This window comes from Lepidochelys olivacea, assembly GCF_965140295.1.
Source record: "Lepidochelys olivacea isolate rLepOli2 genome assembly, chromosome: 9".
NCBI lineage: Eukaryota > Metazoa > Chordata > Testudines > Cheloniidae > Lepidochelys > Lepidochelys olivacea.
This window is the reverse complement of record NC_140419.1, coordinates 100,308,540-100,596,897: the sequence shown is the minus strand read 5'-3', so window position 1 is coordinate 100,596,897 and position 288,358 is coordinate 100,308,540. Positions and strand designations below refer to the sequence as shown.

Below are 288,358 nucleotides of genomic sequence, written 5' to 3'. Positions count from 1 at the left end.
GAGTAGCCTCAGGGCTGCTCTAGGTTACACCCAGGACATTCAGGGAACACCAGAACTCAACAGCACGCCACTCATTCATCCTTTTACCTGGCCACGCTCCTCGAGCTTGGGCAGGAGTGGGCAGGCTGTAGAACTGCTACCCTGATTCTGCTCCACTGGGGGCAGGTAACCTGTTAAGCCGGAGTGATATGAAGCAGCCAGATTGTAGGGAAGAACCGGAGCCAGTGTTTCACGTTTTTTTAATAGCCAGAAAAAAATAAATGTTTCATTAAAAGGCTTTTGCCAGTTCACTCCTCACACAGACGGCAGGTACAGCCCATCCAGATATGTGAGCCTTGCCCTCTTTGGCATTCCTTTGATATGTCTCAGGCATGTCCACAGAAAGGCAGTATAGACAGGTTGCTTGATTTCCTTAGACCAGAATGTCATCATCAACTCAGCTGGGAACTCTTACTGACAGGACAGGAATGCCAGGGCTGTAAATTTAGTCAAGTCTTGTGCACGCGGCACTTACCACAAGGAACTCATTTCCATTTTCTCCATCCAGGCTGTGCCTTTGGCTTGCAGCTCCCCTTTCACACAGCCACATGAGAGCTGACTGATCTGGAACATTTTTAAGATTACTGGCATTACCAAGGACACTTTGACCCTATTATTAATCTTGACCTGTTAATTTTTTTCTGCAGTTACAGTTGCTTTGAGCACATAGGTGTTCTGCTTCTTTTGGGCCAAATTCACTTATGGCTTCGGTGAGTGCCACTCCCTTGCCATCTATGAGTATTCTGTGAATATGAAATGTACCATTCGCAGCAGGGCCCTGTGGCCATTTGCTGCAGCCTGGTTGCTGGGGTCATAGCCTCATGCCAGATTGAGGCTGCTTTGTAGTTAATCCAGCCTCAGCCAGACAATCTAATTCTCAATTACTACAGATATCATTATTCTCCTTACCTGCTGCCATAGCATTCTGCACAGCCGTGTGCAACGCCAATGGGAAGTTTTATCTGCAAAGATTTGTTTGGGTTGTGGGGGAGAAAGGCTGAATAATTTGTAATACCAGTCACGAACTGTACACTATATCTCTGGAAACTGTATTCCTGCTACCAGAGCTGTCCCTAGGATACAGCAAATTGGGGCGACTGCTCCAGGCCCTGCGCTTTGTGGGGGACGGCACAATTGGTCCCAGAAGTGACGGATTCGTCACTTCCGCCCCGGGCCCCGCACCCCTCCAGAGACAGCCCTGCCCGCTACACCCAAACTGCACTGTTCTGGTTGGCTGGGAACAGGAAAGTTAACAATATTCACCTTTAAAGCGAACTGAAAACACCTGACCACACCCTGAAGAAATATGAGTGAGATTAAAACCATGGAAGACATTCTTCTATTTTGCTCCTATGAGCTTGGCAGAAACACAGCATTGTGGCTGCCAGATCTTGTGCACGCCTCCCTTTCTAGCCTCTTCCGATCAACAAATAGATTTGCTGATGCTTAATGACATCTCTAAAAAATCCTTCATAGTATGCAACATTATACTTGTCCAAGCTGATAAAGGAAATTTAGGTTGCTGATTGTTAGTGCTGTGGTAATTATCCTACTGACTTCCTATAGTGTCTAACAATTGCTGTGAATCTTCTCAGACATTTACAGGATGAGAGTTTTCAGAATGTGAAGGCAAAGATCGCTACATATAGGAAATTGGGCTTGATTCTGATCTTAATCTTGTACAAAGCAGGAGTAAATGGAGTTATACTTGAGTAAAATCCAGACTTGGGCTCTTGGTGATCTTTAAAATGCTAATGTTATCTATATCATTTCCTCTGGGCAACAATATACTCAGCCTTACAATTTCTGTCAGCTATTGGCAAAGTACTAAATTCAAGAAGCTCTTCATGTTTTTTCAACTTCTGTAGAGGTCTGTCTTTCCAATTAAGATTACATCATTAGCTTTAATAATTTAGAGACCACTCTATTGTCTTTAACGGAATCTATGTGTCATGCTGACTGGCAGAATAGGAACATGAACTATGTATTAAACATTGAATCATTAGTCAGTAATTTGCTGCATGTGATATTTTGCCCTATTGTTCCCTACATAAAAGTGCAAGGTGCCAGCCAGGTCCCACCTTACCTCTTTATTAGAAGAAGTATAAAAACAGCAAAAGGATGTGCCAGGTGCCCTCCCTCCTCATCTTCCCCAACCCCCCACAACCATCGTCATCTGGTTGGCTGCCACTCTTCACCCATTACTGCCCTTTTGTGAGGGATGTCACCCTGTAGTCACGGGCACGTTCCGAGAGAATGGGAACCTACTAGGTGTGTCCTTTGGCTCAAATGCTAGAGGTGTGTGTTTTTGGAGCTGAAGGCCCAGCCCTTCCTCTGCGTGTATGCCATGAGCATGCCATGTAGCCTCCTGTGTAGACTAGCCTAAATCCACATGCTATGCGGAGCACTCTGCTTTCATACTCTGGATTTCAAATTCTATCTTGTTCTGAGTAACATTTTGTTTCTGAAAACTGATGGTCCGTGCTTTTCCCACACAATCTTCCCCACTGAGTGATGGATTACAGTCAAGTTTTAACTATATTCTTGAGTCCCAGAGGCTCATTAGAAGAAATTTGTCTCTTCCTATGTGTTACCAAAGAGATTTCCATCGAGATTCCTTTGAATGTGTTGGCAGCTCTCTGCCAGATAAGTGCGTTTCCACAGCACTTATCACTTGCAGTGCTGCACATCCCTAATAGTGTCACAGTCTCATTTTTGGCATCAGATTTTTTTTTCCTGTCCTACAAAACAAAGTTGAAAGAGCAGACAGCGGTCTCACCACACGTTGTGCTGAGCAGGCCAGGTGACGCCGACCAAGGCTTTTAAACAGTTGTTACAAGGCAATCCTCTTGACAAAGTTGACTACTGTGACCAGATTCCCAGGGGACCCAGCTAAGGTCACATAATTAGGGTGAACTGCAAAGAATGGGGCAGACAATCCCCATGAAACTGGTGGATATTCCAATACTTAGATTCACCAAGCCAGCATAAGACAGCTTCTTTGTTACCTTACTGGTTACTCAGAAGTCCAAACAACACAGTTCCCTTAAAGTGATCCAGCCTCAGGGCTCCGCCTAGACACCCAAGTCAGACATGATGAGGATTAATGAAAATCTTATTTATCATATAAAAAAGGGGATCAGACACATTACCTCCCAGGTTAATATCTTACCCAAATACATGCTTACAGCCAATTCTTATTAACTAAACTAAAATTTATTAAAAAGGAAAAGAGAGAGAGAAATGGTTAAAAATCAGTATACATATAGACATAAGCACAATCTTGAAATTCAGATTCATAGCAGAGATGGTGAGCTTTATAGTTGCAACGAGTTCTTTTAGAATTTAATCCATAGGTTATAGTTCAATGTCCAATATTATATTTGGTGTGTTCCAGCTTAGGCTAGGATCTCAGTCTTGCGACTCAAACTTCCCCTGATGAAGCTTAAGTAGATCTGAGATGACAGGATCAGGATCCAAGAGTCTTTTATACAGTGTTTTGGCATCCACTTGACCGTACAGTCCTGGGTAAACAACAGGCTTTTGATGTAACCTTCTGTTTCCTAAACATCACCAGTTATGTTACACAAATTAACATAGGGCAATTTATCCATTAGGCCGGCTATCACAAACTTCAAAGAGACATATAAACAATGACATTATTGCACCCAAAATTCATCTAAATGTTAATATTACCTTCTGATCTCTAAACCAACAGCTATAGTGACAGACAGGAACTGTCTGTTTACATGGCTAACATTTATGAGTAAACAATTAGTATCACTTCTAACTTCTAACAATATAGGTTTGCATTTCAAAGTTCTAGCCTATCTACTATAGAATGACCCTAATTACTATTTCTAACATGTCTCTACAGGTTGGCTCTGGGTTAGTTAGCCTGCAAGCTATTTAACCCTTTCTGGCCATGCGTTATACTTTGTATAAGATTTGTTGCAATTATATAACAGTGGTAGCAATAATGATTTGCCTGATGATATTTTAATTAGATAACATCACAACTACCAATAATGAATCTAATTCAGCTTGTTCCTGGACCTGCAATGTATTTTAACAGGAAAATCCTCCTTAATGTGGAGTCCCATTTAAGATCCCAATCCTGCAAAGACTCATGCCCATGTTTAGTTTGAGGTACTGAGAGTAATCCCACTGAAATCTATGGGAATATTCACAGTGCATCAAATTAAGTATGTGCACAAATCTTTGCAGGATTGAGGGCTAAGGTACTGTATGGAAAGCTGAAGGACTGTCATAATCTTAAAATGCACTACTTGCAGACTCTGAAGTAGAGAAGACTATCCACTCCTCAGGAATGAGGATCTGTCCAAATATCCAAAAGTTTAGAAGTCTAGCCTAAGTGACAAAGACCCACAATTCAGCTTCGAGCCCCTGGCCAGAAATATTTGCCATTTAATTAATTAATTATGAATGTATTGCAGTAGTACCTGGATTCCCATCCCCATTGTGTTAGGTGCTGGACACAGACACATAACAAGGTGGTCCAAAGAGTTTACAACCTAAGTATAAGACAACAAGAGAAAACAGGTGGACCTAACAGATAGATGCGGGGGAAGCACAAGGTAATGAGACAATTATGATCAGCATGTCATCTTGGCAAGTGCTGATAAATTATTCTGCTTTGGTTCAGTAACATGTACTTATAAAATTACTGTACAGATGCAAAATGAAAGGAATGTTTAATGTGTCAGAAAGCAGTTAGATCCCTACAGTGAACTGTTGTTGCCTTATTCATTGATTATTTGGTGGTGGATGGAAAATGTCCACATAAGATAAATCTCATAGGCAGGAATATATATATGTATATATGTATAGATATATAATATAAAATGAGGAACCAAAGAATTTGTCTCTTGCTGGATTCAAATGTTCATTGCTAAAGCTGGTCACAAAAAAACAATTTTTCTCAACAGGAAAAATCCCTTTTAAAATTTTTTCAACTGAAAATTTTTGGATATTTTACAGGAAATTTTGCGTTTTATTTCATCTTGAAGTGTCATTTCATTTTTGGCTTTTGAAAATGAAAACATTTTGGTTTTTTATGGTTTGTTTTTGGATTTCCCCCTGCTTCTCTTTTTATTACATTCCACTCTTTTTTCCACTGGAAACCAGGGAAAAACAGTAAGAAAATGTGGGAAATCCATTTCTGACACTTGAAAAACTAATAAAATATAAAAGTGTTTTCCCCACTTTCCCACACATTCTTACCATTTCCCCCCATTTCCAGTAGAAAAAGTAAAAAAGGAAGAGAAAGGGGGAATCCCCCAAAATAAAAATATTAAATCAGAACATTTACATTTCCAAAAAACAAAGAAAAACGTTATTTTAGAATCATAGAATCATAGGACTGGAAGGGACCCCGATAGGTCATTTAGTCCAGTCCCCTGCACTCGTGGCAGGACAAACTATTATCTTCTAAACCATCCCTGACAGATGTTTGTCTAACCTGCTCTTAAAAATCTGCAACTTAAACCTCCCTGGCTGCAATTTAAGCCCATTGCTTCTTGTCCTATCCTCAGAGATTAAAGAGAACAATTTTTCTCCCTCATCCTTGAAACAACTTTTATGTACCTGAAAACTGTTATCATGTCCCCCCTCTCAGTCTTCTCTTCTCCAGACTAAACAAACCCAATGTTTTCAATCTTCCTTCATAGGTCATAGGACATTTAATCATTTTTGTTGCTTTTCTCCGGTCTTTCTCCAATTTGTCCACATCTTTCCTGAAATGTGGTGCCCAGAACTGGACACAATACTCCAGCTGAAGCCTTAACAGCCCAGCATAGAGCAGAAGAATTACTTCTTGCTTACAACACTCCTGCTCCATCACAGAATGATGTTTTCTTTTCTTTTTTTTTCTTTTTTCTTTTGCAACAGTGTTACAGCGGTGACTCATATTTAGCTTGTGATCAACTATGATTCCCTTCCAACATCTATTGTCCAATCCCAGCATCTGGCAGTCAGAGGTTTAGGGACATCCAGAGCATGGGGTTGCATCCCTGACCGTCTTGGCTAATAGCCATTGATGGACCTATCCTCCACTAAATTATCTAATTCTTTCTCGAACCAAGTTATACTTTTGTCCTTCACAACGTCCTCTGGCAATGAGTTCCACAGGTTGACTATCCATTGTGCAAAGTACTTCCCTTTATTTTTTTTTATACATGCTGCCTTTAATTTCAATAGGTGACCCCTGGTTCTTGTGTTATGTAAAGAGATAAACCACGCTTCCCTATTCACAGTTTTATTAGACCTCCACCATAGCCCCTCTTAGTCGTCTCTTTTCTAAACTGAACAGTGCCAGCCTTTTCAGTCTCTCTTCTTATGGAAACTGTTTCACACCCCTCATCACTTTTGTTGCCCTTCTCTGCACCTTTTCCAATTCTAAAACATGGTTTTTTGAGATGGGGTGACCAGAACTGTATGCAGTGTTGAAGGTATGGATGTACTGTGGAAATATAGTGGAATTATGATACTGTATTTTCTATCTATCCCTTTCCTAATGGTTTCTAACATTCTGTTAGCTTTTTTTTTATTGCTGCTACATATTGAGCAGATGTTTTCAGAGAACTATCCATGATGACTTCAAGAGCTCTTTCTTGAGTGGTACCAGCTCATTTAGACCCCATCATTTTGTATGGATAGTTGGGATTATGTTTTCCAATGTGCATTACTTTTTATCAACACTGAATTTCATCTGCCATTTTGTTGCCCAGCCACGGGTCTTGTGAGAGCCCTTTGTAACTCTTCACAGTCAACTTTGGACTTAGCTGTCTTCAGTAATTTTGCATCATCTGCCAACTTTGCCACCTAACTGTTTATCCCTTTTTCCAGATCATTTACGAATATGTTGAATTGTACTGGTCCCAGTACAGACCCCTGGGGGACACCACTATTTACCTCTCTCCATTGTGAAAACTGGCCATTTATTCCTACCCTTTGTTTCCTACCTTTTATCTAGCTATTGATTCATGAGAGGACATTTCCTCTTATTCCATGACAGCTTAGTTTGCTTAAGAGCCTTTGGTGAGTGACTTTGTCAAAGGCTTTCTGAAAGTCCAAGCACACTATATCCACTGGATCATCCTTGTCCAGATTCTTGTTTATTCCCTCAAAGAATTCTAATAGATTGAAGAGGCATGATTTCTATTTACAAAACTTGTATTGACTCTCCCCCAACATATCATTTTCATCTATGTGTCTGATAATTCTGTTTTTTACTATAGTTTCAACCAATTTGCCTGGTACTGAAGTTAGGCTAACTGTCATGTAATTACCAGCATCACCTCTGGAGACTTTTTAAAAAACCAGCATTATATTAGTTGTGCTCGTCATCTGGTACAGAGGCTGATTTAAGCAGTAGTTACATACTATAGTTGACAGGTTTCAGAGTAGCAGCCGTGTTAGTCTATATCCGTAAAAAGAAAAGGAGGACTTGTGGCACCTTAGAGACTAACCAATTTATTGGTGCATAAGTTTTCGTGAGCTACAGCTCAATTCATCGGATGCATCCGATGAAGTGAGCTGTAGCTCATGAAAGCTTATGCTCTAATAAATTTGTTCGTTTCTAAGGTGCCACAAATACTCCTTTTCTTTATACTATAGTTGTTAGTTCTGCAATTGCATATTTGAGCTGCTTCAGAACTCTTGGGTGAATATCATCTGGTCCTGGTGCCTTATTACTATTTATCAATTTGTTCCTCAGCTTCTATCCCTCAATCATGTAACTCGGGATCATGGCTGCTCAGAGACAGAGTTTTGTGGATCTTCTCTCTGTAGTCACTGTCTTTCCTATAAAAGCTGTATAAACAAGCCACCAAAGCAACACTCCCAAAGCAAAGAAACAAGTACGTGAGTCATTCAACAGCTCCATTTATTATGTGACACCCTTCAGTTCTCATTTCAACCGTTGCTACCTTCCTTTTTCACAACCCACCTAGCTCCACCCTTATCCTGCACAACCAACCACATGTATGGGTTATTGAGCCATATGCTTTAACAATCAATCTAGGGTGAGTGGGGATTTCCTACATCAACCTCAACATATTTCTGTACACGCTCTTGCATTGGCATTCACCAGTCAGGGAGGGATAGTATCCCATTTTACGTGGGAGCTGCAAGATGGTTTTCTATGAATGGATAATCTAGGTGGGTAACAATCGATCTGAATTTGGTAGTAATGTTTAAACGGAAATGACAGCACCGCAATCTGCACCTGACGGTGCACTGGTGCATTAGCTCCATGCTGCTTGTTCAGGGTGGAAGTAGGGGGATGTGCAGGCCCTGGTTGGTGAAAGGGAGGCAGTGGGGAGCTGAGAAGGGGAATGGATGAGTGGAGCGCTGACTGACTTAACTGCTTATTTTCCTTTTTTGGGACCTTGTATTTAACTTGAGTCATGCGAATTTAGCTGAGGCAGGGCTGCAGCTAGTAGCTTGCCAGGCCACTAATAACGGTGCAATCTCTAGCACCCTGTCAGCCCAGGAACAAAGTGAATGAAACCACTGCCCTTCTGAGGGTCTCATCATTCCCGATCACTCAGGGTGCAAGGTGGTTTAGGGAAAGGCCTCTCTCTCCCGTAGGTGTTTGTACAGCTCCGAGAACAGTGGAGCCCTGCCCCTCCCTGCCCAACAGAAATGAGCACCAGCCTCTGTAAGCACCCAGTGCTGTGCCAGAGCCCCTGAAGCCTCTTGCCGAGAAGCGCCGGCAGCCTCTCTCTCTGTGTTGGTACAGCGCCTAGCACCGCGCCTAGGTGTTGGTACAGCGCCTAGCACCGCGCCTAGGTGTTGGTACAGCGCCTAGCACCGCGCCTAGGTGTTGGTACAGCGCCCAGCACCGCGGAGCCGTGCCCGAGCCGGGGTCGCTTGGTGCCAACCCCAGTGAGCTGCAGCCCCGGCCCTGACCACGGGCACAGCAAGGCCCCAGGCGGCCTCCTGGCGAGCCTAGGAGAGCCCCGCGCCCCGCCCAGGCTCTGCGGGGAGCACGGCCCCGCCCCCGCTCGGCCTACGCCGCGGCGTCCCCCGCCATTGGCCGACTCGCAGCGGCCCCGCCCCCGCCGCGCCCGCGCCGCTCGCGAGACTTGCGCGGCTCCCGCTGTCGCCGCCGCCGTCAGCCGCCGCCTCCTCGCCTCGCCTGCCGGGGCCCGGCCCATGGCGTCCGACAGCGACACCGAGGAGTTCTACGATGCGCCCGAGGACGTGCACCCGGGCGGCGCCTCCCCCGCGCCGTGAGTCCCCGCCCCCCCGGGCTCCCCCCCCCCGGCGCCCCCCCGCCCCCGCGGGCTCCCCCCCCGGCGTGCCGGGCCCCTGCTCCAGCGCCCCCCCAGCTCCCCCGCGCCGTGAGTCCCCGCCCCCCCGCCGGCTCCCCCCCCCGGCGCCCCCCCCGGGCTCCCCCCCCGGAGTGACGGGCCCCTGCTCCAGCGCCCCCCCAGCTCCCCCGCGCCGTGAGTCCCCGCCCCCCCTCTCCTCCCCCCCCCGCCGCCGGCAGTACGGCCCCCCCACCCCCCCGAGTCGGGCCCCATTTCCCCGGGCTTCTTCCCCTCAGCCCCGCCCTGCCCCCCTTCCCCCTGCTGCCCCGGCCTTTCAGTTCCCCATTTACCGCCCGCTCCCCCCCCCGGTGGGCCCTTCTGAAAGGGGGGCGCCTGGGGCTCCCCCCGAACTCCCGGCCCGGTGCCCTCCCCCTCAGGCGGCTAGGGCGGGCCCCTCACCCGGGCGGCCCCGCGGGGGCACCTTGGGAGCGAGCGATGCGCTTCCCTTTGCACCGCCACAGCCCGGGGGGGGGCCGGCCCCTTCGCTCGGCGGGGGCCCTTCCGAGGGCTGGACGTGTCCCCTGGGGCAGTCACCTAGCTCCCCCGCGCCGCCGGCTGCCGGGGGGGGGGGGGGGGAGATGCCGAAGGGTTTAGCCAAGCTTTTTTGTGAGGGAGGAAACAGCCCCAAGTCTTCAGTCTGTTCGTCAGTGGGTGGGACACCTCTGGTTCTTGGGGGAGTAGGTGGTGATCACAGCTCGATGGCACTGGGATGTTAGATAAGGATCTGACTTTACAAACTTTTAAAAATGTATTTTCCTAACTGAGGCTGCTTCCAAACTCTTCTGTCAAAAGGTCCTTTGTTCCTTGAAGAACTAGTCGTGTTTGCTTTGGTGATTCAGATGTATGCAGTAGTAAAAACAAATGCAATAGAAATGGCTTCCTACAAAATAAAAAATGGGGTGAAATTAGCTATTTAAAAAAAAAAAAAATTCCCTGCAATGTTTGCGAGTCAACCCTTGCAGCATGGTGCCAGTACATGAGATCATGAAAATGTATTCATTGTCCAAACTGAGAGAGAATCTGCATGTGAAAAGCAAATTAGATATTTATAAAGGTCATGGAAGAGTTAATAACCATGTAAGAATTAATAACATGTGTACTAGTTTTTAAATGCAAAATTTTTAACTTCATAGTGTTCTATTTAAGGCCTTCTTATGAGCTGAGATGCAGAGCGTGAAAACAGTTTCATGTTTATAAACACAGAGCTCATACCTAGGAAATAGAGTTCTTGAGGCAAGCTACAGGTTTTGTTGACCTGCTTCAATATCATGTTTTATGCTTTTGTTACTTTTCTTTTATGTTGAACTTGGAGTTTAAGAATGCCTGTACACGCAAACAAACCACGCAAGACTCTGCAATGTAGATGATGTCGTCTTTCATTCTAGAATATTTGTGCTACGTCATTTAGTTACTTATTTCATAGGATATACTCTTGCTAATGCTAGTTCAGTGTCTATTGTCTTGAATTAGAGAGGGTACCATTATAAGTGTTACAATTCAAACCATTACTGTTCAGTAAAACCAGGTTGCCTACAGTTGTAACCTCTGCTTGTTTGTATCACTGGGTTCTTTTAAATTGCTACAGCTGCATACTGTTTGGAAAAACTCATAGGTCTCGTATGTTTGCTGTGTTTCAGAAACCGTTCTCTGCTATGTATTATGTAGAAAATGAGGCTTTTTTGTTAAGTTAGTTTTATGCTATATGAACTACAATGTGCATGGTGCTTCATACCGCGGATGTATACCAAATCTTTCTATAAACTGGTGTAGTGCTGTTCAGGCATTATAAAACATCTTATGGATTAAATAAAGTTTTATTTAAATGTAAAATCAGAAAATGACCATCTGGAAATTAAGTATATTATCTGCAGCAGGGGTAGTTGTGGCTTTAGCTAAGTAAGCTTTTATTACAGTTACCTGTCACAAACACCTTTCTTTTTAACTATATTTTAAATAGTTCTTAGCTGGATCAATTCTGTTTTACACACAGTCTGAACCAAAAGCTGTGCTCCCTTTGACCTTGCAGTGGAAGACTTGTTGAAAGAGCAGTAAGATATGGGATCAATTCCATTTTTAAAACTTTGAGTCAGGGTTTTAGTTTTAACAGTCTGTATATCAACAAGCAGCCAGGTTCCAGAGCAAAGCAATTGATACTGAGTCCACTCTGTCTGCTCCTGGCGCACACACCCATGCACTTCTGTCAAAGCTAGTGCATTCTGCACTATCAGCTTTTTACATGCACTCTGTCCTGGGCTATCTTAATGTCATAAAGAAGTATATTAGGGTTAGTAGAGGGGGTCAACAAGCATGTGGACAAAGGAGATCCAGTGGAAGTAGTGTATTAGATTTTCAGAAAGCCTTTGACAAGGTCCCTCACCAAAGGCTCTGAAGCAAAATAATCAGTCATGGGATAAGAGGGAAGGTTCTTTCATGGATTGGTAACTGGTTAAAAGATAGGAAACAAAGGGTAGGAATAAGTGGTCAGTTTTCAGAATGGAGAGAGGTAAATAGTGGTGTCCCCCAGCGATCTGTACTGGGCCCAGTCCTATTTAACATATTCATAAATGATATGGAAAAAGGGGTAAACAGGGAGGTGGCAAAATTTGCAGATGATACAAAACTACCAATATAGTTAAGTACCAGGCAGACTACAAAGAGCTACAAAAGGATCTCACAAAACTGGGTGACTGGGCAACAAAATGGCAGATGAAATTTAATGTTGGTAAATGCAAAGTAATGCACACTGGAAAACATAATTCTAACTATACATATACAATGATGGGGTCTAAATTAGCTGTTATTACTCAAAGAGCTCTTGGAGTCATTGTGGATAGTTCTCTGAAAACATCCACTCAATGTGCAGTGGCAGCCAAAAAAGAGAACAAAATGTTGGAAATCATCAAGAAAGGGATAGATAATAAGACAGAAAATATCACATTGCCTCTATATAAATCCATAGTACGCCCACACCTTGAATACTACGTGTAGATGTGGTTGCCCCATCTCAAAAAAGATATATTGGAATTGGAAAAGGTTCAGAAAAGGGCAACAAAAATGATTAGGGGTATGGAATGGCTTCCGTATGAGGAGAAATTAATAAGGCTGGGACTTTTCAGCTTGGAAAAGAGGCAGCTAAGGGGGGATATGATAGAGGTCTATAACATTATGAGTGGTATAGAGAAAGTAAATAAGGAAGTGTTATTTACTCCTCATAATACAAGAACAAGGGGCCACCAAATGAAATTAATAGGTAGGTTTAAAACACAAAAAAATATTTTTTCACGCAACGCACTGTCAACCTCTTGAATTCCTTACCAGAGGGTGTTGTGAAGGCCAATACTATGACTGGGTTCAAAAGGGAGCTAGATAGATTCATGGAAGATAGGTCCATCAATGGCTATTAGCCAGGGTGGGCAGGAATAGTGTCCCTAGCCTCTGTTGGCCAGAAGCTGGGATTGGGTGACAGGGCATGGATCACTTAATGATAACCTGTCTGTTCATTGCCTTTGGGACACCTGCCATTGGCCAGTGTCAGAGGACAGGATACTGGGCTTGATGGACCTTTGGGCTGACCCAGTATGGCCGTTCTTATGCTCTTAGACCTGGTATGTGATTTTTCTAATGTCACTAACTATGGTCATGCCTAGGCTGGATGTATAATTTAGTGGCCACCTTCAGGAAGCCTCTATAGAATAACTGGGAGAACTAGAGAATTACTGGTCTTACCCCATTTTGCTAATTTAGTAACCAGTTGCTGTATGATTTCCATGTAGAGCTGGTTGGAAAATTTTTGACAAAATGGGTTTTCATTGGAAAATGCTGATTTGTCAGAACTAAGGTTTTTTTACAGGGACCTGTCAGTTTTGGGAAGGTTTCTCTGGCCCAGATTGGATTCAAGAGAGACTGACCAATTTATAGTCAGTCCAGAATAGGCCATAGCCTGGTAGTTAGGGCGCTCAAGTGGAATGTGGTAGATCCAGGTTCAAGCCTTGTCTCCAATTTTTTTTGCAAAAATTTGTGAAAGATCTTGGATTCATTCCAATGCAGAAATATAAATTCTTGAAAAACTTTATGGGATGTAAAAACAGTTTCCCACCCAGCTCTAATTCCATCTCTATCATTAGGTATGGAACATGCAAAACAGTAAAATTAGGGAGAAATATGATTTCTCACAATTTCTATGATCTGTCATTAATGTTGGGCTCAGGAGTGCAAAACAGGAACTAATTTACATCGTGGAATACTCCAAATACATGGTTTTTCTTTAGCAGCAGGAAACAAGAGGCATAGCCTAATAAATAGAACATGGGACTGAATTCTAATCCTCTTACTGATGTGGTACCTCTGGCCTTGGATAAGTCACACAACCTTTATGCTTTGCTGTCTGAAAATCAGGGATTATACTGCCTGCCCAGATCACAGGAGTGTTGTGAAGACTGTTTTAAATAAGCTTTAAAGTGCTAAGTATTATTACTAACAAAACCAAGTATCATTTGTTAACTAGCTGTTTTTTCAAATAATATTCCCACTATATTTAGCAGTCAAAATGCCTGCCATTATGTTTGACCCTCTGTGGGCACAAATAATTTAGAATTAATTGCAACATCTTTTGAAATTGGGCCCACTCCATCTGGCTCACACAGCATTTTTTGTTGCTACCTATATGATTCACATGCTTCTGAGGTTGGATAAACATATTTTGTTTTAGGTAGTGTTCTGCTGTCCCTGTTGCTCTTGGAGATTTCTGTGCATGTGGGAGGAACAGTATTTGAGATGAGATCCACCAAAGAAATACTGAGAGCGTAAGAACTGATTGGAGGCTCTTCCCATTCAGGGTATGTCTACACAGCAGCTGGGAGTTGTGGTTCCCAGTGCAGGTAGACATCTATGCACTAGCTCTGCTTGAGCTAGCACCTAATCATAGCAGTTTGGCCACAGAAGAAGAGGTTAGCAGAACCATTCAGTACGAACATGCAACACCCAGGTAGTTCCTCTGATGCTTTGTTGGAGTTCTCTGCTCAGCATAATGAGTCCTGTGACAGCTTCTGAAGACTGATACTTCAGGCTATTTTTCTTGCTAATTTTTGCTAAAGAACTTTTTCATGACTTAGTTCATTTGATCCTTAGAAAGAACTTTAACACACTTACACACACACTATTCTGCAGTGCTTTACAGATCTAAATGTGTACGTATATCCTTCAGCATGGTGTGTGGGGGTGTGTGTGTATTTAACATCTTTAATGTGTCATACCTGAATTTTTTTAAAATGTTGTTCCTAATACAACTTTCTGTGCTTATAAAGGTCAAACATAGCATAAAGTTGGGCCTGATGTGAACAAAAGTGGACAAGTAAATGGTCACTGCTGAGTCTGACTTAAACACAAACATGAATTTAATAACTTAACAAAATAGAGGTTTAATGGAATCAGACACATCACGTGTGTCTATACAAATGGCAATGTTTTAATGCCACTGACTTACCCACTGGGACAGCTATATTTAAATCCTCTTGTAAAACTGTGCAGAACTTTGTGATTTTATTGCCTTTCCAGTAGACCGTATCTCTTGTTTTTTAGCCTTCTTATCAAATAGGACATCAACATTAGATAAATTTACTCCATGTCATCAATAACATGTCATATCAAGTTGACATATTGACCTTTTTTTATATGACCTAATGTACTTAGTCAATTTATGAATGCTTTTATTTAAATCTTGCTTATATGACTAGATTTTTAAAAATTGTTTAAAAACCTGTGTAAGTGTAACAGGCCTATGTAAATGTTATATACAACGAGAGAGAGAGTGGCTGTATACTTTCATGTTCCAGTTTTTAATAGCATATCAGTAAGGGCAATATCCTCATATCGGGGGAAATGACTTAACCTCCCACCCCAAAATAGTTAATTTAGACATTGTAAAACATTCATGAGCACCCATATCATTGCTGGGACAGACCTTTTCACAGTTCCTTTGTGTTCTGTTTCTGCCAAGAGTAGGAATACATTTGAAGAGGGTTGGAGTTGTCCTTGGGGAGCATGACTTGGTCTGATTAACTGCATGTTCATTCATACACGTGCATTCAAACCCCAGGCTCAAAGTTAGGATGGTATTCCAGTGCTTCTGTGGGGAGACCCATCAGTATATGCAGGATTTATTAACAAAAAAAGTTAGTGTTTATGGTTACAGGGATATGTTCTGAACATGAACCAGAGTCGTGCTGTCTTGCTGAGACAGCAGACAGAAGGTCAAACAGTAGCTCAGATACGTAGACTACACCACTTATATCAGTTGAATATTGACTCTCAAGTTTAATAGTGGTTTAAATGTCATCGCTAACAATTTCACTTCTGAACATGTCAGCAAAATAAGACTGACTTTAGAGGTGGGAAAAATGTATTAGACCACCTACTTCTTTCCCTGAGGCCTGAATAAGATTTTCCCAATGTGTGTGTTCTCATGGCTTTTTCCAGACTAATTAGAAATGGCTCAAGCACTGTGGTTTCCATCATATAGCTAAGAAGACTGATCTTTAGAAGTTTTCCTGAGCCTAATTCTTTTTTTCTTAAATTAATACCATTATTCTTAGTTTGATCCCAGTGCTCAAGGTGAAAGGATGTAAAGAGGGGTAAAAGCTACCTGTGGAAGGGGTGTTATAAATTGGGCATTGGTTTTCAGTTTGACACCTGTGTGGACTGCACACCCCACTACACAGGTGACAGTTCTTGTTGCTGAGGGCTTCCAGTGTAATCTCTCTGCAAAAGTTTGGTTTGGTCAGATTGCCGTAATAGCCACAAGTTAGGTTTTTCACTGTTAAGGGTGTCCATGTGTAAGTGTCTAGCTAAAACTTGGAGCTGATGGAAGACATATGTGTCCATCAATAAACTTAACGTTTGATTGTTTCATATAACCAGCTCCTTCCCTCAGTTCGCTGGGCCTTGGGGAGCAGTGGCCTTAGCACTGCTCCCCTACTTGAACTGCACTTTAACATTAATTTCTGTCATTACCAATGAAACTTAGTCTAGTGACAACCACTGGTGTTTGAAAACCCTTTAAGTTTTGATGGTGGTATGAAGAAAAAAACACCCCAAGTCCTACTTGTGATTAAATTGTGTTGCTAAGCTAGAATTCTTTAGATCTAATAACTTAATAAAGATGAGTTCAAGCTATTTATTTTTCACTTGTGAGCTTGCTTGGTGTGTTAATTTTGTTTTTGAGCTCTAAATCTTAGTGTAATGGAAGGGCTATTGTATTGCCTAGAATGCCTCATGTAGCTTTTAAAAAAAATGGTCTGGACTAAGGTATAAGCAGAATAGCTTTGAGGAATAGCACAGAGTTGCTGTTTTATTGTTGAAAATATCGGATTAGTTATTTTTAGAGCTGTTTGTTTAAGTAGCTGTCAAGCTTCTTATTGCAGTACTATGTAGGAGTAGTTTGTATTTTGGAGAATGGAAAACTTGTTTTTCCACATCTGGCAGCACTGTTGGGAAGGCTGGGTTTAAACACCCCATGCTGCTGCTCTTATTGATAGGCCAACTTTTCTGCGGATGTCTTATCTTATGATTTGGGAGCAGCATCTAACATTCCACAAAAGCCAGTAATGGGGATGTATGACTCTGAAGCACAAAGCCAGCACTTCAGGGAAAGCAAAAATACAAGAGGAGGCTGAGTATGCAAGGCCATCATTACACTGTAAATTCTTCAAAATAGTGACTTGATTTGGTATTTTTATCTGTTGCGTAGTGATATTCATAGTAACAGCATAAATGATTTTAACAGGAATCACAACTAGCAATAAGAAAAGGAGTACTCTTGGCACCTTAGAGACTAACAAATTTATTTGAGCATAAGCTTTCGTGAGCTACAGCTCACTTCATCGGATGCATTCTGTAGCTCACGAAAGCTTATGCTCAAATAAATTTGTTAGTCTCTAAGGTGCCAAGAGTCCTCCTTTTCTTTTTGCGAATACAGACTAACACGGCTGCTACTCTGAAACCTGACAATTAGCAAGGAGGATTTTGTATGAGTACGCCATTGTGCATAGTCAGTTGAATCTCACTTGTGGGCTGCGTACACTGGTGGCAGTGTTACTTGAAAACCTTACTATTCCCTCAAAAAATAATATTGTGACTCATGGCTTTAAAATCTTGTGGCTGTCATTTTGTTTAACACAACTTCAAGAAAAACCTTCTGATTGCAGCCAAATGTTAAGTGATGTCCTTAAAGAATTGTCTACTCCAGTATCACTAAGACCCTGTGTGCATAGGAATATCTTTCAAAAATTTCCCACCACTGATGATAGTGGTTCAGTTTTCTGTTAGCAATTTTGTGGAATGCAACTGCTGCTGTTTTAAGCACCATGTTGTCTTAACACTCAACTGGGGTCATCTCAGACCTCATTTCTTGCTCTGCATGCAGCCGTGAATATCTTAAACAATGTCCACTGTGATTTATGTGGCGGAGTACAGGAACCTAACAGTAGGGATAGACTGGGTTTGATAACTGCAGACTCAGGAAACCCAACCAGTCTGGGAAATAATGAGTTAAAATGGATGTAACATTTCTAATTCTCTGAGAAATCTATTGAGATGAGTTTGAAAGTGCTGGTCAGTATATGAAGTAAAAAAACGAGGAGTACTTGTGGCAAGTTAGAGACTAACAAATTTATTTGGGCATAAGCTTTTGTGGGCTAAAACCCACTTCATCGGATGCATGCGGTGGAAAATACAGTAGGAAGATATATATACACAGAGAACATGAAAATGGGTGTTGCCATACCAACTGTAACGAGACCAATCAATTAAGGTGGGTAATAGTTTGTGATTCTATACACTCTTCTATGACAAACATCAGTTTTGCCTCCCAACACCGCTGTGGGATGTGTTATCTCCATTTTACAGACAAGGAGGCTGAAGCATAGAGTAAGTGGCCTGCCCAAAGTTGCTCCCACCTCTCCTGCTGTGTTCTGCACACTTTTCAGGCCTTGTCGCTCCCTTTGTCACCTCATCCCACTCTCGCCTTTGTGCTTCTTGACGTGCTGCTCCTTATGTCTGGAATGGTATCTGCAAGTGTATCAGAATTTGTAACTTGCCCACTATATAATTGCTCAAATTTTTTCTTTTAACCTTTGTCTTGTCTTTCCTTTCCCTTGCCCTTCCATTTGTCATCTTGTTGTGACCTAACTTCTATTGTAAGACTGAACTTTTCAAAGGAGACTTGGGCTTCCAACCCCCATTGCGAGGCAGTAGGAGTTGGATGCCTAAGGCCCCTCTGACAATCCATCTCAACTCCCTGGGGAAGCATCATGCAAAACGATGGTGCTATGTAAATGTTTAATATGGATAAAAATCCATACAAGTAATTGCATAGAATGCAATTTATCCTGAGGATTTAAGTGCTAAACTTGCCCTTCCGGATTGGGGACTTCAGTAACATTAAATATTCTAAACCAGATGTTTAGAGAGCTAAGGCATTCCCTCTAGCTGAGCCTATATGCTTCATTGCCAAAGTATATCTTCTTTCATTTTATTTGTAACTATGCTTCTATGATGGGACATATGGAGAGAGTCAGTCTCTCAGATAACTGGGTCCTGAACTGAGTCCTGGACCATGTCATTGCCTATGAGAACATCTGTTCAGTGTGCAGCTAGGGTCAAAATGCCTAGATGATAGGCTGTATTAACAGAGAATAAAACTGAAAATATTGTAACGACCCTATATAAACAGATGAAATGCCCTTATCTGGACTACAGTTTTTAGGTTTGGTCACCCCCTTTGAAAGAGGGTATAGTGATAGAAGGGGTTCCAAGAATGGCAATGAAGAGTAATAGAGACATGAAGATTTTCAGGAGAGGAAAGTGATTCAGGCTCTTCAGTTCAGAGAAGCGGCAAGTGAGATGGTAGAGATAATGAATTGTATAGATAGGGTAATAAACGCCTATGAGGGACTTTATCTCATACCATGAGAAAAAGGCGTCACCCAATGAAATGAAACAGTAGCAGACTTAATACTGATAAGGGGATACTTCTTGTGATCTACACACAAGAAACTTGGAACTTCTTGTTACAGGAGATTGGGGTGGAGCATAGTAGGATTTTAAAAAGGGATTTGACTTCCATGGACTATAAAATATCCTCTGTTACATTAACTAGGTAGGGTAAATATTTGAGGGTTTCAGTGCTCATGCTTTTAGGATGTAAGCCAACCACTAGTTTTCTGGGGTTACTGTCTAACTATCCCAAGGCTATTCTATTATTAGAGTTTTAATCTTTGAAGCATCTCGTACTTACCCTTATTAGAGACTAGGTAAAACGCTGATGTGACATGTATGGGAATTCCTTTGTTCCTATACTTATTTTAACCAGTATCTAAAACTGCACTCAGTGAATAGGTAGCCAGTGCAGTGTATGGTGCATTAATTATATCCTTGTACTTGCTTGCCCCTCCTGAGACAAGCTTCTTTGTTCTCTATCAACTGACGTTTCCAAATGTTTTTCAAGGGTAGCCCGGTAGAGTGCGTAGGAATGATGTATCCTTGTGATTACAAAGGTGTAGACTACTGCAGTAAGATCTGCAGATAGAGGCTGCAATTATTCCTAGCAGCCATAGTTCATAGGAAGGAGGAAAACATTACATGTCATTGGTGTCACATGGAAATCAAAGAGCAGCAGTGGATATGATGACTGGACTGGGCTGACTGAGGTCAAACATATACCTCCTGTACAAGATGGTCTTTTGGCTTCAGTCCAGTCCTCTGTTTCCCTCTTCCTTTCAGCCTCATCTTCCTCTTACGTAGGCTTCCCATCTACTGTCCCATCACCAGCCGTTGGAGAGATTTGCTCCTAGCCATCACAGATTAGCTACATGCCATTGTAGGCACCTCTCGCCATACCATCACCTCCATAAACTTATCAAACTCAGTCTTGAAGCCAGTTAGGTTTTTTGCCCCCACTACTCCCCTTGGAATGCTGTTCCAGAACGTCACTCTGACAGTTAGAAACCTTCGCCTAATTTCAAGCCTAAACTTGTTGATGGCCAGTTTATATCCCTTTGTACTTGTGTCCATATTGGCACTTTACTAAAATAGCTTTTCTCCCTTCCTGGTATTTATTCTTCTGATGTATTTATAGAGAGCCATCATATCTCCCTCAGCCTTCTTTTGGTTAGGCTGAACAAGCCAAGCTCCTTGAGTCTCTTCGCATAAGACAGGTTTTCCATTCCTTGGAGCATCCTGGTAGCCCTTCTCTGCACCTGTTCCAGCTCGAATTCCTCTTTCTTAAACATGGGAGACCAGAACTGCACGTAGTATTCCAGATGAGGTCTCACCAGTGCCTTGTATAATGGTACTAACACTTCCCTGTCTCTACTGGAAATACCTCCCCTGATGCATCCCAAGACGGCATTAGCCTTTTTCACAGCTACATCACCTTGGCAGCTCATAGTCATCCTGTGATGAACCAAAACACCCACGTCTTTCTCCTCCTGTCACTTCCAACTGATATGCCCCCAAGCTAATAGGAAAAAATCTTCTGGTTAGTCCCTAAATGCATGACTTTGCACTATTAAATTTCATCCCATTTCTATTACTCCAATTTACAAGATCATCCAGATCTTTTTGTATGATGTTCCAGTCCTCCTCTGTATTAGCAATACCACCCAACTTTGTGTAATTTGCAAATTTTATTAGCGCACTCCCACTTCTTGTGCCAAGGTCAGTAATAAAAATGTTAAATAATATTGGTCCCAAGACCAGTCCCTGAGGAACTGCACTAGTAACCTCCCTCCAGCCTGACAGTTCACCTTTCAGTATGACCCACTTTAACCAGTTCCTTATCCACCTTTCAATTCTCATTAATCCCCATCTTCTCCAATATAACTAATAATTTCCCATGTATAATTGTACCAAATGCCTTACTGAAATCCAAGTAGATTAGATCAACTTGATTTCTTAGACAAAGGAAATGCAGTAATCTTCTCAAAGAAGGTGATGTATCATTGACAATGCAGGCCTAAATGTCTCCTGTTTTCCCTTGCACTAAATTTGTCAAGAAGCTGTTCAGTGGTGAAGACATTAATCTTCATGAAGTCTCCACTCTTAGCTTGACAGTCTACTAGCTTGGAGCTGCCCAATAAGGGGAAACAGGGAAGAGGAGGCCTTTTATAGCCTGGTCAGTTTTAGAATGAATAGGTAGGTTGAATGGATGAAAGAGCAAGTTCTGCAGGAGGCTGCTGGTATTTTCAGTTTTAGATATTCTAATAAACTGGTTATGTTTGTGGCTGTCCCATTGGCTCATTCTTTGACTCCTGCTTTGCCTATTAAACCCTTTTCGTTCGGGTGTAGTGACGATGGCAGTGATATAATAACTTAAGCTACTCTCTAAACATTTCATCTGCATTTAACTGAAAATCAGTTTTGTTGGAAAAGATTTTTATGAAATCTGTTATGCAGGGCTGAGCCTCTAACTGCTAAATGTCAGATAATGGGATTATAGAGCTGATAAATTTCCTGGAGGAATATCAGATTCTATTCAACAGCACATTCATAACAGTATTCATTTGCCTTACGATTTTGTTTAGTACATGACATTTCATTGTTAATATAGCATAAAGAGACTTCCTAATTGAATTTTTCATGATGGCTCAAACTTCTATAATTGATTAATATTTGTACCAAATAAATTTCATGTCTTCCATACATGTATTTATGAAATTGCTGCTGTTCATATACAGAATTTGTAAAATCAGTGTCTGATGAAATAGAACTGAGTGTTAATTTTAGGGGGCTGGGAAAGAGAAGGAACCCATTACAGAACAATATTAACAAAACCTCTTATTGGTGAAGGTGCCTACTAACAATTTTTTTTTGTGATGTACTTGTTACGCTGAGTTATAAAGGCTTAAAAAGGTGACCCACTCATGCCCTGGAGGGACCAGCACTGACATTAATGAATAATTGAAACGAAGTACACACAAGCCTAATGAACAGGTTTTTTTTATTCTTAGTGCACCACAGATTGCTCTGAGAATTATGCCACCACAACCAAGAACAATTATGGCAGATCATCTGAATGCCTTATTATGTTGAATAGATGCCACAGCAACAAAAAACTTTTATCTTTAATGTGACTTTTATTCAGTAGCCTTATCAAATACTTGTTGTGTTATACCTTGTGATACCTTTGACATTCTTATTGTATTGTCTTTGTAAGCATTCTGTACACTTCAGTAATACATCAGAAGTGGAAAATAATTAAATGGAACTTGTGTGTGTTTTCCTGAGAAACTGCAATTAATTATTTTGAATCTAAAAAAATCTACCCACGGAAGGCGGGAAGAAGAATTAAATTGGTTTACTGTACTACTTACTTCATATAACTAGTGAAGGAATGTGAGGGGGTGTTTCCCTGGTGTGTTTCCTTGCTTAGAAATAATCAGTGTTAGCACTGATAGTTACATACGTATATAACTTTGTTTAGTATTACTTTGTAACAGGTAGGGTGTCCGAAATATCTTTGGCCACTATGGTCATTTAGATTGAAAGTTCTTCAGGGGAGGGACTGTCTACTGTTGTGTTTGCACAGTGTTTAGCATAGCGGCCCCCCATTCTTGGTTGGTCCTTGTGCACCACCACAATAAACATGTTTAATAATAATACTAAGGAACAAAGTACTTCTAAGATTTTTGGCTGTAGTGACATGGTACTGCATATGTCAATGCTCCTTTCTCCTTTTCAACTTAAAATCAAGGGGTTATAGTACAAAGTCCTGCTAGTTGGAAATACAAAGTGGTTAAGGATAGCTGCTGGGAAGAGGGAGTGAGGAAGGAGAGGGAAGTGAGTGAGTGAGCATCTTCCCAAGCAATATGTTAAGAATAGCAGTAAAAGGCACATACTGATATTTGAGTGAAGTATTGATTTATTGTCCTGAACACCTTGGTCAACATTTACTTCTAGTAATTGTACATCGTAATCACTGAAATAAGTTACTATCTATATTACTACAAATATTCTGTATATCTCTGGAAATCTCTCTCCAATGCACAGATGAATTTCAAAAGCATATTGTTTTTTCCTATTAAAGAGATGCTGTCAACTTGAAATCTAGCCAATTTTTAAAAAGAGCTGAAAGTAGTTTTGTGTACTGTACCTTACTTTAATAATAATAAAAAAACACCACAGAAATCCCAGTCCATTCTTTGAAGGGCCTTCTTAACTAAAAAGAAAAACTTGACTGAAGTAAGCCGAGTAAATATTTTTCTCTGACCTTTCAGTTTTATTTTTTTAGTTGTCTCTGGTGTAACAATGGTAGTCTTTTTAAAAACAAATGAACCAAAAAAAAAGATGGTAATTACTTGTTTTTCAAGTTGATAGTGTCCCTTGAAACTGTCATTCTGGAAAAAAGATGAAGAAAAGGGTCTGGAAAAAACTATTCTCTTAGGTCTTGTCTATACTAGAAAGGGTTTGCTGATATGGCTGTACCAGCAAACCCTCCTAATGGAGTTGCAGCTTTTACTGCCAAGAGTTCTTCTGCAGGTGTTATGCCAGTTTCTTGAATTAAATAAGCTATTACCAGCAAAATAACTCTTTTGCAGGCATAACTATGTTTACAATGGGGCTTTTGCTGGCACAGCTAAATTGGTTTAGGGATGTAATTATTTTTTTCACACTTCTAACTGACATAACTAGGCCTAATCAATTAACAAGCAAGGATTTGATTATGTATGTGGTTCATCAAAGGTGTGGTCACTGATCTCTGCAGCCAGTTAAAATTCTTGAGCAGTCTTTTTACCGTAGCTTCAAACTTTGATGCTCTCATTGGAGGAAGCAAACTATGGGCAAACAGCCCATAATAGGCAGAGGTTATGGTGTATGTAACTTTAAGGGCCCTGAAGTCAAAACACTGACTCAGCACTATTCAATATAAGAGTATCTTCTGGAACACCAAAAATCAAGAACAGGTTCAGGAATTTGGGTACATTGCAGAAGTAAAATAAACCAGTGAACTTTCCATTGCTGTCAACCTGAAGTATTTTTCAACCAGTGACTTGAAGATGAGTAGCTCTCTGGTGCCCAATCCCTTTCTCTAATTAGGTTTATTAGAAGTTGCGCTTCAGATTGGAAGCTAATGTAGCTCTCTGGCTCTGAATGTAAACTTCTAGAGGCCAATTGTCCAAGCTGCTTGTCTCAGTCCTGTGGCTGGCTGGTGGGAAGGTGTTCTTATCACAGTCCATGCTAGTTGGAACTCTTGGTTGCTGCCTTTATGGAGAGGCTGAAGAATGAATGGACTTGTCAGAGATGACACACTCTGTCTGGGCTAAGGCACTTGACTGCTGTCTCTTGGAGTTTGCACTACTTTTCCTTTTAATGAGGGCTTCAGTTTTCAGTGATGCTTCTCTGTCATCTTCCATGAGCAATAACTCTATTAAAATCCCTCTGATTAGAAATGATCAATGGCCACGGAGATGGGATAGCATCAGTTTTATAGAAGGGATGGAGGGCAGGAGAATCCTATTATTTCGGTTCTTAGAAATTGCTTTTGGCTGGGCATTTCAAAGGAGATTTAGGGAGTTATTTTCCCAGCTCCTGTCAAATTTCAAGTGACAATTGAGCATTTAACTCCCTTCAGCTTCTCTGAAAAGTCTTCACTGTGAGTGCTGAGGAACCTGTGGTATAATCACTTGGTCTTCGTGTAGAAGAGGCAGACACAATATTTTTAAACTGAAAATTCAGAGTAAACCACCAGTTTAGAGAAGACCTTTGTCATTGTGATTTTTGTATAGTGAAACTTCTACTAAGTAATCAAGGGAAGGATTCATTTTTGGAGCTTTGGGATTTTTTTGCATACTTTCATCTAAATCTTTTTTCCTTTTTTTTTCCTAGCAGGTCACCGACAAAAGTTGGGTCCCATGTATTAAAGGTGTGTCTCTCTTTATATAATCTTAAATGTTTGTAATCTGACAAATGCTTATGTAACATGCCTGACCGTAAGTCCATAATATTGGTTCATATTATAGAGCTGCATGCGTAGGCAGAAAATGGCAAACTAAGGATGAAGCTTTTTTCCAAATCATACTTTCCTTGTTGTGGTTTGTTGACTTTTTATGCTTCCACTTTTTTTAAGTTTAAACTTTTCTTGTTTCCTTTGGCTTAAAAAAAAAAAAAAAGAAAAATGGACCCGCATGCTTTGACTAAAGAGCTAATAAATGGTATCCTTAAATTGGCAGAGTTTTTAATTACTCAAACAGCATGTAGAGGAACTGGACCCATCTTTTTTTGTTTTATATTCAGATACAGGAGTATGTCAGAGTTTTGGTCACCTTGATTATATTGACTTATTTCAAATCATTGACTAAAATTTCTATTTGTATTTTGGTGACAGAAGGCAGTAAAGTGTTTTATGCTTCAAAAGCTACCACTTCAGGTTACGTGAAAGCAAAACTCTAAATTTAGCTTATCGAGGCAGCATCACCACTTCCCACGCAGGTAATTAGTATGCTGTTTCTCTGCACAATGACAGTGCAGCTGAACCTCTGGCATTTATTAAGTAGGTCAGGAATTGGTATATGTACGGATACAATTCATTATACAGGTTGGGAGAAGGACCAAAGGCGATGCTATGCAATAATCTTTTATGTGGAGTAAAGCAGGACTGGCGTTTTCTGTCCCAGAAGTGCTGGGTAATCCGTAGTGAAAATAGAAATATTTTGATTCATCAACAGTGGTAGAAAGTAAGTCATAACACTGTCCCACAGATAACAGCATATCTTTATTCATTCCACTGTAATGTGATTTAGGAGGAGAGATTTAGAAAAGTCATTGACTTAATTCTGTCGTTACATTTATAGGCGTCTCACCTGGTATCCTGCTTTAATTTCAATGTCTCCTTGACAATATGGTGTTAAATGTCTAAACTTTTCAGTAAATGTAGTTCCATTTAATTCTGACAGAAAGTAGTACGTGGATGTGGATTGAGGCGGATTCCATGTATCACTGGCTAAACTTTGAGTGAGAATATTTGGCTATAATCTAAATTTTTAAGTATATGCAGTGGCTGGGCACTACTGTTAGTTGCTTATGGGGTCCTCACCATGTTACTAATTTTCGTTTTTCATTAAGGAGCGTCTTCCTAAATCACTTCACCTTCAAAAGTCAGCCTTGTATAAAAGCAGACTATCAGTTTCACCACTTGGTACCATTATCAGTTCATTAAACTTGTGACCAGCCGTACAGTTGAAGGAGTTTGGGATCTTTCTCAAGTCCAAAGTCTACTGTGTTAATGTCAACAAAAGTGGAAATTAATCTAGCAAGCTTGTTGAGGCACGGACTACAGTGGGATGTATTTGTGTCAAAATGTATTTGCTTCTTGTCACCTTGTCAGTATGCATTTGAATAGCCTAAATTAAAATGTTGTAGGAGTTTATTATATGATGTCTTGTCACTAGGAGTAATTAGAAAAAGTACATTAAAATATACAAGTATTTCTATTATGGGGAAAATGCCTATATATCCTCCTGTTGAGTAATATTGCTCATTAATTAATTCTTTGATAGAATAATGGCAGGTGCTTCTTTATTGTATATTAATGCACATTTCTGGGCCAACACTTAAAAAAAAAAAAAGGAAAAAAGAAATGTGTGCGCCTAAAGTTAGGGTTTCAAAAGACAGCTGAGCTCCGCTGAAGTCACTGGTAACTGCTGAGTGCTCAGTAACCTGATGTGTAACCAAGCTGATTTGGGTGCTTGAAATCAGGCTCCTACTTTTCAAGAACTTGCCCTTATTTTCTAACTTTTCAATTCTAATTGCTGGCATGTATTATAGACCATTCTCCCTGTTCCTTCTCAGGCCATAAACATGTTGACTTCTGATTTTTAACTGAGATTAGTTAAGGGGTTTAATTGTAGACCAAACTGGCTCCCATTCAGCGGTTAAAATTTGGTCTGATATTACAATTTTTTGACAAACTTGATATTGCAGTAAAAGCTTTGTTATCCGGCATGTTGTGGGAATGGGGGGTGCCAGCCAGTTAACTAAGAGTTATACTTACCAATGGATTACCAATTTTCAAAGAATTGGAATACAATAAAATGAATAAACATTCCTATTCTTGCCCTTTACAAGATGTGGACAAATATCTATTTTCTGTTTTAATGTCAACACAACTCTCTTAGGCTTCTCTCCTTTGCTTTTCACTGGTATTTTGGATGCTATAATGGTGGTGATATTTTACGATAGACACAGGACAATACACCAAGTAATAAACCAACCAATCACAATGGCGGATGCAAACAGAACAGCATTCAGCTCTTAGAATATCAGGGTTGGAAGGGACCCCAGAAGGTCATCTAGTCCAACCCCCTGCTCAAAGCAGGACCAATTCCCAGTTAAATCATCCCAGCCAGGGCTTTGTCAAGCCTGACCTTAAAAACCTCTAAGGAAGGAGATTCTACCACCTCCCTAGGTAACGCATTCCAGTGTTTCACCACCCTCTTAGTGAAAAAGTTTTTCCTAATATCCAATCTAAACCTCCCCCACTGCAACTTGAGACCATTACTCCTCGTTCTGTCATCTGCTACCATTGAGAACAGTCTAGAGCCATCCTCTTTGGAACCCCCTTTCAGGTAGTTGAAAGCAGCTATCAAATCCCCCCTCATTCTTCTCTTCTGCAGGCTAAACAATCCCAGCTCCCTCAGCCTCTCCTCATAACTCATGTGTTCCAGTCCCCTAATCATTTTTGTTGCCCTTCGCTGGACTCTCTCCAATTTATCCACATCCTTCTTGAAGTGTGGGGCCCAAAACTGGACACAGTACTCCAGATGAGGCCTCACCAATGTCGAATAGAGGGGAACGATCACGTCCCTCGATCTGCTCGCTATGCCCCTACTTATACATCCCAAAATGCCATTGGCCTTCTTGGCAACAAGGGCACACTGCTGACTCATATCCAGCTTCTCGTCCACTGTCACCCCTAGGTCCTTTTCCGCAGAACTGCTGCCTAGCCATTCGGTCCCTAGTCTGTAGCTGTGCATTGGGTTCTTCCGTCCTAAGTGCAGGACCCTGCACTTATCCTTATTGAACCTCATCAGATTCCTTTTGGCCCAATCTTCCAATTGGTCTAGGTCCTTCTGTATCCTATCCCTCCCCTCCAGCGTATCTACCACTCCTCCCAGTTTAGTATCATCCGCAAATTTGCTGAGAGTGCAATCCACACCATCCTCCAGATCATTTATGAAGATATTGAATAAAACCGGCCCCAGGACCGACCCTTGGGGCACTCCACTTGATACCGGCTGCCAACTAGACATGGAGCCATTGATCACTAAATGGCTAACTAAATGGCTAACTTCTTGGCTAACTAAGTCCGACTGCTCTCAGAAATACTCGGGTTCCGAATAGCTTCGGCATTGATCCTGGTTACTAGATGACAGATTTGTGTTGGGAGGTATCAGAAATGCCCGTTTCTCGAACTTTCCAGTTGGTAAAGTGCTGGATAGCACAGCTTTTACTGTACTAGGTTACTAAAATCTAGAAAAAACAGACCAAATCTGCTTGCAAATTCATACCAGAATGGTTGTCATTTCAAATCTCTATCAAGATACAGTAGTCTGCAAAATAAAGGGCCTCAGCCTCTGTCAAGAAACAATAAATACTGAGGTGCTGTAAAATGCAAAGTGCATGTACATGTTAATATATATGAAATGTCAGAAATCTTTTCACTTTGGCTATGAATTTCAGATGAAAACTTCTAACAGTTTGAAGGTTTAATGAAATAAGAGGCCTGGATGGGGATGGGAGGGAGCGCTGTTCAATTCACATGAAAATCACTGCTTTCTCGTTTGCTCTGTCTTCAGACCAGAGGCGTAGAATAGCGTTCACTGCATCCAAGTTCAGAGAATCAAGTGTGTTTATTTTACATTGCTCCTGCCTTGGTTTTACCTCTTTGCAGGTTAATCATTAAATTAATGGTTTGTCAGATGACTCTTCTCAGCCAGTCGTGCACCAGGATTTGTCTCTTCTGTGTAAGAATAGCTAATACTGGCCTTTACCTGTGGGTTTGTGCTTTAAGTGCCACCCTTTCTTTTTTTCCACACCATTGTAAGCCATATAGTATGTGAGTTGCAAAGTATCTAAAAGCTTACGGATCAGCATATGATCAATATTCTGTCAGCTCAAATGAAAACTAGCTTTTTTTGTCCACTTAGTGGCATTGAAGAGGAGAGAGTGAATTCCTAATAAATAAATTGCAATAGCAGATGTGTAAGGAACACTTCCACTGATTATACTGGAAAATTGATGTCACTATCTTTTTTCTATTCCTGAAAAATGCTCATTTTTGCTCCCTGGATTAAGCTTAAACAAATGGTGGTGGTCTCCTGAAAATACTGTACAGAATGCCATATCAGAGCAGCCAGTAACTATTTAGAAAAGCTGTTCAAAATGTAATGTCTATAATTAACTCGAATAGCATATTTAAATTAAAGAAATACTTTTTCTTTTGGTCATTTTTTTTTTTGTCATTGTATGAAAAGTCCACACTTTTAACTTTCAGTTGTAGGTCTTTACCCAATCTCTAAAATGTTCAAAATTAAGGTTAGTTACTTGACCTAAATAAGTGGCTAATATTTTAGAATTGGGTTCCAAATGTTTGCTTTAGGTTTTAGCGTATTTAATACACTTAATATATAACTTTGTTGTGTCAATTACACTGTTTTCATGGAGCTGCTGCTATGTAAACTTGCTAAAATTTATGCTACATTGTACTTTTCTTGGCTAAGTGTGACTGGGGGTGAAACAAGGTGCTCTAAGGGTTGCATTGTATGTTTAAAATTTGCTCATAAAGTTAAAATATAACTAGTGGAAATGCTATTCAGATGAATGGTGCAAGATGCAAACTGCCCTACATGTGAAAGTATTTTCTAACCACAACATTTCTTATTTTTGTAACAAGTAAATATCCCATAAGAATCACACTTTTTTTTTTAGAAGGTTAGGTTTGGAAGGGACCTCAGAAGGTCATCTAGTCCAACCCCCTTCTTGAAGCAGGACCAATCCCCAATTTTTGCCCCAGATCCCTAAATGGCCCCCTTAAGGATTGAACTCACAACCCTGGGTTTAGCAGGCCAATGCTCAAACCACTGAGCTATCCCTCCCCCCCAATGACTTAATGACTTTCATAGATTCATAGATATTTAGGTCAGAAGGGACCATTATGATCATCTAGTCTGACCTCCTGCACAATGCAGGCCACAGAATTTCACCCACCACTCCTAAAAAAGACCTCACACCTATATCTGTGCTATTGAAGTCCTCAAATTGTAGTTTGAAGACCTCAAGGAGCAGAGAATCCTCCAGCAAGTGACCCGTGCCCCATGCTACAGAGGAAGGCGAAAAACCTCCAGGGCCTTCCAATCTGCCCTGGAGGAAAATTCCTTCCCGACCCCAAATATGGCGATCAGCTAAACCCTGAGCATATGGGCAAGATTCATCAGCCAGATACTACAGAAAATTCTTTCCCGGGTAACTTGGATCTTACCCCATTTAAAAACCCATCACAGGCCATTGGGCCTATTTACCATGAATATTTAATTACCAAAACCATGTTATCCCATCATACCATCTCCTCCATAAACTTATCGAGTTTAATCTTAAAGCAAGATAGATCTTTTGCCCCTACTACTTCCCTCGGAAGGCTATTCCAAAACTTCACTCCTCTGATGGTTAGAAACCTTCGTCTAATTTCTAATCTAAATTTCCTAGTGGCCAGTTTATATCCATTTGTTCTTGTGTCCACATTGGTACTGAGTTTAAATAATTCCTCTCCCTCTCTGGTATTTATCCCTCTGATATATTTATAGAGAGCAATCATATCTCCCCTCAACCTTCTTTTAGTTAGGCTAAACAAGCCAAGCTCCCTGAGTCTCCTTTCATAAGACAAGTTTTCCACTCCTCGGATCATCCTAGTAGCCCTTCTTTGTACCTGTTCCAGTTTGAATTCATCCTTCTTAAACATGGGAGACCAGAACTGCACACAGTATTCCAGATGAGGTCTCACCAGTGCCTTATATAACGGTACTAAAACCTCCTTATCCCTACTGGAAATACCTCTCCTGATGCATCCCAAGACGACATTAGCTTTTTTCACAGCCATATCACATTGGCAGCTCATAGTCATCCTATGATCAACCAATACTCCAAGGTCCTTTTCCTCCTCCGTTACTTCTAGTTGATGCGTCCCTAGCTTATAACTAAAATTCTTGTTATTAATCCCTAAATGCATGACCTTACACTTCTCACTATTAAATTTCATCCTATTCCTATTACTCCAGTTTACAAGGTCATCCAGATCCTCCTGTAGGGTATCCCTGCCCTTCTCTAAATTAGCAATACCTCCCAGCTTTGTATCATCTGCAAACTTTATTAGCACACTCCCACTTTTTGTGCCCAGGTCAGTAATAAAAAGATTAAATAAGATTGGTCCCAAAACTGATCCTTGAGGAACTCCACTGGTAACCTCCCTCCAACTTGACAGTTCACCTTTCAGTAGGACCCGTTGTAGTCTCCCCTTTAACCAATTCCGGAGCAGTTTTGTCTGTCTGTGGAGCGGTAAACAATTGCTTAAGTATTTTCTTGTTTGTGTTCATTAAACTTCGTAATGAAATGAGTGTAATGTACTGTACTGCAGTTTCATTAGATTCCAAAAGCATCTGAGTGAACATACCTTTGTATTTAGCTGTATTAACTAGTATTGCTATGCCAGGTGTTAAGCAGTTATAATTAGGACAGAATACGAGGTTGTGAATTTTCAAGAGCTCAAAGACTTATTTGTGTTTGCCAGATGTGATTTAACCTGGCAACTGCTAATCACATTACACTTGCTATTGTGAGTGATGGTAGTACTAGGTTTTAAAAATGTGAAAATTCTGCAAGTACGTACAGATCACTTGTATTGAGCTAGTTTTGCATAATCAAGACAAACTTTATGTAAACTATTATAAATATAGCTATGTTGATCCCAGTATATGTGGAAACACAAGGAGGTAAGGTAGTGTCTCTTACTGAAACGAATCTACAAATGACTATATACAAAAACCCATGTATCACCAAACTTACCTTCGCAGATCCAGCAACCGCTTCAGACACACCAAAAGATCTGTTATCTGCAGCCAGGCACTCAGCTACCACTGAATTTGCTCTGAAGAGAGAGTCAGGGATACACGCACCTAAACATACTTAAAACTACCAAGCAAGGACACTCTACCAGAGAAGTAGATCGCATAATAGAAAGGGTCACCCAAATACCCTGGGAGAACCGACTTCAGTACATGGGGGGGAGCCACTGACAGCTCACCCCTAGTTGTCACTTACCACCCCACACTGGAGCCCTTATGGAGAATCATCATCAAACAATTACAAAACCATATTTTATGGGGACCATATCCTGAAAGAAATCTTTCCTGAACCCCCTTCTCCGGCTTTCAGACAACTCCCAAACATTAGTAAGCTCCCCATGGACCAGGACACACCAAATCAAAATGGCACCAGAACTTGCCAGTACAATGGCTACAAAACCTCCAGACATGTCTCCACTCCTATGATAATGAATACCACTCACAACGCATCTTTCAAGATTTATGGATCCTATACATGCCTGTTACAACATGTAGTGTACCTCATCTCGTGCGTCAGATGCCCCAGTAACAACTATGTGGGTGAAACTAGACCATCTCTGCCCTCTAAATGAACTCCCAGAAAAATAAGACACAAATGCCATCTCATCCGTCAGCGAACAGTTCACAAAGTGATCGCTTCATTTCTGACCTCTCGTTCCTCATCCTGACACATACACAACACCTTCAAAAGCAAGCCTGGGAACTTAAATTCATAATGCTGCTAGACACAAAAAGACATGGACTTAACAGGGACACTGTTTTCATGGCTCATTCCAACAATTTGCAACACACTGCATGCTAACCCTTACTGGTCCACTTCAAACCCCTTTTGCATAACAATCTAATCCTTATTGCTCACAAATCTCAAGTGACCTGCAACATGTTACCCCTTATGCTTACTGTCTGTCCCACTCTGATTTTTTTCCCTAGACCTGAAGAACTGTGTGTGGTTCAAAAGCTTCTACCTTCCACCAACAGAAGTTGGTTCAGTAAAAGATATTACCTTACCTACCTTCTTTCTCTTATAAATGTTTAATTTTTCCTAATTTTCATTTGTTGCAGATTATTAAATATGCTTGCATTTATTTCTCATAACTCAACATTATCTTCCATTTGGTTATTTTAGCAACAAAGTCAGAATATTTTTTGTGACATTTCAATGGGAAAACACTGGGTTTCATAAGCACAAGATTCTAATGTCTGTGTAGGATCATTTAGATGGAAGGAGTTTATCTTGTGATAGGCAGAGATCTTATCAAGCACGCCTAAAATAGCAAGAGAATAGAAAATTACTGAAATTAAGTGACTTTTTTAGTTCTCAGCGTAGTGTGTGTTGTCTATTTCTGTGATTACTCCAGTGTGACATACCTTCTCCAGTTTACTCTATGAACTACTACTTAAGCTTGTCAGTATGACAGCAATAAAACCAGTCTTCAAATATAGGGGAATGTTTGCCCCCTTGGGATATTTTGCTGCTTTGCCGTTTAATTTGTATCTTTGCTAAATTACCTTTCTTATTGAGGAATTTTATTCCGTTCCTTATTACTGATGGTTGTTTTTACAGGAAACAGACAGCAATATACCCAGAGTTGCAAATGAGGCCCTGATACAGGAAGTAAAACAAGATGACTCTAAAGAGGTTGGTTAAACATCTGTTTAGCAGTGTGTATAAAGTCTAAACTTAGATTTAAAGTTTTCTTAGCTGAATTAAAATATTTTTAAAATTAATTTTTAATATTTTTAGCAATATATTGAAATTGGAATCAGTAAGTTTTTAAATTACCTTAATACAAAGTTTTTAGAATTAGTTATTGTAAACAGCCCAAATGCTGTTCATTTAGGGGAAATCAAACTAAATATGTTCAAATAAAAATTCAGGATTTGTGGTCACTAAATCATTTGGCTACTTTACGGTATAATAAACAAGGGGAGTGAGGGGGATGATAAATGTCCAAAAAAATAATCAGATTAAATTTTTCTGTGTTTTGTTACAATCTTTTTAAAAATATAAACTACACTAAAAAGCAAGAAAATGCAGTTTACGTTTTCTGAAGTCACTTGACCCCATTACCACTCGAGTGGGTGTATTTCTGTACCCAGCTTCTAGCCCCCATAATTTTGTTTAAAAAATGCTGGAGGGTAATAATTATATTAATATTAATATTTAATATATTTATTGATGTCCTTATTTTCATTATAAAAGTGAGGTAACTTTTCCATAGACGCTGAGACTTATCCTATGCTTGGCATGGACTGCCTGAAAAGTGTGCTTTAGGAACTCTTCCTTCCTATATTTGTATGTCTTGGCAAACATATGTTTTGGGTTTTTTTAGATTATTGACAGTATTATAGAAGAAAGCCAAAAGGTACAACAGCTAGAAGATGATCCTTTGGCTTCTCAAGGAAAAGAACTAACTGATCAAACTTCAGATATAAATACTTGGATTCCTGGAGCAGATATCCTTAGTAATATTCCTGAACTACTAGCTACTGAATCAGCATTACAAGAAGATACTCAAGAACCTGTGACTCAGAGTACATGTAAGGAGGCAGAAGTGGAATCCGGAGGGTTTTTTTTGCCTTCTGACCATACCGTTGAGCATCAAGAAGGTGAAACCACTAATAAACTAGCAGAAATAATAAATGCAGCTGAAGAGCTTAAAATCACTGAATCTTACTCACCGAAAGAAACATCTAAAGATGAGGAAGTAACAGAAGTGAAGCAAACAGATATTTTAGAACAGGTGACTTCTGATTTCTTACCTACTAAAGATCTTACAACAGAAGAAATGCCTCCAGCCAAACCCCCAAGGCAACTTAGTGTAGAACCTGATATAGTTGCTAGCACTAAGAAATCTCTTCCAGCACGTCCACCGCCTCCTGCAAATGTTCCTCCTCCTAGACCACCACCACCTGCTCGGCCCGCTCCACCACCACGGAAGAAAAAGAGTGAATTGGAGTTTGAGGTGCAAAAATTATCTGGTTTAGAAGGCAAGTATATGCTTTGCCCTAAGGTATTGTGTCCAGATTAGTGCACCAATTTTCTGTCTTTAGACAGTTGACATTTTTCTGCTTTTCAGAAGTTACTGAACCTCTTGCTTTTCTTTTGGCTAGCTATCCTTGAATTAAAGAGGAGCAATCAACTGAACAATCACATGGCATTTTCAGATATCTGCGTGAGTTAGGAGCCCGAGGCCCTTTGAAAGTCAACAGGATTCGGGCTGTTAACTCACATATTTTCTTTTGAAAGTCTCACTCCATACCTCTGTCAGAATTTTTCACCTGCTTTTATTCAGAACACCTAAAAACAACAGAGCAAGAGAAAGTAATGGAAATATTTTCTCTATTTTCTTTTCTGTGTTTGCACCATTTTGTGATCAGTTTCACTGTTCCTTTATCTTTTCCCTGCTTATGTCTCTTCTGCACAGCAACAGGAGTCTAAATGTTTTTTAAAAAGTAGTGATTATAAAGCCACAGATTAGATGTGGGATTCAGTTCTGTTTTTGGCTAGATGGCTATGTTTATGGCTAGATCTTTAGAAGTAATGTCTTTCTTTAGTATTCATATTGGACTTTCTAAAACTCTGTACTCATGACTTTTAGTTATGATTGTTGCCCATACTGTAGGTATCTTACTACCTCCTTCTACTAATGATGGTTGGATGTGCATATGTATTGGCGTGTCAGAAGTAAACATGAGACGCAGTCCGGAATCTAGCACCATGCCACTTTAATTATGTACTGTCCCAGAGAATTGCCCAGCAACAGTAGGACAGCTGATTAGAAACAGTAATCAGATCACAAAGATCACATTAAACCTTCAGTACTAAATTTCTGATGCAATGGCTGTCAAAAATAATTTTTAGTCCGAACCAAAAGAAGCTTGATCTTCTGGCACTCTGTCAACTATTTCTGCATAGGAGAGGGCTGTCTTTTATGTTGAGAATAGTGTAGGACAGAAAACTGCAAGTTTGATAGGCTATAAAATATACTTTGAGCAAGATAGAACTCTTGTGGTGAAAGGTAAAACACCCAGCATAGTACACATGAATTTGTGTAATTATAAATCATAAATTTTAGTTTTCCAGTAATGATTTTCCCCATATGTATTGTCTGAGGATTTGGTTTTTAAGCAGGGCACAGCCCTAATGAAACTCTTGGATGAAACATTCCACTAGGAGGAAAATTAACCTTTGCTCCAGCAAATAAAGAAATGGTGTAGTTTCAGTATGCCAAAAGTCAACATAGATAAATTTTTGGGTGAATTTTAACCACTGTATGATGAAGAGAAGGAGTTAGAGATGTCATATTGTAACTATAATTTTAGATCATTACAGATTATTTCAGTTCCTGCTAATTCTAAAATTATAAATGATCTGTAAAATATTCTATAATAAATATTTATTTTCAGAGATTACTATGGGGGAAAACCAGTTCGAGAGTTGGAAATTTTTCAAAGAGACATTATTAAGGGGACAATAAGATCAAACTGTCCCACTGTGTAGGAAAGTTAGGAAGTAATGATCTGAAACTCAAAACAGAGTCTTGCAAAAAGTGGAAATAACACAACGAGATTAAATTAGCTAGAGACGTAAAGCATAACAAGAAAATATTCTACAAATACATTAGAAGCTAGAGGAAGTCCCAGGACAGGGTAGGCCCATTACTCAATGGTGGTGGGAAACAACAGAAAATGTGGAAATGGCAGAAGTGCTAGAAGACTTTTTTGTTTCAGTCTTCACCAAAAAGGTTGTTAGCATTGGATGTTTAATGTAGTGAATGCCAGTGAAAATTATGTAGGATCAGAGGCTAAAATAAGGAAAGAACAAATGAAAAATTACTTAAATGTCTGCAAGCCACCAGGGCCTGATGAAATACATCCTTGTATACTCAAGGAGCTGGCTCAGATATCTCCTCAGTCATTAACGATTATCTTTTAAAAGTCATGGAAGATGGGAAAGATTCCAGAGGACTGGAAAAGGGGCAAATATGGTGCCAATCTATAAAAAGGGAAATAAGGACAACCAGGGGAAATTACAGACCAGTCAGCTTAAGTTCAGTACCCAGAAGGATAATGGAGCAAATAATTAAGCAATCAATTTGCAAACACTTAGAAGATTATGAAGTGATAAGTAACAGCATGGATTTGTCAAACCAACCTGGTAGCTTTCTTTGATAGGGTAACAAGCCTTGTGGATAGCCGGGAAACAGTAGATATGGAATATCTTGACTTTACTAAAGTTTCATAATGTCTCACATGACCGTCTCATAAAGAAACTAGGGAAATACAGCCTCGTTGGAGCTACTGTAAGGTATAAGTTCTGGGTCTGGTTCTGTTTAATATCTTCATCAGTGATTTAGATCAGGGGTCTCCAAACTTTTTGAATCATGCACTCCCCATGGCCAGCTCTAGGGAAGCAAAAAAAGAAAAAAAGAGCTGCCGAAGAATCAAAGGTCCAGGAGCACTGCTGCCCGCCGTGCCGGCGGTGCTGCTTCTGCCATGTGCCCCCAGGGGTGGTCTTGTGCACCCCCTGGGGTGAGCGCACCCCACCTTGGAGACCACTGATTTAGATAATGGCATAGAGAGAACACTTATAAAGTTTGTGGACGATACCAAGCTGGGAGGGGTTGCAAGTGCTTTGGAAGACAGGATTAAAATTCAAAATGATCTGGACAAACTGAAGAAATGGCCTGAAGTAAATAGGATGAATTCCATAAGGACAAATGCAAACATCATTTTGGGCTGTATTAGCATGAGTGTTGTACGCATGACACAAGAAGTAATTCTTCCGCTCTACTCCGTGCTGATTAAGCCTCCACTGGAATATTGTGTCCAGTTCTGGGTGCCACATTTCAGGAAGGATGTAGACAAATTGGAGAAAGTCCAGAGAAGAGTAGCAAAAATAATTAAAGGTCCAGAATACATGCGAGAAGATTGAAAAAATTAGGTTTGTTTAGTCTGAAGATTGGGGGGAAGAGGGGCATAAGTTTTCAAGTACATAAAAGCTTGCTATAAGGAAAAGGGAGAGAAAATTGTTAAGCAACAGGCTTATGTTGTAGCAATGGCAGCTTAGGTTGGACATGAGGAAAAACTTCCTAACTGTCAAGGTGGCGAAGCACTGGAATAAATTGCCTAGGGAGATTTTGGAATATCTATCATTGGAGATTTTTAAGAGCAGGTTAGACAAACACCTGTCGGACATGGTCTAGATAATACTTAGTCCTGATGTGAGTGCAGGGATCTGGAAGGATTCTAAGTTTAAAGAAGCTACTACATTATTGTTTCACCAGAGTACGGTACCTGCACTGCCTGTCTTCCTCAGTAGAAATAGTTACCTAACATAATCTTGTACAAGGAACAGAACAATGAATATGGTGTATTCAGCAGCTTGGTATATAGCAGGCTTCCCAGAGTTGTGCAAATTGCAGCTGAAGCATGTATAATGTATATCTCCATGCTAATAAATAGACAAGAGCTGCTCAGGCCCTAGGGGGGAAAAACAGTAACATAAACACTTGCTGAATCATAAAATATCAGGGTTTGAAGGGACCTCAGGAGGTCATCTAGTCCAACCCTCTGGTCAAAGCAGGACCAATTCCTAGTTTTTTCCCCAGATCCCTAAATGGCCCCCTCAGTGATTGAACTCACAACCCTGGGTTTAGCAGGCCAATGCTCAAACCACTGAGCTATTCCTCCCCACCCGGGTAGAGGGAGTAGAGGTTAGTAGCAAAACTTATTTTCAGGCTTAAATGATCCCCTTTACTGGTGTTGGATTTGTTTGCATAAGAAATCTAATTGGCAATACAGATTGCTAATACTGTTTGATATTTATTTCAGTTTGAAAAAGGTGGTGTATTAATGTAACTTTGACTAAATTATCTCTATTCTGGTATTGCAATTTTAAATAAAAAAATTTCTAGGGCATGTAATACTATCATGATGCACCTTTTTCTAACCTGCAGTTGCTTTATAGTTCCTAGAGAGAATTTAACAACTGGTGGTCTCTTTGCTTTGAATACAGTGACAGAATGCATGGCCAAAGATTCTCAGCCTTCTTTGGATCTGGCAAGCGCAACCAGTGGAGATAAAATAGTTACTGCACAGGTTAGTGAACTGTTCTATTATTATGCATTGTGGTTATCTGGAGTTGCATTCATGTATCCGGGCCCCATTGTGCTAGACACTGCATGTGTGTGTACACAGACAAAATGAAAAGATAGTCCTTGCCTACAAATGAAGTAAAATCTTTGGATGACCTTAATAAAGTATTTAGAAATCGTACCGAATGGGTTCATTTAAATAGGCACTTTCACATCATAACAAACTTGGAGGAATCAAAGGTCTGCATATGTGTAGCTAATATTGTATAAAATACAATGCAGCAAAAGGAGAATTAAAATAATAGAGACAGCATGTTTTTAATTCTTGACAGTCCTTTAATACAGATAGAGCCTCCCACAAGTGCCTGTGTCCTCGAGCTGACTACAGGTAGCAGCGCACTTAAATGCTTTCCCTTCCTTCTCCAGGTTCTCTCTAACCCCACCTACCTTCATCCCAACTAGTCCCGGGGAGAGCCAATTACAATAGAAAATACATTGACTTCGTCAATATTTTTTAGTACATCTCTTACCAGTGGAGGGTTTTTTTGTCTGAATAATATTTTTCTGTCTCCCAGTCCACCTTTTGTTTGATTATACAATAGATTTTTGACAAAGTTGCTGCAGCTGAAATTGTGTCCAAATTCACCTCAGAGTTAACTCCATTATAGCCAGTGAAGTTGCCCAGGGATTTGTTTGATCCTGAACTTTCACCACAGGATGTAGCAAGAGAAAATGAGAGAATCGGAAAGTCACTTAAATATAAGCACAATCACCCTTGGGTGGGATAAAGGCAAGGGAAGCTATTTGATCTTGGGGCCCAATCTTTCACAGGTGCTCAGCATCCACACTTCTTTAACAGAAGTCAGTTGGAGCTGCAGGTGCTCAGCACTTGCAAATACCAGTATTGTGTATGTGGCAGGCAATCTGTATAGCTCTTCATTCAGAGTTTAATTTCAGAATACTTAATTTATAAACATTACATGTACATTTTTCAAATGGAAAATGAGTATCTTTATTTTTCTGGAAATATCCTGTAATGTAATTGCCAATTTGCACTTCTGGAATTATAGTGAAACTAATATACTAAAAGAATGTTTGAAGTAAATACATATATTAATATATATATATATCTATGCGCACACACAACTGCAGGAAAATGGAAAATCAGCTGATGGACAAACAATACCAAATGAATTGCTTGGACCACAAAGACCCAGATCTAACTCTGGAAGAGAACTCACAGATGAGGTATTACTAGGACTTCTACCCAGTTTTCTTACGTGTGCTTTTCCTTTCCAATTTCAGAGATGGGTTAGAATAGTCATGTTTCATCACCCCTGCTCATGCACTGTTGAACCATGGTATCCTGAGGTGGGGAAAAGGAAGGAGCGGTAGGAATGGTGCAGAGCAACACTATTTTTCTTCACAGGTTAGGCGTTCCAGTGAATCAAGGGCTGTGAATGCTCACAAAGTGTTTAAATGCCTCTGTGTTGAGCGTACTGGAATTCCAAGAGTGTTTGGCTGCATATTTTATTAGAAGATAGAGTATTTTCTGTTATACTTATGACTAAGGGTATGCTTATGTTATGGAATCTGTGACTTCCAAAGACCTCTGTGACATTTTCTGCTTCAGCCCCTGGGGCTGCGGGACAGGAGCTGGCAGCCAGCGGGGCCCCGGCAGGGTTCCAGTGACAGGCAAAAGCCTCCTCAGGGTCCCCCTTCAGGTTTCCAGCCACAGACAACAGCCTCCTCAGGGTTTCCCTGCAGGGTTCTAGTGATGGGAGGCCCTCCTCAGGGTTCCAGCGACTCACCGGGGACAGCCTTGCGGGAAGGGGGAAGAAGCCTGCAGTTCCCAGCCACCATGGTGGCAGGGGAAACCATGGAGCTGCAGCAGCAAAAGTCACAAACAGGTCATGGCTTCCCTTAATTTTTGTTTATTGCCCGTGACCTGTCCGTGGCTTTTGCTAAAAATAACCATGACAAAATCTTAGCCTTACTTATGACTTGTGTGTATTCTTATCCGTTTTGATGTTATAGGATTCCCTCCCCTCATTAATAGGTACTAGCTGTCTTGTTGGAATAACACTGTAAGCTTTGTGTTTTCTTCATGCCTGTCCCTTATGTATCTTTCTTCATTCCATACCTTAAATTTGTACAAGTTATTGCAGCAAAATTTTAGATTCCATTCATAAGAGCATAAGAATGGCCATACTGGGTGAGATCAATGGTTGACCTAGCTCAGTATCCTGTCTTCTGACAGGTTTCAGAGTAGCAGCCGTGTTAGTCTGTATCCGCAAAAAGAAAAGGAGTACTTGTGGCACCTTAAAGACTGTCAAATCTATTTGAGCATAAGTTTTCGTGAGCTACAGCTCACTTCATCGGATGCATGCAGTGGAAAATACAGTGGGGAGATTTTATATATGCAGAGAACATGAAACAATGGGTGTTACTATACACACTGTAATGAGAGTGATCAGGTAAGGTGAGCTGTTACCAGCAGGAGAGAGAAAAAACCTTTTGTAAGGATAATCAAGGTGGGCCATTTCCAGCAGTTGGACACTTCCGACAGTGGCTGATGCCAGATGCTTCTAAGGGAATGAATAAAATAGGGCAGTACATTGAGAGATCCATCCCGTTGTCCAGTCCCAGCTTCTGGTAGGACATCATTAGGTTAAAGTGCCTTTCAAAAGGTGTCCTTGTTTTGTCCTATCTAGGACTCAACTGTTCTAGCCCACAGGGCCCCCTGGTGAATAGAGGTTGGCAGTAGGCAGATAAGATGGTCCTCTCTCTTTCCATTTGGACATAAACCTAAAGTAAAGTTTGAAGAGAAGGATTTCAGAATTTTGGAATTTGCATCTTATCCAATCTGCTCCCTTATTCAGTTTTCTAACTGTATAGTGGTACAACTGGCTATTAAATAGGGCAGTATCAGTTACCAAATATCGATTCAGAAATTGAAGGTAGTTGAGTTTGCATGTTGTAAAACAGAAGACAAGTTAGGTCTGTGTTCTGCAGAGGTCACATAGAATGCTTCCCTTCACACATCTAAAATCTGTAACTCTACCCGTATAATCCAGTTAGTTGTGTCCTTTCTTTAAAGTGCTATCATTAGCATTCTACATGTCTAAATCAAGACAATTTATGAAAAAATGGTTCATATAATGCAGTATTGTAAGGCATAGAGTGTACTGCAGAATTTCCCAGTAAAAACCACATACAAAATATTCTGGTATATAAGGTATCCTTTTTTTCTTTAGAATCCTCTAAAATTGTTGTTTTAAGTCTCAGGACTTAAGGCACCCTCATTAATGTCAGATTCTTCGTATTTTCTGTACTGCAGGAAATTCTAGCGAGTGTAATGATAAAGAACCTTGATACTGGTGAAGAAATACCATTGAGCTTGGCAGAAGAAAAACTGCCACCAGGCATTAACCCCCTGACGTTGCATATCATGAGGAGAACTAAGGAATATGTCAGGTATGAATGAAAATGGCTTCTAGCTGTTCATCTCAGATAGCTTGTGATATATTGTTCAAATATTGCTGTTTTGTTTCTGTACTCATTATTTTGTTTAAAGCCTTTTTTAATGGAAGCAAGGAAGTATGTTTCAACCCATCCATCTGTTTGTGTTGTGTATAATTTGAATGCTGTTACCTGGTTCTCTTTGATATTAGCTTATTTAATTAGGTAACAGAGGATATAGAATGAAATACTGTATTTTTAGGATAACCGACCACTGGACAATAAATCTCTGACTGGATCTGCAGGTGTTCAGCATCTCTGAAAATCAGCCTTAACTCCAAACCAAACAGCAGTAAATATGCATAATGTTGTGTTGCTTCTGACCTGAACTGAATGCATTTTATTATAACCCAATAATAGGTGCCTAAGAAGTAGTTAAAATAAATTTATGGGAGAATAAATATTAAGAGGTCATTCATGCTTTGAAATTCTACGGGCACAATTACAGTTGAGTATTCTACAGTCTCCATCCTATTTAAGCAGGTTTATAATTTCTCTTTTGAGTTCTTGAATAAGTTCGGAGATTGTTGTCAATTGACCTTATGGTAGACTGTTGCAGATACTTGATGCTGATCAGCAAGTCATATTTTAATGCAGAGGTCTCTAAGCCCTTAGCATAAATGTCAGATAGGAATTTGAACACTTGTACTGTTTATAAATACGTATAGCATTGGACAAAATAATTTTCAGACAGCCACATAAATTTCTGTGTGCGAAGTTTTGCTTTGCATTATTTCTTCCTTCAGTATTGGCTTTCTTAGATACATATTTGCTTAACATCTACAATTGGAAACAAAGTACCATAATGAAACAGAAGCATCTGTAACATGTTGTGAAACAATAAAAAGTTGTTATACGTACAAATAATTCGTTAGCCAGTTCATGTATTTAGTCTGCTTCAGACATTTTTCAAAACACAGACGAGAGAGAATGTGGCCTTTCAGGATATTTGAATGTACATAAGGTAATAGATAACATGTACCTTGAATTGAGAGAGATGTGTATGCAGTTTGTCTTAATCAAGGTACCTAATGCATTGTATCTGCTGACTACAGCTATTGCTTGCTGAACACGATGCTGAACATTATTGGAGGATGTTGAACTTATTAATGGACTCCTAAATCAAGAGCTATCAAGATGTGTGATATAAGCAGGAATCTAAAGATATGGTTTAATGCTTAATAGAATGATGCTAGCACTTTAATTTGTGTTAAGAGCTGTTACAGTATTTTGCATATAACAGTGTATATTTCACAGCAATGATGCAGCACAATCTGATGATGAGGACAAAATGCAGACACAGCAAACTGATTCTGATGGAGGAAGGTTAAAACAAAAAACGTAAGACTTTAGGCCTCTTGTTTCACTGTTTTATGTGAACTACCAGTGTCTTTAGAAGTACAAATGTTTTGTTTTCATGTAATGATCTGTACTCTGGTCACAACTTGTCCCCCCCTTTCATGTTTCAAAATGATTTCAGGACACGGGTCTGAAATCAGTTATGACTACTACTACATATTAAAAATAGGTACCTATATTTTATCCTAATTAAATTACTGATGCTTACGAGCAAAAAAGCTGAACCAGCAGGTTTAAGACAAACAGAAGGAAGTTCTGCTTCACACAACCTCTGTTACTCATTGCCAGGGGATGTTGTGAAGGTCAGAAGTATAACTGGGTTCAAAAATAATTAGGTAAGTTCATGGAGTATAGGTCCATCAGTGGCTGTCAGCCAAGATGGTCAGGGACGCAACCCCATGCTCGGGGTGTCCCTAAGCTTCTGACTGCCAAAGCTGGGACTGGACAGCAGAGGATGGATCACTAGATAACTAGTGTTCTGTTCTGTTCTGTTCATTCCCTCTGAAGCATCGGGCACCAGCCACTGTTGGAAGACAAGGTACTGGGCTAGATGGACCATTGGTCTGACCTAGTATGGCTGTTCTTTATATTAAGATGTAAAAATACAAATGGAAAGAAATAACACTTTTTCAAACCAAAAATGTTTTAGGGTCACAAATTGCAAATACTATGTGATTGGTTTTCTGTGCATGGCATGAGTGGTGAAAAAATATCCTTGCATTTTAAGGACTCAGCTGAAAAAGTTCTTGGGCAAATCAGTAAAGAGGGCAAAGCATCTTGCTGAAGAATATGGTGAACGTGCTGTAAATAAAGTTAAAAGTGTTCGAGATGAAGGTCAGTGAAATAGAATCATTATCTAATAGATCTGAATCTTGTGTATCCCTTGGGACAAAAGCCAGCTATATAAGGGAATCTGGGATTTTCCTTTGAGGGGAAAATTAAAAATGAATTATGCTCCCACCAAATAGCTTCAACATAATGCGGGTTCTCGAGGCTGAGGTCTGTCTTGCAGTTCTCTGTATGATCTGACAGATGAATACTTCAGCAGTGGTTTTGTTTGCTTCCTTTGTGGTGTTACTGTTTCTTACACAGTACAAACAGCTGTGGGGAGGGTGGCAGGAGCTGAATAATGATTTTAAGTGTAGCATAAAAACTAGCCTATAGATGTACAGGAAATACAGGGGATTTAAAGACATTTAATCAATGTATATACTTAATAAAAATATAAAGAATTATGCTTGGTGGTTCTTCTAGTGCTGGTCCCCATGTGTATTCCACACCAGGTGTGCATGCCCCCGAGACTAGAGATTTGTAGCAGGGAGTGCTTTGATCTGTGCATGCACAGTTGGTTTCCCCATGTTCCAAACCATGGGCATAAAGGGTGGCATGGACCAATGCCACTCCAATTCCTTCTTACCACCTCATGGCCCGAGTCAGAATTCTGTGTCAACTATGGTCTTCCTCTGCTTTCAATATCTATAAGTGGTCTCAAACTGTGAGCAGCATTAACCTGGAGTAGAGGCCAAATCAGTTAAGCCTAAGAAACCTTCTCATAAGAGTGAGGAGTATAACCACAGGCATAAGGACAGATTCCCCATCTGCATCTGCCCCTAAGAGAAAGCATCCCTCCCCATCCCAGTACAAGCTGGGTGAGTCACTGTGTGCAGATCATAAGGAATTAGGTCCTCCTAAACCTATCCAAAAAGGAAAGGTGCAACTGAAGAAGGGTCTGACAATACCGGCTCTGGCCCACAAGCCAAAAGATCAGCACCCACTGCTCCTGTCTGGGAGCTTCACGTTGGACCCCATTTGACAGTTCTGGCACACTCCAAGTGGGATTCTCAGATTACCAGGTCATTAGAGGCTCTGGATCTGTCCATTCCCATCTCAGGAACTCCAGGTAGGACTAAAATCTTTTCCTCGCCCGAAGATCTTTTCCCTCTGCCCTATCCACAATCTCCTCTTCTGTCAGCTTGTTCCTCCTTAGAGACATTTCGACACCACAAGAAACCCTCTCAGAGAGAAGATCCTCCCCTGCTGCATCCGCAAGTCACAGTATTCTCCACCGGCACGGTTGGTAGAACAGGAGCCTACCCTTTCAACAGATGGAGTCGAAGCTCCAGATGAGCACACTCGATTACACAACTATAAAGCACTGTTAGCAAAGTACAGTTTCCTAAATTATTCTGAATTTCTGGAATTCAGAGACAAATATCCTCAGGAAGACAGAGCTCAGCTCCAAGCCCTTATTGATGAAGGCAGGTTGTTGGCATCATTCCAAGCAGCTGTGGATGCAGCTGATACTGTGTCTGTTGCCATCTCCACAGCCTTAGTCATGAGGCATGAATCGTGGCTTCGCTCGTCAGGATTCCCCATGGAGGTCCAGAATACCATCAAGGACTTGCCCTTTGAGTCTAATCTCTACAATGAGAAGACCAACGAATCACTACACTCTCTTAAGAACTCTAAATAAGCAGGAAGTGGAGGGTTTTCCTACACCCTGGTCCCAAAGAGGAAACACCTCAAGCAAACCTACAGGCCATGACCTCCTCCCCCACAAGCATTTGTCACCGGCTCCCTTATGAACTACCACTCAAGCGACAGGGTTCAGGAACCCAGGTACAAGGCTTCTTCCACTTCTGTGATCACTGCCCAGGCCCACCTACCATGTAAGGATTTCTTTGTATCACTCAAGGACTGTATAGCAATATTTGATGCCATGACATACTGCCCCCAATCTTTTGGTGGCCGCCTTACCTACTTTGTTCACAACTGGAGGGCAGTAGCAAGAGACAAGTGGATACTAGATGTCATCCAATCCAGCAGCACAATCAAATTTATTTCACCTCCCACCACAAACCACCTTCCCAGCCTCTTCTCAGGGATCATACTCATGAGAAGATTCTTCATCAGGAGGTGAAACTTCAGGAAGGGTCCATAGAACAAATGCCACCACAACATCCAGGGAAGGGGTTCTACTCTCTATATTTCATAGTTCCCAAGGAAAACAAAGGATGAAGACCAATTCTTGATCTACATCAACTAGATATCTTACTTGCAAATCAAAATTTCTCATGGTAATCCTGGCAGAAATAATTTCCTTACTGGAGAACACCTGGTTCCTGGCCCTCGACATGAAAGATGCATGCTTTCTTGTGCATATTTACCAGTCCCACAGAAGGTTTCACAGATTCATGAGAAGACGAGCACTACCAGTTCAGAGTACTCCCATTTGGGCTGGCAACAGCACCCAGGGTCTTCACGAAAGTCCTCTCTGTGGTGGTGGCAGAGTGTGACACCCCGTAGCTCATGTTCACCGCTTGCATGGTTGGTATGTGTTGTACAAAGCATGCCTTATGAGGTATCATTTGAAAACTCATAAGCTACTGAGCATCCTTAGCCTATTAATGTATATCGTATATGCAGTTATGAGACTTTGCTATAGTGTACTGAAACATGCGGTGAGTCTGGGGAACGCCCGCAGACTAGGTCCTTAAAGATAACGAAAGGACTGTTAACAAAGACCTTGCATGTTATCTCTGAATATGCCTCAAAAGTCCTTGCTCACACCTTCTGTGTAAGGAAAGTGACCATTCACCTGAAAGAAGTCTCGACTCTCACGTACACCACAGACTGTCTGCACCCCAGCAGGGGGTGGGGGTGTTCCTTAAGGAGAGGAGGAGGGTGTTAAATAAGAGACAATGGCTTCCTCTCCTACCCCACCTCAGACGCATGAAAACAAGATCATTCAGAAGACAAAGAGAAGCATCATTGATGTGTGAGGGGTGGTCCCAGCCTGCGAAATGTATTGCAGCTTATGGTAGCCTGGGTAAAGTTTAGGAATTAGATTGCGATTTTATCATTTTATTTCCTTTTGTAACCAATTCCGACTTTTATGCCATTGTCACTTACAATCTGTCTTTCTCTAGTTAATAAACTTGTTTTAATATTTTAATTTAGGCCAGTGTTTTGAGTGAAGTGTCTGGGGGAATCTCTACTCAGGTTAACAGAGGCTGTGGCATGATCATTTCCTTCAATTAAATTAACTAATTAATGAGCTTACAGTTACTCCTCACTTATAGTTGTGTTGTTGTTACGTTGCTGATCAATTAGGGAACATGCTCGTTTAAAGTTGAGCAATGCTCCCTTGTAACGTTGTTTGGCAGCCGCCTGCTTTGTCCACTGCTTGCAGGAAGAGCAGTCCATTGGAGCTGGTTGGTGGGGGCTTGGAACCAGGGTGGGTCAGCCGCCCCCCCATCAGCTCCCCTAAGTTCCCTGTGCGGCAGCCCCCCAGCAGGCTATCAATTGCCAGCAGTTCAGGTGTCCCTCCCCCATTGCCCTGTGCTGCTCCTGCCCTCTGCCCTGGAGCTGCTCCCCGGAGCCTCCTGCTTGCTGGGGGCGTGGGAGAGAAAGAGGGGTGCTAATGTCAGGGTGTCCCCCTCCCCCTGCTCTTGTACCGCATCTTTACAGAGCCGGGGGGGGGGGAGGGGGGGACAACAGGGCTCAGGACTGAGGGAGCTTGCTGGCAGCAGCTGCTGTCTCAACTTGCTGATCTACTTAAAAAGGCAATGTACTTAGAGTGGGGTCAGCATACTTAAAGGGGCAATGTGTGTGTGCGTGTGTCTTGCGCGCTCTTTCACACTCACAGCCACACAGCACTTTGGAAAGTGGAGGGAGTGGTGCGCTCCAGGGGATAGCGTGGGTTCATCATCACATTCAGTTTCCACAGGGAATGTTTGCTGCCGCTGCCATGTGGTGTCTTTTCCCTCCATTCGTGCCACCTTGTAGAGCGTGAGGCTACATTAACGTGTTAATCCCTGAGGGCTCAGCCGAGTGCTAGTTCATCATTTTAGCAGTAAGGCAATCCCTGGGAAATATCCCACCCTCTGACTTCACCACCACAACCAAGCTTCACAATCATCACTGCTGTGTACCAGTATTACACAGTTTTAGACAAACAATTTTTGTGTGTGTATAAATAATATAGTATTTTGTCTGGTGAAAAAAATTTCCCTGGATCCTAACCCCCCCCCATTTACACTAATTGTTATGGGGAACTTGGATTCGCTTAACATCATTTTGCTTAAAGTAGCATATTTCAGGAACATAATTACTGCAACGTGAAGCGAGGAGTTACTGTACTCTGATCAAGGGGGTGTTCAGCAGTGTAAGCAGATTAGTGTTCTTCCTTTCAGATTAGATTTAGACACACTAATACAGTAATAACCTTGTCCGGTTTGTAAGATGTTCAGAACTCCTTGCTAAAAGAATCACAATTAATTCAAAAGCAAAATAATCTTCTGTTCCAAGAAAAATGATTGAGAAATGCACACTGCTGGGATCATTGCTATCTAATGTACACAGTTGTGTTGTGTTCTGCTTAGTGTTCCATACTGACCAGGATGATCCCTCTTCAAGTGATGATGAAGGAATGCCATATACAAGGCCAGTTAAATTCAAAGCAGCACATGGCTTCAAGGGACCTTTTGACTTTGAACAAATAAAAGTAGTTCAGGATCTCAGTGGTGAACACATGGTAAGTTTATCTTTTTGGTGTCAAGTTCCACTTTGATGTAAATGAAGAGAATACTTCTGCTTGCTGAGTGTGGTCAGTGTGAAATCCAAGTGTATCTTCAGATTATGAAATAACAGAGTAGGGAGTCAGAGCCATTAAGACTTATTTCTTCTGTCTTATCTATGGGTGAGATTCTGCAAATGAATTTGTCTGGACTCATTCCTAACCCCCCAAGGAGCTATTTGCAGGATGTAGCCCTGTATATGTAGCAGTTAATGCAGTTCCATTGCTCCAGTTAGAAGAGTATTATGCTGCTTTCTCATACTCTTGATCTGAATGTTCTTGTGAGAACTGGAAGGCAAGAATCTCCTTCCCTTTCCAGCCTTCCTGGAGAGCCTTCATGCCTCAGGTCAATGTTCTATTTGAGTGCCACTGAATTAAGTCAACCTAGCATTGCAATGCACTGGGATTGGCGCAGTTCTTCAAGTGTGTGTATTATAGCATAATGATTGCCCAACTCTTCCCTTTTAAAGACCTTGTTTTCAGTAGCTTATAACTTTGCCAAACTTCATCTGAGCTGAAATGCTGGGTCTCTCTATCAGGCTGCCTTTTTTTTAAAGAAATTTCAGGCCAAATGGTTAGGCAGTTTCCTAGAAAGCTACTAGGAAAACATGTTTTACCCATGTTAAAATTTCGAATTTTTTTTTTTAAATTTGAGATGCTCTCGCACCCTGTGTTTTGGAGCAGGGACTTTAAATTCAGGTGGCTTTTCTGTCAAGGATGTGCCTTTTGCCAAAGCTGGGAAAATCCACCCAAATTTGGCCAAGTTACAAGCTCTTGAAAACCTGCAGTTTGCACATGTTCAGTAGAGATTTGCTAGCGCTTCTCAGCTAAGTTCCCCAAATATGTCATCCACACTTGGCATGCTCCAGCCAAAGGTTGAGCAGAAATTTCCCTGTAAGTGCTGCTGTGGGCTGTTGCCCAGGTCCAACCCTGGTCTGCACTAGAACTGAGCAGGGAACTTGTCTTGCTGTGCTTTCAGTGACCTCTCACTGTAAACAGGCATCCAGGTTGCGTGGAGGAAGAAGCTGTCTGATGCAAATGCGGAGAACAGAAAATCTTGACTGTGGCAGAGAAGAATAGATTGGGAACAGGTGCAGAGAAGGGCTAGTAGGATGATCTAAGGAATGGAGAACCTACCTTATGAGAGGAGACTAGAGGAGCTTGGTTTGTTTAGCCTAACAAAATGAAGACTCTGGGGAAATAGGATTGCTTTCTATGAATACATCAGAGGGATAAACACCAGGCAGGGAGAAGAGTTATTTAAATTATGGGCCAGTGTTGGCACAAGGAGAAATGGATATAAACTGGCCATCAATAAGTTTAGGTTTGAAATGAAACAAATGTTTCTAACCATCAGAGGAATGAAGTTCTGGAACAGCCTTCCAAGGGGAGTAGTGGGGACAAATAACCTAACTTGTTTTAAGACTGAGCTTGATAATTTTGTGGAGGGGATGGAATGATGAGGTTGCCTACAGTGTCATATGGCCCTTCCATGGCTGCTATTAGCAAATATCTCCAGCAGCTGGAAATGGAACACTAGGTGGGGAGGGCTCTGAGAATACTATAGAGAATTCTTTTTCGGGTGTCTCACCCACATGCTTAGGGTCAAACTGATCACCATATTTGGGGTCAGGAAGAAATTTTCGTTTAGATCAGATTGGCAGAGACCTTGGGCATTTTTCGCTTTCCTCTGAAGCATAAGGAATATGCTTGCTGGTTTGAACTAGAGTAAATGGTGGATTCTCTATAACTTGAAGTATTTAAATCAAGATTTGAGGACTTCAGTAACTGAGCCAGAGGTTATGGTCCCACTATAGGAGTAGATAGGTGAGATTCTGTGGCCTAAGATGAGCAGGAGGCCTTAAAGACTGAGACTGGAGGCTGGCAGGCAGGAAGGTGGGGGACGCTGGGCCTGGCAGCAGGGAGAAGCAGGACCCTAGAAGTCAGTGGATGAGGGGAGCCTGTAACTGGCTGTGTAAAGAGACTGGAGAGAAGGCGATGGGGGAATGTGAGCAGAACTGGGTATGGCTGAGATGGGGAACAGGGAGTCTGGAGGGGTGAGAGTAGGATTTACTGGGTAAGGAGCTTGGGATGGGGACAAGAAGCCTCAGGAGTGGAGACTGGGACTCACTAGATGAGGAGAATGGGATTGGGATGAGGAGCCTGGGGTGAGGAGGAGGTGGTACAGAGGAGATTGATCTTGAGTGGGGAATGGGCAGAAAAGTACCCACTACAACAGCCCCCTCTCCAGAGTTTGGCATGGAACCCATGATTCCCAACTCTCACTAGGCCTCTGCTGTTAGCAAATGGCTGTGAAACCCACTGACAAAGTGTGTGTCTGAGTCCCCTGCAGCGCTCATTCACCCAAAGGATGAGAACCTACTTTGTCCTCAGTAACTCCATTAGCTCAAGTGGCAGAAGTTTGTGCAGTGAATCTAAAGGTTCCAGACCGGCTGACAAGCCATGTGTATGTCAATAAGGTGCCACATGATGGAATTGTTTTCTTTGTTTACTTTTTTAAAAAACTAGGAAAATTACATGCAAACCATGTTACAAGAACATTAAGATTGGAAAGTCAAAAGTTGGAAAATGTCGGCATTAAGGTTGTCTCCCCAACCTTAATTCAGCCCCCTTGTGCGCATGCATTATGGTACGGTCGCTAATTATGTGATCACATACTATTTTTCCTGCAGGACCCCTCATGCTCATACTGCTCATGTAGTACACAGGTTGGAACTGCTCTGGAGACGAATCAGGGTTGTGTAGTGAAGGAGGCTGTTGTCTCTAAGACCTTTGCTTCATTTGTTACAGAGGTGTAGTGCCCGTGGCAGGGGACTGTAGAAAGAAAAAGGAGTGTCTCATAAGGCAGTTGAATGGTGCCCTGGAGAACTGGATTCTATCCCTGCCTCTGCCACAGTGTTCCTGTGTGGTGCAAGTCAAGTCACTTAAACTAGACTCTTCACGGACGGTCACTAATTGTGTAATTTTCCTGTGCTTTGAACATATCAAGTGCTGTATAACACTATATATTCTGAAAAATCAAGTGGTAGTTATCTCAAATTGGGCACCCAGAATTAGTGGATACTTTTGACCTTAATCTCTCTATGCCTCCGTAAAATGTGTATAATAATAACCACTCATCTCCCAAGCGTATAACATAATTTCACCAATGTTTGTGAAGCACTCTGATAGAGTGGTGATGCCATAGACAAGCTGATGAGAAGTTGTTAATTCTGTGATCCTCGCGGAGTTTGAATAGCAAGCAGGAAATAAGGCATGGGGCCACATATTGAATAATGAGGAGAAATAAAAATTGAATAGCTGCATTTCAAGTGAACACTGTCCATCCTGTGCACTGAATGAAGCCGAGGTCCTGTGTAAAAAGTAGTATGTGATGATGTAATTACAGACACAGTCATAATGTATGAGCTCAGGGGGAAACAAATTAAGATTGCCCAGGCAACCTTAATTCTGGTGTTTCCTAACTTTTTGGGGCTTAACTTCACGATCTTAATAAAATGTTCTTTTAACATGATGGTGTGTATATATGCCTATTAATATGCTAGTTCTGGTATGGAAAAAGATACTTACATTGTTTTATTGTGAACTCTTATTTTGACAGGGTGCTGTTTGGACAATGAAATTTTCTCACTGCGGCCGATTACTTGCATCAGCTGGACAGGACAATGTAGTGAGAATATGGGTTTTAAAGAATGCTTTTGACTATTTCAATAACATGCGACTGAAATACAATACAGAAGGTACCTCTCCATTTCTCACTGGTATTTTAAGGGCATTAGAAATTCTAGAACTATCTAGAGTTTTTCTTGTATTTAAAAAAAAAAGTTCTACTTAGTTACTAATTTGCTGGCTTTTAATCTATGTTCTAGGTCGTGTGTCTCCCTCCCCATCTCAAGAGAGCCTGAATTCTTCAAAGTCTGATACTGATGCAGGGGTATGTGTACCAGATAGTGTATGAGTTTTGTAAGCAATGTGTTTCTCTAATGCTATAGATTTGCGCTGCTTTAATCCAAAAAGCATGCCCCAGCTCCAGAGGAGTTCAAACTCTGAAGTCTCAATTCTTCAGTCTAATTCTACATGGTCTTCTGCGGGAGTTTCCCCTCAATAAGAATGCAGGCTTGGATCCTATGTAATAGGACTCAAACATTTATTCACTCAGTCAAAAACTAAGATCTGATTGAAGATGTTTAGTCAATGTGTGCATGTGATACAGGCAAAAAATAAAAGAGCAAAACTAGATAACTTGTTACAGTCTGCACATCTTCATTTTGATATGTTATTAATTAAAGCTAGTCCCTCAGTGGATCTTTGAGCTGAATGCTGGAAGTAATTAAATACAGATAACATTGAATTTCTCACCTGGCAATTTCTTTCACAACTTTATTTAAAAATTAGTCTGACACTGTATCCTTAATTCTCACTTAAGACTAAGATTTAGTCATGGGCATTTTTAGTAAAAGTCATGGATAGGTCATGGGCAATAAATAAAAACTCTCGGCCCATGACCTGTCCATGAATTGTACTATAAATACCTCTGACTAAATCTTAGGCGCTTTGGGGGGCATCCCAGGGCCCCGCCGCTGCTCTGCCGGGTGGGGGGCAGCCTGAGCAGCTGGCTCCACAGCACCGCTGCTGCTCTGTGGGGGTAGGGGGGGCGTGAGCAGCTGGCCCCAGGGCCACCCTTCATTTTCACGGGGGTGTGTGTGGGGGTGTGTGAGTGAGAGGGAGAGGAGGGAACAAAAAACAAGGGAAGTTTTAAGAATGGTGTATGTTTATAATAGATATGTGTGCATACCCATTGTTTCATTTATTTATACAGTTACATAAACTGAATACTGCTTAGCCAATAAATCAGAATTAACCTGCCTTAAATATGCAGTATGTATTTAGACAATAAATCAGAATTAACCTGCCTTAAATATGCAGTATGTATTTAGACAATGTTATTTTAATCTATTCAAATCAGTTAAGTACAATAATAAGCATTAAAGTCCTTTGATTGACATTTGAGTTTTTACCACAGTTACTAAGTATACTGCAGTAACATTAGCTCATGCTCAGTTTCACAGTTTGTCTGTAACTGCACTGAGTGTGTTAAAATCTTTTCTGAAAATGTATTCTAGTTTAAAAAAAGGGAATGTCATCTTTTGGTAAATCCATACCAGCATCGTAGACCACATCAGTGCTCCTGTGGGTGTTTGTTCTGAGACCTAGCTTTTAATCAAAGGTCCTATGCAGAAGCCAACTATTTTCCTTTCATTTTGCCTTTGTTTGTTGCTGAAAAGCTCACGTATCACTGCAGTCTCTAAATACCCCTTCCCAGTAAGCACTAGGAACCTTCGTTTTTTATTTAGAATTTTTTTACTTAATTAGGCAGTGAAAAAGTACAATCAGTGAAATGTTAATAAAACACAAAGTCTAAAACCCCAGGTTATGCATCCTAAAAAAGTGTTTGACTAATGGGATTGCTTATCTGCCTTCTCCCCCTGTTGTAATGAAAAGCGCTGCAGTGTTCGACACTTTAGAATAACCAAAAATTCGAGATGTATGGCAGAACTTTGTGCGTTTTAGAGTAGTGTAGTTGTAAACTCAGTACACTGCTTAGAGCACCATGTAATTTATTTTGAATGTTCAAATAACTGACATGAATCACTTATTTCTCGAATACTTGGTACTTAGGTTTTATATCTGTGCTCAGATATCTGCAGCACATCTGCATATCAGAAATAGTAACAATATGTTCTGTTACCATGGGTTTTTTCTGTTGCACTGATTGATTTTGATATATTTATATCTGATAGGTTTGCAGTGGAGCTGATGAAGACCCTGATGATAAAAATGCACCATTTCGGCAGCGGCCATTTTGCAAATACAAAGGTCATACAGCAGATCTCCTTGATCTCTCATGGTCTAAAGTAAGACAGCTTTTGTGCAGACTATACAGAACTTTCCCTTTTCCCCACGTGTTTTGCTCTTTTCCTTTTCTTGTACTTACGTTTGGCACTTTATATCTAACCAGTGAAACAACTGATTATTAGCCTATGGATATAGGCACAGCCCATTCGTGAATTTGTTGATAAATGTCTAAAACACTTTGTAGCTGGTTTCCTCTTGTCTCTCATAGAGTATCCAGCATAAGAACATTATCTCTCATTCTAGCTTCGCTGCAGTTTTTAGGGGGCCAGATTCTGAGCTGGTGTAAATTGGCATAGTGTCGTTGGATTCAGGGAAGCTGTGCTGGTTTACTTTAGATGAGGATCTGATCGCAGAATATTCAGTACCTTCAGATTGGCCATCTCTGTGAGTTCTAGCTGTGTTGTCTGTGTTATATCTAAAATGTGATCTTAGCTGCTGTTCTGTGAAGAGCTTAGTTTATTGCACCCTTTTAATTATTATATTGTGGCTCAGTCTGTACTGGCAGGAAGCTGAGTCCATTTGTGGCTTTACGTAATCATATGAAAGATGGAATCTCCCGCCACTACTGGTTGTAGTTTGATTATCTGAAAATGTTGCTCTTCCTCAGGTTCCCCTATTTTTAAAAGAAGAAAACTGGTTATTTCAAAACCTTTTTGACTGTTCACTGAAGAACTTAGGCTACACAGAGAGGAGGCAGGAATGATTGTTACTATTTTTCAGAGGTTGACTGGCACTGGTTGAATGAGGGTGGTTGAATAACAGCTAATAAAAAAAAATTAAGTTGTAAACTCTTGCAGCTAATTGTGTAACCCTACTGACTTGTGTTGATGAGGTCTTACTCTCCATGGAGCTACTCAAGTGTATAAGGCCTCAATAGCATCAGTAAAGGTGTTCCAATGCAGTTGTTAAAAAGTTTTCCCAGTTTCCATATTTATTATTGGATTGTCTGGAAGCAACTTAGATTATAAAGATTCAGAAATCAAGATTTTAAATTTACCATTATCAAATCAAACACCTTAATTTCTGGAGGCCATTACATTTCTTACTCAGTTCAGGGCCTATATTAAAATCAAAGTAGTATACATTCAGTACCTGGTACAGAACACACCTCAGGGATCTTCCCAAGATACACAAACAAAGGAACCCGGGAAGACCCATCATATCTGGCTACAGTACTCCTACTGAAGGAAAATCGCGACTCATAGAAACTATCCTCAAACCTCACCACCCAAAGGGCCAGCTTCCTCCAAGACAAAACTGACTTTCTCCAAAAACTCCACAAATTAACAACCTCCCTCAGAATTTATGTACAAGATAATAGACAACCCTCAGATATCCACCCAAAACACATCACCAAATTCATCCATTTCATCCTCACCCATAACAATTTTATATTCAACAACAAATACTTTATTCAAACCCTGGGAAGAGTCATGGTTACTAGGATAACTTCTCAATATATCAACTTCTTCATGGCCCACCTTGAAGAATTTCTAGACAAATGCACCACAAAACCAGTAATATACCTGAGATACATCAGACATTTTCATCCTCTGGACAGACGACTTGAGCTCCCTCGTAAATTTCCACCACAACTTCAGCCACTAGCCATCCATTAAACTTTCTAGAACACACCCACACTAGCATCAGCTTCCTGGATGCCACAATCCACTTCAACAGTGGAACCCTACAGACAGCCATATACAGGGAACCCACGGATTACCACGCGTACCTTCACAGATCCAGTAACCACTCCAAACAAACCAAGGCATCTGTCATTTACTGCCAGGCACTCAGAAACCACAGAATAGTCTTCCAGGAGAAAGTATGGAATATACACCTTAACACATTTATAACTGCCTTCACCAAACAAGGACACTCTACCAGAGAAGTGTAGAGCATCATGGAACAGGCCACCCAAATGCCCCGAGAGAACCTACTTCAGTACAGAAATAACCCCCCCTCCAACCACACGCCCCTAGTTGCCCCCACCACCCCACGCTGGAACCCAAACAATGATGCCCTCCACTTGATGGGTACCCCATCTGGAAAGAAATCTTTCCTGAATCCCCTCTTCTGTGATATGTAATCAGTACTGAAATAACTCTGAATTTGAGATGGGAGGGAAGGGGAATTTCCACTGATCTATTCTGTGGTTTCTAGTTCCTGCATTGTTGCTATTTTTGTCATCAGTACAATCCACTGTTCTTGTGCAAATTATATAGTCCTTGAAGCCACTGCTGTATGTCTGCAGTTAAAATGAGAAAATCACCCAACCTTCAGCTTTGTATCACATTTTTAAAACCAAATTAACTTTTCTTGAGTTCTCTATACTGAAATAACAGAGCAACCTCTTAGGAATGCAGACATCTGGCCAAAGGAGACCAGGCAGTAGTCTCTCTGCCATCACCCTGGAGTTTCTTTCTTGTACCCATGCTGGGTTTTTTTCCCCAAATACTTTAAGAACTAATTGTTATAACCACTTCATTGCCACTTTCATTGATATTTTTTCCTATTTTAAAAAATAAATTCTACCTAAATTTCTTTGTGTACTGATTTAGGTAAGGCACAAATCAGTAAGTATTTTGGGTGAAAATGACATTTTTATGAAAAGATCAAATGTTAAGCATGATAGGAGGAAAGGATTAAGTGGTCTGTGGGAGTTTATAAACAATTTCACTTGGTATCATTTTAGTCTGGAAGTGTGAAATTTACAAAGGATGAAACCTTACATGCATGCTCTCAGTAATCTTGTTTGGTAAATATCTTAAAAACCTACAGGCTGCACCTTTCAAATGCTGTGAAAATTATTCTGTTTACGAACTGAAAATATTATAAAGAGAGATTAGTATTTTTCTTCCATTTTGGTGAAAAGGAAAAGTTTATTCCTGATTATTCCTGTCCTGCAACAGCAACTTTGCAGTTCGTTTCTGTGGAGATTATTTTGATGTCCTAAATGGGAATTGTTCTTAATGGGTGGGGAATAATCAGGAATAGATAAACTGTAAAATTTTCCTCCAAATTTTTCTAGTAATAAACAAAAGGGGGGGACAGAGTATGATATAGAAATGGTTTTTAAGTGATTTTCAGAATTCTTCAAGAAATGTAGGATACTTAAGAAAATAATTGTCGTTGGTAGGTGCCTCTGCACCCCATTTAGTAAGCTACTTGCTACTTCTGTTGTCTTCCCAGCCCTCCTCTGCCCCCTCGCCCCCGAAAAAGGTATTGTATTAAAATAACAGTGTTTGAGCATTAGCATTTGGGGCTGGGGGGGGGCAGGGGGAGGCCTTTCATTAATACTGAGTTTCTACTGGAGTGCTGTTACCTGGAAATCCATGTTATAATCTGAGCAAGAAATATTATATACCAAACTGCAGTTGTGCTGTGTACAAGTATATTTGATAAACCTTTGAATTATTTTGTGCAATTTCTGCCACAGAACTACTTCTTGCTTTCTTCTTCAATGGATAAAACAGTCAGATTATGGCACATATCCAGAAGAGAGTGTCTCTGCTGTTTCCAGCATATAGACTTTGTCACTGCGATAGCTTTCCATCCAAGAGTAAGTAGCTGTATACTCTTTCAAATGAATAGAGGGGAATATTTTTGAAAGGGGATTTAGGCACCTCCCATTAACTGTCAAACCTAAAAATTGAGTCTCTGTAAAAGCTGGGCACATGAGTGCTCTTTGTGCCTCTTGAAAGTATTCCCTGTGCCCTTAAAATTCTGTCCTGAGCACTAGTTATTGCTAAATTGCTAAACCCTAGTCCCAGTTGACTGGCTGACATGATATATATAGCACATGAATTGTTCTTGTCTGCACTGACCACTAATATGGCTAGTATTGCCTTAGCTAACTTCATTGTAAAATAAATCATGTTTCAAAATGATAAAATTTCCTAATGTTGACAACGGAGTGGGAACCCAATGCAGCACACTCTGGAAATCCATCCCAAGCACTTTTGAGCTTCATCATGGACTCTGGAAGCAGCTGTGTCCAACCAGCCAGAAAAACATCAGTTCTTAGCAGTGTATATCTGAGAGCAAAGAACTCTAAGTAACACATTGCGCCTCTCAGAGGGAACAGTTAGACCGTCTTTGGATAGAAAACATTGATTATGTTGCTAAATTAAAAAAAAAAAAACAATCTACAGGTGTGCATTGTACATCCAATGATATTTCAAATAGTGTCTGGGTCTTAATTCTACTAATTGATCTGTCAGTGAATTCCTGTTTGAGACGAATGGTGGGCCCGGGGATGGGGTTTCCAGTATGTATTTCAGTGCATACACATCCTTTTACTCCACAGCTTATGGTATCTGCCCTTTTAGGATGACAGGTACTTTTTAAGTGGCTCATTGGATGGGAAACTCCGACTTTGGAACATTCCTGACAAAAAAGTGGCATTATGGAATGAAGTGGATGGGCAGACAAAATTGATCACAGCAGCAAACTTCTGTCAGAATGGCAAATATGCAGTGATTGGTACATATGATGGGCGATGTATTTTCTATGATACAGAGGTAAAAACTTCTGTTTTGTATACTCAGTTAATAATTACAGCCACAGCTTCCATTTATTGATAGGACAGTTTCACTTCTAACTTACATTATATTAGGTAAACAACTTAGGTTAAAGCCTTTTTTTAACATTCGTTTATAGACATATAAGCTTTCTAAGCAGTTACTATTTTTCAACTTCTAGCAGACTTCTTTATGCTGCCTGCAGTTTTATCTAATACTTTCCAATAATTAAGAATCTCAGTGTAATTTCTCTAGCACTTGAAGTACCATACACAGATACATGTGCGCTCTACCAGAGGACGGAACAGAGTTGGAAGAAAAATTACTGGCATTGAACCTTTGCCTGGAGAAAATAAGGTACTGTAATATAGTCCAAACAATCTTTCACATGCATGTTCAGCGAGGTGTTAATCTCAGATACTCTGTATTCTTCCCAGGGCCTATGCTAATAGTTATTTTTCAGAGGTCGTGGATGCACACTGCCCCCACTGTCTTTTGAATAACAGTTTCTGGGCACTACTATGATATAAACATTTGCTGAGATGTAGTTCAGTTGATAATATGGTACCACAATCACAGCGGAGAGACAAATGCCATATTTAATATGAATATTGTAGCAATCTAAAATACTGAAATTGGCTGCTGATGGTTACCCCGGGAAGTGCTTATATCTTACCTTTAGTATGTCTAACTTGTTCCCTATTAATTGGGTTTATTTTTTGAAAATTTGCTGAATTTACATAGAAAAGTTGTTAAGCATGACTCAGAAGCTGCTGTTTTAGGGAATAAGTTACCTTTGGTGTGTCCCTAGTGGGTCCCCTTGTTCATCATAAGGGATAAATTATCATGAATCAAAGAACTCCACTACAGCATATTCAGCTTAAAATGAGAGAATTCTCAGCTCTGCTCTGCCAGGGCTCTGATGTTCTGCTGTATCAACTCCTGGCTCTGGCTTAATTATTTATCACCTGCCGCTCTGTTGCTTCCATGGCTGTACTCTAGACGTATACCAATGCTGTACGCAGCAGCAGCCCATCTCAAGGGAGTGCAGAAACCTCAGAAGTCTTTGGATCTGGATTGGGCAATGTTATGCTCTGGTTAATGAACTGGGGGGGGGGTTGGTGATAAGCTATGCATGAGCTGTAAAATAATGAGAGCTTATCTACATGCACATTCATTTATTTACAGGTTAGTCCCAGTTGTTCAGATATCCCAGAGATAACCGTTGAATAATTGGAATATAAAAAATGTGTTTCTATAGCAAGATTTGATGTGAAGGACATATCTGAATTTAAAAACCAGGGTTCAGTTAATTGGAGTTTCTGTACTTCGCATGAAAGGGACGAGAAAAAATAAATATGAATACTACTAAACAGCCAATAAATCTGACTTCAGGCTCCTGCCTTACTGAAGGGGAGATTATTTTCTGAAATCTGGGGTCAATGCAAGTCGCTAAATATACTGCTCTTATACAAAATAATAAAAGAAAAGTGTTTTAAAAAATTTCCTTAAATTCTCTAGGCCTATTTATCAACAATTTGGTGTCATTCTCTCCCATGTTTTCTTGAGACTGTCAAAGCCTGAATGATTTGTTCAAGAACTCTTGTTGATAGAAGTTAGGTTTTCCAATCAGGTAGCAGAAACCATACCATGTGACTTGAGTGAACAGCATACCTCACAGATATTAAATGGTGCAGTAGAATATTCTACTGAGTTACCTATTGATGCCAATCTGCAAGAAACCAGATTAAACAGATACATCTCGTGCTGTGTCCTGAAGGCTCCCAGATCTGGGCATGTTACTTGGATGCTTTATAAGCATAACAGACAGGGAATAGATGAGCACACAGTTCCCACCTAAAGTACACCTGGCTTGTTGTGAGAGTTTATTTCATTCAAGGACTCCTTTTTAACTGCCATGTGGCATAATGTGAGGAAACTCATAGACCAGATGCACCTGCTCAGTTGCTAATGCGGTGGTTAACACAGAGTGCTGAATCGCCTCCCCCCCGCAGGGTCTCCCACTGCCTCCTTTCTCAATCACTATGGACAGTGGCACCATTCTGCCTGTCACTCAGGCCCATAACCTGGCTGCCCTCTCTGACTCATTCTCTCTGGGTCCTCACATCAAAGCTGTGTCTAAATCTTGTAGATTCTTCCTGCATAACATCTCTCTGAGATACAGCCTTTCCTATCCGTCTGCAGGGCTAAAGCACTTGCTCAACCTCTCATCTCGATAACTGCAGCAGCCTTCTCTCTGGCCTTGACATGTGCAATCTTGCCGTATTCATATCCATTCAGAATGCTGTTTAAAGACCCTTCTCCAAGCCCGTTGCTTTGGCCATATCACTCCTGTCTTTAAATAGCTTCCCTGCCTCCCCTTTCCCTTGCTGATGAAACATAAGTTTCTTGTCTTCGCTTTCAAGGCTCTTCATGGTCAGTCCTCACCCTGCTTATCTCTCCTTCACTACGGAGCTGTGGACTCCCACCTCCAACCAGCCAAGGGTGCCAGCCTTCATCTCCCATGTGTTCAAATGTTCACACAGGCACCTTTATGCTTTCTCCCATGTTGGCCGTCACACTTTAGGAAGATCCATTCCTGTAAATATTCCTCTGATTTCTATAAACATCACCCGAGCTACCTCATTAACTTCCTACAAATCCCTCCTTAAAACCTCTCCTTTGACGTGATCCAACAAAAAACTTGACAATAATTATGCCACTGGTATGCCGAGACTGCTGCCTATCATGTTGGTCTCGTATTGGCTCATTGTTTCCTTGTATTCCCAGATCTGTCTCTTTGTTAATCTGTTCTCTTGTTTTATACTTCAACTGTAAGCTCCTTGATGCAGGGCTTGTCTTTCTGTTCTATGTCTGTACCTCGCCTAGCACAGTGGGGTCCATGACTGGGACTCCAAGGTGATAAAGTAATACAAATAATGTATTTGGCTCAGTCTATAACCAACATGGGTGGGGATGTCCTGTATGTGCCGTTTGACATAAGACGAAAAAATATGGAACTATCATTGTACCAGTTCTTCTGGGATGAATGTAGGTGACAACAAGGAAAGTGTCGATCTATTTAAGTACCTGGAAATTCTGCTGCTGTGGTTTGAATCAGCTAGATCTTTTGTGTATGCTGCATTGTTTGTATGAAAGGTTTGTGCTTAGTATAATTTACCTTTTTCTGTTTATTTTCAATTGGAAAGCTGTTTCTAAACCTTTGCAACATTTTTATTTAACTTCTAGATATTAGTGACATCCAATGACTCCAGAATCAGACTGTATGACCTAAGAGATTTGTCCTTGTCCATGAAATACAAAGGTTATGTCAACAGCAGCAGCCAAATCAAAGCCAGCTTCAGGTAAGAAGTGGAAAAATGTAGAATGTGTTATAGCAATGCACTTTGTGAATCTCCTAGAAATCTGTTAAGGGTAATGTACAAAATCGTCTTGTTGGAGGATATCTGTATGTAACCTAATATGAAACGGAGCAGCTTGAATGCCGGGTTGCTAGAAATCCCAAGTGAGTTGGAGGGGAGGGGAGAACCAAATCCACTCTGCAGGCAGGAGTGGTGGAGCTCCTCAGGGATAGAGAGCTCATGTACATAAGCTAATCTCCTTCCCTTACCTGCACCATTACTCCCAGTTCTTGAGTCATGTCCCATAATTGCTTCTACAGCTGGCACGCCACAGGCTCCAGAAGCCTCACACAGAAGCTAGGAAAGCTCTAGGGCTGGAATAAGCACTGTACTTAAAGAGAGGCTCTCTGAGGTGTTCCTTCGTTTAATGAAGAAAATCTCTTGGTGGCTGTTGATGTCTTGGTTCTTCCTTCCCCATCTGTTGTAGGGAAGCAAAAGGCTCTTGATCACTACTATTGGTGCGTCCATCAGCGAGTTGCTTCCATTTCTCAGGTGGGGGAAATTCTCCTTTTCTTCCCCCACCTCATATTGCATTGGTGAGGGGAGGAGTATTTGGCCCAGTAAGTATAATATACTCTCTCTGACTAAGCTCCTTTGAGCTTCTGACTCCGCTCAGGCATGGAGGTGTCAGTTTTCTGCTAAAAAAAAAACTGGGGAGCTTGAAGGAAGAAGAAAGGGGGCCTTTACATGTATCATACATGGTAGTCAGGCCAGGCAAGTTGCAGAGCCCATCCCAGCGACTGCCAGATGCTGGGACTAGACGACAAGGGATGGATCACTTGATGGGTGACCTGTTCATTCCCCTTAAAGCACCTGGCATTGGCCACTGTCATTAGACAGGATACCTGGCTAGATGGACCATTGGTCTGACCAGGTCTGGCCATTCTTATGTTCTTATACCTGAGAAGGGGGGTAGGTTTGAATAGCTGCTTAGCCCAAAATCTGCGCTGGGATTCTTATCTTATGTCAAAGGTGCACATCTGTACAAAAATAATAGGTGTCCCCTTGTGGTGGTGGCAGCAGGGGGATGAATGAAGTTCCCAAAGCTGAGATGTTCATGCTACCAAGCCCGTACATTGTGTGACGTTTAAATACGCTTACATTTAAAATCCAAAACTATGCAGCAGGAATAGAGGGGTAGCACAGTTCAGTACTCTGGTTAGGAATTGCTTGTACTCCCTTGACTGAGCCCGTTTTGTATATCATAGAATCACAGAAGATTAGGCTTGGAAGAGACCTCGGGAGGTATCTAGTCCAACCCCCAATCAAAGCAGGACCAACCCCAACTAAATCATCCCAGCCAGGGCTTTGTCAAGCCAGGCTTTAAAAAAGGCTGCATTATGACAGTCTGTCATCATATGATCACATAACTATTTCTCAAATGTCTGTAATTTTTGCAACCTTTCGTACACAAAATTTGTGCTTCTAGGTATTGGTCTGTTTGACAGATCATGAATATCTATATTGTATGATAGGCTGCACTGTCACTGTGTATCTTAAAAGGTGCTTATTTCAGGTTGCAGCCAGAAGCAGAAGAAAAACAGGACTGTGTTTTTGTATGAATGAATTTCCTCCCACTGAATGTAGTGAACTAGGATTGTGTAATCCCCTGCAGTTGCAGTAGCAGCGGGAGAGTAATTTCTTTGCAGCTGCCATCGTCAGCTGCCGGAGAGCATTTTGCGCAGAGGAGGGTGGCTAGATACCTGTCACTGTGCCTCGAAGGCGAGTGGACGGCTGATTTTAGGGCCGGGCTACACTTAAAAAGCTGCAGTGAAGCTACTATTACGCCCAGGGGAGAGCTGCTCCCACTGGCGTACTTAATCCACCTCCCCGAGGGACAGTAGCTACATCAAGAGGAGAAGCTCTCTTGTCGACATAGCGCTGTCTACACCGGGGTTAGGTGGGTATAAACATGTCGCTCAGGGGGGTGGATTTTTCACACCCCCAAGCGATGTAGTTCTATCGATTTTAAGTTTGCAGGGTAGACCTGGCTTTAGACTCCGGGTTTCTTGTTTTAGGTGGCTGTGAAGGTTGCCATTGAAGCAAAGGAGCTACTTTGATTGTAACTTGTTTTTTCCACAGTTGCTTACATTAGTTCCTTACTGTTCTAGTGTCCAAATCCTTTTCTGGATTCAGGTCTAATCACCTGTTACAATCCAGCTGCTGATAGGATGTATTTCTTATGATTTGACTGGTAACTAGCTTTATAGATGGTATTGGAATAATTTCTGATTTCTGTTCTGGACTAGACGAACAGAAAGGTGTATGCTCTTCTGCGATTTCATGTCCTTTTCAGGAAAACAATGCAGTGTGCTGAGTGGAAGAGCCAAAGATTAAGGGAATAAGTCTTTGTCTTTTGTATCTTCAGCCATGATTTTACTTACATTGTAAGTGGCTCAGAAGATAAATATGTTTATATCTGGAGCACCTACCATGACTTAAGCAAGTTTACTTCAGTAAGGAGAGATCGTAATGACTTCTGGGAAGGCATTAAAGGTAAGTTACTGGATCTTTTATATATTTTGTTTTTTATCTAAACTTGTACAGTTTTAGGGATTGAATGTTTTTAATGTCTTTTGGCTTTTACTTTTGCCCGCAACAATTAAAAACTGTAAGGAAAGTCACACAGATTTCATTAACCTAATATAACAAGCATTAAGTTTATAGAAGCAAAATGTACTATGTAACTTTTGAGCATTGTTCATAATGAAACTTTTCGCTTGCAGAGCTGAAGAGACCCTTCAGAATATTTGACTAAGTACAACTGAATAAGTGGCGTGATAAGAGATGGATTTAAATTTTTCAAATAATCCGTAAGGGTCAATCCAACTTCAGTCAGGGTCTGGACTTAGTTTTCTAGATGCACAATAATAATTCATGCAGGTCAGCAGAGCTATTTGCTCAGTTGTAGAACTGTAGGGTCATCAACATTGAAGAATGTGTTGCTTGGTGTCTAATTCATTTAAAATCCCAGGGGTTTCTATTGTATGGAAATAGCAAGTTGACTCTAAGCAATTCATTTTGTTTTCAAACTTTAAGCTTTGTAACTTGCCTCTCCTTAAAATAAGAAAACATGACATCAATATAAAGAAAGTAAGAGCAGCAAAATACCCATCTTCTCCCTCTCCCCCCAGACATCTTGGTCGGGAGGGGAGTTAAAGTAAGAGGAGTTTCTTGTATATATGTTGTTCTGTCTGGGCAATCATTCACATTGTGCATCTTAATTAATGGGATGAGTGCCTACAGAGACATTTTATTTCCTCAGATTTTTAAGATGTCAACAATATTCCCTGCCTAGCTCCAGAATTCCCTGAAAATGCAGATGACTTAGTTCAGCTTACATTAAGCTACTTGGGCACTCTGACAGGTTTCAGAGTAGCAGCCATGTTGGTCTGTATTCACAAAAAGAAAAGGAGTACTTGTGGCACCCTAGAGACTAACCAATTTATTTGAGCATAAGCTTTCGTGAGCTACAGCTCACTTCATCGGATGCATTCAGTGGAAAATGTGGTGGGGAGATTTATATACACAGAGAACATGAAACAATGGGTGTTACCATACACACTGTAAGGAGAGTGATCACTTAAGGTGAGCTATTACCAGCAGCAAAGCAAGGAGGGGAGAGAAAACCTTTTGTCGTGATGATCAAGGTGGGCCATTTCCAGCAGTTGACAAGAAGGTCTGAGGAACGGGGGGGGGGCAGAATAAACATGGGGAAGTAGTTTTACTTTGTGTAATGACCCATCCACTCCCAGTCTCTATTCAAGCCTAAGTTAATTGTATCCAATTTGCAAATTAATTCCAATTCAGCAGTCTCTTGTTGGAGTCTGTGTTTGAAGTCTTTTTGTTGAAGAATTGCCACATTTAGGTCAGAAATCGAGTGACCAGGAAGATTGAAGTGTTCTCCGACTGGTTTATGAATGTTATAATTCTTGACATCTGATTTGTGTCCATTTATTCTTTTATGTAGAGACTGTCCAGTTTGGCCAATGTACATGGCAGAGGGGCATTGCTGGCCCATGATGGCATCTATCCCATTGGTAGATGTGCAGGTGAACGAGCCTCTGATAGTGTGGTTGATGTGATTAGGCCCTGTGATGGTGTCCCCTGAACAGATATTTGGACACAGTTGGCAACGGGCTTTGTTGCAAGGATAGGTTCCTGGGTTAGTGGTTCTGTTATGTGGTAAACACCCATCTTTTCATGTTCTGTGTGTATGTAAATCTCCTCACTGTATTTTCCACTGAATGCATCCAATGAAGTGAGTTGTAGCTCACGAAAGCTTATGCTCAAATAAATTGTTTAGTCTCTAAGGTGCCACAAGTCCTCCTTTTCTTTTTGGGCACTCTGAAATTCTTGGGTTTTTTTACTGTATTTACACAGCTGTATTTTAGAAAATTGATGTTTCTTGACATGAATAAATCTTAAAATGTATTTTCCCCTCTTTCTTTAGCACACAATGCCGTTGTCACATCAGCAATTTTTGCCCCAAACCCCAGCTTGATGGTATCATTGGAAACCTCTGAAAAACAAGAAACTGAAAGCAAGGGAGATGATCCTGAAGCATCAGACACTATACCTTCTGGTAGGTTGCTGCTGTCCACCTGTATTTGGTACCAGCCAGAAAGATTAGAAGCCAGATTTGATCCACAGTGTATAAATGACTGGTCAGAATGTTCTTGAGGAAAATTGTAGTTCATCCGTTGGTATGGACATTTTTTTATGAGGTGCTTTAATAGATATATTAAACTATTACTCTGTAGAAGCTGTTTAGCAGTGTGCAGATGAGAAGAATCCCAAGTTCCTCATTAGGAACATATCACGGTCATCCAGTCCCCGTTAGGAAGATGCATTTTTTTCCATTCAGACTGAGGACAATGGGGCCCCATTGTGGTAGGTGGCTGTACAAACCCATAACAAAAAGACTGTTGCTTACCCAAAGAGAGCTTATGATCTTGGCAAATAACAAGAGGCAACTGCTGACTATAACAAATGGGGAATATGGAGAGGACAAGGTATGTTGTACCTGGTCTTCAGTTGAAGATATGTTGTAGCTGGTCTTTCATTACAATTGGTAGCTTTGTTTTAATAAGCAGTTTTCTTTTAAAATCAACTAAATTCTTTCTTTTCGCTTAAGGTGCTTTGAAGACTGATCACACAGAAGTGCTTTTATCGGCTGACTTTACTGGAGCTATCAAAGTCTTCATTAACAAAAAGAAAAATGTATCTTAATTATTTGTAGCTGATAGCATTAAAATATGGTACCCTGGAAGTAAAATTCCACAGATGACATGGACAGAAGCAAAGTATCTACTGTAATAGCATCATGGGCTGATTTAGTTTAAAATCATTATTTTAAAGCTACTCAGTTATCAGACCTCTTGGGAAGCAGTCTCAACCTATTAACACCTGGGCTTGTAGAGTAGAAAGGAATGTGTAATAATAACCTTGCCAAACAAATAGGCTCAACGTTTTCTAAATACCATTGTTTTGCTACATAATTGTGAACATGCACAGATTTCTGCATGAAAATATGTTAATATATTCACACATGTGTGTGCCTTTCTGGTTACATGCACTAAATTGAACATAGATCAGGAGTTAATTTATTTAGTGGTGCTTATGGCCACTTGATGGGGGAGGGGAAAATAAATTTTAAAAAATGCTAAATGGTCTAGCTTGAAAATAAAAAGCAATCTCTTTGCACAAAGTTCCATTTCTAAGAAAGGTGATCTATTTTGAATTTGCGGTAGTTATGGTTCAGAATATCTAAGTTATGCAAGTTTCTAATGGATCAGCAACCATGTGTTAAATGTTTTTTATAAATTTCTCAACTTTCAGGACATGTGAAAATTTTTGTTGTCTTTTAATTGTGGATTTAGATTCCTTTATATATATATATATATTTTGCACACTGGAGCACAATATTTCTATGTAAAGAATTCTCTCATTCCTTATTCACGAGCATCATGCTATGCTCACCTAAAATTAAGCTGCATTAGAAACAATTCTTATATTTTACAACAATGTAAAATAAACTGTTTACATATTTTTTTAAGCATTGTAGTTTAAAAAAGTTTTAAGTTGTCTTTTTGTTTAGAGCTACTGAATTTGAAAGTCTTTGTAAATATTCATATAATGTACCAATGAAATAACATTCTGGGCAACATAACCCATGAAATGTTATTGATGGTTAAAATTGTTACAGAGAACAAAGATGTATCATTAAAATTGGTCACAAATACTTGGAAAATATCATTATTTTCAGATATTTTGTATGTTTGCCTCTTTGCCTTAATACAGTTTCCACCTGTTTTTCTCAGATCAAAATCTTTTTGTTTAGTCGTTCACTTGTCCACTCCACTCTCCCTGATTTTTTTTTTTTTCCTCCTCTGATTTTAAATGGTAATTTCAGTTTTCTTCTTGAAAGAAGCAGTAGGGAACTGGAAATGGGTATTAGGTGGAGACTGTGTTAAGAGTTATTGCATGATCCATACACACACTTCCCTTATGAGAAATTCATGAAGTCTTGACATTTGTAGTAGCATGGGGAAAGGAATGGAAAAGCCATAAAGAAAAGGAAACTGCATACTTTAATTGCTCCAATTTCTTATTTCTACTTTGCCACTGCTGCTGCGGTGAGTATGATCACAGTTTGACTGAAGTTAATATTGGAGGCAGTATCTTAAGCAAGGAAGCTGATAGCTGAAAAGGACTATCATAAAGAAATCACTGCTTCTGACATCCCTGTTTACTAAATGCTAATATGGGAGACATGCTGTGGCATTGGGTTCGCCTTCAAGACGCGGTCACTTGGGATAAGTGCACTTGCAGATGATACTAAACTGGGAGGAGTGGTTGATACGCTGGAGGGCAGGGATAGGATACAGAGGGACCTAGACAAATTGGGGGATTGGGCCAAAAGAAATCTGATGAGGTTCAATAAGGATAAGTGCAGGCTCCTGCACTTAGGACGGAAGAACCCAATGCACAGCTACAGACTAGGGACCGAATGGCTAGGCAGCAGTTCTGCGGAAAAGGACCTAGGGGTGACAGTGGACGAGAAGCTGGATATGAGTCAGCAGTGTGCCCTTGTTGCCAAGAAGGCCAATGGCATTTTGGGATGTATAAGTAGGGGCATAGCGAGCAGATCGAGGGACGTGATCGTTCCCCTCTATTCGACATTGGTGAGGCCTCATCTGGAGTACTGTGTCCAGTTTTGGGCCACACAATACAAGAAGGATGTGCATAAATTGGAGAGAGTCCAGCGAAGGGCAACAAAAATGATTAGGGGACTGGAACGCATGAGTTATGAGGAGAGGCTGAGGGAGCTGGGATTGTTTAGCCTGCAGAAGAGAAGAATGAGGGGGGATTTGATAGCTGCTTCCAACTGCCTGAGAGGGGGTTCAGCTACTAGAAGCAGGTGCAGCACGTTTGGTAGGCACCTCTGGAGGGAAACTCCCCCAGGAACTTTTATCCGCCTTACTCCAGGTATTGGTCATCCCTCTGCACAGCTGGCTTTTGCAATCTCCCTGGATTGCCACCCTGCCGCTGCAACCCCCACGTTGTTTCCTATGCAGGGCTAAGCTCTGGCACCAGCTCACGTTGACTATGTGATTTAAATATGGACATTTTTTTTCATTAAATCTGGTGGCCAAGGGTGAGACGTGAATTTGCCGGGGCGCTGAACATTAGCCAGCTGCCCTCTGAGGGGGGATGTGGTGGGTAAATATGGACGAACCACATTTAGAGCAGAACTTTGGGTGTAAATGCAGGAATGCAAGTGCCTAGTGTCCACTTGTAAACCCCATTCAGCAAAGAGCAGCTGCATTTTATTACTAAACCTTACACGCCCAAGCCACGCTTCCTACAAACCTAACATGTTGGTTTATAAAAAGAACAGGAGGACTTGTGGCACCTTAGAAACTAACCAATTTATTGGAGCATGAGCTTTCGTGAGCTACAGCTCACTTCATCGGATGTAGCTCATGAAAGCTTATCCTCAAATAAATTGGTTAGTCTCTAAGGTGCCACAAGTCCTCCTGTTCTTTTTTGCGGCTGCAGACTAACACGGCTGCTGCTCTGAAACCTGTTGGTTTATGTTGTCTTTTCTTCAGTGCAAGCTCTGATGTCAGTATCCAGAAATCCTGCCAAACCTGCCTATCATGCAAACAGCGGGACGCCAATCTGCCCTGACAGTTTCTCTTTCTATCCCTTTGACCAGTTCAAACATTAGCAGAAAGGCAGTTGATTGTTGAGTTCCCTACTAGCATTTCAACTCACTAGATAACTTTGTTATACTGGCAAACCAAGCTGAGAGAAAGTAAGTAGCAAGGTGGTTAAAAATCTGGTGTTTATACAGTAACTCCCTTGCTAAAGGAGCATGAGACAAGGTGGGTGAGGTAATTTTTTATTGTAGGATTAGGTTTCAGAGTAGCAGCCGTGTTAGTCTGTATTCGCAAAAAGAAAAGGAGGACTTGTGGCACCTTAGAGACTAACCAATTTATTAGAGCATAAGCTTTCGTGAGCTACAGCTCACTTCCTCAGATGCATATCGTGGAAACTGCAGCAGGCTTTATATATACACAGAGAATATGAAACAATACCTATTCCCACCCCACTGTCCTGCTGGTAATAGCTTATCTAAAGTGATTTCCAGCACAAATCCAGGTTTTCTCACCCTCCACCCCCCCACACAAATTCACTCTCCTGCTGGTGATAGCCCATCCAAAGTGACAACTCTTTACACAATGTGCATGACAATCAAGCTGGGCTATTTCCTGCATAAATCCAGGATTTGTGCTGGAAATCACTTTAGATAAGCTATTACCAGCAGGACAGTGGGGTGGGAATAGGTATTGTTTCATATTCTCTGTGTATATATAAAGCCTGCTGCAGTTTCCACGATATGCATCTGAGGAAGTGAGCTGTAGCTCACGAAAGCTTATGCTCTAATAAATTGGTTAGTCTCTAAGGTGCCACAAGTCCTCCTTTTCTTATTGTAGGATTAGTATCTGTTAAGTTAACTAGGGCAAATGCCTCAATTCACCAACTACTTGAATCTCTTTGGAAAAGTACTTGGGTAATGTAGACCAGCTAAAAGCCATCTTAAGTTAGGATGTTCTTAGTGGGTATTATTTATTCTGGTCTTTTCCACTACAGTTTCTTAATAATTTGAGGGAAACCTGAAGAACATGAAGAAAGCCGCAGCTTGTAATTCCTAAAATGAAATGAGGAGCCACTGTACTTAAGAGGGTGAATACACACTCTGTTCTACTAGACAGTTTTGCTTCCTGTAGCTAGATACTGGACTTAGTCTGTGACAACTTAGATTCTACTAGATTTTCCATAGCTTGTATGTTTTGGCAGTATATGAATACCAAAATCCACTTGCTCACTTCTCTAACTGTAGTGTTATACGTCATCAAGCATGTTACCCAGATGTGATCACCGTAGGAAGAGGAATGCACCACTGACAGAGTCTCCTCCTTTAGGGAGCCTGTCCTTGCTAAGTTGCTGCAGCCCTTTAATTCCAGCAACTTTACTGGATGACCAGGGAAGAGTGGTTCATGTGGAGGGAGCTCATTCATGCATCTTCAGCTGTGGTGCAAGCAAAAAGCCATCTAGTTAAAGGCTGACCTTGGTCATTACAGGTAAATAAAAGAGGAGGATAAAGTGCTTCCTTAGTCCCTATGTTTCAGTATTGCTCAAAGACTAGACATGAGCAGGGAACAGATTCTTGTCCTGCAAGAATTTTTGACATTTTGAAAATTGCTCCTGTCCTGAATCAGAGGGAAAAATCAATATATTGAAACCTTGCTCAAGCTGGTGATAATCCAAAATATTTCAGCTTGGGACAAATGAAATCTTGTTTCAGTTTTGATCTTTTTTTAAAATTTAACCACCTTAGTATGTGTTAATTAAAATGTCAAAACACCGTCTCCTCAGATCAAAAAATGTTTTGATAAAAGGCTAAATGTTCCATTTCTGCCATTTAAAAACGTTGATGTTCTAACTGGGAGATTTGTTGAACTGGCCTTTTCCCTCCACCGGTTTGTTTTGATGAATCTGCTTTTCTTGACAAAAAAGCATTTAGTCAGAAAATCCCTGACCAGCTCTGTTGGACAGCTTGTAACTGAAACAGTGTTGCTAACTTTACTTTCCACATCTACTTATAACCTCATTTGCTCTGATTTCTAAAGAACCACGTGTTGCAAACTTAAGGGAAATAGGTGATTTTTTTCAGTCTCCCATCATCCAGCAACTGGAGGTGAATAGTACCTCAGCATCTTGGCTTCTCCTTGCCAATATGTCTTAGCCATTTGTACATGTAATCCCACTGAGCAATATCTAGCAACAAGTGAGGAACTGATTCTTTTTAAGTTACTTATTCTCATGCCTGAGAACCAAAGCTGATCTGCACAAACCACTTCAAACCTTCTAACTCTTTAAGTCTCCATCTTTCCTTAAAGATCTGGAGGAGGAATTTTAACGTGATTGGGTTGTAGTTAAAACACTTTGGAATTTGATGAATCAAACATTCATTTTTCTCCTTAGCTGCTGCTGATGCCATTAGAGAGTCATGGAGCACATCAAACTTAAGTAAAGTATTTAATACCCCTTCATAAAAATCACTGATTACAGCTATCTTTAATTATCCAGTATCTGGCAGTAAGCGAAATAATCTCTCTCAAACAGACTATTTCTGATTGAGACAGTCTCATCAGACACCAGACACCTTTTAATTTTGCATTCATTGCTATATATCTACAGTAAGTGAGATTGTTAGGTTCAGCTCTCATGGTTTCTGAACTATGTTGAGATTCTTTGAATAGTTTAGGTACAAGAAAAAAGAAAAAAACACACGGCTTGTTACCACCAAGCTGTGCCCACATCCAGTCTGTTTATGCCTTATGCCTTTGTTTTTTCCCTTGTTCTCTTGTCCCTGTTCCTTCCTACATCCATACCCGTTGCTGCATCTTAAACAGGGCTGGGCCTGTCCTCTGTACAGTGCTCGACACAGAGTAGCACCTACATGCAAGATTGGGGCACCAATCAGAGAACTAATAAATATCAGAGCTACTCATCTTCACACTGCCTGAAGTTGGTGGATCGCTGAGTACTTGGCTACAATGTACACCAGCAAAATAACGTACAGTTTTGTCCCTTCAGGCCTCTGCTCTTCGCCTCAGCACCACAGAGTTATGGAGTGTACCAGCACCTCAGGCAGAAGTAATCTGGCCTCCTTCAGCAGTGTGAGGGTATCTGAGGCATCTGAGAAGCTGACAAGGAGGCACTTCCTGTCATTCCTGAGGTCTTCCTCCCATGACATACATCTCTGCCAACAGACTAACTCGCTTTCTTTCATCAGCAGTGGGATCAGTTGTGCAGGCAAAATCCCACCTAAAAATGGCAACTCTCCACTCCTCCCTGTCAAGCCAAACAAATCACGAGAAATGGATGGAGGAGGAGGGGAATCATCCTTGTGGGAAAGAACTTGTACTCAGAGGAAATCCCTGCAAAGAAAAGACGAGCTCGCCCCTCCGAAGAATCAGTTGAACAAGCCAGCTTGATCACAGATTCTAGAACACCAAGTCCCCTCTCCATCTCTGCTGCAACCAGCTCCTACCTTTAGGCCATGGCTTTTGTCTACTGCCTCCCAATCAGAGGGCAGGCTTTACGCGGCAGCTCGAGCGGGTGGCAAAGGTGCATGTTTCTCTAACACTTCTATTGTCTTTCAGCGGCCACCATCACTCCCAACGAGTGTAGCGTTAGAGAAAAGAATTCACGTTGTCTGAGTAATGTTAACAGGGTAGCCTGGAGCAGGATCTGGGTTTTCACAACCTTTGAACTGAGAAGCACTTGCATTTTGCTATGGCTGATTTAGGACCCGCCTCTATTCTAGTGGAGAAAGCGTGTTACGCTATTGAGCATTCAGGAGCCATGGGTGCCTCTTCCACAGCAGAAGGTGCCTGTAACCAGGCAATTCCTGGAGAGGAAACTGTTGCCACCATCCATTCACTTCCCAGATGTTCACGGCTGGATGGGAACATGCTGCTCCTGTGCATTAATCATAGAGAGATTTCAAGGGTGTGGATGAATTAGGTTGTTTGTTCTTTCCTTTTAAATAGTTTTATCCTCACAGGGTGGATGGTAATGCAAAGGAATACTATTTACCCAATATTATTTGTTATATTAGCCCCAGGACCCCGTTGTGCTTGTTGCTGTACAACCACAGAACAAAAAGACAGTCCTTGCCCCCAAAGAACTTACAATCTCAGACAGGTGACAACAGATGGGGAGTAAAAGGAAACAATGGGACAATGTAACCAGGAAGCTCTTTACCCAAAGAAACATGTATACAGAAGAAAATAACTAAATCAATGTAGACAAAAACTTGTCCTAAACTCTAAGTAGCTGAGAAACTAAACTCCATCCAGAGTGTCTGTGTGTGTTTCAGGTGAGTCTAATTTGTCCAGTCACTGTCCTTCTCCTGATCAAATGTAGGATAGTGCCCCAATTTGGATTGCTGTTTGAGTGACGAATAGTAGGATTTCTCCTTCCACGATGCCAGGTCTTTAAAGCACAAGCCCAGTCTGATCTCTTAAGCTCCATGCAAACATGTCTCTGTCTCAGATGCCCTGACTCTCACCTTTCCCTGTCAGTTTAAAGGCTAGCACAGTTTGGTGTGTGAACAGGACAGGCTTAAAATATCATCCTTTGCACTGAATACAATCTAAGAAAGCTACAGCCCCTTATGGCTGAACACAAAGCCCTTCGCCTGTATCACAGGTATGTTGTCTGCAAGCCTGCACTGTCTCTTGTTGACAGCCATGGGACTTCTCACATTGCCATGATTTATTATTTGCATCCCAGTAATATTCACAGTGCACTGAGCGCTGTCCCTAACCACATGACAACTAAGTTCCAGCTTACTTATTCTAAGCAGCAACGTATTAGAAAATACAAGGAAAAGCATTAAATTGGATACAATTACTAGAGGCACCAAAGACCTGTGTATGCGTCTTTTCATTTCTTAAAAAGAAAAGGGGTACTTGTGGCACCTTAGAGTACACAAGTCCTCCTTTTCTTTTTGCGATTACAGACTAGCACGGCTGCTACTCTGAAACTTTTCATTTATTGTGTCTTGCAGAAGGAGGAAAGCAGACTGGCTGTATGTTTCTAGGGTAACTATTTAAATGATCTGCATGGGTGAGGTTCAGAGCCAGACATAAGTTATTAGTGAATATTCTACTCAATTTTTGTTTGAAATGTGTGTATTTTTGTGAATATTGATGAGCTGTAGAAGGTGGGGGGGATCAGTGCGTAATTTATTAGAGAAACTTCATGAAACTTGGCAAATTTGAATAATAGTTGACCATCTAGCATTACTGCTGATGGTTGAATAATTAAATTATTTGGCAAGTTTTATGAAGTTTTTGTAATAAATTAGGCACTGATTCGGCTTATAGAAAAGCAAAACATTTCAATAGCTGGTGTGCCTAGATAATCTGCATGGATAATCTGTAGATTTTATACAGATGGTAACTAGCAGTAGCGTCTGTGCATGAGAATTACTGGAGAAACAAAAAGAACAGGAGGACTTGTGGCACCTTAGAGACGAACCAATTTATTTGAGCATAAGCTTTCGTGAGCTAGCTCACTTCATCAGATGCATGCATTGGAAAATACAGTGGGGAGATTTATATACACAGAGAACATGAAACAATGGGTATGACCATACACACTGTAACGAGAGTGATCATGTAAGGTGAGCTATTACCAGCAGGAGAGCCGGGGGGGGGGGGGAGAACCTTTTTGTAGTGATAATCAAGGTGGGCCATTTCCAGCAGTTTACAAGAACAGTAGGAGGGGAACATCTGAGGAATGGGGGGAGGGGGGGAAATAAACATGGGGAAATAGTTTTACTTTGTGTAATGACCCATCCACTCCCCATCTTTATTCAAGCCTAAGTTAATTGTATCCAGTTTGCAAATTAATTCCAATTCAGCAGTCTCTCGTTAGAGACTGTCTTTGAAGTTTTTTTTGTTGAAGAATTGCCACTTTTAGGTCTGTAATCGAGTGACCAGAGAGACTGAAGTGTTCTCCAACTCGTCTTTGAATGTTATAATTCTTGACGTCTGATTTGTGTCCATTTATTCTTTTACGTAGAGATGTCCGGTTTGGCCAATGTACATGGCTCGGGGCATTGCTGGCACATGATGACATCTATCCCATTGGTAGATGTGCAGGTGAACGAGCCTCTGACAGTGTGGCTGATGCGATTAGGCCCTATGATGGTGTCCCCTGAATAGATATGTGGACACAGTTGGCAACGGGCTTTGTTGCAAGGATAGGTTCCTGGGTTAGTGTTTTTGGTGTGTGGTTACTGATGAGTATTTGCTTCAGGTTGGGGGGCTGTCTGTAAGCGAGGACTGGCCTGTCTCCCAAGATCTGTGAGAGTGATGGGTCGTCCTTCAGCATAGGAGAAACAAAGCTTGTTTCCAGTAGATGGTGCTACGAGCTTAGAATCAACAAAGATGCCAACCATTCCTTACATTGATGGCACAGGCAGGCAATGGTTAGGTTGTTTGCTCGGTAGAGAAGGAACAAAGCTTAATATTTGTTATACACAACTTGGAGCTTCTGAATGGTCTTGACTTGCATCCCTGCTACTATTGACAGTTGCAGGCCATACTATACATCACTGAAAAGTAATTCCCCCTGGATTTGTGCTAGACTCTGTGATGTGACTACGATCATACTGATGAGGTATTCATGATTTCCAGACAGCTGCCATATAAATCAATAGGTGCTGGTTTGTCCATTTGATAGTTTGATTTTCAAGGTTAAACTCAACTCACTGCTTAAATTTTAACTTTCCACTGATTTCCCCTATTTTTAAACAAGGTTTAAACCCTCCAGTATCTAAATACTGAGAAACCTGTTTGAAATCTAGATATATGCTCTTAGAGAAGCAAAGTGAGTAAAAGGCCCTCTGCCTAAATATTGGACGCTCATTTATCCCTTCCCATGGATGAACCACACGTGCTTTACAGCTATTGATTATCACTTGTATTTATTGTTTGCATGGCAGTAGCAGCCCAGCCATGGACCAGGACCCCCTTGGGCTAGGCACTGTACAAACACAGAACAAGAGTCGGTCCCTGCCCCAGGGATGAATTTATCCACAACACCCCTGTGGGGGGAAAGAAGTACTAACTAAAGCACGGAGAGGTGAAGTCCTCCAGGAAGTGTGTGGCCGGGCCAGGTGCAGACTCAGGAGTCCTGGGCCTCAGCTCTGTGCTGGGGCCATACATCCATTCCTTCTGGTATTTGTTAAGCAGGAGCACTAAGGGGCAGGGCCTGTTTGCTTCCCCACTGGGCGGGCCTGGGAGGCCTCTGGTGGGAGACTGTAAATGTCTGAGAGTTTCAGTGCTGGGTTATTCTGTATGTTAATCACTGGTCGAAGGAGGTTACAGAAGTCTTCTATTGGTAAAAAGGAATCCACTTTAATGTATCCGAGAGCCCCTGCAGCAAAGGACAGGGTGGCCTGTCTAAGGAGGGAGCATACGGAGTCAAACCCTCAGGGCAATGCCTGAATTTCTCCCCCTCATAGTTCTAAGTAATGCAGTAAACACTACGTTTTCAGCAGATAGGTGAGGTGGAGGTGGGGGGTTTCTGCCTGTCTCCTTCACGCTCGTACTGCTATTTGCCCCCTCCTCAGGAACTGGCAACAAGAGTAGGGGGGGAAGACAGGATTCCTTATTAAACAGCCTTTAGGAAACGGAGCACAACCTCCAGTGCCGCTGCTGTTCGTGTGACCCCTGTGCCCTCGCAGAAATCCAGAGGACTTGCACCTGCTTTGTACATGATGTAAAGCCCTTGTGGAGCGAATTCTTTGTTGGTGCTCATGAAAGCTGCCTCAAGGAGAGCCCACCGGACACGTCCATAGGGGGGAGAGAGCCCAAGCAGCAGCAGGGCAAGGCTCCTCACACAGTACAGTCACTGGGCCTCAATCTGTAGGGACCATCTCTGGGGACGGGAACAGGCCTCAATAAATCGGTCTCTAGGACCCGTTCAGCCCTTGGCTTCCGCGCCAAGGTCACCAGCAAAGGAGCCAACTGGGATTGTGGTTTCTGAGAGACAGATACCACACAGAATTGGACAAGGATCACCATTTCTGATGGTCCCTGAGCAGCTGTCAGATGGTGACGACTTATCAGATATGAAGACTTTTTAATTCCAGTGGCTGCTTTCCTGCATCCAAGCATCCCATTGACCAGGGCAAGCTTTAAACAAGCAAAGACGTTGGGGTGGGGGGTAGCTTTCAGCTAGCAAAGACCCAAACCCAGGATGCAGTGCACAGTGACATAGATCTAAAACCAGTGTTGCACAAAGATTGTTCCTTCAGAAAACTTCCATGCAGAGGGGCTGATTCATTCACTGCAATCACACTATAGACTGAAGTCCATGAGGCTTAACTCCTGATGTAAATGGTACCCACCAATAAAAATGAGAGGGCACCATTCTGTGTGGAAGGTAGGCAATTTGGTGACAGCAAAGGAGTTACACTTGAGAGCCATTCTTGGGACTAAGTTTCCTCACGTCGGCAGGACTGGAGGGGGAGCTGGTTGGAAAAAATGGAAACACATTTCACAAGGGTTTTTTTTTTTCATATTTTTCATTAAAAGTTTTCAAAACTTTTTCATGAAAATCGTTCATCAAAATGTGGATTTTTCCCCCCAACATTCTGATAACTCTGTGAGTTGGTTTAGGGGAAGAAAAGGCAAAAAAGTCATCAAATTTATTTATTTTGCAAAAAAAATACATTAACATTTTGAAAGTTTAAAAGATTTTGTTTGGCTCCTATGTATTTGTATTTTTAATCCTGCCATACGTCAGAATGACATCAATGTCCACAGGTCATCAGAGAAAACTGGGAGGGAAATTTTGAAAAGACCAGAAAATCTGGAGTATGAGATTTTCTTGGTTGCCCCCAGCAGGCCAGGAGCAGTTGGGTCAATAGTTTCAGAGAGATTTGCCACTCGGATCTGTGGAGACCTCTTTGCGCTTCCCTGCTTGCTTATGTTGTTGCTCTCACCAATGGCCAGTCTTCCCCATTCCTTTCCCTAGATGGTTGAAAAGTACATCCCCTTTGAGGGGCCCCTGTAGCTCCATGTTGTTTCTGCTACTCTCCTGTCTTTTGTCCACAATGGTAGCGTTCCATTATGCTTGTAGCTCTTATCCATTCTCATGCTGATTCCTTCCGGGGGAGCGTTACCTTCGGAACACGTTGCACTAAGATGCCACATGTGGGAGAACGCACCCCATCTCTTCCCTTTCACTTATGTTATTTTCATCTCCAAAGGACAGCCCCGTTGTTCCCTGTAGCTTCAAGGACTATTTAATCCAATTGCAGCAGGAAGCTGATGCGCAGCTGAGCTGACGCTCAGTAACTGGCCTCATGCCTAGCTGATAACTCCATGAGAGACTTGGCACCTCCCTTTATAGGAACTATGGATGCTGTGGTGCTGATTTCCTGTCCAGTCATGTGCCAGAGCACAAGGAGTTGTGCTCCTTCTTTTCATTTTTGCAAACAAAGTTACACTGGATCAACACACTTCAGACACTCAAGGGTTACGGTACAAAAGCAGCCCTCCTGAGCTTTGACGTAACAGCTAACCTCTACGTAAGAATGTACGTATGCCTGGGAACACTCTACTGCACATAGGAGCCAGCTTCCTCCTTTCCCCCGGGGGTGCTCAACTGCCACTCAGCCCCAGGCCCTGCCCCCACTCCACCCAGTTCCGCCCCCTCTCCAGAGTGTGTCCCGTGTCTGCTTCCCCCACCCCAAACCCAAGCCTCTTGCATGCCACGGTACAGCTGACTGCAGTGGGCAGAAGGCGCTGGGGGGAAGGGGAAAGCTGACTGCTGATGGGTGCTAAGCACCTGTGCTACTGGAAAAATTTTAAATGCTAAATATGTCTGTCATAAGTTCACCATTTCTCCCTCAATACTTTCTACATTTGAGGAGGTTAAAAAGAAAAGGCCATTTCTTCTTCGAGATGGGTGTCCCTGTGGGTGCTCCACTTTCGGGGTCGGGGCATCCCGGTGCTGTCGGTCAGAGGTTTTTGGTAGCAGTGTCCATCGAGGCCACATGTGCATCGTAGCTGTCTTGCAGTGCCGTTGGTGCCTTGACCAGTGTGCTCACAACTCGACCCCCTCGGTTCCTTCTCAACCGTCCTCGGCCTGAGACAGAGCTCCATAGCTGTGTCGAAAGACAGCCTAGGAAAAATAATTAGAAACACAATTATTTTAGTTAGGCTTTTGTAGGTTACTAGTTTAGATATGTCACATCTTTTTGTTCTCCTTTTAAAAAAAAAAAACCAAACCTTTATTATGTTTTAAAAATGACCTCGGCGAGGACCATTAAAAACATGCCTGGTTCACCAGGTTTCAAAAGCTGTTCCTTGTGCAAGGATGCTGTGCTGATTTCTGATGGCCACTCAGGCGGCATCCATTGCTTAGGTGAGTCACACATACCACAAACAGGCACTCACTACAGCAACCTCAAAGCTAAAGCCAGATGGGATAGAGATCTCTGCTTGAAACTTATTCTCATGGAGAAATCCCTTCCGTCAACTTCTGACCCCAGACAGCAGACCCCCTTAGCCAGGGCCTCTCTGGGCACATCATCTTTGGAAACAAGTACTCACTCCTCCAAGAAAACAAGGAGAAGAGAGACCTCGTCCCAGCAGAGAGAACTGTTGAAAAGAAAATGATCTCCTGCAAGGTCCCTATCTTTGGTGCCGACCAGCCTAAGAGTGAATACCTCTGATGCACCAGGAACCTCAGCACTGCCCCAGGGCCTCTGCTGGGAAAGTTAGGGCGTCGAGAGGGAAACACAAGCCAAACTCCTCCTTTACGGCCTGGACAATGCGGGTGAAGACGACAGCACCACAGTCTTCTCCAAGGCCCATGCCCCCACCAGCAGTGCCACCAGCAGTGCCTCCAACAGCATCGGCACTGATGGAGAGATCCACATCAGCAACACCGGCATGGAACAAGGCACCACGTAAACAACTGTCACCGATCACCGTTACTGCACAAGGGGGGGTAACCTTCTCTTCTGAAAATGCTGAAAGGCCATTAAACAACCTCCCTGTTTGTCTAAACCTCATGGACAACATCTCTGAGAATCAGCAAATGGGCGTGCATTCTTCACTCATTTTTCCTTCCAGAGCCTCCAAGCACAGAAAAGCAAAAGGAGTATTTCCTATGAAATGGTACTTCCTGCCCATTTAACAAACTGCTTACAAGCCAAATAGCAATTGAGGGCCTGCTTTACAGGTTACTACTAATGTTTACAATGATTTCAACTATAATCGCTGCACTTTTGACCCCTACAGATAATCTAAATAATTCCTTTGTACCTGGAGTGGTTGGTAATATGAATACAGGAACAGAGAACATCCTCTTCAGTTGTGCTTAAATGACAACACTGCAGCAAGCATGTGAGCTCCCTAGAGTTGCACTCAGAAAAACTATCCAGTTCAGGTTTGGTACTTTTCGTATCCTTAACTGTATATTAATTATATGTCTTAGCCCTAGGCCCCAGACACAATAAACTAAACACAACATAAATATAAATGTTAACATCAGCACAGCTTGGTAAAATAAATACAATTTTTTAAGACATACCCGATGAAAATACAAGCTCACCCCTTCTCTGGGGCTCTATTACACCTTTACAGTCACAGCCCCTAACACGATATACAAACCTAGATGAAGGGTTAGAAATACATTAGTGCAGTGAGCCCCTGCGGACCCTTCTTTCACCTACTTTTTTCTTTTTTGGGGCCTACCCAGCAAACTGGAGGACAGCCCATGTTATCAAAGCACTAGTGTGTCACGACCACATGTGCATTCGCACCTCCATGAGCAAAGAAGGCACTGCACCATCACACTGGAGCCCTGTACCGGTAAAGCACACCTGTCCTGGCTGAACGCTGGAGAGCTGCCAGGGGCGGGAGGGAATATGGGTTCTGGGGCCAGTTTCTTGGGGTGAGCCAGAGAAGCCTTCGAGCCCCACCGAGCTCTTCTTTCCCACCTTGTATCTCTACTATCCTGGGAGGAGAGGGCTACAGCTCCCCGGCCTGTGCATAGAGCGAGCCGGGGATCTAGGCGGAGACCTTGGAGCTGGTCCGTGCCAAGCACAGGGCAGACGGGTACCAACCCCAGTGTACCCTGGGCTCACACAACAGCATGGCTCTCGGCAGCATGTCCTGCTCTGGGCAGAGGCGCGGCACCTCTTTGCTCTTCCCTGCGGTGTGTCCCTGAGGTGGGGCGCTGTGGGGGGGCCGGTCCCTGCTCGCTCTAGCCAGGGCCCCCGGCCGAGCCAGCTGTCACCTTCACCCTGGGGCCCCTGCTTCCCAGAGCGGCCCTGGCCCCAGCTGGCCGGCCAGCTCCCCTTCCCCCGGGGCCCCTTCCTCCCAGAGCGGCCCTGGCCCCCAGCTGGCCGGCCAGCCGCCCTCCGGGAACACGAGCCCCCTGCTCCGCCGGGCTCGCCGCCCGCCGGGGCGGACGGAGCGAGCTGGGGATGCACTGGCCGGAAAACGCGGCCCCTGTGCGGGCCTGGGAAACACTGGGGCAGAGACCCGCTCCTGCCCTGCCTCCCCGCGGGGGTGCGAGGCGGGGGGGCCGCGCCCCGCTCCCCTGCCCAGCCAGCCGGAGGAAGGGGGCGGCCCCCCCCGCCATCGTGACCCCGCCCCCGCCCGTGCCGGGGCGGGGCCGGCGGCGGGAGGGGCCCCTGCGAGCGGCTGCCGGGCCGGGCACCATGGCCGAAGTGAGGAAATTCACCAAGCGGCTCAGCAAGCCGGGCACGGCGGCCGAGCTGCGGCAGAGCGTCTCGGAGGCGGTGCGCAGCTCGCTGCTGCTGGTGAGCGCGGGGCGCGCCCGGGGCGCACGGGCAGGGCGCACGGGCAGGGCGCGCCCGGGGCGCACGGGCGGGGGCCGCCCTGCCTGGCCGAGCGGCGGCCGGGGGCGCCCTGGGGGGCCGGGGGCGCCTGGCCCTGCGGCCTGGGCACTGCCCCAGCCCCTCCCGGGGGTGCCCTGGGCAGCGCGGGCTGTGGGGGGAGCCCCTCCCCGGCACCCCGGGCGGCTCCCCGCGGGTGCGATGGGAGGGGAAGGGCCGCGCCCCGCCTGCGCTTCCTGCAGCGGGCGCCTTCCCGCCCCGATCCGCTAAGCGAGCCCCAGGCGGGGCTGCCTGGTCGCCCCGGTGCCGGGCGTGCCCTGGGGCTCGCACAGCAGACGTTACCCCTGGGTTGGCCAGAGCCCGGCTCCGCCCGCGGGTTCCTGGTCCGCGGTGCCCCCAGCCGGTGCCCTGGGGGAGAAGGGGCCGCCCTGCCAGGCTGCGGGGCGGGTTCCCAGCGGCCGAGCGTGGCAGTGGGGCTGCAGTGGAAGTCCTGGGCAGAGCCCAGCCTGGGCCACCCGGTTGGCCAAGCAGCTGCAGTCTCCGGGGCCGGGCGGAGCTGGGTGACCTGCTGTGGGGAGGAGGTTTTGTAGGGTGACTCTCCCGAGGGAGCCCGGGGTTCGAGCCAGACCCTGGCGAGGAATGACCAGTGTTCCTCTGAGCCGTCCCTGGGCTGGGGAGATTTTTCTGAAGGTATATGTGGCACTTAGCACATGGGCCAATAGCTCTGCAATGGCCGGCGCGGGGGCCAAGTTCAGCTCAGTTGATGACCCTCAGTCCTTACTGCAGCATCCCTGCTCTGCCCGTTCTGATCCTCACCTCTCACGCAGGAGTCGCCAGGCTGGATCAGACCAGTGGTCCAGGCCAGCGAGCCCAGTATCTCATCTCAGATAAAGGCCAGATGCTTTAGAGGAACCTCTCGTTAGGCAGAGGTGGGATAATCCGCCTCCACATTAGATTTATAGCTTCTAAGGCCAGAAGGGACTGCTGTGCTCTTCTAGTCTGGCCTCTGGCATCTGGCATAACTTGGCCAGAGCAGTGCCCTGAGATCATTCCTGTTTGATCCAGAGCAGGTCTTTTAGAAAAACAGCCAGTGTCTATCCATCTATCCACCCACCGTAAACTCACCCCCATATCCCCCCTCACCCCCATCCATCAACCCATTGCTGCACCTGTGTCTCACTGCAGTTCCCGTCCCTGTCCCCCATGGCGTCAACCACGCTCCGACTGGGAGCTCTGTGGGGCAGAGCCTCGTGCAGTGAGGGCCCACTTCCTGATGGGGGCCTGTCAGGGTTCCCTCCCCACTCTGACCTCCAGGGTACAGATATGGGGGACCCGCATGAAAGACCCCCTAAGCTTATTTCTACCAGTTTAGGTTAAAACTTCCCCAAGGCACAAATTCTTTGCCCTTGGATGGTACGCTGCCACCACCAAGTGATTTAACAAATAATCAGGGAAAGGACCACAAGGAGTTCCTATTCCCCAAAAATATCTCCCCAAGCCCTCACACCCCCTTTCCTGGGGAGACTTGAGAATAATATCCTAACTATTGGTCACAAGTGATTCCAGACCCAAACCCCTGGGTCTTAGGACAGTAGAGAAATCAGTCAGGTTCTTAAAAGAAGGATTTTATTAAAAAAAAAAAAAGGTAAAAATCACCTCTGTAAAATCAGGATGGGAAATAACTTTACAAAGTAACAAAAGATTCAAAAACACAGCAGAACTTCCTGTAGGCTTAGTTTCAAAGTTACAAAAAACAGGAATAAGTCTCCCTCCAGCAAAGGAAAAATTCACAAGCAAAACAAAAGATAATATAATGCGCCTTGCCTGGCTTTTACTTACAATTTTTGTAATATGAGAGACTTTTAGGATGGTTTATAAGAGAAGGAGTTTTCTGACCTGATGCTTCTCTGCTTCCCAAGAAAACACACACAAAAAAAGCCTTCCCCTCGCCAATATTTGAAAAGCCTTCCCCTCGCCAATATTTGAAAGTATCTTCTTTCCGAATTGGTCCTTTTGGTCAGGTGCCAACCAGGTTATTTGAGCTTCTTAACCCCTTAAGGGTTACAGGTAAGGGGGAATTCTAGGCTACCCTTAACTGTATGGTTATGACAGGGTCCTGGACACTATCTCAGTACACCCAGACATCAACAAGGGACCACTTCTTCCTGCCCCACTAGGCACTCATTGCCCGTGGCGCTGGGACTGTTGGGGTGTCAGAGAGCCTGCCCTGCTTGGCACGTGGCTCGGGCAGGGCTGAGTGTGTCCTGCTGTCCACGGTGACTCCTGGGTAGTTGTTTCAGGGCCAGGTGTGAGTTGAGGTTGTTTATCCCTTGGGATGGAGGCTGTTGTGAGGGAGCTGGCTAGGGGTGTTGGCCATTGATCTTCCAGTACTTTCCAGTGGATTGTGTGTGTTTGTACTTCCAGAGCCACAGTAGACCCCAGGAATCCCGGCTCCCAGAGCTTCCACCAGCTCGAACACGTTACACCCCCTGAGCTGGGGATAGAACCCAGGAGTTCTGGCTTCTAGCCTCCCACCCCAGCTCTAACCCATTAGACCCCCCACTCCCATCCCCAAGCTGGGGACAGACCCTGGGAGTCCTGACTCCCACCCGCTCTAAACCACTAGACCCAAGACTCCTCCCAGAACTGGGATAGAACCCAGGCATCCTGACTCCCAACCCCCTGCTCCCCCCGCTGTAATCCACTAGACCCCAGTCCTCTCCAGGAGCCCTAATAGTCAGATATTGACTTACATCCTCGCGCTCCATCTCAGTCCTGGTTTGCAGCCCCCTGCTCTGCTGGCCTCTGTGGAGCAGCCCCAGCTAACTGCCCAATGGCGGGTTAGTCTGCATGAGGGTCACAGGAATCGGCACCTTTGTGACCTATTCTCCTCACAGTTATGGATTGTTATTTCTATTGTGGGAGCTCCAAGCAGCCCCAAAAGGGAGCAGGGCCTCCTTGTACTAGGCACCAAGCAAACCTTACACAGAGGCGGTCCCTGCCCCAGGCAGCTCACAGCCTAGGATCGAGACAACACACAGCAGTGGTACAGACAGAGGGAGAGGGCTAGCAGCAGAGAAAGATGCCCGGGGATAAGTGGGGAGTCCCAGAGGTCTCCGTAGCCACAGAAGATCAAGTGTCCAGAGGCGCCGCTTGCCCCTTTTAAGGTTTTAGAAAATAATCAGAAGAATTTTGTGTTCATTGTCAACAGCCTGTACTCTAGACCTGGGGAGCAGGCTGTCCCTGCCCGCCCTATACGCTGGATATCTCTATTGTGTTCACTTTTTAGTGTGTCTCAGGTGGCATGTCACCAGGATCCATCACCAAATTTGCTCCACTGGATGGATCATTAGCTTCCCCGGCCGGGCCGGCTACTGACAGGGAGCATGTCATGAACTCTGTCCCCTACTGAGTGTGGAGGCTATGGACTAAACATTAACAGCAGGGCTGTGGGTGATCAGCATTTGACATTAGGATCAGATCAAAGCCTCTCTGGCTTAATTTGATCTGCTGCCCTATTCCTGTTTGAATTACATTAGGAGACAATTAGGTTTGACCTTGAACTTGACAGAGTGTTAGTCAATCCTACATACAACAATACAAGTACAGTTTGTGCAGACACTTCTCAGTACAGATTGTTTCTACGAATCCTAGCCTGACAGACACCTGTGGAATAAATGAAGAATTTTAGACAAATCTTTTTAAAACAAAGCGGCCAAGATTGAGATCTCTTAATTTAACAATATCTTCACAGACTCAGAGATTTTAAGGCCAGAGGAAGCATAGTAATCTAGCCTCGCTTCCTGCCGAACGCGGGCCAGAGAATTTCATCCAGCAATTCCAGCATCAGGTTTAATCTACACTTCTTAGCAGGCTCCCATTCATTTTGCTCACTGTTTTTCAGGAACAATTCAGATGTACAAATGTTTTATGAAAGCTGATGGAACTTTTCTCATTAAAATAGTGATTATCTCTCTATTGATAGTCTGGTAGGTATCCGACTGCCTAGTAAGGACACAGTCCCTGCACTCGGGGACTTACAAGCAAAACAGACAATGGATGAGAGATGAGATGCGGAAAAAACCCAAGTCACCGAGCCAGTAATGATGTTCAGCACCCATCTGGCATGTTCTTTGTTTGGCTCACACTCACGTACACTCTCTCCCCCAGCTCACCTCTCTCTCTCTGTGTCTTTCACACACGTGTGCCCCAGAGCCCATTAGTGCGAGTTTGAGTGTTCACAGCCAAATGTGGGGGGAACAGGCCATTCGATTCCACAGGGCTTGAACCTGCTGTTTCTGCAGAGAGCCCAGCTCCTGGCAGCCGAGCAGCCAGGGATACACAAAGCCAAGGCTGGAAGTTGGGTCTCCTGTAGCTCTAACACTAGATCAGCTGTCAAAACCGGAGTTCCAGGCTGAACTTGGGACAGTCCCATAAGCTGAAGCCACCTTCCCCCTGGGACTTGGCACTCTGCTTCTGGCTGGGAGCAAGCCCCTCGGTTACGTGAGGGAAGAGACTGTTCCACTCTCCTCCAGATCTCTCCTAGCTTGGGAGGGGATATCGCTCATGCTGCCCATAGCGATCAGGAGGAGGAAGAGAGGCAGGTAGCAGAAACTGGCCAGGAGGAATGGCGAGAGAGGGGAAAGCCTGAAGGGCCTTGGGGGTGAGAAGATGGGCGGGAGCCATAACGTCTCCCGGGCGTGCTGGCGACAAGGCCTCGTGTAAAAGCGAAGCACAATGTGAAGCTGCTTGGCCCATGCTGTGCCTTTTGGGAATGGTGTGAACGCACTTACCTGGCCTCCTCCGGCACTCGCCGTATGAGCAGCTTTCCGAGGAGGTTGTCATCACGGGCTCCGCATGGCGGGAACTGCATTTTGGGCTCAGGCATCAGCAGTGGTTCGTTGTAACAAGGGATGCACAGCGAGCCTGTACAAGGTGCCGGTACTGAGAGCTGCTATCTTGGAGCACGGCGTAGGTACAGCATGGGCCAGGGCAGTGCCTGCTTCCCCACGCAGCCCTCCGACCACGCCTTGCTTGGCAAACCCAGGGCTGGTCGGGCACCTCAATGGCTGCATAATCCTAGGCCCGTCTGAGGCCACCAGCCTGAGTGCCAGGGAGGTGGGGGAGCTTGTGACACTGACGCTTGCCCATAGGAACTGGCCTGAGACCTCACTGTCACACAAACCTTTTTGGATGCTCTGAACCAGACCAGATTCAGACTAGTGACTGCGGAGTGCAAAGATCCACGTCTCGTTACCCGTGCCGTCAACCAGCCAGTGCTGTGCAGTTATAATGCAGGAAGTGAGGATTAGCCAGTCAGAGCTCTCACCTGAGTTCAGTACTCCACACAGCACAGAACAGCTGAAGGGTTGGCTCTTCCTCCGGCTGCGGGGAGATGCGCCCTTGGAGAATTTCTGTTTGTGAGCCCTTGAGTAACCCAGTCTCAGAATCACTGCCCTCCCATGCTGGTCTAAGCAACATCTGAGCATCTTCAGATCAGTCTTAGCACTTAACCACCTTATGATCCCATAAAGGACAGTCATTCATAGGGACTTGGCCCATTGTCCACAGAAGCTGACGGGAGTCTTTCCAGTGAGCATTGATCAGGCCCCAGAATAGAAAATACACTGTGCCTTAGAGTTAAATTTATCCCCCTGGAGGAGCTAACTGCATGGGTACACCAGGGAGAGTCAGTCTAATTCGCCTCCAGCACTTGGTGAATGTTTCTTTGTCACATAGCTTCTGCAAATAGGTTTAAATGCAAACATCTTACTGAGGGTTACAGAGCACCTGGCACTGGCTGCTGTCGGAAGACAGGATACTGGGCTAGATGGATCATTGGTCTGACCCAGTAAAGGCTCAGTATGGCCGTTCTTATGTACAGAGCTTTTAGCAGCAGGAAAATGGTCTGGTTTTATTGCAGAATAACACTGCTCAAAAGATGACATAACTCCAGCTTGACAGGGACTGCTGAGAAATATACCCCTGTGTAGGCTAATCTCTCTGTGTGCGTCTCATGTTAAGTAGTGTGTTGGTTAAACAGCACCCTCAGTGTTCTTGCATTGTTGGATTTTAAGGCAGTATTGTTTCCATTTTCACGTTTCCAATGAAGCCTAGCTAGTAGGGCGAGAGTTTGAATGCGTGTTGTTCTTTTTGTTGTTGAAGCAGGGTGAGATCCTGCCTTAGCGAAGTCCGTGGGCGTTGTCATTGCCTTCAGTGGGGTTGGGACTTCATCCCGGGCCAATTGTGGAATAGAAAGGGAGGAGCTGCGTACTGCCCTAGCCACCATCCGGTGTAATTCCAGCTTCCTCCCCCAGCTCCGCTCTAGTGGGACACAGTCTTGAGTTCAGGATTCCTGCTCCTCCAGTGCTGGGCTCTGGCGGTAGCAGTTCTGCATTGGGCGAGGCAGGTGAGGGATTTTGCCCTTTTGACTAGACACCAGGATAAGGCCACCGAAGTTATTTCTACTCATGCTGTGAAATGGGTTGTAATCCACATCTCTAGAGGTGAAAGGGCTGCATGACAGCCTGGGACATTCATAATCTTGGTGGCTAGGATAGGACGGAACAGAACTCTCAGTCCACACCATTTCACCTCCTCAGCCAGCATGTGGAAGCTGCATCTCCCCTTCCATAACTCTGGCTTCTCTGTGTCTCTCACACCACCCAGAAGAGGAAAACAGCCATCAGGGGAGGAGTGAGAGAGAGTCTGGGGGAAACCCCCCAGAGTCAAGCTGGAATCCTTACGAACAAAACCCAAAGAGCCCTGACTACCTTGGGCAGTGGAGACATAGGGGAGCCCTCATTCTTTCTGCAGGCTTGAGGTTTTTCACACATCTGTAGGGTGAGATTGTATCAGTTACAGCCTTTAACATTCCCTGTGTTTGTCAGGCTGTAAATGCATGGCTGGAGTCTTGGCAGGGTGACTTATAAACAATGTCATTATTTTAATGCTTTTGCTGTATTTATTTAGTGGTCAGGCTGCGGTATAAATGGCATGCAATGGCAGAGCGTGCTGCTTAAGTGCTCAATAGTTAAAACCCCTCTTAATCAAATGTTTGGTCGTGAAATAAATCCTGGGCCCCCAAACAGTAACATGTTGCCTTCTGAACTGCAGTTTCACACCCAGGGTGAAAAGCGAGAGCACCGTGCGGTGAAGCTAGGGGAGGAATTGTGGAATTCGAGCCTGAACACAGCAAAAAGAGAGAGCCAGGGTCTCATGCGGACCAGGATTATCTGACCTACATCTGAGCTTATCTGACCTACACATCATAAGTCCTAGTAAGGTAGTGTCTAGGATCTCTCTTCCCCCCCTGGGCTTAGGATGTAACTTATGCAGAATGGGAGAGTCCCCCAGCCAACAGGGAAGGAGAGACCCTTTTGGCCCAGCCCTGCTTGGGGCTGTGAAGAAGAGCGCACAAGAAAACCGGCCGACAGCAGTAGGAGCAGTAGGGGAGAGCTGGGTACTTCTGTTGTAGGAGTTATGGAGCGGCATAGGGATCAGGCTTGCCAAGCATGGGCTGCAGACAGGTTCTTGCTGACTGTTTCAGTGACTTCTGTGTGCATCTCCTCCCCCCCTTGGATCACATGAGTCTTGGCTTCGCCATGGGAATATTGCTGGCCATTGCAAAGAGCCTTGCACTTAGTTTAATAATGTAAAAGTCCTCAATCGGAATAGGATCCAAAATGCTGTTCCTGGTGGCAGGGGCAGCGAAGTTACAGAGCTCTGTCTTAGGAAAGCAAATCAGCTACCCCCAGATAATCGATTTCTCTTTGTGAAACTGAGACCATCAGGATTTGAGCACCATGCCACAAAGTTCATGGTCTCGTTCCCCTGGTGAACACTAATGTATTCTGAAGGAGCCGAGTGCTGCCATTCCAGCGCTGCAGGGATGGGGGAGTAGATAGCTGTTCCTGAGGCACGTTTCATGTTTTCCAAAGCGGCTGTCCCGTGTGGTGAGGGAGAAGTAACGTACAGGAAGCGTTCAGATCAGGAAAGGAGGAATTTCGGCAAGTATAGACAAACCGTTTCCCTGATGTTGTTGCCAAAAATAGTCGTCTGGTGGCAACTTGAACTCTGACAGCATTACTCCTGCTCTTCTTCGTCGTTCTGCCGTGGAGTGAATTGAAGACACAGTCGGTATGTTACCTTAAGGATCTATAAAATGCGTCATGGTTGTAACACAGCATCTTAGCTGAGAACCAGCAGCTGCACCAACCTGTTCAGAAACCGCAACCAGCCTCCTCCTCCGACTACAGTGCAATGCTTTACCTGAGCACGCCGGGTGGTCATGCACACGCCTACGTGCACACGCGTGTCTGCGCGTTTGTGAACATCTCTGCTGGCAGAGGGCTGCGTGGGTTTTTGCCATATTAAATCCTGCATCTACTCTCTCAGCTGTTATTAGATGCCTGAGATGTGCTCCCTGACACCTGGCTCTTAGAGAAGTGGCAGAAAGTCAAGGGAAGGTCATTTTTGTTTGATCCAGCCTGGGCTCGGTTTGTACATGTGGCTCAGTTTCCAACAGAAACAATGTAGGAGACAAAACTGGCCTGTAATTATGGTGTTAGGGAGGCTTTGACTAGAGGCAAAAACATTTTATTTTTTCTTTGTGCGTCTCTTTCACTTTAATCTGTGTGATTTGGCTGCAGGATTTACACTCATTATACGGTACACGAGAGAGCCCGTCTGCAAAGAAAACAACCTTCCAACTGCGTAAACCCTTGTTGTAATAAACTAACCCCACTGTGAACGTAGACGGTGCTGACAGGGTGCTAGGCTGGTACAGACAGACAAGCGAACGTGGAGCCTGCCCTGACGGATTTACTGTCTGAGCAGTCACTAGGTAGGTCTAATATTGACAGCAAACGGTTACATTACAGACAAAGGTTGAAATCCTGGGCCCATTGAAATCAATGGGAGTTTTGCCAGCTATGTCAGCATGGCCAGGATTTCACCCACCCCCTACGCATCAAAATAACGGGGGGCCAGATTTTGCCACTTTTACTCCGAGTAACACCTTGCTCCAGGGTGGTCCCACTGACTCCCATGGGGTCACTTGCAGAGTAAGGCCACTCAGAGACCCAGATTCGGGAAAGCACTGAAGCACACGCTGAAAGTTAGTCACACGCTTTTCTGGCTAAGGGCCACAGTGAGTTCGGGTAGTGGAGTATGCTCTCAGGCGATTTACACAACACAGGTGGGCAGTTTTGCGCTGGCCTCCCCATCCAGTCTGAGCACCGTGGGGGCAGAAGGGGCGTGTGCTGCGGAGGTATGAGCTAGCCCTGCTAACATCACTTCCCCCTAGAGCCGTTCAGCTTGGGTCCCACCTAGAAACAGCAAAACACCACCCCCAAATCTGCCAATTGGCGAAACCCCTGGCTGCCACCGTCACCTTCCCTGGCCCTCTGCTCCCTTCTGGGACTGTGCCCCCTCACAGCTCTGCCCTGTGTGTGGGATCGAGACCCCTCTCTGCTACTGCAAGAGGTTCCACCCCCCGGCCGCCTAAGCGGGCAGTGGGCTGGTGGGTGGCCATGACGATGCAAGACCTGGTGAATGGGCCCATGGTGGTGGTTTTGGAAGCTGGAGCCAGTTCTCCAAAGGTGCTAAATCTTATCCCTTCCTAGCATGCTTTTCAACTTGCCCCTGGGACAGGAAACCTCTCGGCCCCGGGAGCTGAGACCCTGACTATCCTGGCTGAGAAGAGAGCCCGCCCCAGGAAGCCCAGAGGGCTGGATGTGACAGGTGTACCTGGGCCTGCCTTCTCTCTGCTGGCTGCATTCACCTGTTGAGTTCCGGGAGGTGGGAGGGCGCAAACCCACCCACCTCCAAAGCCCCCTCCCCCAGCCTAAGGGGAGAAGCTACCAAACCTGAGGCTCAAGCAACTTCGGGGGACACCTAATGAGAAAACAGGGTCAGGAATGAGGGTTACAGGTTCAAAATCAGGGATCTGGAAGGGGGGCATCAAGCAGAGAACCCCAGGCAGTGCCCACTGCTGAGTTTTGGTTAACAGCTGAACACACTGACTGACTGACTGCACCACAGAGACACCTGGGCGAGAGACGTGGCCAAGGCGTACAGCCTGAGCAATGTCCCCAGGTGGGCTGGAACCACCAGCCTTTCCATTAATAGCTGAGCGTGCAGCCCGATAGTGCACCACAGGGACACCTAAAGGCACCAGCATCTCCTGTTTCCTAGGCAGACATGTTAGGCAGCTTCGCCCTGGCTGTGTTCACGTGAACAAGCAGGGCACTGAGCCTGACCTGAGTGTCGCCTCACAGCTTCTGAGAGAAGGATTCTGGTCTGCAGCGGTTCTCCTGCACCTAGAGACAGGAGGGTGAAGGGCATGGGCCCTTCCCACCCATGCACATACATGTCCCATCATGTTTTGCCACCCAGGAAGAGACTTCAACATTGCTGCGGCCCGGGTTTTGAATGGCTGAAGGCTATAGAACACCCATCCAGGCAGTGGGGTGCACACCGGTGAATTGCTACTGACGGGCTCTAAACAGACTATTACTGTTAGTAAAAGGAAGACTCTTCTCCTTGGTTCTGGCTAACGCTGGTGACTGTTTTGTGCACTGATGAGCAATGGGCTCAGGCTGCCAAATTCCATTCTGGATTGGAAGCACCCAATAGCCAGGGAGGCATTTGGATCTGGGGTGTTGGGCCAGCTCATTGTAGAACGTGGGGCCATTGGTAGAATCCCCCCAAAGATCGAGGGTGTTCAGACCCCACAAACTCAGTTCTAATATAAGTCATGGTGGCTTTTTTAGTGTTTCCTTTAAAGCCTAACACGCTGCTTTATCATCTCTAACAGGGTTGTAAAATTATCTCATCCTTATTATTATTATTGGCAAATATCTTGGCAAAATGGTGAGAATCTTTTCAAATCTCTGTGGTTGGGAAGTGCAATCCCAGTCCGAGAAATCATTTGGACAGCGACCAGCTTTCAAGTGCAAGTTGTTTTCTAATCCCTTGGTTAATCCGTCTCCTTGTTCCCATTCTCTCCAGAGCACAGGAGCAAACTCACACGCTTTCCTGCTGCCTTTTCAGAAATGCTGGGAATTCTCTGTTTCCCTGCAGTTGCCCCCTTCTGTGTCTGGTCTGGCTTCATTCTCTCATTACCTTAAAAATACCAATCAGCGCTCTCCCTTCCTGGTTCCGGGTCCTTGCTCATAGCTCAGTCTGGTCTGCACAGCACTCCCCTGGCTCCTGCTGTTTCTCTAATGGTGTCTAGTCTGTTCTTGCCTGCCCCTTTCTCACCCGCATTAACTCCTCTCCTGGTGCCACGTGAAATAGCTTTGTCTCTGGCCCTATTCATTTCTTGCTGATCTAGCGATGATTCAATACCAGAGCTCTGGGGGCTTCTCGGGGGAGCAACTGCAGAGGGAAAATATTCTCCTTCTTCCAGAACAGCTGTTGCACAGAGCTTAGTGCTCCCAGCATAGCAGGGCTCCAGCTGCTTCTGGCACCTCTCCCGCAGCCTCCATGGAACCAGCCCAGGCTGATCCATCAAGTCCTGCCCATAAACCATGGTGCTCTGCTCCCGAACAAAGGGAACAAAAGCAAAGCCTAAGTGAGAGTAAACCCTTGACATGCTGTGGCCAGCGCCTCGGGCAGGAGCAAACAGCTGCTGGGCCCCCATGCGATTTTCAGCGCTTGGGTCATCTGAGCCCAGTGGCTTGAGCACTCGGGGGTGGGGAGCAAAGGCTCCCGTTGGCGTTCCTGGGAATTGGATGGGGCCCAGCCCGGGTTAGGGGAGCAGCGCTCAGCTGGTGTATTCAGAAGGGCTGCATTTCTTGGAGAAGGTTGTGATCAGCTGAACAATGAGGTGTCCGTGGAGAGATGGTTTAAAATGGAAGTGACTTCCCAGTGACTGGTTTGGGTCCAATTCTCCACTCCCTCCTATCTCAGTAATCATTTACCCCTGCAAGCTGCTGCTAAGTCAGAACAACAATTTTTACTGCTCCCTTTGCCTGCACCCAGTGCTGGTCAGGAGGATCTGGCTCTTTGTTCACCCTCAGGAAATGCTACGACATGCACAGTGTTGTTTGGGAGAGAGATGGAGATTAAATAGCAGCAGAACCAGCCCAGGGTAAGGCCGTTTGCTCTCCAGCTGCAGACAGGGTTTTCTTAGATCAGCCATGGGCTCATGCCCGTCTGTGTCAATCTGACTTTATTAGTTTCCAAAAAGGCTCTCTCCTTTTGGCCTGAGCTCTGTCACTTTGTCAGGGAATTGCAAAAGGGGTTTAGACCAAGCTGGCCCCATGCCTCCTGGGCTCCTGACAAAACACGGCTTGATCTAATAGTAACTTTAGTAACATTAAATCTTTTAAAATATGTGTCTTCAGGAACCGAAGTAGCTAACCATTTTCCAGCCCGTTGAAAACCAATTCCACTGGAGATTTAAGCACCTGATTTCTTGCCATTGAAGTGAATGAGAAAACTCCCTTTAAATCAGTGGCAGCAGGACTGGGCCGGAAGTAACTGGGAAAAGCTCTTTGCTGCTGCACGCAGAGATGAGCTCGCTCTGCTGGGTGAGCTGTCCAGGGAAGTTAACGAGAATCTAGATTTTAAAAATTATGATCTGTGTTTAAAAATAGCAGGTAAAATGTAGTGACGGTAAGCTAGAGCATTATCAGAAGCAAATACAGAATAAAACAGTGTCAACTCCCCTATATTGTAACAGGACTTTCCTTTTTTGCAGTACCGCACAAGCATCCGTCCTCACAGCACCCAGGAGGAGGGAAGTAGTATTATCCCCTCTTTCTGGCTGAAGAAACAGAAACACAAAAGGTCAAACCCTGTTTGCCCATCTCTTATATTGTCTCCGGGGAGCTGCTCTCGAGAGTAAGATGGTCAAGCCTAGGCCCCCAATCAAAGATCATGCTAAATGCTGTCGAGATACAGAGCCGAGGGCGGTCAGTGCCCAGAGAGCTCACAGACAAACTAATGCGGGGGAAGGCCTTGGGAGGATGAGATCGTTGCAGAGCAAGCAGAGTTGAGCAGAAAAGCTGAAGTGGTGGCTCAGCAGTGTCGAACTCATGCCAGTTGTGTGTGATTTGTGGGGATCAGAGAGGGTTGACCCAGGCAGGATCAGGGCTAGATTGTGACTGGGCTGTACGTCCACACGAGAACTCTCTGTCCACCCTAGGGCAGGTCCCTGGACCTAGGGGCTGGGTGTGCAGGGGGAGGCAGGAGGAGGAGGAGGTGGGCGGGGAGGGGGAGGGAATAAGTGTGGCCTTGGCTCCGCCCCCCCCCCGCTCTGGTCCGTGCATCTCACTTGGCTCCATGGAGCTGTAATTTGCTGCTGGGTCCAGCTGTGATTCCACTGGGCAGAGCGTGGCCTTTGTGCATTCCTGCGACGCAGAGATTTTGTAAATGGGGGAATTGTCTGGACCTGGAATAAGCTGGTAGCAGGACTGTCACTAGTACTGTAATGCAAGCATCAAGCCCTGGGATCCTGCTTCCAAAACCCTTTCTTCATCCCTGCCACGAGGAGGGCATTGAAACCGGATGGGGGCACGTGCCTGGCCGGATCCGCATCGCTGACAATACACAGCGGGGCCGTTGACCGTTTCCTCGTGGTATTGGGGATATTTGCCATTCATGCTCCAGTTCTGGGCTGCTGTTTTGTTTGGGTTTTTTGCTTCTGGTGAGCTTTGCGATTTGTTTTTAATTGAAATGTACGCTTCCAGTTGTCACAGAAGAAACGCAGCATCTGGGTGCCAAATGGATCTTCCTGTGGTGTGTGAAGAGAATGGCATTTTGGAGACGCACAGGGGTGTCCAAGACCATCTAGCATAACCAGTCCTTGCCGCTGCCACAGTTTGCTCTGCAGTGATGGCCTCCTGAAGCTCAGGTGTGCTTTAAACGTGGCCTGTAAAGAGAAATGACACATGAGGAAGGCTAGCAAACCGCTTCAGGGGCAAGGCTGCCAGGGACTCAGTGGGCATGGAAGGGGATAATAATGGGGGATCTGAACCCACAGTCTCGGCAGCAGCCGTGCTTGGGGAGGTGGAGTTAAAAGGACAAGTGAATCCTGGTAAAGAGAGGGGGACAGGGAGGCTTAATGGGGAGAGGGAAGGGTGGGTAGAGTTCAGTGGGGGAAGAGAGATCAGTGGCAGGAAAGGGAAAGAGATGGGGAGGCGTGTGAGAGACAGTGGGAAGAGGAAAGCAAGGGCAATGCTCAATAGAGGGAAGGGACAGGGTAACACAGGAGAGAATACGGGGTTAGGCGGAGGAAGAGGCAGATGAGAGAGCCCGAAGAGGAGAGGAGAGAGGGGCTGCATTTTACAGGGGAGAGGGAAGAGCTGCAGATGGGTCTGAGAGACCAAATGGAGACCAGAACAAGGCGGTGGGGAGAACCAAACACCGAGCCAGGCTCTCAGGTCAACAAACTGCAGTTATTTGTGCTTCTCTGCATGTCCCACGCGTCTATGTTCAGGGGACAAGGGCGGATTGCCCCTCATGTTGTGGGCCTGTAACGGGATTCACTCACCGCTATGGCACCTCCTCGTGGCTGGGTCTGGGGATGAGCACTCATCCAGACTAGTGCCCCTTTCTGTTGCTCACTGGCCCCGCAGCCCTCTCGCTCTCCAGGACTCGGGGTGCGCTCTCTCCGGGACTCAGCCCTCCAGCCGGGTCACTGTAGATTTCCCCTTCTGGGGGAGCCAAGTCCCACCGGACAATCTACCCGTGTGCTGTCTCAGGCAGTCTTCAGCCATTCCCGCTCTGTGCTACTTTCACAGTGGCTGGTAGGGGAACCCAGGCCTGCCCGCTGCTCCGGGTTCCAGCCCTGGGGCCCTGTCGGTAGCCACCAACTCTGCACAGTCTCCACACTTGCTGCTCTTTCCTTGGGCTTCTTCCTACCCACCTGTTTGTGCCCAGAGGTGAAAGCAGGATCACTCCCTGCAGCCTCTTTCTGCCCTCCACTTCCAGGCTTTATTCAAGTCCCCTGCTCCTGCCCAGCTGGGCTTCATCTTCAGTTAGTGCTTATTGGTCAGGCCTGACTCTGCCCCACGTGCGGTCAATAAGGTCCATGACCCTTTCTGAGGCCCTTTAACTCCGTCAGTGCTGGTGTGGGGTAAACACCCCATCACAGGGCCCGACCCAGCTCCTATTAACAGTAGTGGGTAATTGAGGCATGGGTACTCGTCTCCAGACCAGTTCCCTACACAGCCCTGCCTCGTTTACTGCCCATCCTGTGGTGCATTGCAATGCATTTGCGTGAAGGGTGAACGGACACCCTACACGCAGTCGTTTTCTGACTCTGAGTGCTTCGTTTGGTGGCTTGAACGTTTTTGGTGGTGTTTGGACTGGAACTTCGTGAATGCTTCTCGCAATCCAGCCCTGGAGGGAGCCCCTGAAGGGTTGTCTGCACGTGCCTGCAGTAGGAACAGAAAAGAAAGGAACATTGTTGCAACTAGTATTCGGTCTGCACCTGGATTAATTTAGCCCGCAGACCAGGCTGGGCAGGCCAAGCAGCAGCTGGCATGAGCAGCTTCCTGGAGCTGGGTAAATTGCTCTCACTTCTGTGAGATCTTACTTTTGTGCTGCAGTTTCATGGATGTTAAGCATGTTGTTAGGGCAGCCCGTGTGTGTGTTTCCTGGCTTCTGCTGCAGTCTTGCGTATAACCTTGGGAAGTCACTTAACCACGCGATGCTTCAGTTTGCACAGCTGCCAGGGAGATTTCTGTCATGTCACCTACCTCCCAGGGGCGTTCAGCTACTTTGGAGAGCTTCCGGGCCCTTTGTTTGGCCAAGCTTCTGAACAGCTCCTTGATGGAGAAATGGGGGTTTTCTGTTAACAAGCGGAGGGTCGATGTGTCATTGATCGTTGGATGATGTCTGGAGCCCGGGTGCTTTGGAGCTGAATGCTAAATGTAAATTCCAAACCATGTCAATAAATGATGAGGCATCATCAATGTCTGTAAAGCTCTCTGGGATCCTGAGATGGAAGAGCTTTCCTAAGTGCAAAGTAGAAGCAGGAGTACTGATGATGATTTCCCTGATACAGCATGCTTCTGTGTACAAAACCAGATTGAAAAATCAGCCCTGACAGAGATCCATGTGTCCAATGGAAACACAGTCATTTGCCAATTTCTAATCCTGGCCCCGCTATTTCCAGAGGAGACGATCAAAACAGTGTTTTGTTTACATTCCTCTTCGCTCAAGTCAGTGGAGATGCACTGATGATCACCAGCTCAGGATCTGCCTCTCTGTCTTTGACGTATACAAGCAGAAAAGCCATGTTTGGTTTAGCTTAGGGCCAGATTCTACCCTGGGATATGTACTGTTGACTTCGTGGGAGCCAGACATTGTGTCCAAGAGCAGAAGATGCCATAGCGATTGGTGACTACTGGTCATTATTATGTGTGCTGCAGAAGCGTTCAGTGACCCTGCTTGGGACCACTGGTGCATTGTGCTGGGTGCACACACAGATAGGTGTGGCAGAACAAGTGAATGCGATAAAGCGGAGGGTGAGGGTGACAGGAATAAGATCACGTGGTCACGTTGCTGAGCTGTTGGACAGCTAGAGGTACCACATCGTCTCAGATACACATTTAAAACCGAGACCTTGTCTGTGCCAGGGATTTTCCATGATTCCAGCGCTGGGTGCCAGCCAGCGATGCTGATTCAAGCTTAACCTAGGCCTGGTTCTCCATTCCTCTTGTGCAGTCATTTTCACTTGTGCAAAGTGGGTGTTGAGCACGGTGGCGTTTTAACTCACGTTGCCTTGCTCGCAGTGTTGCCAGTTCTCACCATTTTATCTTGAGTCTCTCATTATTTGTTTTTTTTTCTTAAAGCCCCAGCTCCTGGAGTCAAGTGATTGGGTGAGAATCTCTGCAGTCATTCGAAAAAAAAGTGAGGTTCCAGCCTTCCTGGTTGTGGAAGAGAGCCCCCAAATCAGAAGGGAAATGAAAAGAACCCCACACTTGTTATTTTTAAATCTCATGACTTTAAGCCAGTCTCTGGATGTTGTGATTTTTTGAATGCCTGGGGTTAGCCCCACTTCTGGTGTAAACAGCCACACAAGGTGCAAGACAACAGAGAGTCTGGCTCCTAGTGTAGACTGGCAAAGAGGTTATTTGCAGGGGAGGAGCTTAGCCCAGCTTGGAACTAGAGTAAATACAGTGAGTATGCTCAAGGTTGTTCTGGGCAGTTACATCGCGGCTGCCATCAATGTCTGTAACCAGAGCGGATCCCCAGAGTAGATAAGGCCTGACTGAATCGGATCTGCTCCTCAGCCTCACTCCCATTGGCTAGCTGGTTTTTTTGAAGGCATCCTGGCAGAAGCGGGTCTTGAGGCGAGTCCTAGGACTGGCCCTTAGTGCCACCCCCTTCTGCTGTACTGATAGATTTGCTGCTTCTGTGTAGAGAGCTGTTTCTGAAATTAACAAGAGAGAGAGGTTTGGTGGTGAAGGACCAAGGCTTCCTCTTGTTCCAGGGCTGTCTGTGTCAGCTCTGTGCGGCTCCTGTGCCTAGGAAGGAGAAAGTGACTCTCTGACTTTATACCATGAGGGCAGCATACTGGGGGCTGTATCAGCCTCTCAGGGTCTGTCTACACTACAGTTAAAAACCCACATCTGACCTGTGCCAGCTGACTCAGGCTCGCAGGACCCAGGCTAAGGGGCTGTCTAATTTCAGTGTAGATGTTCTAGCCTGGGCCCGAACATCTGCACTGCGATTAAACGGCCTCTTAGCACGAGTCAGCTGGCAGGGGCCAGCCATGGGTGTCTAGTTGCAGTATAAACACCCTAAGACTCTTTCTCACCACCCTTCGAGTGTGATGCTCCCAGCAGCATCTGTGCAGACAGAAAGGGGGTGGTGAATGCTTTTAGATCTTTAGAAGATGTCCCTGAAAAGAAATATTGTGAAAGGCTGGTCTGAGATGGCCCAAAGGAGAGCAAGAGTTATCTCCTGTATTGTAGATTAAGTATTACCAACCCCAAACATGCAGAAATCATGGGTCAGGCTCCCAAAACATGGAGAATTTAAAAAAAAACACAAAAACCTGTGCATTTGGGTGGTTCTTATTTGGTTCTTGAGTCTTTAGGTCACACTCTAATCCTATCGTCTGCAAACGTGAGGGCGAGAAACTTCCTTGTTTAACCGAAAGCCGAGATCCCCACGTTCTAGTGGGATAGCCATGGTGCCACTGTCTACCGTTGAGACAAGCTTACGGTTTAATTGACTTTTCTAAGTGCTCTAATATCCACAGCTTTAAACAGATCTTCCTGAAAATGGCTCTGGCCCCTGGGAATCCAGGGTAGTGTTGGTGATCAAATTTGAGGTCATTCAACCGAGCGATTCCTGACATACAGCCTTCATAGAATCATAGAATATCAGGGTTGGAAGGGACCCCAGGAGGTCATCTAGTCCAACCCCCTGCTCAAAGCAGGACCAATTCCCAACTACATCATCCCAGCCAAGGCTTTGTCAAGCCTGACATTAAAGACCTCTAAGGGAGGTGGTGGAATCTCCTTCCTTAGGTGACCCATTCCAGTGCTTCACCACCCTCCTCGTGAAAAAGTTTTTCCTAATATCCAACCTAAACCTCCCCCACTGCAACTTGAGACCATTCCTCCTTGTTCTGTCCTCTGCTACCACTGAGAACAGTCTAGATCCATCCTCTTTGGAACCCCCTTTCAGGTAGTTGAAAGCAACTATCAAATCCTCCCTCATTCTTCTCTTCTGCAGACTAAACAATCCCAGTTCCCTCAGCCTCTCCTCATAAGTCATGTGTTCCAGTCCCCTAATCATTTTGGTTGCCCTCCACTGGAAGCTTTCCAATTTTTCCACATCCTTCTTGTAGTGTGGGGCCCAAAACTGGACACAGTACTCCAGATGAAGCCTCACCAATGTCGAATAGAGGGGAACAATCACGTCCCTCGATCTGCTGGCAATGCTCCTACTTATACATCCCAAAATGCCATTGGCCTTCTTGGCAACAAGGGCACACTGCTGACTCATATCCAGCTTCTCGTCCACTGTAACCCCTAGGTCCTTTTCTGCAAAACTGCTGCCTAGCCATTCGGTCCCTAGTCTGTAGCGGTGCATGGGATTCTTCCTTGCTAAGTGCAGGACTCTGCACTTGTCCTTGTTGAAGCTCATCAGATTTCTTTTGGCCCAATCCTCCAATTTGTCTAGGGCCCTCTGTATCCTATCTCTACCCTCCAGCATATCTACCACTCCCTCCTTCCTAAAAAAAATCACGCAGCTTCAACATTTAAGTGTCGTTACAACTTTCTGTGCACAAGCCTTGGGCTCAAACTATGGCTCTGATCCTTCCCAAATGGATTTCAAATGGCTGCTTTGGATTGATCTCAGCTAGTGTCTGGCCACCGCTGCCCCTCTTGGGAAGCAGTATTTTTAAACTTTAATCTGTATGAGGCGAGATTATCAAAACTGGGACTTTTCAGCTTGGAAAAGAGACGACTAAGGGGGGATAGGATAGAAGTCTATAAAATCATGACTGGTTTGGAGAAAGTAAATAAGGAAGTGTTATTTACGCCTTCTCATAACAAGAACTAGGGGTCACCAAATGAAATTAATAGGCAGCCAGTTTAAAAGAAACAAAAGGAAGTATTTTTTCACACAACGCACGGTCAACCTGTGGAACTCTTTGCCAGAGGAATTTGTGAAGGCCAAGACTATAACAGGGTTCAAAAAAGAATTAGATAAGTTCATGGAGGATAGGTCCACCAATAGCTATTAGCCAGGATGGGCAGGGATGGTGTCCCTAGCCTCTGTTTGCCAGAAGCTGGGAATGGGTGACAGGGGATGGATCACTTGATGATTCCCTGTTCTGTTCATTCCCTCCGGGGCACCAGGCACTGGCTACTGTCGGAAGACAGGATACTGGGCTAGATGGACTCAGTATGGCCGTACTTATGGGGCAAAAGTTGGATCTAATATGTGTCTCAACTCAAACTGACAAACCTGGAAAAATCACTTTCCCGTGTGCGGTGGCACAGGGATTCTGTTGCAAGTCAGAGTATGTGCAGGCAGCCTGTGGTCACAAGCAGTGTGTGGTTCAAGGTGACATACTGTGGCTCTTAAACCTGGGGGGCTCTGCCATCCACAGACTCCCCTGGGGCAAGGCGAATGCCCAGCAAGCTGTCCAGTTTTGACTGCTCTGAATCACTGGAGCAGTGCAAAGCTCTTGGAGTTGAGGGGTCGGGAGAGAGCATCAGGCCTTCAGTGGCTGCAACCCCAAGTCCTGCTAGCTGCGGCAGGCATTGCTGACACTCTGAGCAGACTCACTGCAGTAAAGAAGTGCTTTTAAAAAACGACTCCCAGAAAAAACAGCGGCTTGGCCTTAACACAAAGGCCCCCGCCTTAGCAACTGCTGTGCCAGGATCCTGTGCACACCATAAAGGCATAGCACTGTCTCTGCCTGGTTCCTAAAGGCCGTGACTGAACGAATACCAACCCCACTCCACGGGTACTACAGCAAGGCCTCGCTGTGTAATTAGAGAAGTCAGCACTGTGTTTAAAGAAATGGAAAAGCTCCAGTTTCTAGAATGCCCTTTGGGGTGTGGTTCTGAGCGGGGCTACGCTGGCTGGTACTTTGTGGGCTGCTTTTCAGTCGGAGTCGGCCAGGGAGTTCCTTCAGCTCGGCGCTGGCTCTGCCTGCCTGGGGCGCTACCGGGGTGAAACGAAGGCAACATATGGCCACGTGCTGTGGGCCACATCCTGGCCGGCATGTGCCTCTATGCACGTGCTGGAAAAGAGGCAGCCAGCTGGGTTAGGCTGGGGTGAAAATGCTCCGACTCTCCACAAACCTGAACTTGTAAAAGGTGCTTTAGGAGTGGATCCCTGGAGAGGATTTCCAAGTGGACTCCGGTATCAGAGGCATGATCTGCTCCTTTTAGTCAGCGTGTCCCTGCTCTGGTCTCAGCCCCGTGTCCTGCACTGGCTGCTTACGCTGGCAGGAATCACCTGGACCGGGGGGGAGGTGCTGTGCAGGGATCGCGGCAGGGCGGGGCATGGGTGCACAGTTACAGCTGGCTTTGCACCAGTCATGACGCCGCTGGGGATGGTGCTGCTGCAGATGCCAGGATCTAAGCCTGTGTTTTCAAATGGAAACCGAGAGTCATCATCACTGCGCAAATTCTCTGAAACTGCCCCAGCTGCCCCCCTCATCCCAAAGCAGGGACTTTCCATCCCCCTGGAGGCTCCAGCCAAAGCTGGCCATGCTGCTGCTCGCGCTGTCCAACAGGAACCCTTGAAGGAGAACAGGAAAGCTGTTGTGTTTACTCTGCTTCTCGTTAAAATCCAGGCCTGGGAAGAATAACACAGCAGGCTGCAAGCATGGGGTGAGGTGGGCTGTGTTAGCCAGCTGGTCTCCCGTGGCCCTGGGCACTTGAGCCTTGCATGCCCCTGTCAAGTCCCAGCTTAGCCCTCTGCTCCCTGTAGTCTCAGTGTGGTGGAACAGGCAGGGTAGGGTTACAGGGCGTGATGGGCAGGCAGTAGAGCTGTACGGCCCGTCGGGGCCAGGTGCTGGTATAAAAGAAGAAGGCAGGGAGTGGTGACAGTCTGGGGTGGGAGAAATGGGCTGGGGGGGGATACTGCTACTTGGGCCTCCGCTAGGGGGAGTTTTTGTGTTCAAAGCCTTGGGAGAAGTCCTGCAGATGGCGAAGAGGTGCCCAGATCAGATACTACAGGGATGGGCATGGTGTAAGATCTGGAACAGAGGGGAATATTTGCCATCTTACTGTGCCCCGCCCAAGGGAGGACTTGGTTTGTATGGTGCTTGGTGAGGAGAGCCATCCCGTGGTGACAGAGGAGAGACACGCTTTCCCACACTTTAGGCAGCAGAAAGTCCGGTTCCCAGAGCCAAGTTTTGGTGACATGTGGACGGGCTGCCAGAAGGCTCACAGGTGCCTGAGTTCTGAGCTGTCTGCAGTCCCTTGCACTTCCCTGCCCAGTCCTGCTGTAGACCACTGTGCCCAAGACACATCATCTCTTTAAGGACCATGGGCAGGGCGCTGGGATTCTGTGTATAAATACAGGCCCCTAGCTCTGCTCCACGTTATCCCAATTTGAGGGAGCCTGTGCTCTGGCCTCTCTGCAGGTTTGGGGGGAGATGGGACAGGAGCAAAAAACAGGGTGCACCCACTTTTTATAACTGGCCACAATGGTCATTGCTTATGAGGCCCTGCTCTATACAGCTATGTGGATGCTTGTTTCACATCCGTAGGATCCTTTGATGTCAGTAAGTGTTGTTAAATGACAGTGGGACAAGGTGAGGGAGGTAATATCTTTTATTTGACCAGTGCTGGTGAGGGAAACAAGGTTTTGAGCCACACAGAGCTCTTCTTCAGGTCTGGGAAAGGAACTCCCAGCATCACAGAAAAATGCAAGGTGGAACAGTGTTTAGCATAAGAAGTTATTATATATTGTAAGGGACTATTCAAGATAGAATGGCTTGTTAACACCTCTGCAGTCAGAGGGCAGAAAGAGGGGGTTAGTGGGTTACAGATTGTTGTAATAAACCATAAATGCAGCGTTCCTGTTCAGTCCATGATTTTTGTATCTAGCAGAGTAACCAATTTAAGCTCCCAGGCTCGTCTTTTGAAAGCGTTGTGCATTTGTGGGGTTTCCTTTGGGGATGAGGACTGAGAGGTCAGCTATAGAGTGATCACTTTGTGAAAAGCGTGCACCCACAGGTGACAAAGTGTTTTTGTCTTTTATAATTTTCCTGTGCTTCAGGGGGTCCATTAAAACACCTGGAGTGTATAAAGGATGGGGTTAGGCCTATTTCAAGTGGATCACTACTTCGGAATCCCACTTTCCTTTTCTAGAATGTATAATCCCTTTGTAGGAAGAATGATGCTGTACTCCATGCGTAGATGAATGGGTGTTGCCAACTCGCATGAGGGTTGATGTTTTTCTTTCAGCCCCAGCTGCTGGAGTCAGGAATTATATAAGAATCTCAATTTGGTGGTGGTGGGTTTGGTTTTTTGGTAATGAAAGTTTTAGCTCTAATGGCTGCAGTGAAAAGTTTGAAAATGTGACTAGAGTGACCAAAAGATGGCTCAGGAAGCGCAAGGCGAATAAAAAGAACCCAAAACTTAGCAGTTTTGTAAAACAAAACAAAAACCTCATGATTTTTAATCCAATCCCATGGAGTTTGGGGAGCCTAATTCAGTATTTCTAAATGTTTGGTGCTGGAGATACTTTTCTTCTGTTATAATTATTTACTTAAAAATGCCTCACATTTCCATAGTGTACTTGTTTAAAGGTAGATTTCCTCGGATCTCGATTCAGTGTAAACTCTTCCTTTCACAAACAAATTGTGTAAACAAAAGCTGAGTTGTGATGTCTGGTTTTTATATGCTTATGTATCCAGGTTAGTTACCTCTCTCGGAAGTTGTTCCCCTTCTGAAATTCGAGGTTGCAAGTTACACTCACAGTGGTTTTGAATTATACATGCATACGCCTGTTCTTTCTTGAGCATCACTGACTGGGCCACTGCGGTTAGTCGGTCCAAAATGCTTAATTATATGTTGTCATATATAATATATAAAAATGCACCCTTTTCAATCTGTTCCTCAACTTCTGCCTCATGTTTTCTATATTTTTCATCTAGTTGGTCCTTTGGGATCTATTTTAAAATTTAGTTTGCACTGGGTTTGCAAGGCTTTATGAGATGCTCCCTAGAAATGATTTCATACATAAATCAATGCATTACGGAGTTACAATAGAGAAAAGAGAAAGTAGATATACTGTAAAAGCTGATTGACTGATCAAGTTTTTGTGAGCAACAATTGCATATCCTGATGCATATTTTTAGATTTGTATGTGATCTGTGTTGTTTCCCCTCTTTTGTCCAGCTGCCACTCTTAATATTCAGATTATTGGTGTCTCTGTTCAGGATGCCGTCTCTCTCTCTCGTGTGTGTGTGTGTATGCAATGAATGGATGTGTTTAGTTGAGTCTCATTTCAGATATTTCTTCATCAAGTCACAGTGAGAAAACGTGACATCTCTTGTTCACAGGCTCATCCATAAACAAAAGATTTTTAGTGCAAGGTTTGGAGAAGAAGCTGCAGTCAAGGTTGACTGTAGTAGGGGAAGGATCATCTACTGAAAAATAATGTCCATGTTAATCGGTTGGCATTTGTCCATCAAGAAGTGAAAGTCTAATCTAGTCTAGTTCCTACACTGGGGGTGTGGGTTGAGAATAACGAACTTCCGTTCTGGAGCAGGAAATGTGAGTTGACGGTTACTGATGAGTCTTTCATATGCTGTCTAAACAGACTGCTGGAATTGATTAATGGCAAAGTAAAAACAGCTTTTTGGTCTGTGTGTTACTACTGCAAGCGGGTGATGGACAATTACTCTTCTGGGGTTGTTTGTTTTTAAATGCGAGCCACTGTGACATGACTGATGATGTGAAAGAATGTTATATTTGTTCCCTTAATGTACTATTTTGAAAACCCTCAAACCTTTGTGAAACAATCTTTTCTGCAACTTATGTACAATGCTGTAACTTTATTCACCATCTGGGGTGATTTGGAAGAAAAGGGATACTAGGAAAGAAGCCATTGGGGTATGTTTCTATTAATAGAAACATGTGTTTGTAAGAAATTCAGCAGGTGCAGAAAGGAGGCCATTGGAGAGAGATTGTTGTACTGGCCTGGAAAGTTTGAAATGGAACTCTCCTTTCCTGTCCTCAATCCCATGAACTCTCCAATTATCGTTATAGGGAAGCTCATGAAGGTTGGGCTGGTGGCATTTAAAAAAGTACTATTTTCTTTTTAGAGAAAGTGTGCCAAAGACCTTGTTCTGAAAAGAGGTGTAAAGAATTCCATCGATTTTGCAAATGGATACAGGACAGGTCTCTTTGTCTGACTCCTCGTCAGCCTCCGGAGTCCCTCAGTCTGTCCCCTGGATGTATCAGTCATTCACTTACCTGTTTCCTTGAGTCCTCTGTGACTGTTCCCCATGGCTGTACACACCCTGGGGCCCATACACTTCATGTTCAGGTGTCTGTACGTGGCTCTAGCTAAATAGGGTTTGGGCAGCCGTACAGGTGAAGGCAGGTTCCGTGCAGAGACAGAGCAGCTTTGCCTTCGGGTTATTTTCCGTGCTTTCTCGCTCTTTGTATCTGCACCCAACCAAAGGCAGAGCCTGCCTGGCTGGGCAAACCGAGTTTGTGTTTCAATGGAGTAATGCAGCTGAAGGTCCTGTCAAGGTGCAGGCTAGCGTATTGGAAGCCACATTGTTCCCTAGGGGGATTCCTAGGCTCTAATATGGTGGCCACCATTTTGGACGACACACCGAGGCCCTCCTGAGCTAAAAGCAGGAGCTGCTAGAGCAGAAGAGTCAAGGCTCTGTAGTTGGGGGCTGTAACAATTCACCCCCTTGGCTTGGCACAGAGAGGGTCCTGGAGTGCACACAGACTGCTGGGTTACAGTCACGTGGCTTCAGACGCGCTGGTCTGGATTCAGTGCGGCTCTCAGGAGGGTTAAGCTAACTTGACTGAGAAACACACATCCTGTCTGTCCAGACATATCCCTTGAGACCACCTCCCTGCTGCCCCCCACGTGTTACCTCTCGCCCTGTGTCTGTGAGCATGATGCTCACACTCCCTCTAGCTGGCCAAACACGCTACCCCGGGAAGTACTAATGCAGGATGCCTCTGTGCTGATCTTCTCCTTGCGAGCTTCAGCACGTGGCCTCCAGGTGAAGGTGAGGAGAGACGTGTGAACCCAAAGCAGTCCTATCGACCCTGCTGTAATAAGGGGATACAGGCCCTTGTATTTTTCATCAGAGCTTAAAATTATCCTCTGTCAGTGTCTGTTAGCCAGGAGCAATTTGCTCAGCATTGTGCAAAAGGACAGTGACCAGAGACTGCTTCATCTTCTCCTATGGAGAAGCTCCAGATTTCTGCTGCTGACCTAGTTTGGCACTATTCCCCATAGGCAGCCCTGATTCCTCACATGGCAAAGAGAGATCAGCACTGAATTTCTTTGCCACCAGTGGAGTCACTGAGGTAGAAAATTGCTGAGCTTTATGGTTTGCTTTGCTCTGCTTGATGGAGGCTTTGGTGTGGGACCAGACTCTTTAATGGGAGGATGCTTCACCTCATAATCTGTACAGAATGAGTGTTGTAACCGGGTTGGGAAATGTTACTCCATGGAGCAATGTGTGTTAGCTTGTAAATTTAATGCAGCCCAGTGTCAACACCTGCCATATCTCTGACTGTGACCCACCTCTCTCTTTCGGTGGGACTGTCTTGATTCTCCCTGGAAGAAGATAGTGATTTTGTTGCCGAGGTAGCCAAGCTCCTTTGTGCTACAGTGTCGGGAGTCGGCTTCTAATTGTAAATCGCTTTAATGCAATTGCTTCTCCTCTTCTGTCACAATTCTGTTGGTGCCATCTGCGGATGTAATAGCAAGGGGCGGAAACATTTACACCAGGAGGTGTCTGTGGTCTGCAGTTTAACAGAGCTCAGCAACAAAACAAAGACTTTTGAAATCTTCTTTCAGGGCTTAAAAAGCTTCGTCTCCAGCCCTGTTAGATCAGCACTCTTTGATACATGCCGGAGAGCAAAGATATATTTTTGATGTCTGTCTTGCCAACCTACCAGATTGCAGTTATAATTTGCATCAGGTACATAAAAATACTTCTCTCTAACTGGGTGACAACTTGTAACCGAGGAATTCAGGTTCTCCTGGATCATAGCTGTGCTGTGGGCTAACAGTCAAGTTTGTTTACAAAGACTTGACCTGCATCTTTCAGTTTCACTTTGAAGACATTGCTCTAAATCATCTTATGGCTTGTGGCAGCCAGCTGGGTTGTGTTTTGGTGATAAGTAAAACTAATGTGATGTGTCTCTGCCATGTAACCCAGTGGAGTTATTCAGCAGTATGGGTTCCTGGGCCAATGCAGGCTGCAGCTGATACAGGGAGGACTGGATGGAGAGTGATTTGATGCCCTTGAAAATTATGTGGTGCTATCCTTCACTGAAAAAATGTAAACTGACCTCAGACACTGTGATTTTGTGTCTATTTCATGCATGTGAGTGGGCAGCTTCCATTCAGGCTTTAGGTGATTGAGAGCCTTGAGAGAAAACTAGAAAGCCCTAACCCCCTCTCCGACCTCCCTGCCTGGCTGGGCATTGCAGAGTCTGCTGGTTAAGGGATCACACTTCTCACATCTTTGAAAAAAAGGAATGGAAAACACCTTTGGCTCTGGGTACTGAAAGGCCCAGCCTGGCAAACCCTTGTGAGTATTTTGCACTTGTTGGTGGTAGGGTGACCAGACAGCAAGTGTGAAAACCTGGGATGGGTGTGGGGGTAATAGGAGCCTATATAAGAGAGAAACCCAAAAATCGGGACTGTCCCTGTAAAATTGGGACATCTGGTCACCCTAGTCAGTGGCTGGACTAGGTGGTTAAGAGCTCAGATCCGTAGGTCTGTGAAGTTTCCCCGCATGCAGCTGAAGGTCTGTTCCTGAAAGGTGCTGGGTTTCCTCAACTCTCCCTGAACCCTCCTTGCAGGCCAGAGCCTCAGGGGGAACCCTGCCATCCTGATGCTATAAATAAGAGGGTGTAAGTTACATCAGATGCTTTGTTGAACGTAATTAAAATCCAAAGAGGCCCCTTAGCGCAGAAGAGCGGAGGAAACGCTGGGTTATTTTTAGGAGCTCGGTAACACCAATTGCTAGTGCTGTACAGGTGTAAAAGTCTCTTGTAAGAAGGGCTTGGGTTCATGTTTAGACCTTGAAGTCTTTATAATTCAGTTGATACCAGTTCCTTTAAAGATGCCCATGCTGGGATGTGCTCTAGAAACTCTCACTCAAAGTGAATCCCTGCAGCCCCGTTACACTGCTTCTGCAGTGTGACAGACTCTTAAGGTGGACATGAATTACAGTCTTCCCCACTGCCGGAGCAGTAGAACGGGGTCCAAGTGTGAAGGAGAATGCAGGCTCAAGACTTGAGTTTAGCAACAGAGTTACTGATTTACCTTAATTGGCACTGCAGCAAATGTTGTTGCGTGTTCAGAGCCATGTGTTAAAGGCTGGTTTGTTCAGGAAGCAGCTTGGCTCAGAGAAAGTCCGACTCTATTTTTGTGCATGCAGGATATAAAGCTGCAAGCCAGGAAAGTGACTTTTAGGATGTTTCTGCCCATCACTAGCAAGTATTTGGCACATTGTCCCAGTGCATTCTGTTTGACTGAAATAAGAGAGCTGTCCGGGGATGCTAACCAGTGACTACATTCAGGGCCACTTCCTGCCATCAGCGCTCAGTCCCAGCTCAGGCAGTGACGTCTGAGTAAAGGCTGCGGGCTCTTGCCATAAGTACGTGAAGTCAAATTCAGCTCCCATCCCCTCACTCTCATCACACTGCTGTGAGTGTGGAAGGCCATGATAGCCTGGGACCACCGATGCCGTGGGCTGGGGGGGGAGGAAGACTGGAAGGGTGGGGGTTGGCTTTCATCCCCACAGTGTTGCTGTGGTATCAGCATTGCCAATCTAAGCATTCAGAGAGAATGGCTTGAAAACCGTGAGACATTAACAGCAATAAATATCAGGTTCTTTTGATTTGCTTTCTTGTTTTTGAGCTTTTGGGGGTCCCATTTTCAATCTTTTCTCTGCAATTGTGAAAGCTAGTAACTTCCTTTGTTTTTTTTTTGGTTTTTTTGGTTTTGTTTTTTTTTAAACAAATGTTAACTGAGATTCTCACATAATCACATGACTCCAGGAGCAAGGGTCTTACAAAAAGCTATCACAAGACTTGTAATAAAACTAACACAAGGACTAGGGGCCACCAAATGAAATTAATAGGCAGCATGTTTAAAACAAAGAAAGGGAAGTATTTCTTCACACAACGCAGAGTCAACCTGTGGAACTCTTTGCTAGAGGACGTTGTGAAGACCAAGACTATAACAGGGTTCAAAAAAGAGCTAGATAAGTTCACGGAGGATAGGTCCATCAGTGGCTATTAGCTGGGATGTCCCTAGCCTCTGTTTGCCAGAAGGTGGGAATGGGCAACAGGGGATGGATCACTTGATGATTCCCTGTTCTGTTCATTCCCTCTGGGGCACCTTCACTGGCCACGGTCAGCAGACAGGATACTGGGCTCGATGGACCTTTGGTCTGACCCTGTCTGGCCGTTCTTATGTTTTAAAACCAGAGGCATTGGTAGCACTTTGACCGGCCCCTGTGGCTTCACAGATCCCTGCCTCGCTAGGGGAAACTGCACAGTGATGGATCTGCACAGTGATGCATCTGTGATGGAGCTCCTTGTCCTGCGACTGTGCACCCGACCCGGGGCCTCGTCCTGGGAAGTCTCCAGAATTAGCTCTTCCATGTGGCTGTGGTTCGTGCAGTATAACACGGCCTGCGTAATTCTCAGAAGTTACCCACTTGCGAGAGTGCACAGGCTCTCTGGCAAGCACCTCTTGTTTTCCAAGTTGCTAGTTTGTCTGGTGGGCTCATCATGTCTGCGTCTGAAGGATTTTGCTGGCATCAGCACCCCGCCGGAGCTTGGCGGAATTCGTGGAGGGTTGTGTGCAGGGTGACACACACATTTCCAGAGAGCGATTTTGATGGCACCGTTTCAGATGTTTGAGCTAATCCACACGGGCATTACTGCACGAAAAGAACGTTGAATGGAAAATCAGGTGGGGGCAGTTAGACACTGGCTTCTCACAGGGCCTCTCCATTGCCAACCCAAAGCTCACCGAGGCGGCGATTCAAAGAGCGTACATGAAAACCTGTGTGCGCTATTCACACGGCATGAAATTCCCTGCTTGCTGACGAGCCACATGAGGCCAGGCACCACTTAAGGCAGGAAACTAGGGCTTAAACAGCATGTAGCTCCTGTGGTAGCCTCCTGCAGGGATGGGCTGGCAAGCCTGACTCAGCAGGTTGCAGAACCAGGTCCTGAGGTTGAGGGAGGGGTGTTTTTCTGTTGGCGCACATGCCAGTTCGAGGAAGCTTGAAGTGAAAGGTGGATCTTTTTTTAAAGTGCTGTAGGAAACTTAAGATCTCATTGTTACTTATTGCATTAAAAATTAACCCCAAATTACTTCCTGATTGAGCCTTCCCCAGACGTTGGGACATCCTATGCAATGAGCATTGTTCATCCTCTCACAGCCTTATAGTCAACCTCGCTTGGCCCCAAATGTACAATTTGTGAAAACCAATTGGAGACAGAGTTTGTTTTGTTTTTAAAACAGAGTGGGAACAGCTGTGTTTAATCAAATGGAAAACCTCCGGGGGATATTGCAGCCCTTGAAAATTAAACTAACTTTAAACCAATGTGAAAAGCACTTATTTGATTTCAGTTGTCCGCAGTGGGGAAAATGCAAAAAAGTAAATAAGGAGCAATAAACAATGAGATTCACGCTGGATATTTAAAATTCTTTCCTTATTCCTAACAAGTCTGATTATTAAAATGAAACTCATTTTCGTTTACAACACATGATATAAGTTAACAGCAGCCCATTCATAAAGGGGAAAAAAGGCAGTATAAAGCCAGTATTTGATACCCTGCAAAACATGCTTTACGATGTATATAAAACAAGGCTAACATCTTAAACTTTAGTGTCACTGGAGACAGACTGGCACAGCTGCCCTAGGTTACTGAATTTATTGAGTATTCTTTTTGACCACAGCCCTAAAAGAACAAATTGAAGGATCCGTTTTCATCTTACTGGACACAAGGACCTTCTCGTAACGTGAATTGGAGTTATTTGCAGGTGTTAAAAGGAAATAGTATCTCCTTATATTCAAGCTGATGAGATGTTATTGATAGAAGTTAGTTAAAAATGAGTAAACAAAAACCCTAAATAATAGCAATTTTATCCTTAAAATAACATAATCGGGTATTTAATTTGTGAGCGCATAGAGAAACGTTAAAGAAAAATAAGTTTTCTAATATTTCCTGGTTTTATAAAGGGAATGGTGTACTAATTTTCTAGTACCGCTGCTGGCAAAATCGTTTTCCACAGCACATTGCATTGTTGGAGAATATGCAAATCGTATCAAGGTATTTCAGTTTTAATCATATGATACCACTTCCTTTTTTGTGCTTAAGCAACGGGGCCGCAGCACTCTTCTTACACAAAATGGCATTTCTGCCTCTTTGGTTGCAGTTATTGGGAAGTATCCTTTGTTTGCTAAGGATATGTCTACACTACGAAATTAGGTCAAATTTATAGAAGTCGGTTTTGTAGGAAGCGCTTTTATGTTTTTATACAGTTGATTGTGTGTGTCCCCACACAAATGCTCTAAGTGCACGTAGTCAGCGGAGTGTGTCCACAGTACCGAGGCAACTGTTGACTTCTGGAGCGTTGCATTGTGGGTAGCTAACCCACAGTTCCCGCAGTCTCCGGTGCCCATTTGAATTCTGGGTAGAAATCCCAATGCCTGATAAGGCTAAAACATTGTCACAGGTGGTTCTGGGTACATATCGTCAGGCAACCCCCTTCCTTCCCTCCCTCCCTGCTTCCCTCCGTGAAACCAACAGCAGACAATCGTTTTGTGCCTTTTTCCCTGAGTTACCTGTGCAGAGGCCATACCACGGCAAGCATGGAGCCCGCTCAGCTCACCGTCACCGTATGTCTGCTGGGTGCTGGCAGACGCTGTACTGCATTGCTACACAGCAATCGTTTATTGCCTTTTGGCAGCAGACAGTGCAGTATGACTGGTAGCCGTCGTCGCCGTAGTCCAGGGTGCTCTTTTAGCCGACCTCGGTGAGGTCAGGGCACCTGGGCAAACATGGGAGTGGCTCAGCCAGGTCATTTCCCTTTTAAGTTTCGTCTCATGGTGATTCAGTCCTACCGGCAGTGCACTGTCTTTTAATCAGCAGCCAGGAGAATATGATGGCCAGCAGTCCTACTGCACCGTCTTCTGCCGGGCACCCAGGAGATGACGATGGCTAGCGGTCGTACTACACCGTCTGCTGCCAGCAAGATGTATAAAGCTAGATGAAGTGGCTCAAAACAAGAAATAGACCAGATTTGTTTTGTACTCCTATTTTCCTCCCTCCCTCTGTGAAATCAATGGGCTGCTCAACCCAGTTTTGAGTTCTATCCTTGAAGTTTTGAGTTCTATCCTTGAGGGGGCCATTCTGTTTCTCGCAAAGCCACCCCCTTTGTTGATTTTAATTCCCTGTAAGCCAACCCTGTAAGCCATGTTGTCAGTCGCCTCCCTCGCCCCAGCCAGAGCAACGGCAAACAATCGTTTCGCGCCCTTTTCCCTGGATTGCCCGAGCAGGAGCAGATACCATAGCACAGCAAGCATGGAGCCCGTTCAGCTCACCCCAGCAGTTATGACCATTGTAAACACCTCGCGCATTATCGTGCAATGTATGCAGAACCAGCACCTGAAAAACCAGGCAAGGAGGCGACAGCAGCGCGGTGATGAGGACATGAACACGCTTTTTTCTAAAACGGCGTTCCCCCGCAATTTGGAGATCATGGTGTTAATGGGGCAGGCTCATGCCGTGGAACACCAATTCTGGGCCCGGGAAACATGCACAGAGTGGTGGGACCGCATAGCGTTGCAGGTCTGGGATGATTCCCAGTGGCTCCGAAACTTTCACATGCGTAAGGGCACTTTCATGGAACTTTGTGACTTGCTTTCCCCTGCCCTGAAGCACAAGAATACCAAGAGGAGAGCAGCCCTCACAGTTGAGAAGCGAGTGGCAATAGCCCTGTGGAAGCTTGCAACGCCAGACAGCTACCGGTCAGTTGGTAATCAATTTGGAGTGGGCAAATCTACTGTGGGGGCTGCTGTGATGCAAGTAGCCAACGCAATCAAAGGGTAGTGACCCTGGGAAATGTGCGGGTCATAGTGGATGGCTTTGCTGCAATGGGATTCCCTAACTGTGGTGGGGCCATAGACGGAACGCATATCCCTATCTTGGCTCTGGAGCACCAAGCCGGTGAGTACATAAACCGCAAGGGGTACTTTTCTATAGTGCTGCAAGCGTACCACAAGGGACGTTTCACCAACATCAACGTGGGATGGCCGCGAAAGTTTCATGACGTTCGTGTCTTCAGGAACACTGGTCTGTTTAAACGGCTGCAGGAAGGGATTTACTTCCTAGACCAGAAAATAAGTGTTGGGGATGTTGAAATGCCTATAGTTATCCTTGGGGACCCAGCCTACCCCTTAATGCCCTGGCTCATGAAGCCGTACACAGGCACCCTGGACAGTAGTAAGGAGCTGTTCAACTATAGGCTGAGCAAGTGCAGAATGGTGGTAGAATGTGCATTTGGACATTTAAAGGGTTGCTGGCGCAGTTTACTAACTCGCTCAGACCTCAGCGAAACCAATATCCCATTGTTATTGCTGCTTGCTGTGTGTTCCACAATATCTGTGAGAGTAAGGGGGAGACGTTTATGGCGGGGTGGGAGGTTGATGCAAATTGCCTGCCTGTTGAATACGCATAGCCAGACACCAGGGCAATTAGAAGAGCACAGCAGGAAGTGCTGCGCATCAGAGAAGCTTTGAAAACCAGTTTCTTGACTGGCCAGGGTACTGTGTGACACTTGTTTGTTTCTCCTTGATGAAAACCTACCCCCTTGGTTGCCTCTAAATTCCCTGTAAGCCACCCTCCCTCCCCCCTTTGATCACAGCTTGCTTGCAAAGGAAATAAAGTCACTATCATTTAAAAAACATGTATTCTTTATTAATTGATTATAAAAATAGGGAGATAATTCACAAGGTAGCCCGGGTGGGGTGTGGGAGGAGGGTAGGAGGGAAGGAAAAGGCCACTTCAAAACTTGTTGAATGCCAACCTTCCGTTGCTTGGGCTGTCCAGTGGTGTGGAGTGGTTGGGTGCCCGGAGCCTCCCCCCCCCCCCCGGCCTCCCCCGCGTTCTTGGGCATCTGGGTGAGGAGCCCATGCAACTTGGGGAGGAAGGAGGGCAGTTAAGCAGGGGCTGCAGTGGCAGCCTGTGATCCTGCGCCGTTCATGAACCTCCACCGGACGCCGTTTGATCCCGCAGTAGCCCTAGCGTTGCCTCATTCCTCTCCTGATCTTCCTGCCGCCACCTCTCCTCAAGTTCATCGGCCACTGTCCTGTACTCTGCTATTGTGTCCCTCCACACAGCTCTGTCGGTGCCGGACGACTGCATGAGCTCAGAGACCACTTCATCGCGGGTGCGTTTTTTTCGCCGCCTTATCTGAGAGAGCCTCTGGGACGGAGGAGGGAGGCTTGAAACATTTGCAGCTGCTGGAAGAAAAAAAGGGAGTGAAGTATTTTAAAAGGTACATTTTACAGAACAACGGCTACACTCTTTCACGGTGAACAGCACTATTCACATTGCATAGCACATGTGATTTTGGTACATGGTCGCATTTTGCATCTTTTATATTGAGTGCCTGCGGCTTCGGTGTTAGAGATCACACACGCAGGGCCGGGCAACAGAATTCGGCTTGCAGGCAGCCATGTTAAGCCATAGTCTTTCGGCTTCTGCAACCTTCATAACAGCAGCCCCCTGCTTTCCCATACCAAGCAAAGCACGTTGAGTTGGCCATTTTGTGCTGCAGTTTTCCTGTTAAGGTGCAGCAGCAGAAACCAAACTAACCCCCTCCCCGCTTCCATTTCTCTGGGATGATTGCTTTTCCCCTCCCCCCACCACCTGGCTGGTGTTAGGGAAGGTGCCTGCTAGCCAAACGCGAACAGCTTAGCATCAATGCCTCTCCCCCCCCCCCACCATGTGGCTAACTGCGGGGAGGATTTCTTTTCAGCCACAGGCAAACAGCCCAGTAGGAACGGGCACCTCTGAATGTCCCCTTAATTAAATTCCCCTGTTTCAACCAGGTTACCATGGACAATATCACTCTCCTGAGGATAACACAGAGAGATAAAGAACAGATGTTGCGTGAATGCCAGCAAACACCGGGACCATACACTGCCAGGCTTTGTCATGTAACGATACCAGATTACTTGCTACTAGCATGGCGTGGTAAAGTGTCCTACCATGGAGGACGGAATAAGGCTGCTGTCCCCAGAAACCTTCTGTAAAGGCTTTTTGAGTACCTCCAGGAGACCTTCATGGAGATGTCCCTGGAGGATTTCCGCTCCATCCCCAGACACGTTAACAGACTTTTCCAGTAGCTGTACTGGCCACGAATGCATCTCAAGTCCTCAGGGCTACTTAATCATTAAAAAACACTTGCTTTTATAACATGTATTATATTTAAAAAGGTACAGTCACCAGAGCTCCCTTCTCCGGCTTCGTTGGGTTGGGAGGGTATTTCAGTCCAGGTGATAAAAAAAAGATCCTGGCCGTCGGGGAGAACAGTGTGCTGTGCGCTCTCCCCAAGCTGCTGCTGCTGCTCCTCCTCATCTTCCCCATCTGCAAATCCTCAGCCATGGCGGAGAGTATCCCATCCTCAGAATCCACGGACAGGAGTGAGATAGTGGTTGTGGGCCCCCCCTAGAATTGCATGCAGCTCAGCGTAGAAGTGGAATGTCTGGGGCTCTGTCCCGGAACGTCTGTTTGATTCTTTGGTTTTCTGGTACACTTGTCTGAGCTCCTTAAGTTTCAGGCGGCACTGCGTTGCATCCCTGATGTAGCCTCTGTCCCTCATGGCCTCTGAGATTTTTTGAAATGTTTTGGCATTTCATCTTTTGGAACGTAGTTCTGATGGCATGGATTCCTCTCTCCATACAGTGATCAGATCCAGTACCTCCCGTTCGGTCCAGGCTGGAGCTCTTTTTCGATTCTGGGACTGCATGGTCACCTCTGCTGATGAGCTCGCCTGACCAAACAGGAAGTGAGATTCAAAAGTTCCCAGGGCTTTTCCTGCACACCTGGCCAGTGCATCCGAGTTCAGAGTGCTGTCCAGAACGGTCACAATGGTGCACTGTGGGATAGTTCCCGGAGGCCAATACCTTCAAATTGCATCCACACTAACACTAATTCAAAATGGCAATGTTGATTTCAGCGCTAATCCCTTCGTTGGGGAGGAGTACAGAAATCGGTTTTAAGAGCCCTTTGTGTTGAGAAAATGGCTTCATTGTGTGGACGGGTGCAGGGTTAATTCGGATTTAACACTGCTAAATCTGACATAAACTCGTAGTGTAGACCAGGCCTAACAGATCAGATGTATGTACTGAAACAAAACTATATTCTAAGGCGTAAAGCCGAATTCCGTCATAGCATCAGCAGGTGCAACTCCATGAGATGCCAGAGAAGGAAATCCTCGGGTGTCGCAGGGCAGAAATGAAAATGGGATCTCAGGAACCATGAAGATGGGTGCAGTATGAGAACCAAAAGAGACAGCCAGCTAGGCAGCCTCTCCTCCCACCATAGAGGGAGGCCAAAAACAACTGTGCAGCTGGTCAGGAGAGGAGCAGGAGGGAATTCTGGCTCAACTTCATCAGTCCTTAATCAGACAAAATTTCCCTTGACATCAGTAGGAGTACCCTTTGCTTGGGTAAAGATGGCAGAAGTTGGCCTTTTGTTACTAATGTGGCTGCTGCCTTATGGACATGGGGACAAAACCCTGCATGGACCCCAGGGCAGCGTTTGGCCTGATCACTCCCTCAGGTATAATGCTACTGGATACTTCAGTGCTGTCTCCTTAGAGCCTTGGGTGTTTGCTTTAGCTGGGTATCATCCTGTCGTGGCATCACTCTCGTTTTTTTTAACATCCCCACCCCCAAATCTTAATATGAGCGTGTTTATTTTAAAGAACAAATAATGGCATGTAACGATGTTAACCCACTATTACATTTCATTAGATCGGTCTGCCAAATGGAATCAGGATACCATGGTTTACAGTGATTACATAATACGTAACATGACTGTGTCCTGGCAACTGCTTGTAATGACTTTGTATGGAGAGCAATGGCAGGGTTTTAATTTTCAAGCAAATCCTTGAATTTCTGCAGATTAATTCTCCGTAAGAATTTGGAGAATGCCAAACCCTGCGCAAGTGGGGATTGCTGCACTAGGAAGCACAAGTAAAGACACAGCTATGTCTACGAGGAGCCTATCAATGTCCTCCTGCCACAGCGTGTGTGAGATCGGGAGAGTCAAACCGCAGGTGAAATGCGAGCGTTTGGGGGTGTGACGTGCCTGGACTTGTTGAGGTCTCCACCATCCCAAGGGCTGAGTGCCCTCTGGCAAGGGTGCAGCTCTTGAGGGAGTGCGGCAAATGTCAGGGTGTGCTAAGGGTCTCCTGGGATCAGGCCCAAATGGGTGTGAGGAGAGAGTTAAAGTTCCCATCCTTCAGGAGGCTCTAGCTCGTGCTGCACAGGGTGGTCCCAGGATCGTGCGAGCACAAGTTTCATTTAAAGCCGCCGTTGCACCCCACTTCCATTCTGAGTCCCATCAAGTGCTCGCTGGCGGGTGCCAAGGATCTGATCTGGGACAGTCCATCTGATATGGCTGGTGTTCCTGTTTCTCAAAAGCAGTGTTTCCAGAGAGACTCTTCGAGGTAGTTCGTAGCCAGCCAGCCAGTTCTGGGGCCTCTGACTGATTGCCAAATGTCAACACAGTGTTGCTAACTTTCACTATCGATGGTGTTTTCCTTAAATCCCCAGCTGCTGGAGTCCTGTGATTGCGTGAGACTCTGTGTTCATTTAAAAAAAAAAAAAGTCAGTCTCTAGCCTGTATGGTTGTAGAAGAAAGCTTGAAAATACGACCCCAGCACACTCTAAAGATTCAGAAACCAGAAAGCCAAGAAAAAGAACTTATTATGTATGATTTTTTAAAAAAAACTCTCAATATTTAAGCCAATCTCTTGATGTTTTATGGCCTGGCTCGTTTAACATTTGGGGTTGTCAGTCCTGCTACTTGTGTAGCATTCTCAGTGTGTTCTGCCCGGCTGTTCAGAAATGCATTTGGGTCTGATCCTGTGTTGTGCTCAGCACCCACAGTTCTGTGTTTGAAAGCGAAATGGGGAGTTGTGGGTGCTAGGAGCCCCTCGTGCTGAGGCCATTTGTCTCTGAAGCAGAAGCTGTTATCTGTGAGGCTTTTGCACAGGGCAGTTGCTGGAATTTTGATGGTCACCTGCAAAATATAAGCTGCTGAATGCTTCACTTCTCATTCTTTATAACAGTTCTTCTCTTGGGCCTGACCCTCTATGCCTGGCTTAAGAGAAACTGCCTTGAACCTCAGTGGGATACTTTCCTGTAGGATGGGATGGTGGCTTAATATTTAATTACATGAAAGTGGGCCACAACCAAAACATGCCCATGAGTCTGGAGCAAAGTTTATTGGTGGTTAAAAATAGTATGTTTCTGCTTCATCTGAACATGCTACTCTTGTGACGTGGGTTATCTCCGGTTCCAGAGTGAAACGTAATCAAAATCTCTGCGGAGACGGATTAAACAGCCTCTGTGGAGGGGCTGTTTAGTGTTACACTTTTCTCCTAACTCCCCAACAGGGCCAGGCTAATAGACTGAAGTTCATTTTTCCATTCAGTGTGATCCTTCCCCAACGTCTATAACCTTTGAAAAGAATTTGGTCTAAAGTTTAATTTTCATAGCTCTTGTGATAAGCGTCTGATAATTGCTTCTGAAATCCAAAGTCTGGGCTGGACCTGGAGTAAATTTTCCTGTTCGTTGCTTTTTTTTTTGTCCCCCTTTTTTTAGCCTTTGTTCATTTTTGGTGCTCTCTAATCTGGCTAAAGGAAAAGCAGTGAATAGCATAGTGGTTTTACAATACCTTCGCAGCAGTGCTGTGGGCTAACGCATGCCGACTCCCAAAGGGGTCGGATAAAAGCACCTTGCCAAGGATAACATAATAATTTGGTTTTTCTCTTCAGCAACAGCAATAATTGGGAAGGAAAAAAAAAAGGAATGGCCTTCCGTGGCAGGCAGTAAATTGTAAAGCTGTATCTTCTGATAGAGTAACGTAGTATGTATGTGATGACACCTCCGTATGATCAAATATGCAGCTGTTATCAATTCGGCGATGGGCAGATCTGTATGGAAAAAGGTGGAACAGTCATTGCTAGCGAGAGATGTTTATCAATGACTTATAAAGGGCTTGACTGGGCTCTCTCCCCAGTTTTACCCAGTGTGACCCCCATGGATTTCAGTGGAGTTACTCCTGGTTTACCATAGCCCAGGTCTTCACCTAAACCTTAGCCACATTGCTCAGAGCTGTGAAAAATTCACAGCCTTATAGTTAAGCCAAAGTAAGGCCTGGTGTAGACACTGCTAGGTCAATGGGAGAATTATTCTTTCGACCTCGCTGCTCCCTCTCAGGGGGTGGAACGAAAAGCCCCCTCCGTCGCTGTAGCGGGGGCCGGCACTATGATGGCGCAGCTGCCATGGTGTAGCTCTGCTGGTCTCGTGCCTGGAACATAGGCGAGCCCGCGTTTGAAGTGAAAGCAAAATCAGGCCCGGAGAGTTTACGATCGTTCTTGCCACAAACTCTCGCCTGGCAGTGGGCCTGGAGGCGTGATTTATTGCTAGGCGTTCAGGTTTCAAGTGTTGAAAGGGATTATTGAGTTGATCTTCCTTTCCATCCTGCAAGATTCCTAGTCAGAGCTCGGAACAGCTGGTTTGCTTTCGTCTTGGCGAATGGCAGGCTTCCCGAGGCCCCGTAAACCTTGTCAGTTCACATCACATAACAAGCCTCAAACAGGGAAGGCTCAAGCGACGCTGAGTGTCGGGGTCTCATTGCAGCGGGGTTCGACTAGTGCAGGTGAGCTACTCCTAATGGTACGTACCGTGCCTTGCAGGGGCTGTAAAAGCACGACCGCTAACCTGTCCAGGCAGCTTGTTTTCCACGCTAAAGGGAGAGAGGGAGTGTGAACCGGGGCGCCTAGTGCTTAAAGCCATCAGGATGATTGTTCTTTCTGTAGGCAGTTGTGTGACCATGGGCATGTCACTGAACCTCTGATTCACCCTGGAGGATGTGCATAGTAATGTTCACCTACACGGCAGGAGGATTGTAAGGCTGATGTAATGAGTAATTCCCTGGTACCAGGCTTTGAAATCCTCAGGTGAACATTGCTGTGGAAGCGCAGATTGCTGTAAGTCACTAATGTGATTTGAAAAGGGCTCCTGGCGTAACCCAGATTCGGTAGCACCCAACCTCGGGCAGAAGTGGAACTGATGACTCGTGTTGGGGAAGTGAATCTCAGTTCTTGGTTGAGTGTCTCAGGTACAACATTTGCAATTTTTGTTCACTATCTCTTTTGTTATTCTGCTTTTATTTTCCTTCAGGAAAAAACCAAAGTGATTGAACCCCTGGACTACGAGAATGTGGTCCAGCAAAGGAAAGCCCAGATCTACAGCGATCCTCTCCGTGATCTGCTCATGTTTCCGATGGAAGATGTGTCTGTGAGTTTGTGTTGGCTCCTTCTCACATATAAGGCCTAATCCATTCCTCCACTGACCCACTCCCACGCTGGGGAACCCCCTTTGATTTCAGTGTCCACTTCTACATTGATTTCAAAGGCCTTACAACCAGGTCAAATGGGAGTGACCAGACCTTGAATCAGGCCCAGAGTATTTATTATTTTCACTGAAAATTTATAAGGGCCCAATTAACTATGAAATCTCTTTTTCTATTCCCTCCCTCCCCGCAGATCTCGGTGATAGGTCGCCAGCAGAGGACTGTCCAGTCTACGGTGCCAGAAGACGCTCAAAGGAAGGCTCAGAGTCTCTTTGTCAGAGAGGTAGGGTGCAAAGGCCTTTGACATGCAGCGTTGCAGCTCCTTGTCCTTCAGGGGAAATAATCTCCAGGCGGCTCTGCAGCTAATGGCAGATAAGGCTGCAAGTTGCTTTGCTGGCCTCGTCTGTGATGCAGGGGAGCTGTAACTTCAGGCCTGGAGGAACAGCTCTTGTTTTCTATCTGACAGAAGCAGTTTATGAGCCACCTGCTGCCCCCAGCTCTGTGGGGTGCAGTACGCACCCCCACGGCCTTAAGGGGGGGAGGGGAAGGCAGAGGCTTCACTGCTTCTGCCTGTGGTGCCTCCGAGCCGCTGGAGAGGCTCCTGTGTGTGCGCCGGCAGGAGCGAGACGGGGGAAGGGAGACACCCGAGAGCAGCTGCTCTCAGCAGCACCAAATGGAAAAGGACCCGGCGGGGGCTCCCCTTGGCCGCGGCAGCTGTGCCCTTGAGAGTGGTTCCTGGGCAGCTGCAGGTGGGGACGGGTGGGGAGCCCAGCTCCCGCGCGGCCAGCGTGGGGGTCAAGGGGGAACCCCGGCAGAGGTGCCATTGGTGGGTGACTGTTTTGAGACCCCTTTAAAGGAGCCTGACTCTCTCAGAGGCAGGTGCTCGGCGTGCTCTGAAAATCAGTGCACCAGGCTGGGCGTTCAGCCGCACTGGCCAGGTCTGACGGCCGCGGCCTCGGCAAGCGCAGGTTCCAGCACCCGGGCAGCTGGAGAGAGGCTCAGTGTGCCTTGTAACTGGGCAGCTCTCCTGTCCAGGCCAGGCGCATCTCGTTTGGTGTAGTGAGGAGGGTGGGGCTGCCCTGGGGAGTATGAAATGGGAGAGGGTCCAGAGGCGAGGGAGAGTCCAGGGGCCGCGAGCTCAGAGAAGGAGCCAAGCAGGATGGAGCGCCTCGGGGAGGGGACGCCCCAGAAGGAGGGAGCGGCGAGAGGTCCCTCGTCAAGCTGTGGATCTGGCTGGTCAGAGGAGGAGGCAGTCGTGGGTCACCCACAAATCTCCGCCGGCCAGAAAGGGCTGGATACTTGGAGCAGCAGAGGGAGATGCCTGGCGGCTCTCCGAGCGAGAGAGCTGAAGCCAGAGGGCCAGAGAGGGCTGCAGGCCGGGGAGTGGTGGAGGGCTGAGCCTGTCGATGTCTCCGGGCAAGAGCTAGAAGCAAACCCGGGACAGAAATAGGGCGGAGGAGCCTCCCAGCTAGAGGGACTGGGCTGAGGACTAGTGAGGTGACTGCACCGGTCGTGCCATGGTCTGCCACAGTAGGGCAGCCCATGGAAGGCTTGTGACATGGTGGAGAATGTGTGCAGGTGACCGGCCCCTTGGAAGAGAGAAATTGAGGCAGGGGGCCTCTTGCAGATTCACCCTGAGCCCGGGAGGGGATGCTCTGGAAGCAGCCATCATAGAATCATAGAATATCAGGGTTGGAAGGGACCCCAGAAGGTCATCTAGTCCAACCCCCTGCTCGAAGCAGGACCAATTCCCAGTTAAATCATCCCAGCCAGGGCTTTGTCAAGCCTGACCTTAAAAACCTCTAAGGAAGGAGATTCTACCACCTCCCTAGGTAACGCATTCCAGTGTTTCACCACCCTCTTAGTGAAAAAGTTTTTCCTAATATCCAATCTAAACCTCCCCCACTGCAACTTGAGACCATTACTCCTCGTTCTGTCATCTGCTACCATTGAGAACAGTCTAGAGCCATCCTCTTTGGAACCCCCTTTCAGGTAGTTGAAAGCAGCTATCAAATCCCCCCTCATTCTTCTCTTCTGCAGGCTAAACAATCCCAGCTCCCTCAGCCTCTCCTCATAACTCATGTGTTCCAGTCCCCTAATCATTTTTGTTGCCCTTCGCTGGACTATCTCCAATTTATCCACATCCTTCTTGAAGTGTGGGGCCCAAAACTGGACACAGTACTCCAGATGAGACCTCACCAATGTCGAATAGAGGGGAACGATCACGTCCCTCGATCTGCTCGCTATGCCCCTACTTATACATCCCAAAATGCCATTGGCCTTCTTGGCAACAAGGGCACACTGCTGACTCATATCCAGCTTCTCGTCCACTGTCATCCCTAGGTCCTTTTCCGCAGAACTGCTGCCTAGCCATGCGGTCCCTAGTCTGTAGCTGTGCATTAGGTTCTTCCGTCCTAAGTGCAGGACCCTGCACTTATCCTTATTGAACCTCATCAGATTTCTTTTGGCCCAATCCTCCAATTTGTCTAGGTCCTTCTGTATCCTATCCCTCCCCTCCAGCGTATCTACCACTCCTCCCAGTTTAGTATCATCCGCAAATTTGCTGAGAGTGCAATCCACACCATCCTCCAGATCATTTATGAAGATATTGAACAAAACCGGCCCCAGGACCGACCCGTGGGGCACTCCACTTGATACCGGCTGCCAACTAGACATGGAGCCATTGATCACTACCCGTTGAGCCCGACAATCTAGCCAGCTTTCTACCCACCTTATAGTGCATTCATCCAGCCCATACTTCCTTAACTTGCTGACAAGAATACTGTGGGAGACCGTGTCAAAAGCTTTGCCAAAGTCAAGAAACAATACATCCACTGCTTTCCCTTCATCCACAGAACCAGTAATCTCATCATAAAAGGCGATTAGATTAGTCAGGCATGACCTTCCCTTGGTGAATCCATGCTGGCTGTTCCTGATCATTTTCCTCTCATGCAAGTGCTTCAGGATTGATTCTTTGAGGACCTGCTCCATGATTTTTCCAGGGACTGAGGTGAGGCTGACTGGCCTGTAGTTCCCAGGATCCTCCTTCTTCCCTTTTTTAAAGATTGGCACTACATTAGCCTTTTTCCAGTCATCCGGGACTTCTCCGGTTCGCCACGAGTTTTCAAAGATAATGGCCAATGGCTCTGCAATCACAGCCGCCAATTCCTTCAGCACTCTCGGATGCAACTCGTCCGGCCCCATGGACTTGTGCACGTCCAGCTTTTCTAAATAGTCCCTAACCACCTCTTTCTCCACAGAGGGCTGGCCATCTCTTCCCCATGTTGTGATGCCCAGCGCAGCAGTCTGGGAGCTGACCTTGTTAGTGAAAACAGAGGCAAAAAAAGCATTGAGTACGTTAGCTTTTTCCACATCCTCTGTCACTAGGTTGCCTCCCTCATTCAGTAAGGGGCCCACACTTTCCTTGGCTTTCTTCTTGTTGCCAACATACCTGAAGAAATCCTTCTTGTTACTCTTGACATCTCTGGCTAGCTGCAGCTCCAGGTGCGATTTGGCCCTCCTGATAACATTCCTACATGCCCGAGCAATATTTTTATACTCTTCCCTGGTCATATGTCCAACCTTCCACTTCTTGTAAGCTTCTTTTTTATGTTTAAGATCCGCTAGGATTTCACCATTAAGCCAAGCTGGTCGCCTGCCATATTTACTATTCTTTCGACTCATCGGGATGGTTTGTCCCTGTAACCTCAACAGGGATTCCTTGAAATACAGCCAGCTCTACTGGACTCCTTTCCCCTTCAAGTTAGTCCCCCAGGGGATCCTCACATTTGTATCTAGGTCTCAAAGGAATGCTGTGTTGTTTAGTTTCCCCAGTCCAGGATAAATGAAACAACTCCACAAAGTCTTTGTCCAACCTATTGTGTATGCTTGTTACCTTAATGCCAGCCTCAGCGTCTGACTAGTAACTCTTCATTCTTAAGCGTTGTGCGTGTTTTTGCTTAGCGTGCTGTGATTTCACAGAACATGCATCATTCTCCTCGCAGTGCATTAAAACGTACCACTCAGACTGGCATGTGGTGAACTATAAATATGAAGAATACTCGGGTGACTTCCGGATGTTGCCATGGTAAGTGATCTTTCTCTTCTGGGATACTAGGAAGTCTTAATAACCTTGCTAGACTGTGGTATGATCAGGTCTAAGTTTCAGCTTAGAAAAGAGATGACTCAAGGGGAAATGATAGAGGTCTATAAAATTGTGAGTGGTGTGGAGAAAGTGAACAGGGAAATGTTATTTATCCCTTCACCTATCACAAGAGCCCGGGGTCACCCACTGAAATTATGAGGCAGCAGGTTTAAAACAAAAGAAAGCACTTCTTCACACAATGCACAGTTAACCTGTGGAACTTATTGCCAAGGGATGTTGTGAAGGACAAAAGTATAACTGGGTTCAAAAAGGAACGAGATAAATTAATGGAGGATAGGTCCATCACTGGCTATTGTCCAAGACAGTCAGGGACGCAAACCCATGCTCTGGATATCCCTAGTCTCTGACTGCCAGAAGCTGGGACTGGACAACATTATGGATCACGCCATAATTGTCCTGTTCTGTTCGTTCCCTCTGAAGCACCTGGCTGTTAGAAGACAGGATACCATTGGTCTGACCCAGTCTGGCCGCTCTTATGAAATATTGTTATTGATCCAACAAGCCACTAATATTTTCTGTTCCCTGATGTTTGCCCCACCCCCGTATCTTCTCATGAGATTTACTTGCCCTTTATTTGGGGTTTGCAAGCCAGAGGCCTGTGTCACTCAGACTGTATCAAGGAACTGCAGGAGATACTACAGGGGTTTGTTCACATTGTATCTGTCAATGTGCAAACATCCTCCTTCCATCAGCGGATATGACAGGAAGAGCCTAAATTCAGGGCATGTGGCAGAATAAGTAGCTTCAGCGCAGACTGCTCATCCCAAATCAGGAATCCCATTGTCTCTGAATGCTGACAGTCACAGCACGCTATACAGCATTATTCCTTGCTCACGTCAATCCTGCTTGTGCCTAACATGGTGGGGAAATCCCAGTCCTGTGGGAATAAGAATATTGCCATCAACACTGGCAATGCTGAAGAGAGCTTTGTGCATTAAAATGCCAGCCCTTGTGTTATTCCAGCCAAAGGCTAATCTCATTTTGTGCCTCCATCTTCAGACAAGCACGTGCATGTCTGATGGATGGGTGGTTATGTGCTGGGTGGGGCCAGTTTTGCCCCCATCCCTTCTCAAACCACTTCAGACAAAGCTCTGGTGGTATGCTGACAGCCTCGTCTTGCTAATGACTCCTCTGGAGAGGCAGAGCTGGGGGACAGCTGGCTTTGAATCATAGAATCATAGAATATCAGGGTTGGAAGGGACCCCAGAAGGTCATCTAGTCCAACCCCCTGCTCGAAGCAGGACCAATTCCCAGTTAAATCATCCCAGCCAGGGCTTTGTCAAGCCTGACCTTAAAAACCTCTAAGGAAGGTTTATATATATAAACTATATGCCTGCGCTGTGAGTGGTTTTGAGCTTGAAAAGTTTTGCTGTCCTGAATTGAGACAAAAAGTCAAAATCTGGAAATTTTTGTGAACCACACAAATAATTGTCTCAGGTGGATCAAAATGTTTTAGTTCTGGAATTGTGAACATTTTGTTTCAGTTTCAGCCTTTTCCCTTTTAACCCTTTTCAGTCTAAGTGGCTTACATTTTAAAACAGAGAGTCACTCTGAACCGGAAACCTGGAATTTTTCATTTTGAAAACATCCAAAAGAGGTGGCTTAACAATTTCAACACCTTTCCCCAAACACGTTTCTGGTCAGGAGGTTCATCAGAAAGGGCCTTGTCTTGCAAACAGGTTTGGTTTCCACAAATTGGCATTTTTAGATGAAAAAATTTTATGTCAAAAAATTCCCCGCCAGCTCGACATGCAAGAGGCCTGCTCCATGCAGGTGGCGTGAAAGCCATGCACGAGAGGAGGCCATTGGTGCTTGAATTACATTCAGTTTGCACATGCTCTTGCTATCTGATCTTTGTTGGGTTTTGCAAAATAAATGATGGGCCGGTCCCTTGACTTGGTCCTGCTCATGCGAACCAGCAATAACTGCACTGAAGTTGGCGAAGTTACACTAGTGTAACAAAAACCAAAGGAAGAAGCCACCCACCTCCCGCCCTTGCTTGCCTCACTCAAACAAGAAGTGCCAGTGACGTAAATGGGACTACACAGGTGAGTAAGGCAAGCAGGATTTGGCCCTATAAAGGCTATGGGCATTCTACAGGTAGAGCAAGGTCATGGGCCACCCACCTGTGGACTTTGGTCGGAAGTCAGACTTCAGTCACGTTTGGTCAGGAAATCAGGCTTCAGAATGACTTGGAGGTTTTTTAAATGCAAAGATCTCTTTGGTGGTCAATTAAGGCACCAGTTCCTGTAGGTTTCACTTGTACTGAAGTGTATGTTCAGCGTGAAGCCCAGCTTCGGTGCGTGTGAAGAGGGCATGGGGGGAGGTTCACGTACAAGCTTTGATTGAGACTTCTGCATGTTTATATCATTTTCTCCCAGAGAAGCAACAAGATCCATAGATTTCAAGGTCTGAAGGGAACCATTATGATGATCTAGTCTGGCTTTCTGCAGGGAACAGGCCAGATAATTTCTCTCAGGGATTTCTCCAAGCCCAGTAACTTCTGCTTGAGCTAAGGCATATCTTTTAGGCAGCCACCTGCTTTTGACATGTCATGTCGACACACACAAATGTATGGCCTTCCATTGTCCTACCCCCTCCCCACTCATCCACATCAATTTTTGCAAATAATATCTGTTGTTGAGCCTACTCATTCCATTGCATGCATGAACATGCCCAGCAGTGACAAGAGGACCAGTACCCATTCTTTACTATTGTCCATAATTCTTCCCTTTTGTGTGGCTGTCTTACATATTGCGTTATATTTTCAGCAAATCCTTTAGACCGGAGAAGATTCCAAACCATATATTTGAGATTGATGAAGACGTTGAGAAGGATGAGGTAAGGGAAAGATAAATGTCTCCATAGCACTGTGCATTCCAGCTGGAACAATTCACACCAGGCAAAGCGCCAGTCTGGAATGCTCTTGCTGGGAAATCATACACTGACGGCCCATTCCCTTTTCTGAGCGGTTGGGACAAGGCTACAGACAATTATTTGTCCGCAGGTGTTACAAGATAATCTCTTAGAGCCAAGAAGCTTATGAATTAGTAGGCATGTGCTTCCTTTCAGTTCACCGGAATGTTTTTCCCTGGATGCTTTCTTTGGCTCTCCATCTGGTATTGTGCAGCAGTACGAAACGGAGAGGCCAAGAAAATTACTAAGCAATTCTTTGTGTGAAGGTTTTAATTAAATCTACTTCAATCAAAAGTGAACAGGTAGGTTCCATGTGTAAAGGAATCTTGCAAAATGGTGTTGCGGCTCGTTTAAAGGCACAGGGTCTGACTCTCTTCTGCCTTGCAATGGAAGTTGTTAATAAGTTTTAGTCTAAAATTGTTGGACACTGTAGCCTAAATGTGTTTAAATTTGATGTGGCCGTGAGGCATCACAGCTGATGAATTTATTAAAGGAAAAAAGCAGCTTGTGTTTTACCAAGGCTGAAGATTTGAAAGTGATGTTTCGTATGCATTTTTTAATGACTGCTGTGCATGTCCTGGATGTGCCTTTTAGCGGCAGACCGGAACGGCTCTTTATAGTCGAGAATTGATTGTTGGGCCCAACCCTGAATTTCCTGGTTGTTTTGTTGGCTTGTGTCATTAGCTGTGTGTAGTTCTTTCCTTTAATAGCTTCTCACTCTATCTAGATGCGGTATTGTGCAGTAAGTTACACAAGGTGCTTTCTGGAAAGCAAAGGACAAAAATAAACCCTCAAAATATAATAGAATTGTTTTCTTTTAAGCAGTTCCCCAAATAAAATACTCCAATGAAAATACTAAAGTAATTTGAGGGAGTGCTTCCATACTCCTTCTTAGCTGAACTGTAATTCCTCATCTTGGCTTGTGTCTGACCAAACATGGACTGTGCTCTTTGTAATTTTCCAATAGTGCTTTCGCATCAGGATTAGGTAAAAAAACTTCAGTGAAAAGCAATGTGTTCATGGAAAAGGGTGAACTGTCAGCAAGGAGAAATCCTGGACGTTAGTCACAGACGTAAAGCACTGTGAATATTTCCATTGTCACCGCAGAGTCTTGAATTGTGAGGCTTGGAAGCTGCTCTCTAGGGGGCCAGGAGGCCTAGGTTCTATCCCCCACTATGCTACTGACTGGCTCTGAAACTTTTAGCAAGTTGCTTCCCGGCCTGTGCAATGGGGATAATTATGCGTGCCCCCACGTAGAGCACTGTGAGATCTACACGTGGAAAAACGCTGAGTATGACGAGCTGGGCAGATGCTAAGGCCTGGCTTACACCGAAAAGTTTTACCAGTATAACTGGTATGGGTAGGGGTTGTGATTTTTTTTTCTTTTTAACTGTAGTATTATACCAGTAATAGCTCTCAGGTGGATGCAGTTATACCAGTATAAGGGTGACCCATACCAGTATGGATATTCCCCTTTCTGTACAAGAATAGCGGTGCCATTACAAAACTGTATATCGCTAAAACTGCATCCGTGTTGCGGGTAATACCACTTGAACGATTAATTCAGTGCAACTTCCTAGTGTAAATGAGCCTTAAAGTTCCCCTCCATGGGAACTTTTTGCATGTGGCACAGTGGCAGGGTCAGGACCTGGTTAGCACTGACATCACCTCTTTCTAATCTCCTGTTTTGTTCCAGGACTCATCCTCATTGTGCTCTCAGAAGGGTGGAATCATCAAACAAGGCTGGCTGTACAAAGCAAATGTCAATAGTACAATCACTGTTACCATGAAGGTGAGCTTAATTCCATATGCTGTCATGCCAGAGCAGTGCGGGGAGGGTTCTCATTTACAAGGTGGAGCTTTGTAGCCAAGTGTCTCCGTTCAGATCCAAGCTTCCAAGTCTGGCTGCTGGGTTTTGGTTTGGGCCCCTCTGTAACTGTCTTACAGAGCCTCCCTCTGGACGAGTCCCTTTCTGCAGTGCGATCTTTGCTGAACCCTGACAAGCAGTGCATAGACTAGTCGCTTTGGATCACGAAGGGCAGGATAAGAAGAGAGGTAGGTTAAAGCAAACCCATGCTCACCTTCTGAATCAGCGCCCAAGGCCCAGAAGAGGAGGACAATTGAATTAACCAAAACAGCTGGCCTAAAAAAAATTTTAAAAAAGGCTTTTGAATGCTGGTTTCCTTGTATGCACATGGCCAAACTTTTAGACTCTAAATAACAAGTGTCTGTGCTTAAAGCAGGGATGGTGTCACTGAGATGATACAGTAGGACTGACCTTCTGTGCAGCAGCTGTGTCTTCAGCTCTTCTTTTTATCGGATACCGGATACCGTGCAGCACTTCACAGCTCGGACTTCACTACAGAAGCTCAAACTAGTTGCATAAGTGGTTTTGCTCAGCCAGGGATCTATTTGTTGTTTCAGCAAACAGCTGCTTTGTTACTTGATAAGAGAGACTGATCTGGTGATAACACTTGGGTGGGTTCCAGATTACAACAGGAGCAAGACTCAGGAGAGAAAAGTTACATTCTTTTGCTCCCGTTGGGATACTAAAAGCTCTCCAAAGTATTCCACGATTTTGAGTTTCTCAGTCTGATGCCTTGATTCAGTGAGGTGCAGAAGCACATGCCTGAATTGAAGCCCGAGCTGTGATCATCTAGTCTGACCTCCTGTATCGTACAGGCCAGAGGACCGGTAGTTTCTACACTAAGCCCATAACTTCTGGTTGCGCTAGAGCATATCAATGTACAACCTGTGAAGAGAGGCACATGATCAAGGATGTTGCTGCCTGGGAGGCTGAAATGCTCAGCCAGAGGCATCTCAGGCCTGTTTTTCAGAGGTGCTGAGCAGCTGCAATCCCATTGACTTAGCTGGAGTTGTGGGGGTGTAACACTTCTACAGATCAGGCTCAAGTTATCTATAGGGTGACTCAAAAATCAAGGGACCCAAAATTAGTGCCCATTGGTGCAAACGTTGGTTCTGATCACTTCTCTTCCTTGCAAAAGACTTCTCTAATGCCTGTTGCTAGAGTTCTGAGAAAGCAGTAGCACCTTGAAGGTCTGAAGCCATCCGTACTGGCACAGTGAAGCATCATTATGGTGTTGCAGAAGGAGCTTTGCCATGATCTCAGTTCCGAGTTCCTTCATTACAGTGATGTGCTTGGCAACGAATGGTGCTGGCTGTTGCTAAGCATGTACAGAATGTTTTTGGTGGTGAGCCAGTTTATAAGCAGAACTTAATTAGGCTTACGGTTTACTGCGTTTGCTTCAGAGTAACCTTTTTCTTTTCAATGCATTTTCTTGCAGACACATTCTCCAGCGTGACTCTGGTTAGCTTGGATTCTGTTGCACACCAGTCCAGTTTAACCCCAGGCAATCGCTATATCAGGACCCTTTTTGTTTTCTGGACCTCCTCAATACCCTGGCTAGCCCCACACAATTGTCTAGCAACATTTTTTGTTGTTCTTTTTGCTTCATCTGAAGCTTTCACAACTCCCCCCTGCCAAAGGTGGGATACTGAGCCGGCTGTACTGATGGTCTGATCTGATATGGCATTCGCTCTGTTCCTAGGTTCCTGCAAGTCATTCCAAAAGCGGTACAGCATTCTGACAATTCTTTGTAACAGCAGGCCTGCAAAGGAAAAATCCATATAAATAATGCAGCATATTTGTATCTGCTGCTTGCTTCTGCACTTTCCATTGGAAGGATGTTAAATGTTTCAAATGTTTTGCATGAAATCAAACATTGCATGAGAAACTTATTCTCCTCTCTTCTGAACATTAGTTAAACACACATCTGTTTAATCTAAGATTTTCTGTAGCACCCAGCACTGAAGTATCGAAGGCCCCAGTTCAGCGAAGTGCTGAAGCAGTGCTTACCTTTGAGCTCCTGCTTAAGTCCACACATACTAAGTGCTTTGCTAAATCAGGGCCAAAGTGCTTACACTATCCTCTAAACTTAAAATTCATCAGCCTCAAGTCCTCAGAGCTCACAAACAGTACTCATCTAAACACTGAACTCAGTGTTACATTTTAATGGATTAGATTTAATTCACTCTTCCTATTCTGTGCAATAAGTGAATGGCCTGATCAAATATGTGATAGATTTACTATTCATGGAGGCATGAAATTAGTGGTAGAACCTGATCGGTGGTGGTCAAATGCTGCATTGATCCATATTTGTTCCAGGCACTCATTACAATGAGAATATTTTCAAAGTCTCAAAATGGGAGTGCAAGTGGTATTTCTCTTTCCTGACCTCCTGTGCCCTACCTTCATGCTCCTTTTAAGCATGGTCTCTAGCAAGAAGAAAATACATTTCTGATTCGTAGCAAACCTGAGAACATCTGAGGCTACTTTTCCAACTGCTGAAATTGCAAAATGTTCCTAGGCATTATGTGCCAGTATCTACTGCTAAGCAGACTCCAGGAAAGGTGCGTTGTGTGAATACTACCTAGGGCAGGAGCACATTTGTCTCATCTTTGTTGTGTCTCTGTAGCTCCCAGTATATAATAGTTGGATGGATCACAAACATCCTGGCCTTAATTTGGCATCCAGTACAGTAGGAGCAAGAAGTTGCAGATGCAACTAATTGTGCGTGTGGTCTTATGCTCCCATTGACTTGCAGCACAAGATTGCAGCTGCAGCATTGGAGGGCATAGTCCAGTCTGTATGTTTGTAGTCGTAACTCAGGTATGGAGACACTTAAGACAAACTTATTGCATTTAGGGGTGAGTGAATGAGTCAGGAAAATAAACCAAGGCTGGTCCATAAAAGTTACTCTGTGTTCTCCAAAAAGAAACACAACCAGTTGCGTGGATTCCATTCAGATTCTGTCACTGGACTGTTTGCTAAGGTGTTGTTACAACATCTGTCTGACAATTGGATTGCAACTATTACTGAGATCTTTATCACGAAGGGTTCTGGAAGTACCTTCTGTGTGGTGGAATGAATCTCCGGATGCTTGCTCAGCTGAATGGCCCAGACCCTAATGTAACCACCTGGCTTTTCTTTTTAGAGCTGAAGGGGATAGGAGCCAGTGGAGGGGAGGGCATGCAGGCAGTATGAAGACTCTGCATTGGGGGGAAGGGAGGCCCAGCCTGTAATCATGCACATCTTCCCCCCACAAAGATATTAATTCAGGGCTTCCTCCTGCAACGTGCTGAGCACTTTGATCATGATCCAGCAAAACACTTAAGCAGATGAGTAATCCTATTGATTTCAATGGGGCTGTGGACAGACTCAAGTGCTTTGCTTGGTCAGCTTTGCTCAGCACCTTGCAGAAGTGAGCCATTCCAGGAGAGGGTGCGGAGGGACAGAACTAGGAGCCAGCTCAGATTCAGACTCCGACTTTAAGCTCAGAAGGGACCATCATGATCATCTAGTCTGACCACCTGCACATTGCAGGACACAGAACCTCACTTCTGTAATAGACCTCTAACCTCTGGCTGAGTTACTGACGTCTTCAAACCATGGTTTCAAGACTTCAAGTTGCGGGAAATCCACCATTCACACGAATTTAAACCTGCAAGTGACCCCTGCCCCAGGCTGCAGAGGAAGGCGAACCCCCCCCCACCAGGGTCTCTGCCCATCTAACCCGGGGGGAAATTCCTCAGATTGCCAGCGTGAGAGGGACTTCTTTAGTTGTGGAATCCAGCCCTGCTAAGGAGTTTTGAATTACCCCATTAAGCGAACAGTCTCAAACTGCCAGAGGTGAACGGAACTAATCTGGAATTAGGTGTGTGAGACGCAGGAGCTTTGGGGGGTTGTATTTCAGACCTGTCTGTGAGGGTGCTGACCTGTGAAACATGCTTTCCGTCCTTTCCGCCTTCCAAAGCCTGAGTATGAGAACATCTTTAGGTTTAATAATAACCTGGTAAATGTGTAGCACAGAGAGACCATCTGGTTTCCCTAGCAGGGTATCGTACAGTGACCGAGAAGCCAAATGCTGCAGATGCGTGCCTTGCTGGCTGTGTGTGGCACAGAGTGACCCTTGTATGAGAATGGCGTTCTGCTCTTGCAGGTATTCAAGAGACGGTATTTTTACCTCACGCAACTGCCGGATGGTTCCTATATTCTGAATTCCTATAAAGACGAGAAAATTTCAAAAGAATCCAAAGGCTGCATCTTCTTGGATGCTTGCATTGACGTTGTTCAGGTAGGTTGACAAGGGGTGAGTCCTACCTGATTTCGTCCCTGTACATGTGCTTCACCAATCTCATTCGTGCGCTCTGCCTACCTGCCAGCCTGACCAGCAACGCCATCGCTGCGGCTAGCAGGGGGTGGGCAGAGCCTCCCGGTGACCATGTAAAACCTGGGGCTCGCTGCCACCGCGCCTCCCGCCTGTTCCCCAACTGGCTGTGCCATCCATACTGAGATGGTATGCGCTCTTTTTCTTCATGACTGTCCACTCTCCACCACCAAGGGGCCCTGTCCCCTGATGGGGACCTCTAGGCACCCCCGTTGACTTCAATGGAACTAAAGGTGCTTGAACTACATGCAAGATTGAGGGCAAGAAACTATTCTGTGCAGTCAGATGTTCACCCCAGTGTTACCTTCATCTGCCTTCCTCTCTGTCTGTCTGCACCCACTGGTTGTCTCTTGTCTTAAATTAGGTCCGGATCCTGTACACACACAATTCAATGGGACTACTCACACATGTAAAATAACTCACCCGTGCACAGGGTTACAGAAGCAGGGCCTAAAATTGTAAGCCTTTCCAGGCAGGTAGAGTCTCTTACTGTGTATTTGAACACTGTGGTTTGCTGGAGGACAATTATAATACAAATAATAAGAGAATGCAAATGAGCTGTGTTTGCTTCCTGTAGCTCTTGTTAGAGAGGAGGAGGAGGAGTGGTGAATGGTAAAGAGTGGTAGTGGAAAATGTCCCCAAATTGCAACATCATGGTGTCTTCTGTGGAAAACTGTTTCAGCCAAGTACTTTGATCATGTAAAAAACCCTTCTTTGGAAAGGTCCATCAGGCATTAGTCACATGCACTAGCAGTAGTGTATGGAAAAACACAGCTTCTGAAGACTGAGACAGTTTTTACTCCTGACCTTGTTCTGTCTATTGTGTAGCTCCCACAGGGCGCATGTGGGTTTGGGCTAATGCTCAGGTGAGTAGTGCAGAGTCCATGCAGGTTCCAAAGTGAGTTTCCGTAGATTTCTTTGTAGCCATCAGTCGTGACTCTGGGCGGCATGGACTGTACTTTACATGTTGCATCATGGGATTTGCCTAGACTTCTCACTGGAATATGCTACTATGAGACAAGCAGCGGTTGGAAAAGTGAGCTACCATGAAACCATGTTAGTTTGGTTTTTGATTAATGCTTCTTGCTATAGCGCCGGGCAGAAGTTCTACTTGGTGGGTTGGACGAGTCTTTAAAATCAAGCTCCTGGGTGTGCTGTAAAGCTTCCATGGCACGTTTTTTATAAGTGAAGGAATTTTCTCTTGTGACTTGGGCTCAAGTTTCCCTTCACACTAGTGTGTAACAGGCTGCACCTTGGCTGCTTGCTACTTTCCACCCCAGAGCTAGCCGCATGTCAGTGGGGCTGAGCCGTGCATGTGTGAGTTAGTGATTGCCCTTTGGAATGCCCCGGAATGGAAGGTGCTATGGAAGTAAGGCATTTGTAACAGTGTTGTTTTTGCGTAGTATGTTTCATCTGGGAGAAGCTTCCTAATAGCTCTGCACTGAGCTGAGCTCTAAAGTGAAGGCAGTATTAATGAGGTGTAATGCGAAGCCCGCTCTCTTGTTTGTTTGTGCAGTGCCCCAAAATGCGCCGCTATGCATTTGAACTCAAGATGCTAGATAAGTACAGCCACTATCTGGCAGCCGAAAGTGAACAGGAAATGGAGGAGTGGCTGGTAACTCTGAAAAAGATCATTCAGATCAATACGGAGAGTTTGGTGCAAGAGAGGAAAGACACAGTGGAGTCGGTACCAGGTCAGTCTTTAAATCACTAGATCTTTCATTTCACCATTCCGGCGCTGACGTCGTCGTTAGGGAGCATGGAGGTGTTTACATTCTTTCCTGCATTAAAAATAGCCATTGTAGCAAGTAAATGCTGACGCTGAGATTTGACTAGTAGCACATACACTGTGGTGGGTAGGATAAAAGTGGATTTGAAATTTGACTCTTCTGCTGGATGGGGAACCCATGGCAACGTCTCCAGAGCGCCAATCAGTTGTCCCTGTGCTATTGTAAGTGAGCGGCTCAGGAGCAGAGCCCGGAGGCCTGATGGGATTAGAAGGCGCCATTCCTGTCATTTGGAACATCTGCTTTTCATGACTTCACAGATGATGACTCGAGCAGCCAAGGGAAATCGGAAAACATCCTGGAGAGCTTGGAGAGAAGCATGCATCCTGAACTGATGAAGGTATTGTGTCCACAGTGGCCATTTCCTCAACTCCCACAGCTAACTTGCAGCTGGCACTGCAAAGGGACTTCCCACTCGACACTGTTAAGTGACTGAGGTTAAGGTCCCTAAGCTGTGCTCTGGGGGGAGCTGGGCAGCCACGGGATGTTGCTGGCACCGGCTTCGCCTCCTTGTGTACGGATCCCATCAGGGTGCCCCAAAGCTCCGAGCTGGAGCCGCTCCCAGGCCTGCTGCTGAGGTTACCGCAGAAGGAGCTGCCTGTATTCTCATCCCAGCTCAGGCACACCACCACGGCTGCTGCTTCCCAGAGCCAGCGGCTGGGACAGGGATAGGAGAAAGAACCCCGGGAGGGGGGGCTGAAGCCAGGAGGGGGCAGGGGGAGGGGTATTGGGGGGAGGGTCCGTGTCTTTGGGAGTGGCAGGGAAGGAGGCGGCTGGAGCAGAAACCTGGAAGGAGCTGCAGACAGGAGGAAGAGAGGGCCTCCGTCTGAGAACCTCTGTTGAGCTGGTGCTCTTGTTCCTTTCGGGGAGCTATTCGTGGAAGGGAGCTGCAGGAGGCGTGTGCCCGGCCCTGTGGCACAGAGCTGGAAAGGGGCTGGAGGCCTCCGAAAGGTGGGAGGGAGGGAGTGGGAGTGCAGTAGGAGATGAGGGGTACGTGCATCCCAGAGCAGTGCTGTGTGAGAGCCTTCAGAGTCAGGGTGAGGAGTCTGAAACCCAGTGGGGATAGGGTCAGAGCAGCCGTTTGGGCTGCAGCTCGTGGAATATATTGGAGCGGATGAGATGAGAGGTGGGGAGGCCGCAGAAGTTCTGGGGAGAGGTAACGAGGGCTTGCAGAGAAGAATTTTGTGGGCGGGGACAGGGCGGATCTCGGAGGGAGAGGCCGTGGAGGGAGACGTGGCTGGATTTGGTGAGAGCCGGGAGGTGAAGAGAGGGGAAGAGTCAGACAGCCATGAGGCTGTAGACCCGAGTGACTCCGAGAATGGGAATGTTGCCGATGGTGATGGAGAAAGGCCGGGAGGGATGTGATTTGGGGAGCAAGCTGAGAAGTTCAGGTTTGGGCATGTCGAACATCCCAGAAGACGTGGCCTGAGCGTGGATGTGGGGGGTGGGAAAGTGGAAGGGTCAGAGGTAACTGACCTGAGTCATCAAGGTAAAAGGTGCCACCCAAGCCACAAAAGAGGATAACTCAGCTGGGGGAGAGGGCATCGAGCAAGGGACAGTGGATGCATCTGGAGATGGCGGGGAATAGAGGTCGCCAAATCTACCCCAGGGACATGCAGTGCAGAGGGGGGAAGAAGAGATTGGCCTCCAAAGTGGTGCAATAATATTGACAGCTTCACTCCTGTTTGGCAGGGTGGGGATGGCTCGTCACTACTCTCTGCGTAGGCCAGGTGCAGGTATCTGGTAGCTAGCTGGCTGTGTCACTTAGAGTGACCCTGTCACATAGCCAGGCCATGGGACCCCAATTCCTCCTGTTTCCCGGTGCGGCGTTCGGTGGTGCAGCAGGGCACCAGTCATCAGTCAGCTCTGAACAATATTGATTTCTTTATTTTTATTACATTTTGCGTCCATTCCTCCCAAAGACAAACACTTGCTTCTCTTGTGGCCTGGTCTCCTCAGTAATATCAATGCTTTCCTTGTCCTAGTATGGAAGAGAAACTGAACAGCTGAATAAACTAAGCAGAAATGATGGACGACAAAACCTCTTTTCCTTTGACTCGGAAGTCCAGGTAATTTCTGCCCCCCCTTAGAGTCTTCCAGAGTTCAGCCATTCTGAAAAGTCCATTTGGTGTCATCTGCTTCCTTCCTTCCTTGGGTGGCTGTGGTCACCTCCGGCAGCAATGGGATTTTGTAGGAAGACGGTAGAATGACTGGGAGTCAAGTCACCTCTACAGATAAGGCCGATGAGAGAAGCAGCAAGCCCATGTCTCTGCTGAGTCCTTGTGAGATATGCCAGCCGCTCAGGTTCCGGGTTTTGGAGATACCAAAGCTCAGAACACCTCTCACATCAAGGAAGTCTTGATGGCTGCTGGCACACGGAAGCTCCCAAACCACAAAGGCTCTTCCCTGTTCAGACTCCTATCTGACAGCTGCAGAATGCCAGCTTTGGTCTTTCCCCACTGCTCCTTTCCGGGGACTTAGTCTGATTCCATGATAGCCCTTAATTTGACCATGTAGACAGCTGACCCTTCTTTAAGTAGGCTGTGGGAACACATCTGTTTGTCTCTAAATTTGTTCTTTACGAACTTTGAAGTTTGGGCTGTGGAAAAGTGTCAAGAATGAATCTCTATTCACACGGATAGGAAAGAGTTAATAGAAACGTTGATACAAGCACAATGATAATGTGGCTTGAGCTCAGTACCTTTGGAATAGAAGGGACGACTTTGTCCACTGCACAGTCAGGGGAATAGAGAGAGACTGCCCCAGCTCCAGCAGAGCCGCCATGTGGGATGATGGGGGCCCGAGGTCCTCCCCAGGATGGCAAAAGGAAGGTTCGGCATGCATGCTAGCATTTCTCCTCGGTCCCTGAGGCCAGCGGGACGGAGCTGAAGGCACGCGTGAAATTTAAAGGGAATAAGCTGCTGCTGTTAACACGACTTTAGAAACCTGTTCCGTTTATTTCCTAGTTTCTGATTTTCTCTAGCTTCAACTCAATATGATCTGTTTCAGAGTAGCAGCCGAGTTAGTCTGTATTCGCAAAAAGAAAAGGAGTACTTGTGGCACCTTAGAGACTAACCAATTTATTTGAGCATGAGCTTTCGTGAGCTACAGCTCACTACATCGGTGCCACAAGTACTCCTTTTCTTTTTGCCAATATGATCTGTTAGAGCCCAGGAAAGTGAGGATTCTGAGTTAACGGGAAAAATTCAGAGTCTCCCAAGAGTCTTTCTTGTACCAAACCAAACTTTCCTCTCGGGCCTTCTTTAGGATGATTGCACCGGGGTCTCTACGTCCCTTGTGGCAGCCATGAGGTTTGTTTTTAAAAAGGGACTGTTGGCAACACCCCAAAATACTAGTCGTGTGATTCAGAAGGGGAACATCCTTGACAGTGCAGTACAAAAGATCTTTATTGGCTGGGCTGTCACTGAACTCATGGTGCCCTTCTCCTGGGCACAAAGAGGTCTGTTGATTCTGGTTCAGAGCAGACCCCGTGTGTTCTGTGGCTTGGTACGTCTGCGATCGTGGACACAAGTTCAGTTTTGTGGCGCGTGTTTACACGCTTGTCAGGCTGATGTTGAAGCAATTATGTGATCGCAGCAATGGGCCTGAGAGAGGGCAGGGTCTTCTGTCTGCTCGAAAGAAAATCAGAAATAGTTTTCTAAAATAAGTTAATGATTGCAGCCTATATTTGCTTAAATTACTCAGAGGGGGAAAACAGCCCTCACGGAGCTATACCACGGGTCTCCTCAGTAACTGGGGGGAAATGATCGCATGTACTTCAGCCCTTCAACACACTGTTATTTTGATGTTCTGGATGCAGTCCTACGTCCTTGGCACACAGCAAGATGGGTCTGGTTAAGGGAGGGAGTTGTTATCTGGCTAAGGGTCATGCCTAAAAGTCGTCTTGTCTGTTTCTTCCCGTTCTGCACTGTCTGTGAACGGTCGCTGTGTGGGCACAAACCAGTGACAGGGCTAGCTGGGCCTCCTCCTATGGAGGAGGTGACTGGATTCAAGATGGCTTGAGTTTTATTGCAGCAAATCTAAATCAAATGCCCATCTTGACTGTTTATAACTAGACTGGTCATTGCTGCCTATCAAAAATGTCTTCCAGTTTGTGAGCTGTTGCTGGTTCTGGCAGCTCTGTCTATTAACTATGTGAATGATCTCGTCAACCAATAGAGTCCTGCTAAGTGGTAGAAACTCTTTGAGCATTCCCGCTGCACCTACGCTGTTTTCACCTCCAAGCTCCCTATGTCTGGACATTTGAGTGGATCCTCAAGATTACAACTAAAAGGCAGAGAGCAGAACTGATTTAGTTCTCTGTACGGTACAAACTAGACTGCCAGAAATCAGTACACAGTTATGAATTCCTGTCCTTAATGCATGTGAATAACAGGCACCAAATGGGCTCTCAGTTTGTGAATGTCCTGCACTTTTTATACCATCTTTTAATCATGGTAAAATAGCATTAGCTATAAGGTAATCCCATAACATTTTTGTGAAGTTCCCGTTTTCAAGGCTGTGTATCATTTGTTTCCTAGAGGCTGGACTTCTCTGGAATTGAGCCAGACGTAAAGCCCTTTGAGGAAAAGTGCACCAGGCGCTTTTTGGTGAACTGTCGTGATTTAACCTTCAACGTCCTGGCTCACATCTGTGACCGATCCGAGGGCGCCCCCACAAACGTATGTATATTTTCATGGGAAAGTTCTCTTTCTTCTCTTGGAGCTGTGCTTAGACATAGACAGTTACCTTCCCGTTTCTTCTGATCAGCAACAGACACTGACCGGGGGTGGAGCTGGGAAAAGAAATTAGGCCCCAATTCTGCTCCCAGTGGCCTGTGGACCGACACAGGGGGTCGACTGGCACAGAGCTCATTGTAGGCCTGGGGCCTGAGTTGGCATCACTGTGACAGTATTTCACCAATATGACGGAGCGGGATGGAGACACTGCTAACAGAGACCTCAGTCCTGATGCACCCAGGGCCAGTGGGGACTTCAGATTTTAGCCTGCAGAATCAGGCCTGGAGATAGCAGAGACGTACGTCACTGCTCAGCTCAGTGCTGGATCAGGCACGCTGCAGTCTTACCTTCACGTGGTAGCTTTGACCTCTACAATCTTTCTGAACCAAAAACATATGGGATTGTTGCTACTTGTCAAGGCCTGCAGCTACAAAGTCCAGCATGAGGTCTGATGTAGTCCCCCATTGTGGAACTCACTTCAGACAGTTCACGTGCAAGGTGAGAACAGCTAGGGAAAGGTGATTAGTTTATGCTGGAAGCTTTCGCTGTGTGACTCTGCCTGACGTGCCAAGAAATATGTAGAGTCTCTTGCTAGAACCCATTTGAAGTCAGGCAACTCAGAACTGAGTTCTTTGGGACTTTGTGAGGTGTGAAGTAACATGCTAAAAATACACATTCTTAGGCTGTGTGTACACTACAGACCTTACCGCAGCACAGCAGCGCCACCGTCAGGACTCCCGAGTGATCGCTCTATGCTGATGGGAGAGAGCTCTCCTGCTGGCATAATCAGACCTCCCCCTGTGAGCAGTGGTAACTACGTCGGCGGGAGAACGTCTCCCACCGGCATAGCACTGTCCACACCAGCGCTTCTGTCGGTGAAACGTATGTTCTTTTCACGCCTCTGACCGACAAAAGTTTTACCGACAAAATGGCTAGGGTAGACATAGCCTTATACTGAACTTACATCCTTCAAACAGCTCTTACAGGCTGATCAGTGTTTTCATCTCTTCCTGACATTCGTGTTCCACCATTTGTATAAATAACCCGCTCCTCTTCTTTCTGTCTGTTAACATCAGTGATTTTAAAATGGCACTGCTCAGCTTTACTAGATACAAATGCAAGAAGATCCGGCAAAGCTGTGGCCTTAAAGTCCTTTTTTTGGATAGTTAGAAGCAAATAAACTATTGGTTACTTATGTAATTCTTTCACAGTGAAATTCACCCTGCGTACATGGCCTCCACAGATTGTAAGTGGTGCACAGTCCTTGTGGAAGGGGGAATTTCATCCTAAGAGTTGAACCGAGACTCAAAGAAACAGAGGTCACACTTGTGTATCTGGCAATGAATTTCACGTACACCTAGATGTACCAGGCTTTTTAACAAGAACATTCATTCAAATTCCCAGGTCGAGCCTTTCTTCATCAGCCTGGCATTATTTGACGTAAAAAACAATTGCAAGATCTCAGCTGACTTCCATGTCGACTTGAATCCTCCCTCGGTCCGTGAAATGCTCCTGGACAGCTCCACCCAAGCAACTGCCGACAGTCACCCCAAGGGGACTTCGACCAATGAGCACCTCATTCACGGAATTCCCGAATCTCACCTTCGCTATATAAAGCAGGTGAGGAACTGACTTCCTGTTTTCTTTCCTTGTTGTCATGGTATATGCAAGGAAAAAGCTTTGATGATGTTGCAACTCTTCAGAAAATGTACAGTACATGATTGATTATGTGGAGTGCTGTAGCATCTAGGGGCCTTTGTCATGGACCAGGAGCCCACTGTGATAGGTGCTGTACAGAAACAGCACAAAAAGATGGTCCGTGCTCCGAAGAGCACAGTCCCAATTATCCAGCCCTCGCTCACCCATGACCCTCTGTCACCTGAATGATCACTGAGAAAACATGCAAACAAAAGTCGTAGACATTTTTCCCGATTTTTATCAACATTTTGAAATTCAAATAATGTCACCCACTCTGCCTGAAATGTAGCCACCTGGGATTTGCGAAGGAGCCAGTGAAAGTGCCTGGAAGCTGCGCATCTCCCTCCCTTTGACTCTCCCAGTCCATAATTCAAGCATACGCTGTAGCTTTTCTTTGAGGGGGAGGGAGGTTTCATTATTGAATCCCCTCCACCCAGCTCCGCAGTCTGCTGGGAACCCAAACGGTTCTGACTGTTACCACGCTTGGGGCGCATAGAAAGAGCTGATGAGCCATTTAACCTTCCAAGTCCCACAGCTAGCACCAATTCTGAGAAGTACCGAGTGCTTGCACCATCCCAGTGGCCTCTCAGGCTTTGGCCCGGCTCAGACCGTGACAACCTGCTGGAACCGGGCACATGGCCCCAGTGCCATGTCAGTAATGGACATGTGCCATGAATCTGCAAAGTGCCAAAGCAGGGAAGCTACCAGGCTCCATTCTGATTGGAGCCAGAGGAAAGCGCGGCCGTGGGAGGAGTAATTGCCTCTAACTCTCTGCTGTTCGTTCACTTTCAGGGAGTTTTCTCCGTGGCAAACCCCCATGCGGAGATATTTCTTGTTGCCCGTGTGGAGAAAGTGTTGCAAGGCAGCATTACACACTGTGTGGACCCATACATCAAGAACTCCGACCCGGGGAAGGTACCGGATAAGGTTATGTATGGCAAGGTCTCCCAAAGGGCACTGCAGGCCACTCCTCTGATAACCTGGAGCTGGCTAGTCTCCACGGGCTTCTGATACTCTGAGAAGCATGAAAATACAGAGGGAATTGTTGTTTCTCGTCCTTTCTGGCAAACCTTGGGTTCTTCCTGCGCCATTAAGGTGACCGCTGCTCTTGGCATTTCTGGCCTCACTCTGGGCGCTGGCGTCATAGCTGATGTCCGCTCGGCTCTCAGAACAGAGCTTGGCTGTTCAGAAACATGCGGTAGATTTTTAAGATGAGTTTAATTATTTCCCCAGCACGCTAGAACGGTGCGGGGCCTGATGCCGCATTGGCCTAAGTTGGGTGTGGAACTGCTATGCACAGGAGAGACTCGGCCCTGCTCACAACCAGCGGCCTCAGGTTGCTCCTGCAGGTGGGAAGAGCTGTTTTTAATGAAAATGGTTCCTTCCCCACAGCTGTCGCGCTTTAATTCTTGTCCTATGAAGGTGTGACCCCACTGTCACCTTGTTGATCCTTTCTCTTGTTTTTCCAGACTGCCCAGAAGGTTCATAAGTTGGCTAAGCAGGTGTGTAGTCGGCTTGGGCAGTACAGGATGCCCTTTGCTTGGGCTGCCAGGTCAGTTGTCCTGAAATCCTCACGTGTCCTTCTGAAGTTGTTGTTGTCTGGTTGTTTGTAAATCAGGCCACATGGTGATGGGTTAAGGGCCAAACTCCTCAAGACAGGGAGGCTGCACAAGTGTAACTGAGGGCAGAATTTGGCCCTACGTATTGTCTTTCTGAGCCAGCATTTCAATTGGCTGGAGTCCTAGATCTAGAGCGAGATTATAAAATAAACAAAAGTTCTGGGGAGGGCTATAAATAGAGCTGGTCGAAATGTGGAACTTCCGTTTTGTGGGAAATGTTGACGTTTTGAAATTTTGTTTTTGTTCCATGTGGGAACAAAAACATTTGAAATTTCCCAGGCAAATGGAATTCCCATAAAATTTCTGATTTGGAAAATGTTCATTTTGGAATTCTGAAATTCCATTTTGAATTTTGTTTTCACTTTTATGTGTAATATTTTTATGTTCTTTCATTCCATGAGAGTAATAGTAGGGCCAGACTGTTCACTGGAACACAAACAGGAGACACTTTGATCTGGAGAAGGAAATGTTTCAATCACTGCGATGTAGTATCTGCCTTACTGATTTTAAAAATAAAATAGAATATTTCAGCTCTTAGATTAGGTCACATTGTGCACCACTACTGCTGACATGGCAAGAAATAATGTGAAAATATTTTTTTTTAAAATGAAAACCATAAAGTAAAATAAAATCTGAAACAAAACTTCCCCCAAAATGAAAATTTCAAAACAGAAAAAATGCATTTTCCTTCCCCCAGGAATTTTCATGACAAGCAACACATTTGTTGAGGTGTCTGGATTTCAACAGCAATGGCATTTTTCACCAAAACCATGTGGGTGAAAAATTTCCAACCAGTTGTAGCTATAGAATCATAGAATATCAGGGTTGGAAGGGACCCCAGAGGTTCATCTAGTCCAACCCCCTGCTCGAAGCAGGACCAATTCCCAGTTAAATCATCCCAGCCAGGGCTTTGTCAAGCCTGACCTTAAAAACCTCTAAGGAAGGAGATTCCACCACCTCCCTAGGTAACGCATTCCAGTGTTTCACCACCCTCTTAGTGAAAAAGTTTTTCCTAATATCCAACCTAAACCTCCCCCACTGCAACTTGAGACCATTACTCCTCGTTCTGTCATCTGCTACCATTGAGAACAGTCTAGAGCCATCCTCCTCTATAAACCCTCCTGCTTCAGGTGTGAGCTGACCTCTGCCTACTGTGGTCAGGAGGGAACTTCCTTGGGGACAGGTTATCCTGTAACTGCTAGTGCCAAGGTCTTGCACCTGCCTGTGAAGCAGCTAGTACAGGACACTGTCAGCCTCAGGACAGGATGGTCCATTGGTCTGATCCTGTCTGGTAGCCCCTGTAGTTCTTTTTCAAAGAAAGGACTGAAGGGACTGCATGCATGTTCTCTCTGCTTCAGTGACTCTGCCCAGGAGACAAGGGCTGCAGGACTGGACCTTTAGTTAGTGGGTTTTTTGGGGTGGAGGTTAACTCGTTCAGTCTGGAATTCTGGAAATTCCCAAGAGATGCCACCTAGCTGCAGCTCCTCCCTTTGTTTCCACTTAATTAGTATTCTCTTGGATGACTGAAGAAAGACCGTGATCTGTTCCCCCGAATATTCTTTCGTTAAGGGTAAACATATACCGAGCCAAGCTGGCCCTTAGTGCAGCACCCTTGAAGACACTGATGTAAATTCATCCCACTGTCTCCTATTCCTACCACTAGGTTGCTGTTTGGTCCTAAACCAAGATGGTGATGACTCTTGAATGTCAGCGTGGGCTGTGGCTTGGTACATACATGTCGGTTCCTGAGCAGAGTTTTCATATTGCAAGGACATGCTGAAGAGCTTCCATAGGATGCTGTTCATTCCTTTGCGGAGAGCTAGCACAGACCCTACACACCACCAGTGTGCTGGTTAGAGTATTTGTGTTGCATAGCCCTTGTGTGTGTTGCCTGCACAGGAGTGAATCTCACCCTTTGAGCTTGTCCCCAAGCCCGCTGAAGTCAATGACAAGATTCCCCCGACACAGATGGGCTGTGGGTCAGTTCCTGCTCCATACACTGTTAATAGCAGGGCAGAGCACAGCACTTGGGAGCTGCAGAAGCTGAGTGTGTCACAGACTGGTGTGTGTAGCCACACAGCTGCCTGATACTAATGCTCGGGAAATGTGTCCACTTTTGTTTTTTGCAGGCCAGTTTTCAAAGACTCTCAAGGTACTCTGGATCTTGACGGGAAATTCTCTCCTCTCTATAAACAAGACAGTGGCAAACTCTCTAGCGAGGATCTGCTGAAGCTGCTGGCAGAGTTTAGGAAGTGAGTGTAAGGAACTGGTGTAGCGACTGTGTGGGCATTTGAATATTCTTTAAAATAGTATGTGTGGATGCGAGAGTGTTTCTAAACCACCGGTAGAGATCAAATATTTGGGGCTAATTTGTTCATGCTTGAATTTTCAAGATTGGTGAGTTTGTTCTTGCTTTCTAATACAGGCCAGAGAAGACAAAACTCCAGGTTATCCCAGGCCACTTAAATGTCACTATCGAGTGCATCCCTCTGGAATTCTCAAGTAAGAAACACAAATCAGAAAGTAAATATTGACTGTGCTAACCATACCGCTAACATTTATAGCGCGCTTCTCTAGAATATGGCTGAGGAATATCTAGAATTTACAGTGTTAGATAATGAGCAACTCACATAGTGAAACTGATATTTTAAAAAGAATAGGAGGACTAGTGGCACCTTAGAGCCTAACCAATTTATTTGAGCATAAGCTTTCGTGAGCTACAGCTCACTGGAGCTTAACAGCAAAGGTTTCTCTTAAGGAACACATCCATGTACTTTCGTTTTCAAGCTTTAGGAAATCGGCAGCTCTGGCTGCACTAGTCTAATGATCCTTTGAAGGGGTGGCTGTCCAGTGACTGACAGGAGAAGTTGGCCCAGTAGCATGGAACAGGCTCTACCTTGGGGCATGTACCCATGGCTCTCTGACTGCAGTGAGAGCCCTGGATGTGATGGCAAAGGCAGAGTGTCAAATGTGCAGTGGCATGTTGCATTTGCTGTCTTTCCCATGTTTGTCAGACACCTGCTTATCTCAACTTCTCCTTCCTCTTTAGATTGTGTTACTGCCTCTTACATCCCTATAAAGCCTTTTGAAAAGGGCCATGAGAACATCACCGTTGAGGTGGAGGAGTTTGTCCCAGACGTGGCGAAATACCGTTATCCCTTCACTATTTACAAAAATCGTCTCTACGTGTACCCCTTGCATTTAAAATATGACAGCCAGAAAACATTTGCAAAGGTGAGTCACGTGGAACACGGGCCGTACAGACGCTCACCACGTCTCCGATCTAAAACTTGTAGCTTACTCTCCCATTCTTCTTCAATCCAGGCAAGGAATATCGTGGTCTGCATGGAATTCAAGGACTCAGATGAAGCTGATGCCCAAGCTTTGAAGGTTGGGTCATAATCCATTTTTGAAACCGTAAACAAATGTATATAGAATTGGGCACTTTGTTGGGTTAATATGGCGTAGTACTGAGTGTCTCCATAAGAACCCAAGAATGGCCATACTGGGTCAGACCAAAGGTCCATCTAGCCCAGTATTCTGTCTGCCAACAGTGGCCAATGCCAGGTGTTTCAGAGGAAATGAACAGAACAGGGAATCCTCAAGTGACCCATCCCCTGACACCCATTCCCAGTTTCTGGCAAACCATCCCTGCCCATCCTGGCTAATAGCCATTGATGGACCTATCCTCCAGTCAAATGGTCTTTCCAAGATGGAAAAGAGCATCTAGAAAAATGTCAGTATTTTCTGTTTCCAATGTATTTCATTATTCTGGTTGGCAAAATTGAGTGACAGCTGCCTTTGATCCAACATGTCACTTGCCTTCATTCCAGTGTATCTATGGCAAGCCTGGAGGACCCGTCCTGACAGCAAATGCCTATGCCATCGTGTTGCATCATAACCAAAGTCCAGAATTCTACGATGAGGTAAAAACTCAACTCTAGAACAGCTGCGGGAAGTAGTAGTCTTTCATGGGTTTCCCAAAGCCATAGAGAACTTCAGCACCTCTTTCTATACAACTGGATATGGAACGGGGGGGAAATGAGCATCGGCCCATCTGCTCAGTGATTTTCAGTTTTTAATGTCAGTTTGTTTGCTGGTCTCTTGCTTTCCTAGTATGTGGTGTTATTACTGTAAGGTTATGGTCACAATGTACAAGTAATACACAGTTGTGATGAAACTGTTACACGGTCGAGTTCAAAGGTGTGCAGAAATATCTGCAACACAATGTGTGATTCTGAAAATGACAGTAAAACTTCAGTAAATAAGAGAGCTTACAGTATAACTTGACAATTATAAATCCAGTATTATCTGTCATGGTATCATTTTAGATTAAAATTGAGCTTCCAATTCATCTCCATCAAAAGCATCATTTGCTCTTCACCTTCTATCATGTCAGCTGTGAAATTAACACCAAGGCATCAATGAAAAAACAGGACTCCATTGAAACTCCAGGTATGTTTTCTCCTTAAGTTATAGCCCTTAAAATCTAAAACTCAGCGATGGGAATAAATGTAAAGAGCTGAATAAAAAGAAAACACTGTTTGTAATTTAAGGTACTAGTCTGTTTTCATCTTCTTATGAACAAATGAATCATGTAACCCCCTACTACAAGAAGCAACACAATGGATTAGTGGCTACTAAAATACAAAGTACTGCCTCCATCATAGAATCATAGAATATCAGGGTTGGAAGGGACCTCAGGAGGTCATCTAGTCCAACCCCCTGCTCAAAGCAGGACCAATCCCCAATTAAATCATCCCAGCCAGGGCTTTGTCAAGCCTGACCTTAAAAACTTCTAAGGAAGGAGTTTCTACCACCTCCCTAGGTAACGCATTCCAGTGTTTCACCACCCTCCTTGTGAAAAAGTTTTTCCTAATATCCAACCTAAACCTCCCCCACTGCAACCTGAGACCATTACTCCTTGTCCTGTCATCTTCTACCACTGAGAATAGTCTAGAACCATCCTCTTTGGAACCACCTCTCAGGTAGTTGAAAGCAGCTATCAAATACCCCCTCATTCTTCTCCTGCAAACTCTTCTGCATATTCTTACCTTTACTTGCATGAGAAGTCCCACTGACTGCAATGGGACTACCCATGGGAGTAAAGTGGCAGGCTGGTGCAGGATCAGGGCGTATGTGTAACTTTGAGGTCCTATTGATCTGGGCATCTGTGCCTGCAGTCCTCCCTCAGGCAATGCTCGCTGGGGGAAGTTCACATTGTGAATTAAACCAGCACAAAGGCTATTTGCCATGCAGCCCCACTGAGGGTCGCAGTTGGTGTCACGTGAATTTCAGCCGCTGACTCTGCGGAAGGGATTTTGTCAGAGTAAGGCGGGTGGAGGACAGTTCCCAGTCGCTGGGTTAGCTTCCCTGGGCGGGTGAGTCTGGGCCACGGCTCCCGAGTCTCATGAGAAACTGGGCTGAATGCACACCTGTGTGGGTACATTAACCCTTGCTCATTAACTCTTTTCGCAGTGGGATTTGCCTGGCTCCCTTTGCTGAAGGATGGTCGAATTATCACCTTTGAGCAGCATTTACCCGTTTCAGCCAATCTTCCACCTGGCTACCTGAGCCCTGGGGACATGGAGTCGCGCAGGGTAGGAAGAGCTTTTAAAATACGCTTAAACGTAGAGAGAAGAAAGCTACGTCTGGTACCATTTCAAGCCTTGGGTTTGCATTTGCCCCACAGATCATCTTGAGCCATGCCTGTCCACCCAGAAAGTCCTGCCCCAACTTCACCCACCATCAGTAGGCTGCAAAAGACCCCTAATGCACCATGGTGTTACTGCCTGGGCCTTAGACAAGTACAGGCTTTGTAGGGGACTCCGTGTGCTACGTCCGTCTCTCTTCCTGGTCCTTTATTCCATGCTCACCATGTGAGTCCCAGTGTGTCTCCCCTGGTGCAGTGTGGTGCGTGGTACCTGGCTCGTGGGCACATGTATTATGTGGATTCAGTGGCTGATGAAGTGCCGCAGGCCACGTTCCCTGCTGCAGGCTGGGAACAGAGTGGCTGTAGGGTGCACTCTGGGTTGAAGGACGACTCCATTCTCCTGTGCCAGGCAAAGCCCTTCTCGCCAGACCTTGTGCAGGCAGTGAACCTTTAAATGCGGGGCTGAATAAAGAGCCGGCTGCATAAAGCCTTGTTCTCATCTGCAAATGTCTGCAACCAAGTAGCTGAATATTTTCTGGTTTCAGCGTAGCAGCCGTGTTAGTCTGTGTTCACAAAAAGAAAAGGAGGACTTGTGGCACCTTAGAGACTAACCAATTTATTTGTTATTTCCTGTTCGTAGCAGCCGAGCGTTGATGTTAAATGGGTCGATGGAGCAAAGCCACTGTTGAAGATCAAAATCCACTTGGAATCAACCATTTACACCCAGGTAAGCGCACCGTCTCATTCCTCGCCAGGAGCATAGTGGTAGCAAGACCTTGTAACGATGAGCTTGGAGGGAGCGTTGGAATAAAATGATTTGAACTACGCTGTTGCTGCTGGGTTTAGGGTATTAAGAAAGGGATCAGAGCTCTGCAGCATAGAACTGGGAGAGTCTATGTAATAGCAGGTTACAGCTTGTTTCCTCTTCTCTCCCTTCTTCTGGACTGGGAGCGTAAGGAGCAGTCAGAGCTGAGAGAGAGCCGCAAGACGTGCTGGTATTCCCTTTGCTGGTCACGCTACAACCCACAGGCGCTATGGAAGCCTGAGTCGCTGAGCTGGTTGGAAAATGCATTTTTCCTATAGGCAATTTTGTCTTTTCATCCCCAAAAGAAAAGTTTTGGGGTCTTGACCAAGTGTCACACTTCGCCCCAGACAGCACTTTCCGCAACAACCTTCGTTGAGTCACAAGCCCCTTTTCTCGTAGGAAATATGGAAAATTGTTCACCTGACCCTCCTGAGTAGGTCAAACTCGTGATGACAGGTTCCATATCCCCAGCGCCTGACCCTGACCCTGAGATCATCGCTGTGACTGTGCGAGTGTCAAGGGAGCTGCACTGTGTGTGCAGCAATGCTGCGGCGTTGTGGGCCATATTCAAGGCCGTGTCGACACTAGGGGGACTCTAGCCCCAGAGCTGTGCCAGCATAACCCTATAGTGTAGACGCGGACCACAGCCTTGGAAGGGGTTTTCCATCGGTGTGGAACTCCACCTCCCTGCTGAGTGACAGCAACGTGCTTCCATCGACTGAGCTGTGTCTACACCGGACGATAGGACAGCAGAGCTTAGGTGCTCAGAGGTGGGGATTTTTCACACCCCTGAGTGCCGGAGCTAGGCCAGGCTGAGATTTGTAAGTGTAGACCTGGCCTTGGTGTGCAGCTGGCTCATTTTCGCTGGGGCTTTTTATGCCTTCTGTGATGTTTAAGCGTGCTTTTCGCTCTTACCTGTGTGGTACTGTGGGTAGCAACAGCACAAGCCCACGTACGCTGCACCCTTCGTACAAACTGTGCCCCCAAACCTTTTCAGAGGTAAATACCCCACTAATAAACTGTAAGATCAGAGGGAGAGAGAAAGGAAGGGACATAGGCAGGGGAGAAAGGAGGGGATCCGTGAGGCAGGCGGACACAGCGAGGCTGTTTCAAATATTAGGAGCTAGGAGGAGAAAGCTTTTGCCCCACCAGTGCTGGGACTAAGAAGGGGCAGGAGGAGGCTGATGCTGAGCAGACTGTGTGGGGAGGGGCTAGCCAGAAAGACACAATTGTGATGCAGATTGGTGCAAGCCTACTGAGGCCGCTGTTTTGCGCTAATGCTGAGAAGAACAGGGAGCCAGAGGAGTCGTTTGAAGAGGGTGGCTATGTGGCCATGCTTCTGTGTGCATCTGAAAAGGCAGGGAGCAGGGCTCTGCATGGGCTGGGCTCTAGGGAACTGGGATGCAGTTGAAGAGGACCTGGCAGGGCTGAGATCAGGCTACGCCACGCGCCGGGCACTGCTGCAGAGGCGGATAGAGGTAGGTTTGCAGATCTGGGGAACGTGGGGTAGGAAAGACTGACCATGGTTGAGGCTTAGTAATTGAATTTTGTATGTTTTTTCATCTCTCTTTCAGGACTTGCACCTGCATAAATTCTTCCAGTGCTGCCAGCTGGTGCAGGCAGGAGCTCAAGAAGTGCCAGGAGAGCTTGTTAAATATCTGAAGGTGAGCAGTGTCTTTCCCTGACCTTTTTTACAGTCCATTGGGGGATACCCAGAGGGCTTTTCAAGTCACTCAGTCACAACTAAGTATTCCACGTGGAGTATGCACATGGGGCTTTAAAGGCTCCTGTGGGACAGTAATAGAGTTACTGATCTCAATAATGCTTTCTAGTATGTGCATCTGTAACTCTGGAGACCTGTGAGTCAGCAGCCCCATGCCGAGAAAGTAAGTGGCTTATCACCGGAGTTAAAAGTCTGGTATACGTACGCTCATCAGTATTAGTCCCTAGTCACTAGAACGCATGACGCAATGCTTCTGCGTTATCTGCGCCGTACATGCGGGCGGCGGGCGTAGCTTCAGTAGCCACTTCATGTTGTGTTAAAATTAAATATCAAGAAGCTAAAGAGAGACCGTTCACCAAACGCAATGGCGCACTATGTTACAGACCAGTCCAGTCCTTCCCTGATGTCAGGGAAGCCCCCCCCCCTTTTCTGATGTCATTTCCTCCTCTGCCCTATCTCTTTGTACTGCAAACGCCTCAATGCAGGGACCCACGAGCTGTGAAGTGCCATGCGTCTCCTGGCACAGCACAGATAATTGGTTCTGCTCAGATGTCTGGCACACACTGCAGCAGGGTCTGTTTTGAGGGAACGGCGGAGCCCCTGTGAGAAAGGACCCTCCTCTCCGCACCCATTAGGGTCTGACCCAGCTCCCACTGATGTTGACAAGAGTTTTCCATTGACAGCATTGGAAATTGGGTCAGACCCTCAAAAACTAGAATGAGGCCAGGGTCACTGTCCTTGTGAGATCCTGAGCAGCGCATGTTAAAATACAACGCCCTCCTTCACCCGAGTTAATGTGCCCCGGGTTCTGCTCTTTCAGAAGTGTGCTCTCCTCTCTGCCTGCGTGATTCGCTCAGAAATGCTCGCCGCTGTTTTCACGTTCATTCTGATTTTTATGAGGGTGTGAACGTAGAGGCATTTGTGCAGCTTCCGGGCGCCCTCTAGTGGTAAAAGTCCAAATAGTGCCCATTCATACCAGCAGTTTCCCGTAAACGTGGGAGTAATTCTCTCGACTGGCAGATGTCACAGGCACATAAGGCATAGAATGTTTCCTGGTATCGCAGGTGGGTTTGCTACATTGAACCTAGTTGGCATCAATGATTTCCCAAAGGTGTAATGATCGTTTATATTACACCTGTAATCTCAAGCTACTGTAGGTACTGAAGAGGCCCTTGGATTAGCGTCGTCTCTTATTTTCAGAAATTTATAACCTGTGTACACCTTTTTTTTTTTTTTGCCAGCGTGAAATTTGGCCCCTGTGGCCAATAGCTCAGAATTGAATTTTAGTTTTAAAGGAACCCCAATCCTGATGCAAGTGAGTGATCCCACTGAAATCGGAAGGTGGGTTGTAGGATCAGGCCCAAGTTTTTATAAACAGTAACTTCTGAACAGAACAAAAACTTTCTGTACACCCCTTCTGATAGCTTTATGATAAGAACTTGTCTTCAAGTGTGATTCAATAGCAAAGAGGTAGATCATTTAGCGTTAAAAATCATTGGATCTATGTCATAGATCTAAATATTGGTTTAAGGAATAAAAATAATCACACTTTTAATAATAATGGCGAGCACTTAAATAGTAGTTTCCATGTTCAAAACACTTTACAAACATAATCTAATGAAGCCTCAACCCCCTGAGATAGGCCTCTTTCACAGATGGGGAAACTGAGACAGAGATGTTGTCACATTGTCAAGGCTGTAGAGGGAGTCCATGTCTGAGGCAGAGCTTAGCACCTCTGAAAATGAGGCCACTTTTATTTAGGTCCCTAAATATGGACTTGGGCCTGGGGAATGGCTGAGTGACGTCAGTGAGTTCATATTTAAACTCACAGGGTCAAACTTTCGAAAGCTCCTAAGTCCCATGTTCAAAAGTGGGCACTTGGGAGCCTGAGTACCCTTGCACATCAGTGGGAGTTAGGCACCAAAGTGCCGGAGTTGCTTTTGAAAGTTTTCCCCTAATCACAAAAAGAGAGTTGGGATCAAAACTTCAGCTTTAACCGTTTGGATATATGGGGCCCTTCGGAGCGAGCACGTGACTTCTTGTAAAGGCAGCTGAGTTGCTCCAAGACCGCGCTCAAGCTGTCCGGGCACAACTGAGGGTTGTATTTATGAGCCCTGGAAATGATTTACATTTGCTGGTGTGAGCAGCTGGCTGGGTAATTCCAACCTCTCCTTCCTTCTTTCCAACTGGGAAGAGGCCTGGCCTTTATTAATGCCTACACTGGTGCTAAAGATTCTGTGCAAAGTAAACAGAGAGCAACATCTGTAACATATCAGGCTAATAGCCATGTGTTTTGAACCTTTATTCTAGTGTTTGCACGCCATGGAAAGCCAAGTGATGATACAGTTTCTACCGGTAATTCTTACGCAACTGTTCAGAGTCCTCACAAATGTGAGCCAGGAGGATGAAGTAGCTGTCAACTGCACCATGTAAGAGTCTGCTAACCAGTGCTGCTTTCTTCCATTATAAATATGAGGCTGTAATTCAGACTTTTCCAAAGGAATTCTGACATTCCATCATCAAAAAAAGAAAAAACTTAGCATTCCCGCAACTCACATTTCTCTTAAAGGTCTTACTGACCTCCACAAAACAGAGCGGGAAGTCAGCTTGCTTTAGCAAAAGATCTTGCCTTTATTTAAAAGTATTTGGAGATGAAGTCAGAGATCAGGGGAATTTGATTCTCCCTCTTTTGTTATTTTACTTCTTGGCTTCAAAACTTTATTTTTGGAGGGCCAGGCTCTTTCTGAGCTGTGCAGGGTAGGATTTGCTCTTGTGAGTGGTCCTGTTTGGGGCAGGCGTAAATGTTACTCAACATGAGTAAAGCTTGCAGAATCTGACCCTAATTGTCTTGAGGATCCTGACATTGTTTGAGTGAGACTAGAGTCACTTGTCTACTCTGAGCTGTCACTTCCCACCAGGTCCTAGAGCCTGAATTAGAATCAGTTCGACTCTAATATTATTAAGAATCACTTTCACAGCACTGCTTGTTATGGGCTGGGACATGGGCGGTGAGGCCTCGAGGTCTGAGCAGGATGTCAGAGCCGGAAGAGCAGGGACAGGTACCCCGAGCTGGACAGGGAAGCAGGAACAAGGCAGGGAAGCAGGCAAGACTGGAAGGCAGGTCCAATGTAGCAGGAAGCCAGGAGCTCACCACTTGCACAGCCAACTTCCTGTGCCTCTTTCTGGCTGAAATAGTGCAGCTGGGCCAATCGGTGGGTCAGGCGCTCCTTCAGTCAGGACTCCTGTGGACGGTGCCCCTCGTGGGGCTAGGATTACATTAGCCGCTTAGCCCACCCTGTGCTAGTAAGCTGCTGGATGGCTGTTGGGATATGAAGGCTGCCCGGCGACCCAGGGGCCCCAGGTTCAAGATTTAATTGGGGACTGGTCCTGCTTTTGAGCAGGGGGTTGGACTAGATGACCTCCTGAGGTCCCTTCCAACCCTGATATTCTATGATTCTATGACCCATGGATCCTCGTGCTGAACGTGCATGGTGCTGCATGGCCATGTATAAAGTCTCATTCCCCTTAATACACAGCTTATGGTTAAGATGCAGGGGTGGCAGGTTTGTATAACATTGGCGGTGCGGGTCCGAGTCCTGCTACCCCACTCCCCTGCCTAAGGCTCTGGGAGGGAGTTTGGGTGCGGGCTTTGGGCTGGGGCAGGGGGTTGGGGTATGGGAGAGGGTGCAGGGGGCAGGCTCTGGACTGGGGCAAGGGGTTGGGGTGCAGGAGGAGTTGCAGGGGGCAGGCTCTGGGAGGGAGTTTGGTTGTGGGGTCTGGCCTGGCGCAGGGGTTTGGGGTGCAGGGGGCAGGCTCTGGGAGGGAGTTTGGTTGTGGGGTCTGGCCTGGCGCAGGGGTTTGGGGTGCAGGGGGCGGGCTCTGGGAGGGAGTTTGGTTGTGGGGTCTGGCCTGGTGCGGGGGTTTGGGGTGCAGGGGGCACGCTCTGGGAGGGAGTTTGGTTGTGGGGTCTGGTCTGGTGCGGGGGTTTGGGGTGCAGGGGGCAGGCTCTGGGAGGGAGTTTGGTTGTGGGGTCTGGCCTGGCGCAGGGGTTTGGGGTGCAGGGGGCGGGCTCTGGGAGGGAGTTTGGTTGTGGGGTCTGGCCTGGTGCGGGGGTTTGGGGTGCAGGGGGCGGGCTCTGGGAGGGAGTTTGGTTGTGGGGTCTGACCTGGCGCAGGGGTTTGGGGTGCGGGGGCGGGCTCTGGGAGGGAGTTTGGTTGTGGGGTCTGGCCTGGCGCAGGGGTGTAGGAGCTGGAAGAGGGGTGCAGTGCTTACCTTGGGCAGCTCCCGAAAGCAACCCACACCCCCCACTGACAGCAGCTCGTAGGCCAGGGGCCGGAAGGGTCTCCAGGTGCCGCTGCCCACAGGCACTGCTCCTGCAGGTCCCACTGGCCACAGCTCAGGGCGGGGGCAGCATGTGGAGATGCCCCCCCAGGGGCTACAAGGACATGCCGGCTGCTTCCAGAAGTGGAGCGGGCGGGCAGGACGGTGCCCTTGCCCCGTTGCGCTGCTGGTGATGGCAGTGGGGGCCCTTTTAAATCGCCCGGGGGCGGCAGGAGAGACCCAGCTCTGAACTTCGGTGGAGTCGGGCCCCCATGCTGGCATATTGGTGTAGTGCGGGCACCATGGGCCCATACATCTCGCCGCCCCTGTGCAGAAGAGTCATTCAGGAGGAAAGGGTTTGGAGAGGTTACTGGGGAGTGGAGCCATGGAGTGTTCCTGGCAGAAGGGTCTGGAGGAGAAGACTCAGTGCGAAGAGGAATGCGGGTGGACGTTGCTCAGCTGGCCCCTTCCAATGACTCTGCTGGGTTGATTTCAATTTTGAGAAAAAATAGGTTCCCAGGGCCAGTGGGAAGGTTCCACAGGTTTTAAATCTCCAGTGAAAACTAGCTTGTGTTGGAATTTGAAAATCCCTTTGCAGTGTTTGCAAGCCCCAGTCTGGGCGAGGGGGTGAAAGCCAGAGGGCAGCTGGCTGGGCTGCAGGTCTCTCTTGCCCCAGCTGAGAGAGACGCAGAGAGGAAACCCCAGGCCTAGCAGTGAATAGTAAAGTTGCTTTTTAAAACAGCTTTTGCTCCTGGTGATCTAAGGCCCAGTCAAAATGCAGGTAAACCAAGTGGTGTGTTAAACATCTCTGGGGCCTGGTTCACTTGTGACACCGCTGCCTCTCTGCTGCAGCGCCTTGTGACTTACACCAGTCAGAGAGCAGAATCAGGCCCATAAAGTTTCGCCAAACGCTGCAGGCTTGCACACATTGGGAGTAGAGGGCAGGGTGGCCTCTGGCATGCCCTAGCCCCCTCTCTCTCACCCCCACTGGAGTTTGAGGGCATTCCGTCGGGCTAGAATGTCTCTGGGATGAACCTCCTCCTGCCAAAGGGCTCAGACTCAGGAGATGTGTCTGATCACACCAGCCGCAGGGCCTCTGGCTGCTAGGCTACTGTTGTAGTCGGATGAAGCCCGAATGCTCTCTGTTCGCCAGCTGGATGAGCTAAGCCTTGCACATCACCGAGTGCTCTGTAGTGAGCAGAACCCTATGGTTTGTTTTTGTAGGGTTCTTCTCCACATCGTGTCCAAGTGCCATGAGGAAGGTCTAGATCATTACTTACGGTCCTTCATAAAGGTCAGTCAGGACCATGCTCTGGTCTGGTAAATTCCTCACTGCGAGAAAGCACCTCACTGGCCTGACGATGTCCCTGTTCCTTTGTAGTATGGCTTCCGTGCAGAGAGACCCAGTGCCTCACATGTGAAGACGACCCATGAAATCCTGGCCATCGCAATGGCCACAGTGCTCAAGCAGTCAGCAGATTTTCTAGCCATCAATAAGCTGCTCAAGGTAAAGGGGTAGCTGGCCATTTACTATAAACTGTCGGAGAAGAAAGGGGGAAAGGTCAGGGGCTCCATGTTACAAAGCCGCTTCTGCCCTCTCAAACCCATCCACAGGATCAGAGCCTCAGTGTGCCCGGGCGAGCCTTTGTAATCTGTTCCCAGGCCCCCCTCCTAGCAGACACTGATCCCTGCTCTCCCTGCTGGAGGGACAGCTGTGACTGTGATTCCTAGTATGATGCACCTTGTGGATTTCTCCGTGTGCAAGTGTACTCGTTCAGCTGACGTACAATCTCGCTCCTTTCCAGACTCCACTCAGGGGGAGTGTTCCTTACAGTGCTGATTTTGCATTCCCCGGGAGACCCCACATTTCTGCCTCCTGTAGCCTAGGAACACTGCCCTTTCTGTGCTCTCCCTCTGTCCATGCGTAACGTTCTTTGGACCCAGTCACGCGCTGCCTTACCCCCCATTCCAGCCCCGGTGGCATCAGCTGGCCCTTCCTATGTGCCTTTGCAACTTCAACACAGCCCCTGCTCCTCCAAGTGGATCTTCTCCAGGCAGACCCTTGCACCTGAGGGAGACCCGTTGATTTCAGGGATGCGCTTGGTTTAAACGGTCATTCGTATTACTCCTCCAGTCATTACAGTCCTGCATTTTCTGATTCAGACCAATGCGCTCGATCTTACTGGGAGATTGAACTGACCTCCATTTCTTTGTTCTAGTACTCCTGGTTTTTCTTTGAAGCGCTGGCAAAGTCGATGGCAATGTACCTGTTAGAGGAAAACAAAATCAAGGTAAGCGTGACTGCCCATGACCCGTACGAGAGATGTCACAAGGCAATATTCATTCAGACAGCTACTTTGCAAACTTGATCTTCAAAAAAAAAAAAGTGTAAATCTTTCTAAACAAACCAGAAAACTCCCAGCCAGATTCTTTTTTCTTCTCTCTCCTCACTTCCCCTCCATTGTAACTTTATGTCGCTGTAAACATTTGTGGTCTTTTTCTTATGGTCAGTGCAGCACAGACCTCCTGTACTTGAGCTAAAGGAGTAGCTCTGTTAGTTGGTAGCAGTAGTAGGCTATTCTCCTGTAGTGTCCCCGCCACATTATTTTCTGGTGTGTAGCTCAACATTTCTTTCTGTGAGTGATTAAAGGGAGCTTGCACAGTGACGCCTCTCAGACCTGATTGTGCACTGTGGTTTGTGTTTGGTTTCAGCTTCCCAGAGCCCAGCGGTTTCCTGAATCCTACCATCGGGTTTTACAGTCGCTGCTTCTTGCCCTAATTCCCCACGTGACTATTCGCTACAGTGAAATCCCCGAGGAGTCAAGGAGTGTCAGCTTTAGCTTGGCCAACTTCCTGAAGGTCAGTCATTTCCTGCTCTCTCCCAGGCTAAATAAATAAAAGACAGCTAGCACTGAACAGGCTGTGAATTCACAAGCCAGGCAAACATGGCTTGGCTGCGTCATCCTTGCAGGTCCAGTGACTCCGGCTCTTTCTGTCATGGTTAGCTTTTGTTGCAGGTAAGAAGCAATGAGGACTCTCCACTTTTAATATGGGGCCTGCCATCATACCTAGCAGCTGTGCCAAAGCTTTGATTAAAATGAGTGCGCGCACATTTAATTTATTTGAGCAGAAGCTTTCGTGAGCTACAGCTCACTTCATTGGATGCATGCAGTGGAAAATACAGTGGGGAGATTTTATATACACAGAGAACATGGAAACAGTGGGTGTTACTGTTATACCAATAAAATAAAAACCAGCAGGATCTTATTAAAGGGGAAAAGGCAAAATACCACATTTATTGTGAATACAGAAAGAATCATAGTAAGCAGTTAGTTATAGCTATAACATTCCATTCAATCTCATATTTATTCACACATTCATTCATACAAACACACACACACAGGTTCTGCAAGATTGTTATCATAGTTACCAGCCTTAGAGTTGCTTGTGCCAAGCCACTGGCCAGGTGGCCTGGACATGAGGAGGGAGCAGGGCCTCGTCAGATGCTCATCTGATGCTCCTGGAAGTTGGTTTGCAGAATCAGACCCCAAAGTTCTCACTTTCTAGAGTCCATTGTTATAGGAGTTTCTTCCTATGCCAGTCTGTGGGAATTGCTTCATCATGCTGTTGCTGAATCAGTCAGCAGATGGCACATTCCTGACGACTCCGTGCTGCCAGATGTTATCTTGTTCTTTGGTTCTCCCATCCTTGAGAATGTTGGGTGGATTCCAGTCTGCCCTCCGGGGGTCCTCTGGTTATTTCCACTTGACGCCTTCTTCGGCTGATGGACACTGGATTCTTAGGCTGGCACCTCCCTGATCATTCAGTTATTATCTACACCAAGTATCCATCCACATACGTCCTCTATCTCTGTTTTAATCACAAAGCGAGATGAATACAACAAAAGGGCGGGGAGTCTCTGGGTGCTGTTTCTATTGTTGTATTCATCTCGCTTTGTTAACAATTGTGATTAAAATAGAGATAGAGGATGTATGTGGATGGATGCTTGGTGTGGATAATAACTGAATGAGTATTGCTTTGAGTCTCTCTCTGTGTGAGTAGTTGTTGTTACAAAGAATTGCTTTGAGAACAGACTCTGTCTTAGAATGTACTGACACAATTAGCAGCTTGCAAGTTTCACACACGGAGGGAGAGAAACAGCACCAAAAACCAAGAGAGCTCTTAATCAGTAATATCCTGGAATTTAAATTTAAACTATGGGGAATCAAACTCATTTGTGATTTTAATACAGAACTACTTTAATATGATCCAACATTACCATACACACCGTAACGAGAGTGATCAGGTAAGGTGAGCTATTACCAGCAGGAGAGGAAAAAAAACCTTTTGTAGTAGTAATCAAGGCGGGCCATTTCCAGCAGTTGACCCATTGTTTCATGTTCTCTGTTTATATAAAATCTCCCCACTGTATTTTCCACTGAATGCATCTGATGAAGTGAGCCGTAGCTCACGAAAGCTTATGTTCAAATAAATTTGTTAGTCTCTAAAGTGCCACAAGTCCTCCTGTTCTTTTTGCGAATACAGACTAACACGGCTGCTACTCTGAAACCTGTCACACATTTAATGTTTCTCTTGCCCCTTCAAGGCTGAAGTGAGATCATCCAGTACATTTCAGAGAAAAAAGTTTATAGATCACATGGGACTTGAGTAGCCCTGCAGAAGGACTTGACTCTTGGCAGGACTCTTGGTGAATTGACTCTTGGGGTGTAGAGAAGATTTAGGATGGTGACGTTCTTTTCTAATGATTGCTGACATGCTTCACTGTGCTTTCTGCAGCGCTGCTTGACATTTATGGACAGAGGGTTTATTTTTAACTTGATAAATGACTATGTTTCTGGATTTGGCCGCAAAGACCCTAAGGTGAGCGTTGGATTTATTGTGATCGCGTGTTGGGGGTGGGGCGTTATTTGTCAGCATCAACCAGAGCTTTGCGGTAATTATTTTGCACTGTAATTGGCTGCCATATGGACACAATTGCTGCAATATCAGCTAAGTGTAGAGGTGTCTCCAAGAGCACCAATACTGTTCTAAATTTTCAAACAACCTGAGAGAATTGGAGCAACCAAACTCCAGAGACGCTAGGGAGTATCAGGCCCAGGGTAGCAAGAGAGGGTATGGGAGACAAAGAGCAGGGTAGCAGAGGACAGGCGGTCACAGTGGCTTATAATGACTGGAGAGACAAAGGAAGCAGGATATAAACCAGCCCTAATCGGTTACTGATACTATGGAGACCAAGCTGGTATCATGCAAACCCTGTCCCTGCCCTAACTCCGCAAGCGGTAAACAAGAAGTACATTGAATGCCAACTAGCAGTGAGCTAATCCAACTAAAATCTTATGTCTTTTATCCAGATACTGGTTGAATTCAAGTTTGAATTTCTGCAAACAATTTGCAATCACGAGCATTACATTCCTTTAAATTTACCGATGATCTTTGCCAAACCAAAACTTCAGAGAGTTCAAGGTACGTCCTTTTCATATTGAATTGGTTAGAGAGCCCTAATTTATCAGCCTTGATGGGTTCCCTTGGTGACATTTGGTGTTAATTTTCTGTAATGCCCTCGGTGAGCCCCATTTTAATTCTTATGTTTCTGTGTGACTGGGCCCACATAACTACAGACACACTGTTGGTCAACACGTTCTGTATTTCCTACATCTAAATAAACCCATAGAGCTGCCCTAGAGAAATTCTCTCTGTTTTCTGAACAGGGTTCAGTAACTATATTGAATATAGTGTAGCTAACTGCCCTTTCCCACAACCTCCGAACTCTGTCCCCAAGGAGGATGGCTGTTCCCATCGTGGGGGGCACTAGCCTGTTACACGGGAGACCTGGTTTAATGCCCTACTGGCTCAATGGGTGACCAGGTCTCTCTACCTCGGGGTATATCTATACTTGGGGGGGTGGGGAATCAAACCTGCGGTGGCAAGTCTCAAAGCTCAGGTCTACAGACTCGGGCTCACAGGGCTGGTGCTAGGGCACTAAAAACAGCTGTGTAAACATTCCTGCTCAGGCTCCGAGCCCTACCCCCATTTCTGGGCTTCAGAACCAGAGCCGGAATGGCTGCATGGCTATTGTTAGCGCTGTCATTTGAGCCCCGCAAGCCCAAGTCTGCAGGCTCTGAGACTCGCTATCATGGGATTTTCTGCAGCGTAGATGTCTCCTCGGTTCCCCACCTGTCCCATGGAGATAACAGCACTGCCCTACCGCCGAGGGAGCTCCAAGACTAACTGCCTTCAGTTGGAGCGCTTGGGGACAGATCAGCATCTTCCTGTCTGTTTTCTCGCATTACTTACCTCTCTGAGCGGCCCAGCCCAGACTAATCTCTGTCACACTCGCATAAAGCTGGCCTTTTGTCTGTCTGGCCCAGTGTAACAGCATGCACTGCTGGAAGTGGCTGGGAAAGAGAGGAGATGTGACACACTGGGATGTCTGCTGACTGCTTACGGTTAACACAATAGGACAGGGATGCTCTGACTTGGTTAACATACATCTCTGTACTTGCAGCATTCAGACTGAAAAATGAAAAGCCACTAAGCTCCCGCCCTGTAGTTCACTGCCGCCAGTGTCTGCCATGATATTCTATTCTATGATTCAGGTTATTTTCCTTCCTTTTAAAAAAACATGCATATGTTAATAAGTGTGAATCGGTTCACCACAGTCACCAGGATCTGGCTGACGTGAGAAAGTGGCACAGCCCCCTCCTCAAATGTGCACATGATAGAAGTGGCATTAACATGTGCCCATTCTGCCTGCCCTTGCAGAGGTGCATACAGGGGCGTGTCCGTGGTGAAGTGGGCCTGTCTGTAGGTGGAGTTCATGGAGTATGGAATTGTCTGAACCAAGGGAAGAACCCTTCACACCACCCCTTTAGTATGGTGTTCGCACTAGAGAAAGACTAGTTTGCATAGGGCTGGGAACAGGGGATGTGGTGTCTGCTGACATGTCGCATGCAGACCATGCCCACTTTGGGTCATTCTCCGTTATCTCTCAGAGGCATCTCAGAGCAGTTTGTCTGTGGCTTCGCAGGGTAGGGATAATAAGAAGTCAGTTTTCACATCTCCTCCCTCCCCATGTAGGTTTCCTGAAAGACATCTGTGTTTCATCAGAATTTGGCATTGCTGTTGTAATCAGAACTAACACTGGCCAGTTTCTGCAGGTCGCTGTCAGCCAGCTAAACAATAGATTAGTAGAAACAGAAGTTACAATGTATGAAGAAGTGGGTTTTTTATCCACGAAAGCTTATGCCCAAATAAATCTGTTAGCCTTTAAGGTGCCACCGGACTCCTCGTTGTTAATGTGCGAACAGTGTGTAACAACACCATCAAGACTGTCCCCTGCCCAAGGCTGAGGGCAGGATTACTTAATACTGTTCAGTTTTGCTGTATTTTTATTTGTTCCTTTTCTTTTTACATATTAGTTAGATTTTTTTTCATTTGCTGTGGAACGGTTCACTTCAGTAGGTAGGTTCGACTGGGATCATTGAATCATCTAATGTCAAATTAAATACACAGCTTCAAATCAACGCGCTTGCTTGCACGCAGCTAACTGAAATAACCATGGTGTGTGCTAGACGCAGACTTTTACTAAAACAACTAACAATCGATGCTAGAGAGTTTCTCCAGCTTGCTTTCTGTTTTCTCCTAATCAAGAATTCACAGTTCAGTTAACGGTGTATTGGATGATATGGAGCAGCAGAATTTAAAATACCGATTGTTTCTGTAATCAGCATGATACAGTTGTTGGAAAACCTAGGCTGGGATTTTCAAAGCTGTCTAGACACCCCAGGCCCAACCAGGTGTATCAGGGGAGCCTTCCACACTTGCGGGAGTGTCCAAAAGGCATCTGAGCCAAGAACAAGGTGGCTGTCCACTCTGGGGAAAGGCCACACAAGTTGTGTCATGTCCACCAGACTGGGAGCTTGCGGGATATTCCAACTCTGTGTGTGCGAGCATTAGAGGAGAGCACAACAAGAGCTGGCCATGGTGAAGTTAAACCACCCGAAGCAGTGGAAGTCTGGGCTGCATTGCTCCTTGGTGGCCGAGCTGCAGAGGCAGTGTGTTGGGAACAGCAAAAGATGTCTGCTGGCGGAGGTGAAGCCATCGCAGCTTCTGGCAAGCAGGGCATTAAACCCCCTGCCCGGTTAGCTCCCCAGGCCCTCGGGGGCATATTGAAAAGCCTGGTGTTCTAAACCAGCAGCAAGGACAGGGGGTGGGCGGGGAAGATACGTCCTCAAGAGCCTCCCGTATGTTCTAGGTCTTCCTGCAGCTTGATCTTCTACAGGAGTCGCAAGAAGCTGTCTCTTGTATATTGGGACTCCGGAGTCTTTTAACCCTTTCCTTTGCTGTCTGACCAGGGCTGAAGGAGACGGTACTGCCATTGTGGATGCAAAATAAACCAGCGCCCGGACTCAGTGTGCAGATTCCTTCCCAAGCCACTGCGCCGAGTGGCCTATTGTAACTAGGCAGCACGGCTATGAAGTGTCCCATTCCCCCACCCATTAGCCATCGCCCGCAGAGTGTAGCACTCACTCCAGGGCTTGAGCTTCTCTCTTGCTTGTTAGTTCTCAGTAGCATAAACAGCCCCCGAAAGAGGCTGTGTCATGACGATAACCCCTCAAGTGGGCTAGTCCCCAAGTGCTAAGTATCTCTGGGTCTTAGCAAATCTCTTCCATCCCTGTTCTCTGTGATTCTAGGACTTCCGTAAAACTCTGCTGACCCTAGAGAGGTAAATTTAATAAGGCTGTCTGAGGACCTTTAGGGCCGGCGCTGCCAAAACATGGTCATGAAAGAGAGAAGCCAATATCAATGTTTAATCTAAACAGGAGGAGCTAGTGGGTGTCTGTGACCTTTAATGTGGTTGAAGTCGGTGGGCAAAACCTGTGGTTAGTTCAGTCTTAATCAGAATGTTGCTCCATTGAATAATGGTTACAAAAGTTCCAGGGCTGTTCATAGTCCCTGAATCACGCCAACCTAGAATGCTTTACAGAGAGGGCGGCATCTGTGTTACGAATATATCATGATTGTGTTTTCTTTCTCTAAAACAAAATATTGCGAGCACTGCTCAGTGTTTTGCTGTTTTGTTGCAGACGTAAATCTTGAATACAATTTAACCGATGAGTATTGCAGGCATCACTTCTTGGTGGGGATGCTGCTGAGGGAAACGGCTCTTGCTCTGCAGGATAATTATGAGATCAGATTTACAGCCATCACTGTGTTAAAGAATCTGTTAATAAAGCATGCGTTTGACAATAGATACCAGCACAAGGTAAGGCATGACTATTTTGATGATTCAGTGTGTCTTGGGGTGCGATGCAAAGACACACAACAAACTTTTGGTTTTGCAGAGTTCATTAGTATTTTATTACTTTTTAAAGACCCATTCGGAATAATTGACAGGAGCTTTACTGTGTTGTGGGGAAAGTTTAAGATGGAAATAGCTTAATCTTCAGTTAGTTATTCCCATTGGTTTTAGCCATATTGAGCATTAAGGTGATAAGGCCTTGATTCAACAAGGTACTTAAGCATGTGATTAGCCATGGGCTACCTAAAGTTAAGCATGTGCTTTACTGGACTAGGATTTAACTTAACATCCTCGTATTAAATATGCAGTAATATGAGGAGAGAACCAATCTCTATTACTCTAAGATAGCTTGATGTTTTTCTAACTAGTCGATCTCACACTAAGATAAAAGGATTTGGGTGAGGTTTGGTTTCAGATGCCTACATTGTGTTCATGATGCCTTTCTTACTCCAGTGGTTTTATGGTAAAACATTTTTAAACGTTGGAACTATCTTCCCCATGACTTTCCTGTCACTGATTTCTCAAATGCAGGATTTCTGCCAGCGTAACTCCTCTCTCTTTCGGGAGAATTAGATAGTCAGCATTTGGTATCAGGTTTGTTTTGCTTCTCACTGATCTCTGTTGACTTCTGTAGTTTAGAAACTCTTAGCTGCAGTGCTCAGTGGTTGTCAAATCATGTTGTAATAATCATTGAGATTAAGGAAAAGATCCCTGTCCCTTCTCAGTGCAAGATAAGGGAACAAAAGCCACAACTCGTTAATTCAGTGGCATTTACTGGGTACTCAGTGCTCTTGCAAATCAGGTCTCTTATTTAGAAGAAGGATGGTCTAGGGCTTAGGGTGCAGCCGGAGTCAGGATAGTAAGGTTCAATTGCTTGTTCTGCCACATACTTCCTGTGTGATGTTGGGCGTGTCACTTAGCCCTGCTGTTCCCCATCTATAAAAGAGGGATAGTAATATTTCCTGCCTCATAGGGGTGTTGTGCAAATTAACATATTAAAGGTAGTGATGGAGCAGTAGCTAACTCTTTCTAGGCTATTGCAATCAGCAGGGATCATCATGGAGAAGCCGAGGAGCTTAACTGTGTCACCCACATTTGAAGAGATTGGTGGTTATCTTAACAGTTTGTGCACTGATTGTCTTTCAGAACCAGCAGGCGAAAATAGCCCAGCTGTATCTGCCACTTGCTGCATTGCTCCTAGAGAATATCCAGCGAGTGGCTGGCCGGGACACCCTGTACTCCTGCACGGCCATGTCTAATTCTGTGAGTAACGCTACCTGCACCGAGGATTGGCAGTTCTCTTCCTCGGGATTTCTAGCTCAAATAGAGCAGTCACCATCCAAGTGTCCCTGTGTTCCCCCTCTTCACTGGGCACCAAAGATCCATCTCACTCTCCCCTTGTCTCGGGGCTGATTGAGGCTCTCCCATTCTCCACCGTACGTGATAGAGCAGGGCTTTCCCTAGCTTAAGCACTCGCCACCAGACCAGTCTCCTTGAAGTAGGTTTATTTGTCCGAACATAAGCACACTCCACACAAAAACAGTTCCTTGGCTTGCCCTTTGTCCTAGTGTTTCACAGCCTCCCCTCCGAGGGGTCTGTGGTAATCCTGCTCTTTCAGCTTCACTGCCAGTTCTCTGCTCTCAGCCATCTTTGCTTCTCTTCTGGAACACCGGCCCCAGAGCCACCTCCTTGGGCCCCTGGTCTCTTGTCCCAGGAACCCACCACCAGAGTTAGCGCCACTCCTTTGTGGTTCCGCTCCCCCGGCACAACCTACCCCAGCCACTCTTCCTCCTCTTGGCCTCCAGCAGGCCTTTCTAGTCCCAGGGGTAGCCCTGCCCCCTTGAACTGGCTCCATTGGGCTCACCTGCCCTGACGCAAGAGCACCGGGCCTGGTCTTCCCACGGGGACCAACCCCACCCTTCCGTTAGCTCTGTCACCCTACCCGCAGTTTTTAGTATGTTTTGCCGGTAGCCGGCTCCATTTTGCTTTATAAACAAATAACTGCACTCTCTTTTCCGTAGCCCAGTTTGATCTCGCTTGTTTTGTTCCTTTCACGTTCCTTTTCTACTCTGATATCAATCTCTCTGCACTGCTAGGTGAGATTGCTTCGCCCTTTCATTTGCAGTTTATAACATTCTTTTGAGATCTACCCTACGCTTGAGGAAAGTGGGTTGTCGCCATGTGTTAATGTAAAACCATGTCCTGCTCTCGCACAGATGTGGATTTACAATGGGAGTTGTATATCCATATCTGAGTTTGGCCCCAGGATGAGCTCAGCCTTACAAATTGTCCCTGCCCAGTTATTCAGGGCAAGTAATTTTTTTAGACTGGCAAGTAAAATATCAAATTTTTAGAGCTGGTCAACATTTCAACAGAAATCTTGGGGAGAAAAAATTTGACAAAACTTTTGTTAAAATGTTTTACTAGTCTTTGAGCAGCTCTGCCAGTGTTTTCATCCTCCTGGCAGAAGTGAGTGAGGAGATTTTTTTTTTTTCTTTTTAGTCACACTAGATATTTTTCAGCCCACGTTTTCAGCACTGATCGAGTTGGTGATCACTGTTCTACTTTGACATTGCTTTTCCATCACACACCTCTCCTGTTGTTTTGCAGGCATCCAGAGAGGAGTTTTTGTGTAATTTTACATCCCCCTCAAATAGATCGGGTCTAATTGTGGAGAACGATACAGGTAAATGAGTTATGTAAAGTGTAATTAAAGCATCACTAGCACCAACTAAAAGCAGCTGGTGGAAACAAACAGCACTTTCCTTGTTTTCTTCCAAATGCACAGCAAGGAAAGGAAGGAGACCGGAGAACAATTACTCAAATGTGGGCTGTCCTCTTCATCTTCAATGGGCCAGAGTTTTAAGTGATTAAAAATGGCAGAATTCTGCTCCATTCCTTGCCCAGAACAATAGTATGCCCACCCTTTGGGAGGGACTTTGTGTCCTTAAGGTTACCAAGGGCTAGATTTGGCCGTGCTTTGACGGAATAACTCTGTTGAAATCAGTAGGACTGCTCGTGGTAGCAAGGGTCTGTCTATGCAGTGGTCAGAGGTGGGATGCATGGAGCTCACGGACACATACCCACCCTAAATTCAGTCTAGTTAGCATAGCTGAAAGTAGCAGTGAAGACCCGGCGACGCAGGCTTCGGCACAGGCAAACAACGTGGGGGGCGGGGTGTGTGTGTGTACGTACACTTAGGGTCCCAGCGGATTTGTACAGCCTTCCCTGAAGGCCTGAAGTATTGCCATGGCTTCCCTGCCCTTTTCAGCTCTTCTAGCTAGATTAGAGCTAGTGCAGGTCTGCCTCTTGGGGCTGGGATCGCCTCTCGAGTTGCAGTGTAGACATACCCGCAGTGTCCTAAGCGTCGGTATCGTAACCAATGAGATTACTCCAACGGGTGATTATTGCTAGATGGAAACTTTTCTTAAATGTTTATAAACGACTTTGTTCTTGGGGGGAAGCTACGAGAAGTATTAAAAGAATAGATTTCCCTCATTATGCTCAGGAGATAGGTGGTCCGCTAAACTCTGCAGTCCAGCTAAATTCAGCGGGAGCTGAGAAAGGGCTGGTGGAACTGAGCCATTGTTAATATTAAACAGTTATCAAATCAATTGCCAGAAGAGTCTGACACCCTTACTCACACTGAAATCCATGGGACTACCAGTGGAGTAACGTGTTACTCAGTGCGAGTAAGTGGAACGGAAGCTGGGCCAGAACATGACACTACTATTCTGTTAAACAACTGCTTAAAGGTTTGTAAGTCTTTGTGGACACTCTGCCTGACCCTTCTCAATTCTTTCTGGATTAGTCGTTGCTCCAGGGGCACTCAGATACGTGCCATTTGTTCTCTGCCGGTCATGTATCCATCCGCGGGCATCTTTCATGAAGCCCCTTCCCAGCGATATGTAGTCGCTAACGGTGCCTTTGTGGGTTTGTTCTTTTTCTTTAGGCTATGGTACAGCACTTCCGAACGGCCACAGTATGAAAAGGGAGGACTCGAAAGGATCTCTGAGTTCGGAAGGGGCAACGGGTTCTCCTGATCAGTGCAACACCGGGGAAAACGTAATGCATGTGGGATGACAGAAAGCAATAGCACATTTGGGCTGTTCAAAAAAAAAAAAATCACCATGTTGATCATTCTCTTGCAAACCAGTTTTAAAGCAAACAGAAAATGATACTTGTGTTTTATAGAGGTCAGACTAGATGATCTAATTGTGCCTTAATCTATATATCTAAAATACAGTGAATGATTTATAAAAGGTCAAAGTCAGAATTCATAGGGAATGTTTCTACTCCCTGAGTAGAAACATTGGCTGTCCACATGCACACACACATCCTCATTGACTTCCGTGGGTCATTGCACATTTGACCAAGGCCTGATGAGTTCTGTATGTGGACTGAAAGCAGAGCACCGTGGTGTTTGCCTGCCAACGATCGTCACTTTCAGGGGAGAAGACGCTGAGAGGACACAGCTGTAGGAAAAGCAGCTCTGTTTAAAAAGCAGCCACCACCTCACTTTGCAGGAAATAACGTTGGTCAAATGACCCAGGGAAGAATGTGGCCCCAAATTTTAAGAATGCAAGTTCCCTGCCTGAGCCCAAGTTGCATGCACAGAGACTGGGGATTTGTCCCAGCTTTCCTGTGACCAGCAGGCATTTGCACATGTACCTGGGGCAGACACGGAATTGCTACGTGCTCTTTTAAAAATACAGGCCTCTGTGACTAAAAAGGCAACAGGAGCGAGCTCTCGGAGCTGCCACCGGTTCTACTCGTGCATACTCAGAAGGGAGTCTGCAGAGCTTCTCGGTGGGAGAGGCGGGGCCTGGTGAAGGTCCAGTATCCCCACCAAGAGCCCTGAAGCCCCAGTTCTGTCAAGTACTTGAGCACTGAACCATTCCTAGTCAGCCAAGTATTACGCTTGTGCATAAGTTCCATTGGAGAGAACATCCAACTCTGTTTTGCAGCAAGTAGTGTTGGTATTCGCACAGTTCTTCTCGAGGGACCCTTGTTAGCCAGGAGTCCTCTTTGTTTTTCAGAGTACCCAAAAAATAGTTCTCTGTTAATAGACGTGATGTACCAGGGTTCAGTTTTCCAGCAACAAAGGTGCATGTCTTTAGAGCTACATGGTATAGTATGTGGAATGTTCTCTGATGCCATTTGTGCACCTCCTGTTTTCCAGCACTGAGTCGTGTGCAGATTTAGTAGGTTGAATTTGGCACATACGAACAGCGTGATGCTCATTCTGTGTTGTGCAGTGACTCATGTCCCTAGCCTGTTCCAGAATCAATCAGAAACTAAAAATTTCTGTCCATTCTTTATGAGCCTGGGGCTCAGCTAAAAAAAAAACAAACCAAAAAAATCCCTGTGTGGGGCTTCAGCCAGAACTGACTGGCCCAGGGAGCTGAGAGGGTGTGTGCAGTTCCATTCTGCACTCGGTCCATGGCAGGGATCGTTCACTCGTCATTCCCCTTCAGTCAGCCGAGACCCCGGCAAGTACCAGTTCCTGCCCGTTCTCACAGTGGCTTGGGTGACATGGGAACATCCCGCCCCTCACACGCAGATTGCAGCCACCAGCATATTTCACCTCGGCCACCAGTTAGCCATCAGGTGGAAGCAGCCTCGGGTCGGGGCAGCTTAGGCTACATTCAAAGCAGGGACCCGGCTCTCTGTGCTGCAGGATGGTTTTCTAACATGTATTTTTGTGGTGATTAGAGCCGGAGAAGTTCCACGAGGAGTAACGTGTCCCATCACAGTAGGCTGGACCAGTATGAGATCAGGAGTCTCCTAATGTGCTACCTCTACGTCATTAAAATGGTCTCTGAAGGTTAGTGACACTCACCGAACTGTGTGCTTAGGGAGATGGGTCTGCTCCCTACCACAGCCCCTGTATGCCATGGCGTGTAGCAGCCGTAAAGGCGAGGGGATCTCCCCCAGCACAGAGGCAATGCAGGGCCACCAGAAGCAGCCATACACTTCCTCACCTGACAGGCCCCGGTGTGGGGGGCAGGAGGGGACGCCCCCAGTGCTGCAGAGATCTTGGAGATTCTGCAGTGCTGCCCACAGGTAGCCCTAGAGAGGCTGCTGGGAGTTAGACACTCTCTTCGCCCTCCACCCAAGGTTGTGCCACTCAGACACCAGCATGGGCCCAGCGTCTGGTAAAGCACCGTTGGTCGGATGGTCTCCATACCGTATATTGTAGCAGGGTGCGTTGGGGCATCACAGAAGTTACGCACCCTCTGTTTTCATTGGCTGGCCCTCGTGTTACCAGAAATGTACAGTAAGTGAACTCATTTCTGGGGGGAGGGCTGCACCTCCCCTTGCTAAGCCCAGCTGTCTCCCACAGTCAGCTGGGGCTGCCGAGGCCTAGGACTAGAATCAAGGGCTGCGAACTCCAGCCCTTCCCACACTGCTGAGTTGAGGGGGGAGCAGAGGGATCCCAGCTGGAGCTTGGTTAGGTAGAGGAGCTCCCATCACAGGAAAGAAGACGAGCCTGCGGGTACCACATCCATGACTGGGGAGACAGGCAGATCCCAGACTTGCTCTGCTCTGTCTTATTTCATCATTTTCAAAAATCCATCTGTGGGGAAGGTGAGCGTCTGACCCTGACTGCAGGAGGAGGGCAGCTGAGGGGCTGTTCCCCTCCACGGCTGGAAACACGTTCACTGCAGCTTCCTGCCCCATTGCATTGGACGAGCAGGCTTGGGCAAAGGTCTCCAGGGAGGTAAAGAATCAAATGGCCAGTATGAAAAAACACATGGTTGTGTGGCTGCAAAGATAGATTTCCATGGGCCACTGGTCACAGGCTGATTTAGCCTGCAAAGACCCCCTGTGACGGTCTTAAATGTTATACATTCTTAGCGGGTTTGTTTCATTTTCAGATACACTTCTCGCCTATTGGAACAAAATATCACCCCATGAGCTGATAAATGTCCTCGTACTTCTGGAGTAAGTATCAGGAGATTGTATCTATGCTTCGAAGTGTGCATGATACGTTTGTTATATAACATAGGTAGGTAAAATGAAACCATCCCTCCATGCACTGCACACGGTACATGCTCCTCCGTTCCACACGAGATGCAGCTTACCAGGAGGTAGAAAAGTCTTTTGGTATAATATTGCATCACATGAGACATGATCTAGGATCAGCCATTGCAGACTGTAGGGTAACAGGTAGCCCCGTGAGGCCAGGCTGGCAAGCTGACTGTGATCAGCACTGATTCTGTGCGAAGAGCGTTCCATTGCATAAGAGCAGAGAAGGTGATCGCATCAAAGGCCCTGGAAATACCAGCACGGTCTCACTTTCTATTGTGTCTGGCGGCACAGATGGGTGAGTAGATAGGAGTGTGTTTGGAGGGGCTGAGGGCCTACATGCTGAGCACAGGTTTAAAATACAGACACCCAAACCCACGCACGCAGACATGTACTGGTTAAAGTGAAACAGCTCGGTATCCTTCCTGACATTTACAATGTTTTTCTTTCTAGAGTCTGTTTATTCCACTTCAGATACGCAGGGAAGAGAAATATAGCCAGGTATAGTTCTCTTTTTGCTAGTGGTTTCTTCCCCCACACCACCTGCCCCATGGTGGCTACATGAGAATGAACAGGGGAGCACTCATGTCCAGTGCGGAGAGGGAGCTGTTGGAGAGCCCTGCTCACCCCATCCAGGGAGAGGAAGTGCGGGGCTTCCTTCTGCTTTTAGCAGAGAAGGGAAGCTACACTTCTCTCAGTGGTCTCACTTTTCCTCCGGCTCAGCAGAGGGCAACTTCAGCTCTCACTGGTAAAGCTCAACTTCCCAGCCGTTTGTCTGATCCTTCCAGCCCTTGGCTGAGATTTATTTTTATAGATTTCTGCTAGAGTGAAGCTGCAAGCTTTGAAATACAAGTGGTGGTTCTCAGTTCACACATCTGGCTCTGGACCTGATGCTTGGAGGTGCTGCAAAGCTGGTTATTCTCTAGTTTTAGGGACACACCTGCCAGTGGGGCTACTTGGCACAGTGCTCCATTGGGCAAGCAGGGACAGGCCATCCCTGTTGGTTTTTTTGTTGCCTGCCCCAGGTGCCACTTTAAGCCCTCCTGTGTGTTGGCATGAGCTTAACAAGCAGATTGGACTCAGGTCTCCCTGCTTCACACTCCAATGGTAATGATGCCAGCCCAGTGCCACTGGCCCATCCCAGTCTGCATTTTGGGTTCTCCTTTCAGGGTTCACGATGCCTGGTTATCAAAGCATGTTGGAGTTGACAGGAAGTCGCAGACAATGCCTGCCCTTCGCAGCAGGGCTGGCCTCATGCAGGCCCGGCTACAGCACCTGACCAGCTTGGAAAGTTCATTTACGCTCAATCACAGTATGTACAGAGACGGAGCTGGTAACGTCGGTTGATCGTATTAGACGATTGCATGCTGCCACTTGTGACGTCACTTCCCTTTTGTTGCGTCAGGCTGCTTGGCTTTGCATCTTTCCACTGATCCCCTCGCTTCCCTGCAGCCCTTTGAACTGCGGGGAGTGGCAGGGGCTTCAGGCCAAAGGGTGTGTTAAAAATCACCCCTGTTTAGTCTGTAGATGGAATTTTCCTCTTCCAGTCTCGCTTCCGCTTCCTGGTTGCCAGTAGGGACAGGTGGTGCTCTGGTGTCAGTGATCAGAACAGACAGGAATGCTGCATCCTGCATGGCGTTTGGCCATTCGCCCCGTGCAGATCCCCAGCACAAGGCCAATGCCAATGGGGCTTACGTGGGATTTAAGTGGGGTATAGGCCTTGTATTGGCCCTTCTTCATGTGGGTGAACTTCACCCCTCCCCAATGAGAGAGCCTGCCCCGCTTCTGCGCCAGGAATCCAGCTTGGAGAGGCAGCTGTTGGACGGGAAGTGGCAAGAGGCCACTCACAAACTTCCCTCCGTGTGGTGATGAAGCTGCCCTTGCCTGCTGTGGGTAAGGTGAGTACCTGCTGCATTTAGGTCTCAGGAGGGCTGGAGTTATAACCCTGTGTGTGCCTGAGCTCCACACTTGCATGTTGTTCTGGAGGGTTCCATCACTTTCCTTTACTTCCTGCTCCCAGATGCTGGCACTTCAGAAGCAGACATTGTGCACCAGGCCTTACTAGAAGGCAATACGGCCACAGAAGTTTCCCTAACAGTCCTGGACACCATTTCTTTTTTCATCCAGTGTTTCAAGGTGAGCATTGAAATCAGCATTGTCCTTTGGTGTATTGCAGACCCCCAAAACAGTGTCAGTTTGAAAACCTTGCGTTAGACTGAACGCTCTCACATGTAAATGTGCTTTTCCTTTCCGCTCACGATCATAAAGACGTACCACACAGAAGTATAGTGCAAAGAAGGAAAACCCAAGCTGAGTCTTAAGCATTTATACTTTTATTGACAGAGCTAGTTCAATAAAGTGAGTAAATGTATCCGGCTAGTAGACATGTTTAGGAATTCAAACAAATAGTAAAAGCCAAGAACTCACGCAGAGTATTGCCTATGCTTTGTGTAGTTGGTCAAATACTTCTCTGGGGCCAGATCCTAGCCCATGTAAAAAGTGCTACACAACTGTACCAGGATGTCTGTGATACAAGCTTGTTATTTTTTAAGAGGTGTGGTGAGAGACATAACAGATAAGTGGTTCAGCTTTTGAAGTGACTTCTGCAAATGTGGTAATATCATTTGACTTTTTATCTAGTGTAGAAAACAAAATCTCTGACCAAATAATATAGCTTTAGGGGGACTTCCCGTTTTTCTACCATCATTTGTCTGTACCTATTTACCCAAGTCGCTGTAGAGCTGCTATTTGTCTGGCTTAAGAAATAGCATATTCTGTTAGGCATGGGTATCCCAGTCACTTACAGTCCTCCTTCGAGTGCTTGCGCATGTCGATTCCATTCTAGGTGTGCGCAGCCACCAGAGGGGGGTTTTGGTGTAACTGTATCTGTAGGGTTGGCTGTGGCGCCCCCTGGAGTGCCGTGCTCGTGCGTTGGTATATTAGGTGCCGCTGGCTCTACGCCCTCTCAGTTCCTTCTTACCGCCCGTGGTGGCTAGTCGGAGCGCCTTTCCCTTGCCTAGCAGGGGTTACCGGTTCTTCTACTTCAGCGGCCTGTGTCCGACTGATCTTGTTGGGTAGCAGAAAACCCTCCACCAGAGTGACCTACCTGGCCAAGTGGAAAAGGTTCACATGCTGGACCTTGGACCAGGGTATCCGGGCCGAGCAGGCCTCAATGCAGGCAATCCTAGATTATCTTCTGCACCTCAAGCTCCAGGGGTTGTCCCTGTCTTCAATCAAAGTCCACTTGGCCGCTCTTTTGGCCTTCCACCCTCTGCTCCAGGGCAGGTCAGTCTTCGCGCATGACATGATGGTTTTTGAAAGGTCTGGAGAGTCTCTACCTGTACGTCAGGGATCCCATCCCTCCCCTGGGACTCAACCTTGTGCTGTCAAGGCTCATGGGTCCCCCCTTCAAACCTCAGGCTCCATGCTCTCTTCTTCTCTCCTGGAAGGTTTTGTCCCTGGTTGCGATAACATCTGCCCACAGGATCTCTGAGATCAGGGCACTACTTCAGAGCCACCCTACATGGTGTTCTACAAGGACAAGGTCCAGCTGCGGCCACATCCAGCATTTCTGCCCAAGGTAGTTTCACAGTTTCATACAGGCCAGGATGTATGCTTACCTGTCTTCTTTCCAAAGCCTCATAAATTGGAAGAGGAGCACAAGTTGCACGCCCTGGACATCAGGAGGGCACTTTCCTTCTACATTGACAGAACTAAGCCATTTCACAAGTCGACACAATTGTTCTTTATGGTGGCAGACAGGAAGAATGGTACCTGGCCCAGGTGCTGATTCAGGATATCTGCAGGGCCGCTACCTCGTCCTCCATCCACACCTTTACATCTCATTACATGCTTACCTAGCAAGCTCGAGAGGATGCTGTCTTTGGCAGAGCAGTGCTGCAAGACCGTGAACTCTGAGCCCACCTCATAGAATCGTAGAATATCAGGGTTGGAAGGGACCTCAGGAGGTCATCTAGTCCTACCCCCTGCTCAAAGCAGGACCATTCCCCAATTAAATCATCCCAGCCAAGGCTTTGTCAAGCCTGACCTTAAAAACTTCTAAGGAACTTCTATCACCTCTGTAGATACTGCTTGTGAGTCACCTATAATGGAATCGACATGAGCAAGCACTCGAAGAAGAAAAAACAGTTACCTAACTTCTGTAACTGTTGTTCTTCGAGATGTGTTGCTCATGTCCATACCATTACCTGCCCTCCTGCCCCTCAGTCGGAGTTGCCAGCAAGAAGGAACTGAGAGGGTGTAGGGTTGGTGGCGCCTAATATACCAACGGATGAGCATGGCCCTCCAGAGGGCTCAACAGCCAACCCTATGGACACCGCTAAGGCAAAAATCTCTGACGGCTGCACACGTGGGCGTGCACACACCTAGAAAGGAATGGACATGAGCAACACATCTTGAAGAACAACCATTATGAAAGGTAGGGAACTGTTTTTTTGAGGCACACACGCTGGGTTTTTCTGCAGAATGAATTCTCTCCTTGCTTTCCAGAATCAGCTCTTAAACAACGACGGCCATAATCCACTTATGAAAAAGGTTTTTGATATTCATCTCGCCTTCCTCAAAAACGGGCAGTCAGAAGCAGCTCTGAAGCACGTCTTCGCTTCCCTGAGAGCTTTCATTAGCAAGGTAGGTGCAGAGGTGACGCGTGAGGCAGTCCTGTGCCCTCGAACCTTTACATGGTGCCTCCCGCCCCTACTGACGCTTACGAGATGTCTCTGGGTAGGTGGGGCAGCTTTAAAGGTTCCGGTTAGAATTCATACAGGTCGGGGGGCAGGAGGGGATGGCCCTACCGCAACCTTCACTGCCGGCCTGCACTGCTCGGGGGAACCTTTAAAATAGAGATTCTTAACTAATGGAACAGCAAGGCCAGATGAAGTCATCTAACTTTAAACAGCGGTCAGCAATGTACGGACACTCATCAGGGCTGGGTAAAATAACAGGGACATCACCAGGAGCTAAAGAGGCTGTCCTGACTCTGACTGAATGTGCACAAGTGTGGGTCAGAAGTAACTCCATTGACCTCTGCGGTGTTCCCTGGGTCCTGTAAGAGATCTGTATCAGTCCCACCAAAACGTTGCTCTTCCTTGAAGCATTTGTGCCAACAGGCAGCGTTAAAATGAGTTATCCGCAGGGGTGGGTCTAGCACTCAGGACCTGCTGCATCTATGGGAGGTAGCATCACGCTCACTTTCTCCGGCAGCTTTTTCAACATTCCAATAGTTCTGTTTTGCACAAAAGCAGCCCAAGGTTGTGTTTGAACACAGCAACTTCCTCCCTTCCCAGCCAACTGTTATGCAGTTCAAATGAACAGGCAAATCCACACCTGCCCTACTGGATCTCCTGACGAGATTCCAAAACCCTGAGCTCCTGGAGACTTTCCCCAGAGCTAAGGCCTTATGCCCATGGGTTCCAAAGCAAAGTGAAAACTACGGTGGGCCAAGTTCCTTGCTTGTGTCCATGAGAGCAACTCGTTGACTTCAGTGGAGTCTTGACCATCTACAGCAGCTCTGAATTTGGCTGATATATTTTCAGAGACTTGCAAAATTATTTTACTGAAGTTTTCTCATTTCCCCTGAGATATGTTGCTTCTGTAAAATGAGATACAGGCCCAGTAGATAGTATCTGCAAGGAAGTGTTTTCTCTGCTAGCTGTACTCACATGGGTTCAAGCATCCTTCTTCTACCTCTGTTAGACTTTAAAGGTCATTTCTAACTGCAGAGTGACTATAAAGTGGCCAGGGCAATTGTCTCTCAAAGACGGGTACAAGGTTGGCTTTTATGTTTGCAAACTTGTTATGGGATCTGAAAGTCCCCCCATGTTGTTTTTGGTTTGCGCACCATCACCAGTAACTTTTTTCCCGCTACGGTGTCCATTCCATTGGTTGTAGCTCTGCTGCAAGTTGGATGTGTATGTTCCCTCCTACTTTCACACTTCCTCTAGTGCAGAGATAATGGTAATGAAGCAGGAAAGAGCCTCCTGTCATGGTGAGTTTGTAAAGGTAGTAGTTAGGAAAAAAATCTTCTTAATTTCACCCATACTAGATACATTTTACCGCTTGTCTCAAAAGTCTTCCCCGCTATACTAAACTCAACTGGGCAACGTGACAGGGAAGAGACAGAGAACAGAATTGGTGTGCGAAAACTGAGCTCACGCTGTGCTTAGTTGTTTAAAAAAAGAGGAAGAAGCAGCTCTGTTTCTTTCCTTAGTGGAAACTCAATAAAAATCAATTATTCTTAATTGTTTATACTCTTGGTTGCTGCCAGTCCCTAGGTTGCTGGGGAGAATGCTGACATAAAACACACATCTCCTATTCGGGAGTGGTCCCAAAATGAAGGGTAGTGAAGGAAACATGGCTTTTAAGGGGCTAATTCACTTGATCCACAACAGGCTTGATTCTCTACTATGTCCAAGTGGAGCTGCGAGGGAGGATGAGGGGAGCTGATTGCAGATCCCTACTCCCTTGCTGTAACTTAAAGCTGCAGGGGAGCAACTTTAACTTTTGTCACTGGCAAAGGTCCCTGAGAACTTCCTGCCTGTGGAGAGTCAGGAGAAGCAGAGACCCACTCCACCATGCCCAGGCTCCATCTTTCTCACCCCTTGGCCTGGCACTCTTCCTCCCTCTCCTTATGCCAGGTGAGGGCAGCTGGCACAGGAGGCTTTTCCCACAGCACAGGGGAAATTCTCTGGCCACTTTAAGGCCACCTTGGGCTACTCGTCTATTCAGGCCCAGCATGGAGACACTTTCTCCATGGATGTTGCTCAGACGTCCCTCTGTGGGGCATCAGGGATGCCATGAGCTGTGTGCTGCAAGGCAGAACCCCACTGGACCCAAAGCATGCTGAGCTGGGGGCCCCGTGGCACTTCTTCAGCACTTCCAGACATGAGGATCTAGATGCCCCTCTGCCGACAGGCACTCCGAACTCATTGGGGCAGCAGCGCCTCTGAAGTCAGTGGATCTAGGACAATTTACACCCACTGAGGATCTGCCCCATAGATGGGAACAGCCAAGTTACCCCATTTCTGGGGGGAATGGGTTCTCTTTGTATGACAGAGAGCTGCCTTCCCACATCTGACATGCTGGAGGAGTGACTGGCGAGTATTATAGACATGGAAAAGACTCTAAACTCTAAATCTGATGAAGTGAGCTGTAGCTCACGAAAGCTTATGTTCAAATAAATTCGTTAGTCTCTAAGGTGCCACAAGTCCTCCTTTTCTTTTTGCGGATACAGACTAACATGGCTGCTACTCTGAAACCTAAACTTTCTGTGTCAGCCAAAGACTACACATTCCTGCAGGTCTCAGGGTTGTGTGTGGAATAACACCATGCCTGTGGGCCAGAATCAATTCCTAATATAAATACATCACCCACTAATCCTCTCATCCCACTGTTGACTTAACTTGATCGTAGGGGAACTGCCTAGTAGAAATGCTTGAACTGTGGTTGATCTTCTGCCTTTGGTAGTGGAAGAGGGCAATGCTACCTAAGCAGCAGTTAATCTTTAACCGTTGGTTTCTTGTGTACACACTTTTAGTTCTTTGCTGTTACACTGGTGTGTTTTTTCTCTTCTTCCCAATTTTTTTTCCTTAAAATGTTGATTTTGGCCAAAGACGATGAATATAAGGCTTATTTGCTGTCTCGCTGACTATAAGCTACTATAATTATTATTTGTGTTACCAACTCAACGGAAGAGATCTGCCCCATGCATAGGAGATCAGAGCTCCCCTACCAATGGTTCAGTCTGTCGTAGAGTAGAAAATATTTGATCTTTCAGCTGTTGACTTTTCTTTGACAAATAATGCTACGAGGCAGTCGCAGTCCCTGGTGGTGCTGATATTACCATTTACTTGATCAAACTACAAAATAAATCAAACCTCCTCTTGTAAGCTGAGCAAGTTGCTCAGAAATCATGTGGCGGCAGAAAGCCTAGAGCGCCACAGCGACATCCCCCCAGTTCATTTCCTCATGGACGTTTTCAAAATGTCTGCCCAGTATTCTGGCCACCGAATACCGCCTTTAACAGAGCTCACAAGTCCCCATCCCTTCAGCAAACTACTCTGCTCAGATCCACCCGCACACCCCAGGGTGTCCCCTCTTCCCCTGCCAGGAAGAGCAAGGGAAGAGACGAGTCCGTGGCATTCCCCTGAATTGGCGTGAGCCGGGGCACTCGGCCTGAGGTGGTGAATCAGCTGCTGAAAAGGCTCAGGCCGACGGCAGCGCAGGGTACATCTACAGAAGAGCCGGGCGGGCGCTACCCAGATGGACACGCACTAGCTCGACATTAAAGGTAGCCGTGTGGCCGTAGTGGCATGGGTGGAGGCTCAGGCGACCCGCCCGAGTACAGCCCCACCTGATCCTTGGGGAGTAGACTCAGGTGGCTAGCCCGTGAGCTGCACCGCCCGGCTGCTCCGCAGATGCACCCTCGCTGGGCAAACCCCCTGACGCTTTGTCGCCTAGTACGGCAGCGTTTAACGTCTCCGTGATGTCTGGGGGAACGACGCCCCCTGAGAATACGGCTACACTGCAGTGGAAACCGCCCCACACGGAGTCTCGGAGCCCGGACTGTGGGGCTAAGAATTGCAGAGTAGACATTCGGGCTCAGGCTGGAGCCCAGGCTCTGGGAGCCTCCCCTCTCATGGGGTCTCCAGGCCTGATCATCTACTCTGCACGTTTTAGTCCTGCAGCCCGAGCCCAAGTCAGCTGACCCAGGCCAGCTGTGGCTGTGAGGCTGGTTTTTGATTGCAGGGTAGGCATACGCTGAGCATTTGTGCGTGTTCCAGGCCCACAGACAAATCCTGCCCACTCCTCAGTGACTATCTAGCCCTCACCATTTGCACGAGGAAGATCCTTGTGCCACCCCCGAGCTCGCCTCGTCTCTGAAGCTGCCCTGCTGCGGTTTCCTTGTGGCGGGCAGGAAGGTAGCATGCATCCCCCTTCCCCCTGTCCTTCTTCCAGGTCATTTCCCTGCTGCGACCCTGGTCCCACCATCAGGCCCAGTGAGTTCTGGGAAGAAGCAGATTGCAACTCCTGGCAGCCAGCAGAGAAGGCTTCAGCCACAATTCACTCTTATTTAGAGATTTGCTTGGATTACAAATGTCCTAGCTGCTGCTATTCCTCTCCTGCTGCTCCACCTCATTCTCAGTGTAGAAAATATCTGAGGAGATGTACTTCTTCCTCAGGAGAACAGTCTGTGTTTGTTTTAACCCTCATCCTTCCCTTGCCTACTGCTTCCTTTGCCTGCTAGCTCCGTTTGGGGGGATCTGATGGAGATTTCAAGCTCTCTAGGACAGGATGTGTCTCATTTGTGTGTCTTCAGAGTTCCACACAAAGTCAGGGCATTCTATAAACATTCAGCAATTAAAAATAAGCCCCTGAAATTCATTCCCACGAGTATTTATAGAAGCCAAACACCAATCTAGGCCCATTTGCATTCAGACGTGAAGACAAAGCATGGGCCTGCGTGTGCACATGTGTATGTGTGTGTGTACTGGGTGTGTTTCACAGGGGTGTTTTTTTTAACATTGGCACACTTCTTGTTAAGTTTCCCTCAGCATTTTTCAAAGGAAGGGTGACCATGTGTGCAGCCTTGTGCTATGAGGTCCTGAAGTGCTGCACCTCGAAGCTAGCCTCCACCAGGAATGAAGCATCGGCACTCCTGTATCTTCTGATGAGGAACAACTTTGAGTTCACTAAAAGGAAAACCTTTCTGAGAACACACCTGCAGGTCAGTGAAAGGTGAACTGCTGCACAGAGGTGCACCTCAATGCTTAATCTCCAGGTCAATCCTGCAAAGACAGAGAATGTGTCCAGCATGACTCTGAGCTTCAGCATGACAGATTAAAATATTTACACTTAAGACCTAGCTGTCATCCAGCGCTTGTCATCAGCAGATCTCAAAGCACTTTACAAAGGAGGTCAGTGTCGTGCCTCCCCATTTTACAGCTGGGGAAAGTGAGGCACCAAGCAGGGCAGTGACTTGCCCATGGTCACTCAACAGGCAGGGCCAGGAGTAGAACCCAGAACTCCTGGGTATTATGGGGATTTATCAACCTCAGCCTGTCCTGTTCTTCAGGGAGTCTGAGAAGGAGTTTGACTTTCTTTAAGCAGGCTAAATCTTGCAGTCCTTATCTGGTCAGAAATCCCATTGATTCCAGTGATTTCCCTGGGAGTTTGGTCTAAGTCGTGATTTCAGGATTTGGCCCAGGGTCCTTATGGATGAAATACGTTTGCTGTTAGAGTCAGAGATTATTGATTTTCAGAGTATGCTTACAAGGCTCGCCTCTTTGCCAAGAGATGAGTGAAGAGAACGGGGGTGATTGTCCATGGTCAGGTGGGAAAAGTCCTGCCTGTTGGATTGGGGGAGGATTTTTTCTGGGGGGTTGTTTCTGGCTTTTGTTGTATTGTTGTTTTCAGTCATGATAAAAGCAGCCAGAATAGCAGATGGGCTACAAGCTGTTATAAATCACAAAAGAGATAAATATAACATAGCATCTAATAGCTACGGCCCCAGGATTTGTTGTCTGTTCTAGTCCTAATCCTCGTTCTAAAAATGTGGCACACTGAGAGCAGAACTATGTCCTGTGGTGTAATGATCATCAGATTTTGAAGAGTAAACAAGGAAATGAGACCGGTTATGATGAAGGTTATGATTTAATCATGAGTATTTTAAATAAAAGTAATGAACAGGTCACGGGCAAGAAACAAAGAAACACAGTCCGTGAGCTGCCCATGACTTATTCCACAAATAACCCTGACTGAATCTTGGAGGGTTGGGGGTGGAGCCCTGGTGGCCCATGGCACCAGCTGTGGGAAGGCAGCCTTGGAGGGCCTGGGGGACCTGCTGCCACTCAGGCCACCGCCAGGGGGGAAGCTACGGGGGGTCAGCCGCTGCTCCAGCCACCCCAGGACTGCTGCCAGGAGCCACCAAGCTGCGGCTGCTCCCCCCAGGACCACTGTTCAGGTGGTCTCCTAGGCCACCCACATTGGCCGCTGCTCAGGCGGTCCCCGGGGCCAGCTGCCCAGAGCAGCAGCCGGTGCAGCTGGTCCCGGGCCTCTCCAGCAGCGGCTGGTGCATCTGGCTCCAGGGCCAGCTGCTTGGGCAGCCCTGGGGTCAGCCACACTGTCTGCTGCAGAAGTCACGGCGGTCGCAGACACTGAGCCCTAGTTACGATTAATTGTATTCATTCTGTTTGAAAGATTTTTGACTCACAAACATCTTTTTATACAATTGTGACAACAAAGCACATGGATGAGAACCTGTCCCTTTTCCAACAGATAATAATTGCAGTGAGCCAGTTAATAGCAGATGTGGCACTAAATGGAGGATCGAGGTTCCAGGAGTCACTATTCATTATTAATAACTTTGCAAACAGTGACAGGCCTATGAAGGTAAATTTGATGAATTAAAACAAATAATAAGTTTGCACTACCACCACCAAGTATGTGGTCTGGGAAATATACACAGAGATTGTAGTTAAAGAGTGAATGTTATGTATTTATACTATTTACTCCTGAAACCATCTGCCAAACTATGTGTGTTGAGTGAGAGGAAACAAACATTTTGGCTGCAGCGATTTGAGGCTCTCTCTCAATGACTATGACAGCTGTGTCAGTCTAATTGTTGGTTTATTGCAGCTGGGTGAGAGGGAGAACTGCAGTTGAGGTTACACCTTTGTATTTAGCATTACTTTCTGGTCATCTGAAGATCTTCCCGAGAATTTCCAACAAAGGGAGGGAAGAGAGGACCAGGTGTTTCTCATGTAATAAAGCTAACCATTAAAAATAAAAAATTGAGACAGTCACTCTCTGTAAAAGAGGTGAAATGATCGCCATATTATTTTTGCTTTGCAGTCTACCGTTTTTGGAAAGCAATTGCTTCCTTAGTGCTAAAGTAGTGTGAATAAATTCTGTCTGCTTCAGTAAATATCAATATACAATGCTTGCAATCTGGTCACATTTTACAATATGTAACTGCCAGTTTAGGAAAGGAAAAACCTAGGAAATGTTTTAGAAGACCACAGTTTTCCTATTATTTAAAGATGCGGGAGGAGGAGAACCTAAGTAGAGTTATGGCCTATGATAGAATGAAACTTGTCATTGGCATTGGTAGGTAATGGGCAAAGATCCTTAGTTCTGTTCTGCACAGGAATGTTTATGTGCATTTGAAGTTCACTGAGCCACGCTTTGTTTGCTAACTGTATTTTACACATGTGGACCTTTAAGTAATGCACTTTTCAGGGAAGGGAGTATGTCTGTTTATTTCTAGTTTTTACTTAGCATTTTTTTAGTACCGGGCACACTTTTAGTACAATATACAGAAAAATGATAAACCACACTAGAGAGCGAACAAGTGAGGCAGGTGTTGACTCGAGTGAAAAATACTTCAGGAACTAGTGAAGGCCCAATTCTGTAGCCTGTACTCACATTGTGTAGCACTTGCTCACCCACATGCCAGTCCAGTAGGGTACGTAAGCATAAGTAGTCCCACTGAAGTCCATTTGGCTACTGTTTACATGAGCAACTCAAGCAGAGTTGCAAAATTTGACCCTGAACAAGAGGATTTGCAGACCCAAGGTCAAATGCATTGATTGCATAGCAAAATGACACAGTATAGGATTAATATATCAAAAGTCCAGTCGGCATCCTCTCCTGTACCTTGCATGTGAAAATTGCTACATGCAGTGTACGTAGCAATTAAATCCATTGCACGTTGAGTAAGCTGAAGGGTTGACATCTGTCTTTCTATAGCAAAACCTCGAACATCTTTATTTCTGTGTTTTTCTAATTAGATTTGTTTTGTGCCAGGCAACTGCTTTCCCCTCAGAAGTCAAAGATTTGACCAAGAGAATCCGTACTGTGCTTATGGCTACCGCTCAAATGAAAGAACACGAGAAGGACCCTGAAATGTTGATCGATTTACAGTACAGCTTAGCCAAGTCCTATGCTAGTACCCCAGAGCTCAGGAAAACGTGGCTGGACAGCATGGCAAAGATCCATGGCAAAAATGGAGATTTTTCAGAGGTAATCTGTCAAATTCCATTGAAAACAGGTGGTGTGGAGAGGCAGAGATTCCAATTGACGTGGTAACTACTCCTGTTTTGTTGTATTTTGCAGGCTGCCATGTGTTATGTCCATGTAGCAGCCCTTGTTGCAGAGTTTCTTCACAGAAAAAGTAAGAGTTTACTGTTGGGGTGGGGAACGCTGCAGCCTTTTTTTGTGTCCATCTTTGAGTTTACAGGTCATCAAAACGTTTTCAAGATCAAATTCACTTAATTTGGTAAACGACTGTTGTCAGTTTATACTGGGTTCTTCTAAAATAGTGAACGAAAGCTGTGGTCCTCAAACTATTGTACTGGCGACCCCTGTCACGCAGCAAGCCTCTGAGTGCAACCCCCCTTATAAATTAAAAACACTTTATATACTTAACACCATTATAAATGCTGGAGGCAAAGCGGGGTTTGGGGTAGAGGCTGACAGCTTATGCCCTCCTCCCCCCCATGAAATAACCTCGCGACCTCCTGAGGGGTCCTGACCCACAGTTTGAGAACCCCTGAACTAAAGGGAAAACTACAGCATAGGAATTTACACATGTAAATGCCAGTCTAACTATTCAAACACGGGACTGAAATGTCCTAATCAGTGTAAAAACTGGCTCCCCACTATTCTGATCATGCCACAAGTGTCACTGCATGGAGTTCAAAGCCGTGTGTCCCTTCACAGCGGGAGTACAGGCTAAGTGCAGTGAAAGCGGAATTGGTCTACGCCCTGTACAACTAGATAAAGAGCCAGTGGTGAGAGAGGACATTGTGGCTTAGTGCAGAACAGGAAGTGGTGGGCAGACTGGTTGGTTTTAAAATATCACAATTTTGCATGTAAAAACACATTTTTCTTTCGAATACCTCCCTGCTCTGACCGTTAATGTACTGCACTCCACCTGTCGGCTCCCTCTGATCTTTTAATCTAAAGGGCGCCATTGAAACTGAAGTTGGAATATCTCTGACTGCAGTTGATCTGCAAAAACTAGGAAGAAGGGAACAGAGACCAGGAAACGCTAGTTTTCAGCTGTAGTTCGCAAAGGTGATTGATGGCACCTTATTGGCATACTGGGGGCCAAAGTCCCATAGAAGTATATATTTTGTGTTCATCAAAAACATTTCTGGTTACGTATACAAAACATACATGATTGCAGATGGAAGGGTTGTTACAAATCTGGATACTCTCCATTCATGTGAGTGGAAAGAAAGGGAGACTGAAGCCAGCAGGAAAAGAGGAACAGTCCCAAAGGATGCATGAGTTAGTATTGCTACTGAACTGCATTGCTCATCCATCACATGTGCAGGAAAGTGACACTTTTGCCATGCCCAAGGAAGTACTCTCAATTTCAGAATCCATGCCACTAGAAACAGGCAATCCTGCGCATCCATTACCCTGCACTGCAGCACACAGCACTGCCCATCACTCAGCGTGCACGTTCAGAACACAAACACAGCCTGCTCCTTCTCTCTTCTCCAGTACATTGCAGCCCCCCTTAGTGGTTCACAGATGACTCTGTGCAGTAGTTGTTAGGTGAGACACGCGTTCATTGCTTTCTGGTAGAGGAAGCCAAGGCTATTGGTGGAGGAGGGCGTTATTCTGAGAAGTGGGGCCCCCTTACCAGATGGAACAGGCTGGCCAAGTCATGGGTGGTGTCCATCAGAAGGAGCAGGCGAGCAGGCCAGCTGGCCCTGCCATCAGACAGATCCAGGCTGTTGGATTAAGCCACGGTCTCAGAGGATGTGCAGGCTGACAGTTTGTTGAACAGTATGGCTGACTCAAGGGGCAATGTGTGTCCATGCCTCAGTGATTAGTTAATACTCCCCCAAATTCCTTGCAGCTGCAGAGGGGTCAGCTGGAGGCCACACTCTCTAACGTGCTAATTCATCTATTTTGGTTCTATTCCTCCCTTTGAGGTACAAAGGCAGAGCAGCCTGGAGACCTTTGTTGTCCCTTTTTACTTCACAATCGACTCTTTCGCTGAAATGTTTTTGGACATTATTATTTTTATTGCAGTAGCACCTAGAGACCCCAGCTGAGATCTGAGCTCAGTTGTGCCAGGTGCTGTAGTTGCCCAGGCAGTCCAGGCCCAAACCATCTAACAGTCCAAAGGGACAAGACAGACAAAGGTTGGGGGGGAAAGTGACATTGAGAGAGGGGAAGGGACTTGCCCAAGGTCATCCAGTCTGTCAGTGGCAGCACTGGGAATAGAACCCAGATCTTCTGACATGCGTATAAGTGTCCTATTTGCTAGCCCACATCGCTTCCCATGCTAAGGCATGATGGTATGTATTAACTATGCTAAAACATAAGCCACTGTATAACCGATAACATGAAAGTAAGTTTAGCTTTTCGTGCACAAATGGACCAAGTACAATGGGAATCTGCATGACAAAGATATAGCATGGGTAACCATAGCACAGTATTCCGTACGCCACATTAGACTGTTTGATAATATTTGAATTCTAACTTACTTTTCTTTTTGCCTTCCATAGAATTGTTCCCTAATGGATGCTCAGCCTTCAGGAAAATTACGCCCAATATTGATGAAGAGGGAGCAATGAAAGAAGATGCTGGGATGATGGATGTTCACTACAGCGAGGTGGGATTCCAAAGCGCAGAACCTTAGATTGAATAAGAATAATTCTTTAAGAATGAGTCACCCACCCTTGGGCTGCTGAACTGTTCTGATGTCTTTCACGGTACCTCTCCCTAAGATTACTTAGCTATGAACAGCCTCCATCTTGTGCTTCATACAGGAAGTCCTAGTGGAGCTGCTGGAACAATGCATAGATGGCCTGTGGAAGGCAGAACGTTACGAAACGATTTCAGAGGTTTCCAGACTGATCATTCCAATTTATGAAAAGCGCCGTGAGTTTGAGGTAGCTATTTGGAGCTGGCTTTGTGTTAATGAGAATTCCCCAGGCTGCTAGTAAACAAATTCTTAGTTTGTGAGTGATGAGCAGATGTGATGGGTTGTATCATTTCTTTTGTATACTCTGTATTATTGATTAATATTAAACAAAATAAGTTAAAGCAAGACTCAGGAGGCTAATAGTTCCCATGAGATGCCGCAGTCAGAGATCTCTTAAATAGGGACCCAATTCAGCAAAGATTATAGGTACATCCATACCACCCACGCCCATAGAAACCCCTGTTTCTGGGTGCCCTTAGACTTGGGAAGGCTTCAAAGCTTTGCAGATTTTTTAAAACTGAATGAGTCCCTTCCTTTGACCTGGGGGTAACTGACACTAATGGGTACCCAGAGCTTCAGCTGCCCCAAGGCAAACATTTCCTCCTGTTCCCAGATGAATACTTGTTTCTCCCGTGCTCCTGGATCTTTCTTCCAAGAGGCAATACAGCCCAACGTCTCCAAGCCCACTACAGCAGGACACCAGCCAGGAGATATTAGTTGTGCCCTATACAATTATCTGCTGCAGACTTCCTGCTGCAGACCATGGAATTGAGTCACTAAAAGCAGATGATAAACCAGACATTAAAACTGTGCCTTCAGCATGTATTGACTTGCTTAATGCGTAGTGCTTGCATATCTTAGTGGTTCACAGCCAAAGTACCAGGCAGGCACATTCCAAAATCCATGTCATCTCTGGCTGTAAACCAGACAGAAGAAATGCAAGCTATGCTCCAGCATGCAGTTGTATGTGTTACTTTCCCTCAGAATAGGTGCAATGCACAATCAAATCTGCAGAGAAGGCATTCTTGAGGACAGGCTTTCAGTGATGCCAAGTGATTTTCTGTACCCCATGGGCCATACGCTGTCCCTGGATGATCCCATTGGCCTCACTGAAAGCAATGCCTACATGGCTGAGGGCTGAATTTGGCCCTATGTGAGAGTCAAAGGGAACATTCAGGGACATCTTTCATTTTCCTGTGGCTTTAGGAAAGGTGGGGGAGTGAAAGAATGCACTGAAGTAGGGTGGGTCGAAAAATGTTTCTTGGGGATTTCAAAGCTCTGTTTTGCAGGGTTTGAAATGGATCCATTTTTTGCTTTTTCTGGAAGATTCCACAATACTTTGTCGCCATTTTCATGTCAGAATTTTTACTGAAATCTTGTTCAGAATAGTTCTCCAGCATTTGTGTTTACTGGAATCCTGGTCTTTGGTAAACAAAAATGTTGGACGAAGATTTTGCATATTATTTCAATAAACATTCTGCTTTAAAATATAAAAATAAAAATGTCACCAAAACTTTTAGGAAAACCAGAAAGTTTCAAATATGTCGGCAGTTTTTCACAAAAAGTTGAGTTTTCAGAAAAGGTCGGTTTTCACTGGAAAAACTTTGAGTGTGAAATATTTCAAGCAGCTCTGCTTTCAAAGACTCAGTCCTGCAACGTGCTGATCTCTTAACCCAGCAGAGCATTTAGGCGCGTGCTAAAGTTTAATGTGACTAACCCTATTGAAATAAATGGGACTACTCTTGTGCTTAATGTTAAGCATGTGCTTAAGTCTGGCATTTTCAAAGGAGCTTCTGTGCTAGGCTGAATCAGGGCAAGAGTGCTCAGCACTTTGCAGAATCAGCTCTGACTTCCTGCTCACATAATTCTACTTCAATAATGTTGAAACACACCTGCCTTTTTCTGCTTTCCAGAAACTTACTCAGTTGTACAGAACACTTCATGGCGCTTACACTAAAATATTGGAGGTGATGCACACAAGAAAAAGACTTCTAGGAACCTTTTTCCGAGTGGCCTTTTATGGACAAGTAAGTACATAGATCAGCCTGCCAACTAACCTGCCCCAAGCACCCTGTCTTTGCTCAGCCATTTCATTCAGGAAGCATTCTTGTTGCACTGACCACTAGCTTCTTTAAGATGGTTCTGTATTTTGCTCCCTTGTGCTCTTTTATATAGTAAACTCTTCAGTACAGGGCTTCTGTGCCTTGTTAATGTGTTATTACAAAGCTTTATGACACTGGGTGGGATTCTCAAAGGCAGCTGACTGATTAAGGATACAAGTCCCATTGATTTTTAATGAGATTTCTCCTTTTAAGTGACTTAGAAGCTTTTGAAAATCCTACCCTGTATAAATATTACTGTAATGAGTTAAAAAATAAAGTTTAAAAAACACTTTGGATTACTCAAGCAATACAGAACCAATAGTGATCATGGATATTTCCCTCTGCAGAAGATCATTGTGACTTTTCAGAATATTAGCAATGGTGTGTTCAGGGGGAAGGTCTGCTTAAAAACTGGTGGCACAATATGGCCCACTGTTGTTATGGGTTCGACATACTCCGGTAGTGGCTGTCTCTGCAGTGCACATAGTCTGATGTCTCTCACTTTGGACTTCTATAAAACCAAGAATAGAATCCCTTTTAATAAAATGTACAAGGAGCAACAGCTGGCGTTAGTTTTCTATATGCTGGGATCACTATATTTACAGTAATGTGACTAAATGATATTCAGCCTTATTCCTGGTACAAGTTCCAGATTTTCACTTTGAAAGTTTCACCAACTTTTTAGATATTACTACACAGAGATCGTTTTAACATATAAACGTATCTTATCTGATAAGTTTTTAAAAAAACATTTTAAAATGAGCTTTTTAAAATAAAATGTTTAATGTAATGAAATCTCTCCATTCACCATCTATGTCTTTCTGATTAATGCTAGACTTTCTTTGAAGAAGAGGATGGCAAGGAGTACATCTACAAGGAACCCAAGCTGACGGGCCTGTCAGAGATCAACCTGAGGCTTCTTAAACTTTATGGAGAAAAATTCGGAGCAGAGAATGTAAAAATTATCCAAGATTCAAATAAGGTGGAGTTAAACGGCATGTGGTGTCATTGAGTCTAGACAGCCCTGCTAACAAAATGCTTGGAAGAGTGAGCTCTAGGCTGTAGAGCAGAGAGGATCAAAGGAATGGAGACTCCATTCTAACATCCCAATCCTTTGGACTGTCAGAAGGGAAGGAGACCAAAGCTACGTTGTCCTCCTGACTCCTATAAAACCCCCTCCATGCAAACATCACACAGTCGGGGCCCTGTGGGGTTTGGAGGAGGCAGGTCTCAGACCAGAAGGAGATGGATCTGGAGGGCTTCCAGGTGACAGTGAATGAAGTATTAACTCACGCTCTGCAGCCTCTCCAGACTGAGTCATGTAGTCAGAGGCAGAGAGCAGGGAGCAGCATAGAGGGACTGATGCCCATATGGTCGGGGACAGGATTGGCTGTGGGTTCTCAGGACTTGCCAGACAGGCATGAGATGCCCCTTGTCCCTTTTGCAAACTCCTCCCCTTTACTAGGACGATGCCTTGGGATTTCCCTCGTACATGTTCCATTCACGGGAGTTCCTCCCATGCAGCAGGTCCTTGACCTGCCCATTCTGCTGCAATTGCACATCGCTCTAGCAGTAAATTGTGATTTTTTTACTGAGCGTAAATGTGACCATGTTCTGAACACAGGAACTACTTGCAATAGCTTTGAAATGTCTGTCACCGTCACAGGGTGTGACTGTGTCTTTATAGTGTTATGTGAGCAGGGGAGGGCCGTTACTCTGTGAAGGTGCTGGGAGTTCATCGCATAAGCAACCTGACGCTGTCTGGCAGAGCTCCAAAGGAATTCTTGTGGGTGAAATTCACCCAAGGCAGCAGGGTCAGTCCAAGGCCTGTGTGCCGCTTAAGCCCTTGAAATAGCATGTAAGTGGAACTAAAGTGATGTATAGGATTCATAGAATCATAGAATATCATGGTTGGAAGGGACCTCAGGAGGTCATCTAGTCCAACCTCCTGCTCAAAGCAGGATCAATCCCCAATTTTTGCACCAGATCCCTAAATGGCCCTCTCAAGGATTGAACTCACAACCCTGGTTTAGCAGGCCAATGCTCAAACCACTGAGCTATCCCTCCCCCCCAGGATTTGTACTGGTCCTCTGCATGGGGTGAATTCACCCAGGATGGATAAATCCGTGAATATCTAAACTGGTCATTAATGTAGTTTGTGCCAGTTTCCTCTTCTAGTAAATAACTCTCTTCTGTCATAGGTCAGTGTCAAAGATCTTGATCCCAAATATGCTCATATTCAAGTGACTTATGTGAAGCCCTACTTTGAAGACAAAGACCTCTCTGAAAGAAAGACTGAGTTTGAAAGAAATCACAACATTTGCAGATTTGTGTTTGAATCTCCTTATACCTTATCTGGGAAAAAACATGGCTCTGTGGAAGAGCAGTGCAAAAGACGGACCATTCTAACTAGTGAGTATGACCTTCTAAATATTAGGGAATAGGAATCAGCAAATATTGTTTTAACACATAAATCACAGCTGATTAACCTCCAAAAAATGGCAGGAATACCCCCTAGAACTTAGAATTGTGCAGAATTGTTCATTTTGATTTGTTACATTTTATTGCCACATACAGAATGTTTAAAGTGTCAGCTAATTACAGTACAGTATTAACCCCTGGATCTCAAATTATTCCTGTGGGAATTCTGCACCACTGTGTGGGCACAGAATTCATGTCCCCCACAGATTTCTTTGCTTCCCCGCAAAAAAATGACTTTCTGACGGGAAAGCAAAGGGAAGCGGCAAGAATGGTCACATGCCCCTCCCCAGCAGCGTGGGCACATCCTTTCAGGCTCCCAGAGCAACCGGCGGAGACGTAAATCACTGTGGGGGCAGAGGGTGGAGGAGCCCCCTGTAACTGAACTCCCACCCTGCCGAGCCCCACCCCCGCACATCCGCCCTCCTCAGCCCTGTTTGGGGCTGGGGACACCCTGGCCAGTGTCTCCTATTCTGTGCAGGGCTCAGCTGCTAGTCCAGGCTGGGCTGGGGATGGGGAAGGAGCGCACTTCCCCAGCACAAAGTGGCCAGGTCAGACCCACCCCCAGAAACCTCCCCTGGCTCCACCCCCACACTTCCTGCCCCATCACTCCTCAGCTACGGGGGAGGAGGGTGGGGTCACTGTATGGGGAATTGCTCCCCTGTCCTCCAAACCCTCTTGCATCTGGACACTCCATATACCCAGTACCCCCACCAAGTCTCACTCCCCACACCTACAACCCCCCTGCCCCATAACCCCCACCCTGTTGAGCCCCAGCCCTCTGCACAAGGCCCTCCCTGCTGAGCCCAACCCCCATACATCTGGAACCCTGCCGAATCCCTACCCCCTGCATCCGATCCCCCACCCCTGCACTCAGATCCCACCCCCACCGAGCCCCACCCCCTGCATCCAGCCTTCCCATTCGTGCACCCAGACCGCCCCCTGCACTCAAATCCCCACTTCAATGAGCCCCATCTCCTGTGCACCTGGATCACCCCAACAAGCCACCCACACATGGACCCCCACTCCACTGAGCCCCAACCAGCTGCACCGGGGACTTCCCTGCAGAGTCCCATTGCCCTGCATCCAGTTCCTCCCACCACCACTGATCACCCGCGTGTCCAGATCCTCCTGGCACCCGTACCCCCCCACTGAGCCGCCCACACCCAGACTGCCCCACACAGAACCCTCTCACCCCACACCTGGATCCCCCCACACTTGGATCCTCCCAGGCTGAGCCTGCCTTCCCACACCTGGTGCACCTGGCACAGAGGGGTGGGGCCCTGGGGTGTTTCTGGGTCAGGCCGAGCCCTGGCGCTGCGTCAGGATCAGATGCAGCCTCACAGCCGATTATCCCTGTCCTGGAGTCCCTGTCCCACCTCTGTGCAGCTAGTGGTCTGTGCTCCCCAATGCCATGCTGGGCCCTCCACATTTATTTATTGACAAAATTTGCAGAATTTTAAAATGCATTTACATTTTTAATATTCTGTGCAGAATTTTTAATTTTAATTGGACACGGACTGAGTCTCCATATTGTTTTAGATCTGATTTATTCAGCCTCACCCCTTCCTCCCCCTCTTGTTTGTGATCGTGTCATGCCTAAACACTATGGCTGAAATCCTGACTCCTCTTGAAACTCAGTGGCAAAACTGCTACTGACTTCAGCACAGCCAGGATTTCACCTTTGCTCTGTGAGATCCTCAGGGCAGGGCCCTGGCTATATCTGTTCCGTGGGCCTTTGGGAAAGGGTCGACTGAGAAGACTTTCAGACTGTACATTCTGTTTGATATGTTTAATAGCTTCAAACTCGTTTCCATATGTGAAGAAGAGAATTCCAGTAAATAATGAACAACAGGTTAATCTCAAGCCCATTGATGTTGCTACTGATGAGATAAAAGACAAGACAGCAGAGCTGCAAAAACTCTGCTCTTCCAATGAGGTTGACATGATCCAGCTGCAGCTCAAGTTGCAGGGTTGTGTTTCCGTTCAGGTAAGGCCCGTCATTAGCACAACATCTTGAAGTCCTTACTCTGTTGGCAGAACAGCTTATTTACTTTCCAGAAATCATTAACTAGCTCACTGGAGCACTAAATGTAGTGCTTACCACTATAAGTCAATGGAACTACTCATAGGAGTAAACACTATACCAGTTGTGTTTGCAGAATCAGGCCCATTATTTGTTTGTGACAGGTGTTGGTTATATTTAACAGCTCTGAAAGACTGACCTGGAAATGACAGACAGAAACAGCATCATGAATCCTGACCTGTCCCCAATCTGAGACATGGTCCATGTGTCTCAATAGGTCACTCCCCAAAAAGGAAATGAAGGGATGTAAATTTCTTCATTTTTCTTTTTGTATGTAAAGATCATAAATAGAAAAGTAAAGTCTAGCACAACCCTTAAAGCAAACTGTTGTAGCTGATAAACTCATATCATGCATTCTTTTTAGTATATCTAGATTGCTGAAACTTCAAACCTGTGTGTAAAATTTTCTAATACAGATAGCTTTGTTGGTGCTTTTCTTCTCTGAAAGTGATTTTTAATAAAGTAAGCAGCAATCAAGATTATGTCTAGAATGTGTAATCACAGACTGTAAATATGAAATAACAGCAAAATAATGGGATGAGATGATGCAGACAATGAATAGATTTTAATATTAACGTAGTGCAAATTCAGTCATTTTTAGTTTACAGAGTGTGTGTTTCTCCATGTCTATATAATAAAATACATAATATTGCCCCAGATATCTGTATGAAATGCAAGACAGCCAGGCCCTCTTTCATGCATGTGATATGGGACTGGTGGTAATAAATAAAAAATAGGAAAAATATCCTGAAAGAAATAAAACAAATATTAGCAATAGAATTTGAACAGGACTGAAAGATTTATATTGGAAGCTGGCCTGTTAAAGAGATTCAAATCAGGAAATATATCTAATACAATGTCTTTAAACATTTTTTTTTAAAGGGAAATGTTAATAACATCATAATACGTAGTCAATATTCAATATGTTGCTTAATATTGTTAATTCTGTATTAAGATATACTTATCAAGACAATATCATCATCATCATGTCTTATTGTAAATGTCTCAGGAGATCAGTAAATACATTTTTTCCATCCCAAAAAGTAAAACCTAACATTTTGAACTACAGGTGCCTTCTGTTCTGGTACATAAGCAGTACTGTAGCATTGCTATCCCATGACCATATAGAAATCCACACCTAGTGGCATGAAGTAATACTTCTCATAAAACAAACTGATTATCCTCTGAAGTTAACCTAAAAGCTGCAGCATAAATGAGTTCTCACATTTTGCGTTTTAGGTTAATGCTGGTCCGCTGGCCTATGCTAGAGCTTTCCTGAATGACAATCAGTCCGGCAAATATCCCACTAAGAAGGTGAATGAGTTAAAAGAAATGTTCAGGTAGGTTACTCAGTAATTGAATTAGCCTGCTGGCAGCAATGGAATATGTGGTTTTTCTTATATTTTTAATGATCAGGGTTAAGATTTGTAATACTAATGCAAAGATTTGCTACTGTCCTTCTGATTTTGGAAGGAGACTGGTTTCCACTTTCCTGGCCCAAAAGTGTCCTGACCATGATCATAGAATCATAGAATATCAGGGTTGGAAGGCACCTCAGGAGGTCATCTAGTCCAACCCCCTGCTCAAAGCAGGACCAATCCCCAACTAAATCATCCCAGCCAGGGCTTTGTCAAGCCTGACCTTTAAAAACTTCTAAGGAAGGAGATTCCACCACCTCCCTAGGTAACGCATTCCAGTGTTTCACCACCCTCCTAGTGAGAAAATTTTTCCTAATATCCAACCTAAACCTCCCGCACTGCAACTTTTGAGACCATTACTCCTCGTTGTGTCATCTGCTACCACTGAAAACCGTCTAGATCCATCTTCTTTGGAACCCCCTTTCACGTAGTTGAAAGCAACTATCAAATCCCCCCTCATTCTTCTCTTCCACAGACTAAACAATCCCAGTTCCCTCAGCCTCTCCTCATAAGTCATGTGTTCCAGTCCCCTAATCATTTTTGTTGCCCTCCGCTGGATGCTTTCCAACTTTTCAACATCCTTCTTGTAGTGTGGGGCCCAAACTGGACACAGTACTCCAGATGAGGCCTCACCAATGTCGAATAGAGGGGAACAATCATGTCCCTTGACGTGCAGGCAATGCCCCTACTTATACAGCCCAAAATGCCTTTAGCCTTCTTGGCAACAACGGCACACTGTTGACTCATATCCAGCTTCTTGTCCACTGTAACCCCTAGGTCCTTTTCTGCAGAACTGCTGCTGAGCCATTCGGTCCCTAGTCTGTAGCGGTGCATGAGATTCTTCCATCCTAAGTGCAGGACTCTGCACTTGTCCTTGTTGAACCTCATTAGATTTCTTTTGGCCCCATCCTCTAATTTGTCTAGGGACCTCTGTATCCTATCCCTACCCTCCAGTGTATCTACCTCTCCTCCCAGTTTAGTGTCATCTGCAAACTTGCTGAGGGTGCAATCCACACCATCCTCCAGATCATTATTTAAGATCTTGAACAAAACCGGCCCCAGGACCGACCCTTGGGGCACTCCACTTGATACCGGCTGCCAACTAGACATGGAGCCATTGATTACTACCCGTTGAGCCCGACAATCTAGCCCGCTTTCAATTCACCTTATAGTCCATTCATCCAGCCCATACTTCTTTAACTTGCTGGCAAGAACACTGTGGGAGACCGTGTCAAAAGCTTTGCTAAAGTCAAGGAACAACACGTCCACTGCTTTCCCCTCATCCACAGAGCCAGTTATCTCGTCATAGAAGGCAATTAGATTAGTCAGGCATGACTTGCCCTTGGTGAATCCATGCTGACTGTTCCTGATCACTTTCCTCTCCTCTGAGTGCTTCAGAATTGATTCCTTGAGGACCTGCTCCATGATTTTTCCAGGGACTAAGGTGAGGCTGACTGGCCTGTAGTTCCCAGGATCCTCCTTCTTCCCTTTTTTAAAGATGGGCACTACATTTGCCTTTTTCAGTCCCCCGATCGCCATGAGTTTTCAAAGGTAATGGCCAATGGCTCTGCAATCACATCCGCCAACTCCTTTAGCACTCTCGGATGCAGCGCATCCAGCCCCATTGGACTTGTGCTCGTCCAGCTTTTCTAAATAGTCCCGAACCACTTCTTTCTCCACAGAGGGCTGGTCACCTCCTCCCCATGCTGTACTACCCAGTGCAGCAGTCTGGGAGCTGACCTTGTTCGTGAAGACAGAGGCAAAAAAAGCATTGAGTACATTAGCTTTTTCCACATCCTCTGTCACTAGGTTGCCTCCCTCGTTCAGTAAGGGGCCCACACTTCCCTTGACTTTCTTCTTGTTGCCAACATATCTGAAGAAACCCTTCTTGTTACTCTTAACATTTCTTGCTAGCTGCAACTCCAGGTGTGATTTGGCCTTTCTGATTTCACTCCTGCACGCCCAAGCAATATTCTTATACTCTTCCATGGTCATTTGTCCAATCTTCCACTTCTTGTAAGCTTCTTTTTTGTGTTTAAGATCAGCAAGGATTTCACTGTGAAGCCAAGCTGGTCGCCTGCCATATTTACTATTCTTTCGACACATCGGGATGGTTTGTCCCTGTAACCTCAATAAGGATTCTTTAAAATACAGCCAGCACTCCTGGACTCCTTTCCCCCTCATGTTATTCTACCAGGGGATCCTAACCATCAGTTCCCTGAGATTGTCAAAGTCTGCTTTTCTGAAGTCCAGGGTCCGTATTCTGCTGCTCTCCTTTCTTCCTTGTGTCAGGATCCTGAACTCGACCATCCCATGGTCACTGCCTCCCAGTTTCCCATCCACTTTTGCTTCCCCTACTATTTCTTCCCAGTTTGTGAGCAGCAGGTCAAGAAGAGTTCTGCCCCTAGATGGTTCCTCCAGCACTTGCACTAGGAAATTGTCCCCTACACTTTCCAAAAACTTCCTGGATTGTCTGTCTGTGCGCCGCTGTATTGCTCTCCCAGCATATATCAGGGTGATTGACGTCTCCCTTGAGAACCAGGGCCTGCAATCTAGTAACTTCCAAGAGTTGCCGGAAGAAAGCCTCGTCCACCTCATCTCCCTGGTCCGGTGGTCTATAGCAGACTTCCACCACGACATCACCCTCGTTGCTCACACTTCTAAACTTAATCCAGAGACTCTCAGGTTTTTCTGCAGTTTCATACTGGAGCTGTGAGCAGTCATACTGCTCTCTTACATACAATGCAACTCCCCCACCTTTTCTGGCCTGCCTGTCCTTCCTTAACAGTTTATATCCATCCATGATGAACTTACCTAATCATAGTCAGAACATCTTGGCTCCTTCTAAACCTGAGACCATTGCCCATCATGCTGACCCCTACTGACTCATTGTTTTTATACTCCCCCATAATCAGTCTGTCTGTATCCATCCATGTATCTCTTGTCTTAGATGATAAGCTCTTTGGGGCAGGGACTCTCTCTTCTTTCTGGATTTGTACAGTGCCTAGCACAATGGAATGCTGGTTCATGACTAGGGCTCTTGGTGCTACAATAAATAACATAAAATAATAATAATGATGATAATAATTAATAAATAAATACACCAGCAGTTGCTGCACACTAAAGCTGACTCTGTTTTTAAAGCTAGAGCGTTCATGAGCTATCAGGTGCCCAGTCTCAACACCTAGACAAAACTGTTTTTTAAAAGTGGGAAATGTCTCGCTAAAAACCAAAGACTTGGTGTTTGTGTTTGTTAATTTTTTTTATTATGCTTCATTTCCTGATCTTTCAAGAGAGACTTTTCTCGGGGGACTGTTAAACTGGAAAGAACTTTAAAATATTTAAATAAATCCATTTACTGTCCATGTGGTTCCATTACTCTTGCCTCCATTGCTACTTTTGCAAAGATATTTGATTTCAAACAAGAATTTGTTTTTGCATCTGTCTATCAATCTACCTACCTACCAATCTATCCTGGCATTCTCTCTGTGGTCTTAGAATTGTGGCCAACGCTGTGCCTCCCAAGAGATAACTAAAGAGCTAACTTCCCGTCCTCCATCCATTTGGGGCCATTGTAGATTTTTCCCCACTTTCATCCTTCCCTCTCTCCTCCTTCCTACTAGTCTGCCTTTGGTATCTAGAATTCCTCTTGAAGCAATGAGGCACACCCAGCCTGCTCGCCTGTTGCTGCTGCCTCCTTTGTTGGGTGCAGCTGCCTCCCACCCCACACAGCTGGCCAGTGCACAGGGGGAGTAAGCTGTTGACACTTCTTTCCTGTCCCCTTTGGGGCACTGGACACCCCAGGGAAGTAGTGAGAGAGCAGCCCCTTCAACTATACCGGAAACTTATGCTTGCCACGAAAGAAAGAGGGAAGACATCTTGTACCCCGAACCCTGCGGTGCAGTCTTATGGTCCCGGCAGCTCTATCCCTTTCATAACAGCCTTTGAAAGTCAGACACTGTTATTTCACCACAGCCTCAGACAGGGGAGAAGTGGTCATGTGAAAGAGAGAACTTAATCTGAGAAAAAAGATCAGGAGGACTTGTGGCACCTTAGAGAGTAACAAATTTATCTGAGCATAAGCTTTCATGGGCTACAGCCCACTTCATCAGATGCACAGAATGGAACATATAGTAAGAAGATAGATACATAAAGGGAACATGAAAAGGTGGAGTAAGAGGCTAATTAATTAAGATGAGCTATTATCAGCAGGAGAAAGAGTAACAGTAACAGCCAGGAATAGAATACAAACATCCTTTTTGCTCAGTGCCACCCAAGAGAGAACCTGTGTGTTGCTTTTTGGATTAGATGTTGCCCATGGGGTGAATCTGTAAACAAAGTCATACATATCCGTTTGTTTTTTTGGCTCCAATCTGCAAATCTGAATGAGAAACAATAATGCCCAGTGGCTATTTCTTTCATCCCCAGGAAGTTTATACAGGCCTGTGGACTTGCTCTGGAACTCAATGAGCAGCTCATTAAGGAAGACCAAGTAGAGTACCATGAAGGACTAAAATCAAACTTCAGAGACATGGTGAAAGAGCTTTCCGACATCATCCATGAACAGGCATGTATTTAAAGAGACTCCAAAAACTATGCTGAAATATTATCTCTAGCCTGGCAACCCAGTGTAGTGAAATCACATTCTGAGGGCAACTTAGTGATAAGAAGGTAAGAGAGGTATCCTCTGACTCGAAAAATTCTACAGAATCATTTCAGTGGAGGACTCACTCCCACCTTCTCCTGCCCCACAGTGGCCAGCTCCAGGTCCTCTAGTTGGTGGGAATTTTGATAATACAATGTCTTCAGAAATGGGTCAAGCTGGGTATCGTTTGCAGCCCTTATTCAAGCCCTTTCTTCCACACACAGTGGTACCAAACATGGCAAACCAAGAACAATTATATAGCTACCTATCGGAGAAAATGTTGAAAAATCAATGTTTTTTTAATGATACTCTAACACAGGGATGCATTGCTTACATTAAAAAGGACATTGATCTCTGGCAACCCTAGGGAAGTTATCCTTTACATGTACGACTGAAAATATTTATTCATCAAAGTCATCTCCATCTAAGGCATCACTGCTAGACCCATTGTCATGCTGATCCTCGTCCATATCACACTTGTACTTCTCTGTACAAGGAAGGCTGCTGGCTAAACATTTGCATGGTGGTGAGCACCTGGTCTTTGTGCACAAACATTTGATTAGTTGAAGGATTGATTGGGGAGCGCATGGTATTTCAAACATGACTAATGTGATCAGTCCATCCTCCAATACCCCTTCATGCCTGATAGGGGATGGTAGTTTTGGATATGTTTGATCATCCCAGAGCCATTCCATTGCTTGACAATTTACCTCTAGATGGCACCCCTTCTAGGTGGCAGTTTTGCTCCGTCTGCCTTCCTCTTGGAAAATGTCTATCAATGTAACTAGGCAAGTGTCGTAATGTTGGTCTTCAAACGGCAAACTCATCGTGTAAACACCTCCAGCGTACTTATGACCTCATCAGTGATTGTCTCAGCTGTTCCAAGCACCTCCAGAGCCAGGAGAGAGTCTTTGGAGGCTGAAACAAAAGCCTTCCAGTAACATAATTTGGTCTTCCCAGCCAACCTCCAGTAGTGTCACATTCTGAAAGGACGTGGAGACCTGGCAGAGTGGCAGCTTTTAATGGTCCGAGTGGTAGGAACAGGTCTCTGAGGGATACACTGCGATTCTGCTCCTCAGCAGCAGGCACAAAACCAGAATCTTCTGAAAGTCTTGGGTAGCATCTCTGTGACATACCACGGTGCAGTCCAGATCAGTGAAGGGCTGTCTCACCATTGTCCTGTAACCTTAGGTGCCTTACAGTGTCTTGGTGCTGTAGCTCCCTCCTGGGCTGCTCACAAACAGCCTTCCAGCATGCCACCCACGCCCTGTATGTCTGTGCATAACTGCAAACTTCCAGCCACACTTGGGTTACTTCTGCAGGTGACCCCCAACATATTCCCAATCGCAGATTTCCCCCCTAAAATATATGTCCTGTGCCGCTCAGCCCTCTCCTGGACAGTTCAAATACATTATTCCTTTAAGGGAATAATATACACTAGCTTGTTATCTTAAATAGTTACCCAGACACTTTAAGATAAACACACTGGATTAGGTAAAACAAGTTTAACTATAAAGAGAGAGATTTTAAGTGAGTACAAGGAATGAGGCATAAAAGTCAAAATGATTACTAGAAAAATAAAGATAACACTTTCTAATGCCTATCTTAACAAATTATATTAGATTCAAAGCAAAATTTTTCACCACATGCTTCCAAGAGTGTTACTGACCAAACTCTTCCATTCAGGGCCCCTTCCCCAGAGTCCAGTGGCTGTTTCTTTCACCTTCTCAGGTGCAAAATTGTGAAATAGACAGGGGAAGAGAGAGGAACAGGTCTCTTGGGGTGTTTGCTCCTCCTTTTTATAATTTCAATTCTCCCCCTTGGAAAACATTTCCAGCTGAGAACCAGGAGATGGAGGTCTGATGGAGGAAGGAAACCTCCAGCTGTTTTTTTGCTAAGATGCAGATCTCTTTGTCCATGTCCCCTTTTCTTGCCAAATAACGTCCACTCGATAAGTTATGTCCCATCAGCTTTATTGACATCTGGCTGGGCCATCAGCTTGCCCTTTGTTTTAGAGAAACTGGCTTAGCCCCTCCTCAGACTTATCTGGGAAACACACTTCAGTCATGATGTCAGCTTATGTTCATAACTTTACACACAATGTTGCTACTTGCATTTTACCATGATATTACTGATCAGCAAGTTATGAGTTTTCAGATGGTACCTCTCAAGGCATACTTTGTACCGAGAGTATTACAGGAGGGCGCAAGTATGGGGTGCATTCTGTCACGATTGCACAGAGAACGCTAGAACATCTGAGTCTTGTGCAAAAATTTGGAGTTCAGATGCACCTCTCTTTGTGGCAGTGATGGCACGCCAGATAATTCTAGCGTCAGCCTCTTCGTGAGAGCAACACAGAAACTTCACTGAACACGCATGGCAGCAGCCTCATAATGCCATGTCTCACATGTGGAAACTGTGCATAATGAATGCCTTTGGGCTAACCACAGAAGAAGCAGGTGTTCTTCTCTAAACACAGACCTTGGGACTTAGTATAAGGCAAGTCTTGCCCACAGCTGGCACATGTCCCATCCGTTTTCCTGTTGCTTGATGTACTTTCTCTCCAACCTTTCCATATTCAGTTTGTGTGCATTTCTTATAGCATGTAAGGTGCCACAAACGTTATGTGGTTACCAGATCTTCAGTGGTGGTATCCTCCAAAGATTCGGCTACTAGTTGGTACTCTTTGTCTTCCCATTGATACCTAAAAATGATCAAGACCAAAGTTTAAAAACAAGGATTTTCTAATAAATTACTTTGGGATTGTATGTAATGTATGTTATATGCATTGTTGTATAACTATATGCATGCTATTTGAAGATGGATTCTGACGTCTTAATCAATGCTTCATTACAACTCTTTTGGCAAAATAAGCAAAGCTGATAATACCACTGAACTGCTTCTTGTTTGCCAATGATGGCAAATCAGCTTGATGCATTCCTTCCATTTACAGTAATCTGTAACATTAAAAAAATGATTCAGGTGTCCTGTTCTGAGCATTAACTGATAACCCAGTACTGTCAGTCAAGGGCCACAGTATAACTTTGTGAGGGCTGCATGTTTCCAATACCTGTGGTAAAGTATAATTACAAAAACATTGATTTTTTTAAAATCATTTTGTCAAATATACAGCTCCATAATTAGTCGAGTTTTGGCATGTTTGGTACCATTGTTTTGGTGGCAGAAAGGGGACTGATACCCAACTCGACCCATTTCTGATGACACTGTATTACCAAAATTCCCACCAACCAGAGGACTTCAAGCTGGAAGCGGCGGGTGGGCAGAGCCACATTAACCAGTAGGCTGATAAGGCTATAGCCTGAGGCCCTCCTATCTTTAAGCCTTACTGGTCAGGCAGGGGGCACAGCCGGGGCTGGGTGTGGGGGAGTGAGCTTGCAAAAGAAAGGCAAAGCAGCCCTCTGTGGCTTGGAAGGAGCTCAGCCACACTGCAAGGGATCCAGTTAACACTGGTGACCGGACACTAAAAATCCAGTTACCACGGAAACCTGTACCAACCATGGGTGTAGTTTGAGCAGGCATTGTCCCCCCACTATGCCCCCCACCCCCGATTTCTCCAGAGCTCTGCTTAGCTGTCAGGGAGGGAGGAGGCTCCCTCTGTCCCTCTCCTGGGCTGATGCTGCCTCCTGAGTCCTAGCGCCCATCACCGTCATCTTCTATGTGTGCTGGGTCCCGTTTCTGGACAACTGGTGAGCACCTGTGGGGGGATGGGGGGAAGGGGCAGTACCAGAGCGGTAGGTGGGAAGCTTGCACAGAATCTGCACACACTCTATCTAACTCCAGCCAGGACGATTGCCCCTCCCATGTATAAGGAACGAATTCCCACACATTTGTAGGAAAAACAAAACAAGACATCCCATTCTGGATTCCAGTCCTTGAACTTTTACAGACCCTTCCATGGAGGGGCGTCAGGTGTATGATGTGCTGTGTTCAATACTGTAGTGAACTGTACTAAAAATCAAAGACATCCAATGTTTTTCTTTGGTGTATTTTTCTGTACTGGGATGCACAGGCCACCAAGTTCTTCCCTTATGCTCAGCCTAGTTCCACAGGCCAACGCATCTTTGTACTTTTAAGGGGTTGCAAAAGCACTGGAGGAAGCTCAACACACAATGTTGTAGGTTTCTCCCTCCCCGCTCCCTCAAGGATTTTAAATCCACTTCTTAGCAGGCTATGATAGAAAGACTGGCTGAATAGGCTAAAGGCAGGTTCTGTCCATTTGCTGGTTCTCTAGCCATTCAATCCATCATAAAAGTACCTCACATTTGATTTCTTTTGAGTTTAATTCCAAAAACTTAAAGCTAAATAAACCTGAAGTTAGTCCTTATTTTTCTGCCCCAACTCAAACGAACTTCTTTCCCGACTGGAAAATGTTGGGTAAGCATGGGATGTGTGAGATTCGAGATGGGAATGAGAACACAGGCCAAGTCCTGCTGACAGTTATTGACTTCAGGGAGAACAGATTTTTGCACAAGAATAGATTTTGGTTCCTCTGCTTTTTCACACGTGGTATAAGCAGAATCTCATTCACTTTCATCCCCTAAACTCTGAGTACTTAAGGGAAAAAAATAAGCAAGGTTTGCTTGATTTACACATGCACATGAAACAGGACACTCTCCCTTCATTCTAAACCAGCCTTAAACACCAGACCTAATGTAACAAGGGTCTCACTACAGCAGCTTTGGTTGGACTGTTCTTTTGAAAGATCCTTAATGGTTCTTCTAAAGTGCTGATTTTCAATGAAGTTTTTTTGTTCAGGGGGGCAGAGAACACAACAGGGAATGGGTCTGTTTTGTCAACTCCTAGTCATTCAAAAGCTGAAAGCCTTTAGATTAAGTTTGTTTAATGTTTGTACAGTGATTTTGAAGAGCTACAGTACAGAAGTGCTAAATATTGTGACTGGGCAATATGCATCTAAAGATCTGTGTCACTTCTAGCTGTTACCTTTTTCTTACAGAAAGCTTAAAACAAACAAATGCAAACCATAGGGGGCTGGTGGACACAGAACTCATGCTTTAAAAAACTCATGTCAGAGCTGCTGATCACACATTCTAGAATAGATAATACTTAGCCCTGCCATGAGTGCAGGGGACCGAACTAGATGACCTCTTGAGGTCCCTTCCAGTCCTGTGAGTCTATTCTATGATTCTAATTGTGGAAGAGCTGGTGACAGAATGGCCTGATGTAGTGAATTACTGGAGATTAACTACACAAACTGGGTTGCAGTATACTGTGCTTTAGGGTGCAGCCTTCGCAGATGCAAATAACTAGGATCCTAGCCATGTATAGGCTGGCAGTTTTTGCAAGAGTACAGTAATAAGTCTTGGCTTGCTGCAAACTTGATTAGTTACATCTTGCCTATATAAATTCCTTCCCTCTTTTTCTAATGTTTTCTGCTTCTTGGCCTAAACAGCAGTGTATGTGTTAAACAGCATGTAAAACCCAGGAGGAAATGAAGTGGGTATGTGGGTGTTATACCATTAGATATACATGCACTGTAATCACACTTTGGGAATCTTCTGGGTGAAAGGTGTTGTACAGATGTAATCTATGATCAATAATAGCATAGTGTTAACAGATGCAGAAGAATAACTTGTACCCATCCATTAACATGGTATGAAATCAAAGGCCAGTTGGCTCTTTGAAGTGATCTCTCTACCTCTGGGATCATATCTTTAATTTATAAAAGAAAGTTAATATAACAAAGCTACAGTACCAGGTGTCTAAAATGAATAGTTGTGTTTGTAACTTCTGATTGAACAAGATGTTCTCAGAATTTCCTAGTCATGTTATGCACAATAATTTCATCTCCTACAGGTTAGAGTACTATATACAGTATAATTTTAACTGAACATGTGAAATCAAAATTATTTTACATTAAAATAGCCTGGGAGGAGGGTCTGCACACAATATATAATTTTTGTTTGATTAAACAGTTCTCTTCATTTCTGTTATAACTGTACCACTTTAAATTCATATACATCATCAGGTCTCTTGAAAAATATTTCATCAAATTCAGTGGTGACACAAACAGTTGTGTAAATTGATAGGAAAATGTATGTAAGTGGCAAAGTATAACTTGCATCAATTTGGCATTTGCAAACCGAGTGCAATTTACAATAGTTTAGTGTCTGTGGAAGCCAACTAGAACCTTGACATAACTGGATGTTGGTTCAGGTAAGTGGGAGTTTCCCTCTCTTGTGCTGGGTCTGAATTTGGCCCTGGGAGTGTTGGGGAGGAGGAAAGTACTAAGGGGTGGGGAGTGTCTGCTTTACCTTACATCTTCTAGTTAGTTGCTTTTTCTGCTACCTGCCCCCTGCTGTGCATTCTCCACATATTATAACCTGTTTATTTCACTGCTGAACTTTGCCCAGAAACTTTCACAGAGTTGCACCTGCTTACTCCAGTCTTTTTTCAAGTAAACATGACCAAGCTATTTAATTTACATGCAGCTGCCAGAATGAGGGTTTTTTAATTCTGCAATATTCAAATTGAAAACAAATCAGCCAGTACCACACCTTGGCATCACAGCAGGTAGGGGGCTCTTAGAACAGAGATGCATTGTTAATATACTCCCTATTATCTGAACACATTTAAAAATGCACCATCTTGTTCTCTTCGATTAATGGGGCAACATATTAATGTATTATCTGCTGTTTTCAGGTTAAGTGCTAGCTAAGAATATTAGTTTTCATTAATGAAGATTCTACATTTTGCATTGTATAGAATGAATAACCCAAGATTTCTTATATACAAAACTGATCTTCATGTTCATCTTACTTATTATATGTAGATAATGGTTGGCTTTCAATCTTTTGTGCATTTAATAGCAACAAAACGTCTACCAGTTTTACCATAATGAAACTCTTCTGCAGAGTTCCTCAGTTAAACACAGAGGAGGAAATTGGGTTAGTTTTGAGGCCCAATTTAAAAAAAAAATTGGTTGCTATACTTTTTTTAAAAATCAGTCAACAAACAAATATTGTCCCCTATTTTGACATGGAAGGGAGAAGGGCAACCCAATAGATGCCCCCCTGAGGCCCACTTTCAGGTCATTTACGATAGGGAAGGGAAGGGAAGCTGCAAAAGAGAGAGAGATAGGGGAAGAGAAGGGTAGAAGCAAAAGTAGATGGAGAACTGCAATTAGAGGACACAGGGAGCCACAGAGAGAAGCACAGTGCTGGATGGCCCAAAATGGGCCAGATTCTGAGCTCGGTTCCATCAGTGGAAATCCTTTGGCTTACCAGTGCCCCCACAGAATGTACACTAACCCCCCAGTTACCTACCCCAGTAGGAACTCTTTGAAATCAAGGTACAGCAGATAGGTACTATGTTGTAGTTCCCACTGTGCCCTGACTTTTTTTGGCAATAAATGCAAGATTGGTGACGCAAACATTTATGAATTGGTGTTGATTTTGCCAAATTTGGCAGGGGGGAGGTTTTATATTTTTGGTTTGAAACACACTTTTCATTGCTCACAATCTAAACAAAACATTTCATGCAGAGTCACACCAAACATTTTATTCAACTCTAAACAAATTTTTACTTTTGAATTCTCCAAAAATTCTCATTTTTAATCTAACCCAAAACAATTTGACTTTTTTCAAAATTGCCAGTAAACTGAAAAATCCATTATTAACCCAGCTCTACAGCCGTGCTCTCTAAGAGAGTACCAAAACCAGTTTCATCATGTCTATGCCTGCAACTATGCTATATTCACCACTCTGCACTGACATCCATTGTCATCAAAGGGTCAATTTGCTTCTGCAGGGAAGGCTCAGAACTCCCACCTATTTCAATGGGATCTGAGCACCTAGAATCTTTCTACCACCAGGTTGTACAAGCAAGTGGGTTCCTATCTGTATTTGTATTTACCACTCATCCTGACAGTTGCATCACAGAATTTAGGTTTATTTTCTAAACTAGAGAAGTCTGCAAAACTACTGAAATCAGACTGAGAAATATCAGTTTCTGGAGCTGTGTGTCCGTTTCATTTTGTACATTTTTAAATGCTGCAGTATAATGAAGTTTGGTTTTCTAGGTCATGTGTATAGGTCATCAAATCATACTATACAATACTGATTTTGGTTGAACAACATCTTTCACAAGCAGCTTTCTGTTCTTTGGTAATAAATTCCTGATTGCCGCTAAAATAACATTTGTTCTGAACTATTGTTAAAATATACAGGTATAGCAGTAAGGAATTCTTAGACTCTTGCCTGTCTTTAAGCTCAACAGTCTCTTCTCCTGAAATCTACCTAATAATATATATGCATCATGCTGTAGTTACTGAATAACCATTCTTTCTCATTTCTTTGTTATGCTGCCTTTGCAACCCAGCTTTGAAGACAAAATTGGGGTAATACTATGCCACTTTTGCTTTGTGTATCTTTTAAAATAATGATATCATGAGTGAATAATGAGTTGAAACTTGACTTAATTACTACCTTGGTTTTGTTTTAGATGTACCAAGAAGATACTATGCATTCTCCCTGGATGCATGACTCCTTACATGTTTTTTGCGCAATCAGCGGAACATCTGGTGACGGAGGTTATGGCTCGCTTAGATCTACTGCCGAAATATAAAGAGATTTAGAAGTAGAAGTGACACTTTACAGATATTTCTCAGGAATACTTGGAGCTGTGCAAAGTTTGTTAAAATTCAAATGAGTGACTAGTATACATTCAGTATTCCCCCACCCCTCAATTAACATGCTTTCAAACAGTGTTCTCGCTTATTTTGCTGAGCAACATTGAAAGTGCCCAGACAATTGCACCACTGTGCTTGTTTTGTACTTTTTTTAGTTAAATGTATACAGTACACTGAAAGGCATTTATCAAAGTATGTACTGAATTGCTTAATTATGAGTTGAAATTGTAATGGTAGTCTGTAAAGTTGTAATATGGAATATAATAAAGTGTAAAACTGCTTTGTAAGTAGAAAGTGGAGTACAGCATATAGAAATTACCCCTCTGCAATATTTGCTGCTATATTCCCAGTCTCTTGTGGGCATGGGGTATGCAGGTTGGTGTGGAAGTCAACCTGCCCTCAGAGCACTTGTGAGCAGGAGCAGTGGTGCCAGTCATGGTGCAAAACGTTTTCACTGCCCCATCCCGCAGCAGTCAAGCCTCCAATATATTTTTTAAAAGCTGAATGGTACGGTGGTACAGCACTTCCTAGAAGCTGGTACCTAGGGCAACAGCCCTGCTCGCCCATCCCTAGAAGCATCCCTGCTCCTGAGAGAGCCTGTCTTGCTAGAAAGTGATTTAGGCTGTATATGCTACTTATGCACCAAGAGGCATTACTATACAATAGCTATACTTACTTAGTTTGAATCCTGCATATATCACATTTAACACCTAATGCAGACACCACATAGTCCACAAATAGATGGTCTGTCAGGTGAATCGGGAATCCTTGTTGAGCCTCTGGGAGACTTACCTCAGCTGGCTTTTTGCCTCTCGTACACTGTCTGCTTGAGGAACCATCATTATGACTAAGCAAGATCTCTGATAATACAAGCCTTTGTTTATCTAACTCTTCCTCTTTATCATTCATGGGATAGAAGCTGAATAAACCTTGAGAGATCCTGTGTGATGCAGTTATTACATTTTATGTATAAGATAAATAATTAGAGAATTTAAAGTGGGTCTGGGAGTCTAAAGTGCTTTAGCAGCTTTCAGAAAATTCTAATGTCGTGCAAGGTCTATTTTAAAGAAAGAAGGGTTTTTCACTGGAAATTTCTCAGACTGAAATAACTTTTATTAACTAGACTTTTTACATCTTGTGACAAACCTCAGTGTTCATTCCCCTATGCAGGATGGATCTCCTAGAGTTGTATCTCTCAAAACAACTTTTCAGATAAATGTTGCTTTTTCTGGCAGATGGTTGAGGGACATTTAAGTACAAAGGGATTTAGTCTTTAGTGAATTTCACATGCCCTCATACAGCATCTGTGTCTCTTTCATATCAATGGGACTTATTCATATGTGGGAAGAGGAAAATGGATCCTCAAACTACTCAATAATTCCTTCATGCATTATCTTTCGTCCAACAACAAATGTAATGTCTTTATTTTCAAATCACTCCTACTGTTAATACAATTCCATGCATCCTAGTGTCTGTAGAGCTTTTAATTTTGACATTAATAAAAGCAGGTGCATAACAAAATGTATACAAATATATACAAGAGACTCTAGCTAGGTTTTGACATGGGAAAGGTGTCTGAGCGCATTCAACCCTATGAAATGCTAAACCTCTAATCTCTATAATAAAAGTGGTCTATAATAAAACTAGCAAATAGTCCACATGCTATGTATGGTAGCTGTCCTTTATGGGGAGCTATGACCTAGCCTTCCCATAACTGGCCCAGGTGGCTGATTAGTAAATAAAGGTTACCTAAATTCAGTTAGAAGGGAATACTCCAAGGGGCGACAGGAAGCTCCTGTGGGGAGGAGAAACTGAACCTAGAGGGTGAGCTCTCTGGGGAACCCACCAAAATGTTGAATCTATAAGAGGTGCTCCTAGAGAGGGGAGCCTCCTATATGGAGGACTGCAATCAGCCAGCATCCAAGGGGAGCTGCTCTCAGCCAGGAGTCTCCTTGGCAGTGACCAGAAGCCTGGCCTGGAAAGGATCACCTGCTGTCCCTGGAAAAGAGTCGCTGTGGATGGACCTCTGACTTCAGAGAAGGATCTTACTTCAGTGAGGTAAGAGGCCTAACACCAGGTGCAGAGACTGGAACCAAGAGACCCCCCAGAAGGAAGTACCTGGGTAGAGAGAGCACTGGGCTCGGGTGTGGGATGGCTAGAGCAGGAATGACCTAGTCTCCCGGCTGAGATGTTGAAGTGAAAGTTTTGTTCATGTCCTCTGTTGCATTTTCTGTTAACAAATGAGATCCTCCACAAGGAGGTTCTCTTTAGCACCTGATGGTCTGTTTGGCCTTGTTGATACCCTGGGCGAGGGGAAAATCAACTAAGGGCTCATCTGCAACCCTATGTCTGCCTGCATGGGACACGGCAGGTAGCCTGGAATGATGACAGTGGAAAATGGCAAAAATTAATAGAGTGTCCTGGGAAGGAGATTGAGAGTTCCATTACTTTTAGTAGTAAGCAAAATATAGATACTCCTGTTTCGCAAACAGATCATGTTTCTGCTTGTACGTGCTTGTGTTCCAGCCAGGATCCAAATTTAGTTTCACAGAAAGAGGAAGAGAGATTAGTACATTTAGTTATAGTCATTACTATCTTGGTCATCAGCTTTCTTTGAGGAATGTTTAAGGACAGATAGTGGGCGTATTCCAAATTATGCTTTGAAAAGATAAATATGTTTATCAGTGACTGCAATAAATGGCCTTATCTGTCCATTAATAGCAACCAGCAGTACTGAAAACATGTTCTGGTACACAGGGACAGAAAGCAATGTAGCAAAAAAGTTTCCAAGCTATAGGCACTGATGCTATCTCAAATGCCATAGCCACACTAATAGTTATTGCTGATGCTGTTCCTGGTGATGACAATGTGATTGTTCCTGGTCGCTTTATACTCCCTAGTGTTCCCAGCTGACATTCTGGAGAGAGTTTTCAACAATATATATTATGGCACCAACATACACATGTTCAGGAACAAACAGGTAATATGCAAACACTCAACTGTTTGCAGGCAAACTAAATATTTTGTGCCCACCTCCATATTTTGCAGACACAACATGCACTTAGGGTCAGAATGAGCAGGGCATGGAATGCTGTCAATGGGCATTGAGGGCACTCAGCTTCTCACAATATCAGGAGCCATTTTGATGTTTTGTGTTGTGAACGAGAAAAAATGAGGAAAAGAGATGTAGAAAAGGTATCTATCAGCACTTTTCTTTGAGAGTATAACTATCACAGAATCATAGTATATCAGGGTTGGAAGGGACCTCAGGAGGTCATCTAGTCCAACCCCCTGCTCAAAGTAGGACCAACCCCAGCTTAATCATTCCCAGCCAGGGCTTTGTGAAGCCTGACCTTAAAAACTTCTAAGGAAGGAGATTCCACCACCTCCCTAGGTAACGCATTCCACTGTTTCACCACTCTCCTAGTGAAAAAGTTTTTCCTAATATCCAACCTAAACCTCCCCCACTGAAACTTGAGACCATTACTCCTTGTTCTGTCATCCGCTACCACTGAGAACAGTTTAGAGCCATCCTCTTTGGAACCCCCTTTCACATAGTTGAAAGCAGCTATCAAATCCCCCCTCATTCTTCTCTTCTGCAGGCTAAACAATCCCAGCTCCCTCAGCCTCTCCTCATAACTCATGTGTTCCAGTCCCCTAATCATTTTTGTTGCCCTTCGCTGGACTCTCTCCAATTTATCCACATCCTTCTTGAAGCGTGGGGCCCAAAACTGGTCACAGTACTCCAGATGAGGCCTCACCAATGTCGAATAGAGGGGAATGATCATGTCCCTCGATCTGCTGGCAATGCCCCTACTTATACTTCCCAAAATGCCATTGACCTTTTTGGCAACAATGGCACACTGACGACTCATATCCAGCTTCTCGTCCACTGTAACCCCTAGGTCCTTTTCTGCAAAATTACTGCCTAGCCATTCAGTCCCTAGTCTGTAGCGGTGCATGGGATTCTTCTGTCCTAAGTGCAGGACTCTGCACTTGGCCCTGTTGAACCTCATCAGATTTCTTTCGGCCCGATCCTCCAATTTGTCTAGGGACCTCTGTATCCTATCCCTACCCTCCAGTGTAGCTACCTCTCCTCCCAGTTTAGTGTCATCTGCAAACTTGCTGAGGGTGCAATCCACGCCATCCTCCAGATCATTATTTAAGATATTGAACAAAACCGGCCCCAGGACCAACCCTTGGGGCACTCCACTTGATACCAGCTGCCAACTAGACATGGAGCCATTGTCTAAAGTCAAGGAACAACACATCCACTGCTTTCCCCTCATCCACAGAGCCAGTTATCTCATTATAGAAGGCAATTAGTCAGGCATGACTTGCCCTTGGTGAATCCAGGCTGACTGTTCCTGATCAGTTTCCTCTCCTCTAAGTATTTCAAAATTGATTCCTTGGGGACCTGCTCCATGATTTTTCCAGGAACTGAGGTGAGGCTGACTGGCATGTAGTTCCCAGGATCCTGCTCCTTCCCTTTTTAAAAGATGGGCACGCCCTTAGCCTTTTTCCAGTCATCCAGGACCTCCTCCAATCGCCATGAGTTTTCAAAGATAATGGCCAATGGCTCTGCAATCACATCCCCCACTCCTTTAGCATCCTCGGATGCAGTGCATCCGGTCCCATGGACTTGTGCTCATCCAGCTTTTCTAAATAGTCCTGAATCACTTCTTTCTCCACAGAGGGCTGGTCACCTCCTCCCCATATTGTGCTGCCCAGCACCATAGTCTGGGAGCTGACCTTGTTCGTGAAGACAGAGGCAAAAAAAGCATTGAGTACATTAGCTTCTTCCACATCCTCTGTCACTAGGTTGCCTCCTCCATTCAGTAAGGGGCCAACACTTTCACTGACCACCTTGTTGCTAACATAAAAACCCTTCTTGTTACTCTTAACATCCCTTTCTAGTTGCAAGTCCGTTTGTGATTTGGCCTTCCTGATTTCACTCCTGCATGCCTGAGCAATATTTTTATACTCCTCCCTGGTCATTTGTCCAAGCTTCCACTTCTTGTAAGCTTCTTTTTTGTGTTTAAGATCAGCAAGGATTTCACTGTGAAGCCAAGCTCGTCGCCTGCCATATTTACTATTCTTTCGACACATCGGGATGGTTTGTCCCTGTAACCTCAATAAGGATTCTTTAAAATACAGCCAGCTCTCCTGGGCCTTCTCCTGTGACCCAATCATAAGAACAGCCATACTGAGTCAGACTAAAAGTGCATCTAGCCCAGGAACTTGTCTTCCAACAGTGGCCAATGCCAGGTGCCCCAGAGGGAATTAACAGGTAATCATCAAGTGATCCAACCCCTGGCAAACAGAGGCTAGGGAAACCACCCATGCCCATCTTGGCTAATAGCCATTGATGGACCTACCCTCCATAAATTTATCTAGTTCTTTTTTGAACCCTTTTATAGTCTTGGCCTTCACAACATCCTATGGCAAAGAATTTCATGGGTTGACTTTGCGTTGTGTGAAGAAATACTTCCTTTTGTTTGTTTTAAACCTGCAGCCTATTAATTTCATTTGGTGACACCTAGTTCTTGTGTTATAAGAGAGAGAGTAAATAACACTTCCTTATTTATGTTCTCCACACCAAGCATGATTTTATAGACCTCTATCATATCCCCCCTTAGTTGTCTCTTTTCCAAGCTGAAAAATCCCAGTTTTATTAATCTCTCCTCATATGGAAGCTGTACCATACCCTTAATCATTTTTGTTGCCCTTTTCTGAACCTTTCCAATTCCAATATATCTTTTTTGAGATGGGGTGACCACATCTGCATGCAGTATTCAAAATGCGGACATAACTTGGATTTATATAGAGGCAATACGATATTTTTTATCTTATTATCTATCCTTTTCTTAATGATTCCCAACATTCTGTTTGCCTTTTTGACTGCCATGGCACATCGAGTGGATGTTTTTAGAGAACTATCCACAATGACTCTTGAGTGGTAACATCTAATTTAGACCCCACCATTTTATATGTATAGTTGGGATTATGCTTTCTAATGTGCATTACTTAGCATTTATCAACACTGAATTTCATCTGCCATTTTGTTGTCCAGTCACCCAGTTTTGTGAGATCCTTTTGTAGCTCTTCACAGTCTGCTTGAGACTTAACGATCTTGAGTAGTTTTGCATCATCTCCAAATTTAGCCACCTCACTGTTTACCCCTTTTTCCAGATCAGTTATGAATATGTTCAATAGGACTGCTGTTCAGCTAAATTGCTAAGTAATGTGGTGGTGACACCCAGTAACATACAAAAGCTATCTCCAGAGAATTCTAAAATCTAGCTTTCCAACAAGAACATTACCTGTTTCTGGTTCCTCCTCGTTGGAATCCATAATCCAGCACAGGAACTGGGAGCAAACTCACACCTCCGGTAAGCCAGATAGAGGACATTTCACTAAGGCTCACTAAAAGGATTCTAGAAAGAGGACAGGAAAAACTAGTGGTACACTCTGCACTTCAGTGAATCTTTTACTTACTGAGCCTGATTCTGCTCTTGTTTCTACCAATATAGGACTCGAATATTGTTTTTTAAAGTGAATAGCTACACCACTGTAAAACTTGTCAGAGCAGAATTGGGTCAAATGCGTACTTGTATATACTTCCCACAACCCCAGATTACTATGCTAACCCCCCAAAATGTTGAGCTACTCCAAATGAAGGAGAGTTAATACTAAGTCATTTACTTGGGGATGCAGATTGAGGTAGTTGATACTAATTCAAACAGCTCCAGAGGAACATGCATTCCATTCAGCGTTACTAGAGCTACACTCACCAGGGCATCTCCTGAGTAAAACCAGGCACTAACCTAGATTAACTGTAAATATGGTATAGTTCCCCTAGAAATGAGACGATGACAGCAAACTGACCTCCCTCCTCACCTGGAGAAGATTCAGGAGGGTAGTGATCCAATTTTTGCTGCATCTTGCAGTTACAGATTCTGAGCCCAAAGTCTGTTGTTTTGGAATATATTTACCCTGACTGCCCACTTCAAGTATCTAAAATTAAGGGGCTCGACGCTGATCTCAGCTACTTCAGGGTAAATCTGAAATATACGTAGTTATCCTGGCTTTACAATTGGTGTATCTGAGATCAGAATGAAATCCCATTCTTATTGGATACTTGCAAGCTTGTAACAGCTGATAAAAGTTAGACACAGCTTTTTCTGTGCTGTGTGGCTGGGAAAATGGATCCAGCTCCCATGGGGTTAAGAAAGGAAGCCTGACATTGACAGCATTCAGCAACTGGAGCAACCTTCTGGCAATGCTTCCGCTGGCAGTAATTGCTGGAATTATTTATGCAAGGAATTATCATGACACTAATTTAACCATAAGTTAATTTACTAAAGCCAAACAACATTTATACAATCATTCTAAATATGTCTAAAAAGCCTAAATAATAAGCAATTTCCTACACCAAACAGTAACAAAACATTTATAACCATTTGATCAAGATGCTTACAACTGGGCTAAACCCAGGGGTATTCCGATCTAAAGTAGTCTGCTCCAACTTGATCAGACATGTATTAGCAATTCACTAGTGGTGTTATTGCCTGTTGCTAACTTAGCTAAAAACCAGGTTTGGGGGCAGTTTAGGGTCATTGCTAGTTCAAATGCACCATTCTTTCTTACTATTAGCTATCCCTGTTAATTGGAGCCTGTCAAGGTTCCTCCCCCACTCTGAACTCTAGGGTACAGATGTGGGGACCTGCATGAAAAACCTCCTAAGCTTATCTTTACCAGCTTAGGTCAAAACTTCCCCAAGGTACAAAATATTCCCCCTGTTGTCCTTGGACTGGCCGCTACCACCACCAAACTAATACTGGTTACTGGGGAAGAGCTGTTTGGACACGTCCTTCCCCCCAAAATACTTTCCAAAACCTTGCACCCCACTTCCTGGACAAGGTTTGGTAAAAAGCCTCACCAATTTGCCTCGGTGACTACAGACCCAGACCCTTGGATCTTAAGAACAATGAATAATCCTCCCAACACTTGCACCCCCCCTTTCCTGGGAAATGTTGGATAAAAAGCCTCACCAATTTGCATAGGTGACCACTGACCCAAACCCTTGGATCTGAGAAAAATGAAAAAGCATTCAGTTTTCTTACAAGAAGACTTTTAATAAAAATAGAAGTAAATAGAAATAAAGAAATCCCCCCCTGTAAAATCAGGATGGTAGATATCTTACAGGGTAATTAGATTCAAAAACATAGAGAACCCCTCTAGGCAAAACCTTAAGTTACAAAAAAGATACACAGACAGAAATAGTTATTCTATTCAGCACAATTCTTTTCTCAGCCATTTAAAGAAATCATAATCTAACACATACCTAGCTAGATTACTTACTAAAAGTTCTAAGACTCCATTCCTGGTCTATCCCCGGTAAAGACCAGCATATAGACAGACACAGACCCTTTGTTTCTCTCCCTCCTCCCAGCTTTTGAAAGTATCTTGTCTCCTCATTGGTCATTTTGGTCAGGTGCCAGCGAGGTTACCTTTAGCTTCTTAACCCTTTACAGGTGAGAGGAGCTTTCCCCTGGCCAGGAGGGATTTCAAAGGGGTTTACCCTTCCCTTTATATTTATGACAGAGCTGCTACTTCCATCTGTCTTATCAGTTACCTTTCAGGTCCAATTAAGCCATATTCTTTCAAGGCCTTCCCACAAAGGCTAACAAACCTGCACTTTACATAACCTACAAAAATGTGTACATTTAAACTAATTTACCCCTTTATGTTCTACAGTAACTCTTCCTTTCACCCCTCACTCAGCTGGCACATTGCCTCTTCTGGGCCCTCTAGCTGCTGTGGAGCACTCATCAGCTAGGTCACTTTCCGGGACTCCAGGTGACAGTGCTGCACCCAAGACCTGTATTCCCTCTATTAATTGCCTCTGAACCTCCAGGCCTCAACAGTCCATCACACAGCTCCCCAGATGCCATCCCTCTGTATAAAGCTCCTCAAGTTTTGTTTAACCAGTGGAGGTCAGGGAGACGGAGACTATTATCCTTTATCTCCTTTCTTTCTCTCACTGTCTAGTCTCCTGCTGCCCACAAACAAAGAAGGGAAAGAGACTATAAAACGCTCTACAGAGATATCTCCAAGTCTTGCAAGATCCCTACATAAGCAACCTCTTCAGAGAGGAGACTACAATTGTTTATATGGGTTAGGGTCATGGATATTAACAAGGCTCCAGCTATTTGTAGTAAATAATATCTGTCAAGCGTTACTGCAAAATGAATTCAATGGTACTGACTTTTCATCTGGAAACCATACATATACAGGTTATAAAAGCGTATATAGGAAAGATGCTGTCAAAGCCCTCCCCCATCCTGCAAAGACACATGCTTAAAGGATCAGGACCTAAACTAGTAATTAATAGCAACTCGTTCCATGTCTGGTTTCTATTGTTACATGCCACTTATTGTAGCAACCAGAACAGAAATTCAGAGGCTTTCTACCAGACTACATTGTAAATTGTAAAACTGGTATATTTTAAAATATAATTTACTCAGAGAGACTAGCTTTTTTGGTAGTTTTACATTTTATACGATTGTACACCCTAACCTGTATTCTTAATTGCACAATTTAATTCAATGACAATCTATTCTGTGTGATTTTTGATATGGGGTGCAAGAACATATTTTGAGAACCAAAGGGGTACAGGCTGTAGTAAAGTTTAAGAACCACTGCTTTAGGACATGACTACGCTGTGCATAGACACCTATAGCTAGCCCATGCCAGCTGACTTGAGCTAAGGAGCTGCTTAATTGAGGTGCAGACATTCCCAACTCCCCTCACAAGGTCCTAGAGCCCAGGCCTGAATGTCTACACCACAATTAAACAGCTCCTTAGCCTGAGCCCAAGTCAGCTGGCACGGGCCAGCCACTGGGTTTAAATTGCAGGGACTTCTCAGCTAGCCCTGTTCTGGAGAGAAGCCCAGCAAGCAGGTGCTGAGAATCAGCCAACTCAGTTGTACAGAAACTAGTGATTAGGACTGATTTCCAGCTGAAGGATACAAAGGAGAGCTCCAAACTCCCTAACAGAGTTGATAGGATGCTTATTTGTGGTTGTAGTAGTAGAAGGCTGGGAGAAGGTAAGTTAAAGTAGCCATGAACCCATTAGGTAGGGGTGAAGATCAGACCCTTGAGCTACTAAAGGGCCCCACAATCTCACTCAGGAACGATAGCTTTTTGTTTGTTTGTGTGGTGAGGAATAAACTGAGCCCTGAGAAATAGGCTACAAACTGAACTGTGTATGGTGGAGTGCTTGTTTGTCCCAGGCTAGTGATTGGGTCTACTGGCCTAAATTTCAACAAAGCACAGGCGTAAGGTCCTAGTGAGTAATTCAGTGCAAGCAAGTGTGGCTCATAAGTTGAAAGCCCCAACAGAAAGAAAACCTACACAATGCATTGCTTAAGTGAGAGATTCAATCTATGAATCTACATCTTTGAAATCCACTGGAGTTATGAAGTCTCTAGAAAGGTGATCAATAGGTAAAATGTTTAACATTGTAGATTTGGCTCATACAAAATTGTTCAATTTGCCTGATGGACTGCTATGGTGTTTAGACGTTGCTTGTAATGATTAGAATTGGGAGCACTGGCTGTTGGGAGTCTGAGGGAGAGCTACTGAGGGTGCAGCAGCAGCTTGGAAAAGAGGTTTCCACTTCAAAAAAAGAAAGTCCTGTTGAAGTTTGTTACTACCTTGCCTGACTACTATAACAACGGCTTGGTTTTGTTTAAGGAAAACAACATGGCCCAATTTTGTTACCTTTATTCACCTTGATGTAGTACTTTGCTATGAATATTAAAAAAATATATAATTGTTTTCAGTGGGACTATTCATGCAGTAAGGCAGTACTCAGCATGAGTAAGAATGGTGGAATTTGGTCTTCAGTAACATCTTTATTGTCTTACTGAAACACAAACTATTACTTTCATGAGGGTATTTAATCCAATCAAAATATTTGTATATCCTGAATTCTTCTCTTCAGGATTTATGCTGCCTTTGATGTGCCTGGCCTTCCTGCTGGGATTTACACATGTACAATGAGGAGAAACATTAGAAGTAGGGCTGGTAGTACCTCCTATTAAGGCTACTCAACACTTACTTACCCTTATAAAAGCCTGGTTTGGGTTGCTTATAGCTTTGCCAAACTTATAGGCAGGGTACTATGGAAAATAGCGTATCAAAATGTGTACAGAGCTGAATTAAACCTGCACAGGCAATCTTACTTTAACATTTCCTCACTTTTGGGTGCTTGACTTTGCGAATTAATAATATTCTTTTAAAGTAGGGTGATAGTTTTTTCCCCATGTAATACACATTCTATCCTACAAACTGCAAGAACAGGCTGAATTTATAATTAATCATACAGTGATAACTGTACAATAAAATGAAATATAGCAATTTACTTTGGACAGAAACATCTGTTGGGCTTTTTGGCCCTTGGGGAAGGAGAACATAAAGAATGTATGGAGCCAAATTCATTGCTAGGGTAACTCTACTGTGGACAATACAGTGACATGGGATGAATTAAAGTCTGTGTGCCTGGGAAGAGAGTCAAGAGGAAAGAAAACAAAAGAGAAAAATTAGAGTCAAAACTGAGGGAGGAGGGGGAAAGAGCTAGAAAATAAAAGAAAAACAGTCTACCAGGAATAGTGTTTCATGGTAGTCCCACAAAACCACCTCTGACTCCAGCAGAGCTTATAAATGTGTCCAAGAAGACTGTCAGCGGTGAGAGAGGAGGAGGCTGGGAAAGGAAATGCAGGGATTTATTCCAGGAATTGAAACCACAAGAGGCCGGACAGGAGTCAACACCAAGGAGACCCAGGAATCTGAAGTCTCAGATTAGAGAGTAATGAATATGGGAATGGATGTGACTGCCATCAAATACGTGGGAGAGTAGGAAAGCATAGTATGTTGTTGGAGCAGAGAGGAATGCAACATTCTGGGAGCTGGGTTGAAAAAATAAATGCAACAAAGATCTGGGAGGCAGGACAGAGAGTCGAGGACTGGAGTAATCTGTGATGCTGTTACTGCTCCGAGAAAGAGTGAGTGGATGGGGGGTGGAGGAAAGCAGAAGTGAGAAACTATACAGTGTAGTGCTGAGTAAGGGTGGAGACTGGGAGGCTGCCATATAGCTCAGGATCAAGCCCTTATGCTGTAGTTCCAGAAGCTCTGTGCTAGCAGGCATTGAGTGCCCTGTCAGAAACCTAGCAGTGAAAGCCTGACACATGTTCCAGTGTGTGTAAATTAAGCGACAGTGTTTCTATTTTGCTTGTCTTGGATACCATTTTACAGAGGTTAGGAGGTTCCCTAGACCTGCTTCTTTTCTTCTCCCACAACAATTAAAAAAAAAAAACTCAGAGGAAAAATACACTATTAAAACAGCATAATCCACACCCTAGAAGAATAGGGTCAGCTTCCCTTTTCCCAAAATGGCTGTGAACTCTAATGAATACTTGCAAAACTCTTCAGCTGGGAAGTTGAGTAAGTCAGACTACAGAATGTTAGTTTTACAGGTTTAGGAACAAGGAGAATTTTAGCTAATTCACTCTTAGGTCCACCAGCAGTTTAAAATTATTACCTAAAGTTCTGTATGGGCTAGACTTTTATCATTTGTATTGTGGTAACATCGAGCACATTAGATTGCTAGTTACTACACAAACAACACAAAAAAATGGTTCTTGTCCCCCAGAGTTTACAATCTCCTTTAGTTCTAATCTCATGTGTGTTCAAGGTGTAAATCAGGAATAACTCTCAAAGTCAGTGGAATTATACTGAGGCAATACAGGTGTAAGTGGGGCCTGGGCTACTCCTAAAAGTTAGGTTGACCTAGCTGCATGACAGGGCTGTGAAATGTTGTGCCCTGAGCATCACAGTTAGGGTGACAGGTTTCAGAGTAGCAGCCGTGTCAGTCTGTATTCGCAAAAAGAAAAGGAGTACTTGTGGCACCTTAGAGACTAACCTCCAGGGTAGACATTCCTATGTCCACAGAAGGATTCTTCTGTCAACCTAGCTGCTGCCTCTTGGAGAGATGGGTTACCTACATTGATAGACAAACTCCTGCCATCAACATAGGAAGCACCTGCACTATGGCGGCCCAGCTGTGGGACTGTAGCTGTAGGGGCTGTGCATATGCTAAGAATAGAATCAGGCCCTCTTATTGCAAGGGGCTTGTGAAGTCAGGCCAACCTAACACCTGGTGTAGATGTGGCTAGGTCAGTGGAATTCTTCCGCTGTCGTAGGAACCATCTTTCTGAAAGCTAAATAACTACATTGATGGAAAAAATCTTCTGTGTTGCAGTCAAAGCATCTACACTGTGGTGGGACAGCTGCAGGCTGTAGCTGTGCTGCTGTAGCATAGGGTCTGAACTCGGAAGCAGAGGCTAGGTGTCTGTGGACCCTTAGAAAGTCTGCTTAACACCTTGTCAATATAGGAACTCTCAAGAAAGTTAATGTGAATCAGCTACAGGTGTGAAGTCATCGGGCATAAGGATTAACTAGTTTATTCCTGAATGAGATTAGCCATATGGTTTAACATGCTTTAATTTAGGTGGATTGTCTTCACATCTTTAGTTGACTCTGGTTACATTTCCTGCGTGTCCCTGTGTAGACATGACCTAAGAGTTTGTAGTAGTGGGTCGGTATGAGGAAAACTGTTTGTAGTACAAGGTGGGTAGCAAGATGGGGGGGCGGGGGTGGAAAATAAAATGAATTTGCAGTAGTGGGTGGACAAGATAAATTCTAGGGTCTCTGAGGGTACGATGGATCCGTCTAGTGCTGGATTTCTAAAAGGGGGGCTGTAGTGGGAGCCTGGCCATAAGGGGGCTATCCGATATGCAGGAGCAGAGACGACTGGCAGTGGGGCCAGGCTGGTGGGTGGGTTCGGGGCGGCGGTGGCCGGGCCGGGGGGTGTGGACGGGGGCTGGTGGGCGGGCTCGGGGCGGTTGACGGGGCTGGGGGCGGCTGAGGGGTGAGGGACGGGGCTGGGGGCGGCTGAGGGGTGAGGGGCGGGCTCGGGGCGGCTGAGGGGACGGGGCCAGGGGGCGGCAGCCCTGAGGGCGCCTGGGGGTGTGGGCCGGTGAGCGGCAGCCCTGTGGGGCGGGCTCGGGGCCGCTGAGGGGGCCGGGCCGGGGGCTGAGGGGCCGGAGCCGGGGGCGGCAGCCCTGAGGGGACGGGGGCGGGGGCCAGGCTGGGGGCGCTCAGAGGGCAGAGGTGGCCGGGCCGCTGGCCCGCCCCGCCTTTCCCGGCGGAGGCCGCTCCCTTCCCGGCTCGGGTTACCTGGGCGGGCCGCCCAGCGCCTCTTCCCGTCTGGCCCGTCCCCGCAGCGCTGGGAAGCGGGGCGGCGGCGGCGGCGCTGCCGGACGCGGACATGGGCCCTGCGGTCCCCGCCGGAGCCCGGCTCTTCCTCGCCCTGACGCTCTGCCTCGCGGCCGGGGCCGCGGAGCCCGAGGGGCGGCCAGCAGGTGCGGTGCGGAGCGGGGGGGGCGCGGGGCCGGGGCGAGGCGAGGCGAGGCGGGCAGCCTGGGGGGCGGCCCGGGGCCGAGGGGAGACACGGCGGGGGCGTGGGGCGGGGCCCGCCGGCCGCTGCGGGGGCTGCAGCTGGCGGGTCACCGCGGTCAATGTTCCCCGGGCGCCCGGCCGGCCCCTTGCCCTGCTGCCCGGGCGCGGCGGTGCCTGGCCCCCCCCAGCTCCTCGTTCGCACCGGGCGTGTCACGTCGCTTGCCTCCGGGCCGGGAGCCCTCTTCGGCGCTGATCCCGCCAGCGTGTGCGGCGGGATCGTTCCCGGGGCATGCAGCCCACGTCGGCGCCCGCACCTGGGCGGGATCGGGGCCACCAGTCTCCCTCTTTTGAAATAAATTAAAAAAAAAACCAGCAACCACCACCTTGCAAGATGGCCAGCCGTTCCTAATCCGTTTAATCCCGCCAGCTACACGCGTGTGGTCCTGCAGATCTTTACTACTGCAGGTAATTTTGTTCCTGTACAACTCTTTGTAAAGACAGGAGGTAGTTGCTGTTTGCAGGATTAGTCGCTATATTTCTTTCAGGGTGCGATCATTAGATTGCACCTTCCGTTCAAATAACTTCGACTTTTCAGCCTAAACCTCCTGTAGATGGTGGAAATTTTGAGCGACGTGCAATGTGAATTAGGATTTCAGACCCTCTGCTTCCTATATCATAAAATAGTGAGGAGAAATTTAAGATTCTGATCTTCCTTCCTTTATGATGGTATTTCAAAAGAACCCTAACATCTCTGACAGGTTTCAGAGGAGCAGCCGTGTGAGTCTGTATTCGCCAAAAGAAAAGGAGGACTTGTGGCACCTTAGAGACTAACCGATTTATTGGAGCATGAGCTTTCGTGAGCTACTTCATCGGTCCGATGAAGTGAGCTGTAGCTCACGAAAGCTCATGCTCAGATAAATTGGTTAGTCTCTAAGGTGCCACAAGTGCTCCTTTTCTTCTAACATATCTGGTGGCTTTAAACTGTATCTCAAATTTCTGTGGCTGCAGCCACAACCACCGTAAAATAAAAACACACTTTTCTAAAAATTTCAAACCTGCATCTCTTGCAAGTAGCACCAAAGTTTACTTAAATTGAAAGAATTAAAGAAAAAAACTTTGTTTATTCAGCACCCCAGTTCTTTATTTTGTGCATTTGATACTATTTTCTGTATAGTTCGTTTCCCATTGCTTTTTCTGAAGCAGGGTGCTCACACAGTAACAGGGAAAACAAGGTTTTTTTAAATTGTTTTAGCTTTCTCAGATTAATAGGAAAATACATCTGTAAACCCACAAAATCAGCAAAGAAAGATTTGAGAACAATCTACCTCTAGTTGGGGGATTTTTTTAAAGTGTCTAGAATTTCATGTTGACTGTCCCTTTAACTAAAGAAATTCAGTGGAAAAACGTTGTGAATATAATGTGACTGAAAATGTAAATGAAAATTAAACAATCTAAATTGTAAAGGATTTCCTATTTACATAGGATGAGTGTAAATACTTAGTCAAAAGACCACATGCTTAAATGTATGTAGAGACTACATTCGATCCCAGTGATGTTCCCTGTGTTTGCTTTTCCATCAGAATTTTTTTCTTATTCTTATTAACAATCTGAAAAGTAAGTGTGTGTGTATGTGTGTGTGGTAAGTACAAAGGAATAAAATTCATGAGTAAATTCCATTATATAATTTCAATTCTAAATAACTTAATTAGTTCTTATTTTCCGTGTGGGATGCTAGCCTTATATGTAGATTATTTACTATACTAACTCATTGGAGTACTGTAAGTTGCTTGTAAATAGGGACCTGCATGCCAAGGTGGAGCCCAGCTGAAGTCATTAAAGCCTCAGATGTTAGATAAGGATAATTTTGGTGGAGTGCAGAGGGAGGGAGGCAGAGGTTCAATATTTAATCAAGTTGTATTTTGTATAAATGGTGGTATTTCTGATATTGGGGAGTTAAATATTGGAAACAAGAGTACATCAGTGAATCGGTCCCTGCTACAGTTAATCTTCCTGGAGGTCTCACTGATGAGATCGATAGATAGATCTTGAGCAAAAATAAAATACTTCTCTTTTTAGGTTTTTGAAATGGAAAAAAATCTTGGTCTTTGAATTGAGCCATTGATTTTCTTTTCCTATTATTGTAAACTTTTTTCAGCTCAAAGGGGTGCCATTTTAATGGTCACTAAATCACTGTGCACACCTCTGGAAGAGTGGAAATAATGAATAATTATATATATTTTTAAATATAATGTATTGTTCTCCTTGAGAGAGTTGGAATCCCCTCACGATTATTGATAAGTACTTATCTTTGATCTACTTCTTCTTTCACTTTCATAATTACTGTTAGGCTGCCATTAAGAGCTAATCTAATATTAATCTCTCAAACTTCCTATAGTAATTTATTTAAATTAGATATCTTAATTGTATCCACAAAAACAACAAGGAGTTCGGTAGTCTTTTTGTGATAAGACTAACATGGCTACCCCTTGATGATTAATTTTATCACGTATATTTAAATCATGATTTACTAAACTAATATGAACATTGGGTGCCACCTGTATGTAATAGTATGTATTAATATTGAATCAGGTTGATTATTTTCTACTTGATTTTTAACACTTTAGTGTGAAGTGAAGTAAAATCCCATTAAATCATTAAGTTGCTAAATGAAGAAAAATTTATGAGTAGAAACACAGTTTTGCAGAGATATTGGTTACTTTTACTTTTGTATTATGGTATTTAGTCAGAGAGAGCTATAAAGAAAGAGAGGCCATGAAAAAGGCATGGAGATCCCAGGCATGTATTTATATGTATTTTATAAGTTAGATCCTTTCAGCTAATGCTGATCTGCTTATCAAACTAAGGATGGTAATTGGGATGATGCAGAAATAAAACATCACAATGGGGACTGAATTTAAAAGCAGAGGTTTCTATTAAGTAAAACATCCTGCTGTGTTATCCACCAGCTCTGGGGTTCTAAATAATCTTGCACCCATCACATGTCCTGAGATATGGCTCCAAAATGGAAGCTTCCAAACCATACCAATATTCGAGAGGAACATGTTTGCTTGCCTAATCTAGTGTTTGGTCATAAAGCTGTCATGCATCCCTGTGTCCTTCCTCCCCCGCTGCCCTAACCATACCTGATCCTGTCAAAGTTAGATTCAGGACTCCCATAATTTGTCAGACCACTCTGTTTATTAGCAAAGCACTTTGCCAATGCACCCAGATATGTGAGCCCCTCTCTAAGGCTCAAGCTAACTTATTTATACAGATAAGCCAAAGCCAATTTAACATAAGAGACAAAAGGAAGCAGAAACTGACAAATATACATACAGATCTTATTTGCATACTAATGTTTACCAATCTCCTAGCTCAGTAGGAGCTCTAAGTTAATTAGTTTGAGGACCCATTGTCTCACACTCCTTAATGTTTCTCTTTCTGACAACTATATTTCAACAAACCCTTCAAGCAGCATTTCTTTAATGAATTATAATTTCGATATAATTCATTCTACTTTCACAATCCCAAACTAGCATCCAGATTTTGGGAAAGGAACGTACGCTACTCAGCTTTTACCAGAAATTAAATGCACATAGAAATGTAACTTAGAATTTTTTGCCTATTAATGCAAGTATTTTGCATCAGAATTTAACTATGCTTTACATGGAATAGGTCCAAATTCATAAAAGTTGAAAAGATTGTGGTAATTGCTGTTCAAACCACTGTCTGGCTGATATTTTAATAATAAAAGTAATGAGCAGGACTTGAGTAATCACCGAAGGTGTATTCTATACATGCTTTTTACATCTAAGCCATTTTTTCTTCAGAGGTTGACTTAAAAGCATGAGACCTGAAAATTACTTTGGAAGTTTATTAGGTTAAATTGGTTATGCTAATAAGACTTAGTCAAGGTTTATATCTTGCAAACACAATTTCAGCTTCAGGCAGTGTGAAATACTTGTGTGTGAATTTAAAATACCTAAAATTAAGCTTTACTAAAAGGAAAGCTGTAGAATTTTAAAAGGAGTGTCTATTAAAGTTCTTAGCTTGGAATTATTTAAAGACACCTTGGGGTGCCCCCCCAAAAAACATGCCTCCTGTGCTGGTTGCAGTTTATTAGGGGCTTAATTCTGCAAATACTTCAAGATGTGATACTACTGTAGAAAGTCATATTGAAAGACTTAACTAGAACTACTAATTGATTTAGTGAGATCACACTCAGTAGTGAATGTTTTCAGAATAGGGCCCGAATAGGGCATGTCTGCTACCTTCTTGTGGCATCCCCCATAAGCAGTGCAAAGGGAAAAGAAAGCAAACAAAACGTGGAACAGGCTAACGTTGTAAGCCACATTCAGCCTGAAAGGGCCATTTTCCAATGGGGTCCCTTTCAGGGCCAGCACCGCAAACCCTAGCACTAGGGTCGGTTCTCAAGATGCTGTGTTCCAATATTGAGGGGATATCAACAGCAAAGTTACAAACTCCACCTACATACAAACCTTGAAGCACATGTAATTTTGCTTCAGGAGATGCACTCTACCACTGATGTGCAAGTTTCAGTTCCAGGCTACACTGTCATGGCTCATCACCATTGCAGTCAGTATGGAAGTATGGGAAAATCACCTTTTCATCTTCCAGGCAAATGCCTCCAGTGGTCAAAGAGCAGAAAGTATTTGAAGCTTTTCTGAAATCTCAGCATCTGCTGTCCTTGACCACCACAGGCTTGCTGACATTAACAACAAACAGTTTACAGAAGGCCTGATGGAATTTTCAGAAAGCTTGGTGGGAGGTTTTTCAAGCAGAACTAGATACATTTATAAGCAAACTGGCCCCCGCACCCGGGATCCCTAGGGAGGGCTCTGTCCACCATTACAGATTTTTTTTTTCTGAGAACCCCCGATACATTTCACGAACCTCCAAGTGTTCATAAACCCCAGTTTGGGAACCACTGCTCTACATAAGATCGAAGGATCACTCAGCCAGGACACACACGCTCTGGCCACTTCCCTTGGTCAGTGGAGACTTCCAGTGAATGAGTCTAAGATGGCAGCCCCAACCTTCCAGCTGAAGGATCGCCTGGCTAACCAACCCCTTGCAGTCTGTGGTGAGGCTCGCCCCCTCCCTTTCCAGCCAGTTCTCACTTATTTAGGAGCTGGCAGCCTGAGCTCCGTGACCATGACTTCCTGGCGGAACAAGTTTAAGCTTTGTTGTAGTTGTGCATTGTTTGCCTGGACTGCTCAAGACCCGAATGCTTGTGGGAGGAACTCTTTATTGAGTTGGCTTCTTAAATACTTTCATGCTGATTCACGTCTGGTACTCCTGGATGAAACATGTAGGAGGCTTAATCCAAGTGATATGAGCTACAGAAATGAAATCTTGGAAGAGTGTTGCCGTTTTCATAATGTAATAAAATTAATAATGATAAATAATGTAATAATTGTGTGTAATAAGCAGGGTGGATTTGATTTAAATCACTAGTCAGGAAGACTCGATTTAATCATGGATTTCTACTTAAAAGTGCATTCTTGTTGGTGGTTATAACCTCAATACATATTCTTCATAACTCAGAGACAGATGTAGGTTTCATTCTTAAAAGGTACACACTATACATTTTAAAGTGATTTTATTTTGAAAACTTTTCAGATTAGTTTTACAGCTGTATCAGAAAATGAAGGATTGTTTGGTTATTTCATTTACCAAAGTTAATTGAAGCAGATATTTATGAAGTCACTGGAAGGTGAACTATCTCCAATTCAACAGATTAATCATTAATATTTGGAGGATTTTCTTGCCATGCTGCATTAGGAGGAGAACATCACCAAACCGACATTTAAATTGTTTTATTTAACTAAAACAACAACATTATGTATTCTGGATTTTTTTCTTCAACAGCAAACCTACAATATTTTAACAAAACAAGGATATGAATTTTTGAATTTAGTTAAGCGTTCAAGTTTTTTAAAATCAGGTTTGTCTTTGTTAAAATTGTTAACTAAAATAGTTAAATGAAATTTTTTAAAAAAAACAAAACAAAAATTAAATAGACTACGTCAGCCAGGTCAACGTGAGAAACTTAAAATATTGGCTTCTGCAGCTAACAGTCGTCTTCACCTTCATTTTCCTGTTTGTTCATAATCTGGCAAAGAAAAACAAGCTCTCCTGCTTTTTCAGGCCCAAACGATTTCTCAATTTGGAATGAATTCGTCCAAAGGAAGAAAATAGTCTTTCTACACCTGCAGAAGAAGCTACTGCTGTTAAAAGTGAGATTATCACGTCAACAGTCTCTGAATCCAAGTGCTTGAGTGACTTCCACCAGTTCAATGGTGTGACTTTCTTCAAAACGTCATCAGCAAACATATATTTCTTGAATGGTTCTTATTCCGAAACTGGGTCTCTTTTATGGCCTGCTGCTATTATAGGTTTTTCCCTTCTAGTGAGAGAATGTTATGGTAGATCTCAAATCAATGGAGGCTACACTCAAGACTTCTGGAATATGCTGCTCAAACAGTTTCACTTTTGTTTCTACTGCATGTCCCTCTCTTCTTACATTTATCTCTTCTCCTTATCTAGATCTATTCCATCCCCAACAATCTTCTATTCATTGAACTTTCTGAAACTTTGCACTTTTAGGGAGAGATAAGGGAGTGACTCTGTACACAAATTTGCAGAGGGACAATAGGGTTGAGGTCTGTTGTTTCTCACCTCTATATATTTATTTATTTTAAAACATTTTTGCTGTTAACAGGCACGTTATCTCTGGAGACAAATCCACAGTTTGAGAACAGCAAAACTAAGCATCTCTGATGGTATCTTCTAGACTGAGCACTAAGTCCCATTGGGTAGATATAAAGATTAACCTAAATAATCTATACAGAAGCCTCTGGAACCTCATAAAATGGGGTCTGTAATCCATGAACTATTGGAACTCATTTACAAAACTTTTTTCTTAAACGTTACATGAATATATTGTCTCATACTATAGAATTAAAATTTATAATCCCAATTCCATGATGAGATATCTTGGAGCTAAAATGTATCTTTATCTTTAGATAGGTTTTTTCCTCCAAAAGCATTTTATCAAAAAAATCTGATATAAATTAAAAAAATCGGATTTTTTTATTGATTTTTATCCATCGTGGTAATAGGCGTGTCATAAAAAAACAAATTATTTCCAAGATCACTGCTTCCATAATTTATGCTCAGGTAAGGGAGGAAATCCCTGGAAATATTCATTTTTAGGAGGGGGTTTACGAGATTCGATATTTTCGTGAAAGGGGTTCATGGGTGGTTAATGTTTGGGAATCACTCTTCTGAGGGGTAGTAGTGTGCTACTAGCCTATGCCAGCAGTAAATTATTTCTTATTGCACCCTGGTCCTACCTATTGTGCACTTGAGTTAAAGATCAGGTGAATCCATGGAAGGTAAAGTTTTTTATGCCCTCTTACTCACTAAGGTGTGTGTAAAGTCCAAGCCACAATCTACCCCAAAGGTTGTAATTTGAAAGACTAATTTTTTTAAATTAAAACTACTGGATTATGTCTCTAAACACAAAATAGGTTCTGTTAATACACACAACTTTGTTCTGAAGCACTTAGGGTTACTACAAACTCACAAAAGCCTCCAAATAAAAACTTCAGCCACCTACCAGGACATATTCTCTGTTCCTTTGCCTGCAATCGCATCCCTTGTTACCGTAACTATTGTATGCCACACACTGCAGTCTTAACGTTGTCTCCCCTTCTGCCTTTGTGTACCCAGCACTTTCCCAGATTAATTTGTCCCATACTAGTAATTGTGGATGTTTGGTGTCGTAGTTGGTTATGTTGGGAGACAGTGACTTGGCAAAGGGTTGTTTGTAGAAGAGCATGTAGGCTAGCATCTCGAAGGGGTAGAATGAAGGTAACTGTGCTATATGGTAGTTTTAGGTGAAGGAGTAGAGGATATGTACTGTTAGGTAGCGTCACTTTTGTTTCTTCGCTTTTGTAGACTTGTTAGGCATGTATTTTTGTAGCAACCTTAATTGCTTCATAATAACATCTTTGTGTCATTGCCTGTGCTTTTGTTTAATCCGATGGCTGGATGTGGGATGGGCAGACCTGTGAGGGTAAGGACAGAGAATAGTTCATCTGTCAGCCTCTGTGCAAACACTTTCGCATCAGCAGCCATCCATAAGCCCTTTGCTGATGCCAAATAAAATCTGACCAAAAAATGTAATTCCTGATGGAGAAGGTTTTGTATGCACCTGCCGACCCAGTCAGCCAGTATGATTTGGGGAAGTAAGAGGAAGCATTGATTGGGCAAATATTTCAGTTGTGTTGCTTTACAGTCAGTGTGAACCACTGTAAAGACAGGATTTTTTTTAATCAAATGACTTTTTAAAAATAAATATAAAAATATACTGGGTTTTATTTATCCTTTATTTTAGGAGGGTTGTGAAACTGAAGCAGATTTACATTTTAAATCATTGTAATATAAACCTCTTAGGATTTCAGCTTCATTACATGAAACTTAAAACATTTTCTGACCAGCTTTAATTTTTTATTTTCCACAGAGTTGACTTTACTTCTTTATTTTTGGGGGGAAGAGGGGGTCAAAATGTGAGAGTTTCCAGCTGAAAACTTGATTTTCATTTTTTGACCAGAAAGGGTGGGTTCTTTTTCAAGATAACTGTCAGCTTTTGATGGAACATTTCATTTAATTAAAATGAAATTTCTGTCGAAATAGTCCTAATGGAAAATTTTTCGCCAGTGTTAATTGAATTACTTAGAGCACCCATGAAGTATTTATTTAGAACTTTTTCCTTTGCTTTTATAGGAAGAAAAGTTCTCCCACCTCCATCCAACCTGCATTATTCATTTGGCCAGCTCTGTAAACTGAAATGGACATGGAATCCCCCAGAGGGCATGAACAGTGGCTGTGATCTAGAATATTGCAGTGAAATTTTGATTAATGGCATCCCACAAGAAAACAGAGTACGTTTTGTTGTTGTTTTTGTTTTGTTTTTTGTTTTTCCCCCAGCTCTTTGAATTCCACAATATTCCAGTAAATGTTTATCCTTACAATGAAAGGAAATAAAATTACCTGGAGCTGTTCTTAGATGTTATACACTTCATAATGGATCTACATACTTGGGGGTCGTTTGCAGGGCTTTGCGAATAACTAGTTTAGATTTGGTGGCCAAACGAGGGGGTAAAAATTATCTTGACTTTACCAGAAACAAACCAAAAATTTTGACAAAACAATTAAAAAAAATTATTGATGGATTTTTACCTTTTTTTAATAAAATGGAAGTAAATTTTGAAATGAAAAGTTTAATTTGAAAATATTACTTTTTTTAATTCGAAACAATATATTGACTTTTTAGAGTCTTTTTCACAGAAATAATTTGGTGAAATCAACACAGTTACAAAATATTTTGGTTTCAGAGTAGCAGCCGTGTTAGTCTGTATTCACAAAAAGAAAAGGAGTACTTGTGGCACCTTAGAGACCAACAAATTTATTTGAGCATAAGCTTTCGTGAGCTATGGCTCACTTCATCGGCTGCATTCAGTGGAAAATATGAAGTGAGCTGTAGCTCACAAAAGCTTATGCTCAAATAAAAATATTTTGGTTGACCCAAGTATACGCTTTTTGGTGTGTGGGGGGGGGGAGAAATTAAAGAGGGTTTGATCTGAAAAAAATCTCACCTGTTGCAGTTATGATGTCATGACGGGTTGTGGAATATTCAGAGCTCAAAAGCAGTAGCCAGCCTCGTTCTTGAGCAGGGTACTTTAGTAGTAATTCACAGACAGCATAATAGAAAAGACTCATGCATCCATTAAATTAAGTATTCTTTTTAAAGGTACTTTTAACCAATACATACCAAACTTGTCTTCATCTTCAAGCTACACAAAACTGGGTTTCCTGAAAGGGTCCTGTACCCTGACTCTGAACCCCTCAAAGTGGGCTCCGAGTCCAGAAGAGAGACATCAGTCGTCATCTTAGGTTAGATAGTCATATACTTCCAAATTATAACAAACTTTACTTTTTTCCTGAACTGCCCCCAAGTGACTGTGTCTTGGATGCAGTTAAACTTGATATGATGCAAGTCCTCCAGGCCCGGAGAGGATGCCTCATGGAGACACTCTGTGATTACTGAACGTTATTGCTGAACATTATTGCTGTGACAGCTGCCAAGTCCAGGATATCCTGGTCTTTTTAAGGGAAAGCAGTTCATAAATTTGTTTTGTGGCTACAGTTTTGCGTTCTGATCTGCTGTATTTGGAATGTTAATGGCTGTTTGACTCCCTACCTGTTCAATGATTGTTTGCTTATATGCATGTTTTTTTCTGTTGTTACTCTGGTATGGGCTTTGAGTGCTTTTTTCCTTCTGTTAATGTTTTGTGTGACTATGGAGTGGTGAAAGGTGCTGGATTGACCTCCCTGTATTTTTTAAGTCCTCTGTTTAGACAGAGGTAGTGTAAACTTCATGACTTTGCCTTATCAGATCTGGAAGAATGCCCGTAGGAAGAAAAGTCTCCTCCATACTCCATTTTGGATCTCTGTAGGTTGCCAGTCAGTCCATGTCCATGGGGAATTGGTTCAGACTATGACACTCTCTCTCTTCTTGAGTGGTATGTTTGAGTATGCCTGCCGAGAGATCATCACCTTTTGTTTTTGCTGAATGGCTGTTCATTGCTTTTGGTTTGGATTTTTAAGCATCCTCTTTGTTCCTTTCGTTCTAGAACTGGGTGTGAGCCTTTTGATTTGTTCTAATATGTTTTTACATTAACTATGGTTTCCCTTGTACTTTGTGTGTTTACTATATTTGGGCATTTTAAAGTTTTTTTTTCTTTAAATTTAGGAATGGAGTAGGAATCTTTTTCGTGAGGAAGATGTATCCTTGAATGAGGAGGCTCATTTCAGAGTGAGAAGTGAATGCAAATCTGATAATACAAGTGAACCAAGCAACTGGGTGGAGATTTCTACTCCACCAAAAGGTACCCATTCTAAAACCTAGCCTTGAGCATGTTACCTTCTTTATATCTGATGAAATACACAACTTTTTTTGCTTTCTGAGATGTAGTACAAGAAAGCTGAATCTTTAGAAAAATAAAACTCAGTTAAAATCTTAAATTAGCTGAAAGTGTCTGTATTTTTGCACATCCCAATACACTTTAAAAGTGAACTGTACAGTTCTCACCTGCCAGGACATTAGTTCAGGATTGTTTGTTGTTTATATTATTAGCTCTTACAGGAGAAACAGAAAATCCTGAACACCAATCCTAGCAGGTAAGTAAGATAGCAAATTAGAGAGACAAGGTGGGTGAGGGAATGTCTTTTGTTGGAACCACTTCTGTTGGTGAGAGAGACAAGATTTCTGGTTTACGCAAGCTTTACTCAAAAGCTTGTCTAAACTTGAAAGCTTGTGTCTCACCAACAGAAGTGGTTCCAATAAACTGTATTCCCTCATCTCCTTGTCTCACTAATATCCTGGGACCAACACAGGTACAAGAATACTCCATACAACTGGGAAATAATTGTCATATGTTTTAGTTCTTAAAGTGTGTGTGCCTCTGTAATATTGAAACCTACCCTGTGTGCCCTGCTAATAAATTTGATTCTTATATTCTCCTCATTTTTTAAAAGATGAATTCAGAGATGAGAAGTTTAAGTGATTGGGCCAGGGGAGAATAGCTAAGGGAAACACATTTTCTGGGTAGTGTCAGGGACGAGACAGGTGTATGGAGGACTGATCAGTAATAGGCCACAGGGCAGAGTCCAGTTGCTTGGGAGTAGAGAGAGCTGCAGGGAGAAGTGGGCAGGAAAGCAAGTGACAGTAATGGAAGCAAAAAAAGCAGGACAACTGGAAAGAAAAGTAAAGTTGCGGTGAGACACTGAGATGTGGAAGCTTTCACTGATTAAAGGGAGGCCGTGTCCTAGGAGTACTGTGTATCCTTTGGTCTAAGGACTGTTCTGATGCACCCCAGGGGTGGACCATTAGGAGTGAGTGAGCTAAACAGACTTTTGTTTTTAAAAAGCTATCTGCATAGACATCTGTCACCTTATGAACTAAACACAATTTTAATTTTCCTGTAATAAACCTTCAAGTAGTCGCTTCCGCAGAAGAAACAAGTTTAGGAGCAGAAGTGAGGTTGAAGGCTGGGCTCTTTATGGAAGTAACATATATGTGTAGTGCCTGAGGATTATTGTGGTGTTACCAGATATATTTATTTCTTCTCTAAGATGTAATCTGTTAATACAGTGTGAGACAGCAGTGGATGGAAGGAAATGAAGAAATTAAATTTAAAAAAAGAAACTCTTCAACCTTTGCAATTTTGCCACTTTTTGTGTGAGTGACATGAAATTAAATATGAAGAACCTGATTCTATAGCTGTTGTACCCACCATGGGATATCCTGTTAACATCCCAACTCATGGTGGCTATGTAATCATTTGTTTCTACCATTCTGTCACTTGTTTCCTAGTATTTTAAATACCGTCGAGGTATCTTGGAGGTACAGTAGTCATGATTAAAACTTGACTTTGACTCACTTTTGCCACTGAATAGTATTTTAGAGACAGTTTATTTCCATATTCAAAGTACATGAAAATAACACTGATACCCCAGTAACTGTGGGTGAGCACTGATGGTTTCTAATGGCTGCAGCTGTCATGCAGTTCATGGCTTTGCAACAGTGTTCCTTTGACTGTCAAGGATTTTAACTAACCCTAAAGCACCTGCATTTTATTGGAATATGACTTCCCTGTTTCACCATCTCATTCTATCTGTAAAATTATTGTTCACACTAGTTCAGATTAAATGAAAGCAACAGCTTAGGCTTTTCTGGGTCACTTGTGTTTAGAAGGAGCCTTGCACAGGTTCAGGAATGCCATGCTGTACAAGTGAGTGACTTTCACTTGCTGACTAATGAGGGCATTCACTGTAGCCTGAGAAGCCCATTGTGACAGGTTGGATCACAGAACCCCCACTTGGTAACTGCCAACTGATGTGCCAAAGCTATTTCTGCTCCTGCTTTCCCTGCCAGCTTGGGACTCCAGCACCCTGTCTTGATGAGCCAGACACGCCAGTCTGCTCCAACCCAGAGCAAGGGTCTGAACCACGTGCCCCAAAGCTGCAGACTTAATTGAAAGCAACTTAAGAAGTGTTCCTGTCTTTAACACTCACATGTGCAACTCCCAATGGGGTCCAAACTCCAAATCCGTTTTACCCTGTATAAAGCTTATACAGGGTAAACTCATTAATTGTTCGCCCTCTATAGAGAGAGATGCACAGCTGTTTGCCCCCCCTTCCCAGGTATTAATACATACTCTGGATTAATTAATAAGTAAAACGTGATTTTATTAAATCCAAAAAGTAGGATTCAAGTGGTTCCAAGTAGTGACAGAGAGAACAAAGTGAATTATCAAGCAAAATAAAATAAAACACGCAAGTCTAAGTCTAGTACAGTAATAAAACTGAATACAGATAAAGTCTCACTCTCAGATGTTTCAATAAGTTTCTTTCACAGACTGGACGCCTTCCTAGTCTGGGCACAATCCTTTCCCCAGGTACAGCCCTTGTTTCAGCTCAGGTGGTAGCTAGGGGATTTCTCATGATGGCCGCCCATTTGTTCTGTTCCACCCACTTATATATCTTTTGCATAAGGCAGGAATCCTTTGTCCCTCTGGGTTCCCACCCCGCTTTCTCAATGGAAAAGTACCAGGTTAAAGATGGATTCCAGTTCAGGTGACATGATCACATGTCACTGTAAGACATCATTACCCACTTGCCAGCACACAAGTATACAGGAAGTCTTACAAGTAAAACAGAGCCATCTACAGTCAATTGTCCTGGTTAATGGGAGCCTTCAAGATTCCAAACCAACATTAATGGCCCACACTTTGCATAATTACAATAGGCCCCCAGAGTTATATTTCATATTTCTAGTTTCAGATACAAGAGTGATACATTTATACAAATAGGATGACCACACTCAGTAGATTATAAGCTTTGTAATGATACCTTACAAGAGACCTTTTGCATGGAGCATATTCCAGTTACATTATATTCATACTCATTAGCATATTTTCATAAAATCGTATAGAGTGCAACGTCACACCCGCACTCTGCCTTTCAAGTGGGATAGTGGAAGGTGAACAATGTCAACTGCTAAGATATTCACTAAACAATGGGAGGGTGCTCTGATATTTGGGAAAGAAAAGCACTTACTGGTAGAAAAAAATCTTTCTAAAAAGCCTTTGAACTTGCATTCCAGGTGCTGCAGGCACTGCTGCTGTTGGCATAAATTGCACTTGGTACAACTTAGAGTACATGGTCTGTACTTGGCTTCCTGGACAGAATGCAAGTGCTGGTACCAACTACACTCTGTACTACTGGTTTGTATCGATTGGTGGTTTGTTTTTTGTTTGTTCGGTTTTTTTCCCCTGCTTTAAAAGTACTCTGCATACCTCTGACTTAATAATAATAAGAATAATTAATAATAAAAATATTATTTTTATTACCCGTTGCCCTGAAGGATCCCAAAGCTCTAATATAGAGACTAGAACTGTGAGTCCCATCTAGCATGCTGGCTCTTTAGAGCTGATTTGCTTATATGAAGCATTTGGCCTGCCCCAGAAACTCATTTTTTAAAAAAATTTATCTGTTGGTTTTATCTTCCATCTTTAAGAAACTGATTTATTCCTGGAAGTTATGGAGTAGGATGCCACCTTAACATCTCCAACTCACTTGCCAACTGTCTTCCATAAATAGTCTTCTGTTACAAGACAACAGAGTTGTGGAGAGAGAGAATTTGGCACGGATATTTATATACACTAACCAGTGCGCACACCCCTATATTGATGTCTTTCCTGAAATTTTAGACTTCATTAGTTTCTGCAGAGATATAAAGAGACTTTTTTTGAAAGCTTTCAAAGTTCTTTTTAGTTTTAAATTTACATTACATCTTACTTTCTGTTGACTACATAAAAAAGTTGTCTTTCTCACTCTAATGGTAGATACTAAAATTACTAAGTTTTCTGCAAATGTATTTGGACAGCAAATACCAGGATGTTTGTTACTTGTTAAGCTAAACACAGGGAGAAATGACCTTTTCACTGTCCAAAACTATTCACCTCAACCCCTTCTTGCATGTAGCAGTGGTAACCTAGCCCTGGTTCTAATTGGAAAAAAGAATTTAAATTTCTAGTGGACTATGCACCTTCTTGGAGTAGCATTTTACACCCCTCTCCTGGAATCCTTTCCTGCCCAACCCATGCTGGGATCATGGATGAATGTGAATATAAGGCCTCTCAGCTGCCTGGGTTGTTGGCATTAGCTGGCAACAAATTCCCACCAGTCCAGAGTGGTATTAGCTGGAATAGAGTCCAGCTGGAAGGAATGAGTACAATATTGAGATATCTTTGTACTCAAATTTTCCTGAAAATTCAGGGGTGGTTGAAGGTGGTAGGCACTCAACAGGGAGGTGGATAGTGTGGGGTGGGACGGAGTTGGGGGCCTGAAGGTGCATATGTGAGAGGGACTGCAACAGCTTCCCCACCTCCTACACATGGGGGCAGGCAGCATGGAAACTGCACTCCTGTTGTGGTGCCAGAGACAGAGTTTTCCTTCCCTGCTGGGGGGGCGGGGGGCAGGAGGGAAGACATCTACAGCAGCAGTACCCCAGCTCCTGTGGAAGAGCCAGGAGGTCCCTGCTGTGCTTGCGTCCATAGGGTAAGGTGGGGAAACAAGGAGGAAGGTGTGCAGGTGGCCGTAGTTCTCTTGGGCAGCTGGGGAGGGTGGGTAATTAGTAGCGTGGGTGGCATGGGAGGGACTCTTGACTGGATTAGCCAAACCCTGGGTGACTCTATAAAAGTGGTCCCCAAATTGTGGGGCCCGTCCTCTTAAGGGGGTGAGGAGGAACATTTGGGGGTGCACAGCAGGGCCCAGGCCAGCCCCGTGGGGGTGGGGAAGGGAGAGGCACCCTGCCCTTGGCCACCAGCCCCTGACCACAGTCTCTGCTCCTGACCATGGCTCCGGGGGGGCATGGGCAGATTACATTAGGAGTAAGGGGGTCGTGACTGAAAAAGCTTGGGGACCTCTCCCCTATAACTGCTAGTAAATTACAGGAGTAGGACTCGCTACTTTCCATCATTGAGTGGACTAACTTCCCTTTTTGGGGTGGGGGAATGTCAAAAGGAATCAATCAGAGGTGGAATTCTTTTTCCCTGGGGATGTTTGCCCTCCTGGAAAAAACTATTTTGAACTAATATTTTTTTAAACATTTTAAAATATAGTATAGAGGTAGCAGAGTTGTCTGTCATGCTTTGAGTTAAAGGGCCCAAGACTTGCTTCTGTTTTGCTGCAGCTTTGTACAGAAAAATCAGTGTGTTTCATGCTTTGGCATTCCTTGAAGTATGAGTGAAATGACACCCTGTGTGTTCAGTCTAATCCCGTCTCTTATTGCTCTAACCTAACCGTCATGCAATGCCCACTTTGACAATCTTGTAAAGCCGATTTAAAAGCACATGTAACCATTGGTGCCCTGGTGTTTGAAGTTAAAATGTGGTATGTTTACATTTTATTCTTGTAGGTATGACGGCCTGGGAAATAACCAGCAGTGCCAGAATTATATCTATGGAGATAACTTTGGATGTAATTTCAGTCTTTCCATCCAAAATTCCACAGATGTGTATCCAACTATCAGTATTTTGATCAGAGACAACTCGGAGGAAATTAGGCCTGTCTGTGCAAACAGAAATCCAACAACAATTGGTAGGTTTAAAAGATTATGTAACTTTGCAAAGAGTGTTAGGTTTAAATATCAGTCAAAGAAAAGGGTATGGAATTTGTTTTGATTATGTATTGTTCCGTGCAAAAAGGAACAGCTGGTTTAACCTGACAAGAATACACCCAGGATACATATCTGTATGTATTCTAACAAGAACATTATGTAATGTTCATAAATTGTGCATGAACACTCAAGATTCTCTTGTAATAGGCTGATCATCTTATCCAGATTAAATTGCATCAGTGATGCCTCCGGATGAAACTCAGCACAAAACCACTTTACGCTAGCCTAAGATCTGGCCCTTCATCTACAGGAATGGCCCCACTATATTCCCTGCATGTTAATCATCCTAGATGTCTCAGGTCTTCTGGGAGTTGGGGATAGGAGAGTGGATCTGGATAGCATTGGAGCCAATTAAATCCATTCTCTTCAATCTTGAATCCAAAGTTTTGTATTCCCCTGGATATGAGTCACCGGCACTTAGTGAGAACAGCAGATGCATCTGGTCAGCTATCAGCTTGCAATTGAGACTTCTTGCAGGTACCAGATTTTTGCAGTAATAGTGGGAGATTTTTAGGGTATTTTTGCCCTTGGGTGTGTTATCATTCACCTAAACTACACAGCCCCTTGTCGTTAAGGATCCTGGTCTTTCAACCTTCTTGCCAGTCTGTGGCATTTGAAAATTGTCAGGGACCTAGGATTTGTACACAGCTTCCTCTAAATTTATTGTCAAGTAGTCAGTTATTTTTGACAAATGAAGGGCACTTTTTGGTGTATCTTAGGCCACACTCTCTAATGTTGGAACTCTGTGGCTAATCATAGCTCTATGTGGTGTGATGACTAGCTTCTGAGAGGCTCTATTCTATTCAGCATGTTGCTTCTTGGCAGAATATTCTTATTAGTTTGACTTCCTGGTGTGAGAAATTACACTGTATTTTGAAATTCCAAGGACTTGACATTACTGAGTAGTGGTTTAACTTACACAATTTTTGAGCCTGCCATCTCACAGTCATGTTCAAATTTCCTAATAATAAAAGCATCATTTTAGTGGTTGGCTTGTCTTTAACATGTTAGCAAATGCTACCATGTAAACGGAACTTCTGGAGCATGGCCATCCATGCTCCAGACAATAAGACTAGTGCAGAACGATACAATGATTGCATCTTATCTGCTACTTACTTTTTCATGAGATTTGATTTGGGAATTCATCAGAAGTGTTGTTGATCCTGATACAGGGTGACCAGACAGCAAGTGTGGAAAAATCGGGGCAAGGTTAGGGGTAATAGGTGCCTACGTAAGACACAGCCTGAAATACTGTGACTCTCCCTATAAAATTGGGGCATCTGGTCACCCTGTCCTAATATTGAATCTGTCAAGCTCTTCCCTTACTTTTCACTGTCCTAATTGCTGTGCGTGCATTATGCCTTATACTGCTGTATCTAGTGACTCTTTCTTTTTAACTGGTATGGACTTTAATCATATTAAATGTCAAAATAAACTTAGTTCAAAAATTTGGATTTTTTCTATTTCAGTAAAACCTGGACCTCCAAGGATTGTAACGGCATCAGTGATCAAAGATGAAATGCACATAGAATGGCAAAACCCAGGCACCTTTCCACCACATTGCTTAGTATACCAAGTAGAGCTTAAAGACAGCAAATCGGGCTCTGTTCAGCAACATGATGTAACTTTTTTTCCATTAATTGTTTACAATGGCACTGAAATTTGTTGCATGTGTTTTTTTTTTTAATATCTTCTTCAAACTGTTCAATGCAACACTTGAGTTGCTATTAAGAGCTATAATTGTATGCAGAGCAGAAATGTGTACGTTTTATTAACTTACTTGAAACTGCATATGTGGACATAACTGGTTTTCCTCTCATGAAATGTGGTTCAGTAATATGACCATGCATTGAAACTAATGCCAGTTTTCTGAGTCTCTTGCCTTAGCTACCCATTTACCATAGCAAAGGCTTGGTATGTACGTAATGTACTCTGCAAAACAGGTACACTTCTGAACGGGGTAATAGCTCTTCAGAAACATACAGCACAACTACATTACCCTATGGTCTGTCTCCCAGTCAGATCCTCATATTCATGTACTCTGGTTTTGTGACTTGATTACCACAAAGAAAATGAACATGCTGATTTGTGGTTCTGTGCGTGTAGTAAGCAAGGAGATTTGAGGGTAAGGGAAAGGGGGAAATAATCACACACACAAACCAATACAATTGCACTGATATCAATGTGTGGGTGTGTACTTGCTTGTGTATGCCTGTATCTGAGTAACCGAACTAGGTGTGCCATTAAATCAGTAAGGAAAACAGCTTAGTATGCTAGGTTTCAGAGTAGCAGCCGTGTTAGTCTGTATTCGCAAAAAGAAAAAGGACTTGTGGCACCTTAGAGACTAACCAATTTATTTGAGCATAAGCTTTCGTGAGCTACAGCTCACTTCATTAGTATGCTATCTACTAGTTTCAATGCTTTGTAACTTGGCAAAGCAAGAGTCCTTTCCTGAGGACTGTGTACACAATAAGTTATAAACAAAACTGGATGGTCCACACACTAAAAAAGGCACTAGATGAATTTGTTCAGTCTTCCCTTTTATTTCTCCCATAGGAAAAATGAGAGAAATGGATGCGGTTCTCAAACTTCGTTGTACCGTGACCCCCTCAGATAACAAAAATTACTACACCACCCCAGAATGGGGACTGAAGCCTGAGCCCGGTGGGGGAGGGCAGAGCCCGAGCCTCACCACCCCAGGTGGGGTGCCAAGGCTGAAGCCCAAGGGCTTCAGCCCCAGGCAGTAGGCCTGTAACCTACCTGAGCCTCGCTGCCCAGGGTGCAAGTCAAAGCCTGAGCCATGCCACCCTGGGCTGAAACCCTCAGGCTTCAGCTTCGGTTCTGGGCAGTGGGGTTCAGGCTTTGGCCCAGGGCCCCAGCAAGTCTAATACCAGCCCTGGTGACCCCATTAAAATGGGGTCACAACCCCCTTTGGAGTCCTGACTCTCAGTTTGAGAACCACTGAGATTGGGCATTTGTCCTAACTTCCATGGAGAATTTGGTCCTTTGGGCTCAGAATAAACATGAAGGTTCTCAAGCATTTCACTTCTCACAGGGATAGGGGCAGACTCTGGTGTAGGGAAAGCTTGGGCAGCAATTCTGCCGTCCTGATAGATGGAGGGGAAGGCAGTAGAACTCATGCAGGTATTTGGGGGAGCTTGTAGACCACCACTCCAGGCCATTCAGCCTCAGTTTAACCTTTGATGCTAACACTGGGGTCAGCTAGTTTGAACCCTGATTTCTGAATGACCTTGCTTCGGCAGTTTGGATAATTGTTTAAGGCCAATACATACTGTGGAAATCTAAATTCCTTATCTTTTACCCTTTTATTTTATGGAGTTCAAAAATACAAAAGGCAAATGGGGCTTCAGTCAAAACATTCAGTTTGATTATGTTAAAGCTACACAATGAAACCAGTTTGCAAATGTCATGTATCCTGTCACAAGAAATAAGTAAATATCTTTAATTTCTTTATTTTAAGATTAAAGGCTACACTGAAGCTTGGTTTCCCAGTGTTCATCCTAACAATGTGTACGTCGTCAAAGTGAGAGCAAGGGTTGAAGGAACATGTTACAGCAGCAATCGCTGGAGCGACTGGAGTGAGGAGAAGAGCATTGGTAAGAACACTCTTTCTTTGAACTGATCTGAATTTTTTTTCTAACTTCAACTTCCAGTCATTAGCCCTCTTATGCTTTTGTCTGCTAGATTAAAGGGCCCCAGAATTGTCAGATTCTTTCTACCTGTGTAGGTACTTACAGCTATGACCAAGTTCCCTCTCTCTTAACACTTCAGTATCTCCGGGTCACTCGATTACAGTCCTAAAAGTTGCAATATTACAACAAAAAAACTTCAAAAACAGACTCCAAGGAGAGACTGCTGAATTGGAATTAATTTGCAAACTGGACACCATTAACTTAGGCTTGAAGAAAGACTGGGAGTGGATGGGTCATTACACAAAGTAAAACTATTTCCCCATGTTTGTTTTTTCCCCCCTACTGTTCCTCACACATTCTTGTCAACTGCTGAAAATGGCCCACCTTGATTATCACTGCAAAAGGTCCCGTCCCCCCGCCACTCTCCTGCTGGTAATAGCTCACCTTACCTGATCACTCTCGTTATGGTAACACCCGTTGTTTCATGTTCTCTGTGTATATAAATCTCCCCACTGTATTTTCCACTGCATGCATCCGATGAAGTGAGCTGTAGCTCACGAAAGGTTATGCTCAAATAAATGTGTTAGTCTCTAAGGTGCCACAAATACTCCTTTTTTCTTTTTGAGGATACAGACTAACACAGTTGCTACTCTGAAATCTTTGAAGATCGTTAGCTTTACTACGTGAATTTTCATAGCTGTTGCTGTTTTTCATCTGTCACATTTTGAAAAGTTAGTGGTCACTTTCATTGCTCACAAAAGCATTTGTGAATTTGTAAGTTGGAATATTCTTAGGAGTCTATCATGTAGCCTGAAAAGAAGTGTTTGCATTAAACGTTTTCATTATTCCTGAAGCACTTTGCTCTCTAAATTCTTTGGGATTTTTTTGTTTTGTTTTCCAGGTGAAAACACAGACTTCACATTCTATATTGTTTTAATACTCACTGTTCCATTAACAGTAGCAGTCGCTACTATAATTCTACTAGTGTACCTGAAAAGGTAAATATCCATACCGCTTTTATATTAAAATCTGTTACTGACTGACTTGACTTTTAGAGTTACATTGCAGTCAGTCTCTGCTTTAGTTTACCTTTCATGTGTAGTATGTATGTTTTGACAGTGGTTATCTTCCCTTTATACCTCTGTGTACACAATTAATATGGAGGTGCCAATCAGAGCTCTAGAGTTGACTTTGAGTTGAGGTTTTTTATGGAACAAATATGTTCTGGTTGCAGTAACACTGTGTGTAGTTTATCTCCCTAAAAAAAAAGGAAGTTCCTCTCACTCAATGGTTGCAAATGCAGTAGGTGCACACTTGCAGCTCCCATTGACTTCCGGGGGAGTTGCTCAGAGATATCCAAAGACATAGGCGCCGACTTCCACTGTTCCTGGTGGGTGCTCAAACCCCCACCCCACCCGCCCCTGGCCCTGCCCCCGCCCCCATTCCACCCCCTTCACCCAAATCCCCGCCTTTGCCCCACCTCTTTTCCCCCTCCTCCCCTGAGCACATGCTTCCCCCCCTCCCTTCTGAAAAGTCCTAAGTGCCGCCAAACAGCTCTTTGGCAGCGGGAAGCACTGGGAGGTAGGCGGAGGAGCGGGAACGCGGCGAGGCTCGTTGGGGGGGAGGGGAGCTTGGCTGCCGGTGGGTGCAGAGCACCCACTAATTTTTCCCTGTGGGTGCTCCAGCCCCAGAGCACCCGCGGAGTCGGCACCTATGTCCAAAGACAAAATTGGGCCTGTATGTACAACTCCTTTTCCATTCATTATTGGGAATGAAGGTGGAGGTGGAGAGAACAGGGCATGGTCTGGGAGGACAAAAGATGGTCAGAGAAGACAGAGTCCAGCTGACTTTCACTATAACATTCTAAATGCAACTTTGAAATGTTCTTCCTTTGGTTAATTGTTTTCATCGAACACTTTTATTTCTCTATTCTAAAGGCTCAAGATACTAATTTATCCACAAATTCCTGACCCTAGAAAAATTATTAAACGCATGTTTGGAGAGCAAATTGAGGACTTCCAGGTTAGTATCTGCCTGTTTGCTGTGAAGTGATCTCTCAGAATTAAGTCGTCTCTACATTCCCACCTCCTATATTAGTATTTTGCCTTTACATAATCTAAAAGAATTTTAAAGAGAATTTTACACTATATATAGACCAAGTAAAGACCATGAGAATTATACAAAAACAAGTACAGTCTAAACCCAAGAGTTTCATGTCCTCAGTTAAGTTTTTTTCTTAAGCAGTGTAAACTTTTTCCCACTCACTAATTTACTAAATGCCATTATGCTATTCAACAGAGCTTGTGCTTTCTCTTCCAGTTCCATGAAATGGTTCTCTTTGCAACTCAATTAAGCTGCTTTTCCAATCTCCCAGTCTTGAGTAGCCCTACAGAGACTCACAAAGAATTGGTGTATGGGGTTAATTACGTGCTACTGTGAAGTCACAGGCACTTTGCACCTTTGCAATTGTTATCCTGGTTATGCTACATTTAATTGTGTTTAAATCCCTTTTTCTCTCCTCAAATCTCTGGGCCAATCCAGACACCGCTTGTAGTTCCTTCCTGCCAGCAAAGAGAGCACATTGAACCTTTCTGGTGAGGCCATTCCCAGTTTATAGAGCAGCTATTGGTTCACCACAGTGAATTGTCTCTGTCTTCTGCATCTGGAAAATAAACTGTCCTTGACAGTTTTATAGAGGACTAAAGAAGGATTAAGAAGGTCTCTTCCTGGAGCCCTTGTAGGACTAGGACACCCTGGGCTGAACAGCTTCCACTGAGGGAAGTACTGGTGGGCTCTGGTTCCCAAGGGGTTTCAGATGACTCTGTACAGCCATGGTCTCCAAACCTTTTGGCACGCACCGCCGATGGAAGAAGACCTGCCGCAGGCGCGCTGCCAACGGAAGAAGACCGGAAGACCTGCTGCAGGTGGGCCGCCAGAGGGGAACACCAGCCTTGGACTTGCAGAGCTGCCGCCGAAGGAAAAAAAACAGTGGAGTGCCATTAGGAGGGCTCCTGCTGCTGCACACCCCCGAGGATCCTCTCGCGCCCCAGTTTGGAGACCACTGCTCTACAGGAAAGACAGGATCAAGTAGAGGAGAGAGCTTCTTCCTCCTGCAGCCTCTCAAGTGGGAGGGAGTTTGGGCAGTGTGAACCCAAGAAGCCCCACTCCCCATAGTGATGGGCAGGCTAGATACTCCCAGTGTAACTCAGCCCAGTGTGGAAGGCTACGTTCAGGCTCGATGCCAGCTCCCCCTGGGTCCAGGCTACAGCATCCAGTGATCACTGAGCCTCTTCTAATGGTGGTTCTAGTTCTACCAGTGTTAGACCTACTGCAATGTTCCTCCCTATCACTATTCCCCAGCTGCCTTCTTCCCTTCTTCCGATCCCAGCAACAACGGCCTCCCACCTGTATGAGCTCAATGTCCATGGGGAGAATGGGGAACACACCGCATGTGCAGTTTGGCAGCATTGTGGGACCCAGTCCTGACCTCTGGAATGTCCCGCTTGCATGCCTGCCCCTCTCAGATAAGCAGCTGCAGCAGGGGGAGGTCTCCTGAGACTCTGGCCAACCCTTGGCACCAACCGAAGCCCCATCACTTTCCTAGGAGGAGCAACTGCACCCCCACACTCCCCCTCCATAGGACATGCTCTTGGTCCTGAGCTGCCTCTGCTTCACCCTCTGAGCTGAACACTGCATACCCTGTAAAGCTGACTATTACTGCTAACTAAAAGAGAGACCGAGCCCTGAGGACACTGAAGATCTTCTGTAAAATAATGTGTTGTATTCTCTTTCAGAGCTGTCCAGGGGATGACTTTTTGAATGTCCGTAAGCCAGCTATGGAAGAGGAAATCCACTATTTAGTTTGGATAGAGAATCCAGAGAGCTCCACATCTGATAATGAGGACCGAGAAAGACCTGCTTTACAAGTGAAAGCCTTGTGAGGAAGACTTCTTTGTTGCTCTTGTTTACCTCAGAGGATTTCTGAATATTGACAGTGACTTGTCTGCAAGGCAGACACCCACATTCCAAACAGCAAACACCTGCTGAAAACTCACCTCTCTGGTGACACTCGCAAGATAAAATGCTGACCGTTGCCACCTTCCATCTCTGCTAAAAATGCTACCCAGAGCCACCACAATATGCATGTACATAAACCATGCACTGGACCCACAGCAGTGCCCCTCCTTCTGCCTAAGCCCAGCTCTTCTGACTATGTGCCTTTCTTGCTTCTGCTCATGCCTCACATTTGGACTGTAAGCGGTTTGGAGCAGAAACTGGTTCTTCTGTGAAGCACCTTGCTCAGTTCGGTGAGAAGTAAAACAATAAACAACTTGTTTACAGCTTATCACTGCTAGAACATAGGAACTGCCAAGAGATTGGGTGGACCATTTAATCTGGCTTCCTGTCTCTGACAGTGGCCAATTCCAGAGGAAGGTGCCATAAATCTTCGAGAGTATTTATGGAATAACTACCTGTCTGTAAAGGAAGTTTTTTCCTAATGCCACCTGTTAGTGGCTGCTGAAACCAAAGAGGACCATTTATATCCTTTCTTTAAAATATATGTATATACACAAGTCTCCTAGCATAACAGTGGATGTTGTCACTAACCACACAAGTGTTTTTAATCCTTTTTGAATTCTACAAAGCTCTTGGCCTCTAATATCTTTTTGACGGTGAGTTTCATCAGTTAATTATGCTTTGTTTAAAAACCACTGCAGTCTCTCACTTGAAATGTGTAGCCTTTCAGCTGCTGGGACTGGTTCTCTCCATGTACCCCTGTATAACCTCCCATGCTGGGGAGAAGGTGAAAGCCCACTTCTTGGGAATAAGCCTCACTCTTCCCCCTGGTTAACATAGTGATCCTATTTTGTTCTTGGTTTTCTCCTCTGAGAACTTGAAAGCCATTTAACTTTCTGACTTTACTTCAGCCTGTCTCTGCTGATGGTATTTATCTTTAGTGATTGTACATCATAGACTTTAAGGTCAGAAGGGACCCTCATGATCACTAGTTGATTGTTCATAATATTCTCCTAAACTATGTTTGAGGTTGTTTTCGCCATGCTTTCCTGCTGTAAATTCTAAGCATAACCTAATGTGTGCTTTTATGCTTCAAATAGGGTTACTCCCTGGCCATTATTATGCCTCCTAAAGATGGGGAGAAAGAACTGCAGGAAAAAAATCATATCGGCTGGCCTTACGTGGTGGATTAGGGATTATCTCTCTCCTCTAAATCCCCTTGGCAGCCTCCACTACGAAGTACAGTCCAGTTAGCTGATAAGAGACCTAACTCTAAACAAATTGGAACAGGCCACCTCAAAAGTTTCATTGGAAGCCACTGGGACTGGAAGGGACCTCGTGGGTCAGTAAATCCAGACCCCTGCGAGCCCATGCAACCCTGTCAGATCATCCTCTTCATATATGTGTCAAGCCCCAAAACAAGGATGCAATCTCAGGGATTTTAATAAAAGGTACAGCAAAACGCTCAGCCTCTGGAAAACTCTAACATCAGCTAATAATAGGTTGTTGCAGAGGGAGAAGAGTTTTAAAGAATATCCTGTCCGTCAAATTCCCTTTCCAAGCTTCAACCCCCCTCCCCTCCCCCAAACATTCATTGTATATATTCTAAAGATATTCCCTTTACTTCTCAGATCTGACCATAGTTAGAATGATCTACCTCAACTAGAATGGTATTAGCTCTGGCATCACGGTGTGACTAGGAACATCAGACGACCGTGTAAGGGAGAGCAATCGATAGCTTTTCTGTAAAGGTTGGATTTTTTTCTTACCAATCAAGGAAGAAAATTATTGGCACTTTGCCACAAATTCTTTTGAGTTAGCTTCTGTGGTGTTTCTGGCAAAACTGAAGCTTATTAAAGAGAATAATTCTGTTTGGTTTTGTGTGTTTTTTAAGAAGTAGGGTAGTGCTAGGCCAAAAGGAACCTTTTAGTTTTTTTAAATGAAGAGATAAATGTAGGTCCTGATGAGGATGTTGTGAATAATTTTTTTGTTTCCTGGCTGAATAGTGAAGACAGTTCCCGGTAACAGAATGTTTTGTGTTTATTCCGTACCATACCACACCACAATGCAATGTGAGTACACTTGAATTGCTATTTTTTTCTTTGTCCATATGCCATTTTTTAGTAGACTTCTTGATAAGTTTGGGATTTTTTTTTTCAGCTTTTGTAATTATGTGAATCTTCTAACGTTTGTTTGTTTGTTTTCCTTTATTATAGTTAGTTGATTGTGATTTTGTTAAAAGGATGAATAAAAATATATTTGATTAACTGTTGCATTTCAGTTTAATTGAATAGCTTCCTTGTATTTTAATCAGAGGGTAAATCGAGAGACTGAAAAAATGGGAGCTGTTTAGTTTAGAGAGAAGATAAGTAAAAGGGGATGTGCTAGAGGAATGCAGAATGAAGGAAAAACGGCCATTCTCATTTACTATTTCTGGTGTAAACAAGCTAAGATAATGCAGAAGCTGGCATTTTTCACTTGGGTGTTCAGGCAAAAAGAGGGGATGTACAAAGAGCCTTAGCTATCGTCTTGTGTATTTCCATTTAAGTAGTCTGTAACTACGTCAGCATATACTGCTTCTCAGTAATACAATAGAATATCATACAGACACCTTCAAACTTCAATGTGTGTCACACTGTTGAGAAGATCAAGTAGGGTTTAAGATGTTGTTTTAAATCATAGGGGGTTTTTTATTACTGCCCCATATTAGCAGCAATTTGGGTCTCACGTTTTGTTACCAGGAACCTGTTAAAGTCTGATCATGTTTCTTCTTTAGGCAGAAAAAGCAAGTACGCAGTAGAGGTGAGAGGGAGAGAAAAGATTGAAAAGTAGGAAAATACAGCTTCTGTCTGATGCTTGCAGTTCCATAACTAGAAAACCACAGACACGTATCCACAACTGGGACCTGCAAATATTCTACCAGAAAATTAGGCTGCTTAGGGATTGACAAACCAAAAAACAAACTGGTCATAGCAAAATGTTGCAAGGTTAGATTTGTCCTCGCTGGCCAAGTTCAAATCTTCTCAGATGACCATGAGCAAGGCACACTGTCCGACAAGAGGGTGATGATAGGAACAGTAGCATCACTGTTTGGAATTCAGCCACCTTTTTGTAAACTAGCAAAGGAAAAGTTTCTGAAAGTTAGGAGTGACTGAAACCAAGGATTAGAAAAGAAGACACTAGTTTAAATGTAGCAGTTGTTGGAACTTTTATGATAACAAAAGTGACAGGCAGTGGGTATTGCAGGCTGGAAAGAAATGGGTACATAAAAGGAGCATCCTTTATAAGAAGTATAATTAGAGATTAAATAGATATCAACCTTTTGTTACCTTTAGAGCTCTGTGCACATGTGGCAACAGAATCCTGTACGGTTTTGAAATGTCGTCATCTGGCCCTCCCACAGGAATCCAGCCAGGTAAACACTGCTTCCTGTCACCTTGACGCTGATTTGAGATGAAATGGGGTCTCTTCTTGACACTAGCACAAGGTGGCAGTGCAGTTACTTTTCATTCACATTGCAGCTGGAGCTTCTACCCGCTTTCCAGTGCAGCTGACGCCCCCTTTCTCCTTGTGCAAAATGTTAAAAAGTGCCAAGAACTTTTTAAAAAGACAAGGAGGGCTTGTGGCACCTTAGAGACTAACCAATTTATTTGAGCACAAGCTTTCCTGAGCTACAGCTGTTACTCTGAAACCCGCCAAGAACTTTTTAGAAAATGTCATTTAGGCTGTCTTTAAAAGTGCACAGCTCCCTAGCTCTTTAAATGACAGGACAGTTGTGGACCCTGTTAATAAAAGTGCCTTTTTTCAAATTCGCTTTATCCACTTTGGAAGTGCATTAAGATTAAACCAAAAAAAAAGGAAATTCTTGCCCTGGATTAAGAGGGTCCATACACAGCGTTACTCCGGAATAGCTATCCTACTTTAGATTCACACCCTATTTTACACCAGAGTAACTTTCATGTAGAGACATTCCCCCCCAGAATAAAGGGAAATTTGAAAAGCACAGAGCTGTTAGTGCTTACTCATAACTAAGGAAATGACTAGGTCATGGAAGTCACAGATTCCATGACTTTACCGGAGCTCTGTGACTTCTTTGGCTTCAACTGTCCGTAGCTGCGGCTGGAGCTGGGGCTGTATGCCCAGGGCTGGGGCCATGCACAGCCTTGCAGCCGGAGTTGGGGCTATTCTCCTCCCCTCAGCCCCCATGGCAGCAGGGCTCAGGCTGTCATTACACACACACTCACACACCCCGATTATTTTTAGTAACAGTCACAGACCAGTCACTACTCCCATTAATTTTTGTTATTGTCTGTGACTGTTACTAAAAATAACCGTGACAAAATCTTAACCTTCCTCATAACTAGTTTTCGATGTGCTTTTATTCCATAAAAGAACTTCTCTCTGTCACTCATTCTGCAGGGTTTTTTCCTTTGAAGAAACAGTAAGTAGAAAACTGAGACCCTGTCACTTATGCTCTAGACTTTAAAAGGTTACATTCACCTTAGCTTAAGTCCAAAATCTTGATGGTTGGTGGGTTTTTTGTTTTGTTTTTTAATTAACCCTGACATGAGTAGCACAGGTTTAATAACTTATTGACAAATTCTTTGCAGTGTTGTGAGCTCAACCATACCAGGGATGTGCTAGAAAACCACAGGCCTATGGCTACAGTATAGGACGAGAAGCCAGGAGACCAGACTGCGGGGGCTTCCTATGTCACCTGGGCAAGTCACTTAATCTGAAGTCAATGGGAGCTTCAGGGGCTCGGTACCTGGAGAAATGTTATTCTGGAATCTGACTTTAAGCACCCCGGTCTCTAACCTTTTGGTCGAGGAGCTTAAAATACAATATTGATTTGATTTTTTTCCCCCTTTATTAGTATTTAGTGCGTTTCCATTCTGAGATGATTTGTGCGCCTTCGTCAGTCTCACTTTGGATGCTATTTTTCCCGCTCCACAAACCTATCCAGCAGATAAGGCAAAAATGTAATTTCAGAGTCGTTAAATGTGAGAATGAGCTCCTAGCATGTTTGATTTTTAGATGACTCCAGAATGCGAGGCATTGACCTGCTGACATTAGTTTATGTATACCTAGGTTGAATCACTCTTCTCCCTGTTAGCTGGCCAGTGCTGTAATGTAATCTAAGTAGTGATCTGTAACACTGTGAGACCTGCTTAGAGAAGCAAAGTTACTATATAGTTACAATGGGTTCTTATTGCCCTATCTGAATGTATTGATCTAGTATAATAGGGGGCTGGAGGAAAAACAAGCGGGAAGGCAGCACAATGATGATGATACCCCAGCACACACTTGAAAGACGAAGGGGAAAGTTGTTAGCTTTGAGGATCCTACGTCTCGCCTCTGATGAAGTGACAAGCCCTGTTTTGCCAAGGCTGGGAGCCAAGAGATGAAAAGGGCACCAGACAGTTGAAAAGCCCCTCTCAGGAGAGGTAAGGGGGCTGTCCTGAGGAACAGGCTGCGTGAAGAGGTTGGGTCTACAAGGCTGACATCAGGAGCTGGTGAGCTCTACACAGATAGGCCTCGGTAGAGGCTGGTTTGTTGTTTTAGGTCTGTTTTCTCTGAATGCTGTTGTGCAAATCAATATACTTGGCTTTAAGGAGGCTGTCTGGTCACTAGATAAACTGTCACTGCTCCTGGGGGGACTAGAGCTGCAGATATTGCACATAAGTCAGGCCTGCTGAGGTAATCATGGTAGGTCACAGGAGACCTCCATCCAGGGCCTGATCTGAGAGTGACATGATTTCACCCCTACTGAGGTGACAGTGTGAGGCCTGAGAGGGGAGTGGCCTGAGAGGGGAGTGGCCTCAGGGGACTGAGCCCCGGTAACTGACCGGTGATCACAAATAAGTCACTGCAAAACCGGGCATTATTTTCACTTGGTTGCTAAGCCAAGATTTTTGTCTCCTCTGTCTTCAGTCCAAATTACTCTACCAAATATGGTAAAAGGCCAGCATAAGCTTGTGCTAGGGAACAAGAATACATGGAGCGAGGTAAGACAGGGCACTGTGTACATATACACCAGATAGGACTGGAACGTTATTTATCACTGTTTAGAGTTCTCTCAAGGATGTTTTAAAGGCCTTGTCTGAAGAGTTAGCACATTACAGAATGCTGTAAACATGTGGCAAAAATAAACATCATAATTTAAAAGATGCTTCTGTCTACGTGATACTTAAAAGTGCACATGGCAAACAAAAGGAAGTATTTTTTTTCACACAATGCACAGTCAACCTGCAGAACTCCTTGCCAGAGGATGTTGTGAAGGCCAAGACTATAACAGGGTTCAAAACAGAACTAGATAAATTCATGGAGGATAGGTCCATGAATGGCTATTAGCCAGGACGGACAGGGATGGTGTCCCAAGCCTCTGTTTTCCAGAAGCTGGGAATAGGTGCTAGGGGATGGATCACTTGATGATTACCTGTTCTGTTCATTCCCTCTGGGGCACGTGGCACTGGCCACTGTTGGAAGACAGGGATAGTGGACTAGATGGACCTTTGGTCTGACCCAGTATGGTGGCCAGAGGTGAAAGTAAGCCCATCTGGTCTGGTGTACTGGTAAAAGCCGGTACACAGCTGACTGCACTGGCAGGGCTGATGATGATGGGGGCCAAAAGGCAGCTTCCCTGGGACTGGCAATTTAAAAGGGCCCAGGGCTCCCGGCAGTGGCTGGAGCCCCGGCCCTTTAAATTGCCCCCAGAGCCCCAGGGCTCTTGGCCGCTGCTACCACGGGGCTCCGGCAGCGATTTAAAGGGCCTGGGCTCCTGGCCCCCGCTACTGCGCCAGTAGCCGGAGACCCAGGCCCTTTAAATCACCGCCGGAGCCCTGGGGTAGCGCTGGTAGGGGCAGCCAGGAGTCCCGGGCCCTTTAAATCGCCCTCCCAGTGCTGAAGGGTTGGCTGGGGGAGTCTGTCCCCAGACCCATCCCCACCCCTTCTGGTTGAGCTGCCCCCCACACCTTGCTCAGGATCCCGGCTACCCTGAATACCAGTAAGTCCCTTACGTTCCTTTCACCCCTGATGGTGACTCTCATGTTCTTATGTCCTCTCTGTTCAAGCATGGGAATGAAAGTGGGAAGGGTACACGGAGAGAGAAGACGGCGGCTGTGCTAATGCCAGTTACTGCTGTGTAAGGGACCTACAGAACTGAGCTCAGATTAATGTCCGTGACTGGTGTTGGGATATTGTAAAACACCACGGACATGTCCCAAATTAATAACAGTGTGTCTCTAAAATCCATTAAAATCTAAAATGAAGGGCACAGCAAAACAGGAGTATAGAAGGTATATGCTGCGTACAAAATCATCTTCACACCCAAACACTTTTGCACCTTTCTCCCCCTCCCCATCCCCCCCACTAAGCATTTTCAATGCTGCTAATTTACTACAATAGAGCCGTCTGAGCAGGTGTGGGGGTGTCCAGGATTTTGGCACTAGAGTGAATGGTGTCTTCCTAGAGAGTAGTGCAGAGGGGACTTCTGTGATCCTGAGTTAGTTAGGCAGTAAACCTCACTTCCTCTTGAGGAGACCCTGCCCGGAGCCTGGAAATGCTTTAAAACTCACTATAAAAGAGAAGTGTTTATAAAAATGAACTCTCTGCCTTTACATGTTCTGCTAGCAGCTTGGAAAGAGAAATGTCCAAGGACGCAGGCCCCAGGCCTTGTGGGCTGGGCTATCTGGAGAGTGGGAAAGAGATGAGCCCCAGGTACTAGGGGCATGTACAGGAGAGCTGAGCGGAAGAGGACTAGGGGGCAGAGAATCATGTGCTGGGGGGCAGGGTAAAGGAGAGAAGTGATGGGAGGGCGATGGAAAGTAGCCAGCGTAACTGAAAATCCTATTTGTCTCCTGCTGGGGCCCTGGAATGCTCAGCCGTAGGGGACGCTATGCCCACCGAAATGTATGCCTGGTTTGTTTTGCCCTGACTGTTGCACCCTGTCACTTGTAAGAGGAGGGGTGCAGGGAAGACATTTGGTTGCTGGTTCTGGCTGTCTGGCATTTACTGCCTTGGCCCTTATGCTTCCTGGGAAGTGGGATGTTGCCTTGGGCTTTTGTCAGCTTGATGGGAGAAAGAGAATTTCGTATTACCTCAGGGCTGAATTTTCTTCTGGTGTACATGGGTGCCTCGCCATTGCTTGCAGTAGAATTGTGCTAACTCACCCCAGCGGAGAACTTGGCCCTGAATTTTCATATTTTCACAGCTAACAAGGCAAATCTCTCTCCTGGAATGCTGGGTTTCTGTCTCCGCCATCCTTCGCCAGATTTACTTGGCTGGTCTGAATAATGGGAGCTGTGAAATTGGCAAGCTAATTGGTGAGTTATCCCACATCTCTGCTCTTGGCCGTAATTATTTTTCTGTTCACAGAAAGGAAGCGTGTACCTTAAATGGACTGAATAGACCGTGAATGTTTTTGTTTGTGCTCCATTCTCCTCCAAGGATAAGCTCCTGCACACAGCTGGTAGGTAAACACGGTCAGCTGGGTACGTACAGTGCATGTCCAGAAATTCTCCCTGGGTTAGTCTCAGACCAGCTCCTTGTATCATTTCAGCTGTGCCTGTACTAGCAATGGTTGCTAGTGTACTAGTGTAAGCCATGACATCAGCGTTCGTATCACCATGGCACTGAGCAGTGAGTTTCTGAAAAGATACAGCCCAGACAAGGCCATTGTAAACAATTCTATCATCGGGTGACAGTGAAACAGAACAGGCCAGCTCCTCACTGACACCTGTGTTTAATTTAAAAAGGGAGAGGGAATGCTTAATGCAACCCAGGAAACATCAGGGCAATGACACAGAGGCACTGCAAAGAATTTGAGATGAATGTCCTGGGATTCTTCCCTCTGCAGGTGAAGGAATATTTCTCCAAGGCCCTGTCTACAGCAGGTTCTTGTACACGTTTCCCACTGTTGCTAGCCCCAGTTAAACTTGTGGGTGATAGTGTCTTTATGGTTAACACCTTCAATAATGCCAACCCCGAGCATTCAGAAATCATGAGATGTTTTTAAAAAGTCACTGCTGGATTCTTTTTCTTTGCCTTCAGGTTTCTGAGCCTTTCTGGTGCACTTGGGCCATGTTTCCACATTTCTCCACAGCCAGCTGGGCTAAAAACTTTTTTTTGTTTTTCAAGGAAAACTAAGATTCTCAAGTCATCACCTGCCTTCAGGAGCTGTAACTTTCAGAAAAACACCAAATACCGCAAGGCGTACAATAAAATGCAAAAGTTGGCAACACTAGGGCACCATGTTTATACCTGCTCTGTGTGCGAGGTAATGCTGGCAGCTGTTGGAACCTGGTCTATCCACTACAGCTAACACTGGGGGAGCTGCACCCAGCCCAGCTGTGAGCTTGGAATCCTTTGGTTTGCATCTCTTCAGCTAGGGGGTCATATTAAAAAAAAAAAACAATTGGAAATTGAAATCAGAGGACAAGCTGCAACATGGCTCTAAGAAGCCTGATGCACAGCAAGATTCTGGGCAGGTGCTTGAGGGAAATCGAAGGATCAGGTGTTACAAAATAATAGGAAAGACTAATTAGCATTCGCCTGACCTCTGGAGGCAGCAGGAGGATGTTGCTGTGGGACATGGAGGTCTTGAATCCCTGTGTTCATCTGGGCACTATTGCCTGAAATGTACATGGTTTTGGATCATACAGGGGGATTTTTTTAAGCTGTAGGCCAACTGTCTGTGTCTTTTGCTCTCTTTTCTGTGCATTATCTGCAGAACCAGCAGCTCTCAAGAGGTTCTGGGACCATTAACAATAGTATTAGAGGCTGTGTTAATAGCTTTGAAAGCCATATTTGCAGTGTAATTAAATTGTGTACTGAGCATCACCTTGCCTTGATTCATGTAGGTAATTACCAGGCTACTTAGCTTGTCAAAACAAGCTGCTGCAGCCAGAAGCAATTAATGGATTTGCACAGTAATAGTGCCCATGTCTAGAGGAGACGCTAGGGGACAGGATTCTCCCACCAAGCGAGCGCTCTGGTTTATTGCACTGAGTTGTTACTTCCCTTGCTGAGGAGTTCATCTTTAATGCACAGTGATAGTAACTTGCAGGATGCCTTGAGTTACCATTGTTTGCATGTCCAGTAAATACATCCCCTGTAGCTCCATCGGCCCTCAGGCTCGGCATGCCTGGCCGGGTGAAGAGGCCTTTGGACAAGCTGTGGTATTTGGCCTTCAGACCTATGGATGGGCTCAGTTACCCAGCAGCTGTTTCTTTACACTAGGGGGGTCGCACACCTCATGGCTTCTGCTAGCCAAGCTCATTACATGCACCGCGGGCCCTTCCATTCCCCCTGCAAGCTCCTGGGGTGCCCCCCTCCCAACCCCCCTATCAAAGGGACTCCCTGCAACTCCTCCCAATCTCCCCCTGCAGCGGGCTCCGCCTGCCCCATTCCCCACCTTCCCAGGGTTATGCAATCTCCCCCCAAGGTGGGATTGTGTGTGCCCCATTCTCTTCCCTCTCCTTAGGGTCCCTTCTTCCCTCATTGCAGGGGCTTCATGTACCCCTTCCTCTCTTTCTGGACTTTCCTTGGTGTAAGCAGAATCAGGATGAGCTCCACCCTGACATCTGGTGGTGAGTTGTGGCAAGTTGTGGAAAAGAACTTCAGGGACTGATCTCATTTGCATAGGCACACCCACCCTGCCTCGCATGAGCCCATAGCTGCCCAAATGGTCACTTTGGCTGCTGTGGGATCCCCAGTTTCTCTGTTATTGGGGCAGGAAGAATAAATTATTATCCTGATTATGTGAATCAAGGACAGTGGAACTGTACTTGGCCTTTTGTTATGATGGGGGGGACTCGCCATCAATTAAGTAACACTCGCTAGGCAAGGGACATGGGTTCCAAAACTCAGTGAATTCAGAGAGAGGCTGGGGACAGGTATTAATACCTGGGGGTACAGGCCCCTGGTGAGGGCCTTACATGCTAATCAAATCTTCTTCTTCTTCCTCCTCCTCCACTACTGTGGAATGTCAGAGTTAATTTTGATTCCATTAGGAGTCTAGTTACAGGCTGCTGAGCTGAATTTGCTTTGGGCCAATGGTGCACCAGCACTGAGGCTCCCCTACTACAAGCTGAAATCACAAAAGAGCTAAAATTACTAAAAGCTGAAATCACTGAGTGTTGTGTTAAGTAGTGGGGGAGCTTGAAGATATATATTGTGGAGCAGTTTGCAGGAGGGCTGGAGCAGTTCAGGGGTGGGGGCTGGCAGAGCAGAGCGATTTGTGGGACAGCTGGTAGAGTGGAGCCCTATGGAGAGGTGGGGCAATTGGCTTTGGACCATGTAAGGTGCCCCTTAACCCTCCCATTTCCACCCCATTCCCTCCTTCCACCCCCCATGCTAAGGGTTCTGCATCCCACCTGTATCAGGGTATCCCAGTTCCCCCTGCCAGGGCAAATGGGGGACATGCAGAACCCCTGTGTCCCTGCTTCACCCCCTTTCCCCCCCTCCACCCCTTAGTATTTAGCTGGGAAACAAGTCATTCAGCATGGTACGCTCTGCTGGGAGGCTGGGCAGAGTTGAGAGAGGAATACAGTTATGCCTGAAGGCCTTAATGAGTGCCAGCAGCCAGTTGTTTGGTCTGTTGATGCTGTGCTAATCTGATAGCAGGGGCTCTATGTGTCTTCCTTTCCTTCTTTTTATTTTTCTGATTCCCCCAAATCCATAGGCCCCTTTGCTATGAGACTGGACATGCCTTCCCCTGCCCTGAAGAAGAGCTGTGTGTGGCTGGAAAGACCGTCTCTCTTGCTAGCAGACATTGGTCCAGTATAAGAGATTCCCTCCCCCACCTTGTCTCTGGACCATTCCCCGACGTTGGTGTTGATTAATGCAACATTGCAAAGTTATTACATTACAGACAGAAACACCATCATGGTGAGCAGCTGGCCGGCTACCGGGAAGCCTCTGCCCCCTACCAAAGGGATGTGGGGATGATGGTCCTGCCTCCCCAGTTTTGGACGGGAGTGAGGGATGGGATGATCTTGCTCATAACTTCCCAGCTGTTGTTGCCTTCCCAGATGGGGGGGGGGAGGGATAGCTCAGTGGTTTGAGCTTTGGCCTGCTAAACCCAGGGTTGTGAGTTCAATCCTTGAGGGGGCCATTTAGGAATATGGGGCAAAAATTGGGGATTGGTCCTGCTTTGAGCAGGGGGTTGGACTAGATGACCTCCTGAGGTCCCTTCCGACCCTGATTAAAAAAAAAAAAAGATTTCTTACTCTTGTTACCAGGTGTCTCCTGCCCCTCCTCTCTCCTGTCCAGCAGGCCCTCTTGTTGTGTTTATTATTTCTTCTAGTGGCCTCAGCTGGGCGCTGCCGGAGAGCCAGCGAGTTTAGGGTCTAAGCATCACAGACAGAGGGCAGGCAGAGATGCTGAGACACAAAGAGGGGAAGTGACTTGCTGGAAGTCACTCAGCAGGTCAGTGGCAGAGATGGGACCAGACCCCGAGTTGCCTGGTTCTATTGCCCTGATTGCAGGGAGCTACCTTTCAGTGTGGTGTGAGGGTTGGTAAAAGCAAAGCCAGGGAGTTTCCCTCCAGAGGTGCCTACCAAACATGCTGCACCTGCTTTGGGTGGTTCAGCTACTAGAAGCAGGTGCAGCACGTTTGGTAGGCACCTCTGGAGGGAAACTCCCCCAGGAACTTTTATCCGCCTTACTCCAGGTATTGGTCATCCCTCTGCACAGCTGGCTTTTGCAATCTCCCTGGATTGCCACCCTGCCGCTGCCACCCCCACGTTGTTCCCTATGCAGGGCTGAAGCTCCGGCACCAGCTCACGTTGACTATGTGATTTAAATATGGACATTTTTTTTCATTAAATCTGGTGGCCAAGGGTGAGACGTGAATTTGCCGGGGCGCTGAACATTAGCCAGCTGCCCTCTGAGGGGGGATGTGGTGGGTAAATATGGACGAACCACATTTAGAGCAGAACTTTGGGTGTAAATGCAGGAATGCAAGTGCCTAGTGTCCACTTGTAAACCCCATTCAGCAAAGAGCAGCTGCATTTTATTACTATACCTTACACGCCCAAGCCACGCTTCCTACAAACCTAACATGTTGGTTTATAAAAAGAACAGGAGGACTTGTGGCACCTTAGAAACTAACCAATTTATTGGAGCATGAGCTTTCGTGAGCTACAGCTCACTTCATCGGACGCTGTAGCTCACGAAAGCTCATGCTCAAATAAATGGGTTAGTCTCTAAGGTGCCACAAGTCCTCCTGTTCTTTTTTGCGGCTGCAGACTAACACGGCTGCTGCTCTGAAACCTGTTGGTTTATGTTGTCTTTTCTTCAGTGCAAGCTCTGATGTCAGTATCCAGAAATCCTGCCAAACCTGCCTATCATGCAAACAGCGGGACGCCAATCTGCCCTGACAGTTTCTCTTTCTATCCCTTTGACCAGTTCAAACATTAGCAGAAAGGCAGTTGATTGTTGAGTTCCCTACTAGCATTTCAACTCACTAGATAACTTTGTTATACTGGCAAACCAAGCTGAGAGAAAGTAAGTAGCAAGGTGGTTAAAAATCTGGTGTTTATACAGTAACTCCCTTGCTAAAGGAGCATGAGACAAGGTGGGTGAGGTAATTTTTTATTGTAGGATTAGTATCTGTTAAGCTAACTAGGGCAAATGCCTCAATTCACCAACTACTTGAATCTCTTCGGAAAAGTCCTGTCTTCTAATTATTTCACTCCATTACTTCTAATGGTACAGATAGACACTTGGAAGAATTCTGTAGTTCACACTTCATCTCCCTTGCTTCCTTCATGCTACCAAACTAGAGAGGAGTAAGTCAGGGAATCCCAAACTTTTTGCCTGCGTGACTCCAATTTGGAACTTACTGTTTCCTATGACCCCAGACAGCTACAAAGTGTGACGGGTTGCCCCCCTTTAAGGTGCCTCCTGATGTACCGGGATACCACTGAGCCCACCTGTTCTGCCAGCCTCGGCCCCCTTTACCCTGTCTTGCTGAGCCAGATTCTTAAGCCTCTTCTAACACACACAGAGGCAGGGCCACACCCAGCTGCAGAAAGGCACAGACACTGAATCATAGAATCATAGAATATCAGGGTTGGAAGGGACCTCAGGAGGTCATCTAGTCCAACCCCCTGCTCAAACCAGGACCAATCCCCAACTAAATCATCCCAGCCAGGGCTTTGTCAAGCCTGACCTTAGAAACCTCTAAGGAAGGAGATTCCACCACCTGCCTAGGTAACCCAGTCCAGTGCTTCACCACCCTCCTAGTGAAAAAGTTTTTCCTAATATCCAACCTAGACCTCCCCTGCTGCAACTTGAGACCATTACTCCTTGTTCTGTCATCTGCTACCACTGAGAACAGTCTAGAGCCATCCTCTCTGGAACCCCCTTTCAGGTAGTTGAAAGCAGCTATCAAATCCCCCCTCATTCTTCTCTTCCGCAGATTAAACAATCCCAGTTCCCTCAGCCTCTCCTCGTAAGTCATGTGCTCCAGCCCCCTAATCATTTTTGTTGCCCTCCACTGGACTCTTCCCAATTTTTCCACATCTCTCTTGTAGTGTAGGGTCCAAAAATGGACACAGTACTCCAGATGAGGCCTCACCAATGCCAAATAGAGGGGAATGATCACGTCCCTCGATCTGCTGGCAATGCCCCTACTTATACATCCCAAAATGCCATTGGCCTTCTTGGCAACAAGGGCACACTATTGACTCATATTCAGCTTCTCGTCCACTTTAACCCCTAGGTCCTTTTCTGCAAAACTGCTGCCGAGCCATTCGGTCCCTAGTCTGTAGCGGTGTATGGGATTCTTCCATTCTAAGTGCAGGACTCTGCACTTGTTCTTGTTGAACCTCATCAGATTTCTTTTGGCCCAATCCTCTAATTTGTCTAGGACCCTCTGTATCCTATCCCTACCCTCCAGCGTATCTACCTCTCCTCCCAGTTTAGTGTCATCTGCAAACTTGCTGAGGGTGCAATCCACACCATCCTCCAGATCATTAATGAAGATATTGAACAAAACCGGCCCCAGAACCGACCCTTGGGGAACTTCGCTTGATACCATCTGCCAACTAAACATGGAGCCATTGATCACTACCTGTTGAGCCCGATGATCTAGCCAGCTTTCTATCCACCTTATAGTCCATTCATCCAGCCCATACCTCTTTAACTTGCTGGCAAGAATACTGTGGGAGACCGCATCAAAAGCCTTGCTAAAGTCAAGGAATAACACGTCCACTGCTTTCCCCTCAACCACAGAGCCAGTTATCTCATCATAGAAGGCAATTAAGTTAGTCAGGCATGACTTGGCCTTGGTGAATCCATGTGACTGTTCCTGATCACTTTTCTCTCCTCTAAGTGCTTCAGAATTGATTCCTTGAGGACCAGGTCCATGATTTTTCCAGGGACTGAGGTGAGGCTGACTGGCCTGTAATTCCCAGGATCCTCCTCCTTCCCTTTTTAAAAGATGGGCACTACATTAGCCTTTTTCCAGTCGTCCAGGACCTCCCCCAATTGCCATGAATTTTCAAAGATAATAGACAATGGCTCTGCAATCACATCTGCCAACTCCTTTAGTACCCTCAGATGCAGTGTATCTGGCCCCATGGACTTGTGCTCAACCAGGTTTTCTAAATAGTCCCGAACCACTTCTTTCTTCACAGAGGGCTGGTTGCCTCCTCCCTATGCTCTGCTGCCCAGTGCAGTAGTTTGGGAGTTGACCTTGTTTGTGAAGACAGAGGCAAAAAAAGCATTGAGTACATTAGCTTTTTCCACATCCTCTGTCACTACGTTGCCTCCCTCATTCAGTAAGGGGCCCACACTTTCCTTGACTTTCTTCTGACCACTGAGCTCAGCTCAGAGAAGACTCAGCTTAAGGGACTTGCCCCAGTGCTCAGGTGCCCACCTCCCTGAGAGTGCAGACCCAAAGGTATATTCTTTTGCGCTGTATAGAAAGATCTGCACAGCACAAGCTCATAAAAATTTGCCCCCTCCCTCAATGTGAAGAGAGATACACACAACTTCTTGCCCCCCCCATTAGAAATTGCACAAACTAGGTTTAATAATAAACTAAACAAATTTATTAACTATGAAAAGCAGATTTTAAGTGATTATAAGAGACAGCAAACAGAACAAAGCAGATTACTGAGCAAATAAAACAAAACATGCATACTAAGCTTAAGATCTTAAAGAGACTGGTTTCAAGAAATAATTTCTCACCCTAAATGTTGGTTTAGGCAAGTTGCACAGTTTCTGTAGCTTTGAGTTCCAGTTAGTTCTTCTTACAGACTGGACCCCTGTCTCAGTCTGGACTTACCCTGCCTTTCCCCTCAGGTACTTTCAGCAGTCTTTCTTCTTGGGTAAGCAATGGAGGAGAGGCCAGATTAACTCCCTCCCCAGCCTTAAAATGGATTTACCTAAGGTGGGAAACCTTTGTTTGATCCCCATCCCCCTACAGAGGAAAAGTACCAGCAGTGTCCAAGGTGGTATTTTGCATCAGGTGACAGAACCACCTGGCCTAGTAGTGTCAATGCAGCATCCCAAGAAGCTCCTCAGGCAGGTGGAAGATTAGTATAGTCAGAGTTCTATTGGCCTTCTTAAATGGCTCATTCAGGATGATTGCTTACTGCCTGGTGGGCGTTTCCCCAAGTACACACACAGTTGTAAGTGTTACATAGTCAATATTCCTAACTTCAGAGACAGAAATGATACAGCCCTATAACTTGGATAATCACATTCCGTAAATCACAACCTTTCCAATGAGATCTTACATGAGCCATCTTGCATAAAGTAGATCTTAGTCATGCCATATTCGTATCATAACCATATTTCTATGAAGAATGTGGGGTGTAACATTACACAAAGCAACATAGCGACCAAGGAATCCAAGGATTTTACACATCAAGTACATTATTTAATGCTCTCTACTGCGACCCATGGGCTTGCATGTTGTGACACAGCATCTCAAAGTCTGCCTGTGTGGTAGAAATCTCGTGTCTCATCTCCAGTGTGACATCAAGGGTAGCTCAATACTGAGATTTGATGGACACAAGCGTGCTGTATCCAGCTTCACACAAATACATTTCACAAATGGCACCATCAGTTTCAAGGCGTGGGTTGAGAAGTGCAGGATATTCATTCCTGACAGAGACCCAGAAGGCCAGGAGGAAAAGCTGGGCACATATTCCTCGCAAGAAACAATCACCAGACATTTCGACGAGCTGTTTGATTTCAGCTGCTAGCATCAGGCTTGCACAGAAAGGAGCTTTGCACCCAACCATACTTTGTCATGTCCATGTGGGGAAAAAGGATACAGACTGTTCCTCCAGCCAGCTGAGATATTCAGCCGTCACCTGTGTGGGAGGCTGAATAATTTCATTGTCAGAGGAAATTACAGAACTGTGGGAAGGATTCGTAGTTCGTCTTTAATTGATTATTCTTCCAGAAAATCATTTCCTTCATGACTCCTATGATTCAGTCACTCAGCTGCAGGAGCGGGTGTCCTTTCCTTGCAGACCTGTATTCAATTCATTCAGTTTCCCAGATATGCCTGTGGCACAAGCAAAAAGACACCTTCTCCTTCAGTCACACTGAAAACCAATGAATTCACTCTTTTTGCTGTCCATTGCATAGGCTAGTCCAGGGGTCGGCAACCGATGGCACGGGAGCCAAACACGGCACGCGAGCCAATTTTTAATGGCACGTTGCTGCCTGCCAGGTCCCAGCCGCCGGCCCTGCTCAGCCCACTGCCGGACCCGGGCAGACAGCAGCATGCCACTACAAATCCTGCCCGGCCCTGCCCGCTCTTTTCCGCCCACTGCTCTCTCCTTGCAGGGCAGGCAAGGTTCCCTCTCCCCAGCCTCTTCCCCCAGCGGGCTGGGTTCCTGCCCCTCCTTCTCTCCCTCCCTGCGGCCGATCAGCTGACAGCCCTTGCTACAGAGGGGGAGAGGGTGGAATCAGGGCATATCCCCTCCAGCTCCCTGCCGTGAGCCGCTCAGGGCACCCCCATGACCCCAACCCACACCTCCAGCCCTCTGCCTTGACCCCTGAACCCCCCCCACACCCCAGCCCTCTGCCCTCACTGCTGCACCCCCCACACATCCCAGCCTTGACTCCAGCACCCCCCACACATATCCAGCCCCCTGCCCTGACTTCTGCACCCCACACACATACCCAGCCCCCCCCACCCTATGCCCTGACTCTTGCACCCCCCACATCCCCACTCCCATCCCTCGCACCAAATGGGAGCTGCCCAGGTAAGCACTCCACACCCAAACCCCCTGCCCCAAACCCGAGCCCCCTCCCTCATTCTAGCTCCTGGCCAGACCCTGCACCCCAACCCCCAGCCTGCTCCTTCACCCTCAGCCCTGTGCTCAGTGCACTCCCATCCTCAGCTCAGTGCAGAGAGAGAGGAAGAGAATGGGCTAGAACCAGGGAGAAGGTAGGTCCCCACTCTGTGTGGGCACGGCTGGGATCCCAGACCGGCAGTGGTCTGAGCGGAGCCGGCAGCTGGGACCCTGGCTGGCAGGAGCTGGCAGACTGAACCCCAGACCGGCAGCGGGCTGCCCACTGCCGGTCTGGGGTCCCGGCCGCCGGCCCTTCTCAGCCCACTGCCGATCTGGGGTTCCGGCTGCCGGCCCCTTGCCAGCCGGGGTCCTGGCCGCAGGCCCCACTCAGCCTGTTGCCGGCCTAGGTGAACGGCACCCCAGGTTGGCAGCGAGCTGAGCGGGCCGGTGGCGTAAGATCAGTATTTTAATTTAATTTTAAATGAAGCTTCTTAATCATTTTGAAAATCTTGTTTACGTACGACAATAGTTTAGTTATATAATATATAGACTTATAGCGAGAGACCTTCTAAAAAAACGTTAAAATGTATGACTGGCCCACGAAACCTTAAATTAGGGTGAATAAATGAAGACTCGGCACACCACTTCTGAAAGGTTGCCGACCCCGGGCTAGTCTCTCAGTCCAAAACACCCTCCCAGTGCTTTTGCTCTCGACAGCCAACGAGCTGCAGAGTCGAACAGCAACACGTCCTGATCAGACCCCATTTCTTCATGCAGTTTTGCAAACAGACATGTGCGGAGAGGCTGATTCTTGACGTAGTTCACAGCAGATGAGACCTGCTGCAAAACCTCACCTTGCTCTGGTCTCAGAGCTCGGTTGTTCTCTGGGAATCGTGCAGTGAGTCCACACAGCAGATGGAGCAATTTTCTTTACCAAGACGCACAGACCGGCTCTGCGGCCTGCCATAGACTGAGCTCCATCTGTGCAAAAGCCAAGCAGGCAATCACACGGGATATTTTTGTCTTGCATGTAACACATCGAATAGTCCTTGCACCCTCTTGTGTCCGGGAAGAGGGAGAGAATTGCAGCCTCCCGTATATTTCACAAGCCAAGAAATGTGCATCACGACCCTCAGTGCTCACATCAACTTGACGAGCAACAGCCGCCGTGTTTTTTCAGGTGTTCCAGCAGCGTGTTTTCCTGAACCGCTGCTCTCCCTTCAGGGCTTCGCTTCACTGTGTTGCTGGAGCGTGGCGTGGCTTTGAGCTTGTTTGCCTCGTTTCCCCCAGCTCGTTCTGTTCACCCTATTGAGTCCAGCTGGCAGAAACAAAGTCTTTCCAATTGTGTAGGCTGCTTGGTCTATGGGATGCGGTACCTCACCTCCGATGACGCCTTTTGAGCATGCTCAGAGACGGTCACGGCTCTCTACAGTTGCAATTGAGGATGCAAAAGTTCTTTCCAATGCTGGGAAAATAACCGTTGTTTTCCTTTGTGCTCTTGAGAAGGGTTTCCAAGTGTCATTTCAGTTTATTAGGCTTCATGCTTTCGCCAGATAACACTGTGTGGTCTAGCTGACATTTTGGCCTTTCTTCACTCTTGACCAAAGTGCCAGGGAAGCCAACGTCAAAGGAAGCCTTGTTGTATTTGCAAGCACGTTTCTTGCATTCTTGTTTTTTGTTCATAACTGCGCCACTAGACTCACTGCTGGAGGTTGAACCAGACACTGTGCGTAAACATGGGTCCATTGTGCTCTTATCACAACCAGAAATAGGAATTCAGTGCTAAGCAAATGAGGCCAGGATGGAGGAAGGCCCGCTGTGGTGAAACTAGGGCAGCATGGAGACACTGACTTCCAATGAGTCTTTATCCTAGTAGCCAATAGGATACTCCGGGTGGCCCTGCCTCAAGGAACTTCCAAATCACTGCAGATTCCCATCTCAGAAAAGGCCAGCCCAGGCTCCTACCAGCTCGAGCAGAGAGGATGCTCTGTTGATGAGGCTGCTGCCCACACAGGAGGATCTTCTGCATTCGATCCCTCAGCTGGATGCTTACACAGCAGGATGGTGCAAATTGCCAAACTGGCGTCTGCACAGCCAACCTGTCCTGACCTGCTCCACAAATGCCACACCGGGAGGCTTCTGTTTGGATCCACCAGATCGTGGCCTCTGCGCAACATGACCTCACATGCACTGTATGTGCGAAGTTGTGCCATGAGGAGGCCACTAGTTCGAAGATCAAAATGGCAGCCTCCCGGTGTGGCGTCTGTGGAGCAGGTCTGGACACATTTGGAGGTGGACGGCATCGTCTCATGGGCCAAATCTTGCCTATTGGACCCACGACCCAGTTGGCTGATGGCACAACCCCATTTGGGGTCGCAACCCCTAGTTTGGGAACTGCTGCAGTAAGGGATCTCTGCTTTCAATAGGAGCATGTCACTCTGATTCATGTCAGTTCAGTCCATCAAAAGGGACCAACTACAATGGTTTGTTCTCTCTGGAAGAGTGCAAGGTGAGAGAGGTCCTGGATGTCCCAGAAGACCATGGTATAATGTGATATATAAAATCATCCAGGCACCCCACCCCCTGCAGGCTTAAATGGAGGCTTAAAACAGACGTGGATGGAATCTGTTCATATCCTGGGTCCTACCCAACCTTGGCATTGGAAAAAGGAGATGGGGGAGATGATGATGATGATGAAGAGCAGCACCACTAGTGAGATTCAAACACCCCCATACAGTGCTCTCTAAAGGTCGCTAAGCAGGCAGGGTGTTCTGCACCAGGGAATGCTTGATCAAGAAAATCCTGCTTCAGGTCCAGTTCAGAGCCTGACCCCAGGTTGCAAGGTGAGGGGCCCTAGATTATGCTGGTCTGTGCATACTAAGAGCTTTGAATTGCGTGTATCCTTTGGTGTACTGGCACTCAAGGAAGTTTGCAAATGAGCAGTTGCATTTCACAACTGCTGCAGAAGCACATTTGGGGCTTGTCAATATGAGCAAATTTAGTGGCATAATTTTCTCCTGTAATTATACCTTTATAGTTATATCAGTCCAACTCCCCATCTGGACCAGTGGAGTCCAGAATAGGAATGCCTCTTTCCACTGCAACTAGCCTTGCTTTGGAAGGGAGTTGTACCAGTCTAACAATGGTAGTATAACTCCTCACTACATCCCCTCCTGTAGCCAAGGCTTGAGAAGCGAGTTGCTTCAGTCTCGTCCGGCTGCGACAAAGGCTTGGTCTACACGTTTAAGGTTATATTGGTATAGCTATGCTGGTCAGGGGTATGAAAAACTCACCCCCCTGACCAGCATAGCTATGCCAACAAAACTCCCAGTGTAGATGCAGCTATGTGAAGGGCAGCATGCTTCCCTTTAACTAGCTAGCATCATTTGAGGACATGGTGTTCCTACAGCAATGGAAAATCCCCTTTGGTCGGTATATGCACAACAGGGCAATGCTGCCATCATCTCCATAGTGTAGACAAACCCAAAGGCATGGGTGTCTCTGATGAGGTCCATGTCTGGGGCAGAACAGATGGTGGGAGCAAGAGAGAACAACAGGAGACCACAAAGTCCTGCCTTCTCCTTTGGTGCTCCAGGCAACTGACTTACTCGCCTCATGCCATAAAACTGCAGCATTACACAGCCAAACGTTCCAGTGGTAAAGTCCTGCTGTGATCAGTTCTTAATACAAGTATGGAACTGGCAGCTTCTCTACTCTCGCTATGGTCCCCTCCTCCTCTAAAGAACTGGAATCTCTCCTACCGGCTCAGAAAGAAATGAAGAGCAAAGAACTGCAAAAGAAGATGAATACTGCAGCTGGTTTGTCTCTGCAGGGTGATTTGACATTGCGTATTCCATGTGTCTCAGAATCCACCCCCAAGTGAGTATTTTCAGGCAGGTAACCCACCCAGGGGGAAGGAATAATCCTGGAGCAAGAGAGAGCCACCAAACTAGTAGTAGAATCAATGAGACAGAACGGATATAGGGAGAGAAAACGCTCAGCTTTGAACCCGGTCCAGTGTGAGAATGATCCAAATGTGCACACAGTGGGATACCTCACTGGTGGCCGTTTCTTTCTGGCCAAGACTCCACTCTCACCAATCACCTCATCAGGTATGCCCAAAGTATGGAAAGGCGGAGTAGCTGGAGTGGGTTCTCGTTTTCATCCTTACTGGAGTTATACTGTGCTCTACAGGAGGCCAGACTAGATGGTTTTAATGATCCCTTCTCAGAGCCTCATGGCCTTTAAAACCAGAAGGGACCATCATGACCTTCAAATTTATGATTCACAAACCCGTGAATGAATCTTACAGGGTCTCTTTCCTCGTATTTGTTCCCCACGTTCCCTAGAATGAGCAGTGGAGGATATAATACCTTGCACAATATCTACTCAAGGACAGCATTTCAGAGCTACAAACCAGTGTTATGTGATGCAGAAATCAGAGATGGGACCAGCCCATTTCTTGCAACCCCTGGAACCAACAATATATGCATGTTTTCTAGAGCGCTGTCTACTCTGCTGTGATTACAAAACAGTTCTGTAGGTGTACATGTTGTTCAACAGACAATAAGGCGGGGCCCTGCCTCAAAGCGCTTACAACCTAAGCACAGCCTACTTCACAATGGTACATTTTTCACCACTCTCCTTGGGAGTCCAGTGCACAGGTTGCATCACCAGGAAGGCTTCCCTGCTTTTGAAAAGTTCATTCTTTTATTTCTAATTATGCTCACAAGCACCAGCCTCAACACTTCCTCCCTCTCATTTCTGTGAACATAAGAACAGCCATACTGGGTCAGACCGAAGGTCCATCTAGTGCAGTATCCTGCCTTCCAACAGTGGCCAATACCCCAGAGGGAATGAACAGAACAGCTAATCATCAAGTGATCCATCCCCTGTCGCCCATTCCCAGCTTGACAAACAGAGGGTAGGGACACCATCCCTGCCCATCTGGACTAATAGCCATTGATGGACCTAACTTCCATGAACTCTGTTATAGTCTTGGCCTTCACAACATCCTCTGGCAAGGAGTTCCACAGGTTGACTGTGCGTTGTGTGAAGAAATACTTCCTTTTGTTTGTTTTAAACCTGCTGCCTATTAATTTTATCTGGTGACCTCTAGTTCTCATGTTTTGAGAAGAAGTAAATAACACTTCCTTATTTACTTCCTCCACACCAGTCACAATGTTATAGACCTCTATCATATCCCCCCTTGGTCATCTCTTTTCCAAGCTGAAAAGTCCCAGTCTTATTAACCTCTCCTCACATGGTAGCCGTTCCATACCCCTAATCATTTTTGTTGCCCTTTTCTGAACTTTTTCCAATTCCAATATGTCTTTTTTGAGATGGGGCGACCACATCTGCAGGCAGTATTCAAGGTGTGGGCATACCATGGATTTATATAGAGGCAATGTGACATTTTCTGTCTTATTATCTATCCCTTTCTTAACAATTCCCAACATTTGGTTCGTTTTTTTGACTGCGGCTGCACATTGAGTGGATGTTTTCAGAGAAACCTCTGGAGAGTGTGTACACCCTCCAGGTGCTTATAGCTGACTAGTATGTTCCTCCCTGACGTTTAACCAAGCCAAGTGTATTTTGTTCTATTAACGCTCCACATAAGGCACTGCCTCCACCCTTCCTTGATCCTTGTTTCTCTTCCCTGAGTTTCTTCAGTTTGTCAACATCTTTCTAGAGGTACCCAGAAGTGAACGCTAATATGGGGGCCCAATCCCACAACCACGTTGTGCTTCGACACAAAGCATCCTGCACCTTGGCAGGGGGTTAGACCAGACGCATCTTGCAGTCCTGTCTAACCCTATGGTTCCACGATTCTAGAACTCCCACTGCCATCAGTGGGAGTGTCCACACATTCCTGGAGATATTTGGGTGCCTGGTGTGGTGAAGGCCCCAACCCGGCAAAGCGCTTAAGCACAAGAACAGCCCCACTGACTCCAATGGGTTCTCATGCCTATAGTTAAGCATGAGCTTAGTTATTTTGTGGGACCAGAGGCTAAGATGTGAACATGGATATTACTTAAAACTTGGTGTGACAGATGCTATGGACACATGGACTATCCAAACACTATTGTATAAACTCTATAAATGTTACCTGTATCTGTATGGGCTAGGGATTGTATTCTGCTCCACTGGGGAGCTAATGAGTTTCCTGCAGCAACTAAAATCACCAGGGTCAAAGTGAGGGAAAGGTGGTTAATACAAATCCCTGGACAGGTAATGAATTTGGAGAAGCCTGCACTCCTGCAGAGACCTGCTTTGACCTGACTAAAGAGGCCAGACAAAGGAAAGAATTGAAAACTGGAGAAAGTGACCACCTAGACATAGGGAGAGAGGTCATTCTCACCCGACCCAGCGAAAGACATGAGACTGTGGCCTCAGGGATATGCCTTGTGGGAGGAACTGATGGGACTTTGGAAGGGTCTCCATGTGGAAGATCGTGGGTGACTCCTGGTGAGCTTGACACATCTAAAAGCTGTTTATTGTTTTCAAGCTGTGTTTTCCCTGTATTGCTTCTGTCCAGAATAAAGAGTACTTTGCTTTGTGAAAGCCGACTACTCACTGCTTAACCCTGTTATTGCCCCTGAGAAAACAGGACTGCAAGTGCGTCAGCCTTGTCAAGGAGATCACTGCAAATCTGCAGGAATCTGCAGCCTAAAACCCTGGAGAGGATGGGATGGTGGGATCCCAACCTGAGAAAAGTGATGGCTAGAGGCCTGAGATGGGGGGGGGGGCCCTGCCCCCAAGGAGGCCATGAAGCAGTGAGCAGTGCATTTCCCTTGGGAACTGAGACACCTGGAATCCCCAAACTTCTCCTGGTTTTTTTAGCTGAAAGATTCCAGATGGATTGAGAAAAGTTATGCAGGCTCAGGGCGAAATAACTACTGCACTTAAAAAAATGTGCATTTTTCCAGACTGAGCCACTTTCCTTCTTAAACCAGTAGAAATGCCTGTCTGATGCCATAAAAAGCATATCATCCCCCGGCGCGCAACTCAAAATCAAAAGACCCAGTTTAAATAAAATTATGTGAAGGGTGGATGGGAATCAAAGTCATGCATGCCGTCCTGTATTACATAGCATGGTTCAGCCTTGCACTATCTGAAGCAACCACAGTATATTCAATTTCTTTCTTTACCCTAGAATATATATGTTTGCAAGAACACCCAGATCGGCAATGTTAATTTCATCGTCAGTGCTATGAAACAGGCTCCTAGAGCCCCAGCTGGCGGTTCAGCTGCAGGGAGGGACCTATGCACTCCTCATGACTCTGACATCAGGTCTGGAGCCTGCAAGAGTTTAAAAAAATCAAATGTAACTCATAGAGATGAAAGGAAAGCCCATCTCTTCAGAGATTTGTGTGCATATTCTCTTAGGAACAAAAAATATAATCCTGCTGCACAACTGCAATGTGTGAAACAGCCACAGGACTTCCTGGCAGAAGAACTCATCAACAAGCTTTCCCCACTTCTCTTTTGTGAAAGTTTCACTCTGTTCCACTGATCCGGCTTCTTCTTTGTCTCTGGCCCCACCTCCCCCCTGACTCCCATCAATAGCTGAGTCAGCCTAGCGACAATGTTGCCCTGTGGCCGCCTCTTGTAACATAGCAGGAAGACCTGCCTCTGGAGTGTGCTCTTGACACATTTCTTGGGTTTTCTTTCTTGCTCTCCAGTAAGTTATTTTGCTGCTATTCCTCATTCACACACTGAGAGAGAGAGAGAGAGAGGGAACCAATGGCCCATATATTCAGCAGCTCATTATCAGTGAACTGTGCTAGGGGTCTCCTATACCTCCTCTTCCTCTGTCCCCACTGCCTCCAGACTCATATTTGCCATGTAGCTTAATCTCTGCAATGACAGGTGCCTGGACTGAGTGTTCAGAGCTCAGCACTTGCCTGCATAGGAGAGTGCTTGTCTAGATTTCATCCTCATTGTTACATACATTTTAATTACAATGCTGTCATCCTTTCCTGGAAACAAAGACATTGAAGCACCAATCCAAACAGAGGTTACATCAAGCTTTGCATATTTTATTGATAGTCGGCCATATAGTCTTCTTCCTGGCATTTATAGTCCCATTATCAGCTTTCTGGCCTTGCCCTTGTCTCACTTCCTCATTAGAGCTAGGAAATCAAATGAATGTGTGGAGCAGCTGGACCCACTAGAGGAGAGCTCCCAAAGCAAAGTCAGAAGAGAAACATGCTAATGGGGCAATCATCTGCTCTTTAGTGTAGCGCTTCATTCACAGAAAATACCCCTTGCATGCAGTGCCGTACTGACATCCAGAAAGATTCCTGGCCCTTCTATTGCGCCCACGGAGACTTATTCTGTTTTCCATATCAATTACTTTGTAAATCTGAAATAACATTAAATAAATGTTATCTGACTTGGGTTAGAAGGGACTGCAAGATTCATCTGGTCTAGCCCTGTCCTTTTGTATTTTCCTCTGAGTCACTGGTCAATTTAGGAAATCTTTTGCGTTCACAAGGGAGACCACATGCCTTCTGTTTGAGCCCAACAGGTTTGATGCTTCTTTTTACTTCTGGCTCATCAACGATCCTGATCCAAGCAGGGTGGATCCTTGCTTGTATGTGGAGTCCTCTTGAAGCCAATGGGTCAACCAGGCACATGCAAGGAACTGCCCACATGGGTTCGATTGCAGAATAGGGGTCCATGACAGCGGTTCCTCCCTTCGCACCCCACTTCTATCTTATTAGTTGCTTCCTTGCTAACAGTCTGAATAGGTTTGGGTTCTCTGGGTCCTTGTGGTGTATAGGAAGTCCTCTAGTTGTAATACTTACATGCTCAAGTGGAGACTAATATCCTAGCAGTGTTTCATGGGGTACTAGCCCTGTCGTCTCTTATTTTTAAATACTCTACTTCTGGATTGCTGTTTCCTCTGTTTTGCTGTCAAATTTGCAAATATGTCTAAGTCAACTCCTCTCTTCTCATCCTCTTGTGGTTCACTTGAGCCCTCCCCATTCCTCTCCAGCTCCTTTCTGTCCCTCATGAAGTCTTGAGGGTCTCCTGCTCTACATTCACCACCTTTCGAGGCCCTGTGTCATGGCTAGCATCTGTACATCTGCTGCTCTCCTCTCCACCTGCCAGCCTAGGGAATGAGAAGAGAGAAATTAAACACAGGACTCTCACAAACCAGAGGTTTTGGGTCATTTTTCTGTGAGATTTGCTCTGTTTCTCTTTTGCTCAAGTTCCATGTTAACACCAAGGAAACTTAATTTGTTCTTCGGTAAAAAAGCAGCTTCCTTTGGAACCTCTGAAGAATGAATACTTTGCTCTCAGCACCTCTTTTCCCTATGCCAAGAATGTATCAATTTCCTTCTTGACATCACCTGTGAATTTAGGCTGGGCTTTAAAAGCCAAGCTGCATTCTTCCCACCTAGAACACCAACATGAGTAAGAAAAGTCGTACAAGACAAAGTAAGCTCTCAGTGATACCTGAGTGGTTCCAATGGGTGTAACTGATCAGAACTCAATAAACAAATTTTGCTGTTGAGCAATATGGAATAGAATCCAGCTCCCTGTCTCTTAGCTGTGTTGGCTGTATAGTGAAACAGGAATATAAAGCAAGAAATGCTCTTGTCATCAAACTAGAGAGAGAGATTTATTAATAGGTGACTGAATGCACAAAAAGACCAGACCAGTTGAGTAAGAAGATGCCCATTTTTAATTCGTCATCTTTTTCAGAGGAGAAGCACATTTGAACCAATGTTTCCTTCTCTCATCTTAAGTGGGTGATAGCCATCACCAATTCAGTGTGAAGAGTATTCTTTTGTCTTTCCCATTGATAGTGTGAAAGAATTCTATTTATGGGAGTCTGGCCATCTTTCTGTGGTCTGTGTGCATTGTTTAAGGGACAGCAATCTTCGTCCAAGTGGAGTATAATTTTATTTCTATTGTTTGGGCAAAGTTTTAGTTTCTGAGCATCCTTATGCATACTCCCACTCCCCACCCCTGTTTAGTGACTACTTTGTCAGCCTGTTTTCAACAGGTACTGATAGCTGTGATTTGCCAGGCAGCCCTTGGAGTTCTGCCCGTACTTTTTGTGAGCACTGTTGCCATGATACCGAACATAGAGCAGATGTTTATTTCAACAGAGATGTTTCTAATTCCTTTTCAACGTTTTTCTCAGGCTGCCATCATGCGTGAATGCTGCTTTCTAGGAGCCAAGTACAGCCAGGGCCCAAGAGGCAGGCACTGTCCCTGCAGCTGATTCAGAAGAAAGTGGGGGTAGGAGAAACTGGGGAAATGCATAGAGAGAAACCTGACTGTGCTGGGAGTTCTTTAGCCCAAACATTTGGTAGGGGTGGTGAGAGTCTGGGGACTCCCAAGACTAACAGCATTTTCATGGCTAATGAAAAGTAACACCCTCCCTCTTCCCTAGCTCTTTGTTTTGCCTTCCTTTTCATCCCCTCACAACCTACTTTTCCTCCTTTAGCTCATGTACCTGGCCCTTCCCTGGACTCACCTATACCTCAACTGCTGCGATTGCAACCAGATAAATTGAAGCAAGGGTGGACCAGAAATGCATTAGTGTTTGGAGGTACATGCTCCCTTTTCTCCTCCCCTTCTTGAGGTAGTGTCTCCTGTCTGGGACTGACAAGAGGTGTCGCTCATAGCTGGATGAGTTTTCTCCTTCCTTCCTTTCTTTTACCTCTCCTAATTTTCTTCTCATTTTTTCCTCTCTGCTTGTTTCTCTTCTTCCATACTTTATCTCGCCTTTAACACCTGTTGTCTCTCATTACCCGCTTTCTTTCTCAAGTTGTTCCTCTCTGGCTTCTTGATTTCTTTTTTGCAGGTGTGGATCAGCATTCCCACTCTGTGGGCCGAAGATGATCTGCTCACAAAAAGTACCAGAGCACCATTATATCACTGCTCTCCTCCCAGAGGTATGCTTGGGATGGTATGTTGGACAAATCCCACTTGGAAATTCACTTGGGTACTACTGTGACATACTCCTGGAGTGGATGCTTTTTTAGTATAGGAATTCTCTTTAGCGCCAGCTTCCTGTTGTTGCTCCTATATAGAGAAATGTTTTTAATTCTATAAATACAGTATGTTTTATTTTAAAAAATGACTGACTGGGCTGGAGGAATGATAGAACATGAATAGAGCCTCTCACTGACTTCCTTCAGCCCTTCTATGGTTGTGTTCACACTATTTTTGTATTCCAAGGGAGAGCTTTGGTGAAATTTCAGTTTCCTTCTAGAAGAGAAATTAGACGAGGGAAGGGGCTCTTAAAAGCATAAGTAACTGTGCTAGCAGAGATGTGAATCCATGAAAACTTTCATTGGAGAAAGCTCTCTAACAAACTAACCTTCCAGTGGTGCAGACGATACAGGATTGGGCCTAAATTAACTAAGACTTCCAATGCCCCTGCGAGGTAGGTAAATATCCTCTTCATTTTACAGATGAGGATATGGTGCCAAGAGAAGTTAAGTGATTTCCAAAGGCCATATGGCTAGTCAGGGGTAGAGCCAAGAATAGAAATATGGAGTCTTGCCTTCCAGTACAGTGCAAAATAGCTTGTGTATAACCACTGCAGAGGGAAACCATAGTACCCCCCCTCCCCCTCCACAAAAAAGACGACTTTTCTGGCACAATTAAAAAGGGCCTTGGGAATTGTGTAAACATTTTTATTCTATTGTACTTCACTCAGATGTTTGGATCGGATATATCTTTAGTGCAGGGTAGCACAGACTGTCTGGTACACAATATGCACAGTACAAGTGCGTGCAGCTATATTAATGAAACATTTTGGAGAACTCCAGTTAGTGTGGAGTAATCCGAGTGGTGTACTCGCTTCTGTAGGTTAAAGTTGGGTCCTGGGCATTCTGTGCAATTTGTTTAGTTTAACAGGAATAATTATTTGAAGAAAGAAGTTAGTTCACATCTATAACCAGCCTTTTGAAACCAGCCAGCACTGATTAAACTTTTGTCAATCTGTTCTACTCAGAGTGGGTGTGAGTAGTTCATTGTTCAAATCACACACAGTTAGAGCACTCTCTCCATACCAAAGCAGTGAAGAAAATGAGACCTAGATATTAATACTGTGCTTTCAGCAGCAAGATTATCTAGTTTCTGACCTTTTCAGAATGAATTTAATCTATAGAAGATTGACTTGTGTAAACCAGATTCTGTATTAAAATACATAACTCACTGCAGTGAAGGTGAACAGTATACCTTGAACTTCTGATCAAGTAGTTCAGTTTGTTCCTAACTCTTAGTCACTGTACTGACTCACCACTGTTTTTCCCTATCCACCCTCCTTATATCTAATATAGAACACCTGAATAAAGTCAAGTCACAGCTTTTTGTTCCTACTAAATAAGATTATAGTGTGTGTCAAAGAAAAACTCTCAGGAAAAAGAGAGAGAATTAAAGCCAAGTTCATCAAGCCCAAGGACATAGCAACAGCTTTTCTCTTACAGAAATTCATCTGCTCCCTCCTAACGGGTTTCCTTGGTCTTTTTATATTGTGTCCTGTATGTGAGGTGCCTGTTTGTGAGCTCATATGGAGAAGCAACAGCAACAAGGATTTACCAGGCTTTTCATATGGTGGCACGAGCAATAGGCCACCTGAGCCTTCTTAATTAGTAAAAGCATTAGTACTAGTTAATTACAGGGTGGTAAATAATTATCTAACAATTTTCTTGGTTCTTTCGGTAAGATTCCTCCACTTCACAGCCTGGCTTCATAGTTCAGTCATTACACAACCGGCTGTTTTGTCCTAATTCCCTCTCAGGTTTTTTGTTCAGTCTCCAGCCACCATGTCCAGGAGTCTTCTAACTGAATGTGATGTCGCTGACTGACTGCCACATTCTACTAGAACCTTCTACTTCTACATTTTAACCTAGAACCTGACATCCCTGTCACTGCAACAATGATTCACAAAACTGTCATGTATGTGACCAGAATAGAATTACTGTGGAAAATATACTAATCATTCGTACCCAACTTACCCTTCTCCTCCTTGCATTCCATTCGAGAAATTGGTTACAAAAGATGTCATATTATACTCAGGAATAGATATGGGAAGAAGTTGGAAATCCTTGTTTATGAGATTTTGGGTTGACGTCTGCAGAATCTGAAATCCACATTGTCTGGAACTTTTAACACAGACTGAATATCTGTTTTTAGACTCAGGGTAGCACATACCAGCTAGCAGTATTTAGTGAGTTTCTGCCCTAGTAACTTATTTTTGTGAACCTTAACGGATTTTCAGCTTGACCTGTGAAGAGTGCACCCCTGTATGACTCATCGACTGCAATGACTTACTGGCAACAGGAGATGTGAAGGCTGCAGCTTTCAGGGCATTGTAAGTGGCAAAATCTCCAGATGGTGCATCATTATGAACATACTTTGCTACTTGAGTTTTCCCTTAATAGCAAACCAGTCAGCTCCTATAATGGAGTCTGTCTCTTTGTTTCAGATTTCTATGCAGACGTACACTTTGTATAAAGACTCGTCCTACTTTATTTCTTTCCGTATTCAACTCTCCTTGTCAATATTCCTCAGCTCCTAGTGAAAGGCTGCACAGCTGCAATGTTCTTGGTGCTGAGCACGACACAGCTAATGCAGTGCTACTCTCATGTGAAAGATAAATGGGGTGGAGATGGCCGAGGGAGGGCAGCAAGTTCAAAATGACATGAGAGCTTCACTTTTCCCCCATTTTGTGCCAGATGAAAAGGAACACCCTTCTCCTTTGCATCTGATGAAGTGAGCTGTAGCTCACAAAAGTTTATGCTCAAATAAATTGGTTAGTCTCTAAGGTGCCACAAGTCCTCCTTTTCTTTTTACCTTTCCCCTTGTTTTTTATCATCTGCACAGTTGCAGGTACAATGTCATGTAGCAAAGAGCATGCAACTGTTTTAGTGCTACAAAGAGCTCCTCTCTTCCTGCATCAAACATTGTAGTGATATTTACTTTACTAGGTTTTCTCCAAGATTTTTAGTTACGTGTGGAGGGAGATGGGCACTAAACAGATGTGAATTTTTTTAAGTAAAAGGGCTATTTTGGTATTATTATAGAATCAAAGGGGTGCATGGGATGTAGGGGTGGCTTTCAGAAGGGAATGTGTGAGAGAAAAGAGTAAAACCAAAGCATGCTGGGACTACTAACATCTAGGGCTCCAAGGAACAACACGGAGGACAACTAGTGCAGAAAAATCAGCAGTGAACATCAGACTTAGAAGAGGAACAGAAGGGAGGCTGTGCATGTGCAGTAATGAATTAGCAGATTGAAAAAAATTCAGCCTCTACCACAAATATTGGGATTTTTCCAAAGTCATGATGAGTTATGACTGGAGCACTGAAATATAAAAATAGAGACAATGTTAAGTATTAATGAGCAGAATGAATCTGCACTATTTAGAAATCTGATAAATGGACATCTTTAAATTTTATTGAAATGCTGTATACTGCAGTTAAGGTTGGGTCAGGTCCTTTATTAACAAAATCTCCCAGTTTTTTTAAGGTTTAATTATTCAGCCAAAACAATTCCTGAATCTTGGCATACAGTACAAGTTCCCAGAAATTACCCTTTTAAAGTAATCTACCCATGAGATTGGACTCATTACAGCTCCCAGGTAACTAACATGCATTTTATAACTTTCACTAAGAGGGCTTTTAAAAATACGTATTTTTAAACTGGAGGGTAGGGAATTAAATATTTTAACATTAACATTTTAACAAACCAATAAGTCAGAAAGTTCCAATTTAAGCCACAAGTCCTATCCTTAACTAACATCAGTGTGGGGTTTTGTTTGATTTTAAACCACAGTTAGTTATGGATGGAACTTCTGCCTTAATGTTGAATTTCTTGGCTTTAGGTAGTTTTAGCCCAACCTTAACTTAAACAAAGATGTTTTGTATTCAGTGCCATATTGGATGTAGCAGGCAGTGCTTCATGTTGAAAAAGGGGGAGCTACTTTAAAAACTGCCTTCAAATGAATCCTGCATAAGGAAACATCCTCTAAATAACTATTTTGGGGTAGGTACGATGTGTGTAACTGTCCAAACTAGTTCCTACACCCTTGGATTGGATGAAGTAAACTATTTCCTGGCCTTGGGAATGAACCAACCCTGTGAACTCATGGAACCCCTATCAATTTTCAGGGACCTCCCTTGCAAGCAGGGCTTTTAGTGCATGTAGTTTTCCCAGGTGAATGGAGGAGCTCTATTGCCTTCGGAAAGGATTTTCCATATGAGTGGGATGGCCCTGCCCTAATGTAGGCAGGATGGCCTACATGGGTGAAAAGGCTGTCATCTTGATGCAGGTATTTCCGTATGGGTATAATCCTGACCCCAATTAAGTCCATGGCTATACTCCTATTGATTTCAGTGGAGCCAGCATTTGACCCTCTGTCTCTATAGTTGCAGAGGGGCTTTCTATAAGGATGATGGGCCCCATTTTAATATTTGGGGAGGAGAGAGAGTGCTATCCAGGGGCAAGGGCCCAGTGTGCTAGATACAGTTACTTTTGCAAAGAAGCAACTAGATACTCCAAATGCTTTTATCCCATAAATATAAAAACAGAACATTTGATCCACAGCTAAAAAGGAAAACTACTGCCTAATTCAAAACAATCTCAATTTCTCTATATCATAGGAGGCACTGAGCACATTTGGATTATGGAGACATCAGACAATGGAGTCAATTTTCATTGCAGGAGACAGGACTGTTTTGGATAAAAAGGCATTTTAGACCTATTGTGGAGGCACTACAGTAGGTTTCACCTACAACTATACATGACCACAGGGTGCTAAGTACAGAGAAATGTCACCTGAAGTACTATTTGTCCTACCCTTCCGGCACAAAGAAGAATGGCCCATCATAGGAGGGAGGTAAAGTGTAAGGTCAGAAGGTTCTGGAGCAGCTGAGACAAAGAACTGGAGCTGGACAGTTGAAAAATCAGCCTCAAGAGGGGGAAATTATTGATAAGGAAGAAGAAACTCAGGAGTTGGTTCACATCTTAGGGTATAACTATAAAAAGAAAAAGGTTGCTATGTCTGGGTGTTTGCCAGAGGGGACACAGTGAGATTCAGTCAAGTTCTAAAAGAAGAATGAAAGTTGGGGTTTAACAGTTATGTTGGAGGCAGCCGGTCAAGCAGAGAAACTGAGTCACAACAAGGTGAGCACTGGGTTCAGCACACCACCAGCAGGTGGCGGGGGGAAGCCAACGAGAAGAGAGGACTTTGCCAACTCCGCATCCTCCTGAAGGGAGGCTATGGAAGAACTGTGGACTGCTGGATGAACAAATCAAAACGTAAGACTTGCATTCCGAAATGTTAGCGGGATGTCAAGTTAAATATCGACCGAGTTGGGTTAAATACAGTGAAGCCTGTACAAAAGGCCACAATTACTTGGCAATTTCCCCTCTTGACAGGCGGCCTCAAAGGATCTGGGGCAAAAAAGGGGGGCAGGGGGGGAGGGATAGCTCAGTGGTTTGAGCACTGGCCTGCTAAACCCCGAGCTGCGAGTTCAATCCTTGAGGGGGCCATTTAGGGATCTGGGGCAAAAAAACTGGGGCTTGGTCCTGCTTTGAGCAGATGGGACGGGACTAA

At 45.0% G+C, this 288,358-nt stretch overlaps 3 protein-coding genes and 1 long non-coding RNA gene across 11 annotated transcripts; 3 read left to right on the top strand and 1 right to left on the bottom strand.

The window, feature by feature from the left end:
* The first annotated feature begins 9,142 nt into the window (after nt 1–9,142).
* WDR44 (WD repeat domain 44) lies at nt 9,143–69,990 on the top strand. Of its 2 annotated transcripts, none has more exons than XM_084639113.1 (20): nt 9,143–9,296; nt 25,260–25,293; nt 34,107–34,181; nt 34,876–35,533; nt 39,564–39,646; nt 40,795–40,890; nt 42,983–43,119; nt 44,422–44,505; nt 45,251–45,357; nt 49,908–50,059; nt 53,724–53,862; nt 53,992–54,056; nt 55,924–56,037; nt 59,478–59,600; nt 60,370–60,561; nt 60,817–60,918; nt 63,811–63,926; nt 66,352–66,479; nt 68,437–68,568; nt 69,121–69,989. In XM_084639113.1, exons 1-20 carry the CDS (start codon nt 9,220–9,222, stop codon nt 69,213–69,215), a joined length of 2,709 nt encoding a protein of 902 aa, XP_084495239.1. In that variant the 5' UTR covers nt 9,143–9,219; the 3' UTR covers nt 69,216–69,989. The 2 variants fall into 2 exon arrangements, with proteins under 2 accessions (XP_084495239.1, XP_084495238.1); XM_084639112.1 differs by having other exon boundaries at nt 9,146–9,296; nt 25,257–25,293; nt 69,121–69,990.
* Nucleotides 69,991–84,790: 14,800 nt separating this feature from the next.
* DOCK11 (dedicator of cytokinesis 11) lies at nt 84,791–215,412 on the top strand. 5 transcript variants are annotated; one of them, XM_084639108.1, is made up of 54 exons: nt 84,791–84,924; nt 125,129–125,245; nt 125,494–125,583; nt 129,305–129,387; nt 132,237–132,306; nt 134,078–134,173; nt 138,402–138,536; nt 140,146–140,323; nt 140,677–140,756; nt 142,402–142,485; nt 144,958–145,098; nt 146,560–146,775; nt 147,646–147,780; nt 148,323–148,405; nt 150,602–150,724; nt 150,898–150,974; nt 151,522–151,706; nt 151,797–151,862; nt 152,306–152,398; nt 152,804–152,927; nt 153,951–154,072; nt 154,766–154,852; nt 156,505–156,594; nt 158,964–159,082; nt 162,198–162,267; nt 162,355–162,480; nt 163,193–163,264; nt 163,686–163,832; nt 165,771–165,854; nt 166,346–166,457; nt 170,081–170,259; nt 171,442–171,558; nt 172,906–172,981; nt 174,248–174,360; nt 176,011–176,122; nt 177,177–177,243; nt 177,781–177,828; nt 178,497–178,639; nt 179,348–179,463; nt 181,837–181,974; nt 186,887–187,069; nt 188,620–188,733; nt 190,150–190,365; nt 190,459–190,516; nt 192,873–192,979; nt 193,137–193,259; nt 194,986–195,099; nt 196,010–196,156; nt 197,376–197,586; nt 199,452–199,642; nt 200,978–201,078; nt 205,585–205,723; nt 214,160–214,178; nt 214,283–214,411. In XM_084639108.1, the coding sequence occupies exons 1-53, from the start codon at nt 84,823–84,825 to the stop codon at nt 214,163–214,165; spliced, it is 6,126 nt and encodes a 2,041-aa protein (XP_084495234.1). In that variant the 5' UTR covers nt 84,791–84,822; the 3' UTR covers nt 214,166–214,178; nt 214,283–214,411. The 5 variants fall into 5 exon arrangements, with proteins under 5 accessions (XP_084495234.1, XP_084495233.1, XP_084495232.1 ...); XM_084639107.1 differs by lacking the exon at nt 214,160–214,178 and having other exon boundaries at nt 147,646–147,768; nt 154,769–154,852; nt 214,283–215,412; XM_084639106.1 differs by lacking the exon at nt 214,160–214,178 and having other exon boundaries at nt 147,646–147,768; nt 214,283–215,412.
* Nucleotides 205,739–228,900, bottom strand: LOC311526256. Its single transcript, XR_014712975.1, has 3 exons — nt 228,773–228,900; nt 220,793–220,906; nt 205,739–208,505 (listed from the first exon to the last, which is right to left on the bottom strand). It is a non-coding gene; the product is annotated as an uncharacterized lncRNA (long non-coding RNA).
* Nucleotides 228,739–259,668, top strand: IL13RA1 (interleukin 13 receptor subunit alpha 1). 3 transcript variants are annotated; one of them, XM_084639109.1, is made up of 11 exons: nt 228,741–228,957; nt 237,809–237,966; nt 239,838–239,973; nt 243,252–243,372; nt 245,568–245,749; nt 247,298–247,449; nt 249,310–249,445; nt 250,383–250,479; nt 251,419–251,503; nt 253,276–256,913; nt 258,109–259,668. In XM_084639109.1, exons 1-10 carry the CDS (start codon nt 228,864–228,866, stop codon nt 253,420–253,422), a joined length of 1,308 nt encoding a protein of 435 aa, XP_084495235.1. In that variant the 5' UTR covers nt 228,741–228,863; the 3' UTR covers nt 253,423–256,913; nt 258,109–259,668. The 3 variants fall into 3 exon arrangements, with proteins under 3 accessions (XP_084495236.1, XP_084495235.1, XP_084495237.1); XM_084639111.1 differs by lacking the exon at nt 228,741–228,957 and adding an exon at nt 229,221–229,459; XM_084639110.1 differs by lacking the exons at nt 253,276–256,913; nt 258,109–259,668 and adding an exon at nt 252,023–253,265 and having other exon boundaries at nt 228,739–228,957.
* Nucleotides 259,669–288,358: the final 28,690 nt, after the last annotated feature.

Coding starts and splice junctions, on each gene's coding strand:
- WDR44 (XM_084639112.1), top strand. CDS start 9,220: ATGGCGTCCGACAGCGACACCGAGGAGTTCTACGATGCGCCCGAGGAC. Junction 34,182..34,875: donor AACAAGATGACTCTAAAGAG/GTTGGTTAAACA, acceptor GGGTTTTTTTAG/ATTATTGACAGTATTATAGA. Junction 39,647..40,794: donor ATAAAATAGTTACTGCACAG/GTTAGTGAACTG, acceptor ACACAACTGCAG/GAAAATGGAAAATCAGCTGA.
- DOCK11 (XM_084639104.1), top strand. CDS start 84,823: ATGGCCGAAGTGAGGAAATTCACCAAGCGGCTCAGCAAGCCGGGCACG. Junction 154,853..156,504: donor AATCAACCATTTACACCCAG/GTAAGCGCACCG, acceptor TCTCTCTTTCAG/GACTTGCACCTGCATAAATT. Junction 178,640..179,347: donor TTCATTTACGCTCAATCACA/GTATGTACAGAG, acceptor TCCTGCTCCCAG/ATGCTGGCACTTCAGAAGCA.
- IL13RA1 (XM_084639109.1), top strand. CDS start 228,864: ATGGGCCCTGCGGTCCCCGCCGGAGCCCGGCTCTTCCTCGCCCTGACG. Junction 237,967..239,837: donor GCATCCCACAAGAAAACAGA/GTACGTTTTGTT, acceptor CTTTAAATTTAG/GAATGGAGTAGGAATCTTTT. Junction 245,750..247,297: donor CAGAAATCCAACAACAATTG/GTAGGTTTAAAA, acceptor TTTCTATTTCAG/TAAAACCTGGACCTCCAAGG.